The sequence below is a fragment of the Prionailurus viverrinus genome, chromosome X (assembly GCF_022837055.1).
Source record: "Prionailurus viverrinus isolate Anna chromosome X, UM_Priviv_1.0, whole genome shotgun sequence".
NCBI classification, from domain to species: domain Eukaryota; kingdom Metazoa; phylum Chordata; class Mammalia; order Carnivora; family Felidae; genus Prionailurus; species Prionailurus viverrinus.
In genome coordinates, this window is record NC_062579.1 from 81,003,228 (window position 1) to 81,254,376 (window position 251,149).

Sequence of the window (251,149 nt, forward strand, 5' to 3'; positions counted from 1 at the left end):
ACAACTGCATCCTATAGATCCTGGGAAAGACAGCAGGGATCATAGGGAAATTCTCACCCCATCCTTTGTGCCCAACTTTGCAGCATGTGGAGAAGAGCCCTTCTCTTCTGTCAGCCTCTGGTCCCTGCCTGAGCCATGTGTGGATCCCTGTGCAGCCACGAGGCTCAGGGGATAAGGGTGGGACTTGATGTTGGCACAAGTGTCTGGGTCAGAGTGGAACAAATCAGCATACAGAGAAGCAGGCTCTGCCTTCTTGGCTCTTGCATCTACAAGGAGTGCTAGACCTCAGCTAGGAAAGTGTTCTAGATGTCCCCCCCAGCCAGTAGGGCTAAGACGAGGCCATCTCTTTCATCAGCTGTGCTAAAAATCACCCCCAGAAAAGGCAGAACTGTTTAGATACCTGTTGTTTTCCCCAGTGGGAACCTTTCGGTAAGGGTTTGCACAGGGGGCCCTTTGAAATGTTCTTAAGGGTTGCCTGATCCTTGCCCCAGCAGGCAGGCCCTTCTAGCCAGGGACAGTGAATCACCCAGACCAGAATCCATGCATCTGTTTGGGAGAACACTGTGTGCTGTGGACCGGTGCTGGAGCCCAAGGGGAAAGGGAAGTGTGAAAAACTGACCAGCCAAGGGAGAGACTGGGAGAGGTTTCTTCTATGGCATCTGGTCAAGTTCTTCCAGCTAAGCTTCACCAGTGTGCGCCACACTTTCCTCTTCTATGCTCACCGCCTCTGCCATGACTCAGGCCTTCCTTGGTCCTCTGTCCCCTGAATTGCTGTCACAGCCTCTAGCTGCCCCATCTCCCTCCCCCCATCCTCACTCCTTGCCACAACCTGAGCCATCTTTCCAAAAGACATATCTGATTATGTCAGTCCTCAAGTTAAAACCCTTCAGTGGCTCCTCATTACTCTCAGGGCAGAGAGGGTAAACCTTTTGGCATGACATTCAAGGCCTTAGTGGTTTGGCTCAAACATGCTCTCTACCAGTGTAGGGATACCGGAGAAAATGTGGAGAGGCCCAGGTAAATGTGAATTTCAGATATCCAGCAAATAATATTTTAGTTTAAGTATGTCTCTTGCACTGGGTCCTATATTTTTATTTGCAAACTCAGGAAAACCCTCCTCCAGTGGTGTATCCATCATTCCTGATAATAGCTGTACATGAGGTCCTTCTCATCTCCTGGAAGGAGTCACCAGCATCCAAACTGATTCCTTTGCCCCTGGGCCCTCCCTCTTCTAGAACATCCACCCCCTGCCCCAAGATGTTGCCTAGGTCATTCTCTCACTGCCATCCAATAATGCTATTTACATTTCTCACCTCTGTTCTAATCCCTCTCCTCTGGGGTCTTGTTGCATCCACTGTCCCACCTAACATTTGGCTGTGTCATGTTTTGCATTGCGACCTGCTGATCTGTGGAGAGCGTTTCTTGACTGGCCCCACAAGGCCTCGTCCTTTTCATTCCCTCCTTCCTCCCATCACTGGGTAGTGGGGCCTCGGTAAATGTAGGTTGACTGATCAATGGTTGATTTACTCCCTCACAAGACTGTGAGCTCCTAAAGGGTAGTTTCTGGACCAAACATCACATAGTTCTGTTTGGTTGGCACCCATGCTGAGCCAGGATCTGTTTCCAATGTGAGGATCTAGAGATGAATAGCATTATGCTTCTGCCCTCACGGAACTCACAGTCTAGCCAGGGAGTTCCAGTGTGTACGGGTACTTACACAGGAATGTGAGTTGTGCAATGAACAAAGCACATACAGGGTGCAAAGTGCTTACAGAGGTGGAAGGGATGAACAGAATTTGGGAAATGGGATGTTGGATAAATTATAGCAGAGGTTATATCTCCTTAGGGGAGGGTAAGGGCATTCCTGGCAGGGGAACCAGAGACACGCATGCATGGAGGCAGGAAAGCCCATGGTGTGTGTTCAGGAACCATAGGAAGTTCAAAAGCAGGGTGAGGCATGAAGGACCTTGAACAGTAACATGAGATGTTTGGATGGTGGATGATGGGGAACTGTTCAAAAGGGTTGAAGAATAGGGGTGCCTGGGTGGCTCAGTCAGTTAAGCAGCCGACTTTGGTTCAGGTCATGATCTCGTGGGTTCAAGCCCCATGATGGGCTCTGTGCTGAGAGATCAGAGTGTGGAGCCTGCTTCAGGTTCTGTGTCTCCCTCTCTCTGCCCCTCCCCTGCTCATGCTTTCTCTCTCTCTCTCTCAAAAATAAACATTAAAAGGGGCGCCTGGGTGGCTCAGTCGGTTAAGCGTCCGACTTTGGCTCCGGTCATGATCTCGCGGTCCATGGGTTTGAGCCCCGTGTCGGGCTCTGTGATGACAGCTCAGAGCCTGGAGCCTGTTTCAGATTCTGTGTCTCCCTCTTTCTCTGACCCTCCCCTGTTCATGCTCTCTCTCTGTCTCAAAAATAAATAAATGTTAAAAATTTAAAAAAATAAAATAAATAAACATTAAAAACATTTTTAAAGGGTTGAAGTATAACCTTGACATATAACATTGTGTACATTCAAGGTGTACAACGTGATGATTTGATATACATATATACTGTGAAATGATGACAATAGTAAGGTTATTTAACACATCCATTGTCTAGTTACCATTTCATTTAAGTTCTTTAACTGAGCAGACTTCTGTATTGAGAGAGGCGATCAAAGCCCAACACAAAAGACCACACATTGCATTATTCCATTTATATGAAATGCCCAGAAAAGGCAAATCCATAGAGACCGAAAGTAGATTAGTGGTTGTCTGAGGCTGTGGGGGTGGGAACAGGAAGTGACTGCTATGGGCACGAGGGACCTTTTCAGGGTGATGGAAAGGTTCTAAAATTGGATTGTGGTAATGGTTACACAACTCAGTGAATATTCAAAAATCATGGAGTTGCACACTGAAAACAGGTGAATTTTATGTTACGTAAACTATACCATGATGAAGCAGTTTAAAAATAAGAGACCATCAGTCTGGCCACACTGTGGGAAATGGATTGGAGTGAGGCAAGCCTAGGTGTGGCCAGAGCAGTGAAGAAACTTCTGCAAAGGTCTGGGCAAGAATTAGTGAGCTCTGGCGCTAAGACAATAGCAGAGAGGCCCGGGGGGAGGGTTGGAGTCAACAGACATTTAGGAGGTCCAATCAATGAGGTTCGGTGAACAGATTGCCTGGAGGGGATAAGTAAGACAGATGGAAGAGTCTAGGATGATACTCTGGTTTCTGGCTTTGACAGGTGGGCAGATGGCACCAGCAAACCTCACAGCGCTTAGTACAGGGCCTGACCCTTAGCACATGTTGGTGGAATGCATAAATGATTGAATGAATGAAGTGCCTTCATGTCATCTCCTCTCCTTCTGTTGCTCCCTCTCACCCATAGGCTAGTCCTCTGGCCCCCAGTGTGCTTATTTCCAGCACTGCCCACTCGGAGGCATGGAGCTGCCCAGGGATTCTGCTGTTCCTGGATTCAGCTGCTAAGAAACACTCATCTGGTTTCTTCTCTCTGACCCAGAAACCGTCAGGGCACACAAGAGACCTCTGGTCTGGGGTGAGGAGGGGAGCAGTTGGGAATGGATGGCCACCAAAGCCTTGAGGACTCTTGTCATGGCCTCAGGACTCCTCTCTCATGCGGTTAACCCCCACCCTTACCTGGACTCTGCCACTCACCTACAACCCCCTTCCCATCAATCACTGCTGCATCCTGAGTCCTCAGGATGCCCTGCCGTCCTAGGCTTTCACTTAAGTTCCCACTTGCATCAGTCACCTGTCAGTCCATGGACCAGCATCCATCTGAGAGTTCTCTTTGGAACGCCTGCCTCAGAATGACGTGGGGGGTGTTTAGTAAGACGCAAATGGCCAGCCCGGCACCTGACCCACTCAATCAGAATCTACAGGGCTGTGTAGGAGGAAGGAAGTTCTGCCCTGTTTCAGAAGTTTCCCCCGGTGGCTGGGAGGCGCAAGAATGTGAGAGCCACTGTAGGGGAAAGCCTGAACATGGATTAGGAGTGCTTGTAAGCCAGGGCACCTGGATGGCTCAGTCCGTTAAGTGTCTGTCTTTGGCTCAGGTCATGATCTTGCAGTTCGTGGGTTCAAGCCCCATGTTGGGCTCTGTGCTGACAGCTCAGAGCCTAGATCCTGCTTTGGATTCTGTGTCTTCCTCTCTCTTTCAGCCCCTCCCCCACTTGTGCTCTCTCTCTCTCTCTCTCTCTCAAAAATAAATATTTACAAAAATTTTTTAAAAAGGAGTGCTTGTAAGCCTGCCACACCGGCATGCAGCCCCCAGTGGCCACTTGATGGACAGAGAGCCCTCCCCAAAAAGCTCCCCACAACATGGGCGGCCTTCCCTGACATTCATCCCTCCATCAGGAAAGGCACTCTAGCACAACCGCTAATCGGATTACCCTCTTGCACAATCTTCTCCCCCTCCTCTCTCCCCCACTAAATTTCCACAGGACAATCAGTGCTCAATTGCTCTTTCCTCTGTCCTCCCAAGCACTGAGGACAGGCTGACACGCATGAGAATTGGTTGTTTACATGAGAGCTCTTGAAGAGCCCAGACCAAGTTTGGGAAGACGAATGCCTTTGGAGTAACAACGTCTAGGACAGAGCCAGGCATACAGTAGGTGCCCAGTAGATACTTGAGGGTACTGAGTCACTAACGAAAGGAGCAAGAGGCATGAATAACATAAATGAAAGTCATGCATTTGGCTATACAGAGTGACCACATTCCGAGTGTACCAGAGACAGACTTGCCCTCCTGGCTTGCTTAACAGTGAGGTCAATAGGTCAACACCACTGAGTTAGAACCCTGGAGAGGGTGGGAACACAGTGACCAGGCTAAAGAGCTGCAAGGCTGGCAGGGACCTTTATTCATTCATTCATTCATTCATTCTTCAACCAACCAATTTTTTTAAAGTAGCCTTGACACCCAGCCTGGGCCCAAACTCACCACCCCAAGACCAAGACGGGAGGTGAGATCAGGAGCCGGATGCTTGACTGACTGAGCCACCCAGGCGCCCCTCCACCAACCAGTTTTTCATGAGCTCTTCCCATGTGCCAGGCACTGCACAAGGTATCAAAAATAAAACGGTGAACAGGACAGACAAGGCTTCTGCCCTCACAGAGCTTACAGTTTAGTGGGGGAAGACAGACATTAGATAATTATAGTTGTGAGAAGTGCTATGGAAGAAAAGAACAGTGTCCAGTGAAAGCGTATATAACAGCAGAACTTGAATAAGCAGGGCAGGAATGGGTGGGAGATGCTGTTCAAAGACAGTTTATACCCAAGGAAGTGACCTTGAGCCAAGACCACAAGCATGACCAGGAGTTAAACAGGCAAAAAACTGAGGGAAAGCATCTCAGGCAGGAGGTACTGCTGTGTGGGGACCTGAGGCAGTCACAAGCTTGGCATGTTTGTGGAATATGCAAGAAAGCTGGTGTGGCAGGAGAGGGAGTGAGGGGTGGGGAGGCAGGAGCTGAGACTAGGCAGCAGATAGGGGCCTTTTGAATCACAATAAGAGGCTTGGATTTCATTTATTTATTTATTTATTTACTTGCTTATTTATTTTATTTTTTTAAGAGTAGAGTGTGCATGTGCATGCAAGCGGGGGAGGGGCAGAGGGAGAGAGAGAATCTTAAGCAGGCTTCTTGGTGCAGAGGGGGACACTGGGCTTGATCTCGTGACTGTGAGATCATGACCTGAGCTGAAATCACAAGTCAGATGTTTAACTGACTGAGCCACCCAGGTGCCCTTTGATTTTTATTTCGAGTGGGATGGGAGGGTTTCAGGCCAAGGAGTGGTGCAAGATCTGATTTGTGTTTTAGAGTCCCCTGGTTGCTGCGTTGGTAATGGATTGAAGGAGGACAGGAGTGGAAACAGAGGGACACATCAGGGAGTTGTGGTGAGCTGGTCTAGGGTGGCAGCTGTGGAGACTGCAGCGGATGAGTTCGTTCAGCCCACACATTTTACAGATTAGGAAACTGAGGCCCAGGGAAGGGGAAAGACTTTCCCAAGGTCACTTGGCTTCCTGGTCCTGTTTTCCCACAAAAGGTAGGTTAATTGAAAAACCAAGCAGGGAAGGCTAAGTGGATCCTGGCTGGCTAAATTCACTGATGCCTCATGGCACATCTGGGGTTCTGGAAGCCCATGCAGATGCTCAGAGTGGGATGGAAATGGAGGGACCCTGGTACCCATTAAGGCAGCACTCTGTAGTTCCACTGCCTGGGGGTGTAGCCATGCCAGCATCAGCCTTCAGTTGCATATCCCAGCTCTGTTTAGTCTGGCCGTGGCTCAGCCAGGAGCTAAGTACTTACTGGCCAGTTCCTTCCTGCTTCCACAGTATAACGAAGTGCTGAGCTGGGCAGAACTCCCAGTGCACGCCTCTCAGAGCAGGCAAGTAGCAACCTCATGCGGGGCCACGTGAGGTCGGAGCTGGGGTGGGGGGCGGGGGGGGGGGGCGGGCCAGCACGCCTGAGCTCGCATGGAATTGGCTGCTCTTGGACACACCACTTCCGCGGAAGGCCAATCACAAGAGCCACAGCACCCTTGCTCTTACCCCGCTCCACCCTCTGCTCTTGTCCTTGTGAAAGCCACAGAACTTCCCGCCGCAAAGTGAGCTGGGGGAGAGAAGTTCTTTCCCTCTCCTGTCCCACACCCGGCCCAAAAGGCCCTGGGGAGAGGCGCCTGACTCACCGTCCAAGTAAGATGAATGGGCTGCTTGCCAAAGAGAAACGTTTGCTTTTTGGAGAGAGTGTTGTTGAAGACCAATTAGGGAGAAATGACCCCAAAGGGATGGTCAACCAAGGCTTTGTTGAAATGGCCTTGGGTGTAGATAATCATGAAAATAATCCTAGGCTGGAAAAAAATCTCACAAGTCCTCCCTTGTTAGCCGGCATCGCCCCAAGTGGCATTTGCCATCTCTTACACCAGGTCTCCCCCCAACCTACCCATGTGCTTTGGGAGTGCCATTCTTAGGGCAAGAGAGGCACCAGGTGAACTGAAAAAGCTCAGGGAAACTTTTCTAATCTTGGTTCTTTTATTAATGAATTGGATAACCTCCCTCTAAGTCTGTTCCTTCACCTAGAAAATAAGGAGTCTGAGTAAATGCTCCTTAAGAGCACTTTTAGATGTGACATGTTGGGAGTCTAAGAGTTGTTATGCACCAGATACCAGGCTAAGCGTTTTACTTTCTTCATCTCTTTTAATCCGCACAACTCCTGTGAGGTAGATACTGTCATGTGTCCCTTCCACACTTGACAGGTAAGGAAAAGGAGGCTTGGAGATGTTAAGTGACTTACCCAAGGACACACAGCTAGCAAAGGGCAGAGCCACTACACTCCTGCTTCCTTAAACAGCAAGTTTACTGGCTCTACACTGTCCAAATTGTCCTTGAAGTCCTGACAAGCTAGGAATGTCTAGGAGAGAAAATGACTTTGCCTCCTCATTTTACATTTTGAATTCCAAACTGACATGTCTGTAGAAACAGGTGGACACTTTTCTGGGAGCTGAGGAATCAAGAGAAGGTCTCTTTTGGGGTTCCCGGGTAGCTCAGTTGGTTAAGTGACCGACTTGGGCTCAGGTCATGATCCCACGGTTTGTGAGTTTGAGCCCCACATCGGGCTGGCTGCTGTCAGCACAGAGCCTGGAGCCTGCTTCAGATTCTGTGCCTCCCTCTCTCTTGGCTCCTCCCCACTCGCACTCTGTTTCTCTCTCTCTCTCTGTCTCTCTCTCTCTTTCTCTCTCTCTCTCTCTCTCTCTCTTTCTCTCTCTCAAAAATAAATAAACATTAAAAAAAAGAGAGGTAAAGGCTCTTTCAATTTTTTCCTGGCAGCGGTGCCATGGTGGGGGGTCCTGGGCACTCAGGGAGAAACAGGAGGGCACTGCCAGCTGGGAAAGTTAGCAGGAGAAATGCCTCATGAGGGCATCACCTGCTTTATAGAATCGGATCCCTCCCTTGGGTTCTGGGATGTCTGACAAATACTGGACAGGTTTGCAGGTCTATACTCTAATGATATTAATGAGGGCAGGGGAGCCTAGTGAAAATTTAATAGACAAGTATAAAAAGTTTCACAGACTCTGTCTGCAGAAGTTCCTTTGAAGGTCTACACAAGGCCGCAAGGGCTGCTTGGAGCTCTCTGTCCAAGGAAATTATTAACCTTCCTCATTTCTGAAGAACGATGCGATCTGTTTATTAAATGCCTAAATTAAAGGGAGAGGATACAGTGCAGTTGGGGGTTTTCCACCATAATTCATCTGAGGCTCTCAGTCAGGGAAATTCAAGCCCGGGCTGACTAGGCTTCCTGACCACTTCCTACTCCCAGACTTCCTCCAACCCTATGCCTTTAATAAGTTCAGGTTGTTTAGAGTTCAGCTTTCATTAACCCTTTGAAGTCTGGGTGGATAAATGACAGTTAAAGTCCACAAACCACTTAATGTACATCAAAGATTGGCCAAGGAAACGATTGTTCCAGCATGGATGTTTCTATTGTAAGGATCAAATGAGATAACATGTGTGTGTGTGTGTGTGTGTGAGTGTGTGCACACGCATGCACCTGTGTGTGAAAGCACTTTCTGATCCTTAAAGCACAGTAAAATACTTTTATTATTATTTTCTCAATAGGATGTCTTATTTTTTTGCAAGATGGATGCCTGTCCTCATTAAGTGCCTTTGGACCAACCCAACTGGTACTTGTTGAGCCTGGGAAAGTACTACCTCTTGTGTTCCTCAAGCTGATTGATACTTGATTAAGAACCTTCTGATAGGCCTGTTGCTTTGTGCACTTGGAACCAGTGTAATATGTGTATTGTTTCTCCTCAAAAAAACTGTGAAAGGCAGAAGATGAAGAAGGAGCATTTCCAGCAATACGGGGCCTTGGGTTTGTCCATTGCTTCACCTAAGAAAGGGGGGGGGGGTCTCAGGAACACAAGGAATTCTCTTTTGTGCTGAGTAGCTGAGGTACCTTCATGCACATTGGAATGGATCAGTCACAAAGACAGGTCAGCTGAGAAATGGAGCTCATGTCCTGAGAAAACTCTCTTCCAAAAATGCCTGCAGTGACTCTCACATTAATGGTGGAAAAGAAAATTGGTAAAGCCCTTTAGAAGGGAATTTGATAATATCTCACAAAATTATATGTCTTTACCTTTTGACTCACCAATTGCCCTTTTGGGAATTTATCCCAAGGATATGCCTCTAACAATAATGGAAATGCATATGCATGAGGTTATTCATTACAGCGTTGTTTATAATTGCAAAATATTTGAAACTTACCTAACTGTCCATAACTAAGAGAGTGGTTGAGTAGGCTTTTTAGTACAGCTACAGAGGCACCCGGGTGGCTCAATCGATTAAGTGTTTGACTTTGGCTCAGGTCATGATCTCATGATTCATGAGTTCCAGCCCCACATTGGGCTCCCAGATGATGGTGTGGAGCCTGCTTGAGATTCTCTCTCTCCCTCTCTCTCTCTCTCTCTGCCCCTTCCATGCTCTCTCTCTCTCCATCAAAAATAAATAAATAAAAATTTTTAAAATGAGGATACTCTCTATGAACTGATATGGAGTGATTTCTAGGATATGTTGATGGAGGTGGAAAAAAGCAAAATGAAAAAAATGTATCTGTAGTATGCTTCCTTCTGAATAAGAAAAAGGGGAAGTAAGAAAATGCAGATACATCTGTTCACACATACAGAAAGAAAAACAAGAAGAATAAATCAGAAGCTAATAGAATTTGTTACCTATGGGAGTGGGTGGGAACAGCATGTAATAGGAGCTTCATAGGCATTTTCTGACAATGACTTACAGGTGTCATGAAGGACACAGTGGAAGGAATGGTAGAGTCAATCTGGAGTACCAAGAAAGGTTTCTGTTGCTGTCTTGAAAGAGTATGTGGTCACCTGGTTGGCTGCTGAGATTGGCTGGGCGATTGTCCCAGAGAGAGGGAACAGTTATGAGCAAAGGTGCAAAGATCCAGAAAGGGGAGACAGCCCGGTATATAAAGTGGTTGGGACATTGAGGAAGAGGGTGACAACCGGGAGAGAAGGCTGGAAAAGGCAGTCAGGAACCAGAACATGGATTTCCTTTTATGCAATGGTAAGAAGTTGGAATTTTATTCCAAGTGACAAGAAGCTGTTGGAATATTTTGAGCAGAGGAAATGATATGAGCCAGTTGATGCTGCAGCAGTCTCTCTGGCTACAGTGTAGGGGGTGGGCTGATGGGGAGAGAGTGGAAGCAGGGAGGCCAGTAGTAATACTTATGGAAAGGACTGGTCCTGCTCTGGAGATATTTTGAAGGTACAGCGGGTGGGACAAATTGGTAGATTGGGAGTGGGGGAGGATGAAGGAAAAAGAGGAGTCTGGGATAATTCCCAGATTTCTGGCTTGAGTGATGGGGTGTCTGATGGAGCCATTTAGCAAGATGAGAAATGCAGGAGAAGGAGCAAAACTTGTGGGAAAAGGTGGTAAGTTTTCTTGGATGTATCAAGTGTGGGGTGTCGGTGGGACACCTAGAAGTTGGATGTATGGGTGTGGGGCTCAAGGGAAAGGTCCTGGCCTGGACCATAGGTGCGGGACCATATACATGGAGATTGAAAGGATGAGGCCAAAGCGGGAGAGTGTATGTACTATAGTGAGAAGAGAAGAAGTTCAAGGACCGAGTCCCAGGGAACACTAACATGAAATAGTGGCATAAGATGAAGACCCAGTAGAGGGAAACTTTTAAAACGAGTGTTAATAGAAATAAGAGAACAATTCTGAGAGCAGAGGGCCACAGAGACCCAGGGGAAGACATTTGCAAGAGGAAGGCAATCAATGACTGAAAAGTGGCCATTGGGGCATTCACTTCTGATTTTTGAGCCTGATGGTTGGGGGTGGAGGAGCCAAACCTCAGGGACTAGGGAGTGTGGGGGAAGTGAGGAAGTGCAGTCAGGGAGGGGGACTCTTCTTCAAGACCTTTGACTGTGGAGGGAAAGAGTAAGATGGGTTGGCAGCTGATGAAGGGTTGGAGGAGAACAGGCAAGTGAGACCATTTGAGCTACAGAGAAAGAGTTACTGGACACACAAGGCTGAAAACCCAGAAAAGAAAGGTATTAACCAGTGGAGTCAGGTAGGGTGGGAGGGTCGGGTGGAGGCCTAGATGGCCCGGAGAGCCCCAGGAGAGGGGTTAGGGTTGATTAGGAGAAGGGAGACCTCTCCGTCTGAAGGGTGACTTCTCATGAAATCATTTTTAATACAAAGGAAGCAGCAAAGATCAAATTATCCATGCATGAATTGGGGCTCTTTGCAGACTTGCAGAGTGTGGGCATAATCCTATGTTGGTTCAGATAGGGCCCTGGGGTTTGGTCACAGGCATCTGGAGAGGAGGGCGCAGACAGGGGCGCTGGTTGCGCGCTGTGAACTGCAGACAGTACACACTTGGGATGTGTTTGTACAGACTCAGACACAGTTTCATGTACACATGGGAGCCATGATAAATCATCGAGGTAAAAATCTCCCTTATAACAAATTATGAGACTTTACAATGAATGCATAAGACCTAATTAATAGGTTTGCTGATTGTTCTTTCCTGCCCTGGACTTCTGCCAAAAGCTGGAGGGCTGAGAACAGGACAGGGAAAAGGGCCCCAGGCTCCTTTCCTGGTTCTCAGCTCTGAGGTCGCCCCTGGCCCTGAAGGCTCAGCAGAACTTGGGGCAGAAGCGAGACCTGGGTTTGGCAGCAGTGCTGATCTTTTACGAAGCAGAGGCTCATTGGTCATAGTTTGTGCCAAGGGCAAAGGACTCAGGGCTAAGACATTCTGTCCCTTTGCAGACAATAGAGCCTGTAAGCTGCTTCCGAAGAGCTCATGCAAGTCATTGTCTAACTGAAAAAACAATGTGCTGACCCTTGCGTGATATATATTGGACAAACAAAATATTTGGTTTTGGCCCAGGCTCTGGCTGCAAGCTTGCTGTGTGACTTTAGGCAAGTACCTTCCACTCTCAGGGCTTCAGCTGTTCCATCTGCCAAATAAGTAGAGTGAACAGATGATCTTGAAGGCAACTGCCACCCCAACATTCTATCTTTTTTTAATTAATAGACTTTCTTTTTTAGAGCAGTTTTAGGCTCGTGGCAAAATTGAGCAGAAAGTACAGAGTGTTCCCATATTCCCCTTTCCCTCCACTTGCACAACCCCCTCTCCTATGGACATCCTTCACCAGTGGGACATTTGTTACAGTTGATGAAACTGCACTGACACGTCATAATCACCCAAAGTCCATTGGGTGGTACATTTTATGGGTTTTGGCAAGTATATAATTATGTGTGTCCACCATCACAGTATGATACAGAATAGTTTCACTAGCCTAAAAATCCTCTTTGCTCCACTGATTCATCCCTCCCTCCCCTCAGTTCCTAGCAACCACTGATCATTTTACTGTCTCCATAGTTTTGCCTTTTCCAGAATATTGTATAATTGGAATCATACAGTATGTAACCTTTTCACATTGGCTTCTTTCACTTACTAATATGCATTTAAGATTCCTCTATGTCTTTGTGTGGCTCGACAGCACCTTTCTTTTTAGTGCTGAATAATAAATATCCCATTGCCTGGATCTACCAGTTTATTTCTCCACTCATCTGGTGAAGGACATCTTGGCTGCTTCCAAGTTTTGGCGATTATGAATAAAGCTGCTGTAAACATCTGGGTGCAAATTTTTATGTGGACATAAGTATTCATCTCATTTGGGGCAATACCATGAAGCGTGATTGCTGGATTGTATGGTAAGTATATGTTTTGTTTTGTATGAAACTGCCAAACTATTTTCTGAAGTGGCTGTACCATCTTGCATTCCCACCAGCAATGAATGGGAGTTCCTCTTGCTCCACATCATCACCAGCATTTGGTGTTATCAGTGTTTTCAATGTTGGCCATTATTTTTTTTTTAATTTTTTAATGTTTATTTATTTTTGAGAAGAAAGAGACAGAGCATGAGTGGGGGGTGGCAGAGAGAGAGGGAGACACAGAATCAGAAGCAGTCTCCAGGCTCTGAGCTGTCAGCACAGAGCCCGATGCGGTGCTGGAACTCACGGACCGCGAGATCATGACCTGAGCTGACGTTGGACACTTAACCAACTGAGCCAGCCAGGCGCCCCTCAACGTTGGCCATTCTAATAGATAAGTAGCGGTATCTCACTGTTGTTTTAATTTGCATTTCCCTGATGACATACCTGATGTTGAACGTTTTTTTCATATGCTCACATACCAACTGTATGTTGTCTGTTCAGGTCTTTTGCCCATTTAAAATTTTGTTTCATGTTTATTTTTGAGAGAGAGAGAGAGAGAGAGAGAGAGGCCGAAAGAGGGGAGACAGAATCCGAAGCAGGCTCTGCACTGTCAGTGCAAAGCTCAACCTGTGGCTTGAACCCACGAACCCTGAGGTCATGACCTGGGCTGAAGCTGGTTGCTCAACCAACTGAGCCACCCGGACAACCCTCCTTTGCCCATTTTCAAATCGGGTTGTTCATTTTCTTACTGTTGAGTTTTAAGAGGGATTTGCAGATTTGGGATAACTATCCTTTATCAGATGTGTCTTTTGTAATTATCTTCTCTCAATTTGTGGCTTATCTGCTCATTATCTTGACAGTGTCTTTCATAGAAACTTTTTTCAGAATTTTAAATTTTAATGAAGTTCAGTTTATCAATTATTTCTTTCATGAACTGTGCCTTTGGTGTGGTATCTAAAAAAGTAATTGCCTAAGGTCATCTACATTTTCTCCTATGTTATCTTTTAGAACTCGATATTGTTGCTTTTAGGTTTTACATTTAGGTAAATGATCTGTTTTGGATTATTTTTTTAAAATTGTTTTGGGGCGCCTGGGTGGCGCAGTCGGTTAGGCGTCCGACTTCAGCCAGGTCACGATCTCGCGGTCCGTGAGTTCGAGCCCCGTGTCAGGCTCTGGGCTGATGGCTCAGAGCCTGGAGCCTGTTTCCGATTCTGTGTCTCCCTCTCTCTCTGCCCCTCCCCCGTTCATGCTCTGTCTCTCTCTGTCCCAAAAAAAAAAATAAATAAACGTTGAAAAAAAAAATTAAAAAAAAATTGTTTTATGTTCATTAATTTTTTAAGAGAGACAGAGCATGAATGGAGGAGGGGCAGAGAAAGAGGGAGACACAGAATCCAAAGCAAGCTCCAGGTTCCAAGCTTTTAGCACAGAGCCTGATGCAGGGCTCAACCTCACGAACCGTGAATCATGACCTGAGCCGAAGTCAGATGCTTAACTGACTAAGCCACCCAGGCGCCCTGTATTTTGAATTAATTTTTGTGTAGAGTGTATGGTCTATGCTTAGATTCATTATCTTTTGTACATGAGTGTCTAGTTGTCCCAGGACCATTTGTTGAAAAGGCTACGTTTGCTCTATTGTATTGCCTTTCCTTCTTTGTCAGATATCAGTTGAATATATTTATTTGTGTCAGTTTATGGGCTGTTATGTTCCATTGATCTCTTTGTGCATTCTTTCACCAATACCATACTGTCTTCATTACTATAGCTTTATAGTAAGTCCTATAGGCAGGTAGTGTGAGTCCTCCGACTTTATTCTTCCCCTTCAATATTGAGTTAGCAATTCAGAGTCATTTGCCTCTCCATATAAACTTTAGAATCAGTTTGCCGATATCCACAAGATAGTTTGCTGGCATTTTGTTTGTGAATATGTTGCATCTATATATCTAGTTAGAAGGAACTGACATCTTGACAATATTGAGTCTTCATATCCATGTACTATCTCCTTATTTATTTAGTCCTTTTTTGATATCTTTCATCAGAGTTATATAGTTTTCCTTATATAGATCTTGTACATATATTGTTAGATTTATACTTACACATGTCATTTTGCGGGGTGCTAATGTAAATGATAATATGTTTTTAATTTCAAATACCACTTGTTCGTCGCTGATATATTGAAAAGTTATGGACTTTTGTATATTAATTGTGTATTCTACAACCTTGCTATAATCAATAGTTTCAGGTTGGTTTTTTTTGTCAATTCATTCAGATTTTCTACATAGACAATCATGTCCTCTATGAACAAAGATTGTATTGTTTCTTCCTTCCCAATCCGTGTGTCTTTTCTTTTATTATCTTATTGCATTCGCTAGGAACTCCAGTATGATGTTGAAAGGGAGTGGTAAGAGGGGACATCTATACCTTATTCCTGATCTTTGTATGAAAGCTTCTATTTTTTCAGCATTAAGTATGCCCTTAGCTGTAGGTTTTTTGTTTTTGTTTTTGTTTTTTTTTTGGTAGATATTCTTTATCAAGTTGGGGAAGTCTCCCTTTATTCCTAGTTTTCTGGGAGTTTTTATCATAAATGGATGTTGGATTTGCCAAATACTTTGTCTATATCCATTAATATAATCATGTGATTTTCTTCTTCAGTTTATTGATGTGATGGCTTATGTTAATTGATTAAACAATTTTTTTACATTTTTATTTTTGAGAGACAGAGACAGAGTGAGATGGGGGAGGGACAGAGAGAGAAGGAGGCACAGAATCCGAAGTAGGCTCCAGGCGCAGAGCCAACTGTCAGCACAAAGGCCGATGTGGGCCTCAAACCCACAAACTGTGAGATCCTAACCTGAAGTCGGACACTCAACCAACTGAGCCACCCAGGTGCCCCCATTAATTGATTTTTTTGAATGTTGAACCAGCCCTGCATACATAGGACAAATTCCACTTTGGTTATGGTGTGTAATTCTTTTTATACATGTTGGATTTAATTTGCTAATAGAGGATTTTTGCATCTGTGTTCATGAGAAATATTGGTCTGAAGTTTTCTCATTAAAGCCTTTGTCTGGTTTTGGTATTATGATACTACTTGCCTCAAAGAATGAGTTAGAAAGCATTTCCTTTACTTCTATCTTCTAGAAAAGATTGTAGAATATTGTTATAAGTTCTTAAATGTCCTATAGAATTCACCAGTGAGCCCATTTGGGCCTGGTGCTTTCTGATTTGGAAGGTTATTAATTATTGATTCAATTTCTTTAATAGATATATACTTATTCAGATTGTCTATTTCATTTTGTGTGAATTTTGGAAGATTGTTTTTTAAGGAATTGGTCCATTTCTAGTTCATCAAATTTGGGGCACAAAATTGTTCATAACATCCCTATATTATCCTTGTAATGTCCATGGGATCTGTACTTGTGGTCCCTCTTTCATTTTTGATATTAGTAATTTATGTCTTCTTTTTTTCTTAGCCTGGTTAGAGACTTAGAAATTTTAATGATCTTTCCAAGAAACCAGCTTTTGGTTTTGTTGATTATCTCTGTTAATGTCCTGTTTTCAATGTCCTTAATTTCCCCTCTATTTTTTTTAATTTAAATTTTAGTTAACATACAGTGCAATATTGGTTTCATGAATAGAATTCAGTGATTCATCACTTACATACAACACCCAGTGCTCATCACAAGTGCCCTCCTTAATACCCATCATCCATGTAGCCCTCAAACCAATTTCCTCCATCAGGTCTCAGTTTGTTCTCTTTCTTTTTTTTTTTTTTTTTCTTAAAAGATTTATTTAGTTTTGAGAGAGAGAGAGAACACAAGGGAAGAAGGGGCAGAGAGAGAGGGGAACAGAAGATCCAAAGTGGGCTCTGTGCTGACAGCAGTGAGCCCGATGCAGAGCTCGAACCCATGAATTTTGAGATCATGACCTGAGTTGAAAAAGTCAGACGCTCAACTGACTGAGCCACCCAGGTGCCCCTGCTCTCTTTCTAAAGAGTCTCTTGTGGTTTGTTTCCCTCTCTTCTCTTCCCCCCCTTCTCATATGTTCATCTATTTTGTTTTTTAAATTTCACATGAGTGAAATCATATGGTGTTGACTTATTTCACTTAGCATAATACATTCTAGCTCCATCCATGTTGTTGCAAATGGCAAGATTTCATTCTTTTTGATGGCTGAATAATACTCCATTGTATATATAGACCACATCTTCTTTATCCATTCATCAGTTAATGGACATTTGGGCTCTTGCCATAGTTTGGTTATTACTGATAATGTTGCTATAAACACTGGGGTGCATGTAACCCTTCAAATCTGTATTCTTATATCCTTTGGGTAAATATCTAATAGCACAATTGCTGGATGTTAAGGTAGTTCTGTTTTTAGTTTCTTGAGGTACCTCCGTACTGTTCTCCATACTGTTCTCCAGAGTGGCTACACCAATTTATATTCCCACCAAGTGAAAGAGGGTTCCCTTTCTTCACATCCTCACCAACACCTGTTTTTTGTTAATTTTAGCCATTCTGACAGGTATGATGTGGTCTCTTATCATGGTTTTGATTTGTATTTCCCTGATGATGACTGAAGAAGATATTGAGCATCTTTTCACATGTCTGTTAGTCACCTGGATGTCTTTTTGGGAAAAGTGTCTATTCATGTCTTCTGCCCATTTCTTAACTGGGTTATTTGCTTTTTGGGTGTTGAGTTCAGTAAGTTCTATATAGATTTTGGATACTAACCCTTAATCAGATATGTCATTTGCAAATATCTTCTCCCATTCTGTAGGCTGCCTTTTAGTTTTGTTGATTGTTTCCTTTGCTGTGCAAAAGCTTTTTATCTTGATGAAGTCCCAATAGTTCATTTTTGCTTTTATTTCCTTTGTCCTCAGTGATGTGTCTAGTAAGAAGTTGCTCCAGCCGAGGTCAGAGGGGTTGCTGCCTGTTTTCTCCTGTCAGATTTTGATGGTTTCCTGTCTCATATTTAGGTCTTTATTTTAAATTTGTTTTTGTGTATGGTGTAAGAAAGTGGTCCAGTTTCATTCTTCTGCATGTCTTCATCCAGTTTTCCCAGCACCATTTATTAAGAGACTGTCTTTTTTTCCATTGGATATTCTTTGCTGTTTTGTCAAAGATTAGTTGGCCATATAGCTCTGGGTCAATTTTTGGGTTTGTTCTGTTCTGTTCCATTGATCTGTATGTCTGTTTTTGTGCCAGTACCATACTGTCTTCATGACTACAGCTTTGTAATATAGCTTGAAATCTGGAATCGTGATGCCTCTAGTTTTGTTTATCTTTTTCAGGATTGCTTTGGCTAATTGGGGTCTTTTGTGGTTCTGTACAAATTTTAGGAGTGTTTGTTCTTCCTCTGTGAAAAATGCGGGTGGTATTTTGATAGGGATTGCATTAAGTGTGTAAATTGCTTTGGGTAATATAGACATTTTAACAATGTTTGGTCTTCCAATCCATGAGCATGGAATACTTTTCCATTTCTTCGTGTCCTCTTCAATTTCTTTCATGAGTGTTCTATAGTTTTCAGAGTATAGAACTTTTACCTCTTTAGTTAGGTTTACTTCTAGGTATCTTATTGTTTTTGGTGCAGTTGCAAATGGAATCAATTCCTTGATTTCTTTTTCTGCTGTTTTGTTATTGCTGTATAGAAATGCAACAGATTTCTGCACGTTGATTTTGTATCTTGTGACTTTGCTGAATTTGTGTATTAGTTCTAGCACTTTTTTGGTGGAGTCTTTCAGGTTGTCTACATAGAGTATCATGTTGTCTGTAAATAGTGAAAGCTTGGCTTCGTCCTTGCCAATTTGTATGCCTTTCATTTCTTTTTGTTGTCTGATTGCTGAGGCTAAGATTTTCAGTACTATCTTAAATAGTATTGGTGAGAGTGGACATCCTTGTCTTGTTCATGACCATAGGGAATAGGCTCTTGGTTTTTCCTCATTGAGGATGATGTTAGCTGTGGGCCTATCATATTTGGCCTTTATGATATTGAGGTATGTTCCATCTATCCCCACCTTGTTGAGAGTTATTATCAAGAATGGATGCTGTATTTTGTCAAATGCTTTTTCTGCATCTATTGATAGGAGCACATGGTTCTTATCCTTTCTTATATTAATGTGGTGTATCACGTTGATTGATTTGCAAATATTGCTATCTTCTTGTCAGTCTCTCCAATTTTGGAGTGAGAAGTTTGCCCTATGACCTCACTTCTCTCTCTTTTTTAGTATTTATTTATTTTGGGAAGAGTGCAAGTGGGGGAGGGGCAGAAAGAGGGGGCAGAAAGAGCCTGCACTGACAGGCTGACAGTAGTGAGCCTGATGTGGGGCCTGAACTCATGAACTGCGAGATCATTACCTGAGCCAAAGTCAAACACTCAACCGACTAAGCCACCCAGATGCCCCTGACCTCACTTCTCTTATGGATCTAAGCTTTTTACTTGTTATTTAATGGAGCGGTGACTTCTAAGCTTTTTACATGCTGTAATGGAAACCAGAAATGTCTATGGCCTTTCTCTGTGGGTTTATGTTTTTTCTCCCTCTGGACAGGAACCTTGTCTGTCTTATTCATCTTATATCTTCAACGCCTAGCACTTTGCCTGGCACATGGTAGGTGCTCAGTACTGAATGTATGATGAAAAAAACGAGGGACAAGGAGTCAGAAGACCTGGGCTGTGTGATCTTGGGCAAGTTCCTTCCTCTCTCCCAGTCTCAGCTTCCTCTCTGATGTTGTTTGTTCCTTTACTGCCTCCCTCCCTCCCTCCCTCCCTCCCTCCTCCAGAATGTAGACTCCATGAGATCAGGAACTTTGTTTGTCAGAGAGCCCAGCATGCAATGTGGTCTTTTTTTTTAAGTTTATTTATTTATTTTGAGAGAGAGAGAGAACACGAGCAGGGGAGGGGCAGAGAGAGGGAAAGAGAGAGAGGGAGAGAGAGAATCCCAAGCAAGCTCCACACTGTCAGCTCAGAACCTGATGTGGAACTCGAACTCACCAACTGTGAGATCATGACCTGAGGTGAAACCAAGAGTCAGTCACTTAACTGACTGAGCTACCCAGGAGCCCTGCAACAGGTTCTTTATTAATATTTGTTGAATGAGGGCGTCTGGGTGGCTCAGTTGGTTAAACGACCGACTCTTGGTTTTGGCTCAGGCCATGACCTCACAGTTCGTGGGTTCAAGCCCCGCCTCGGGCTTTGTGCTGACAGCTCAGAGCCTGGAGCCTGCTTCAGAATCTGTGTCTCCCTCTCTCTCTCTGCCCCTTCCCCACTCTCTCTCTCTCTCTCTCAAAAATAAAAAAATAAATAAAATAAATATTTGTTGAATGAACAGATGGAGGACTGAATGACTGAATCTACAAAAAAAGGGGTTTGCCTTGGTACTTTGATGGCAAGGATTTCTGGGAACTTTCCCCTTCCCATACCCTAATGGGGTGCCTGTCTGAGCTAGTTTTATGTGCTCCTAAGAGAGCTTGATTCCCCTCTAGGAGAGAAACGCAAATAGGTCACATGGGTTAAGATGGTCTGGAGTATATGGAAAAACAAGTAGCCAAAGTTGGGACACAGTGGCTTCCCTTCGTGTCACCCAGGAGAACCCAGGTTGTGCTCCAACATGTGTGTCTGACTGCAGTTTGAAGCTTGAGGTTGAGCCCTTCAAAGCCACATAGACTTAAGTAATGTGACCCAGTTCTTTGGTTTTGCAAAGAAGGGGGTGTGCAACTGGGAGAAGAAAATGCAGTTATGTACCAGTTTCTTCCTAAGGGCAAAAAACAGAATGTTCAGCATTTGTGGGAGGGGCAGGAGTTGTGTTCTGCCTGAGGAATTCTTGCTCACTGGATGGGCAGGGTCAGGTGACACACTTCCATAGCTCAGCCTGGCACCAGAATGGGCCCTGCCCAGGGTCGGAAAAAAAATGTTTTAAGTCTTAGCTTCCCCAGCAGCTTGCAGCAGGGCCCTGCTGTCCCATTTCACAGACGTGGTGGGGCAGATTGAAGGATCTTCAAAGGAAACTCTTGTTGAAGAATTCAGTTGGGAGCCCCTCCAACCAAAGTTCTAAAGGGCCCCTTGCCTTTTGCCAAAAGAAACCCATTCCTTGACCCTTTGCAAGGCCGAAGTTGCTGAGATGTTATGGATGCCTTTGGAGTGAGAACAGGGGACTCACAGGGAGCAATCTATCTTTCGGGGACACTTAGTCGTCTATGTCTTTCTTCCTAAGGTGAGCAACTGCTCTTCAGCAAGTTTGAATCAGGCTGTTGAAACAGATCCTGTATTCCTATGTTTGGGGAACTGGGCATTATTGGGTAATTTTTACACACAAAGGTTTTTCAGCTCTGCGAAAAACTCTATTCCCATAGAAAATAATCCCCTCGAGTTAACATCTTCTCAACGCAGCCTGTCTGTCTTGTGTGAGATGGAAGGGTGGAAGACAGTGGGGACTGGTGGGATGAGGCCGGACTGGATGGCTTGTAAAGCCTCTTGCAGCCCCAAGATTCAACAATTCTGTGCTGATGTTACTTTTACCGTCACCAAAATCTAACAGGGTCTTCTCTGAAATTTTGCCTTTGGGTATCAGAGACCCAGATTTTGACCTGAGGCTGCTTATTTTAGGGATCACTCTCCTTTTTACCTCCATAAAGACATTTAAGAGGATAGGCCGGCCTCCCAGTTTCTGGAATCTGTCCGGTGAGAAGCCTCTTGGGTCATCTCCTGAAGCCTTCTTGGATGAGCAATTCTGGGAAAACAGTTCTGCAGCAGCAGAGACCCCACCCCACCCCAATCAGGGGTCTATTCTGCTTGCTTTGTTCCCAAGGCATATGGCCACACCTACCAGCCAGCTCTGGCCCCTGCAGTAAGCACATTCCCCTATGTGGAAGTCAGTAGTCACAGACCCTTTCTTTTCTGATGCATTTTTTGATGCTCTCTTCCCCTTTTCTTCTCCCTCCTTCTCAATCTCTCAATACATCCAAACTCTTAGAGAAGAGACTGCTGGACATGCATTCTTCTCTTCCTTAAAAAGAGAAACTTGGGTTTGTTTGGGGATGGCAGTGAACCTAGGTAAAGAAAGCCTCCCTTAGGAGGAGTGACCAGGCCAAATTTTGGCCAAAGAGATGTAAGCAGAAGTGCTGTGTAGTATTTCTCAGAAGTTTCCTCAAAAGGAAGGTGTGATTTTTCTTCTCCTTCCTCGTTTCTGTTGTGTGGACTGTGGGTACAATGCCTGGAGCTTGAGCAACCATTATGGGCAATGAGGCAACATGCTGAATATGGTGGAACAGGAGCTTGGAAGAAGTTTAGGTCTCTGATGACTTTATCAAGTCACTGTCAATCCTGGACTGCCTGCCTCCAGGCTTCTTTTATGGGGGACACAGACTTCTATCTTTTTAAAGCAAATGTTATTATTTTTTCTGTTATTGCAACTAGAGTTAATCCTACCTAACACCATACCCACTCCATAAAATGAAACTGTAGCTTGATAAGTAGCTCCAGATAATGGGATGGAGTTTGGGGGTTAAAATATGGACATGGAGAAAAGTGAGCATGACTGTGGGACTTTCCCTAGTCCAGAGGCAGAGAAATGCCACTGGGCTGAATGCAGTTTCCCTTCACAATGAGCCCTGTGAGAAGCCACATCAAATCTCTCAGATTTGCCACAGTGCTTAGCTCAGTGCCTGACACATAGGACAGATTCAATTAAAACATTATTACAAGAATAACCAATTCATTGCTTTCACAATTGATATACTCAACAGGGCATTTTCTTGTATGATTTCAAAGACATTGGGAGTGCTCCCCCCACTCGTCCCCCTCCAAAAATTTCTTCCCCAACTCACCATCCCCCGCCACAATATCTGAAACTCATATATATTTATTTATTAATCAGTTTGTGTCCGGTACTGTGTTTGACTCCAAGGTTGTAGCAGTGAGCCAAACAGGTATAGGTCCTGCCCTTGGGGAGCTTCCAGTGCAGTGGGGTAGAAGCAATAAATAAAAATATGTGAACTAGTCATTACAATCTGGGATAAATGCAGGGCACCTGGGTGGTTCAGTTGGTTAAGCTGCTGACTCTTGATTTCGGCTCAGGTTGTGATCTCATGGTTCACAGGTTCGAGCCCCACATCAGGTTCTCTGCTGACAGTGCAGAGCCTACTTGGGATTTTCTCTCTACCCCTCTCTCTCTGCTCTTTCCCTGCTCTTGCTATCTATCTCAAAATAAATAAATTTAACAAAACCAATCTGGGATAAATGCAATGAAAGGAACAGTACAGAGGGAAACTTCTTTAGACAGGTTTATGGGCAAAAGCCTCTCAGAGGAAGGGAGACGTCCGAAGGATAGGAGCAAACAGTCATGCAAAGAGCGGGGTGGCTGGCCGTGCTGGCAGGAGCATTCTGGACTGCAGGAACCCCATGCACAAAGGCTCTGAGGTGTGTTTAAAGAATGAATGGAGCTCAGTGGGTTCGGGGCTTGGCAAGAGCAGGGGAGTGACACTCGAAAAGGCTGGAGAGGTCAGCAGAGGCCAGATCATCCTGGCCATGGGAGGGAGTTTGGACTTTATCCTAAGTGCAATGATAAGCTTTTGATAAGCTTCAAGCAAGAGAACACCAAGATCTGATTTTGCATTAAGAAAGCCACTCTGGCTGCTATGTGGAATTGGACAAGGTCCAGTGGGCAAGCAGGGAGACCAGTGTAAGACTTTTGCCTCCCTGTGAGAGAAGAAGGTGGTTTGGACCAGGCAGTGGCAACAGGGCTAGAGAGAAGTAGAGGGATTCAGGGTGCGTGTTCAAGGTCGAGTGGACCAAATGGGCAATGAACTGGATGTGGGAGTTGAGGGATCAAGGGTTCTGCTTTGAACAGTTGTGTAGATGGTGGGAGCTAGATGGTTTTGATCAGGTAGATATTGATAGACTTGTGAAACATACAAGTGGAGCTGGAGAAACATACAGATGGAGCTGTGGGGGGTGTGGTGAGGGGCAGTTGGATTTTTGAGGCTGGAGCCCAGGGGAATGCTTAGGACTGGAGGTGTAAATTTGGGAGTCATTAGTGTGGCAATGTTTCTTAAGACCTTGGGAATGGATGGGACCCACCAGAGAGAGAGTCCTGAGGGGGCAGAGCTGAGCCCAGAGGCACTCCAACAGATAGAGGAGCAGAAGCAGGCAGAGGTGGTTGAGAAGGGGTGAGAGGATTATTTGTAGGCTGCTTGTCATCCCCAACAGAATGTTTTAGAGTTTGAGAAGGCTGGTAGATAGCACCTCTTCCCTTCTGCCTGAAGTCAGAATCAATCGAGAGAGACACACACGGAAGTCAGGAGAGAAGAATATCGCCTTTACTAAGCATAAAGTAGCCGCCTCCATACGGAAACATGAAATGATCTCTAGTGGGCACAGAGTCAATGTCTGACCTGGTCTGTGCCTAGCAGAGCACCTGGCACACAGTAGGTACCAATATTTGTCGAATAAAGGATTCCAGATGGCAAGATTGAAACAACCTTCACAGGCCATCCGAGCATCACCTGGGGAGCTTTAAACTGCCCATGCACACGTTTTAATCCCAGATCAATTTTATTAACATTTCTGGGGATGCGGTTGAGGCATCAGTTCTCATGAAACTTGCCAGTTGACTCCGTGTGCAGCCAAGAGTAAGAACTGTTGCTCTGGTCCAATTCCTCATTTTACATATGGGGACACTGAGACTTGGAGCAAAAGGGTCATCTGTAACATTAGGGGGCTCATTCTGGCCCTGGTGCTGACCTCGTGAGTAGCTGGGACAAGCCAGTTTCTCTCTATGGGCTTGTGGGCCCTCCTCTGGGAGTGAGGAGGTTAGGACAGCCCCATCCAGCCCTAATGGCATATTAATCTATTCTCTTATCCTACGTGTGACAGAATTCACTGGGACATGGCTTGTGCCTTGAGATGCTTTGACATGATGATTAAGTTAGTTTCGTGCTTGAAAAGACTGGTTTCTGGATTGGGATATACAGCAAAGAAGAGATGTTGGGGACAGTTCAGGAGCCACAGAGCCAGTCTTTGGTAGAGAATTTGTTCTGTTTCCTCTTAGGTGGTGGCAGCAGGAAGCTCACCAGTGGACCAAGAGCAAAATAGCAGAGGAACCCAGCTGAGGAAGGTCCGTCCAATGGGCGGGGGCCACCCTTTTTTTTCACATTCCTACTCTTCCAGTTCTTGTCTTCCTTTGCCCAACCCCCTCTGACTTATCTCTTTTTCATTCCCTTCCTGCTCTCTCCAGTTATCTGCATCAGACACAAATCTTTCCAAGGTGAACCTATTCTCTCTGTCTATCCAAGATGTCCTCCATGCAACCCACCCACCTCTCTCCCAGTTCAGTTTGATGACTCAGAGTTTGTAAGTGTGTTGTTCATGAAACAAGAAAGACTAGGAAATAAGGCTGTAGGTGATTCCTGGCTTCACAAAATTACATGGGGGTGTTGTGGTGCTGAACCATGGGTTGACTTTTATAATTTTTTAAAAGTAGGCTCTATGCTCAACGTGAGGCTTGAACTCACAGCCCTGAGATTAAGAGTTACATGCTTTACCAACTGAGGCATCCCGGTGCCATGCCATGCTTTTTAAAGGTGGATATTTCTTGGGGTGCCTGGGTGGCTCAGTTGGTTAAGCATCTGCAGTCAAATGCTCTACCACTGAGCTATACCCCCCAGTTGGTTAAGCATCTGACTCGATTGCAGCTCATGTCATGATCTTGTGGTTCGTGAGATTGAACTCTGAGGTGGGCTCTGTGCTGACAGTGCAGAATCTTCTTGGGATTCTCTCTCTTCCTCTCTCTTTGTCTATTTCCCTCCACCCCTCCATCTCAAAATAAATAAATAATTAAAAAAAATAAAGGTGGATATTTCTTCAGCAACTTGATAAGGACTCAATATGAGTATGAATAGAATCTGGGGGCTGGAAGAGAAACTGAGGCCTAGTGCAACGAGGCAGTATGTGAAAATCTCATGGCTAGAGGGCCCTTCTTGGTCTGGGTACTTACTAAGCCCTGGGCTTAGAAATGATCCTGGGTAATCATTTTGTTTTGCAAGTGGGAAAACAGGTCTGACAATGCCAATAACTTGCCCAATGTCACACAGTTTGTTAAACAAAGACTAGGATTATGCCCTAGGACTCCTGACTCCTCTCCTTGGAACACCTCAGCCACCTTGGTCTTCCCCAAAGAGACCTTTAGGGACTAGCTATACACACATATATACGTGTGTGTGTGTGTGTGTGTGTGTGTGTGTGTGTGTTTAAAAGTTTAATGGGGTGCCTGGGTGGCTCAGGTGCTTAAGCATCCAACTTCAGTTTAGGTCATGGTCTTGCCATTCATGAGTTCAGGCCCCATGTTGGGCTCTATGCTGACAGCTCAGAGCCTGGAGCCTGCTTCGAATTCTGTGTCTCCCTCTCTCTCTGTCTCTCTCTGCTCACGCTCTCTCTCTCTCAAAAATAAATAAACTTTAAAAAATATTTTTTAAAAAAGTTTATTTATTTTTGAGAGAGAGAGAGCACACACAATGAGGGGCAGAGAGAGAGAGAGAAAGAGAGAGAGAGAGAGAGAGAGAGAATTCCAAGCAGGCTCTGTACCATCAGCACAGAGCCAGACGTGGGGCTCGAACCCACGAACCATGAGATCATGACCTGAGCTGAAAGCAATAGCTGGAGGCTCAATCGACTGAACCATCCAGGTGCCCCTAGTTTATTTTTATAGATGGCGGGGCTGTGGTGAGGACTCTGAAGAGGAAATGTCAAAAAGAATAGACTAAAAGATAAAAGCAGAGAGATCACAAACCTCAGTGTTCCTTGGGGATTTTCCTTTCTGTCACACCTCCCCAGCTGGCCATTCCTCCTCCCTCACATGGCCTTTCTGTGGGCAGCCTCCAGAGTGTGGCTCTGGGCCTCTGGTTGGCCTCCTCTGCCCCCATCCTCCTGCCCCCTGGGGCACATGTTTGCTCACATCGCTTCAGCTCCCGCGACGCAGACAACACCCGCATCTGGTGCTCTAGCCTTGGACTTCACACTGCTTTCCACAGCTGGTTTTGGGATATTTCCACATGTAAATATGTTGAGCTCAGCTGGAAAGCAAATTTGGAATTCATCTTCCCTCTGAAAATCTGTGGCCTGTTCTTACACCCGTTTCCTTGGGTGCATCCATAGTCTCCCAGTCCTCCGGACTCAAAGCTATCCTGTCACCAGAGGCTGGTGGGGGGGGGGGGGAGGCAGAAATGGGAGACTCGTTGTTCAATGGGTCCAGAGTTTTAGTCCGGCATGATGAGAAAGTTCTGGAGATGGACAGCAGTGATGGTTGCACAACAATATGAACATACTTAATGCTGCTGCGCTGTGCGTGTAAAAATGGTTGCAATGGTAAATTTTATGTTATATGTATTTCACCACAATTAAAAACAACAGAAAAAAACAAAAATCTTTCTTCTAAAAATTTTTTTTCAATTTTATTTGTTTATTTTGGGAGAGACAGAGAAAGTGAGGAGGGGAGGGGCAGAGAGAGAGAGGGAGAGAGAGAATCCCAAGCAGGCTCCACGCCCAGCAGAGAGCCTGATGTGGGGCTCAAACCCACGAACTGTGAGATTGTGACCTGAGCTGAAATCAAGAGTCGGACACTCAACCGACTGAGCCACCCAGGCGCCCCAAAACAAAAATCTTTTAAAGCCCTTCTTGACTCATGGCTGTTTCACTCTCTCCTCCCCAGCTCACTCTGTTAAATAAAGGTCATGCTAATTTTTCACTCCGCGGAGGTTCTGCAAACTTTCATATCCTCCAGCATCAACAGGAGTGACCAATTCCCGAACCTCACTCCCTTCTTTAGTCTGGGAGTGGGGTCTGGAATCTGCCTTTAAACAAACTTCCCCACACAGCTCATGGGGATGGGCTGCAGACTGCATTTGGACAAACACTCCCTTCCAGTGTCTTTTGGTTTTGTCCTTTTGTCTCCTTTCCATGACCCCTATCCCTGCCCAGGCTGGCCCTCATCACCTCACACCTGGATTACAGCAACAGCTGGCCTGCCTTTGGCTAGCCTTTCTCTGCTTCAGCCTCCCCAGCTGCCAGCACCCATCTTCTGCAAATATCTTTGACATCACATCACTTCCCTACTTAGAAGCCTACCATGGCTCCCTCAGCCTGATTAGATCCTATCTCAATTCATCAGACTGGGAGCCAGCCAAGTTGCCCTCCCATCCCCCCTCTTTCCTCCTTCCCTGTTCACTCCCATCCCTGCAAGCTCTTGATCATTTTTAATCTAATGTGAGCCTCTTCTGCTAGTTTGGGGTGGTCTCCTTTCTACCCACCCGTGAAACACTTCTGCTTACACAAGAGGAATTAGAAAAGCTGTTGAGATTCGGGGCGCCTGGGTGACTCAGTCCATTAAGCGTCTGGCTCTTAGTTTCAGCTCAGGTCATGATCTGAGAGTTCATGAGTTTGAGCCCCGGATCGGGCTCTGGGCTGACAGTGCGGAGCCTACTTGGGATTCTCTCTCTTTCTCTCTTTCTGCCCCTCCCCTGCTTGTGCTCATTCTCTCTCTCTCTCTCTCTCAAAATAAATTTTAAAAAACTTAAAAAAGGGCGCCTGGGTGGCTCAGTCGGTTAAGGGTCTGACTTGGGCTCAGGTCATAATCTCATGGTTCATAGGTTTGAGCCCCACATAAGTTCGGGCTCTGTGTTGATATGTTGGAGCCTGGAGCCTGCTTCGGATTCTGTGTCTCCCTCTCTCTCTCTGCCCTTCTTCCACTTGTGCTCTGTCTCTCAAAAATAAATAAACATAAAAAAAAACTTAAATGCAAACTGGTGCAGCTGCTCTGGAAAACAGTGTGGAGGTTCCTCAAAAAATTAAAAATAGATCTACCTATGACCCAGAAATAGCACTGTTAGGAATTTACCCAAGGGATACAGGAGTGCTGATGCATAGGGGCACTTGTACCCCGATGTTTACAGCAGCGCTTTCAACAATAGCCAAATTATGGAAAGAGCCCAAATGTCTATCTACTGACAAATGGATAAAGAAGATGTGATTTATATACACAATGGAATACTACTTGGCAATGAGAAAGAATGAAATCATGCCATTTGCAGCAACGTGGATGGAACTGGAGGGTATTATGCTAAGTGAAATAAGTCAGAGAAAGACAGATACCATATGTTTTCACTCATATGTGGATCTTGAGAAACTTAACAGAAGACCATGGGGGAAGGGAAGGGGAAAAAATAGTTACAGAGAGGGAGGAAGGCAAACCATAACAGACTCTTAAATACTGAGAACAAACTGAGGGCTGATGGGGGGTGGGAGAGGGGGGAAAGTGGGTGATGGGCATTGAGGAGGGCACTTGTTGGGATGAGCACTGGCTGTTGTATGGAAACCAATTTGATAATAAATTATATTTTAAAAAAAACCTTAAACCTGTCTCGATCCTCTTTCCCGTTTCTCATTGTGTCTGTCTCCCCTCCCCACCAGTGCTGGCCCTGCCATTGACTAGCTACATGACACGTGGCAAGCCGTTTCACCTTTCCATGCCTTAACATCATTTTCTCATCTGCAGAATGGGGATCTTAGCCCATTCTCATAGGTTTGTGGAAAGGATTAAAAGAGGTCATGGATGTAAAAGGGTTTACAGCAGTGTCTGGCACAAAGTAAATGCCATGTAAGTGCTAGCTATTATTACTAATTATTCTTATGATGACCCTTCCAGCCAGCTTCTCCCTGGAAACCACTTTTGCTTGGAAGAGCTAACTGAGGGAGTTCTCTGTCAAACCCTGCCCAATCTAGCAGAGGTGATCCGCAGAGCTTCTCTGCCTGAGACAACCTGAGGAACTGGGCTGTCTACCAAGCTCTAATTATGTTCATTAATTTCTAACCAACTAGGAGAAGAGGGAGTGAGATTTGAAAGCAAGAGTGTTCCAGAATATGTACGATGATGTTAGGACAACTTCAAAATACCCTAAAAGGATGGTGGGTTGGGTGCCTTCTTTCCGATGATCTTTCTAGAATCCTTCTGCCTATACTTCAGGTCCTTCCTGATCTGCTTGCTCCCTGGGTTCCTTCTGGGAGCCCAACTGGGAAAGCCTGTCTCAGTGGCAGTTCCCAGCCTGAGAGCTTTGCACCTTGTACCCCAGTAGTCCTTGTCTGTAAATAATCTACTGCCCACATTTCAGTTCTACTTTTCAAATCCCCCTCAGTGTTTTTGTGATAAATACAATGAATTCCTTTAAAAGCATTACTGAATCCACAGTCACTGTCTTTAAGTGTTCTCTCTCTCTCAATGAATACTAAAAGTTCAACTACTATTGGGTTGAGGGGAGTCTGAAAATAATTCTGACATTTTATTTATTTAGTTTTAATTTGTTTTCAGTTTATTTATTTTTAGCATGAGCGTGCACGCACGCAAGAGAGAGAGAGAGAGCGAGAGAGAGAGCGCACAACTGGGGGAGGGGCAGAGAGAGAGGGAGAGAGTTGAGAATCCCAAGCAGGCTCCACACCATCTGTGTAGAGCCTGAGCAGGGCCCAAACCCATGAACCATGAGATCATGACCTGAGCCAAAATCAAGAGTTGGTTGCTCAACTGACTGAGCCACCCAGGTGCCCCTGACATTTTAAAAGAGCCCCTTGTTCTCACAAAGGCTGGGAACCACTGCCCCATGGGGTACGCGGGAGCCGTGGGGAGTAGCACCAAGCCCTCTGGCTGTCAGTTTTCCTGTCAAATGGTGGTAATTCATAACTACCCCTTTTTCTAAGATCAAGAAACAGAATGTTCTGCATTCATGAGGAGGGGCACAGAGCGGTGTACTCGTGATTCTCATCAACGTATGGGGAGGATCAGATGAGATAAGAGATAAGAGGGTTCTGGGAGAGGAGGCATGTTCAGGCAGGGGAGCATTAATGCTGCTGTTCCTCTTGTTCTTTTCCTTGTTCTGGGTCCAGCTGGACCAGCTGAGCCCAGAACCCCAAAGCCCATGAAGGTCTTTCCGGGACTAGTGTGTTCTTTTGTCCCTCCACACCCCTGCTTGGTTTTCTGTGGAGCAACAACAAAGAACTCCTGTATGTGACTAACAGCCGCAAAGTTCCTCTTATCTAGTCTAGCAACCGATGTGGCCTCAGAAGTGGTAGTGTTTGTCTCTGTTTAGTTGGGGTTGCCTAGGAAACAAAGTTGTTCTCTCTTTCCCACTCTGTGACCGTGGGCCAGTTTTTTTTCCCCTTTTCTTGTAGGGAAAGGCTGGATGACTGGGGAGGGCCATGTGTTTGCTGAGCCATCTTCTGGGTTTCTCTTTTGCATCTGTGGGTTCTTGTTTGGCTGGAGAGTGGATGTGGGAAGTCTACAGATGAACCGGAGTCAAAAAGTCCCTGAGGGCCTCTTGAAAGGGAGAGGGGCTTGGGACCTAGTGGGAACTGGGAAGAGCCGTATTTGGGTCAGGGTGGATGCCTGGTCCAAAGTTTGTTCCTGCAGCTGTGTGAAGTGTGTGCGCCGTGATCAAATCGGCCGGTGTACACAACGAACTTGGCATCAGGAGCAGAGAGGTTAGGAGCAGGTGGGGAAATTGGGATTTGAGAGGCCAGCCAGGCAGAGGTTAAGTTCTGAAGAAGAGTTTTGGCAATTGGAAAAGAAGAGGCCAGCACGTATGACTGCTACAGTAAAAGAAGCATGGCATTTTGAATATATTTGGACAGTGATTGGCACAAGGGACGGGGGCCAAGACCTCTTGGTCCTTGAGGTTTGTGGTTCAGGAAAATCAGGGGGTTCTGTTAAATTTCAACTGGCAAAGGGATAGGCATAGATGTTAGAGGAAGTTGAGAGTGAATGGAATCACTTCCCTGGGAATAAGGTGGGGCTTAGTACACAGCTCAGGGTCTATGGTGGCTCCAGAGTTGGGTGTGGCTAAAGAGACATGGAATAACTTGTGAACAGAATCAGAGAAATGGCAGGACTCTGGATGCCAGAGCCCTGGGGTCAGGGAAAGAGTGATGGATGAGAATGGACCCCACAGAGAGCCAGAGGAAGGAAGCAGAGTCAGGATCCTTCGACCTGCCCATGCGTGCACAGCTGGTGGGTTTTGAGCCAACTTTCAGCGGTGACAAGTGCAAGGGCAGGGATCCTGAGCATCTTTTTTTGGGGGAGGGGGGGGATTCTGTTGGGCACCATATACATTCTGTGCCCTTTTCTCACGAGGGTCCTCTTAACTCCTTTGCCAAGGTCAAGGGTCTCATGTGGATTGGTATTAAGGAGGATGCGCAAAGTGATCCCAAAGATGTTTTCAGAAGAGGGAAGAGGCCCACTCGTGTTTATTTGGTTCCCTCCCTTTTCTTTTGGGCCCTTTTCTTTTGGGCCTTCTTGGGGTATCCTTCCTCCCAAATCAGCCCCTTATGTTGAGGTTGTGTGTTAGCGGTCACTTAGCCACTTGTTCTGGAGCGGTCTTATGAAAGCAGGGAGCAGGCCAATGGGGTAGATGTGGGGTTGAGTCCCCCAATTTGCCATAATAGCTGTGTGACTTTCGGCAAGTCACTTGCAATGGCTGAGCCTCAGCCTCCTCACCCGTACAATGCGGGTGTTTTGAGAGTTCTGCAAGATCACGGATGTGGCACTGGCCTGCCACTTAGAGGGTGCTCATGAATGTTCAGTGCATCAGAGAAACAGGGCCCCCAACCACGCCAGGGCCCCCCCCAATACCCACTCCATTTACACTCAGACGCCAGGTTTATTTTTAGAAAAAAAGAAGAGCAAAGTTTATTGAAATGTCAAGCTACATTTGAAAAATCAAAATCCAAATCCTGGAGACATACATCAGAAAATGGAAAATGTTCACTGCCACAGAACCCCCTAGACACAAGCTCCCTGAGTACATCACCCAGGCACCGTCGGGTCAAAGCCATCCCCTCGTCCATCCCTTGTCCACAAGGGGACACCAGCAAGCCAATCATGCAGTTCACTTGCAAGTTTTCCACAAACACCAAAACAAAAGTTTCTCATTGACAATGTGAAGTCACAGCTGCTCTTCTCTGAACCCCATTCTATGTAGTCAGCACCAGTGAATGGTGGGTTTGGCATCTGAATGAGGACCTCACACATCTTTGGGCCGGGGCACACATGGGGCAAGGGCTGCAGCAACAAGGCATCTGTGGCCACATTCAGAGGCTTGGCCCTCCTCCCTGCCTTTTCTCTTTAGTCTTACTTAACCTAAAGGACACACTGGATCAACTTGGTAAATGAACACAGTCAAAGAATTAGCCTTAAGAGATAAGGGACCAGTTGATACTCCCAAAGCCGGTTAGGCCCTTCAACACATAGGTGTGTGTGTGTGTGTGTGTGTGTGTGTGTGTGTGTGTGTGCGTGTGTGTGTGTATACATTGCTACACTAAGATATAGATCTAGCCCTATGGGTATATATACGCATGTATGGCTATATAGAAAAACTATGCCAATACTAACCAAACAGAACTTTGTTAAGCGGTCATCCCAAAGCTGTAATCCCACACTGGGCTGTGCGCAAAGCCATGCATTAGACCATATGAACCAACAGAAGACTGACTTGGCTCAATCTCTCCTATCTGTGGCCCTGCCTTGGTGAGACAGGGGAGAAGAGAGAGGTTGCCTCTGCTCAAAACATGAGTGGCTTCTTCATAGGAACAGTTGTCAGGTGAAGCTGCTGAAGATGGCCATGGAAATGAAAAACAGACCCCTTATGCTTTCTGGAGTAAACTGGCATCACATCTCACACTACCTTTCTCCTTTGCCAGTTGCGGCCAAGTTGCCCAGACCCTGGGAGCCTCCCGGACACGGTGGCATTAGAGGCTCACTGGCTGGGGGTGATGTGGCCCCACGCAACTCAGCCTCCAGAGACCTGCTCTTTGTCAGGGGTCTGTCACTGGAGTGGACCCAAGTGGCCATGTCCTTAGGACATCTCTTGGCACCAGCTATGCTAGGTGTAAAGTTCTCCACGTGAGATGACGCTTGGGGAACCAAAAACAAACTGGAAAGAACTAGGTAGAACAAGTTTAGTGGCTCTGCCCACCCTGAGGACAGAGCCACTTACACCGCAGAACCACCGGGGGCCTCAGGTGCGTGTGGGGTTTCTGGAACTGGCTCTTCGGGGCTCAGGCGGGACTGGAACTTCTCCAGCTGCTCTGGGCTTGCCAGGGTCTTCAGAAGGGTGTTCTCACGCTCCAGCTGGGAGTTCTTCTCCACCAGCTCCCGGATCTGCTCCTTCAGGATCTCCACCTCCTCTCTGACTGCATACATCAGATGATTCTTCACCAGATCCTGCCAGAGAGGGGAATCACAACAAAGCCATCCAGGAGCCATCAGGGCCCCTCTGCAGCACCTTCACCCTGCTGTCTAGGCACCTGTGCTGTCCCTCGTGCCACTGGCCCTCCCCCCAACCTCCCCTATCAGCATCCTGGCCTTGCAGCCCTATTCCTCCCTTTCTCCAAAGCACTTAGACCCACTCAAGAGAGCTGCCCGACTGGACAATGCCTGAGCTGGGAGCCCAGCTTTGAACTACACAGGATGCCTTCTGCAAGTTTCTACTGACTTTCAGAGCTGGCCACTTAGGAGCCACTTCTGTTGGTTGCTGATGGTCGGCTCTATACCCATTTCTACATAAGGTCCTGTTGCTGGCTGACCACCTCTCAGGGAGGACCTGCTAGGCACCCCATAAAGTTTGTCTGCTGTACACATCTTCCCCAGAACAAGATTGGCTCTTTTGGAGACTCCTCCTCTTCAAATGACCCAGCATACCGGTTGCATCTGTGGTGCAACCAGACAGGACACTGGTGGCCCTGGGGGAAGGTGCCAGGATTGCTGCATCCTCTCTAAACCTGATGATTGCACTGGGGGTAGGGAACTGTGTCACTGGGCACTGGGGGCACAGTGAAGTGGTTGCTGACTGCTGGAGGCCCCAACCCCCTGCAGTCATTTTGACTGCCACCTGGAGTATGACCTCTACCTAGTAAGGAGAGGGAGATGGGGAGGGGTGCTCTGCTTCTTGGTTCCTCCCAACTCCTGACCCTAGCCCAGGCTCTGCGGTGGCACTGCAGTGCAGTGGCATCCAATGAGCTCCCGCCCCTGCCAAATGCGGGGATGCAGACAAATTCAAGAGTCTGAGCTCCCTGCCCTGCAACCTCCCCAGGAGGCAGCTACAGGCTGCTGCAAAGAGCGGGAGGAGAAAAGGAGGGGGTCCAGCAAAGGCGATTGCAAATGCCCTAAAAGGTGCCGCTATGTTGGGATGCTACTTAGGGGCTCCAAGGGCATAGGAAGCAGGCCGTTGGCTTCCTCAGGCTCTTGCCTAATGGCTTTTGCACCCACCCCCTCAGTCCTGCCCGAGTTACATAAGCGGCAGCTAGGTCTGGGGACAGGAATGACGCAGTGATGCCACTCACCATGGCCTGCTCAATCTTGTTGTCTATGGCCACCACGCTGGCTCCAGAGGCACTGCCAAAACAAAAAGCAAAGCGACCGCGTTACCCACTTGGTTCCACTCTGAGTACCTGGCAGCTGCAGCCAAAGTCCTCCATCTGCCCCAGCTCTTCCTCTCTTCCACCTCCCTGGCCCGGAGTCCCGGGCACTTTGTTCCCAGGCCCTGCAGGAAGCTGCACCTCCCCACCCGGGCCGGCTCCCCGCCGCGTGGAGCAGCGCGCGGGTCCCGGGGCGCACCGGCGAGCGTGGTCTGCTCGGCCGGCCCGGGCGACAGGCAAACAATGGGGGCGCGCGGCCTGGGGAGTACCCCCGCCGCCAGCCCGTTCCGGCGCCGGCCCAGAAGGTCCCGGGTGAACCTACCGCGCTCCGAAGCTAGCTAGGAATTCCTTCTCGGCTCGGAAGCTTCCGGCCTGCTCCCCAGCGACACACGGCGCGTGGCCAGCCCTCTGTCCAGCCCTGCCCTGCCCGGCCCCGCCGCCCCTCTGCCTCCGGCTGCCTCCGCCTCGGGCTGCAGCAGTTCGTTCTCACGGCGCATCGGCCGCAGGGACGCTCCGACGGCGGATCCCAGCGCGGCGGTGACCCCCCTCCCTGCGTCCCCTACCCCCGCCCCTTCCCAGGATGCTGCACCGCGGGGAACGGGGGACCGGCGGCGCACGGCTAGCTCGGTGATCCCGCTCGCAGCCCAGCCCCCGCCGGCGCCTGGGCTCGGGAGCTGCGGCCAGTGGTTACCTGTTATCCAGCTTAACGGAAACCACATCCCCTCCAAGCAAGGAAGAGAAGAAGGAGATGTTGAAATTGTGCAGCTGATAGACCGCCACCTCCATGGGGGTCTGATACATTTCGGCGTTCATAGCTCGGGCTGCTTGGGCGGGCTGGGCGGCTGGCGGCTGCTGGAGCGCTGCACAGGGCTGGGCTCTGCGAGTCGGGCCCAGGGGCTAGGAGGGGGGCGAAGGCTGCCGATGGGACGCAAAGCCAGGCAGGCGCTTCAGAGTTGAAGGGAAGTGACTCGAGGGGTGTCACCTAGTGTGTCACAAACTCCACAGCCGCCAGTCCAACCCAGACTCGGAGATATTTCGGCTCCTGCTTCTTTATATAGGAGGAGCTGGCTGCGTCACATGGCGTCAGGGGCCATGCAAATGAGTCCTGTACCGGGCTTTGTGGTCCAGTTAAACCACATCCCCTCCCTGAACCTTAAGCTAGGACTGTAAACAGTTCAGCACTTTCTTGTGCCAACTGGCATCTGCAGAGAGGGCTCTGGAGATTGGTAAAAATCAAACTGGAGCTGATTCTTGAAGAAAGAAGTCCAAATGCCCTAACAAGAGCAGAAAGCATTCAGTAAAGGGTGGCGCTGGTTTTCAAAGCTCTTCTTCAGGTGTCAGCCGGCACACCCCCATGGCTTTGCAATGCCATCATACACCATGCTCCCTGGGTACCCACCCTCACCATCAGGAGCCTCACCTTCTTCCTGCCGCCTGCCTTCTCAGCCGCTCTTCTGCACACACACTTTGTCATCTGCATGTCCCCTCACCCAGCCCGCTGGCCTACACCCAGTCCCAGCCCCTATACACTCACCTCCTCCTCCTTTGGATGTAGCCTTCTGTGTACTGACACATGCACAGATCTGTGACATGCTCAGGATGCAGCTGAACTAATCTGCACCTCAGTGTGCATGTAAGGAGAGGAGAGTGTCCAAGAACTCCAGTGAGCCGGGGGAACATGTACCATGGGGAGGCTGGGGCCATGTGGGTGACAGAGGAGGTGGGGGAGGAGATGGTAGGGGAATGAGTGCTGGAGTGACCACAAGACAGGGCCCTTTTCCTTTGATCTCCATACCCTACTCTGCAGAGAAAATACCTTCCACATTATCCAGGATTTCATGTCCCTATTTTTAAAAACAATATTTCCTTACTTTCCTATAAACAGCAAACTACAAACCAAGGCTATATATAAATTATCCCAGGAAAACACCTGCCCTGTGATTCGCCCAGCCACAGGTAAGAAAGGCTACTTCACTTCAGGAACAGATTCCAAGTTAGGAGGAAAATGAGGTGGTTGTTGCCTACCAAGAGTTACATATGTTTCCATGAAAATTTGTTTTCATTCTTTTCAGTCTCAAGCTTAAACCAAATAAAAGTCTGCAGCGGCTACAGGTCCTTTTCTCCTGATGTTTCCTAAGCAAGGCCACCTGGTGGACAGAGGCGGAATTGCAACCAGAAGGAGCAATCTAGACAGAACAAGGGACAGGTGATGACCCAACGGCAAGGATTATTGACATGGACTCAGGGCCGTGAGGAGAATATCGGGTTCCACCACATACACAATAGTTTGGATGAAGTTGGGGCCAGTACCCATGAATCAGTTTGTGATTCAGGCAGTGGTCCAAAGAAATACCCTAATGCAATCATGCTCCTGGAAAAGTACTGGGGCCTCTTATCAGCGAAGAAGGTAATTACTATTTGCCTGAGGCTATTTCTCCTAACCAGGTGCCTGGCACCGACACCCTGGCCAAGGCCCCAGTTAAGCCCAGTCTTAAGGCCTTGATTTTCTCCAGGCTGCCAGTGCCATTGTGCCACCGAACAGCCAACATTTTTGCCACTATGAAATGGGGCTCCCACTGGATCCCACAGGTGGTAACACACGCACAAGGGGCCGTTCTACTTGCAAAGGGCTGACAATAGAACTATCTGAGAGAACCTACTGTGCGCAGGCCCAGGATAGTGTATGTCTTCACCCTAGTTTAGGTGGGAGATAATCCCAGTCTCTGGATATTATGTTACCTTTAGGTCATAAATTCTCCCAATTTTGCACTCAACTGTGTGTAGTTGGCAGAACAAAGCACAGACTATATTTGTAGGTCATCGAGAACACTAGCTGAGGAAAAATAAATACTTTTCTTAAATCAGAAGCTTAATTGATACTGGAATTCCCTGATAGAGTAATCTGCCCTCTGTGCCACAGGGAGCTTTCTTGGCCCCAGGAAAGAGTCGAGGAGGTTTCATTGGCTTGTAAATCTTTCCTAAACTAACTATTGCTACCCACCCCCAAAATTCCAAGTGAAATGATGAAAAGAAAGAGGGAGAGATAAATAAGCTGGGTTGGCAGAGAAAAAACACCACCAGGGAGACAAGGCATAGGACAGAAGAAAAAATAGCTCCTTCCATGGGGACTCCCTTATATGGAGTCAGAGGCAAAGAAACCAAGGCGGTTTGGGAAGGGAAAGGAAGAGAAGTTTGCTAGCAAAGTTGCGTTTGAATTGTACGTTAATTATGCTTTGATTAAAAATAAGCTGAGTTTGGGGCGCCTGGGTGGCTCACTCTGTTGAATGTCTGACTTCGGCTCAGGTCATGATCTCGTGGTTCCTGAGTTCGGGGCCCCACATCAGGCTCACTGCTGTCAGCGAGGAGCAGGCTTCTGATCCTCTGTCTCCCCTCTCACTGCCCCTCCCCCGCTCATGCCCTCTGTCTCTAAAAAAGAATAAACATTCAAAAGAAAAGAAGACTGTCTTAAAAAAAAAAACAACAACTGAGTTTGAGACCTACCGACCATAATGTCTACCATTAAGTGAGCACCAGCTATGGGCCAGACATTTGTGCCAGCTGTTCCACAAAACCTGTGGTGTAGGCACTGTCACCATCATTTCACAGATGAAGAAACCAACGGTCTAAGAGGCTACCTTGTCCAAGGTAGCACAGCTAGTAAATTACAGAGCTGGGACTCCAATCCAGGTCTTCCTGACCCAGAGACCAAGTTTTTTCCTACTGCATTTAGGAGTGGGGTAGGGGGTAGGTGTGTTGAATAAGTGAATCAATGCAGTTGGGGGGCTGGGTTGCAGGTGCCAAAAAGCAGTAAGGAAGAAGAAAGGATGAGGGGCAGGACATGTGCCCCTAGGATGCCAGCAGCAGTACTGTTAGAGAATGGTCCAGAGGCTGACTTTGAGCTCCGTCAGCACAGCTGGCTTTTCTGACACTCATGGCAGGGGACAGCAGCATCGGGGACCAGAAGAATATCCAAAGTGTCCGTGTGAAATTTATAGTGGGCTGGGCTCACCCACATCATTTCAAAAGGCAGCCACACAGTCCTCAAAGAAAGCTCATCTGTCTAAGGAAATAGGAAATATTAATCCAGCCCGGTGGCTCCTGCAATGACAAATATGTAGTCGGGGTATACGATACCCCAAATAAAGTAAGTAGTCTGAGAATAATCACAGTACAGGCAAACCTCCACTTCCTAGGGCCCCACTAACTAGCATCCTTAATTAACTTTTTGTTGTTGTTGTTTCATATTCCTGCTATGCTCAGCTTTTAGGAGAATGAAGCCAGGCACAAGAAAACAAGCTCCTACCAGGGATTTAGTTTTACAAAACAACTTCGAAAGGATGTCCCACTTTCAGCCCACTCAGCCCACGCTCAGCCAATCTCTCATCCCCTCTATACCTCTAGTTTTGCCTGCTGCCAGGCAAGTGAGAAGTGATCACCTTGAGGCCTTAGGATCCACCATTAGCAAACAATGAAACAATGGCTGGATCCCAGGATCCCAGAGTTCGCTAAGGCAAGACAATGGACATAAAGGTCCCTGTAGAGAGATTTTTTTCAAACAAGGGCAGGTAAGAGGGGGAGAAGAGAAGAAGCAGGAGACTCCAGAAGGTTTTCTGCTTAACCCCTGGCACACTAGAAAATTCCTCTGCCCAGAATATCTGCAAGAAACCTCACAGTGAGTGGAGGCTTGTGCTGTATGAAGTATCTATGATCTGATCTAACTTTTCTGAGAAAGTGCTGATCCGAGGGGCTCTCTGTGTCCCTATGTCCTACGGAGGTAGGCCCCAGGTAGGAAACCGTGGGCTAGGGATTCACCAGCCCAGCGACCTGTGTGCATATATCCAAATTCCCTTTCTTCTGTCCTACACTCGACAGGCTGGGCTGGACCCAGAGCCAGCACAGCAACGGCGGCTGGCTGATGAGCCAGGTCCTTTGCTGACTCACAGGTCTAGCCCCAGTGGCCATGGGATTCGGCAATTAAACAGACACAGCTGCCCCCTCCCTCTCTCAGGGGTGACTTGTAGATGCAGGGTGGCATACAGGAGGACAGAGCCAACTCCCTCCATTTTAGGAGGGCCTGGAAGCTGACTTGTTGAGCTGGAAGAAGTGTCTCAGCATTCCCACCGATATGTTCCACTTCAAAAGCCAGACTCTCTAGGACAAGAGCGCTTCCTACTTGGGGTTCCCACGGGATGGTGGGACAGAGATTGGGTAGTCTGGGCCACAGAAGGCGTGGGCCAGATTTCAGCACGCTGGTGAGGGGTGGGGAGCTGACTTGGGGTGGGTGTGGTAGGGTTGGGGGTGGCGATGAGGGGGAACACCTCACTTCCCTTTTTGTCACACTTGAAGCATTGTGTACCATGTAGCCCAAAGGAAACTATTTATAGGCAAGTCTTCCTTATTTTCTACAGGGAATGTTCCACCCAAAGATTCGGCAATGGTGCCAGCAAAACACAGGGTCCTGTGTCAGGAGAAGCGGAAAAAGACACGACGTGAGAGGTGCAGGACAAGCCACAAAGCAAACACAGGGTTAGGAGCTGGAAAAGGAAGTCAAAAAGGATATTGAGCACTGGAGCATTAGCACAGTTAATGGGGTGGCTGCAAAACAGCCCTCCCCTCTTATTCCTCCACCCCGGCCCCCTTCCGGCTGAAGCTCTGGCTACTACTAATTACTTACTTGTCCCTTTTTCTGAAGAGGCTGGGGGAATAAGGAGGCTGAAATGCCATCGTTTAATTTGTCCTTGCTTCTGTCTTATCTTCTCTCTTCCCCTCTGCTTCCCCCTCCAGTGCGGAAGACCATAGACAGGAAGGCCACTGCAACTTACATCCTTACTTTGGCTTCATGGAAAATCCCCAAAGTCCAGAAGGAGGGAAGCAAGAAGGAAAGACGGGGACAGAGAGAGCGCCTTGTCCTCTGTGGGTCATGTGAACTGCCCTGCATGGCCAAGGCCCAGAACCCTGACTTTCGGGGGGGGGCAGGAAAATGGTGGGGGAGGATGCGAACACAGATGCAGAAGGCGATGGTAGGAGGGACCCCAAGGAGAGTCCTGGTGGAGATGGATACTCTCTTGGAGAAGCAGTTCTAACCACTGATTTGGGCCAAGCCCTGACACCAAATGACGACAGGAGCAAATGAATCGTGCCTTTCAGCTCCCTCCGGGACAGGGTCCCATGTGAGCTTCACAAACAATCTCTGAGTGACACTAGGGATGAGAGGCAGAACCAAACCCCATTCTGACAGGGCGGGCCTCCCTGCTCACCCTCATTCAGAGGAGTTCAAAAAGCGCTCTTGTCGAATCATCTTGGTCACCCCAACTTTGGCGGCTAACTCTGAGGGGAGGCAGTTCCTCCCGGTGTTTTGGAAAGACTGGAAGTATTGGCCAACGTTAGCCAGGAACACTGTTTAGCTCAGTGGATCTTAAATCTTATGAACCTTGTGTCAATATTTATGCCTGTCTCCTTTCCCCTTATGCCTCGCAGCTGGGAAAATTGACCTCCATCATTTTTCTGAGCCCTCTTCTCATTTTCCACCCTCCCCATTACCCATCTCCTAGCATGAAATAGATGTTCCTGAAAAAGAGACTGCAAAATTAACCTTAGTCAATAGAATCTCCTCCTCCTCCTCCTTTTCTCTCTCCGTGTTGCCATTATCATTCAATTCAAGTCAGTTCAACTCAATTCAATTCAAAATTGACTGAATGCCTATTTAAAGCCTAAGGCCCTTTTGGGGGGGGGGTGGGGATTTAAACAACCAAACAAACAAATTTTTGACCAGTCAAAAATTGTGCTTCCTTCCAGAATATCCTGGGCCTGCAGCAAATTCGGGAGTCTCCCTACTTGGTTATATCTTAGTGAAATGTCTGCTTCAGGAAAAAGCCCAGGACTTGAGGGTGTCTGGAAGGGTAGCTTGGGGTTCAGGAGGGCCACAACCACTGCCATCCCCAGGCATCACTTCATTCCTCAGAATTGACTGTGCTTTTTTTTCTCCTCACCCTGACCATTGGGCCATGCCCATCTAGACGGGGATAACACAGCTGCCGCAGAGCTTGGACTTTCGGACCTACGTAGCTGCTCTGACCTTGTAGCCTAAGTGCCAGTGCCTCTAACTCAGATTCTCTTCCTTAACCCTCAACATTTGTAAACTAAGGAGTTTGTAAACCTTGTTTGTAAACAAAGCATAGATATTTGCTCTCTGAGTTACCACTGCCTTCCTTCCGAGAAGGGTGTCCATGTTTAGTGTGGGGATCACCTCTACCTGCCCACTTCTCGGTCTTCCTTCTTTGGCCAGCTCCTCTTGGTCTTAACCTTGGTTAAGGTTAACCTTGGGAGGCTCACCCTCCCAAGCCTGCACCATCTTCAGGCAGGTGGAAGGCCTCCCCTCCCCCAGTCACAGCCCACCCTCTGGGAAGTCCTAGCCCACTGCAACCTGCTCAGGAGCTGGGAGAGAAAGCGGCAAGAACATGGCCGCCCTTCACGTTTGCACCAGCCCTCCACCAGCCGACCCGAGCCAGGGAGACCCTGGCAGGGCCTCTCCCTGTCCCTTCTGCTCTGTGGAGCAGCCCCAAGAGCTAAAATTCCAAGCCATTTTTTCTTGGAATGGGTTGCCAGGGTTACTTTGAGTGGTGTATGAAGGACTCAGGGCTACTGGTAATGCGTGGAAGACAAGAACCAGGAGGATCTCGCTGGGGATGTGGAGCCGGCCGACAAGAAGCCAATGAAGAGGCCAGGGCCTCCAAGGTGGAGCACCTGGCTCCATTGTGGGCCCTGCTATAGAATGGGTGACCTTTGAAGTGGTACAGGTTTCCCGGGGAACAAAACGCCAGTAATAATGCCAGCCTCTTTAGGTGCTTGGGCTCCTGGGCCACGATGGGCAAGCATTATGAGCCTCCCAAGGCTCTTGCGTTGTATGCCCCAGGCCCGTGCTTACCTCATAGCAGAGCTATTCACCAAGGGCTCACTTGAGGTAGCTCCTTGATCCTCTGTGGTGGGATTCTCTGACTTGTGAAGAGGGGCTCTGCAGATTGCAAAGGGCCTCCCCACTCTCCAGCTACCCCCAGAAGCCTCGGAGGTTCCTGGATGGAAAGGAGGCAGCTTAGCTTCGGTGAGGCCAGTGGCAGGAGGGGGCAGGGGACACGCTACTGGCACCAGAGAAAGGAAGGAGCGATACAAGGCAAAGCTCCTCCCTGGGCAGCCCCCACCCTGGCCATGGGAACAGTGCCCGGGAGCTCAAAAGAGTGTTTGTTGGGAGGGTTAAGGAAGGCCTCCCGGCTCGGTTTGAGAATTGCTGACAAGGAATATACATACCTTATCAGGAAGAAAGAGAAGCACAGAGGCACACACATCCATGCAAACATTTCTCTCAGCCTTTCACCAAGTCTAATTCACAGAGATAGGCAGGAGAAGGACATTATGCATATCTTCTGTCTCTGTCTCTGTCTCTCTCTTGGCTATTGCCAGCTTCCTCCTGACCCCAAATAAGTAGTAAGACAACAGGACATGGCAAGATGGCAAGGCAGGACACTCTAGACCAAGCCAGCGTATCAAAAGACACAGCCTTGGGGGCTCCTGGGTGGCTCAGTCAGTTGTGTCTGACTCTTGATTCTGGCTCAGGTCATGATTTCATGGTTTCTGAGTTCAATCCCCGCATCGGGCTCTTCACTGACAGTGCAGAGCCTGCTTTGGATTCTCTCTCACTCACTCTCTCTCTGGCCCTCCCCTGCACTCTCTCTCTCTCAAAAATAAATAAATAAACATTAAAAAAAAGATGCAGCATTGGCTCTCCCTGACATCCAGGGCCGGCTGCATGCTGTGCAGAGTCATAGGTGATAGGGTTCTTGGGAGAAGCATGGAGAGGCAGTCAGATGGGTACAGGGGGAACCAGTTGAAGCCTCCCACTGTACACCAGGAACAGGAAGCCCTCGTGCTGCCAGGTGCACAGGTTTCAAAGATGTCGATCACACATTAAATTAAAAGAAAAATAAAAGCAAGCACTGCTTTTATGCAATCATATGAACGCCAAAGAAACGATCCTCACAGGTTCCTAGAAGAAGACCGTCCTAACTACAGCCGGTCGTAGCACAGATGCTATGTGACTGGTTACCTGAGAAATGTGATTTAAAGGGCACTGAGAAAAAATCCTCTCAGTACAAGATGTCTGCCTGACCTAGCTGCTGTACTGCCTAACGACATCACCATCTGAGTCATACTCTTGGGTTCTAATGATCATTCCTGGACTTCTTTATAATTTGAGGAATTAAGAAAGGGTTTTTTTTTTTCTCCATGAAAAAGCCCTGGGAAAGTGCCACATTCTGCCACGATCAGTTATGCATACTTAAGTATGAACTCAATTTTCATATTACTTTCAACAGAGTGGTCAGGGGCAGATCAGCACTGGAAGACAACTGGACACACAGCAGGTAAACCTTGCTTGGTGGGCTGCAGAGGGAAAGAAATGGATCCTTATTAGGTTTTTATTTATTTTTTTAATTTTTTAATGATTATTTATTTTTAAGAGAGAGAGAGACAGAGAGACAGACAGAGAGACAGAGCACGAGCAGGGGAGGGGCAGAGAAAGAGAGAGACATAGAATCTGAAGCAGGTTCCAGGCTCCTAGCTGACAGCAGCAAGCCCGACGCTGGGCTCAAACTCACAAGCCGTGAGATCATGACCTGAGCCGAAGTCGGACACTTAACTGACTGAGCCACCCAGGGGCCCCAAGGTTCTTATTTTTTTATGTTTATTTATTTTTGATAGAGGGAGACAGAGGATCCAAAGTGGGCTCTGCACTGACAGCAGTAAGCCGGACGTGGGGCTCAAACTCATGAGATCATGAGATTAAACCATGAGATCATGACTTGAGCCGATGTTGGATGCTCAACTGACTGAGCCACCCAGGCACCCCCATTTATGAGGTTCTTAATATCAGGATCACCCTGGGGGGAGCTTGTGAAGAATATGGATGTCCTGGGCTCCATCCAGCCCTAGAAAATCCAGTGGAATAGTGTGTGGCTTGGGAAGGGTATTTTCAGATGGTTTGGATGCAGCTTTTCTGGTCCCAGTCCATGGAACTGCCTTTGGGAACCACTGGCCTAAAGGTGACAGCCAAGACAGGGTCTACTCAAAGAGTCCCCAGAGGGTCAGGGTTACCAAGAGTTACTTTGTGTGATACACCATGATGGGGTTCAGAATATTCTGGGCCTAAGGTCTGTTTGCCCTTCACTTGCTTTCCCTTGCCTTGTCAACTCCTGAAAATTTGATCAGAACATGAATGAGCACTGCTAAAAGAAGGATAACCCAAACCTGCTCTAATTTATAAACCAGTCTCTGACAAATTTCACCTGTCTGTTATGAGGAACAGATTGCTTCTAAGACACTTCACAGCTGTCGGTGGGAACTCTGCCTGAGAGGCTGGGGACGCAGAGGGTGGGCATCACAGGGTGGGAAGGGAGAAGAACCCGGGGAGAGGGAGAGAACAGGGAAGGGCTGAGTTTTCTCCAACAGCACAGTTTGGTCAATTAACCAGCCCTGCCTCCCTTCTACAAAAGCCAGCTCTTCGCCAGCCCTGTGCCTGTCACCACCTGGTCAAATGTGGGTCTGTTCAGAGGTAGGCTAGAGGGGTGTGACTCATTCCCTCCTCAGGAGCCTGCTGGGGCTGACTACAAAGAGTTACTAGGATCTCCGCAACCATGCTCATCTCCAAGGGAGGGCAGAAGGGGAATTAGATGCTCTCTCTCTGTGGTACGCACCCGGCCTGTGTTTTGGTATTTTATTTTATTTTTATGTTTAATTTATACTGCCTGCTAGGTTTGGGGCTTAAATAAACAAAAGCTATGCTTCCCCCAAGGCTTGAACTTCCTGGTTGCCTGTCAGCAACAGAGTGACCCTTTTAACCTCTTCTCTTGCTCCTTGAGACAGGCAGTGCAGAGGGTGGGGTTGGAAGAGAAAGATATTTTGGATCCAAAGCCTGGAAATTCTTGGTGCCAGCTTAAAATACCATCCTTGCCCCCGCCCTTCTCGACATGTATGTTAAGTTCCAAAGCCACCTTACCAAGCACAGACTTGTTTTAAAGGCCACAGCAGAACCGTAAGGGGAAAGCACAAAAATGGGAAATTCAAAGTATTTATTGATTTTTTAAAAAATCTACCTCCAGACAACTTTGTACCACCAAGCAAAGACAGAAGGGCCCCAGGTCTTTGTGGGCAGAGCAGGCTTAAAGGCCTATAGACTGAGTAGAGTACGGTGAGCCTGCCTACCTGAAGAAGGCTCCCTGCCAAAGCTCATACACCTTAAAAAATAAGATGAACACTGGCTTCTATGTCCTAGGATAGAACTCTAACAGCAAAGTAATGAATCCTGGTCTGACATCCTGTTATTTGCTAAAACTAATAATACCGTGGAGTTTGTTGACAGACTTTCAGGAGAGCTAAAGTAAATATGGAAACTGAGGAATGGCCAAGTATAGACAGTTACTAGCTCAGCAGAGGAGAAGAAAGGAGTTTCACAGTTATTCCTTGGGCATCTTGGGGCACTGGGGCCTGAGCACAGTGGGGAGGTAATCTGGAGGCATCTGTCACATCACCGGATGATTTCTCTCCAACAATAGGCTGCTGCAATAATGGACTTGGCCCACAGAGCTGGGTCCTGAGCCCTTAGAGAATTATGGTAAGAATCGAGAGGGACTGCCCTAATACACATGCCAAGGGAGGTGCTCCCTCAGAAACACAGCTTTCTACATGAACTTGGTCAAGTAGGAAGAGACTATGTCAAGAGGCCAGAGCTCTTTTTCCACTTTGGCCACTAGCCAGCTGGGGGACTGCTTGGAAGGTTCTAAACCCCCTGTGCTGCCAGCTCCTCATTTATGAAATGGGAACGATGCTTCCCTCCCCAACATATACACCATACAAGGTGGATAGGTTTATAGACACCTCAAAGTCTGGAAACAGATAACATCATTGTATTATTTTTGCAGACTGACAATGTCTTGACAGTAACATATACACATATTTGCCCAGGTTTCCTGACTTGGTGGCTATCCTGTCAGTGACACAGCTGTGTTCTTCAGAAAGTCAGAAGGGCCACGTGATCACTCCATAAGTAAGGGTCCCGGTCCCCAAACACTGCTGGCAAAATGGCTCACTGGGTAAGCAGCCCTATCAATGCGATTTCAAAGCCTGGCATTGCTAACTTTGTGCCCAGTTTCAATTTTTGTTTCCAAGGTTTCACAAGTTATTGGTACTGCTTATGGGGAGGGGGTAGCATGAGGGACAAGAGGCTAACTCATTTGCTTGGAGGTCTTTGGCAATCTGTCCCTGTACACAGGACTTGTCACTTGCATAACATTTTGGCCTCGAGAGTCTCTTCGATGGCACAAGCAGTCAGTAGTCGGCAGGGGCTCTTGTCTTTCAAGCAGGACTGAAGGCACAGCCAGATAAGACCATGACCGGAAGTGGGCACTGTACCCTCAGAGTCTGGACAGTACCTGGCACACAGTCTCAATATGGTAAATATGTACTTTATAACTAACTAAAAGGTTTGAATAAGTGTTAGAACTTTGCTAATGGCTCCCGCAGGGAGGAACTATAGGCCAATTCATGAATTTGCCTTCTGTTAATGCTTTAATTTGGGGACAATCACTGTCTGAGAGTGATTCTGCAGTTAAAAACATGAAAGACTAGTGAAAATCAAACATACTTGGGAAACCCAACCCAAACACAATTTAATTGAGTAAGTGGCCACTAATGACCTGGAACCGAGGCCAGACCTTTTCAGTAAAAAGGGATAATTCACCCGAGTGTGTGCTCCTGGTTCTCCACTAACGCTAGGACTTTGGTCAGTTTCCATCTTTAGCTGGAGGGGTTGGGTCAGTTGGGAACAGGGCACCCACAGGGAGCAGTGGAGGGTGATGAAGCCCAAGAGCAGGGCAGCCAAGTCTCAGCTGGCAGTAACATCAAAGAGGGATTTGGGGCAAGCAGGCCTCATTCTGAGCCAGTGACAGCCATTTAACTGGAAAGATGTGGGTGCGGTGGGGGGGGGGGGCAAATGGGGGCAGACACACACACACACACACACACACACACACACACACACACACACACACCTGTCCTGATCAAAAATACCCTGATACCCACCAAGATAAAGGAAATTCTCACTGTTAATGTCACCATTGGGTTTGAAGTCTGAGGATCCCTGTTAAAATGAAAAGTCTTTCTCAGAAGGGGAAATGTTCAGTTTTTTTCAGGGAAGGAACACGACGGCCTGCCTGGTGTGGTTCTGAATAGTGGGGGGCTTCTGGGAGAACTGACGAAGGCTGGCTAAGTATAGACAGGTGGGGTGCTGCCTGGGAAGGGGCCTCACAATGGGTCCTGGCTGACCGGTGGCCTTGGGCTTTCAGGGGCCAGGCAGATGTACCCCCATATTCCTGGACTCACTTTCAAGAAACCAAACTGCCTGAGTGGGCAAACTCTAAGAGCAGTGGAGTTTATGACAAAGGAGATGGTTTTCTCCTGCCCTCCTTGGGAAAACGGTTCTGAAGAATCTGTGAGGAGCAGGGATATGCCTGAGCCTTACTGGGGACATTTAACTTCCATGTTCCCTGTCCAGGGGATTTTGTTTGCTTGCTTGTCAAGGCATCCTCCCTGGACACAGCCTCCTCAAGTTCGACTTACTCATTAATAAGCTGGCACGGGTGACAAACTGACCCCCAGGAAGGCTCCATTGGCTGATAAGGGGTTGATGGGTTCTCCCTCCCATGGGGTAATTTCTTTTTCCCAAGAGCCTATTAACCCAAAGGAATGAAATCTAGTGGGGGAAATGCCAGGCAGAAAGGCAGGTTGCTGGGGGAGCTGTCTTTGGCCATTTTCTGCCACTCTCTGTTGGCAGTCGCCTTCTCTGCCTGTGCACCAGGCGGTCCTGGCAGCAGACACAACACTCACACCAGAGCTAGCCAGGCCAGCCCTTGCCCCTCCGCACCCCTCCTTCATACTCTTGTAAAAGCCTGGCAGAACCTCCTCCCTGAAACCCATTCTGGTCTGACCAGGTGATGGCCCACCGCCTAACACCAGGCAGAGCCGGGTCAATGGAGGGGGGGCAGGGTGGGGGGACAGCCCCCCACTCCTCCCTGTGGCCCTGTTGTGAGGTGTTGGCAGCTGGGAGAGGACCTGAAACCAGTTAGCCTGGGGCTCCCAGCCAGCAGTGTATTTTCATCTTGTTTTGACTGGGACTGTCCTCCCCTGTGTAAACATGTCCATGACAGGGGGAAGAAAATGTAGAACAGCTTAAAATAGGTGGGTGGAATACATCCCACCCATGAATCACCAGCACGGGGAATGCCCTGCAGGTGGGCCTTGCTTTAAGCAAACCTGACATATGAAAACCTTGATTCAATAAGCGGGTGGGGATGGACAGCTGTTAGGTCTTGACCTATCACTGGGAGCTCTCAAAGCCACATCTGGTCCAAATAATAACATCAGTGGCTCCCGTGTACTGCTAGCTTAGCAGGCACTGTGCTAGAGTAATTATATACATTAGCCTTTTGAACCTTATCAGCAGTTGGAGGATCGACAGTAGGGGGATGGGTATCATATTATCATTAGGCCCAATTGGTGGATGGGGAAACAGAGGCTCAGAAGGGTTAAGTGACTTGCCTACGGTCCCCAGGCTAGTAAGTGGCAGAGGCCAAATATGATACCCTGGTGTGTGATTCTAAAGTTCCAGGCTGTCTCTGGCTAGGCGTTTTGCTTTGTTTTAAGGCGATTTCCAGGCATCCAAGGCACGAATGTCCCTTCCCACTGAACCCTCTGCATCACAGCTGCAGGGGAACTGGGAATCTTCTCAGGGTCAGGGTGGGGAAGCCCTTGGGGTCGGGGCTGGTTCTTTCCATTGATTAAAGGATTCCCATCTCAGTCCCCTGGAGGGGGGGGGACCCTTAGCATGTCAGAATGGAATGGATCTGTGTTTCGACTCAGGGACTGGCTGACTGTTTAAGGGCAACTGCTTGACCAGACTCTGGGAAGGCCCCTCAAGTAACTGCAAATAAGTCCAAACTACTCACACACCAGGCCAGGGAAGGAACAAAAGACTCAGTATAATAATCTAGTATAAGGAAAGACCAAATGTAAACATGTATTTTGAAACAAAATGTCACCAATCATGCTGTTGGTGCATGGCTGGCCCCCAGGGCTAAACTGTGAAGTAGGAGTCTGTCTTCAGAACCTTCCTGCTTCCTTTACTGGTACCTTCCTCCTGCCTGTTCCCTCAGGCGACCTGTGCCCTCCTGCTGCTGGGAGTTCCATGGGGCCCTTACTACTATGTCGGGCGCCCTGCCCTCCCTAGCAGTGCCCACTTCAGGGGAGACTCTGTCTCCCTCCCCCAAATCAAACGTACCTGGTTTGAGGGCCAATCCTAAAGGACAAATTAGAGAAATGCATTTGTGCCAATGGCAGGTAATGACTTAACTTGTTTTGCTCTGCCAGATCACAGGGGCTTTAACCCACAGATTTTGGTCAGTGGTATTTCAGGCATGGGTGGGGCATGGGGTTGGGGAGGAAACAAGGTTGGGGGGGAGAACGATAATGGGAGTGGGTAGGTTGTTTTTCAGTGATCTTCAAAACTGGCCAAGTAGGCCACATGCTACTCTGACTATAGGTAAGTCTGGATAGACAGAGAGGGATAAATACTGTGTCCTTATACTTGTGCTGTATTCTTTCCAGAACATGGTGGAAAGAGCACTGGAATAGTAATCAGGAGACCTGGGTTCTGGCCTGGTTTTGCCCCTGGCTACCAGAACAACCTTGGAAAAGTCCTGTAACCATTCTGGACCCCAGTTTTCCCTAAACATAAAACGAGAGAATCAGGGCTGCAAATTTATATTTACTTGGGTGCTTATTTGATGAATGATTCCCCTATTTAGATGGGGAGCTCCATGAAGCCATATGCCAAGGGTCTAGAACAGTGTCTGGCACATAGCAGCACTCAGCAAATGGAATACTAGAATGAATGAGTGAATGACCTGAATGAATGAATGGCAAGGCAACTTCTGACTGTGCTGCCCGTTCTAATAGTCTCAGCCTCGACCTCGTCAGATGCAGCTGTGCCTAGAGTGGAGGGACCCAGGCCAAGGGCTGGGTGAAGCCCTCAGGCCTTTGTGCTCAGGATCATCAGGTGCAGGGGCAGCCTCTAGGACCTTAGATAGCAGGCAAGAGCTTCTGTGAGGCCCAGGATGCCTGCAGGATGCTGGATGGGAGGGCAGTTAAGGGTTGTAGGAAGGGCAGGGTCGGTCAGGAGGAGTCAGGAGAGTAACTTTTACACAGTTTTCTGTAAAACGGGAAGCCGAGATAACAGAGAAACTGATGGGTGTCTGGGCTGAGGTAGGAAAAGTGCTGAGTTGCATGGTGACTCAAGGTCAGGAGCTGGAATGGGGCCCGGAGCTCTCAAGCCTCCACTCACCCCCTTGGGGCTGCCCCTGGCTCCAGGCCAGCTCCCTGAATAGCTCCCCCACCCCCATCCCCTCCACAATTCCAGCCTCCAGCCTGCTGCCCTCCCCCAAGGCCACATGGAATCCTACCCCGCCTCCCACCCACCTCCCTTCAAGGACTCCAGTGCAGTCACCCATCAGAGCTCTCAGAGGCCAACCTCTGGGCAGGCCTGCTCCCCTTCTCAGTGTCTGCCCTGCCCATATTCACGCTCTGACGCAACTCCTCCCCTTCTTACGCAAAAGAGGGGAGGTTGGCCAGCACGGCCTCCCCTCCCCCTCCTAACACACCCCCTGCTTCCCCTCCTCCACTCCATGGCTAGGGCCTTCTCCTAGAAACGCTCTCAGGCATTATTCTGAGGCACTGAGATTTTCTCCCATGGCCCCACTCTTTTCTCCAGCACCCTTCCCATTTTAACACGGGCCACATTTTCAGTCCAAAATGATGAACCTTTTAAGAGTGAAATTTCAGGAATTAGTGAGTGGAGTGAGAGATTATTTATGGGGCAGGGGCCCTTCCCAGAATTCTTGAGATAATGTTTGGGAGGTGGTTACCTCCATACTCTGCTCTGAGTGTTCATTAGGCCAATTCTGGCCTTTGTTGCCCCGGGAGTTGGGAGACCAAAGTTCTGGTTCCTGCACTGCCATTAAACTTGTCTGTGTGACTTTGAGCAAATCAGTTAATCCCTCTGAGTCTCAGTTTCTTCATCTGTCAAATGGGAGTAATTACCCCATGCCCCACCCACCCTGATGGAGCTGTTAAAAGTAAAGGAGTGTGTGTGAGTTTGTGAGTGTGTGTGTGTGTGTGTGTGTGTCTGAGAGCTTGAAAGCAAGAGCCAGTGTGTGTGAGTGTGTGAGTGTGTGTGTGTGTGTGTGTGTGTGTGTGTGTGTGAGAGAGAGAGAGTGCGAAAGCAAGAGCCAGAGAAAGAGAAAGAGCTTTCTAAATGGCAAGGTCCCGGACAAATACCAGGAATTATTACGTCTCCCTTCTGCTGTGCTTGAAGGACCTATTCAGGTTGCATGGCAGTGCCCTCCTTTTATGAAAAATGTCAGCGTGCCCCAGAACCTTTCCTCTTTCTCATTCTGTCTCTCCTCCAGGGTTTGGCCTTTACCCAGATTTGGTCTCCTACGCACCTCTGCTTTGCTTTAAGAACATCTCTTCCTCTGCCCCTGTCCCCTTCACCACCCATCATGTCACCCACAAGCTTTCCTTTACCATCCAAGGGCCTCCAGCCATTCTCTCTCCCTCTCTGGCCATGACCATGGCCATGGGTGTGCCCAATGCTCTTTCAGCCCTGAACTCAGCCCACCCCCACCAAATCTTTTAAGAGGAAGGATTTGGTCAGCGGGGGGGTCGGGGGGTGGTAATGATCGAACCTGACAATTTGCCATCGAGGCTGAACACAGTGCAGAACACCCAGCATGTGCTCAAGAAACATACCATTGGTTGGTTATAGATGTGTGTGTGTTTGGGGGGGGGGGGCGTATATTTGGGAGTGGAGTCTGCTTTGGGGCCCCTGAAATCCTGCCAGATAGGTAATTGCCTGCTCCACCTCTAGATTCACCTGGCCCTGTACCAGCCTGCTCTTCCCACCCATCTTCCCCTTCACCTCTCAACCCTCAGAATGGGCTGGGCTCTTTCATCTGCAGGACCTGCACGCTATAATGTGATCTCGGGCCTCCCTGGCCTAGTGCCACAGTTTCTCTGGTGACCCCACCTTTGCCCCAGGGACAAAAGGCTGGGAGCAGTTTGGGGCACCCTCTGAATTTCCCAGCATAAGCAATCAGCTCCCTCTGAAGGACCGCACCCAAGAGTCTTTTTACCTGAGGAAACTTGGGTTTCCTCCCCAGAATCAGAGGCCCCTGAGCTTTTTCCCAGAGGCTGGAGAGTGATGCCTACCACAGTTCCACACAGATATTGTAGCTGTGCTCCTACATTAGGGGCCATGGCAGTCCCTTGGCCTGGCAAATACTGGAGAGAAAGTTTCTCCCAGATTGCGGGGGGGGGGGGGGGGGGGGTTGCAAAGCCATTGCTTGCCTCTGAATGCTCCCTCAGGGCTTCATTTCAACCCTCTCCTCCCCAAAGAAGGAAATTAGAAGCAAAAGGTGACCTTGGCAGGCCTTGCCAGGGACCTGTGACGGGGCAGCAATGCATGGCCTCATTTTGTTGGCCCCCGCCCACCTGCCTCCCTCCCTCTGCCTGCTGCTGGGCCCCCATGTTGACAGGCAGGTCTGGGGGAGGTGAGACTCTGGAGGCCACTGAGAAAGCTGGTCCCATAACAGAGATGGTGAAGGCAGTCTCAGGGGCCCAAAGTTTAAGCAGTTGGAGGGAGCAGTGGTAGGACTCTGAGGTAAGTGAGGGAAGAAGGAAATCAATAGGACAGAGTCTAGGTCTTCGATGGAGGTTGGACATTGATAAGAAAGATCACAAACTCTCACATTTGTTAAACCAGTAATGGAAAGAGTAATGATAATAATAATAGCTACTACTTATTGAGAGTTTATTATGTACCAGACATTGTGTCCAGCGCTTTTCATGCATTATTTCATTTATTCCTCACAACAACCCTATGTAATTTTTTTTTACACACGACACATGAGTAAATAGAAGCTCAGGGAGGTTGTGACCATCCCAATGTCACAAGCCTAGAGCTGAGATTTGAGGACCTTGTTGACTCTGGAACCCATATTCTTCACCCCTAACCCAGCCCTCATGGCTCCTGTCCCAAGCATGAGCCCCGTGGTCAAAGGGCCCACCAGGTACCCTCCAGCATGGTTTGGGCTCCCAATTCCCTGAGAGCCTCAGTTACCTGGAATTGACTTTTCTTCACCCCGCTTTTTTCCCCTAAGAGGCCAACAATTGCAATCAAGGATTCGTTTAAGAGCATCCAGTGGATGGAAAAGGGGTCACACAAGAGACACATGAATCAGGAAAGAGACCAACTTTTGTTCTTGGCTCTGCCATGAAATTATCATGTGACCCCAGGCAGGTTGAATCCTCTTTTAGGACCTCAGTTTCCACATCTTCCCAGACATTCTCTCTGGTCCCAGGCAGGGATCAGTAATGTATAAAATCTAAGAGTATCAAATTCTTAGTGATGGGCCACTGACCACCCTCTCCTCCATGGAAGAAGGCCTGCCAATTTGAAAGTGCTCCCACTCCCCACTCCGGGCTTACCCTTTGGTTAGTCTGCTGTAACACTCACCACCACCCTCAACATCTAGTCTGGGATCCACTCAAGACCTCTGTGCCAGGAGGTAGCTCCTTATCAACCAAGCCTTCTCTCCTTGAACATGCATCAATATGCCTTCCAGTCACTACTTTGAGATGACCTTGATTTGCCCTTTCCTCCCCTTCTTCCTCTCCTTTTCCCCTGTCCACTATTGCTCTGGGAACACCATTCTTCTTTTCTTCTGGCAAACATGTCTGACGCACACCAGCTGGTTTCCTCCTCGAACGCGCAATTCTCCCCTTTGGCCTACTTGGCATCTTCTGGCCTCTTTGGGTTTTGTTTTGTTTTCCCACATATTCAGAGACATGGAAGGAGCCTTGAGGATCAATTAGTTCAATTCCCTCCTTTTATGAGCAAGGAAAGAGAAATTTGGATAGAGTAAATGACTTGCCCAGGGTGATACTGCTAGGCAGGGGCTTCATCCAGGTCTGTCTGATTTGGGGGCTGCTGCAAGGCGGCAAGGCCTTAGCCCATCAGCCACCATTTCCCTCCCCTTCTCCAAATGCACCTCTTGTCCATGTCACCCCACTTGGCACGGATTCTATTCCCTGATTGCTTTCCATGTGTATATACCTAGGTTTCCCAACAAAAAAGTAGTCCCCGGGGGCAGGGAGCCAACTAATTCCTCCTACCTGAAGGAGGTAAAAAGCAAGGGAAATGACCTGCCTAGGGTCATACAGCTCATTAGTGAAAGAACTGGGAACAGGATATGGGCCTCCTAGTCTCCATTCGGGGCCACTTCTACTACATTGCGATGCAAGGCACCTCTGTTGCTCTCCCATTCCCCCCCCTTCTGTACTCTACTGAAATGTTTCCTTCTTGCCCCTTCCTCCCTTTTTTATCTTCTCCTCCTTCCTAACTTCTGCCTTTTTCACAAACCTGCTGGATTTCAGAGCCAGAAGGGACCTCAGGGATCATTTGATTCTACCTATCACTTAACAGAAGAGAAAACTGAGACCAGGAGATGGGAAGTCATTGGTTTAAAATCGGGCAGCTAATTAGTGGCCCAGCTGGGACTCAACGCCGGGTCCCCAACTCCAAGTTCAGTGCTCTTTCAACCACCCTCTTCCCATCTGAGCTTTATGTATAGAGTCCTTCTTACTTGAAAATCCCCCCTCACCTGCCATCCAGGTCCAGCAAGATCTGAGAGTGCTTGAGCCCAGGATCATAAACGCCCCTGGGGAAAGGTAGAAGGAATAGAGAGGCCGGTAACCACTCACATCCTCCCACATCCCACCCCAGGAGGCCTCAGCCTGGCCTTGTCGAGAGTGGTGACTATCAAGTATGTGTTGAGATAAAGCCATAGCCTCTCGTATTCTCAGTTCATGGCCTAGACAGTGGCGTCAAAGCCCGAGCTGGCTGCGAAACGAGGTCAGTTCACTGTCCTTCCAATGGAAAAATCTTGTAAAATCAATAGCACTTATAACGTCAACAGACCCGGAGACCTTTTCTCTGTTTGTTTTTTCCTCCTGAGCTGCTCTTTCTCACCCACCCTACTGTGAAGGCATAGACAACACAGAAATCTGGCAAGTGAAGCCAGGAATCTGCAAAGACCAGACCCCAGGTCCCAGAGCCCCTGAATCTAAGGCAGAGAGGGGGCATGTTGAGGTATGAATGGCTCATGAAGACCCCTGCCATGGCCCTCCTGGATCTCTCAGGCAAATGCTAATCAAATCCCTCCCTGGCAACTGGCTCCTGGTTGCAAATAACCAGAAGCTGCTCAGAGCTCTAGTAGAGATTCTGGAAGCTGAGCCCTACCCTAGCTTTACCTCACTGGGCCTTAGCTAAGGAAGAGAACAACTAGAAAGCCAATTAGACAACACCATGGGGCCTTCCTGCACTGGGAAGTGTCTGAGGCCCTCAGACTGGAGTGGATGTTGGCCCTTTTCCCAGACATCCTTCCCCCACCTCCAGTGGGTGTGTCCTACCTTCTCTCCATGCACACAGAGGGTGGCTGCCCCCGTGCTGTTATTTGCATGGTCACAAACAGGCTTCTTCCTCCTGTCCCTAAACTGGTCATACCACAGAGCCTGAAATTTCTACTATTAAATGCAGTTCTTCATATGAAAGTGTTGTCAATTTATTATAGCCTGGATTCATTCAACAAATATTCATTGACCACCTACTCTGTGCCAGACACTGGTAGCTTCTATCAACTGTGTTTTATGCTATTTTCCAAGAGTAAGTGTGTGCCAGGGTGTGGGTCTCTGGACACTGGGGGCATCGAGGCATGGGGCATGAAGCAGGAGACACCTTTTCCATACACACTCATAGGACCAGGGACAAACATCACACCCCAGAGGAGTTGTCCTGGGTGACTGCAAGAGGCAGACATAAGGACAATCACAAGGCCTTCCATGGCTAAGGCACAACTGTGCCCTCTGCCCTCTCTCTCCATGGCAGGGTTCCTTGCCCATTGGCAAGGCAAAGGGCAAGACATTTGGGAAGAAGTGGTTCCCTCTTTTCTGATATGTCCTCTGGGCACTAAGTTTGGTTCTTTTGCCGGTCAGGATATATCCAAGGCACTGAAAGGCAACTAGGTAGCTCTTCAGTGGAAAGTTTTCCTGGTTAAACATCCCACCCCCAATGCCCAAATGCATGAACTGGATTTCACAGATCATCTTCTCCTAGGCAAGGCCTTGGCCCTGGGCCTGTTCCCCCAACCCTGCCCTCTGGGAGATCTTGCTCAAGGATGCCAAAGGAGTTGGTGGCAGGGGCTGGGAGCAGAGCCCAGGTTTCCTGGATCTGGCCTGGCACTTTTGCCACCAGACCCTGCTACCTCTCCCTCTCATCTCTTGCCCTTTGTGCTGCTCTTGTCTGTACCCTCTGGAGGCATGTGCTCCACACACGACTAACATTCACTGGGTGAGATGTCTCTGCCCAACACCACTCAGTGGTTCAGCCATATGGGGCATAGGGAATCTGGCGGTCTGCTTCCCATGGGGCCAGGCCTGGTGGGGAGGGGAGGGCAGGCCACTCTGCTGGTCTGAGATCTGCAGAGTTGGGTCCCTAAGCCTGTCATTTTGTTTTCATGGGGGACCCTAAGTGCAGCCCCTAAACTTGGCAACCCTAGAGCCAGGACTGGGTCCCATGGGGCCCCCCACTCCCAGGCTTGTTGCTATGACACATGGTTCTACAAGTGCTGAGTGGCATTGTAGGGGCCGGATGCAAATGGCACGCAGCGGGGTCTAGCTGTGAGCCAGTTGGCCAGCTGACATTTCAGGGTCCAAAGAGCTTGTGTGTACTGGACAAGCTGTTTATTGTGGTCTTGGCACTGCCCAGCCCTTCAGACAGCAACAAATGCTCCCAAACTGGGAAAGGAGAGGAAATAAGGAATCAGCCATAGCCAAAGAAGACCTGGAATCTCTTCCCTCACACCATTTGCTCCCTGCAGCTGACGTGCTGCTGCTGCCAACCATCGGAAGTGCCTCTATGAGGGAACTGGAGGGGGCAAGCCCCACAAGCCTCTATTCGTGAAGACCTAGATCCCAAAATCATATACATGCCCACATCAGTATCCTTCTGCCTGCCCGGCTCCCAGAGACTGCTGCCGAAGGAAGGTCAGGCAGTCAGTATTTGGACTAGGAATGAGAAATCTTGATACCACAAGGTCTAAATGTGCAGAGGAACTGGTACGCCAAGTCTGCAAGCTACACACACACACACACACACACACACACACACACTGCATCAGTTAACATTCACTGAGTGCCTACTTTGCACCATAGTTCAAATCACTTCATATACAGTATACAAGTATACATGTTATCTCAATTAACACTCTCCAATCCCTAGAGGGTCGATATCATTTGAATCATTCTCAATTTACAGAGGGGGAATCTGAGGCTCTGGTAGGTGAAACAACTTACTCCAAGTCCCACCAGGTAGAGTGAGTGGCTGCAGAAGATTCAATGCAAGGTCTCTCTGGCTCCAAAGCCTGTGCTCATTACACTACAGGGACCTTATGACTAAGCCTATTTGTTCCCTTGTACAAAAAAAACCTTGGGGAAGGAAAGAAGGGAAGGGTAAGAGGGAAGATCCAAGAGCTTGGCCTTGGAAAAGAACCACAATGATGGGAGGGATGGCAGATGAGGGTATGAGAGAGGGAGGATGGGCAGTGGAATGCCTACCAGACACCCGAGCTAAGATTATCTATGTCTGCAGCTTGTCTCTTGGTAACCCCCCTTACCCCCAGCGTGGTGCCTGTCATCACACCGGCACTCACTCAGTAAAACCACTAAAGAACAAATAAGCCCAACATAGCGACCTTGGGGAATACACACAGACCAAGGTGTCACCTCCCACTTGTTAAGACCCAAGCTTTAAAGTGGCTTCCCCAGAGACTGGGTCACCAGACATTACTTAATCCCCCACCCCTGGCACGTGGCAGGCATTGTGAATAAAGAGACAAACTCAATAGGGTCCCTAGCCTTGAGACGTGGCCAGATTGGCAGGGGAGATGTTAGATTTGCCTTGAGCCACCCCAAGGGGTCAACTGAGGCAAGGGGTGCAGGCTGTGCTCAGTCAGGGAACAGAACTAAGCCCCTGGGCCTCCCCCGGGATGGGGCTGTTGCCTTTCAGCTCCACTCTTGGAGTTGGGCAGCCCCACTGGAACCATTCTTCATTCAGTTGCTTCTACAAACGCAGCTCAGAGCAGTCTCTTAGGATAGTGCTGGCCGCTTTAACTGGCAAAGCTAGAGCCTGAAATGGGTCAGGGCTAGGAGAAGGGGTGAGACCACAGGAGCTTACCCTTGCCTTCTCTCTCCTTAATGTCTGTCAGTGGACCCTCCACCACCAGGAAGGGGAGAACACCCTTCTTCAGAGCTCTCCCCCACTGGCACATTGTCTCCTCCCTCCCCAGGAAGCCCAAGGCTTAGAGAAATGAATCCAAGTAATTAACTAATTAATGAATATGGATGGCAAAGTTGCTGAGGTTGCTGGAAAACACCCTGTTGCCACCAAAACACACAGCCCAGCCAGGCACCCGCCTCCCTCCGTAGGCGAAGAGGAGGCTACAGAGGGACTTCTTGACTGTGTCTCCCCAAGGCTCCAGCTGCAACAGAAATGCCTGCCACCAATGCCGGGAGACCTACTTCTGGGCAGCACAGCCCTCCTGCAAAGATGGCCCCTCCAGGTGGGGCTGCATTCTGTTCGGTTACTCAACATCAAGGGTACCCTGTGGTCCAAGGAAGTCCGTCTGTAGGCTCTCCCAATGCAAAGTGCAAGGCTGCGGGAGATGGATGGATGGAGATAGGAGAAGGGGAGAGAAAAGGAGAAGGAGAGACAGAGAGCCACACACAGCTGGCAGGAGCCCATCTCCAGCTGTTGGGCGGGCTGTTTCCTTTGATAAAGCACTTGGCAGTACTCCCAGTTCTGTAGTTTCTGGCCTGCGAAAGCACACCCGGAGCACGAGCCTGCCTGTGGGAGGACTTCAGCCTTGCTTTGTTTTCTTTCTTTCTTTTTTTTAAGCTCTGGAAAATGCCCCTCCCCTTCCAAGGAACCTCGCTCCTCCCTGCACCCTGGCAAATTGAAGTTGTACCAACAGGTGATGTGGGCTGGGCCACCAGTGTGTCTTCACAGAAAGAGTGGCAGAGGGCCTGAGACGGGTGTGCAGTGAGGCCTAGGCATGTGTGCATGTATGCGTGTGTGTGTGTGTGTGTGTGTGTGTGTGTGTGTAGATGGGGGTGGAGACTGTGTGTGTTTGTGTTTGTCTGAGAGGCTGTGCTTGTTTGTTGTGGCTGACGCTGCCTTTTGTGTGGCACATCATCACTATTCTCCCCGCCTAGGCTCCTTCCAGCTCACTAAAGTTTCCCTGGAAAGGACTGGGAAATAGGGGAAGTCCCAGGGTCATGTGATCACACAGACCAGCAAGCCCTCCCTCCAATCCTTGGCCCTGTGGCTCCATGGAAGCCTGTCTCCTTCCTCCCTTGTGAAGTGAGGAACCGGGCTTGAAGGCCTCTGGGGCTCCCTGGAGGAACCGGAGCGTGGAGTGTCACAGATCCCCCTGCCCCCTCCCATCCTCCAGGCTCATTTATGGCCTAATGACAAAATGCCCCCACTCTGACCAGCTCCCAGAGGGCCTCTACCAGTCCCCAGCTTCCCAGATTCCTGAGGGGAACTTGATCTGGCCCAGGGGCCTGCACCGGCTCTTCACATCGTCCCTAGAAGTTCCTGCTCCTTGGGAGCCCCCAGCACAGAGCTCACTCCCATACCCAGCCAGCCCCACGGAGGCACAGGAGGCTGGGTCTCTGAGGGAACCTCTCAGGGTCAGTTGCAAGGGTGCCACACAGGTGAGGGGGGCCCTGCCGAGGCCAGCAGGAGTGACAGAACTTCCTCCCCAGCCCAAGGGGGAGGTGGCCACTCCACCTGAAGCAGCTCAGGGTGACCGTAAACCACTGACCGCTGCCCCACTGTGCCCGTGGCCCAAACCAGAGTGGCCCTTGGCCCTTTGCAATGGGAGAAACGAAAACAAACACAGCTTGGGAACTTTGGACCAGCTTCCAAACTGAAGGTCCTCAAGTGTCCCTTGTCCCTCATCCCTCACAAAAACCATTTGCCTCATGAAAAAAGGGAAGACATGTAGACTCTCAGGACATCAGAGCCAGTCGTCACTTTAGGAATCATCTAGTCAAACCATTTCATCTTACATATGGGGAAACTGAGGTCCACAGTGAGGCAGAGACTTCTGCTGGTTAGCAGAACAACTGGCATCAGAAGTCAGGGCACTATCCCAAAGACTTCTGGGTCCTGGCCATGGTTGAAAGAAGATACACCAACCTGAAGCTCAAGAAGGTGCTTTGGGACCCAGAAGCTATAGACCCAGCTCTAAGTGGGCAGTGTAGCCTGATGAGCTGAAGCCATGAAGGTGGTGTGGGGCTGTGAGCACTCTAGACCCCTTTCGCCTGCCAATAGTTATGTCTGCTGACACTGCTGGGCCAGTTGGGCATCATACCTGGGGCTCAATGTCAAGCCTGAATTGGGTTCAGAACCCCTGCTCTTCCCCACCTTCACCCTTTCTAGAATATTCTTTATACTGAGGTTTCAAGGTCTGTAATGGGGAGGAAGCCCAGCCCTAATTTTCCCCCTGGTGGGGTGGATGGGGGACAAACCCAGGTATATGGCCTTTACCACTCATTTGGGATTCAAAGCCCACCTGCTTCTTCCCAACTCAGACCTAATACCCCAGTTGTGAACACAGAGGATGTGGGTGGGTGGGAGTGCCTACCAGCTCTGAGAAGGTGATAAGCCATAGACAGCTTTCCCAACTGGGAGCAAACTCTGGGGCCAGATTGTAGGCAGATGTCAAAGTCCACCAGGCTGACTGTGGCATACTTAGGCCAAAATTAAATTGATTGAGTCTGTGCTCAAGCCATGGTCTGGGGCTGAAGCTGAGTTGGCCCTTCCCTCTCTGACATGGCCAGCCCTGCAATACTAGAAGCTGCCAACCCTTTACTATGGCTGGTGTGGAAACAGCACATGCTGTTTTCTGAGACAGGGTGACCTGGATATCTGGGAGAAGCTCCATTAAAATAAAGAGCTCAGCATGGAAGATGATTATGCCCACTAAATCAGTTCATTTTGTTCTTGCTCAGGCCTGTGGTATACAAGCATCAGTTAGAACAAGGTCCTTCTTGACTTTCCACTCAAGGAGTTCTGCACCAAGATTCCAGACAGTTGCAACTGGCATTTACTTAATTCCACCCATGTTTTTACGGAGCCCACCATTTTATAAGACATTTTGGCATGTGCTCTTCTGCATATGTGGAGATATATTTTTATAATTGTTCTTGAGTGATTTCTCTGCATGTGTTCCACCCCCAAACTTGACCCAGAGCTCCTGAAGGGTGAGAAGCACGCTTTTGGTGTTTTTTTCTCCCTTCCTCCCTCCTCCTGTGGCATTCAGACAGTGATATGGCCAAGAGGACAGTCTCAATAGTGCTTGTTCAACTCAGTAGCAACAATTGAGGAGGCCAGTATAATTTCTGAATTCATCTGCAAGTGTATTCAGTGATGATGGAAATCTGCAGCTGGATGTATCTGTTGTGGCAAATAAAGAGCTATTCTTGAAGGGAGGGCCACCCAAAGCCAACATGTCAGTTGACTTAACCACCCCTCCCCATCCCATCTTCATGAAATAACAAATAAGCAGTTGGGAGAAGGGTGGGGTGCCTCACACCAAGCAGTCATTAAGCCCAGAAGCTGGACATTCCATTTCCCAGCATCCTCTACTCTGTTTTATCCATCTCTTTGGCAACAAGGGTGTCAGGCTGCTTTCTAGGTTCATTTTCAGAAGTGGTGGTCTTCCTGAATCTAGTTGCATGACTACATCGGATCCAGAGTGAGTTATTGATAGGAAACTGGTGAAATTAGAGAACATGTTTGCTCATTTGTGGATATTAACATACACCTTGCTATGGGTTTGCCTAGGAGAAGATATGAGGGGACTGGTTTTAATGGTGGGAACACTTTTATAGGTGGGAACACTTTTATAGATAGGAACCCTGGGTATTTAGGAACACTTTTCTTAAAATGCTCTTTCCAATCAGAACTGTCTCTGGGTTTTCCTTCTCTCTTATTACACAAGTGGCCTCACAGACTGAGGAGCTAGAAATCTCTCATTGCTAATAGGAAGAATACAAAGGTTGTCTAGTGACCTTTGTTATAGCTAAGACTGAGAATTTAGCTAATATCCCTAAAGAGTGAACTACTTACTATTAACCAAGTTGTTAATTAGGGTCATGTTTGCACTTCAATTGTCAGCCCCAAACATCTGTTTATTTAAACCATGTCACTTTAGTTTATTACAGTTATAGCCACTGGTGAGATAATCTTCTCAGATTTCACAAGTATGTGTGAAATGCCTACCTCAGCCCTATTTTCACAGAATAAGAGTCCTCTTGAAGGCATAGGGTCAGACTAAAGATAATAAATGATTTTCCTTCTCAACAGAACTAAAAACAAGGCTTTAATTAATTCACCCAATTCTAGGATTGAATATCTATATTACATTTCTTAATGATGTTAATCTGTCCAAGGGTGACCCACAGGATTCCCATTGATCCAAGAACAACCTTTAGGCAGACATTTCATTGGCTCAGAGATTGTTTCCCCATCATTAAATGCTGCCCTTCTCAACTGTGGAGTCACCCCCACTTTGTTGGTAGAAACTGCAGGTGGCCAGGGAGAGGGGACAGCAAAGGGGGGCAGTGGTAGAGATCATGAAGCAGAGAGGTGGGGGGATTCATGGTAGAAAATACCTTCCTAAGGAGGAAGAAGCAGAGGCAGAGAATTCCAGGAGGTCTGGGGTAGAGAATGGGGAATAGAGGCCAAGATGGTTCTCCCAGGCAAGCCTAAGACTTGAGGATAGTCCAGACATATACACCCTCACAAACCCTCACACCACACACACACACACACACACACACACTCACACACACACACACAAGCACACAGACCTCTTTTACATACACTTCCTTGCCATGACTCTCAAGTTCCATATACAGGAATAGACTCAGATGGATTTACACACATATGTCATACACACGAGAACATCATCCCTCCAAGATGCTATCTTTCCAGCTGTCCCTTCACAAACACAGGTATCTCCCAACCCACATAAGTGTAGTCACCATACATTTTTTCATACATTTTTTGCATATTTAAACCTGTTTTTTTAAATGTATATCCACATTACTACCTCAATCCCCTCCACACACTCAAGTCCCAACACAGGTACACAGTGACACATAGACACACACTCACATACATTCTCCTTCCCAACAAAGGCAAAAGGAGTCCACGCTCAGTAAAACCTAGTGCTCTGTTCCTTGGTGGAGGGGATCTGAAGGAGTGACTGGATAGTTAGGGGAACTTGCAAAGTACTTTTTCTAATGGCTCTTAGTATGGTGGAAAAGTCCATCAAGGACATTTGAAATCCCTCACAGAGTTCACTCCCTTGGCCTATAGACAAGACACCAGTGGTAACCTTTAGCGACTGCCAAAAGCTTCTAAGACTCTCTTAGTCCTGCTATGCTAGCTGACCTTTGCAAGGAATCCTGGGTATTTTGAACTAGGGACATTTAGTATAAGATATAAAACAAAACAAAACAAAAACAAAATCTTTCCCTGACATTTAAGAACAATACTAAAGCATCTGTCCAATTCACCTGGCAGGCCTGGCCTGTGGCAAGATGGTAAAGAAGGAAAAGTTCATTTTAAAGCCCACCTGCCCTGGGTCCTCATCTTGTCCTCTGCCAGGCTTACTCTGTTCTGGCCAACGAAGACTAGAACTTGGAAAAGGCTTTTGGATTTGACTAGAAGGAGGTCATGGGTAAACTTAGAGGGAGTCTGTTAGGTCTGAGATCCAAGTGGTGGGCACTGTGATCTAAGCAGTGCCATCTGCATAGGAAATCTAGGGTCCAGTGAGTTTTGATCCAAGTCCTGCCAGTCTGCACATTAAAAAGTTCACATGTGGCTCGGCTGAAAAGCAATCAGATCTGTTATTGACACTGTTTCATTCTGAATAGCACGGAGGACTAAAGGCTTTCTTTACTTAGTTCATTAGTTAGCTAACAAGCATTTTCCAAACACCTACTGTGCATGTAGCACTGTCCCAGACACTCAGCTCTTGCTGTCTCTGCTCCTGCTATTGAATTTCTGAATACAGGCTGTTGCCAGACATCCAATTTTCTGAGTGCTTGCTCTGACAGGGAACAATGACTAATGAACCAAACATCAGGGAGGGCCCTCTGATCTCCAGCACAGAACATGCCCATAAAGGCAGAGTCTAATTTGTTCAGCAAGCAGCTGCCAATTCTTTTGGGATCTTAATTACCTGGAGCAGTTTATATGCGTGAATCCTCTTGGGAGAGAAACCCTAAACCCTGTGTTTCTCACACCCTATCATACCCCAGGTCCCATAAATGGCTTTAACCCCCAGCCACTGTACATGGGTACAAAGTCCAGGCCACAGAAGTTCACCAGACAGGCATTCAGGCACTGCACACAGCCTTCCTTCACACCACACGCACATGCACACACACACGCACATATGCAGAGGCAGCCATGGGTGATAGAAAGCACTCTAGACCACAAGTCAGGAGATCTTGGTGCCAACCAATTCTGCCTCTGCTTTTTTGTGTGACCTTGGGCAACACTTTTTCTGTCTCTGGCTTCTGCCTCCATGCTTATAAAATGAGGGTGGGACTAGTTCTCTATGGCCTTTCTGGTTCTGGGACATGACATTCTGCTTCCTGAGCCCCAAAGGATCTGGGTGATCAGGTCAGGTTTGTAAAATGGGAATGAGACTAGGACAATGGCTGGCTCAGGAGCCCGAACAGTCACCATGACGGAGAAGGGGAAATATCTCTGCCTCCTGGGGTCAGCCCTTCCCAAAGTTCCATACTACTTCCCAAACTGTTCACAAACTGGGCTGGTGGGTTGAAGGCAGTGCAGGCTCTACTGTTCCCTTTTGCCTCATCTGCCTCTCCCGTCATTCCTTGTATAAACCACTGTTCCAACACTCGTTCATTTGAACCAGCCCTTTAGCTCAGACCGACTAGTTCCCTTTAGCAATGATTAAATGGTCTCGAGAGTCTCCCAAGTCTGTAAAATGTAAATAACAGCCGCTGCCCTGGCAGCCTTCACAGGCTTTCCAAAGGATCAAATAAGATAAAGTCTGTGAAAGTGCTTTAGAAATTGTCAAATGCTATGCAAATTTGAGAGATTATTATTAATGATGGGTGGGGAGGCAGTCACGTGATGCCAGAAGCTGAGTGCCAACTTGCCTGCTCTCCTTACCATCTCCCCTGGGTGAAGGCACTGGCATTGCCAGCCAGCCTGTGGCCAGCTAACACATCAGGAGGGATGGTTTTTTGATTAGCACTCCATTTTCCCTTAGCGGAGTGTAGGACCAGAGGAAAGAGGTCAAGGAAGGAGTAGGTCAATTTGGGCATGGTGAGAGAAATGTCTAGAGTAGTGATTTAAAATTTTTATCAAACAGAGTCTCAAGGGAAAACCCAATTTATAAAACAAAACAAAACAAAACAAAACAAAACAAAACAAAACAAAACAAGCAGAGCTACCATAATAGTTGAGTAGTTGAGGCTGGGGTGAGGGGCATGGGGCCCCAGTGGATGGGCCCTCTGCTTGCCCTTAAGATCACTCTGATGGGTCTGTAGGTCTCCAAAGGAACACACTGGAAAACTGGCAGTGTAGAGCAGGAGCTCATGCCTGGCACCTAGTGCTCTAAGCATCCAGAGGACAGCCAGCCACAGCCTGGGCACTGGAGGGACAAGGGTATGGGGCACAGAGAACAGGGGTGAGAAAATGCTATAGAAAGGCAGACAGAGTTGGGTGCAACACTTTTTGCCTACTCAGCAGCCTTGACTAGGGCCCCAGGCCTGCATTCTTGGATAACGCCAGAATGGGGTTGCAGCACTGGCAATCAGTGCTGGAAGGCCCATGCAAAACGTGGGTCCAGAAATGGGTGAAACCAAGGCCCAGGCTAGATGAATGTGAACAGTACTCTTGCTTTATCATTTAGCTTAAGGGAGAAGGAGTTGCTCCCCAGGGTGAATCCACTGAAGTACCTCCTTCTAACGTGTGGCCCCACCATGAATGAGCATCCCTGGCATGGTGAGGAGGAAAAGGCCAGAAGGAACTGGCTGGACATCTTCAGGTGGGGTCAGTGGCCAGGCAGACAGATACCTGCCACCAGCCCAGGAGCTGAGCAGAAGAGGAGCTTTGAAAGTGCTGGCGGGTACAACTGAGGACCCAGCAATCCAGGCAAGGCATATTGGGCCTGGTCAAGATTGGAGCCCAGAAGCGGAGTCAAAGAACAAGGAGAGAGAGATGGGGAGCCAGGGGGTCTGGGAAAACTGAGAACAGTTCCCTCCTGGAGCCCTTGCTCCATTTTTCCCACTCTACCCACCCAAACAGGCTCAGCAACAACGCACAGCTGACCGACTAGGCAGAAACCAATCAGATATTGCAGGTACCAGATGAAGGATCCAGGCCCAGATAGGGGTTATGTGTGCCCAGGACTTTCACACAGGCAGGCCATGGGTAGTTGCTGACTCTGAGGCTGATGGGACAGTGTCAGGGATTTCATGAAAGTTGCTGCAATGGGGAGGATATCATAATAATAAAAAAATCACCTTAGAGTAAATGATGCTGGCATCCTAGAAATATCGGTGCTGGTATTTCTATATTATGCAGGCCCTTTGCGAAAAGCCCAGCATCTTTCTCTAGGAGATTCTTATTCCACATGTGTCTTCCCCTGATTCCTTTTCCACATGTGGTGGCCTAGAGCTCCTTCTCAAATTACCCTGAGGTAGCTGCTACAGAGACACGTTTGCTGTGCCAGGGCTGGGCAGGAAATGGGTAACCCAGAGCAGAGGATCAGCAGCAAAAGCCATTTGTGCTTGAAGGAAACGCGAACATTTGGAATTCCGGTGTGCTTGGGCGGAGGGGAAGAGGTCATTACATCAGTCCAGACGGTCTTTGTCCCTGCTCTTCTGGAAGGGAGCAGTGGGACCATCTCGGAAAATGTGTTGGATGAGAGAATCACTTGGCTAGGGGTTACTTCCCCTGCATAAGCCTGTGTGAGTGCAGACACGGGGAAGGAGGTGGAGAGGGGGGCTCCTGAGGGGCCTGGAAAGGAACAGAACTCAAGAAGGAAAGAAGAACAAATGAGCCAAAAATAGCTTTGCAACAGACCCCTCCTGAAGGACTGTAACCCTTGCTCCATAAGTGGTTAGCACTCCTCCCTTCAAGCAAGAATGGTTTTGCTATTACAAGCAATTGCCTCATGCCTGCTTTCTGAGATATTTAAAGAGTCAACTGATTCAGGTACACATGAGGGGGTTTTCCAGATTCTTCCCTGCATCTTCCAAAAGTGCAGGCCTGGCTGGGTTGGGGGAAGGCACAGAGGCTCAGGCCCAATTCAGCTCCCTGATCCTCAGGCTAAGCCGGAGCCTTCATCCTGATACCCAGTGCCTTGTGTCTGGGCTTCAGTGTGGGTGGAGTTGGGGCATAGCCAGGAGTCTTCCAGTTACCTCTGTGAAAGGTAACCACATCCCCAAGGGACAGCCTTATACATAGGTGGAGAAGGTGGCTGCCTGCTTTGTACGATTTGAGGGGCTAGAGGTCAGAACAAATTTTCCCAAAAAGGTCAGTTCCATCAGCCCACAGCTAAGCCTGCAGTTCTCACTTTGCTTACTCCATTGGAAGGTCCAGGTTTTTTTTTTCTATTAGAGAGAGAGAGAGAGAGAGAGAGAGAGAGCGAGCACAAACAGGGGAGAGGGGCAGAGGGGGAGAGAGAGAGAGAGAGAGAGAGAGAGAGAGAGAGAGAACACAAACAAGGGAGAGGGGTGGAGGGAGGGAGGGAGGGAGGGAGGGAGGGAGAGAGAGAGAGAGAGAGAGAGAGAGAGAGGATCCTAAGCAGGCTCCACGCTCAGTGTGGTGCCTGACACGGGGCTCAATCCCACGACCCTGGAATCATGACCTGAGCTGAAATCAAGATTTGGACGCTCAACCAACTGAGCCACCTAGGTGCTCTGTGGAAGATCCAGGTTTAAACAGAATCGTGACGTGGGAAGGGAAAGCACATTCAGCTACTACCAACTGTTTATACCTTAGCAGGATTCATTTCATCACATTAGCAGTAGCAGAAAGCAGGTCTCCCCTAGGGGGATAGATGGCTCAGAGGTCAGGAGGTTGGAAAGTTCTGAATATATAGTTGACAGCCCTCAGCAGCTGAGGGTAGTTTGAGGGAGCCTGTGCTAGAAGGGGGATTGGGGAAGACAAAACAGTGTCAAAGACCAATCCTACCCAATTTGCTGTCTTCTGAAAGATGTGCCTGCTTCCTCTGTCCCAGCCGAAAATGTTTCTGATTTGACAAGTAGGTTTACAACAAGGGAGACACAATCTCCTCTCCAGACTGAGGCCCTTCCCCAGAATTCATACCCATCTCTGCCCACTTAATGCAGGGACCATGTGCTGGTGAGGTCTGGAGCCAAGATGCCATTCACCTTCCCTACTGGGCTTCAAGGCCTGGCAGGACCCACCCCTTGCTTCCTGGGGAGCATGAAAATAGTCATTAGTTCTTTGTCTGTGGTGGGGTGGGGGTGGGAGGGGATATGTGCTCCCTTGGCCAAGCCCCAGCCCTGGAGACAAAGAATAAGGAAGGAATGTACAAAGCACTGCACCTGGAGGCCAGGAGTCTGTCTCCACTAGTGCCAGGCACAGACCTGAGTGGAATGGGTGCTCTGAAAGACAGCTGGGTTGGAATTTGCTGTGGTCCCTTTGCACTGGAGAGGTTAGAAGCCATCTGGACAACTAGAGCTCTAAAGATGGAGCGCTGCCACCCAGCTGAGATTCTCCAGAGACACACGGGAGCCTAATGAGGTTGCCAAGGGAGCCGTCTGGCAGCCTCACATCAGGGGAAGGGATATGGAGCAAAGACACAGAACCAGGCTCCAACAGAGGGCCCATAGCCAAGATAGGCACGGCAGGCAAAAATGCAAAGATCATTCACAAAGACAGCAAGTATTAAGTCCAGCTATAGCCCGACAGAGTGAGCCACTGTGCACCCCCTGCCTCTTGTGGGCGGTAGAGACTGGGGGAGCCGCATTCACCCAGATTGCCACAGGGCCAGCCATGGCGACATGGCCGTTGCGGCTGGTTCCAGGGTCTCGGCCTAACTGCCTTGCAAAAAGCAGCGTGAGCCTCTCTGCCCTTCACCTACAGCTTGGCCCCTGGCAGGGTACACCTGGCCAGCTCTGCTATTTTATTAAGTGTGTGCTGAGCCAGGGAGGAACAAGGGAGGGAGGAGGATGGACTCGAGGAAGGGAGGAAGGTCCAGGATGCCAGCCTCCTGAGGTAGATTCCGAATGAATACACTACTGACAGTGAAAGGTAGCAGCATAGCCTCTTCCAATTCTAGCACGTCTGGGAGTCATTTTTCAGCTCACACTTCCCTCCTGTGACAGATACATAAATCCTTGGCTGAAGAGGTTGCTGTGCCCCTTCCTGTCTCAGACACGATTTCCTCAGATGAATTGCACCACCTCCCTCAGACTTGCATGGGTCAGATGACCAGACCAGGCACAGTGACATAGCCATCAGGCTGCGATGAAGAGGGAGAAGGGAACTACGATTTCCTATCAGCAACCTGGCCCTGTCTCTCCCCGAGTCAAACCAGGTACCAGTGGACAGGCCCCTTAGAACTTCCTGGACGAGTCCATGGCATAAACAACCATATGACAGGTTCCAAAGACACCCAGAAATGACATCTGTGTGACTGAAAGCCAACTCCCAAGCATTTCTGGGTGTTTTTTTCCACTTTGTGAAATGTCCACGGCAGTGCTTGGTCTCAGCTCACCTTCTCCTTACACTCACATTCTCCTTCTAGTTCCTATATACCTCCAGGGATACAAGCTCACTTTTATTTCAACCCAAATAATGAGGAAGGAAGAACTACTGGGGGAAAAATTAGACCCATAGCACAATTTCAAAGCTGGCTATACATGATTTAAAAAAAAAAAAAAAAGATTACCCTTTTTTTGGATTATCCACTGCCATGTCTGAGGCTACCCCGGCCATGTGAAATTCAACCATGATTGTATTTGGAATCCATTTACAAGCGGATAATTTATTTTTGCAAGAATCTTCCTTGTTTATGCTCAACTCAGACTGGTGTCAAAGAGACCCTGCATGCCTGAGTTCCCAGAGACTAGCTAGAAGGGTGGAGGGCGGGCAACGTGGGATTCAGTGACTGCTGCAGATATTCCACAAAATGCATAATGAATATGGAGTAAATCAAAATGTGACTCTACGCAGATCAAAGAATGTGGCTACGTGGGTATGGCAGCTAAAGACAGAGATGGCAATGAATTGTTAGCACACAATTTAGTATCATTAAGAAACAAGCATCCTGGATGCTCTAAATAGGAAAGAAACAGGTAGGAACTATGAGGTCATCTCCCTTCTCTACTCTATGGCCATCAGGCACTAATGAAACCCTACACTGCTCCAGTCTCCTGTTGGACAGCTAGCTCAAGGGGTTAGGGCAGGCAGTTGGGTACTCTGTAGTGCAGTTAATTCTGCTCCTTTCCTATCTTGCCATCTTCCAAATGTGTGTCACTGGTCGGAGGAGAGATGGGGGGGGGGTTGGCTAAAGGCAAAGGTGTGCCTGTTACATTCTCAACTGTTACAGAGGACAGAATGAAATCTAAGTGGAGAATTTGGAGATGGTCTAAAGGATAGAGAAATACAAGGTGGTTCAAAGTCTTTAAAAAAAATAGATATCGCTAACTTGGAAAAGAGGGCTGACGAGGGGCAGAATAAATACCATTAAAGCATATTAAGTGTTGTATAAAAAAGCTGGAGGTCAGGGGTGCCTGGGTGGCTCAGTTGGTTAAGCATCCAACTCTTGATTTAGGCTCAGGTCATGATCTCAAGGTTCCTGAGATGGGTCCCGCATCAGGCTCTGCGCTTGACAGCACAGGGAACCTGCTTGAGATTCTCCCTCTTTCTCTGTCCCTCCCTACTCTTGCTCTTTCTGTCTCTCTAAAAATAAATAAATAAACTTAAAACAAAAGAAAAGAAAGATGGAGGTCAGAATTTAGGAGGAACAGTTCTCAGAAAACAAAGGCTGTTTAACAGCAGATTTACCACCAAAGGATATTGATGGTATTTCCTCTCTTGGAGGTGTTGGCTGCTCAGCTGTCTCTACTTGGCCCTTTTGCTAAAGACAGTTCCAGGGACCAAACAACACAGGAAAGAGATGTAAGGCTCCTGAGGTGCATCCCAGCTTGACAGCAGGAGACCACCTTTCTGCTTCCCTTCCAGGGCTCATCCCCATTATCTGCAAGGTGAGCCCTGGGAGGAAACAGGGCATGTTCCCTGTCTCAGGGCAAGGGAAGGAGGAAGTGGACCAAACTTATTTACCCAGCGCCCATCACAAACTCCCAGCAGAAACAGGAACCCTCTTCTACAGTTTGATTTTATACAAATTTCCCACCAAATCTTGTCCGAATCTGTCCAGAAATCAGCACAAGTCCATGTCGCTTGCCACAGTCACTTATTTCCCGTCCTGCTGTGGCTTTGTGCATTCAGAGAAAGACTGTAACCTCCTTGACTTGCTTCCTGGAAATACCTCCTTACATTTGAGTTGAATTTGCCTGCGAACAATGCTGAGAAGAAATCGCTGGAAGGTGGTGAGGACAGCCCCACCAACTTTCCAGCGGCATTCTCCCCACCCTGTGTGTGGGGGTGTGGTAGAGACAGTGCCCTGGAGCAAGGCGAAGGCCTGCTGGTAATCTGGAGTGTTGAGTGTGTCATGGGGCAGCGCAGGACACTGGGGGTATAAAAATAGCAGGGTGTTCTTACACTTGGAATAGGGCTGTCACAGGAGGCCTTCAAGCTAGGTGTACATGGACGAGATGATCTCAAACCATACAGTATGGCTCTCATTATCCTCCGCCTCCTCTTTCCCGCCTCTGCTAACACAGTGTGGTAGTAGGGCCCCAAATGCAGTGATTTGCTTACCACTGTCAAGATATTAGCCACATGCGGGGCACCTGGGTGGCTCAGTTGGTTAAGTGTCTGACTTTGGCTCAGGTCACAATCTCACGGTCATGAGTTCGAGCCCCGTTATTGGGCTCCGTGCCGACAGAGTGGAGCCCACTTCAGATCCTCTGTCTCCCTCTCTCTCTGCCCCTCCCTAGCTTGTTTTCTCCTTATTTCATAAACAAATAAACATCAAAAAAATATTAGCCACATCTGAGTACTGCTAGTACAGTCATTTATTTAATATTTTCTCTAAAATAAGCAGATTCACCTGTGAAAAATGCTTTCACCTCAGGAACATTTTTGAGATCAAACAGTGTATGTGTTAGACACATCCCCTCCCCCACGACATGTCAAATAAATAAATAGCTATACAAATAGAAAAACAAAGTTAGTCCATGTAACACCTAAAATCATTTTGCTTACCACCAGCATACATTTACCACACTTGGGGAAACAGTACTCTCTGTATAGTGCCCGCAGATGGTCCCCACCGCCAACAGGCAAGGCTTTATCCTTCTCCAATGTAAAGCAGGCAGGGCTTTAGAATGCCTGTCTGGCCCGGAATACCTTTCCTGAGCCTTCCTCCCTCGTGCCTTCCTCTTAGGGCTAGGGCCCAGGCCCTTATTAGTTTTCCCCTTTCAGGGGCCAGCCCCAGCCAAGGTTCCAGTTTGAGAGTTTGCGAAGGAACACAGGGCCCTTATTCTCAATCAAGTGCTCCTTCCCTCGAGCTATTTCCCCTGCTGAGAATTCCACACTAGACCTCACTTACCTCGGACAGTGCCCTCCCTGGAGTGGACTTCTTCAGCCTTGGCCCCAGGGGCTGCATCGGTGGAGTGCCCCAAGCCCACATCAGTAGCCTGCCAGTGCAGCCTGGTGGTCACACACGCCCCAGCAACCTCTGGCTGGGAGCTGGGGACACGTGGTGCCCCTAGCTTGGAAGCCAGCCACCGGCCCTCTGCTCCTCGGGTGGTCGTTGGGAGATAGAAGGAGGCCCGGAGCAGGGACACGAAAGGAGGGGCCAAAGCCTGCTGCGGGCCAGAAAGATGTGCGCCCATATTGGCTAAACCCCAGGACTTTCTAACAATCAGGGCTGAGATTCCTTCAAGCCCAGGCAGGGTGTCGACCCCTTGGGGATGCTTTACTAGAGATTCCTGTTTCTGCTGGAGTGTTACAACTTTTGTTGTTGTTATTAAACAGATAATAATCCGCCCCCCCCCCCCGGCCCCGTCCCTCACCACCCCTACACCCAATCTAACCTGGACACTCTCAGGGTCTCTGGATACAAAGCCCTTAGAGCAGCAAAACTGCTCCTAGGCTGGAAGCCCCGCCCACTCGGCTCCTGGCTCCTGGCGGCTCCCAGGGGCGCCCAGAGCCTTTTAACTTCCACCACCCAAGGGGAGACGCCTTCCAGTTCAGGGGAGCTGAGTTTGAAAACCCTGTGGTGAGGAAAAGCAAGCCAGGTGAGGACCCAAACCCTACAACTTGAAAGGATACCAGTAGATTCTTATTTGTGACCTTGTTTCTTTGGAGGTGTTAATTAACCTCTACTTGGTCTGGGCATGGCACAATCATACCTCCCCTCTTTCTGTCCTCTAAACTCTCTCCTCCTCCCCTTCCCTCCCTCAAATTCACCTTCTACCCTCTACCTGGCCTCTCCTCCTTTCTCCTCAGACCTCTCCTCCCTTTCTTCCTCTCTCCTTCCAGCAGCCCCTAAGGTACCAAGGAAGACCATAGAGCCTATAGTGCAGCACTGTTTCTTGTAGGAATTCCAATATCCCTTCCTATCTCAGGGATCTATGACTGATTGAGTGGCAAGAAATGATTGTTGAAGGTACTGAGCCAAGAAGAATGAGGGCTAATAGCAAGGGAGCAGGTCGTGTGGTGGTGAGGATGAGGGCACTAGGGTAGTGAGCAGGTGTCTGGACAGGTGTGTGTGTGGGGGGGTGTTTCTCTTCTACTCAATCTCCCCATTGCAGCTTCCCAGCAGTGGAGATGCTGGTGGGGACATGGTTGGCAGAGGACATCAGAGATGACCTGCCACATAGGGAGCCCTGCACTCTCATGCCTGGCCTTGCTAGGAGCTCTCTGGTTAGTGAGATGTCACCTACTATGACTTATAGACTCTCACCACACAACTCAGGGAGGGATGACCAACTTTGAAAGACTCTGAATGCAGTGCAATGTACCAAACACTAACACTCACCAAGCAGATTGGTTTTATGGTAGCTCATCTGTGCATTAGTGGGGGGAGAGTAGCTATATATAATGTTTGGGCCTGATGTCAAAGGGCCCTGCCTGAGTCATGCAGCTGTAGGTCTGGTGAAATTGGGGGATTTACCAAGAAAGCAGGTTTCTAAGACAAGGGGTCATTCTAGTCTCTCTTCTTAGCTTTTTTTTAGATCTAGATGTGAACATCCAAGACATGAAAATACCCCTGATTCAATTGAGAATCTTCACAAAGACACACACGAAGAACTAGAAAAATGCATTCTGGATTGAGTACCTGAGTTTTGGGGCTTAAGGGGCCACTGGGAGAAATTTGCAGAGAGGCTTGTTAGCAACCATACATTGACCACACCCCCTAACATCCTAGTTCTCCTTACTAACTCATTCCAAGCCCATCATCCTTTGAGTTTTGAAAATCAACCCTAATGTTCTACTAATCTGGACTCCCTCTTAAGGTCATGACTCTTTACACATTTACCACATTCCCCTTCCCTCTTCTTGTTTCTGTGAACTCCTTCTCCCCAACCACACCATTCTAACATTCAGGCGTCCAATGACTTAGTCAAGTGCCTGTACATCCCATCCACGCACATCAGGAGTTTAGAGGCATTTTCCTGAATATCTGAGTGGAAGAAGCTCTCCCCTCCCCCATTTTGTCAGTAGGGAAAGCTGCAGCCCACAGGAGGGCAGGGAGTTACTTACTCGAGCTCAAGCATCAGATTGGTGGCAAAGTCGGGACTGGAACCCAGATCTTCTGGATCTAAATCTGACCCACTTTCCACCACCTCGAGCTGTAGCTCCTCCAGGAACTGTGCCTCCTCCACGAGTTCAGGGTCCTCCCCAAGCTGGGGCTCCTCCACGAGCTGGGGCTCCTCTAGCCTTTCCCCTTTCATCTCACTACTGCCCAGGAAAGCATCAATTGCCTGGCAGGGGTTGGTTCCCTTTCTCTGTCTCTGTCTCTCTCCCCTCCCTCCCTCCCTTCCTTCCTCCCTCTCTCCCTTTCTCCTTCCGTGTCTCTCTCAATTGCTCTCTCCTTCTCTAGCTCCCTCTGTCACTGCTGGGCTAGAGTGGGAGCAACTGGAAGCTCTTTCCCAGCTCAAAAGAAAAGTGCTCTGGGAGCCTCAGGGCCAGCCTGAGCTGGCTGGGCTGTGAGGCAGGAGGAAGTTCCTGGCCCTGAGTGCCTTGGGGGCTCCTAGGCTCTGAGGGAAGGCTGGAGCCCCTGGGGTGAGCCCTGCCCTCTGGATCTTCTGCCGAAGGCCGAAGGCCGGGCCAGCTTCCTAAACTAACTCCCAGACTGAAGGGGAGGGCCGGATCCTCCGGGGGGAGCCCAGACGGCGGCTCTGCCAGCCAGCGGCTCTGCCAGCCAGCCCCTGTGGTGGAACTTTGAAAAAGACCAATGTTTCAGCAACTGATTTCTTTTTCAACATGAACAGCAGGCCTTTCTGTCCCCCTCGCATGACTGTGGCTGTGGCAAGCAGCCCCAATCTGAGCAGAAGCAGGATTCCAGGGCTGGGGCTCCATAACACCCAAACCACTGGTCAATTCTATTAAATAAAATCAAATAAAAAAACACAGTTTTTGGCATCAGGTGGACCCAAAGCTGGTCTCGTGGCATGGAGATGTTGTGTAACTACTGGGATGGGATGTGCACAGCCGTCTAGAGACGAGAAGTCGGAAGACCATTGGGTCAGAGAATCAGGAGACATGGTTTCTCTTTTCAGCTGGTCACTAATTGGCTGTTTGTTTTGGGGCAGGTACGCAGCCTATTCTGGGCCTCAGTTTCCTCATCTGTAATGGGAGGGGATCAGACCAAATGGCTGCGAAAGCCCTACTAGTTTTGAACCTCTGAGTCTGTGTCTAAGATGTATGTGGAGGCAGAAGGTGCTGGCCCCCAACTCTGGGAAGGGGGAGGCTCAAGGTCTTGAAGAGGTAGTCCATCCCCATCTTCACTGCCCTCTGAAACCCTTTTTCATTTGTTATCAATGCCAGTAGAGTGCTCTCATGCTTCTGTGGGTTTTGATCTCTGGTAAAAATCTCAAAAGCTTGCCCTGCATACCACCACCTTCCCAGGAAGGAAGAAAGCCAAAAGCCTTCGCAGTCATTTATACCTGAGTGTGAATGAAGACGGTTCGGAGAACAAGCCTTGACAGGGAGAAAGCTTGCCAGACTGGGTTGCAGGTGTTACCTGGCTCTGGGCAGGAGAAGGTGTGTGATTGATGGAGTGAGGGGAGGGGTCAGTGAGTGGACTGGTGAGAGAGGAAGGCAAATCAGAGAAGGTTTTGTTCTGGTTCCACAGAAGATTTGCCTAATGTAATGAACTGAATGCTTCCTGGGAGCACCCTCTCACTTAACCTTTCCAACCACACTCCCCCATTCTTTAGATGAGGAAACTGAGGTCCAGGGAAGTCACTTGCCAAAGTTGCAGAATCTGTCAATGGTAGTTTATCAGATGTGAAGCCCCTGTGCTTCATGAGCACGCGGTGGCTAATGTCGTTCTCTGCTTCTTGGTGGCCCCTTCAGGGTCTTTCGAGGGTGGAGAAGCCCATCCCAGCTCCCCTACAATGGCCAGCACCTCCCACTCTTCTGGTAGAGGGACAGGGAAAAGCAGAGTAGGATCCTGATTCTCTAGGATCCTGACTCCCCAGGACTCAACAGCCCTGGCTATGCCTCGCAGCTACTACTAGAATAGGATATAATATGTCTCCTACGTTTGAATAGGAGAGTAAAAACACAGCATTTTGGAGACATGGCCATTTCTGGGGGCCAATTTCAAGTATAATTTTCAGTGTGTTAATTCTTTATTTGCTTCACTGACCTTCATCCTGTTCATCTGGCAAGTGAGCTCTTCAAAGTCTTCCTGATCCTGATTTTCGGCTGATAGACTATTACAGCCTTTAGAGAATCACTCTGCCTAAATCAAGACTGCTTGATCTTGGCAATGAGAAAATGTCCTTGGGGTTTGCTTCTATATGAAGGCTTCAGTGAGCAAGAGGAACTTCAAAATCCACGTCTTAGGGCATCGTAGTGACTGGGTTCATTTTGCCTTTCCTCGCTAATGATTTGGGGCAAGAATTGCTCATAGAGAGGTACATGCAGTGCTCAAAGTTTTAACAAGGTGACTTCTTTTTGCAGACTTTCTAATCCTAGAGGAAGCCCCCTTAGCTTGTGTTCTTGTGGCTTCCTGCACCTTTCCTTCATTATGATCAATTGTATGATACATTTATTTGTGTAATTATTATTTAATGTCTGTCTCTACCACTAGATTGTAAGTTTCCTGCCACAAGGATTCTGCCTGGTTTGTTGGCTGCCCCTGTGTCCCTTGTGTCTAATCTTTGTGTGTGAGGAAGAAGAAATCCTCTTCTTCCACCTGGGGTGGGCAGTCTTATACCAATGCTCCCAGCACAGGGGTGCTCCCCAAAACTGTAAGATGGTGGAAAATGGGTGCCCCTCCCACAGAAGCTAATTTGGCTAAGAGATGAGAAGGAGGCATGGGGAAAGGTGCCCTAACCGCTCTTGAGTCCATACCCCCACACCATTCCAGGCCCGGGAGGTATGTGCTAGGTTTAATGACTGGCCTCCAATGGAAATTTCATAGACATTTTTATTATGAAAGTATTTTCAAGCAAACACTTTCTTTCATATGCCACACATGCACTTTGCTTTTCCTTATGAGTACCTGCTTCTGACTCCTTTGCCTGTCTGTCCCCTTCTGTCCATGGTCCTTATAAACCAGCTCCTCTTACACCTTTACCCAGTTCTTTATGTCTACCGTCACCACCTTCCCCACATTTACAAAGTATTATAACATCCCATGGTACTTTCATTTAGCTTCTCTGAATGCTTGTAGTCAGGAAGTTCTTCCTATTATCTAATCTCAATTCTTCATGCTACAGTAGAGGCCTGTTTCCTCTTGTTCTGTTCTTAGTGTAGCTTGGAAGCAGCTAGTCACCATCTCTGAGTTGTCACTTTTCTTATATTTGAAGATCAACCACTCTTCTCTCTCTTCACCACCCTCCCCTCCACCCTCAAACTCCTCTTAGATCAATCATCTTAGTTCCTATAGCTCCGCCCCACTGCTCCTTGAAGTCCCAAGTTTACCTCCCATTGGCTAAATAAGTCTCATTGGCCTTATCTGGACCCTTCAAAATTAGATTCCCTTGGATTGTGCCAAGCTCTCGACTGTTACCTGCCTTGCCATTATGGTGGGACCACCTCTCTCCAGTGAAAGCTCCTTGGAGCCCCTTGATCAATGTCTTTGCCCCTCTCCAAGGTGTAGCCCCCCTTCCCCTCTGTTTTCAAGTTGTTTTTCAGCCTGGACAAATATCTGACATTTGCAGCCCAGAAAATTTACACCTCAGACTCCAGAAAGGAGTACAGCCTGAAGCTCTGTGCCCCACTGCCTCTGTACAATGAGGAGCATTCATAACTCAGAAGGAAGCCCACAAAGAGAAAAGAAAACCCAGATGACCCTCCCCTTTCTCTTTTCTTTATAGTAAATAATTTACAAAACCAAATTTTCCTCCCCACAGGCTATACTCACTTTATCACCGGTCCCCAGGGTCAGCCTTTACACATTTCCATACTGTCATGGACTATTTTTAGCAAAGGATGACATTAAGTACTAGTTGCCCCGTGTGCTTCAAACTCATCTCTTCCTCTTGTCAGAATATTAGTCCTCCTCTTTTGGACCTGCCAGCTACTCATGGCCTAGAGATATTTCCAAGGGTGTGAGCAGCTACCTAGTGGTATGACTTCAGTGGGTCTTTACTAAGTCCTCTGTTTTAAAATGTCTCATTTGGGGGCACCTGGGTGGTTCAGTCAGTTAAGCATCCGACTTTGGCTCAGGTAATGATCACAGTCTGTGAGTTTGAGCCCCGTGTCGGGCTCTGTGCTGACAGCTCGGAGCCTGGAGCCTGCTTCAGATTCTGTGTCTCCCTCTCTTTCTGCCCCTCCCCTGTTCATGATCTGTCTCTCTCTGTCTCAAAAATAAATAAACATTAAACAAATTTTTTTAATTAAAAAAAAATAAATAAAAATGTCTCATTTGGCCCGGGTCTGCTCATTAGAATTAGACTGGGTCTGATGATTTCAGTATTAGAGATTTATTTCTTTAACTCAATACCACTTCCTCAGGAAGCCTTGTCTCTCCCTTGTTATATTCTCTGTCAAAAACTCGTTCCTTTTCCCTCTTGGCACTTACTTAGTTTGTAAATACACATCCATTAATGTGTTTAGTTGTTGTCTAGCTCTCCTACTCTGCTGATTATTCTATGATGGCTGTGACCATGTCTCTTGTTGTGAGTTTCCCATTCTATTCCCAGCGCCTAACAGTGAGCCTGGCACATGGAAGGTGTGCAGAAAATACTTGTTGCTGACCAAACATGATCATAAATTTAAATGTGAGTTCTCCAGGGCACTGGTGGGAAAGGGTGTGAGCATGAGTGCCCAGCATACTAGTTGGGGGAGAGGGTCCCAGAAAGCAAGGGCAGAGTGCTGACCATAAGTAGCACTCTCCTTCCCCAGGTGACTTGAAGCTGGTTCCCTTTGCTATCCCTTTCCTATCAGCTTGAGGCTTCCCTCCTTCCTCAGCTTTACCCCAGGGCCTTCTTTGGTAGGGCATCCGGGAAAGAAGGATTTGACCAAGGTGCATATAAGGCTAAAACTAGCAACTTTTTAAGGCTAGCAACTTTTTTCCAAAGACACTTGGGAAAACTATGTATATATTCTCATGGCAGCACCTTGACATGTCCCTGGTTCTGTTACCTACCTCAGAAGGGGCTTGGTGGAGATCAAGGCCGGGGGTGCTGAGATATGAAGCCACACACACCCCTGGGTCCTCTGGTGCTCACCTTCGACTGTACTCCCAAGCTCAACCCACCTGGTCCCAGTGAGCTTTCTTCAGGCCCTAGAGGCCCTAACCTACCAGGGCTAGCCCAGGTCCCTGAGGAGAGGGTGCTAGGGACCAGCTCACCTAGAGTCAAGGGGAGCAAGGAGAGGAGGGCCAGAGTTGGCCTTCCTCTAGTTCCTGAAGCTTGGAGACTCTGGGTTTCAGTCTAGGAAGAATGGAAAGTGTTCTTGGCTGCTGTCCCCACTCCAGGCCAGCCCCTTCCTACCCACGATCCCCACTGGACTGGCAAGGCTCCCCTCCCCGTCCCAACCAGGGAGCACTGTAGCTGCTTCCCATCATGCCAAAGCCAAACCATTCTTAAGGCCCTGCTGGAAGCCACCGCCATAAAGAGACTCTCCCTTCCTAGTTTGCTTTGGCACCACCCAAGTTCCAGATCTGCAGAACCAGGGCGCAGCAAGTTTAAGGCCTTTCCGTCAAGGAGCAGGAGTCCCTGCTGGGCCTGAGTTGCTCTAGTGGAACTGCTTTGTTCCCCTGAAGGCCTTCGGGACAGCTACTCTACTCCTCTACTCTTAGCTCCCCAGGCTCCATCCTAGCCTTTTCCTCCTTCCAGCTCTTCTTCAGTGCTAGGCAGGGTAAGCACTCAATAAATCCACAGTGGGTGCTCGGTAAAAGTGGGCCCTTGGTCAGTAAATGATGAACTGATTGACTGAGATGCTTGGTCACTCAGTCCAAGGCCAAATGAGGTGCTGCCATCATTCATTTCTCTGTGTACCTGGACCGGCCAAGTATGTTGCCTTAAAACAGAGCGGGGCTTTTCTTATTCTTTCCTTGTTGTTGTTTTTGTGTTTGTTATGTTTTGTTTTGTTTGGCTTTGCTTTTACTGCAATGGACTCTAAACTGGAAGGGCAGGGTGATAGGGACAAGCAAAGGGTTCAAAGCCTGGGAGGGCTCTCAAGAAAAGGAAATTCTGCACCTTAACCTCACACTCCCCAACATTGACTAGATTCTGGCTGTGATCTGGGAAACTTCAGGGAGCTCTCCTGAGCCCTGAGATGATGGTCTTGAGTTTGTCTGAGGATTCATGAATCTGAGCTTTGGATACAACATGTCTACTGGTAATTCCCACACCACTTTTCTTTTTACATTGTTTCCACATTTCTTCCTCTTTTTCTCTAACCAGAGAGCAGTGTCCCCAACTACTCTCAGCCTGTGAGCCACTTACGGGCTGGCAGCACAGTGGGGCAGACTCAGGCAAAGACTGGGGAAGAGCAGAAGAGGAACTATTGGTTTAGTCACAAACTTTGAGCCAATGGAATATTAGATTGATTGGGCTATTCTGTGTTGTAGATAGTCAAATGAGCTTATTAAAGAAATACGTCAGCGAATCTGGTAAGCCTGATTTTGCTGGGGGCTCAGTTGCAGCAAGCTGGTAATGTAATTTTCTGAATAGACCAGGAAGAAAGCTAAGAATCATTGTGAATTCAGGCCAGCCTGGGGACTCTAAGGCTTCACGAAGAATATACTGGGAATTGGCCTTCTTTTAAACAGCTCCTCCAGCTTGTACTAAACCCTTTTCTGAATGGGGTCCCAGAGCAGTCCCTGAACCAACAAGCAGATACAAAAGGAAGAGGGACTTCTAAGACCTGTTCTGGGGCCCCTCCAGATGCACCAGGCTGTCTCTTAAGCAGCATAGGATCAGGTAATAGAAGAAGTAGCCCTCCCTGCCCCCCTCCTGCCCCTGCCGCTGAATGCCCCAAACCACACTAAGCCCACAGCAGCTCACCTGCCTGCTTACATTTGCTGCTGAGTGTGGGGACTCAGGCTGGATCACCTTTGCAACCTGATTGCCTCTGAGAAGACTGCTTGCCTGACACTACAGGGAGAGTAGGCTTTTCCCCTGGAAATATGATTGAGCTCTGTAGACCCCCAGCAGGCTTCTGAATGCCTGGCCTCAGGGAAGCCTGCCACTGAACAAGCAGAAGTTTGATGCCTCAGTAACCTGGTTCTGTTACATAAGGCACTATGGGAGATATGAGTCAGGGCCCTCAGGCTGGCCTAGGCCCAACCTAGTCTGGGAGTGAGGCTACGCAAGGTGAGGGAGGGCGGTCGAGGGGTGGTGTGTATAAGTGGAGGAAGCCAGCAAGGAGCCACTGGAACCACTTCTCATCACTTCTCACCCCCTTCTTCCTCAGGGATAGCAGGTGTGGCCAATCAATGGCCTAGACAGCTCTGACAGAAATCCTGGCCAGACCCCTAAGCTGTGAGCAGCTGCTCTACATCTCCCCTGAAGAGAAGACAAGAGGAAGTGGGTTGAATACCCAAGCCTATTTTGTGAGTAAATTCTTCCTTCGAGGAAGGATGAAGTTCCCTGTGGGGCTTTGATCACAGGCAGGGCCCTGATTTTAAGCTGGGCCTATTTGAGGAAAGCGGCTCCCAGGAGAGGAAGGCTGATAGCCTGGGGCATCACTGACCAAGCCTGCTTCCAGCTCTTGTTTCTCCTTGGGCTAGTGTCTGCACCATGGGAAGCTTCCCATTCGGTCTCCTGTACTGGATGGCTAGGATCTCACACCTCTTCCCAAAAGGGCAATAGTTACTTTAAGGCAGGGATCTCCAGCTAGAAGGTACAAGTGAATTCGACTTGCCCACTGATAAGATTCCCTGCTGCTTGGATTAGCATTTGGAAAAGTCTGCTTTCTACTCTCACAAACCCCTGTCTTATGCCCACTCCGACTCCTTAGCCCAGATGAATTTCGGCACGGTCGATAGGGGCCTCCATAAGCCCCTGCCAAGACTCCTCATCAAACCTTTTTTTGAGGCTAAGATCTAGCCTTCTGGACTTCATGGGGCTTCCATTAGCCCACAGGGTTCTATGGAGGGCCTGCTCTGTCAAAAGCTGTGGTCTTACAGAAAAGCCCTAATCCTTGTCCCATTATTGCAGGCACTGGGATGGCACAGCATGTCCTGGGCCGTTACTGTGGCTTCATCTAAAAGGGAAATTTTGTCTTTTTGACCCCTGTGGTCCTGGAATGCCTTCCCTTGAGCGCACTGAGCACACAGAGTGCCCCACCAAATGTGCCCAAGCTTTAGTCCCACTTGGCACGTTGGCTTCTCTGGAGCTCAAGAGTCTATTTTGCACGACACCGACCAATTTATTATGTAAACTCAGCCACCCATGACAAATTATGGCTTTGTAGTTATCTTGAGAGATGCCTTAAATAAGAGGAGAAAGTTCAGGTAGGAGCAGCATCTCGATGAGCAAACACAGTTCAACGGCCACCGCCAGGTGCAGACAAGGCTGGCCTCACTCCTCTCACCTGGCCCTACAAGGTCGGGGGCAAGTACTGGCCAGACACATCCATCTCCATTTATCCAGACTCCCTGGCCTTCAGGACCTGTTCTGGAAAGGAACCAACACTCTACCTGGAATCGAGAGCTTGTTAGTTTATCTGGATGTGCAAATATAAGCAGGAGTATTAACCTTGCTTCCTCTTCCTCTTCTTTTCAGGCAGGGAGGAAAAATAAGGTCACCCTGGAAGAGTTATTTTCTGAGGGGTGGGCTCACTCACATGGGTCCATTCCTGGCAAACTGGAGGCGTAGGTGAAATTCGTGCTCTGTTCTTACCATTTGTCTTTATGAGCACAAACCTTCCACCTTCACCTCTTCAGCTCTCATGCTACCCAGAGCCCTGGGCTGCAGCAAACCTTCTGTGGACTCCAGCCTTGTCTCCCTACCTCTCTTCTCCAAACTTGGCTTTCCCATGCTTCACTCCCATAGAGCCTTCCTTCCAGTCAGTTGCCTCCCTCAAAGAAGGTCTGGTAAATAAATCCACACAAAGAAGTCAGTGATAATTAATGATGTCACATGTGACTCTTTTAAAAGGTATGGTAGACCCTGGCCATTTATGAAAGGGACACACTAATTCATGAGCATCCCGAGACCATATCATTTTCCCTATAAAGCTTCTATGTCCATCACTTCATTAAACTTTTTTTTAAAGAATTTTTTTTTATTTTTGTTAATATGGAAGAAATGTTAACAGTAAAACTGGTGAACCTAGGGTACATGTACTGAATTACTGGAGGCTTTTTTCATTTTATTTTATTGCTAAATACACTTAAATTAAGCTTTACTGAGGGATAATAAAGTACAAGGGTTACTTTGAAGTGATGCTCTAACCCATTTTGTTTGCTAATGTATGTGGAAGTAGCTTAGTCGGCCCTGGTGCTATAAGCCCTGGTGGCCTCAACCATAGGCAGTGATTTCTCATAGTTAAAAGTTGGAGGTCCAAATTCAAGATACTAGCCAGCTGGATCCTGGTGAGAGCTCTCTTCTTCTGATAGCCACTTTTTCACTGTGTCTTCATCTAGTCAAGAGAGAACTGTGGAGTCTCTTCCTTTCCTTAGAAGGACCTTGATGCCATTGGGAGAGCCCCACTCTTATGAAGCCACTTTTAGCTAAACCTATCTCACAGAGGCCACATCTCCAACCACTGTCACATTGGGAGTTAAATTTGGGAGGACACAATACAGGCCATAGCAGTCAGGTCTCAAATCGTTAGTCTTCTGTAATTCATTTTGTGCTTATAGGCTAGAATACAGAAAAAAGAAAAAACTTGAACTTTTCCATACTCCTTTCTTTAGAAAGGATAAGAAGCTGCTGAAGCCTTGCCCACTTTTCTCTTTCCTTTTTTTCTTTTTTTTTTCTCTGGATGTCCATTTGGTGACAGGATTTGGACATGAGTACATATCGGCCAGAGGACTCATCAAGGTGGGAAATGGCTGTGTTTTTCTTTTTCTTTTTTTTTACTTTTCTTTTTTTATTTCTTTAATTTCATTTTTTATTTTTTTTAAATTTACATCCAAATTAGTTAGCATATAGCGCAACAATGATTTCAGGAGTAGATTCCTTAGTGCCCCTTACCCATTTATCCCATAGCCCCTCCCACAACCCCTCCCGTAACCCTCAGTCTGTTCTCCATATTTATGAGTCTCTTCTGTTTTGTCCCCCTCCCTGTTTTTATATTATTTTTGTTTCCCTTCCTTTATGTTCATCTGTTTTGTCTCTTAAAGTCCTCATATGAGTGAAGTCATATGATTTTTGTCTTTCTCTGACTAATTTCACTTAGCATAATACCCTCCAGTTCCATCCACATAGTTGCAAATGGCAAGATTTCATTCTTTTTGATTGCCGAGTAATACTCCATTGTGTGTGTGTGTATATATATATATACACAATATACAATATATACAATATATATGTGTATATATATTATATATATTACTAATATTATATATTACTAATTACTAATTATATTACTAATTATATATTAATTACTAATTAATTAGTATCAATTACTAATTATATAGTACTAATTACTAATTAGTAATACTATATATTACTAATAATATTATATATTATATATATATTATTATAAAAAGAAGATATATCCACATCTTCTTTATCCATTCATCCATCGGTGGACATTTGGGCTCTTTCCATACTTTGGCTATTGTTGATAGTGCGCTATAAACATGGGGGTGCATGTGTCCCTTTGAAACAGCACACCTGTATCCCTTGGATAAATGCCTAGTAGTGCAATTGCTGGGTCACAGGGTAGTTCTATTTTTAGTTTTTTGAGAAACTTCCATACTGTTTTCCAGAGTGGCTGCACCAGCTTGCATTCCCAACTTCATTAAACTTTTTAGCTTTCTTTTCATGGTGTTCACTAGCAGCTGACTCAGGAAGGGGGTGTTGTCCCCAAAGAAACAGATGTTTCCTCATTTCATAGAATCACTACATTTGTCTGGACTCTGAGGAGAGGACCTGGGCAATCCCACTTCTATGTGTCTAGACCCCAAAGAATTGAAAAAAAGGGACTCAAAAAGATACCCATAGGGGCACCTGGATGGGTCAGTCGGTTAAGCTTCTGACTCTTCATTTCGGCTCAGGTCATGATCTCACTGTCATGAGATCAAGTCCTGTATCAGGCTCTGTGCTGGGCATGGAACTTGCTTAAGATTCTCTCTCTCCCTCTCTCTCTCTGCCCCTCCCCTGTGTGTGTGTACTCTCTCTCTAAAAAAAAAAAAAAAAGATACCTGCCTACCCATGTTACTAGCAGCATATTTCACCATAGCCAACAGGTGGAGGCAATCCAAATGTCTGTGGACAGATGAATGGTTAAACGAAATGTAGTTTACCCACACAATGGAATATTATTCAGTCATTAAGAAGGAATGAAGTACTGTTACATGCCACCACATGGGTGAACCTTGAAAACATCATGCTAAGTGAAAGAAGCTGGACACAAAAAGCCACATGTTGTATGAGTCTACTTATGTAAAATATCTAGAGCAGGCAAATTCATAGAGACAGAAAGTAGAATAGAAGTGACCAGGGGCTGAGGGGAGGAGAGAATGGGGAGTTATTGTTTAATAGGTATGGAGTTTCTGTTTGGGATGATCACAAAATTCAGGAAATGGATAGCAGTGATGGTTGCACAACATTGTGAATGCCTTTAATGCCACTGAATTGTATACTTAAAAATGGTTCTAATGTCACTGAATTGTATACTTAAAAATGCTTAAAATGGCAAATGTTATGTTACATACATCTTACTGTAATATATGTATATACTACTTATATACTTTATATACATACATAAAATGCACACACATCATATATACATATGACACATGCATGTCATATACATACACCGGCGAAAGCCTCTTAGCACATGGAATTCACATCTGTGCCTCAAGAAAAAGACAATTACTTACATGTTGAGATTCTCATGAGGCATCCAAACTATAAATGTTAAGTTTGCAAATGCATTTGCATTTTTAACAGGGAATGTGCCTTAATCCAATAGTGCCTATTCTTTGTCAGACCACTAGGCACTCAGGAAATAGTTATTTTAAATAACCTTGGGCTAGGGAAGGACTTTTGAAGCTTGATACCAAAGGCAAAAAATCACAAAAGGCAAAGAATGGGAAACCCAAAACCTCTCCATAGCAAAAAAAAAAAAAAAAAAAAAAAAAGAAAGAAAAAAACAAAACAAAACAAAAAACCCACCAAAACCAAAAAACCTCCATCCTCGAAATCAAATGGCAAATTAGTTGACAAAGGGTTACAATCTCTAATTCAGGGTTTCTCACGGTGTGGTTCTGCATACCACTGGTGCCACGGGAGAGGGGTTCGGTTTTAGATGGTACACAGTCATAGAACTGAATTTTAGAGTATGAATTTGGACATGACAGCAGACAGGCAGGGGAGTCATTTTGCCCCTCAAATCACACCATGTCAGTGGCTATGCCCTCAGAAGTCAAATCCAGGAATATACACTTATGAAATCATTAGTTCTAAAACCTACTTAGAGAAGCACAAATAATTTTTATGCAAATTTTTCTTGAAAACCTGCTCTCTGAATCTCCATCTTTCCCCTTACTGCTATATATCAACTCAATAGGGAAAGTGAAATGAATTAGCACACACAAAGCCATTCAAAATTTTTGCTCTTTATTACTTTCTAAGCATCTGAGTGTGGGAACTAGTTGTTGCCAGGTAGAAGCTTAAAGGTAGACTCCTAGGACTTTTAGAGCTGGAAGAAACTCAGATTCAGAGTGTCTCAGACCACACTGGGCAAGTGTGCTTGGGGACCAAAGGCAGAACAGCCGATTAAGAAGTTTTGAATAAATTCTTAGAAATAATATTTCAGGTTATAACAACAGCAATAACAGACTATGGCAAAAGCTCTCACACCAGCTTGCCACACCTTACCAATCAGTTAAGGCCCCTTGAATTTCAACTTTCCAAGGTTTTTTTCATAGGCTACATTTATTTTATTTTGTTTTATTTATAATTTTTTTAATGTTTATTTATTTTTGAGAGAGAGAGACACACACACAGAGTATGAGCAGGGGAGGGGCAAAGAGAGAGGGAGACACAGAATCCTAAGCAGGTTCAGGCTCCAAACTGTCAGCACAGAGCCCAACTCGGGACTTGAACTCATGAACTGTGAGATCATGACCTGAGCCGAAGTCAGATGCTCAACTTACTGAGCCACCCAGGCGCCCCTATTTACATTTTTTTTTACTTACATTTTTTTTAAAGTAGGCTCCACACCCAACAACGTAAGGCTTGAATGCATAACCCTGAGATCAAGAGTCACCTCTATGGATTGAGCCAGCCAGGCGTCCCTCATAGGCTATATTTAAATTGGAAATTTTAGCTGCTTATCCAGTATGTTCTATCTGCCTCCTTAGTTCTCCAGTCTTAGAAGCATATTCAAATGGTAAGGCAGAGTCCCTTAATAAAAGGGTGACCGACCATCCCAGTTTCCCTGGGACTATCCCAGTTTGAGCGTTGAAAGTCTTGTTTCCTCACATTGGAGGGTTTGTCACCCTACCTAGTAAGGACATTTTAACCACTTGATTAGTTTCTGGGCTAATATTTACCTCTGCTTAACAATTCTTTTTTTTTTTCAACGTTTATTTATTTTTGGGACAGAGAGAGACAGAGCATGAACAGGGGAGGGGCAGAGAGAGAGGGAGACACAGAATCGGAAACAGGCTCCAGGCTCCGAGCCATCAGCCCAGAGCCTGACGCGGGGCTCGAACTCACGGACCGCGAGATCGTGACCTGGCTGAAGTCGGATGCTTAACCGACTGCGCCACCCAGGCGCCCCAACATTTCTTTTTTTGCAGACAATTCTTTAGTGTCTGATTGATCTTAGGTGGAGTTTTGGCTTTGCTCTTTGTTGTGAGGCATCAGGCAAGTTACTTAATTTTCCCAAGCCTCAATTTCCTTTATTAAAAATCAAGAAGGATGATAACAGTACCCATTTCATTGGGTTGGTGTAAGTATCAAATGAGATTAGTATATATTGTTGTAAACGCTCCATCAATGTTAGCTATTAATCTATTATAATTGTTAGTTACCTAACAAAAGATTGAAGGGATGGTATTTAAAACACATCTTCCCTCACTCAATATTTTTTTCAAGTTTATTTATTTGTCTTGAGAGAGACAGAGACAGCACGAGTCAGGGAGGGGCAGAGAGAGAGGGAGACAGAGAATCCCAAGCAGGCTCTGCTCTGCCAGCACAGAGCCTGACCCGGCGCTCAAACTCACGAACCATGAGATCATGACCTGAGCTGAAATTCAGTCAGATACTTAACCAACTGAGCCATCCAGGCACCCCCCCAATATTTTAGAGGCAACTTCACATACCAACAAGCTGCATGCCTGTTACCACTCATTCGTAGGTATATACACAGCACGGTCCACTGGAACTACCAGGCTATGAGAGTTAATGCATGTGGCTCAAACAACAACAGAAATCCCACTTAAATATTAGTAAGTATTTTTCCAAAGACTAGGTTAAAATTGTAAAATCTTTACATAAGACCACACCAATAATTAAGCAGTTATCTGACAAAAAAACAACAGCAACATAACAACACAACGGTTATGGGCACTGGCTGTATAACAGGAAGCCAAGGGAAAACCAAGTGAGTGTAAAACGCATCCCTGCCCTCCTATTGCTTACACCCTTGTGTTCCAAGGATACCAAGAGCTAAGCCCAGGAGCCAGGGACAGATCAAAGCAGACAAACCAGATAGAAATGAAGAATGTACACTGCCCTTCCTCCCTAGAATATAGGGGCCCTTGCAGCAGGAGAGTAGGCTGCAGAAGAGGCAGGAGAGTCTCTCTCCCAGGAGAAGAGGCAGGCTTGAAAGTAGACAAATTAAAAGAAAAAAGACACCCAAGCAGGAATTTGAGATATCAAATCATTAAATGGAATAGAAGTAAAAATGATGGCACTTGAAACATTAAATCATTAAATGGAACAGAAGTAAAAAGTATGGCTGAGTTTTGAAGACAGAAACCCTGGAATAAATGAAGTAAGAAAAGACAAAATTTTCACTTTGGAGAAGGCTGGCCAGCTCAGATACGGGAGAAGTCCCATGACCGACAATAATGGTCTCCTACTCTGCTAAGGAGCATGTCATTCTGGGCAAAAGCTAAACCAAACTCAGAATCTCCAATTTCTGAGGTCCCAGGAAAGGTCAAGGAAAATGAGATAATGCTTTGTCCTGCTGGAACTATAGGGCTATCACCACAGGACCAGGTCACTCCCCAGCCTCACCGAAGCCAGAGGGCTTGCTGGTTTGCTACTCAGCTGTTTGGGACACTGAGTTGCTCTGATTCCAGGAGGCAGGGTACTCAGGTACACCTTCTTAACAATTCGCCCTGCTCCCTCCACCCATACCCCCAACCCATAGTATTTCCAGGCTTTGCCAAGAACCAAGAGTCAACAGACAGGTGTCAATGGAGTAGGTGACAAAGGAGGTTTTTCCATTCAAGAAACCCAGATAACCAGAAAGCATCCCAAGGTATGGCACAATCCAACATTTGATCTCAGGCTCTCAGCCTCATACCTCATGCACATAGGTCTGACCTCTTAGGCCCTGAACCTAGGAACCAGAGCTGAGGAAGCTTTCCCTCTTATACTTCAGCAATGCCATTTTGGGGCAGTTTCTCTCCCGGTTGAAATAGTACAAATGCTATAGGCCCTCTTTCCAGGTGTTTCTGCCACCCCTCCCCCACCACCAATTTCCTACAGAGCGGAGGGCTTTAGCTCCGCAGGGATGCAGAGTCTGTCTGTGGTGTGAATACACTTGTAGTAATCTTTGGCCAGAAATGGAAGATTCCCTCGAAACCTGTTCCACATATGGCCTGGTTTCTTCGAGACAATGAGATAAATTGATGCGTAATGTGAAACAATAAATGAGAAAGTGCATTGAAGGCATGGAAAATGCCTGAGAAATACAACTTGTTATGATAATGCTTAGCTAAGTCAGCAGCCCTGCTTGTCCCCTCCTGGAATTTCTGGGCTGAGGAGGCAAACCTGGTCCTTAGTAGCATCAAGTGAGGGCAGTTCCTACCAATCTTAATTGCTTATAAAATTTCCTATGTGTGCTTCACTGAAAAGCCGCCCAATGATTCAAATATTCTGTGGATGCTCAAAATCGCTTATTACCTTGTCTCAACACACCACCTGCCCATGACCTGGAATCTCAGAACTACAAGGAACCTTAAGAGGCTAGAGTGATCAGGGAACTTGCCCAGGTTCACACACTGAAGTAGAGCCACAATTTGTACCATAACCCAGGTCTATCTCAGCGGGGTTCTCTTTCTCTTAATATAACCTTTGTTGTTGAGAGAATAAGATCCACCCCTATACACACGCACTAACACACACACACACACACACACACACACACACACACACACACACTAGTGTCCCATCCCAATGGTTCTAAGAACACCAGACCTAAGGCTAGGTTTCCTGCTTCCCCTGACTCAAAATTGCCTCAGTTGTCTCCCCGCTAAAGACTGACTCTTACCAGAGTGTCTCAGACTGGATGGAGGGCAGAAGCCACCTTATATCTTCCTATTATGTTTCTCCCCTCTCCCTCTTTCCTTGCCCTTCAGCAGGATTTCTAGAAAGTATGACCCACACTCCTACACAGGCCTGGGAAGATATGGGTTCATCCACCCACCGGTCCTAGGATGCTCTCTGGGGCTGCTTTTGCCCATCATTGGAAATTGAAGTCTGTAATCCATGGAGGAGGTGGGGGTACCCCCATCCAGAGTCTCAAAAAATTCTCACACATCTCTAATTTTTCTTGTTCTCCACCCTCTCCCCACACCAGCACAGGGCTTAATTTGTCTTGACATTTTGCTTACCCTCGCGGTCAGCCAGGGCCACTTGGTAATTTAAAAGCCCCTGCAATTTCAATCTGAGTTTGCATATTTTGAGAAGGGTAGAACTCAGATCCCAAGAGCATCCCTCGGCAGAATCTCCAAAGTGGCAGTGGAAATGTATGCATTTGAGGATGGGTGCTGCCAGTTACCCCCAACCTATCTAGGGCTCTGTCCACCTTCTGGACTGCAGCATTTCCCTGGGAAAGTCTCCTGCGGGCACCTTTCAAGATCGGGCTCCCACCTGCAGGGCCTCCCCTCAGCCCCACGGGACTCCAGGTAGCATCAGGGACAAGTCTTATCGCCCCGCCCCTTGTGAACTTCCCGGTAGCGCCTTCTGTCAGCGCCTTCTGTCTGTCTGTATTAAAAACCTCAGCCTCACCTCAGAGGTGAGGGTCCGGCAGAGGCTGGCGCTGGCCCGGCCCGCGTGCCCATCTGTATGCCCAGTCACCCACCTGTGGAAGAAGAGCAGGATGGACAGCATGGTCTGGTCGATGTTGCGGTTGCAGATGCCCTCGTTGATCAGGTAGCAGGGGTCCCGCAGCACGGGCTCTAGCGAATCCTGCCGCATTATGCTGTTGAGCTTGTCGGTGTTGAGGTTCTCGAAGATCAGCTTCTCCTGAAGCTGCCGAAAGTTGTTCACGGTAGGGCTGCCCGGGTTGTTGTTCTCTCCGCTGCTGTCGCTCTGGAGCCCGCTCCTGTGGGCCAGGTCCAGACAGCAGTTACAGCAGTCGAGACCGACAGGTGAGCGGCAGTCGGTCTTGGACTGGGCCATCTTCTCAGACTCGGGGGCCGCTTGGCCTGCGAGGTCAGGGTCGGCTGGCAGGTGCGCGCCCGCCGGGCTGGCCTGAGGGGACTCCAGGGTGTATGGAAAACACGAGCTGCGAGAAGAGTTGGAAATTAGCACCTAAAGCCAGCCACCCTCGGCTCGGCCCCCTCCTGGCTGTGCCGCTCCGGGTGCGAATAGAAACAGCTGGACAAACAGCTCTGAGCGGATCCTTGGGCTCACTTCCTCCTCTTCTTCCTCCTCTTCCTCCTCCTCCTCCTCTTCCCCTCCCCCTCTGCCCTCCCCCTAGGTGCCACCCGCGGCCCTAGCACAGTCCCAAGTTTCCAAAGTGTGAGCGGGGCTCGGCGGACCTGTGGCAGCAGGAAGGGCGGGCGGCAGGGCAGAGGGAGAGCCGGGGCGCGCCCTCGCTCCCTCCCTCCTTCGCTCCCTCCCTCCCCGGCTCGCTGGCTCTCCCGCTCACGGGCTCCCCTGGGCTGTGCCGGCTGAGCGGTGGCAGGAGCCGAGAGCGAGTGACCCAGTGAGCCAGCGAGCGAGTGAGCGAGCCTCACGCCCAGGAGTCAGCACGGGGCTGTGACAGCATGTAAATTACCCCGCGGGGCGGGGGGTTGGGGGGCGGCGGAAAACCCTCGGCCGCCGCGGCCGGCTGGCTTCTGCCCCCAATCCCCTGCCCCCGCCCCCCCCCCCCCCCCCGCACCCTAGGGCCCTCTCACCCTCGCAGCCACACGGCCGCCCGCACCCTCGCCCGCGCTGCCGGGAGCCGGGCCCGGCTCTCCCCACCCCGTCCGCGCGCCCGGCGCCTGGGCTCGAGCTCTCTCGCGGGTCAGGGCGCATCCTCGGTTAAGAAATGTAGCGATCTCTGGTCTCCAGAGCTCCGCGGGAGGGCAGACGTTCCGCGTCCCACCGAGGACGGGTCCCCCTGCAGGAGAGACGCCGCCGCTCCCCGCGAGCCCGCCTCGTGGCCGCCTTCAACCGCCGCCCCCAACAAGCCTGTTTCTGGCGGGGGTGGGTGGGGGCTGCAAAGAGAGCGATTGCCCCCACAGAGAGTCCGAAGTGCCAGGCACGCTCTACCGAGTGCCCAGTGAAAGCCTTTGAACGACACTCACAGAAGCGCGCTCAAACTCGCCTCGGTTTCTGTCCCCTTCTTCTCACTTCTCTTCCCCTCTTTCCCCCACTGGCTCTCTCCTCTTTTCCCTGAACCCCATTTGAGGCGATCTCTGCCCGGGCTTCCGGGAATACCCGGCTCCCCGGCAGGCTTCCCGCTGCCTTGCCCCCTCACCCTCTCTGGGCTCGCGTCTCAATTTGCCTTTCCGTCTCTCAGCGCTTTTTCTCCACTCTCTTCACTTTCTCTCATTTTTTTTCTTTTCCGTTTTTCTTTCTTTACCCATTTCCGCCCCCTCTTCCTTCTCTTTCTTGCCCCCTTTCTTTCCTTATTTTTCTCCGTTTCTGTATTTCCTTATTCCCCCCCTCTTCTCCCCCATTCCTTTTTCTCTCCTCGTTTTTTCTTCCCCCTTCATTTCCCCTGTTGTGTTTTCTCCGCGCGTCCGTCGCCTCGGCACCCCCTCTTTCTCCTCAGTTCTGTTCTTTTCTCCTCACTTCAGTATCTTCCCCTACTTTTCCAAGCTTACTCCCCGCACCCTTTTTTGATCTCCACCTGCCACTTTAGTTCGTCTCTGCCCTCACCCTTTCAAGAGCTGCGGTGAGGGAACGCTCACCGGCACTGGGGCCGTGTCGAATGAAACTGCGGGCTGTGGCATTTTCAGTTCTGAGGAGAATGTGATTCTGGGGCCACGGAAAGGTTAAAGGTCAAATCCGTGGAGAGCAAGGCAGGCTGGTTCCTTGGGTCATACCCCAGGCTTGCGGGATGTAGGGATGTGCTGGGTGGGCAAGTGGTAGACTTTCAGGGTGTCTCAGGATTGGAGAATTGGAATACGTCGAATGTGGAGGATTCCCTAATTATTGGCTCCCCCCAAAAATTCAAAATAGTCATGATCAGTTTTCACACAGAACTCCAATGGATTTCAGTTTCAGTCAGCACTTCCCACCCCCCTTCCGCTCGCTTTTTTTCACAAGCCCGCGGCCCTGGCCAGAGAGCAGTATATACCGCCATCTTGTGTTTAAGACGTGGAACAACATTCTGTGCCTCGCGGTCAGAGTTCAAGCTTTAGGAGCCGGCAGGGGTGCCTCCTAGTGGAATCCACAAGGCATTAGCTCTGAGAACAGGAGGGAAAACTAGGCGGAGCCTTTACACTAAAAGCCCCGCCCCCCCGCCCCCCATGACCAAGCTGTACCCGCGGACGCCAGTCTGGGCCAGAGCCACCCTGTTTCTGGTGGAGCTTCGCTTGCCTCAGTCCCTGTAGACCGGGCTTCCATACACTTGAAATTCTCTCTAGGTGCTACAAGCATCAGCCCTGTGATTAGGAGCAAAGGGAGGCCAAATAACTCCTGTTCCCAATGCCCTCTGGGTCTTTTTTTAAATTACTTTTTTAAAAGTTTGTTTATCCTGAGAGAGAGAGAGAGAAACAGCGCGAGTGGGGGAGGGGCAGAGAGAGCGGGAGGGAGAGGGAGAATCCCAAGCAGGGTCCGGTCTGTCGGCCCAGAGCCCCAGGTAGGACTCAAACTCTCGTGAGAAATCATGAGATCGTGACCTGGCCGAAAACCAACAGTGCGAGACTCCGCCTACTGAGCGTCCCTGGCGCCCCGGCCCTATAGGTCTTATATGGGGTCCCACATCTTTAGGAAATGGAGGAGGGAAGTACTCTCTGCTGTAGGGGCCAGAAAACCAGAAATGACCTGTATCCATAGCTCCCGACAAGGTACCAAGATCATAGATGAAAGAGGCATTTGGAGGTCAGTGAGCAGGCCTGTAGAACTGAGAGCATGGTCCCTATGCTCTCACAGACTGCTGAGGATTCAGTTTGGTCTCTCTAAAGGCAATCCTTTAGATGCAATAGTTTCCCTTTTTCTTCTTCTTCCTGGTCTTTTTTTTTTTTTTAATGTTCTTGGGTAAAGGCCAGAGGAGGTAGTAGAATATGAAATTTCATATGGTTGTGTAGACTTATAGCCTACTGAATTGTTTTTTAATTACAGTGGTTATGATTTTCCCTCTTGTTTGTAATTATTTTATGGTAAACATTATAACAAACTGTATTAGCTCCATAAATGTTTACTTAAGTTGTGTTTTGAGAACTGCTGGGGCCTTTTGCTTCTATACGTGCCTGAGTCCTCTTATCTTTGTGCATAACCTTGGGACAAGGCCCTGGTGGAAGTATTTCCTTCTTGGCATTTGTCACCATTAAACCCAAGATTTTGTCCCCTTGACATTTCCCTTGTTGTACTCCTTGCTCTCATCAGTGTTGTTAATAATTCAGTGCAGCTTTGCATACTATATCCAGGCTGATCAGGAGCAAATATAACCTAGGTATAGAAAAATCTAGATAGTTCAGTGATAGAGTTCAGAAAGCTGCTGTGTGTCTGCATACAAGTCCAGCTTGTATTGATATATAGTATACCTCCACAGGGAAGGCTGACTGGGCAGGGCCCCCTTGGCTTCTCTCTGTGAAGCCTTGCTTTGCCTACATATATTGTGTTGGGTGGAGACGCTACAAGCAGCAAAATGCTCTTGCATAAGCCCAGTGAGCAGAAGGGGGCCCCACTTCAAGACAGAGCTGGTGGCTCTCTGGGTGGAGCAGAAAGCGAGTATAAGGGGCATCTCCTTCTCAGATGGGGTCATTCAAGAGTCACTTACTCTGCACTCGCCCTGTGCCAAGTATGGTGTTAGTGGAGATTCAGAGGTAAATGAGACACAGCTCAGGCCCTCAAAGAAGGTATGGTCTAGCCAACAAACCAGATATGTCAAGAGACAAAAGCAGTACAAATGAGTGGTGATGAGGGAGGCCTGGTGTGTGGTTGGAGCAGGTGCTGTGGAGTGTGGAGAAGATGTCAGCTCTGGAAGGAGGAAGGGCAATCTAGGTGGAGAGAATAGAGAACAGAGACCTGGTGGTGAGGACAAAGTGTATGCTGGGGCCCGGGTGAGGGGGGGGATTACAAAGCAGGTCGGTGTTGTGGGAGAACAAGATGAGAGATGGAATAGTGTGAGTCGAGGCTGGAAAAGGATGAGGGACCAGGTCTTAGAGGGACTTGTGTGAAACATGAAGGGGATCTCGATACACAAGTCTGCTGTGCATTTGGAAACTGTTAAGAAAAAGGATAGGGGCTCATGCGTGACTCAGTCGGTTGAGCATCCAGCTTTCAATTTCAGCTCCAGTCGTGATCCCAGAGGTTGTGGGGTCAAGCCCCAAGTTGGGCTCCATGCTGAGCAGATTCTCTCTCTCTCTCTCCCTCCCTCCCTCTGCCCCTCCCCACTCCTCTCATGCTCTCTCTCTAAAATAAAATAAAATAAAATAAAATAAAATAAAATAAAATAAAATAAAGAAAAAGGATAGATACCATTTATTAAGTCCCTGCTATGTGCCAAGCACTTTACATATATTATCGCATATAATCCTCACAACAACCCTGTGAAATAGGTATTGTAGTTCCAGTGATGAAATGGGTTTAGGGAAGTTAAAGAAGCTCTCAGGTTACATAAGTAGTAAGTTAGGCATTTGAATTTGAACCCAGAGCTTTCAGACCTGGAAGCTTGTGCCTTTAACAATTAGGTGACTTTTTTGTAAAGTTTATTTATTCATTTTGATGGAGAGAGAGAAAGAGTGGGGGAGGGACAGAGAGAGGGAGAGAGAGAGAATCCCAAGCAGGCTCCGTGCTGTCAGCGCAGAGCCTGAGGCGGACGGGGCTCGAACTCACAAACCTGAGCTGAGCTGAAATCCATAGTTGGACGCTTAACCGACTGAGCCACCCAGGCACCCCAACAATTAGGTGACTTTTTAATGATGGGTTTATCAAACATTTATAAAGCATAACGGCTGTTTAAAGAAGATCACACACTCAAAATAAAAAGGTGCAATCAACGATTTACTAATATATTAAAAGATTTTTATTTGTAAGGAAATTGGCAAATCTGGTATAATAATTAATACTAGAATATCTGAGTTTTGGATCACCTACCATGTGTCAGGCACCGTTCTAAGTGCTTTACATGGCACCATCCAGTTTAATTTATCACCACAATCCTGTGAATTAGCTCCTACCATCATCCTCACTTAAGAGATGGGAAAACTGAGGCACAGAGAGATTATCTGGTCTATCTAAAAAATAGGTAGCTGCCCTCTAAGCCCTTACAATCCAGCTATGTTCAAGTAAGGCACACAAACAGTGATCTTCAGGCAATCCCTTTTCCCTACCATTGAAATTCAATTTTGTTAACATTTCTTAACTGGGGAAAGCAGATTATCCTTCCGGAAACTTTTCTCAATTGTCCATCACAGATTTGTAGATTATTATAGCCTGGCAAGGATTTAAAACCTGGATCAGGGGATCTTATTTGTGCCAAGGACCCCTTTGAAAGTATAGTGAAGTTTAGAACAATGTTTTCAGATACATAAGATGAAATATGTAGAATTACAAAGGAAATCAATTATATTGTTATGTTGTTATCAAAAGATTAAAAATAGAAGGTTGTGATATAGTTATATAAGTGCTTGTTATTAATGTAGTAAATGACAAGATCTAGATGCAGCTATGATAACTTCAAAGTAATGATGAGTGTAAAAGTATTTAAAGACACCTGTAATAACAGTAATGTGACAAAATACTGATTTCCACCAGTGATGAAGTCACGGGTACTGCTAATCCTACTGTGATCTGTTCTTTCTATTTGTAATGAAAAGAAATCTAAATTTCAGTTAGAGGTTGGGGAAAATAAAGACATTTTTCCATTGAAATTTATTTATCCTCTGAATTTTTAAGAATCTTTGTTCTAGACCAACCATTTATAATATTAAAATGATAGTTAACATGAATGAGCCTTTACTACATGCAAGCTACTGTTCTGGATCTTTACAACAATTTTTCATTTATCCCTCATAGTAAGCTTATGAGGTAGACTTGTTTTATGGCTCTGAAAGAGATGGAATTAATTTTCCAAGGTTACACAGCTGACAAGTGGAAGAGAATGACAAATGTATTTTCTCACAGTTCTGGAGGCTAGAAGTCTGAGATCAAGGTGTTGTAAGGGTTGGTTTTCACTGAGGCCTCTCTCCTTGCCTTCTATATGGCCATCTTCTCCCTGTGTCTTCGCATGGTCTTTCCTCTGTATACGTCTGTCCACATTTCCTTGTCTTATAAGGACATCTGTCATATTGGATTAGGATTCACCTTAATGACCTCATTAACCCTTTTAACTTAATTACCTCTTTAAAGACCCCCATCTCCAAATACAGTCACATTCTGAGGTACTGGGGGTTAGGATTTCAACATATTGGATGGGGGAGGGGTGGGCAATATAGCCCATTACAGACTCCAGCCACAAAGATTCAGATTCAGTAGGTTTGTGGTAGGGAACAGAGATTTATCATTTTAATAGGTCCCTAGGTGATTCTTGTAGGCAGGCAGGTTTAGGAACTATTATGTTCCCAACTACAAACTTTCATAGCACAGTGCTTGGTCATGGTTGGTGCTCAATAAATATTTGTTGTTTGACCAAGAAGAAATAGAATATGGAGATGAGCCCATGGGGGACATTTTCAAGAGTCCTTAAGGGTCATCAGGTAGAAGTTAAATAGTTAGGTCTCAAATAGACACCTCTGCAGATAGGGAGCTGGACCCGATGAATTCAATGTCCCATCCTTCTTCCTTTTAGTTTTTTTATACACAAAAAGAACAAGGTGCAAATTTATAAGCAAGAGTTAAGAGAACATGAACTAAGAACTGATTTGAAAGGGACAGCATTAATAAGGAAACAAAAATAAGATCCTATATATGTAGGATATTTGTGTCTGTGATTGTGTATTTACTTCTACATGGAGCTTTGCCTGTGGATATTGGAGGTGTGTGGGCGATGTTGGAATATGGAGATATACGAGCAAGGAGGATTTGTATAGAGGGGTGTGTGAATGGGCACTTGTGTCAGGTGTCTTGATCTCATTTGAGGGCCACTTTACATAGAGCTCAAGAAATGGTTACCATTTTAATAATTAAAAATTTTTAACAGTTTTATTTATTGTTGAGAGAAAGAGAGACAGACAGACAGTGAGTGGGGGAGGGGCAGAGAGAGAGGGAGACACAGAATCCGAAGCAGGCTCAAGCCCTGCTTGAACCCACGAACCTCAAAATCATGACCTGAGCCGAAATCGGATGCTTAACCGACTGAACCACTCAGGTGCCCCTTAACAATTTTTTAAAAATAGTAGTAGTAGTAGTAGTAGTAGTAGTAGTAATATAAGGCCGTGGTACTCAAAGAATCTGTAGTTTTTTTAGATATTCTTTAAACACTGGTTTTACTATAGTTTGGTTTTCTATCCCTCTATTACAACTTGGATTTGCTTTACTCAGATTTGACATATATTTCTCTTGGTGGAATTAAAATATATCCCCCCTATAGAAGAATTTTAGATGGAGTACTGACAGTGGTTACTTCTAACGAAGGGGTGGGGTTAGGGAGGGTGAAAGGAGTAAAGGCAAGGGACTTTCTAGTTTTATCATGTGCCAAAAAATTAGTATGTTTTACTATATAAATTAAATAATTTTATTATTAAAGTAACAAGATTATTTTTTGTAATTTAAAATCTTTTTTTAAAGTTTATTCATTTTGAGAGAGAGAGAGAGAGAGAGAGAGAGAGAGAGAAAGCATGCACAAGCAGGGGAGGGGCAGAGAGAAAGGGAGAGGGAGGGAGGGAGAGAGAGAGAGAGAGAGAGAGAGAGAGAGAGAATCCCAAGCAGGCTCCCCACTGTCAGCACAGCCCTGATATGGGGCTCAAACTCACAAACCATGAGATCATGACCTGAGCCAAAATCAAGAGTTGACATGAGCGTCTGGTTAAGCATCTGACTTTGGCTCAGGTCATGATCTCACGGTTCATGAGCTGGAATCTGCATCAGGCTCTCTGCTATGAACGCAGAGCTCACTTCTGGATCCTCTGTCTCCCTCTCTCTCTGCTCCTCCCCTGCTTGTGCTCTCTCTCTCTCTCTCTCTCTCTCTCTCTCTCAAAAATAGATAAATAAAAAGAGTCAGACACTTAACCAACTGAGCCCCCAGGTGCCCCAATACAAGGTTATTTTAGAAAACAGCTGGTGTGAGATGGTGTGAAGAAGCCTCCAAATTTACTCACAATTCTGCCAGCCAAGAGCAACTTTTATCTTACTTAGCCTCCCTCTTTGCAGAACTGTGTCATGGAGGTCATATGTTATCACATCCTAATATCCACAGCGCATTGTCTTCTGGAGCTCAAGGTCTCGTGAGAGAAAGAGAGAGAGAGAGAGAGAGAGAGAGAGAGAGAGAGAGGAAGAGTGGCTTCCCAGAAGAGGTGATGTCTGGATTGAGACTTAAAGATGCATTGCGAGGGCTGAGCCCATTTTCTAGTGCCTAGTAAGCATTTGCATAATGCGATGGTGGATATAAAACACTTAGTGGCTAGCACATAGTAAGAGCTAGACCTTATTATTACCTGACCCTTTCAAACAGATTTGAATGGCAACTTGTGTTCGCTATGAGGAGTAATTGAGATAATGCATGTAAAGTACTAAAGATAGTGCCTGGCATCTAATATGTACACGGTACATGGCGGCAGTTTATAGCGTTGTTTGTTGGTAGTGGTTTTATTATTTTGGGATTCTACTGGATTGAGATGGAATCTTCTGTCTCTGATCTTCTGTTGTTTGACTCTGGAGTTTGTCCTGTTACATTATTTCCTTTTCTTTATTTTTTTATTTAAAAATTTAAAAATATTTTGTTTTTGAGAGAGGGACAGACAGACAGAGCTCGAGTGGAGGAGGGGCAGAGGGAGAGCAAGACACAATCTGAAGCAGGCTCCAGGCTCTGAGCTGTCAGCACAGAGCCCGATGTGGGGCCTGAACCCAGGAACCACTGTGAGATCATAACCTGAGCTGAAGTTGGATGCTTAACCGACTGAGCCACCCAGGTGCCCCTGTTCTGTTACATTAAGATATGATGTCTCCAAGTATGCTTATGTTCGGAGCTCTTTTCCTCACAACAACCACTGGCTAACCACCACTGCCACTATCACCAGCCACATGGTGTGCTCCTGTTGTAATCTCCAAAAGCATACAGAACCTATTGGAGCTTGATGGTAGAAGTGGAGCAGACCCCTGGTTTGCCTTAGAAAATATTTTTTGTATACTAAAGAGATAGTTTCTGGGTTTCTGATTAGTACAGCTCCTGTATTGCTGAAGACAGATGGTAGAAGTGAATCAAAAGCTTTCCCCATCTTTTGGGGGCACTTTCATTATTCTGGACCAGAGGGTAGAGCGTACATAAGCTGCAAGTGTGCTCCTCAGTCCCACCACATCTCCCCACAAAAGCCAAGAGCAACTCCTTCCTCACCAGCAGCTGGCGGTCACTTTTTCCCAGGGTCCCTAGTTAGTGCAACTCTTAGGGTTTTTGCAGAGCTTTGCGGGTATTCTAATGGGAATTTGTAATGTTTATTTATTTTGAGACGGAGAGAGGGAGAGAGAGAGAGAGAGAGAGAGAGAACAAGTGAAGGAGGAGCAGAGAGAGAAGGAGAGAGTGAGAATCCCAAGCAAGCTCTGCTCCACCAGTGCAGAGACTGATGCGAGGCTTGAACCCACAAACCATGAGATCATGACCTGAGCTGAAACCAAGAGTCAGCTTAACCAACTGAGCCACACAGGTGCCGCTCTAATGGGCATTTGTAAATGGTGGGTATCAGAGATTGCTAGAGATTGCCACCCTATTAACCCAGAGTGCCCTGAATATAATCAATCTTCTCACTAAAGACTTCAGTAAGAAGGCACAGAAGACCTTTGTTTTTTCCATGGTCCTTTGTGAACTAGCTTTCCACCCCTCCATCCTGATGATCCTGTTTTCGGGAGTCATCTCTGTTCACCCAATACAGGAGTCCTCTGCCTTTTTGTAAGGAAAAACTGTGCTGAACTTTCCTGAGGCTTTGATCTCCTCTGGCGAGAGGGAGGTTAAGGGTAGAAGGAAGCTGAATGAACCTAGGGGCTGCCCGTCAGGGTGTGGGAGTGAGGAGGGTTGGGGGGCAGGGACACTATTTTCTGTCTTCCCCTCTGAGCTGCTAACCCAGGCACATTACAGAGCGCAGGGCAGGAGGAAGGTGACTACCTTGAAGAGATAACTTGTAAGACTTCCATGTTGCTTGTAGATCCCAAGCTACTGATTAGGGACCCCTGACCTAATATAGCAGAAAAATGGTTTGTGTTGTTGTTGCTGCTGGTTTTTAATATCCTTCCCAATGTGTATGTCCCTTCCTGTATTAGCTTTCTGAATCTTGATACTGTGCACTCAGATTGATCTCTTAGCCCTACTTTCCACTCCTTGGGCCATTTTCATTTACATTTCAGCCACCTCTGGAATTCTGGACCTGGTTTATCTAGTCCTTTGTCACCACTCCATATGTGGACATAAAGGCAGCCTCCAACTTGTACATAGGCTAAGATCTCAAAGTTCATTCCGAAGTCGGTTGTTTGGAAGGAGACATGCATTTTTCTATAGAAGAAAAAAAGAAAAAAAATGTTATAAATATTAGTTACAGTTTCAGACCAGCCCATTATATATATATATATATATATATATATATACACATATATATATATTCCATCCCACTATATATATTAGAAGTGTGTATAATATATATATTGTATATTATATAATATTATATATATAATAATATATAATATTATATAATATATTAATATATATAATATTAGTTATTATATATATATTAGTTATATATATATATTAGTTATAATATTAGTTATAATATAACTAATATTAGTTACAGTTTCAGACCAGCCCACTCTGACAGCACAGAGCCTGAAGCCTGCTTCAGACCCTCTGTCTCCCTCTCTCTTTCCCCCTCCCCCGCTCACACTCTGTCTCTCTGTCTCTCTCTCAAAAGTAAACTAAAAAAACATTAAAATTTTAAAAAATGTGGGCCATTTTCAAGGAAAAGTTAGAAAATCTTGGTTATCCAGCTAAAACAGGAAGAGAATCCAAGGGAATAAGAAATGCTTTAGCCTTATTGCTGGCTGGAGCTGGAGTCAAGGAAGTTGAATTGGATGAGGTAGATGAAGCTTTCATGGAGGCTCTCTAGGGGACTTCTGATGACTTTGCAAGGTTGCAGAGGGTCACAACACTAGTTCTTTATTATTTCTAATTTCACTTCAAAACTGATGGCTTTCAGGGTGCCTGGATGAGTCAGTCTTGGTTTTGGCTCGGGTCTCACAGTTCATGAGTTCAAGCCCCACATGGTGGCACAGAGCCTGCTTGGGATTCTCTCTCTCTCTCTCTCTCTCTCTCTCTCTCTCTCTCTGTCCTTCCCTCACTTGTGTCCCCTCTCTCAAAATAAATAAATAAACATTTTTAAAAAACTGATGGCTTTCAGGTGTGGCTGGCTGGCTCAGTTGGGGGAGCATTCAACTCTTGTTCTCAAGATCCTGAGTTCGAGCCCCATGTTGGAGGTGGAGCCTATTAAAAAAAAACAAAACTGATGGCTTTCAGTAATCATAACTACCATATACTGGGCTCCTACTGTGTGACAATTCACATACCTGCTCCTCATTTGATCCTCACAATAGCACTCTAAAGTAAATACTATAATGACCTTTATTTTACAGACCAGGAGACTGGGTTTCAGAAAGGTCAGTGAACTTGACGAAGGTTATTAGGTACAATTGAAAAGAAAGCCAGTGGTTTCCCATTCCCCAGCCCCATGCTTTTACGGTGTGTACCCAGCCACCCTTTTCTTTCCCTTGTCAGGAGGTACGTTATGAGCATTACTCCTAGGGCTATCAGCCATGATTGGAGTTGTTTGTTAGCTCATATAGGAAATGAAGAACGAAGAAGTCAAGAGAGGTGAAGGGAGGGAGGAAAGGATGGAGGAAGGGAAAGGTTTTAGCTAGGGAGAAGCTCAATGAAGAACCCCAGATACAGAAGTGCTTCTCAAACTGTACTGTGCATATAAATCACCTGATGCCAGCAGTGCAGATTATTCTTCAGCAGGTCTGGGGAGGAGCCTGAGATTCCTGCTTTCCTAACAGGCTCCTGGGTGCCCCTGCTCCTGTTGGTCCAGGGCAACACTTTAAATAGCAAGGCCGTATAGCGTAAATGATAAACAAAAAAATCAGACATCGTTAACATCCCGTTCTTAAATTTTTTCAATGTTTATTTATTTTTGAGGGGGGTGGAGAGAGAGAGAGAGAGAGAGAGAGAGAGAGAGAGAGAATCTGAAGCAGGCTCCAGGCTCTGAGCTGTCAGCACAGAGCTGGACGCGGGGCTCGAACTCACAAAACATGAGAGCATGACCTGAGCCTAAGTCCATCACTTCACTGACTAAGCCAGCCAGGTGCCCCGTTACCCCGTTCTTAATTTAATCAGGATCAGCTTGTACACTGAACAGTCACTTTATTATTCTCTTTTCTCCTGTAGGCTGTCCCAGGCCACTGTCTCTGCTTCGGGTCTGCCTGTCTGTTTCAGCTTATGCCCACCTGCGCTTTTAAATCCAGGTGTTAAAGACATATGAGCATCTTCTGCCACTCTGAGCTCTAAGCAGCCTTAATCAGGCATTAGTTTCTCTTGGTACCAGCTAGATCTCTGGCCATGGGGTTCCAGGTCTCAACAGCTGCTCCCAGCTATCTTTCTACCACTAGGAACAGGCTTTATAAAGGTAAAGCGTGTAACACTACTGTCCCAGTTCTTTCTAATTTCCTTTCTCAGAGCTGCTGCCTTCATTTGCAGCCAGAAACAACCTGGCTTATTTTTTTGGCAGAGTTGAAATAATACCAAGCATTAGTCTAAGGCAGCCATTGGAAAGGCTCTTCACAGAGTCTTCCCGCCAATTCCAAAAGGCCAGTAAAATTTATTTCCTGGAAGCTTATTTGCCCTACCTTGCCACTGTCTCTCTTCCCTCCCCCCAGGATTTTGATCATGATCCTTTTGAGCCATTCTTCAAATTTTTCTTCTATTTTTAGAGTCTCTGACTCATTCTTCCCCCATAGCAAAAGTCAGGGAGGGCCTTCTGTTCTAGCCAAGCTCTCCTTTTTAAAGTTGGAAATAGTCTTTCACAGTGTCTACAAATCAACTTGATGATTGGTGGTGCACAATGACTGGATTGCTTTTCCATCTTCTCTCTCTGTGTGTCCTTTCTAATTCCCCTTTTAGGTAGTGTTTGTCCAGCCTCCACTTGAGTACACTAGATAAGTTCACATTTCATGATTGGATAAATGAAAAGCTGTACTGAAAAGGACTTGCAATCTTTCCTTTGTGACTTCTATCCATTAATTTTACTTTAACCGTATGGAGCAGAAAGAATCCTTCAAATGTTTCATGATGGCTGTCATATTTTCTTTTAACCATCTCTTAGCCCAGTTCCTAATCAGTCCTCAGTAGTTTCTTGACCCCTATCTAGATGCACCTTAAAATAAGGCACCTAGAAATGGATATACCGCTCCATACTCATTGGTGCTGAGTACATTTGGACCGTTCCTTCCTGTGACCTTCTAATACAATTTTACGATTATGTTGGCTTAAAAAAAAGTCATCTTGGGGCACCTGGGTGGCTCAGTGCATTAAGCATCTGACTTCAGCTCAGGTCATGACCTCACAATTCATGAGTTCGAGCCCCACATCAGGCCCTGTGCTGACAGTTTGGAGCCTGGAGCCTGCTTCAGATTCTGTGTCTCCTCTCTCTCTGCCACTTCCCACACTCGCACTCTGCCTCTCTCTCTCTCTCTCTCAAAAATAAATAAACATTAAAAAAAAAGTCATCTCTTCACATATATTGAGCATCTACCTTGGGTCAGATACAGTACCTAACATCTACTAAGCAACCTGTCCAAAGGTTCAGTGGTAGAGGGTCTCTGTTCTCTCTTACCCCATCGGGCCAGGAGACAGCATATAGCTAACCTCTTCCAATACTTCTTCCTGTTGTCTACCACCCTCCAGGTCTCTCACTTATTGACGACCTCAGCACCTCACTTATTGTCTCCCCAACTCTGGTTACCATCCTGAGTGACTTTAATGACTCATCTAAAGCTTCATCCTTTCTTCCTTTTTGTTTTTTAAAGTTTACTTATTTAAGCAATCTCTACACCCAATGTGGGGCTCAAACCCACAATCCCAAGATCAAGAGCTGCATGCTCTATGGACTGAGCCAGCCAGGTGCCCCCAAGCTTCATCCTTTCAATCATTTTCACCTCCAATCCACTTCACCAACCAATTCCCATGATCTACTTTATTTTCAGCAGAAGACCTCACCACTTATTTCATTATGCAAATCAAAGCCATCAGATGCTCACTTTTATTTTCCTGCCCTGACCCCACCCTGCCATATAGTTGCTTCCCTACACATCCTAATCTCCTTCTCTTTTTTCTTTCTTTTCTTTCTACTTTTTTTCTTTTTCTTTTTCCTTTTTTTTTTTTTTTTTTTTTTTTTTTGCCTTGCAGGAATAGGCCTAGCTTGTCCAGTTCAAGGCTAAGCCATGTATTTATGCTTCAGAGCCCATTCTCTCCCATCTCCTTGGAGACTTTTCTCCATTGGTTATCCCTTTTCTCATCTGTATCCTCAACCACTCTTTCTCTTTTTACTGGCTGCTTCCCATTGGCATTTAGATATGCTTGACTTTCTCACATTCAAAGGAAAAAAAAACAAGCATAATTCTTCTTCAACTCTGTTCCCAACTGGTGCTCACCCTACTTCTTTCCTTCCGTGATCACAGAAGCTTTTCAAACACAGCAGTCTACACTTGGTGTCTCCATTTCCTCACCTTCCATTCCAAACTCAGCCCTGCCCTTTCCCCCACAGTCTGGCTTTTCTGACCCCAGAACACCACTCTTACTGCTCTTGTTGAGGAAACCAATGACATCCTGATTGCCAAACCCAGCAAACAATTTTAAGTCTTTATTTTCCTGGAGCTCTCTCTGCTGCATTTAACATAAATGAATGCTCTCACTCCACTTCCATCCTCATGCCTCTCTTGAAAGTGCCTACACTTTGGCTCTGGTCATGCTGTTCCTCTCCTGACTCTTCTCGTTCCTCTTGGTTATTCCTTCCTGTTTTCCTTTCTGGACTCTTCCTCTGCCACCCCTTCAATGCTGCTCTTTCCCAGGATTCTTCTCATTCTATACCTTTCCTTGGGTCATCTTATCCATCCCCATGTTTTTACCTACTTTGCTGTTCACTCCCTGATCTATATTTATAGCCTCAGATCTCTCTCATGAGCTCCAAACCTGAATATTCAATTGTGACTAAACATATAGGACATGGTATGTTCCACAGGTACCTCAAAACTAAGCTCAGTATGTCACAAATTCATCTTCCTTACTCATATCTGCCTCCCCCCCATCCATCCCACTACCACCATTTTGGTGATGCAGACTCTTATCCACACAGTTGTCCCGACCTGAAACTTAGGAGTCACCCAAGACTCTTCATTCAACCAGTTGCCAAGAGTTGTTAAACTCTATCTTCTAAGTATCTGGTGTGTCTTTTCTTTATGTTACTACAGAGTACTAGTCCAGACTCTCCATCACCTTTCTTTAAGCTATTTAAATAGCTTCTCAACTGGTCTCCTGCCTCTTGACCTACTCCCCTTTATTTTTCAAACATTTTTAATGTTTATTTATTTATTTTGAGAAAGAGAGAAAACACAAGTGGGGGAGGGGCAAAGAGGAGAGACAGAATCCCAAGCGGCTCTGCACCATCAGCACAGAGCCTGATGTGGGGCTTGAACTCACGAACCATGAGATCATGACCTGAGCTGAGATCAAGAGTCAGAGGCTTAACAAACTGAGCCACCCAGGCTCCCTGGCCTATTCCCCATCTAATCTGCTCTCCATATTGGTGCTAGAATTGGTTTTCTGTAATGCAAATCAGATCACATCATTCCTCTGCTTCAGGCCTTAGCATGACTCCCCACTATTTACTGGTAGTGTCCAAGCTGCTCTATATGCCTTTATAAAGCCTTTCATAACCTGGCCCTGCCTACCCTTCCAGTCTTATCTCCTATAATATTTTCCTTGTCCTCCTACCCAAATAATACCAAACTGAACACCCCATTAAGCTTTCATGCCTTTGTACATACGGTTCTGCCGAGAATGACCCCTTGTCTTCCAGCCAAACTTATTCAAGTTTCAAAATTGAGCTTGGAGTGTGTCAAGATAGTTACACAAGAAACTAACAGTAATTTGCCTCTGCAGAGAAGTGGGTGGCTGGGGCAAAGGGGTAGGAGGCCAACTTCAGACTCCCTCCCGTTTCTCATTCTTTTCTACATTTCCTATTTTGCACCAGAAATGTGAATTGGCTACTTGAAACATAAATACAATGTGATCCTTTTTTTAAGGAGACTTAGGGATCCTATCTTATAGAAAGTGGTCTCCCTCTCATCCTTTCCCTTCTGTGATTTTACCTCCTTTCTTTGTGTTACTTCTGGGTCTAGTACATGCTCATGTAAGTGAAATAATCACATTTGTTGTAATTGATCTTTTACGTCATCTGTCTCTCCAGACTGCGAGCTCCTTGAGGGCAGAAGCTGTCTGTGGCTATTTCCCAAGAATCTGGCATGGTGCTCCATAAATGTTTATCAAGCCAAAGAAAAAATGAATGAAGAAATGAAATACGGGATGCCCCAATTGTAAAACAGGGCTCCCAAACCTGTGTCTTTCCAAATCTCCCTCACTTTGTTCTTTTGCCTTGTGTTGAATCTAAAAGTAATAATTTACATATATTAAGTATTATCCATCACCTTGTCAGTTTGGATTTAGCATCATCCAAGGCTGCCCAGATCCATTCAAAATCCCTCCTACCTTGAATCATTGGAAGATTTCATCGGTATTTATATGTCTTATTCCGGGTCACTGAATTACAGAATGGAATACTTTGTCCAACACATGCTGTTTATTGAACACCTACAATGTGTTAAGCATTGTGCCAGGTGCTTTTTACACTTGACACTGTCACAGCATTTGCTGAGAGGTAGATATTTTGATCCCCAGTTTACAGATGTGGAAATTGACATTAGTATGGTTAAGCACTTTGCCCAAGGTTACATTTCTAGTAAGTGGTGAAGCTGGGATTTGAACTGAGGTCTTTTGACTTCAAAATTTTGACTTCAAAAATCAATTTGACTTCAAAATTGATTCATAACACTACACTGACAGAAAGGGGCCTCCCCACTGCCTGACCATTCTGCAAGGGGTTCTTCAACGTTGGCTTGAAGCTCTTGGTGCCTAGTGCTCACTGCTCACCAAGGCAGTCCCTTCCATCTCAGGCAGTTTTGACCGTTTTAAAAGCTCTTGTTTGTAGGAAGCCAAAATTATAAATGAGCTGAACAAGACACAACCAAGAATAGAGCCTTTTGGCTCCCTGCTAGAACTTCCCTTTTGGTCTGACACCAAGCCATTAGTTTACTCAACTAGTTACAGACTCATCCCAACAAACACCTGGAGCACACAGCCTATATTTTTCCATCTCGTCTACAAGAAAATTATGGGAAACTTTGTCCAATGCCTGGATAAAATGCAACCCGCTATAGCTATCACATTCTCTGATCTGCCAATCTAGTAACCAGATTAAAAAAAAAAAAAGAAATGAAGCCTGGGAGGGATATTTGTTTTTAACAGCGCAATTTGTCAATGACTCAAAGTAATGAGTTTCTAGTTGCAGACTTTCAGACATCATTGAGAGGCTGTCAGGAAGATGGTTTTTGGGCAGTGGGCTTCCCAATGCTCTTCAAATGACATCTAAATAGGCAGGGCCCACCATTTTCATTGCTTTGAATTGTACAGCACTGTTGTATGCACCTGGTTTTTATTTAGGCTTCTATTTCAGTTTTCGATTTTATTTTTCTTTGACTGTGTTCTGCCCTTGCACATGTTTTCTCTGTCTGGTTCATTCCTGAAATTTCTACATCCTCCTTCCAAACACACACACACACACACACACACACACACACACACACTCACCCTCCTTGTCTGTTGAGAGTCAGTGCATATGCAGCTCCCCCCCTCTGGAAGCCTTCTCTGATGCCCCCACGCTTGGTAACTGCTTCTCCTCTGTGACGTAGTAGGAAGTGCACAAGGTGACCATCACAGAGCAGATCCCCAGGAAATGTTAGTTCCCTTCTCCCTTTCGCCTTTATATAATTCTACAACAGTGTTGATCACACCATATTGTATTTTCTTGTTTACTTGTCTGGCTTCATCACTCAATTTTGAACGTACAAGTTCATTCATTTGACAGATATTTATTGCATGTCTACTGTGTGTGCAGATCGTTGCTCATGCTTAGTGCTGGGGGTACAATAATTTCTGAAAATCGTAAGTTCACCATGTCTTTTTCATTGTTGTATTCATAGCACCTAGCATAGTGCATGGCAAATAAAGAGTGTTCATTAAGTGTTTAAGAGAAAGCGTTTCCTCAGCAGAGTTCCTCCAAGTGTGGTCCTTGCACTACTTGCATCTGGAGGGGTGCAGTTTAGATGTTAAATGTCAGTTCCTGGATCTTGCTCTGGATCTACTCAGTCAGAGCTTTGTGGCAGTATCAGTATCATAGACAATGACATTTATCTGATTATTGATATTGATAATATCAATATCAATGATTATTGATAATAGATCTACCAAGTCAGAATCTCTGAAGGTTGGGCTGCAAGAATCTACATTTCCATCTAGTAGTGCGGGTATTTCTTGCGCAATAAAATTTGGGAACTGTTGCAAAATGGGGGGTGTGTGGAGCTAATGGCTATTTTTGGAAAGTGTAGCTAAAACCGATTGAATCATTCTTAATGCCTCTGACTGGGGTAGGAAAATTTAGTAAAGGCGGAAAAGGGCATTAGTTAAAATTCTCTGGGGAGGTTTTTGAAATAGATGGACTAGTCTAAGATGAAAAGTGGAATTATTGCTAATAAAATCTAATCTTAATTTAGGTCAAATTTATGATGCCAGAATGTTTTCATTTTTATAGAGCTACATGTATACTTGATAGTGTATATAGATAGATAGATAGATAGATAGAGAGATAGAGAGACTTTTGTCTAACCTAACAATACCATATATTGATTCCCATATTACAGACTTGAATCATAAATTTGTTATTTTAAACTATGACAGGGTATATTACAATTGTATTTGTGCTTTGGCCCGGATTATATATATGATTTACCTGATGCCTAGTCTTTGATCACGGATGATAGTAGTGCTCATTCTCCATGAAACTTTGATCTGTTTTACCGTTTTGTGCCATATTTTTCCATAGCATTCTGTTATTAAATTGTTCTTTGGTAATAGATTAGGTATGTAAGATCTGAGTTAATCAAAGGCACCATAACATCCCTTTAAAGAAGACTTGCAAAGTTGCATTTTATGACCTTGCTCCTGGGGCCTGGAACTTTCTATTTTAAGTTTGCCTTGACATGATCCTCATAGTCAAGAGCTGAGGTGTCTATGCGTCAGGGCACAAACCTTTTAAATATACCAGGTTTCTGTTTCTGCTTCCTTCCTTGTAACTTTACTTTTTTAACAATTTAATTTAGGGTTTTGTTAGCGGTGTCACTGCTGCCAAGATGGACCACAAGCCACTGCCCTCACGGCGCCCATTAGGCACCATGTCCAATGACCTGAGACTTCTGTGCAGCAATCCCTCCTTGGAGCTGAGTGAGTACCGGGACCAGCAGTTCGGTGGCAATAATGATGAGCAGGAGAAATTACTGAAAGAAAGCTTCACACTTTATGTGGGGATCTTTCCTTTTATACTACGGAAGAGCAAATATATGAGCTCTTTAGTAGATGTGGTGATGTCAAGAATATGTTTATGGGCCTGGATAAAATTAAGAAAATGGCATGTGGTTTCTGTTTTGTAGAATACCATAACAGATTTGAGGCTGAAAATGCCATGTGGTGCCTAAACGGGACCTGCCTAGATGATTGTATTATCCGCACAGATTGGGATCTAGGCTTTAGAGAGGGCAGACAGTATGGCCATCCCCGACGTGGGGGCCAGGTAAGAGACGAGTTTCATGAAGATTTTAATGCTGGTAGAGGAGGCTTTAGAGAAGCCTATGACAGGAGAGAAATCCACTAATGACAAACCTGCAGCTCTGGCCCCTAGAAAAGTCTATTAAGGAGCACCACCAGGTCAGCACATAACCCATTTTGTAACAAGATTAAATTACTTGCTGAGCAGAGACCCTTTTGATGTATTTTTTCTCTCTGAAATGTTATTAAATGGCACAAACCAAAACATTCTCTTGTTCTTGTCTTAATTTTGAAGCTGGCTGTCAGATTACCAATTTGTCCATCTGGTGGTCAAAAGTGAAGTGTTCTTTAGGAATAAATGAGGTATGTAAGATCCAAGTCAACCAAACTTCCATGTCAGGAAGACTTCAGTTGGATTTTATAGTCATGTTTCCAGGGCCTGAAATGACTTTTTAAAGATATTTGACAAATAAAGTCAAATAAATGGAAAATTAACAAATATATATCAAAGGAATAAAAGCACATTACTTTAAAACATACGAAAAAGGCAAGAACTGTGTCTAGTTTATTTCTTTATACCCAGCACTTTGCACAGTAGAGCCACTCAGTAAATGTTGAATAAATGGGGTGCCTGGATGGCTCAGTCGGTTGAGTGTCTGACTTCAGCTCAGGTCATGATCTCATGATTTGTGGGTTCAAGCCCTGCATCGGACTCTGCGCTGACAGTTCAGAGCCTAGACTCTCCTTCGGATTCTGTGTCTCCTTCTCTCTCTGCCCTTCTCCCGCTAGTGATCTCTCTGTCTCTCAAGAATAAATAAATGTTAAAAAAATTTTAAGAAAAATATGGAAGAGTTTATAATGAAACAAAAATCATCTTTCTCCACCTATTCCTATCCCAGGCCTATTCCCTGGTCAATAACTTTTAATTTTTTTTTAAAGATTTTGTTTTTAAGTAACCTCTGCACCCAATGTGGGGCTCGAACTCATTATGGGATCAAGAGTCGCATGCTCTACCAACTGAGCCAGCCAGGAGCCCTTAATTTTTTTTCAGCAAGTTTTTTGGTTGTTGTCATTTCTTTCCTGGTAGTTTCTTCCATATTTCTAAAACACCATGACTATATATACTATTTATTTTCATTTTAAACATCTTCTATTGACTTCTTGCTTTCATAGATGAGTGTTTAGTTCACTTACACTCACATTTGAACTTTTCTCCATCTTCTTAATATAGTTTACACTTTATTTAGTTTTTATTTTTTTTAATTTTTTAAATGTTTATTTATTTATGAGAGAGAGACAGACAGAATGTGAGCGGGGGAGGGGCAGAGAGAGAGGGAGACACAGAATCTGAAGCAGGCTCCAGGCTCTGAGCTGTCAGCACAGAGCCCGTTGCGGGGCTTGAACTCATGAACCGTAAGATTATGACCTGAGCCGAAGTCAGACGCTTAACCGACTGAGCCACCCAGGCACCCCAACACTTTATTTACTTTTTCTATTGTTACATGACATAGGTCAGGTTATACTGCAGTAACAATCTAAAAAACTTTCGTGGCTTAAAATCACTAAAGTTTGTTCCTCACACTACATTTCCATTGCCAGTTGCCTGGGGGTTCTGCTCCACACTGCAGTGATCATCCTCCTTCTGGGGCCCAGAAGGCCTAGACACCGTTATTAGTGTGAATTAGTTGTCCCAATTCCCTCCCTCTTGCTGGTGATTGGTTTAGGAATCCCGGCTTAAGCCGACCAGAGGTTGACAAACCCTGTGATGATCATTATTTATAAATTCAGGGGTGGGCGATGATCAATGGGGACCCCAGTAAAAGTGAAATGAAGCATTTTTAGTTTATGCGTGAAGGAGAGATTGTCTCTGTCATTCCCACTGGATGTGAATAAGTATGTATAGAAGGATTGCTACAAGCAGCCTTATAATCACAACAGAAACTAGCCCCAGGAAGAACTGGACACTTTAAACGGTAAAAGGAGGGACTGAAGAAACTGCATCCTTCAAGAAATTATTCAGCTTCTGAAATCAACTAATCTTGCAGCACGCACTGTGTCTCAATGTCCTATTGTGTGAGATAAGACATTATTTTATTGTGTAAGCCAGCTTGTTAACAGGCAGCTGAAAGCACTCTGATACCAAATACTTTTTCTTGATTCTATTCTTATGTAAATGATTTAAGTTTCTCCCTTGAGAGCTCAAGCATCTATCTCCAGGGTTCATGACCTTACATCTGGAAAGTTAGTAAAAATCAGTTTCTTACTCCTGATTCCTTCACCCTGTGACCTGAGGTACTCTTCTCTGGTCAACAAAATTCTTGCCTGAATAAGAGAGGAAAAGGAATGTCAACTCTTTATAGAATGACTATTATGCACTGGGCACTTTGGGTGAGGCTTTAAAACACAGTCCCATTTATTCACAACAACCCTGTGCCTGTTACATAAGTGAGGAAACTGAAGACTGGAGAAGTAAGGTCACCAACTAGCAGGCAGCAGAGCTGGGGTTCAAGGCAAGCGATTCTATGTCAAAGTTGGTGCCCTTCATCAGGGTACTCCATTGTCTCCTGCCCTTGCTTACCTTCAGTCAGGCCATTAGGTCCAAACCTCTCTTTGACATTCCTTTTTCTCTGGAAATTATCCCACTGGCTACATCGTATCTGAGCTCTCTCTCCCCCAAGCAAGCTTCTTGAATGTGTTGTCCTTTCTGCCTTGATATCCAGTATCACTCAGGCTCAACACGAATACCATCCAGCCATATTTATCTTGACTTCATGGGAGAAAAAGGAGCATCTGACATGGATTTCTGGCTAACATAATTTACTCTGCATACAGTAATGGAGTTTACCAACATCTTATGATCTCCCTTTTACAACTTCCTTGAAATGGAAAAAGAGATTTTGAAAGTCGTGGGATCCAGAATTTGTTTTTAATTACATAATGTTTCTGGAGGAATATCTTGGCATATCTCTCAACCCCTCCTCCTAGTGGCCCCACTTGTATTGCTCCCAAGATGTCTTTTCCTAGATTCAGGGAAAGCATTTAGCAATGTCTTGTGAAGCATACTTTTGGTTAAGTAAAGGAACGTTCATACTGTATGGCTAGAAGATTCCTCCAGTAGTTTTTACAATACACCAAGTTCTTCAAAATCATGCTGAATACATCAATAGAATAAAGGATAAAAGTCACATGATCATCTCAATAGGCACAGAAAAAGCTTTTGAAAAAATTCAATACCCTTTTCATGATAAAAATGCTCAAAAACTAGGAATAGAACAGGGCTTCCTCACTCTGATCAAGGGCATCTATAGGAGCGTCTGGGTGGCTCAGTCGGTTAAGCATCCAACTTCAGCTCAGGTCATGATCGTATTACAGTTGGTGGGTTTGAGCCTTGCATAGGGCTCTGTGCTGACAGTTCAGAGCCTGGAGTCTGCTTCATATTCTATGTCTCCTTCTCTCTCTGCCCCTCCCCCACTCACACTCTCTGTCTCTCTCAAAAATAAACATTAAAAAAATGTAAAAAGGGCACCTATGAAAACCCCACAGCTAACATACTCAGTGTTGAAAGACTAAAAGCTTTACCCCTAAGATCAGGAACAAGACACTTTTATTCAATATTGTACTAGAGGTTTTAAGCTAGGACAATTAGGCAAGAAAATAAAATCAAGGACACCTACAATGGAGAAGAATATGTGTAAATATTCTTATTTGCAGGTGACATGATCTCATATAAAGAAACTCAGTGGGCGCCTGAGTGGCTTAGTCTGTTAAGCGTATGACTTCGGCTCAGGTCATGATCTCGCAGTTCGTGGGCTCCCACATTGGGCTCTGTGCTGACAGCTCAGAGCCTGGAGCCTGCTTCAGATTCTGTCTCCCTCACTCTTTGCCCCTCCCGTGCTCACGCTCTCTCTCTGTCTCTCTCTATCTCTCAAAAATAAATAAGCATTAAAAATTTTTTTAAAAAAATAAAAAGAAAAAAAGAAAAGAAAAGAAACCCAGGAGTCCACAAAAAATAACTATTAGAGCTAATAGTTTAGCAAAGTTGCAGGATACAAAATCAATATACAAAAATCAATTGCACTTCTATGAACTATCAATAAAAAAATCCAAAATGAAATTTAAAAAGCAATTTCATGTATAAGAAAATCAAAAATAATAAAATATTTAGGGAAAAAATATAACAAAAAAGTGCTAAATGTATACTCTGAAAACTACAAAATATTGTTGAAAGAAATTAAATAAATAATTGAAATTAATGGAAATAAATTGAAAAATATCCTGTGGTTCATGGATTGAAAGACTTTTTACTATTGCTAACAGACAATAACTCCCAAAGTGATCTATAGATTCAATGCAATTCTTATCAAAATCCCAGCTGATTTTTGTAGAAATCAATGAGCTGACCCCCAAATTCATATGGAAATGTAATAGAATGACCAAAACAATCATAAAGAGAAGAAGTTGGAAAACTCACACTTCATGATTTCAAAACTTACTACAAAACTATATAGTAAACAAGACTGTTGTACTGGCATAAGGATAGACATACATCAATGGAATAGAATTGAGAGTACAGAAGTCGATTTACAGTCAAATTTTTTTTTGACAAGGGAACTACAACAATTCAATGGGGGAAAGAATAGCATTTTATTTTTTCTTTTTTCTAAGTTTTTATTTAGGGGCACCTGGGCGGCTTAGTTGGTTAAACATCCAACTTCAGCTCAGGTCATGATCTGGCAGTTCTTGAGCTCGAGCCTCGCATCAGGCTCTGTGCTGATAGCTCAGAGCCTGGAGCCTGCTTAGGTTTCTGTGTGTGTGTCTCTCTCTCACTCTGCCCCTCCCCCACTCATGCTCTGTCTCTCTCTCTCTCTCTCTCTCAAAAATAAAAAAACATTAATTTTTTTTAAAAAATACAAGTTTTTATTTAAATTCCAGTTAGTTAACATAACAGTGTAATATTAGTTTCAGGTGTACAATATAGTGATTCAACATTTCCATGCAATACCCTATGCTCATCACAAGTGCCCTCCTTAATCCCTATCACTTATTTCACCTATCCCCCACCCACTTCCCCTCTGGTAACCATCCGTTTGTTTCACTACTAGATATTTACCCAAAGAATACAAAAATAAAAATTCAAAGGGATACATGCACGCCAATGTTTATAGCAACATTATCTACAATAGTCAAATTATGGAAACAGCCCAAGTGTCCATCGACTGATGAATAGATAAAGAAGCTGTGGTATATATGTACAATGGGATATTACTCAACCATAAAAATGAATGAAATCTTGCCATTTGCAAAGACGTGGGTGGAGCTACAGAGTATTACACTAAGTGAAATAAGTCAGAGAAAGACAAATGCCATGTGATTTCACTCATATGTGGAATTTAAGAAACAAAATAAAATGAGCAAAGCGGAAAAAAGAGAAGCAAACCAAGAAACAGACTCTTAACTATACAGAACAAACTGTTGGTTACCAGGGGAGAGGTGGGTGGGGGGAAGAAGACATCCAGATGGCCAGCAGACACATGAAAAGATGCTCAACATCACTGACCATCAGAGGAATACAAGTCAAAACTACAATAAAATATCATTCACACCTGTCAGAATGGCTAAAATCAATACAAGAAACAACAGGTGCTGGCAAGGATGTGGAGCAAGGGGAGCCCTCTTGCACTGTTGGTGGGAATGCAAACTGGTGCAGCCACTGTGGAAAACAGTATGGAGTTTCCTCAGAAAGTTAAAAATAGAACTACCCTACGATCCAGCCATTGCACCAGTAGGTATTTACCCAAAGAATAGCCTTTTAAACAAATGGTGCTGGGACAACTGGATATCCATATGCAAAAGAATAAAGTTGGACCCCTACCACACACCATGTACAAAAATCAACTCCAAATGGATCAAAGACTTAAAAAGCTAAAGCTATAAACATGTTAGAAGAAAACATAGACATACATCTTCAAGACCTTGGGTTAGGCAATGGCTTCTTAGATATGATGCCAAAAGCACAAATACCCAAAGGGAAAATAGATAATTTGGATATTATCAAAATTAAAGACTTTTGTGTTTCAAAGGACACCAACAAGGAAGTAGAAAGACAATCCAAATAATAGGAGAAAGATTTTGCAATTTACGTATCTAATAAGGGACTTGTATCTAGAATATATAAAGAAGTCTTATAATTAACAATAAAAACCAAATAACTCAACTTACAAATGGACAAAGGATGTAAATAGATATTTCTCCAAAGAAGAAATACACATAGTCAATAAGCACATGAAAAGATGCTCAGCATCAGTAGCCATCAGGGAAATGCTCTCAAAACCACAATGGGATGCTAGCTTGCAAACACTAGGACAGCTATAACCAAAAAGTCCAATAATAACAAGCGTTGGTAAGAATATAGAGAAATTGAAACCTTTGTATGTTGCTGATAGGAATATAAAGTTGTGTGGCTGCTTTGAAAATAGTCTGTGAGTTCCTTGAAATGTTAACATAAAATTGCCATATGACCCAGCAATTCTACTCTTAAGTGTATACCTAAAAGAAATGAAAACATGTCCACACAAAAACTTGTACATGAGAGCTCATAGTACCATAAATTATAATAACCAAAACGTGGAAACAACCCATAGTCCATCTACTGATGAATGGACAAACAAATGTGATATATCCATATGAAGCAATATTATTTGGCTGTAAAAAGGAATGAAGAACTGATACATGACTCAATATGAACGAACTTTGAAAAAATTATGCTAAAGTGAAAGAAAACCAGTCAAAAAGGATCACAGATTATACGATTTCACTTATATAAAATGTTCACAGTAGGCCAATCCATAAAAGACAGAAAGTAGATGAATGCCAGGATTTGGGGGAAAGTGGAAAATGTGATTGCTAATGCATATGAAGTTGCATTTTGGGGTGGTGAAAATGTTTTAAAATTGATTGTAGTAATGGTTGCACAGGTCTGTGAATATACCAAAAGCTTTAAATGGATGAATTGTACGGTATGTGACATAGCTCAATAAAAGCTGTTACAAAATCATGCTGGGGGTGCCTGAGTGGCTTAATCAGTTAGGTGTCTGACTTCAGCTCCAGTCACGATCCCATGGTTCATCAGTTCTAGCCTCACATCGGGCTCTCTGCTGTCAGTGTGGAGCCTGCTTTGGATCCTCTGCTCCCCCCTCTCAATGCAACTTCCCTGCTTGCACGGTCTCTCATAAATAAATAAATAAACATTAAAAAAATAAAACAAAATAAAAAAAATCATGCTGAATAGGGGTGCTTGGGTGGCTCAGTCTGTTAAGCGTCTGACTCTTGATTTTGAGTCAGGTCATGATTTCATGGTTCGTGAGTCGGGCTCTGTGCTGACAGAGCAGAATCTGCTTGGGATTCTCTCTCTGCCCCTCTCCCATTTGCATGCATACCCTCTCTCTCAAAATAAATAAACATTAAAAGATCATGCTGAGTAAAAAGCTTGTTGGAGGTGGACAAAGAAAAGGGGGCAGACTATTTTATCTGTGTCTCTTCTAGTAATATCGAAGGCTTTGCTCGATTAAACACTTCTTACCTAAGACTTGCCTTCCCTACAACCCTTTCAACTTCAGCCCATTTTCTTTTGATTTGTGTTCCTTGATGGGTTTTTCTATGGTGCTAGTACCACGAACACCTTCCTTTGTGGGGTGAGGGGATGTATATTTAGTCCGATATTTGGATTCTTTGCTGTATTCTGTCCTAGAGGAACTATCTGCTTGTCTGGGTAAGGATAGGACACTGGAACAATTTCTGATCTAAATCCAAGGATAGCTGGAATGGATATATAATGCGACATTTAAATCATCTCCTCTCTGAAAGATAGTTTTGCTATCCACTTGATGCTTTTGGATTTCTTTGTGTATCTGGCCAGTGAAATCTTCATCTTTACAGATTTTCCAGATTAAAAAACCAGTTCCCTTGGAACTTTAACTGGCTATTCCCAGAGAGGCAGAGAGAGAGGGAGAGAGACAATCCCAAGCAGGCTCCATGCTATCAGCACAGAGTTTGATGCAGGGCTCAAACCCACAAACCATGAGATCATGACCTGAGGGTAAATCAAGAGTCAGACACTCAATGGACTGAACCACTCAGTCGCCCCTGACTTTTACTATTTTTTTTTAACGTTTATTTATTTTTGAGACAGAGAGAGACAGAGCATGAACGGGGGAGGGTCAGAGAGAGAGGGAGACACAGAATCTGAAACAGGCTCCAGGCTCTGAGCTGTCAGCACAGAGCCCGACGCGGGGCTCGAACTCATGGACTGCGAGATCATGACCCGAGCCGAAGTCGGCCGCTTAACCGACTGAGCCACCCAGGCGCCCCGTGACTTTTACTGTTTTAAAACTCATATTCATTAAATAAATAATTATTGAGTCCCTACTATGTGCCAGCCACTCTATAGGTTTTGAGAATACAGCAATGAACAAAATGGACAAAGATTCCTGCCTTCGTGGAACTTGTGTTTTCAAAGGAGAGGGCAGAAAAGAAATAAGTAAAATAAGTAGGTTGGATGGTGATAAGCTCTGAAGTGTTCAAATAGATCAAGGAAGAGATATAAGGACTATGCAAGGTTGGACTGCAATGGAATATAGAATGCTCAGTAGGTCTCACGTGAGCAAAAATCTTTAAGAGGTGAAGGAGTAAGTCATTTGGATACTGAGTGTGATAGATTTTGTGACTGTAATAATTCCTCTCATCCAATATGTTCTTTTTGTAACGTGACTTTGCTACTCTTCCGATCAAGAGGTAGAGTTGTCCCCTCTCTTTTCCAATCTGGGCTGGTCTTGTCATTTGCTTTAACTAACAGAATGGGATAAGAACTATTTGTAAAACCATCAATGCTAGGCCCTAAGAGATCTCACAGCTTTTGTTTTAGCAGTTAACCTCTTAGTACATGGTTGCTATTTAGAGAAGTCTAAACTCTCCAGCTGGAAAAAAAGACCATGAGGAAAAGAATTAAGGTGCCCCAGTCAGCAGCCAGTGCCAAGGCTCCAGTCATGTGAGTGGTGCCATCTTGGATACTCCAGATCCAGTCAAGCTGCCCAATCTGACACCATGTGGAGCAGAGATGAGCCTTCCCTACTGAATTCTGCCCAAAGGACACAGACAAAAAAAGTAAATCTATAGAATAATTATAAATCATGTTAGATTCTACAAAAGAAGCAAACAAGAGGATAAGAAGAGTGACATAGGGGACATAGTTTAGAGGCACTAGCCTGGGATGTCATCTCTAAGGGGTTGACATTTGAGTTCACACTTAAAGGACACAAAGGAATGGTGGTAATAGTGTACAAGGCAGAAGAAACATCAAGTTCAAAGACTTTGACTCAAAGAGGGAACTTAAGTGTGTTCCAAACACTTAAAGAAAACCAGGGAAGCTAAAACAAGGAAGATGAGGCCAGAGAGGCAGAGACTAGATTGCATAAGGTCTAGCCAGGTGGTCAAGAATTTTTATTTTTTTCCCCAGGTGCACCGAAGGTTTTAAAACAATGTAGTGGTGTGATCTTTCATTTTGAAAGGGTCACTTTTGCTGTTGTGGGAGAAAGGATTAGAGGGGGAGAAATGCAAGTGGAGAAATTCGGTCATATTGCAATCTAGGCTAGCCTTGAAAGTAGCCAGGTTACAGTGGTGACAACGAAGATGGAGAAGTGTGGCTAACTTTCAGATACATTTTGAAGAAACAGCCTGCTGATGAGTGAGACATGAAGCACAGGATAAGAGAAAAGGAAGAATCAAAGATGACATAGATTTCTGGTTTAGGCAAAGGAGTGATGGTGGTGCTCTCTGCTGAATGTAAGGAAATGATTAGGAGAATCCAGTCTTCTGTTTTGAATATGTAAAATGTGGTATATTTGCATGATATCTGTATATAGGCGTCAAGTGGACAACAGGAACCCATAGGAGAACTCCTAACTGGGAGATTTATTTGGGGGTTGCCAGGAAAAAGGGCACTTAGATTTAGGGGAATGGCTGAGATTACCCAGTGAAAGAATATAGCATGAAATGGGAAGAAGGTATAAGACAGATCACCGAAGAATATCAATATTTAAAAATTAACTAAAGGAAGAACAGATAGCAAAACATAGTGAATGGTGGCCAAGAAGTTAGGAGGAAAACCACAAGACTGTGGTGTCAAGAAAGGCAAGAGAGAAATGTATTTCAAGTGGAAGGAGTGGCCAACAGTGCTAAATGTTGCTGACAGCATGAGTAAAATGAGGACAGGTAAGTGCCTATTACATTTGGCAATATCTAGGTCATTGGTGACAAGAGCTGTTTTGGTAGAATGGTAGAGGTGGAGGTCTGATTGCAATGGATTGAGGATTGAATGGGAAGGCAAGAAGTGGAGACAGCATATGTAGAGAGCTGTATATATGAAAAGTTGGCTATCAACAGGAATAGATAAATGGGATGGGAGTTGGATATATGGACAAGGGAGAGTGTATATTTTTAAGATCAGCAGAATTAGAACACACTTGATCTTTGATGGAAATGATCCTAAGGAGAGGTAAGGATTGGTGTTGCAGAAGAGGAAGGAGATAACTGAAGAAGATTCCTTGAGGTAAAGAAAAGGGACGGGATTCAGAGCACAATGGATGGACTTGAGTGCCCTTTCAAAGTTTAAGTCTGCAAACTTAAAGCAAAACTGATCAACTTAGTCATGTGATACCCCCCTGCACTATTCAGCCACCTGCTTGGGTGAAGTCTCCAAGAAGGCAAATGGCAGAGGTCATTCGAGATTGGAGTTTGGCCAGAAAGAGAGTTTCAACAGAGGGAGAGATGACCAAGGGAATTGACTGTATTTGCAAGGATGAAACATGGATTCAGGACTGGCTAAGGAATGAAATAAAGTCAGAATGGAGGCTGATGGATATTGTGAAGAGTGATGGCCAACAGATAGGAGGTCTTGGAGAGGGTGTGTGTGTGTGTGTGTGTGTGTGTGTGTGTGTGTGTGTATCGGTGGTAAGGATGGTTGGCAGAGGAGTGTGACATTTCAAATAAAAATGGCAGAGGTGGTAGGATGTTGGTGATGATAATGTCCAGGGGTAGCCATAGGAATAGGTGGCTGAGTTGGAGTGAAGGAAAAAAAAAAGCATGGGAGATGGCTAGGTCGAGGAACTGAGAATCTGGTGGTTCATCCATGTGAATGCTGAAGCACTAACTTTGTGGAGTAGGAGGACAACATCATCTACTGAGTGTGAGTCAATCAGTGTGTTTGCTCTTTTCCAAAGAAGCTGGTTTTTGTGTTTGGACTCTAACTACTCTGAACCTCAGCTGGACCCTCTGCAATACTGGGTAATTCACCATTTCCCTAATTAGCTCCCTCTCTCATTCCTCAGAACAGTTATTTTGGCTATATACTACTTTCTGAAGTAAGTACCTCTCTCCTCACGCTTTGTGCATGACTTTGCTTCCTACCATCAAAGGCCATCGGCTATCAGGAGGGCAATCTCTCACACCAGCTCCTTACATACAAACTTACTTATATATGCACAATACCACCGTTTCTTCCTTAAGTGGGATCTAATCTGTTCTCCTAAGACTAATGCACCATCAATGTGGAGCTCCACAAATGTGCCCCATGCCAGCAACATCCCCTCTCTTCTGTATCTTTACCCTATTTCTACTCAATGTTTCCCCTGAGGATCTGAACTGGCACACATCTGTCCCATCTGTATAACAGCAGTGGCTGCAACCATTACCACCACTGTCCTTCATCTGGGCTTGTCCTCACGGGCAAACTCATTGAAAGTAAAGTAAAACTAGTGGAGAAGGCATTGCTGTCACCACTTCTTCATCTCAGAATCACTTCTTTATTTCTCTTTTAATTCTTTATCACCTTGATCTAATTTCAAACTTACAGAAAACTTGCAATGAGATTTAAAGAAAAACTCATTTTGCCTTTTACCCAGATTCCCCAAATGTTAACATCTTACCACATTTCTTCATCCTTTTCTCTCACCCCCAGCTCCTCCTCCTTCATTCCCCCCTCCTCCCCCCCTCTGTTTCTCTCTCTGTCTCTCTCTTTCACACACACACACACACACACACACACACACACACACACTCTTTTATTCTGAACCACTTGAGAGTAAGTTGCAGGCATGATGCTATTTACCTTTGATACTTCAGAATATATTTTCTAATAACAAGGACATTGTCTTACACAACCGAGGCATGATGATCAAAATCAGGAATTTACTAAGCTACAGACCTAATTCCTAAATCAGTTTTCACTGAATGTGTTGACTCAGTGATGTCCTCTATAGCAAGAAATTTTGGTTCATGAGTAGCACTCAGCTTTCATGTCTCTTTTAATCTGAAATAGTTCTACAGTCCTGTGTTTCCTGACGTTGTCCATTTTGCAGAGTATGCACCAGCTATTTTATGGAGTGTCTTTCCATGTGAGAGTATCTGCATTTTCCTCATGATTAGATTTAGATTATGCACTTGTGGAAGGAACGTCACAGAAGTGCTATCTCCTCAGGATGTTGATTTGACCTGTTGCTGGTCACGTTAACTTTGATCACTTGGTTAAGATCCCATTTGCTGGGTTTCTCCATTATAAAGTTACTATATTTTTTCCTATTCTACTAATAGTTATCTAGTAGGGAGACACTTCAAAACTATATATAAATATCTTTACTCCTCAAACTTTCTTCTGCTAGTTTTGGAATACACTGATGACTCCAAACAAGTGGTGGCCAAATGCTCTCCCCCCCTGCTAATTTTACCAGTTCTCCTACAGTTTTTAAAAAATGTTTTTATTTTTGAGACAGAGCATGAGCAGGGGAGGGGCAGAAAGAGAGGGAGACACAGAATCTGAAGCAGGCTCCAGGCTCTGAGCTGTCAGTACAGAGCCTGGCACGGGGCTCGAACCCACAAACTGTGAGATCATGACCTGAGCTGAAGTCAGACGCTTAACCAACTGAGCCACCCAGGCACCCCTCCTACATTTATTATTATTGTAAAGATGACCTTTCTCTTCTCTTCCATTTGTTTATTTCTATCTGTGTGAACTTAAAGATTCCTATATTTTGCAAAGGCTTATCATCTTTTATTATGATACTTTATTTTAATGCTCAAATTTTCCAGATTTGGCCAGCAGAAGTCTCTTCATGCTGGCTAAGGTATCAATTTGACATGCTCCTTCACTCCTTGAGTAGTTTGTTACTTTTTTTCACAAACAAGATAGTCCCAGCTCATCTTACTCCTTATCCTAGTCCTGAAATTAGTCATATCTCCAAGGAATCTTGTTCCTTTTGGTGAAGAATGTCATTTAGGAATGAAGATCTGGGTGTTTATTGTGCTCATTGCCTGTAGAGCATCACAGAACTATGAAATAGATGTATGTATATACACCTACACACATATGTATATGCATATAATGTGCATAAATGAATACCTGCATTGCAGCTAGATCTATTTCTGTATCTATCTATATTAAAAACCATAAAAGCACACTGGTGGTTCAATTCCAATTCAATACCACAGAATTCATTCTGTCCTTCTCCTTTTCCATATTTTAATTTTCTTCACCAACAGTAAGATAATCTGACTCCCATTATCCACAATATATTATAATCCCTTCTTTATGTACTATACTTTGGCTTTGGTTCTACCAATTTGCCAAAATTATTCTTACCAAGGACACAGATTTTTGTAATTGCTAAATCCAAAGCTTACTCTCGTCCTGATCTTCCTTGATCTCTCCTGTGTGTCTGACTGTGTTGAAACTGCTCCTTCTTTCTTTTTTTTTTCCTCTGGGCTGTGCAATTTGATTTCTTCTATTTTTTGATAGAATATATATCTAGAACATATAAGTGTAGATTCTTATCCTTTCTTCCATAGAGCCAATGTACATATTCTTAAATATTAGACAGCCTGCAGAATTGGGGAAAGGTTATGAACCACTCAAATTTGCTAGTAATTCTGATAATCCCGAGTATGAAGTCAGTCTCCAGTTTTTGGGAATATGGAAAACCCCAAGATAGTAGTTGTGTTTATAGTATTGGTTTAAGAAGGTACATATTGGGGTAAAGATTCCAGAACCCCAGGAGCCCATAGTCCATGTTGTGGGGATCTCAGCTCATGGGCATATCCTTACTTTCAAGTCTCAAGGCTTCAGGGTTATGTCAGGACTAGACCAGAACTCAGGAGACTTTTGTGGCTTGAAGTGTTGCTGAGTCTCCTCTCAGTTTTAAGCTAGACGTTTCCTGGAGGAGGCTGGTTGGCATGGGGCCTGTTTGCTTGAGAGTTGTCATCCTATGTGGGCCCGAGTGTCTGCTGGCGAGTGTGTTGAATCATCAAAACCAAAGCCCTTAATGATAAGTGATGATGAGCATCTTTTCACGTGTCTGTGGGCCATCTGTTTGTCTTCTTTGCAGAAATGTCTGTTCATGTCTTATGCCCATTTTTAATTGGATTATTTGTTTTTTGAGTGTTGAGTACAAAGTTAAAAATAGAACTATCTTATGATCCAGCAATCACACTACTGGATATTTCCCCAAATAATATAAGAAAACTAATTCAAAGGGATACATGCACTCCTATGTTACAGCAACATTATTTACTCTCTCTCTCTCATACACACACACACACACACACACACACACACACACACACCATCACACCATGGAATATTATCCAGCCATAAAAAGGAATGAAATCTTGCCATTTGCAATGACATGGATGGAGCTATAACAGAATGCTAAGCAAGATAAGTCAGTTAGAGAAAGACAAATACCACATAATTTCACTCATATGTGGAATTTAAGAAATAAAAAAAAACAAGCAAAGGGAAAAAAATAAGAGTGAGACAAAGCAAGAAAAAGACTATTTTTTAAATTTTATTTATTTATTTATTTTTAAGAGAGAGAGAGAGAGAGACAGAGAGTGAGAGGGAGCAGGGGAGGGGCAGAGAGAGGGAAAGACAGAATCCCAAGCAGGCTAATGTGCTGTCAGCATAAAGCCTGATGCGGGGCTCAAACTCCCAAACTGTGAGATCATGTCCTGAGCCAAAATCAAGAGTCGGACACTCAACCAACTGAGCCACCCAGGTTCCCCAAGAAACAGACTCTTAACTATAGAGAACAAACTGATGGTTACCAAAGGGGAGGTGGGTGGGAAGATGGGTTAAACAGGTGATGGGGATTAAGGAGTGCAATTGTAGGAATGAACATAGGGTGTTATATGAAAGTGTTGAACACTATATTGTACACCTGAAACTAATACAACACTCTGTGCTCAAACAAACAAACAAACAAACAAAAAAACCAAAACCAAAGCCCTCAAGTTACTGTACTTCCCACAGGGGCATAATATCTGACAAGACTCCTCAGTATTTTCACTCTGGCCCTGATCTTCCTTGACCTCTCCTCTGTGTATGACTCTGCTGAAACTCCTCCTTCTTGAAACTCACCACTTCCTTAGTGCAGTAGGTAAAATAATGCCCCCCACAAAGATGTTCAAGTTCCAATTCCTAGAACTTACGAATATATTGCCTAATATGGAAAAAAGGACTTTGCAGATGTGATTGAGTTAAGGATCTTGAGATGGGGAGGTTATCCTAGATTGTTTAGATAGACCCAATGTAATCAGAAAGTTCTTTATAAGAAAGAAGGGGAGCAGTTAGAAAAGATGATGTGATGACAGAGGCAGAGATAGTGAAGGAGACAATACTATGCTGCTCTCTTTGAAGATGGAGGAAGTGATCATGAGCCAAGGAATGTAGGTGGTCTCTCAAAGCTGGCAAAGGCAAGCAAATGGATTGTTCCCTAGAGCCTCTAGAAAGAACCGGCCCTGTTGACATCTTAGCTTTAGCCTAGTGGAATTGATTTTATTTTTTTAATTTTTAAAAAATGATTTATTTTTGAGAGAGAGTGTGTGCATGAGTGGGGGAGGGGCAGAGAGAGAGAGGGAGACACAGAATCTTGAGCAGGCTCTGGGCCTTAGCACCAAGCCTTATGATGCGGGACTTGATCCCACAAACTATGAGTTCATGACCTGAGCCAAAATCAAGAGTCGGATGCTTAACCAACTGAGCCACCCAGGCAACCCCAAGACTGATTTGAGATTTCTGACCTCCAGGGATATAAGATAATAAATGTGTTGTTTGAAGGCACTGAGTTTGTGGCAGTTTGATAACTAACAGAATAAAAATAGAAATCCCCTCCTTATGTGCAAGGGATATATTCAAAGAGCCCCAGTGGATGCCTAAAGCCACAGATAGTACTAACTCTTACATTTACTGATTTTGCCTGTACCTACATACCTAGGATAAAGTTTAATTTATAAATGAAGTACAGTGAGAGTAACAACAGTAACTATTAAGAAAACAGAACAATTACAGCAACATACTATAATAAAAGTTATGTGAATGTGGTCTCCCTCTCAAAATATCTTATTGTTCTGTACTCACCCTTCTTCCTGTAATGATGTGAGATGATAACATGCCTATGTGATGAGATGGAGTGAGGTGAATGAAGTAGGCTTTGTGACATAGCATTAGGCAACTATTGACTTTCTTTCTGACTGTATGTCAGAAGAGGGAACATATGCTTCTGGACTGTGGTCGAAATAGCAGAAAGCAAAACCACAGATTGGGGGGACTACTATACAATACAATAGCAATAGAAAATGAATACACTTAGCTCCATGACACTACACTATTCTTTTTTTACCACTCAGGCTGCTCCTCTTCTCTCCTTCCTGGGCTCCTTCCCTGGCACCTCTTCCTCTGCCATTCCTTAAATGTTGATGTTCCTCGGGGCTCTGTCTCCAGCCCATCTCTTCCTGGGTGTACTTATCTGCTCCCATAATTTCATCGTTCATGCTCATGATTTCCACACCCATGTCTTCAATCCTTATCTGAGCTCCTCATCTGCCCAGCCATTTGTCTACTCAATTATTCTGCCTTGTTATTCCACAGACTCCTCCAACTCAGCATGTCCCAAACTGATCTTATTATCCTCCCCCAACATTTCCCCATCTACATTTTCCCCCAAAGTCTGATCCTCTTTCTGTATTCCCTCCCCAGATAGTGACACCACCATCCCCCAGGTACCCAGTCAGACTGACCTGACTCACCCTTCTTCATTTATTTTGCCACAAAGTTCTACTCAAAGTTCTAAATCTCTTTTATATCTGTGTTCTTTTTATCCTCTTTATCTTTCTTTTTTTTTAAGTTTGATTGTTTGTTTGTTTGTTTTGAGAGAGAGTGAGCAGGGGAAGACCAGAGAGAGAGAGAGAGGGAGAGAGAGAATCCCAAGCAGCCTCCACACTATTAGCACAGAGCCCGATGCGGGGCTCGAATTCATGAACTCTGAGTTCATAACCTGAGCCGAGATCAAGAGCGGACGCTCAACTGACTGAGCCACCCAGGCGCCCCTCCTCTCTATTTTTCTTAATACATTTTAGTTGTTTCCAACAGCTGTTCTGCTTCAGTCTCAACCCTTTTGGGTCCACCCCTCTCATAGCTACCTGAGTAACTTTTCTAAAATGCAAATTTCATCGTGGTGGTCCCCTATCAAAAACCATTCAGAGGTTGCCCACAGCTTCTGGGTAATATCCATATATTCCTTGGAATGTTGCATAGAGTCCTTTGTGATCTACTTTCAGAGTATCTCATCAGCCTCTTCTCTTTATTCTACTCTACACCCAACCTATCTGCCTACAATATTATCCATTCATTGCAGTTACCATATTCTCTTTGCCATCTTTTTGAAATGCCCTTTTTCCACTGAATAATGTCTACACTGCTTTTAAGACTCATCTTCCCCTGACTGCCCTCCTCTCACTTCCACTGCCTATTAGGAACCCATCCTATATGCTTTATAGCAGCTTGTAGTTCTCATATTTCAGTACTTTGCCACACGTTATTGTAATTGTCTGTTCACTTGTATTTCCCCTACTAGACTGTGGACTCTTTGAGGACAAGGACTCAGTATACATCAAAAAACAAAAACAAAAACAAAAACAAACTCTCATCCATAAAAGAAATGAAATTATGCCATTTGGAACAACATGGATGGACCTAGAGGGCATTATGCTAAGTGCACTAAATCAGAGAGAAAAAGGCAAATATCACATGAGAGAAAAAGGCAAGTATCACATGATTTCACTTACATATGGAATCTAAAAAAACAAGACAAATGAACAAACCAACAAACCAAACAGACCCTGAAATACAGAGAACAAACTGGTGGTTGCCAGAGGGGAAGTAGGTAGGGGGATGGTGGAAATAGATGAAGGGGATTAAGAAGTAAAACCTTCCAGTTATAAAATAAATAAGTCATGGAGATTAAAGGTACAGCATAGGGAAAGAGTCAATAATATTGTAGCAATGTTGCATGGTAGACAGGTGGTGACTACACTTACCATGGTGACCACCAAGTAATATATAGGATTAATACATTGTAATTAATACAATGTAATTAATACATTGTACACTTGAAAGTAACATAACATTGCATGTCAATAATATTTCAAAAATAAAGAAAAAGAAAAAAACATAGACTCTGGTATAATGAATATGATTTACATATGACAGTAGTGAAAACCAATTAAATTGGTTTAATTGCTTTTGTGACCTTTGTAGTCACAGGTATGTATCTTATTTTATTGTGTGTATCTATATATACACACAATGACAATTCCTTGAAATAAAATGTAAGATTTATATATCAACCATCCGTGTATTTTTATATATTTGCTAATCCTCTCATTCTGTCCATGTGGACTTCATTTTCATTCCTCAAAGCTTATATTTCCTCAGAAGAAAACTTACAGTCCCTTCTATTTTTTAAAGTTTATTTATTTATTTGGAGAGAGAGAGAGACAGAGACAGAGACAGAGACAGAGAGAACAAGCAGGTGAGGGGCAGAGAGAAGGAGAGACAGAATCCGAAGCAGGCTCCACACCATCAATGCAGAGCCTGATGTGGGGCTTGAACCCACAAACTGTGAGATCACAGCCTGAGCTGAGATCAAGAGTCAGACACTCAACTGACTGAGCCACCCAGGCACCCCTTAAAGTCCCTTCTAAATGACTGTCTTCAATGAACAGGAAAGTAATTTTCCACAGATGCACATACCTGAGTTCTTCATCCTCTCCTGTGAACTTATCAGGAATTAGAGAATCTGAGAGTTGAAAAAGATTTTTATAGGTTTCATTTTCCAGTACTTCCCATCTCTGGTAGCTCATCCAAGGGAGCCTGTACATATACAGACTTGCAGGTCCATCCTAGAGGTACAATGCAGTATAATCGGAGATCAGTTTAGAAACTTTGATGGGGTCTAGTCATCCTGCCAGTGCCTAAATACCCTGGATAGCAGTATAGGATATACAATTCTTTTTAAACTTTAATGTAGAATTTTACTCAGTCTGGGTAGGGGTCCTGAAGTTCTGCATTTCTAGGAAACTCTCCTATAATACTATGCTGCTGGTCCTCAGCCCACACTTTGAACATCAAGGGCCTTAAAAGCACAGAGCAGTGGAGGGGCTCCTGGGTGTCTCAGTGTGTTAAGGACCTCATTGGGCTGTGGTGGAGATTTTTTTTAGGTATACAAATTGACACAGATAGATTCTTTTGAAAATTTGAGCAATCCAAACAAATTGAACTTTCTCCTCATCTTGATTTTGAAGACTAATTCAAAGAGAACATCTTTTAACAGTACTGTGCCTTCTCATACAAGAATATGTCACTTTTTATTTGTCTTTTTTTATGTGTTATGAGACATTAAATTAGATAATGCTTTAAAAGCACTTTGCATGGTTCCTGGATGTTGTAGTCCTCAGTACTTAGTAGCTTGTAGCTTCTCTCTCTCTCTTTCTCTCTCTCTCTCTCTCTCTCTCTTTAAATATTTGCTTATGGAGGGGTGCCTGGGTGGCTCAATAAGTTAAGCATCTGACTCTTGATTTTGGCTCAGGTCATGATCTCACCGTTCTTGAGTTCGAGGCCCACATCAGGATCTGCCCTGACAGAGTGGAGTATGCTTGGGATTCTCTCTCTTTCTCTCTCTGCTCCTCCCCTGCTTGCTCTCTTTCTCAAAACAAACAAACAAACAAACAAACAAACAAACATAAAAAGATTTGCTTATGGAAAATTTCAAACACATACAAAGTAGAGAGGATAGTATAAGTGAACCTCCATGTATCCATCTCCCAGTTTCAACAATTATCAACAAATGGCCAGTCATGTTCCATGTGTACACCAACTCATTTCTCCCTCCTCTGGATTATTTTATTTTATATAAAATTTTGTTTAATGTTTATTTATCTTTGAGAGAGAGAGAGAGAGAGAGAGCGCGCGAAAGCAAGGGAGAGGCAGACAGAGAGGGAGACACAGAATCCGAAGCAGGCACCAGGCTCTGTGACATCAGCACAGAGCCTGACACGAGGCTTGAACTCACGAACCATGATATCATTACCTTAGCTGAAGTCAGATGCTTAACTGACTGAGCCACTCAGGCACCCCGTGGGTTATTTTAAAGGAAATACTAAACACCCATATCATTTCCTCCATAAATACTTCAGTGTGTATTACTAAAAGATAAGACCTCTCTCTCTCATTGTGACCATTATGCCATTATTCTCACCTAAAACTTTAACACAAAATCCTTAATATAATCAAATGCCCAATCATCATTCAAATATCTCCAGTGATCTCATAAGCATCTTTTTGTTTTTTTTTAATTTTTTAAAATGTTTATTTATTTTTGAGAGAGAAAGATAATGTGAGCAGTGGAGAGACAGAGAGAGAGAGAGAGGGAGACAGAATCTGAAGCAGGCTCAAGGCTCCAGCTGTCAGCGCAGAGCCTGATGCGGGGCTTGAGCCCACGAACTGTGAGATCATGACCTGAACTGAAGTCAGATGCTCAATCAACTGAGCCACCCAGGTGCCCCACATAAGCATCTTTTTGAAGTTGGCTTGTTAAAATCAGGATATGAGTGGAAGTTGTATTATTAGTAGTATTATTACTATTATTATTTCTGTCTCACAAATATCAAGGCTGGACCTTCAGTGATGGGGAGCTTATCAGCTCCCACAGCAGCTCATTTTACCTTTCGATAGCATGACTACTAGGTTTCCATTCAACATAAAAAAGTACTTCTGTCTCTCTGTTCTTTCCACTGGGTCTTTACACAGGACAAATCTACTCCCTCTGCTCCATGACAGCCTGTATTAGTGTCCTGTGGCTGCTGTGACAAAGTACCACAAACAAGGTAGCTTTAAACAACAGAAACTTATATCTCAGTTCTGGAGACTAGACGTCTGAAATCAAGGTCCTTGCAGGGCTGTTTTCTTTGAAGGCTCTAGGGTAGAATGCCTCCTTGTCTCTTCCAGATTCTGGGGGCTCCTGTTCTTTGGCTTGTGGAAGTGCAACTCCAATCTTGAGCTCTGTCTGCACATGGCTGTCTTTCCTCTGTGTCTGGGGCCAGATTTCCCTCTTCTTGTAAGGACATTGGTCATATTGGATTAAGCAGCCCCCTCATGCTAATATGACCTCATCTGAACTAGTTGCATCTGCAAAGACTCCATTAAAAACTAAGGCCATGGGCGCCTGGGTGGCTCAGTCGGCTGAGCATCCAACTGCGGCTCAGGTCATGATCTTGCAGTTCATGGGTTCAAGCCCTATGTTGGGCTCTCTGCTGTCAGCACAGAGCCTGCTTTGGATCTTCTATCCGCGCCCCCCCCCCCCACTCTCTCTGCACCTCCCCCTACTCATGCTCTCTGTCTCTAAAAAATAAATAAAAATTAAAAAAAAAAAAACTAAGGCCACATTCTGACATTCCAGGGGTTAGGACTTCAACATACGTTTTGGAGGGACACAATTCAACCCATGACAGACCACTTCAAATATTTGAAGTAAACCATCAAATCCCTTATAGTCTTCCTTTATCTGGGTTAAATCTTCCCTGTTCCTTCAGTCATTCCTGAGGTTCAGCTTTATTCTTTCCAAACTGCTGGCATTTATTGAATAATCCAATTTGACTCACTGATTGAAATGTTGTTTGAGCAGTTTGACCATGCAGAGTAGACCCACACTATTTCCTCCCTGGTTCCACATACTTGATTTCTATTCCTATAGCCTAGGTTTGAATTAGTACATTCCCTCCCCTCCCCTCCCCACCTCATCTTAGGCCATGTTATGTGTTCCCCTTCTGTTCTTTTGGTTTACCTCTACCATTGCACTTACCACACTATGTGACAATTATTTGTGTGAGAAAGTGTTAAGGGTGTTGTAAGTCAACTCAATGAGCTAACAGCATGTTATGGCCATAAAATAGCTGACTCATCAAACATTCATTGAAATTTTACTATGGGCCAGGCACGGTAATGGTGCAGTGGATACAATTTTGAATAAAGCAGAATCTTTGCCCTCAGGAAGCTCACAGTCTAAGGAGGGATACAAGCATATGAACAGACAAGAAAGACATGGCAGGATAAGTGTTGTGAGAGAGGCAAGTTCAGGATGCTTTGGAAGCATAGAGGAGAGATATCTAATACAGCCCAGGATAGGGCATGTTAGGGGAATGCTTCCTTGAGGACATAATGCCCTGGGCCAAGTCTGAGAGGATGACAAGAAGTGTGCCAGGCAAAGGAAGAGTGAGCAACAGAGGAAATGAGCATCAAAGGAGAGGCTGCCTTGTGGGCAAAGACATAGAAATGTTTTGGGAACTTCAAAGTTGCAAGCTGTTTGGTATTGCTGAAATGTTAGCTGTGCATGAGACATGGTGGGGGATAGAGCTGGCAGGTTCGAGGAGATTCACCTGGTCCTGAGGTAGCTTGGAATCTATCTTATAGGCAATGGGATGTTACATGATCATATTTGCATTTTAAGAAGCTAATTCTGGTGGCTGTGTGGATAATTGGATACAGTTAAAACCTGAGGCAGGAAGACTAGCTACTTACTAGGTGTGTGATGAGTTGAGAAATATTTGAGAAATTCAACTCTCAAGATTGGGTCAGGGTTTCGCTTTCAGGGTAGTGAGAGAGAATGAGGAAACAGAAATGACTTTCAGGTTTCTGGTATGGCAGTGATGGGGTGATGCCATCATTTGAGACAGGGAATATAAAACATTGAATAGGGAGGTGCCTAGGTGGCTTAGTCGGTTGAACATTCGACTCTTTCGACTTGGGTCATGGACTCAAGTTAGTGGGTCTGAGTCATGCATTGGGCTCTGCATTGATGGCCTGGAGCCTGCTTGGGATTCTATCTCTCCTTCTTTCTGCCCCTCACCTGCTTGTTCTCTCTCTCTCTCTCAAAATAAATAAATATCCTTTAAAAAATGAAAAGAAAACATTGAATAGGTTTGAGGAGGAGATACTGAGTTTGGTTTTGAACATTTTAAACTTGAGGTACCTGTGGAATTTACTTTGGGTAAAGTTCTGGCCTGGAAATATAGATTTGGGTGTTATCAGAATGAAGGTAAAATGGAAACAATGGGAATGGATCGGGCCATCATGGAGAATTTAGAAAGTGGGGAGAACCAAGGACCAAGGATGAGATACTGGTCAACACCTACCTGTTGATGGAGGAGGAGGATCATGTGAAGGACAAAGCAAGAATAGTTATAGAGGTGTGAAGGGAACTAGGAAAGTGTGGCGTCATGGAAACCAAAAAAAGAAAGAAAAGAGTAGCAGTGTTAAATGACACTAGAAGATCTAGTAAAATAAGGGTTCCAGGAAAGACCTTGTTTAATGCTTTTCTAAAAGCCAAAGAAATTCAAAATTCTCTTCCCATTTCCTTTTTCTCTGTACTGATTAGCCTCAACGAAGAAGAAAATCAGGTTCAATTGACTATTTGTAGTGAAAACTACCTCCCTTTAATAATCTGAGAATTCCAGAACTTTTATTCAGCAAATATTTATCGAGCGCTTACTGTACACCAGGCATTATTCTAGACTTTGTTCTAGGTTTATCATTAGTAAACCAGACAGACAAAAATCCCTGCTCTCATGGAGCTTATAACTGAGATGCACTATAGCTATGATTCTGAGTCCAGTTCCAACGTGTGGCAAGATATTTTCCCCCACACCACCAAGCGATTCTTGGTACACCATCAGCTGGGTATCCAATAATTCAACCCAATTCTGACACTATCTACCTAGATGTAGTGTTAGAATCCACTGGTTAAGGGCTCAGTCCTACAAGACTGCCCCCCACCACCCATTTCAGATGCCAATCACAAGGCCAGATTCTCCCATGTGCTTCAGATCCACCAGCTATAGATGGAGGTTCCAATAACCCTCTTCTTCGGTTCAATTAACTTGCTCAGAACTCAGAGAAACATTTTACTTACTAGATTACCAGTTTATTATAAAAAGATATAATTTAGGAACAGCTAGATGGAAGCGATGCCTAGGGCAAAGTATGTGGAAAGGGGTGCAGAAATTCTATGCCCTCTCCCATATCCCAATATCCCAGCATCTACATGTGATCACCAACCTGGAAGCTCTCCAAACCCAGTCCTTTTGGCTTCATTACATAGCCATGATCCATTAAATCACTGGCCATTGGCAATTGATTCAACCTCCAGCCCTTCCCCTCCCTGGACATCAGGGGTGTGGGGGAAGAGAAACTGAAAGTTACAACCCTCTGATCATGTGGTTCTTTCTCCTGGCAAGCAGTCCTCATCCTTAGGTGTGGTCCAAAAGCCACCTCATTAACATAACAAAAGACATAGTTTTCTGCTTTTATCACTTAGGAAATTCCAAAGAGTTTTATGAAATTTGTGCCAGAAACGGGGACAAAGATCAAATTCATATTACTTTTATTTAAATGTTTATTTATTTATTTTTGAGAGAGAGAGAGAGAGAGAGAGAGAGAGCACAAGCAGGGGAGAGGCAGAGAGACAGAGGGAGACACAGAATGCAAAGCAAGCTCCAGGCTCTGAGCTGTCAGTGCAGAGCCCCACTCAGGACTTGAATCCACAAACCATGAGATCATGTTCTGAGCCCAAGTCGGTTTCTTGACCCACTGAGCATCCCAGGTGCCTCCCCACCACTTTTTTTTTAAAGAAAAGAAATAGCTACTTTTATTTTATTATTATTATTTACTTATTTTTGAGAGAGAGAGAGAGAGAGAGAGAAAGAGAGGAAGACACAGAAACCAAAGCAAGCTCTAAGCCTTGATCTGTCAGTGCAGAGCCTGATGTGGGGCTCAAACTCAAGAACTGTGAGATCATGACCTCAGCCAAAGTCAGACACTTAACCAACTGAGCCACCCAGGTGCCCCCCAAATATGTATATTTTATAAATCACAATATCACAATAACATAATGCTTATGAGCTGGGTCTAAATCACGGAATCACTCTCTGCTAACTATGTGACCACATGGATATATTACTTAATCTCACCCTTAGTTTCTTTATCTATAAAATAGGGAGATGAAGAATTATTGCCTAGAGGTTATTATTAAGATTAAAAGAACTAATGCCTGTAAAATGCTTTGAATAGTGTCAGGCAGATAATAAGAGCTCAAAAATGTTAGTTATTATTCTGGTGTGGAGAGGGCATGGAGACAAATCAATACACAACAAAATACGAGTTAGTGGTAAGTGCAATGGAAAGAAAGAAAATCAGAAGATTTTGTAACTTGTAGTTACTTTAGTTTGGAAGGTTTACTGTGAGACTATGATGTTTGAGCTGAATTCTGAACAAAAAGAAATTAGCTATGTAACAATCCTGGCAAAGTACACTCCAGGTTGACCAATTATAGTCCATGGGCCAAATCCAGTCCACAGCCTGTTTTTGTAAATAAAGCTTTACTGTTTATGCACTGTCTATGGCTGCCTTTGCTGGGAGCTGAGTAGTTGTGTCAGAGACCATATGGCTCACAAACCCTAAAACATTTACTGTTTGGCTCGATAGAGAACAAGTTTGCCCACCCCTGCAGATGCAAAGGCCCTATGCTGGGCTGAGTTTGGAGAGTTCAAGGAACAGAAAGAAATACTGATATAGGTAGTAGGAGTAGTAGTAATCTTGCCTCCAATCAATATTAAGCCCACTGGTCTGTAGTTTGAAAAATCCACCTTCTTTCCCTGTTTGAAAGCAGTTCATCTCTAGTCCTGGAGGATCTGATACCGGTGCTTCTCCCAGGTGTATGATTTCTCAATGACAGTAGCTCATCAATCTTATCTGCGCATTTTATTTGCGCATTCTAAGTAGCCTAGGGAGTGATTCATTCAGGCCTTATTTAATTTTTTTTAATGTTTTTATTTATTTTTGAAGGAGAGAGAGAGAGACAGAGCATGAGTGGGGGAGGAGCAGAGAGAGAGGGAGACACAGAATTCGAAGCAGGCTCCAGGTTTTAAGCTGTCAGCACAGAGCCTGAAGCGAGGCTCGAACTCACCAACTGAAATCATGACCCAAGCCGAAGTCTGAGGCTTAACCGACTGAGCCACCCAGGTGCCCCAGGCCTTATTTAAAATTTGAATCTCGACCTCATTTCACTGATACCTTTGAATTGGAATTTATTGTCTTGGATATTAAGTTAATTCTTATTAAAGTCTCTTAAAATTTTTTTTGAGGTTTATTTATTTTTGAGAGAGAGAGAGAGAGAGACAAAGCACGAACGGGGGAGGGGCACAGAGAGAGGGAGACACAGAATCTGAAGCAGGCTGAAGGCTCTGAGCTGTCAGCACAGAGCCCGACGTGGGGCTCGAAATCATGAACCGTGGGATCATGACCTGGGACGCTTAACCAACTGAGCCACCCAGGCACCCCTGTTAATCTCTTATACAGGTATCACTGCTTTTTGGAAGTTCACGTTACACCATTTTGCATTCACAAAAGACTTCTGTTAATATCTGTTTTCACTAATTAAAAAAAGAAAATCTGAAGAGGATTCTCCTTTTCACAAAAAGAGATGAAAATCGAAAACAGCGTTTAGTGTTTTGAAGTGAGTTCTTATAGAAGCAGGAAGCATCCTGAGCAGCAAGAGAGATGCTGCGTACCTAGCTCCTTCCCCTGGAACCACATTCAGTATCTCAGCATCAAGTTGCCATAGCTTTGAACTGGGTTTGTGAGTTTCTGTGTTTTATCTTGACTTATTTTTTAAAATGTTTTTTTTTTTTTAATTTTTGAGAGAGAGAGCCAGTGGGGAGGGGCAGAGAGATGGTGGGACAGAAGATCTGAAGCAGGCTCCACGCTGACAGCAGAGAGTCCAATGTTGGGCTTGAACTCAAGCCAAAGTCGGACAACTGACTGAGCCACCCAGGCACCCCTATTGTGACTTATTTTGTGCATCTGTTAGCAAGATCCGTTATCTTTTCTAAGGTATCAGAAAAGCCTAAGAGAGGTTATTTTGGGGGTCTCAAAAAATTTCCCTATAATTTAGTGCTAATTGCTTCTTTGCCACTGCCATTTGTTTGAAATTGCCATTTCAGCTTAAGAGAGGTTTCACAGGAACACTGTACCTTCAGATAGCAGGGGAGCCCTGTATATATATAACAACCTACATATCTATATCTATATATCTACATCAACACCATTTTCAAAAGTGTATTTTGAGAGATGCTAGTGTCCTATGAGATATTAGTAATTGAGAAGAATATAAAAGTTCCATGGTCAAACATATTTGGGAAATGTGAAATAAAGCTAAAATAGGTTTTATGTCTGGTAGGACTTCTTATTGATATGCTAATGTGTGCTGTGTCTCTGAAAAGGAGATTCAGGGCGCAGCATTTCCTAAATTTATTTGATCACATTCTTTTTTTTCTCAGAACACCAGTTAATATCTTGAGGGGCTCTAGTGTTTCTTGAGTCAGTTTGAAAATTGCTGGCATGTAGGCAGTCGAGGCCCTGAGTAATGTGTCTGGCCTCCTGGCATGAATTTGCTACAAATGTCCTAGTTTCTGCCAAGAGTTTCTTTCCATGTGTGATATTTTCATTTCAGAATGAAGATTGGGGTAATTCTGTGATTCTGTAGCAAAGATCATCTCTGGAGCACACTCTTTCCTGTTTATTGCCATTCATCCAGGAAATACTAGCACCTGCCATGAGCTGGGTAGTGTTCTAAGCGTTGGAGACACACCAGTGATGGAGATAGACAAGGTTCTTGCTCTTGTGGAATGTATACACTAGTGTGTATGTATATGGAGAAGGGCATATAATAAACACATATGGTAATTTTAGTTAGTGATAAGTAACCTGAAGGAAATAAATAGGGTGTTGTATTAGAGAATAATGTGAAAGGGTTACTTTAGATAAGGTAGTCAGGGAGGGCTTCCCTGAGTAGGTGATATGTAACTTAAGAGAAGGAATTAGACAACCATGTGTTGAGTAGAAGGAAGAGTATCCAGCTGAGGGAAGAGAACATGCAAAGCTCCTGCGGTAGCCAAGAGTTTGTGGTTCAAGGCATGTCAGAGTGCCAGTGTGTTTGGACTACAGTAAGAAAGAGAGTGGAATAAGATAAGTTCGGAGAGGTAGGCAGGGGTCAGCTAATGCCAAGTTTGATAGATCACAGTAAGCAATTTGAATTTTACTTTAATGGCAGTGAGGGGAGGGATTAAAATATTGGATTTCCATTTTAAAAAGATCACTCTAAGGGCACCTGGGTGGCTCAGTCGGTTAAGAGTCAGACTTTTGGTTTCGGCTCAGGTCATGATTTCGCAGCTTTGTGGGTTCGAGCCCCTTGTCAGGCTCTGCATTGGCAGCTCAGAGCCTGCTTGGGATTCTCTCTCTCCCCTCTCTCTCTGCTCCTGCCCCACCCAAGCTGTCTCTGTCTTTCTCAAAATAAATAAATAAACTTAAAAAAAAGATCATTCTCGGGGTACCTGGGTGGCTCAGTCGGTTAAGTGTCTGACTTTGGCTCAGGTCAGGATCTCATGGTTCATGGGTTTGAGCCCCTTGTCGGGCTCTGTGCTGACCGCTCAGAGCCTGGGGCCTGCTTTGAATTCTGTGTCTCCCACTCTCTCTCTGCCCCTCCCCTGCTCACATTCTGTCTCTCTGTTTCTCAAAAATGAATAAACGTTAAAAAAAAAAAAAAACAAGATCATTCTGGCCACAGTATTGATTGCAAGGAGTCAAAAGTGGAAATGGGGAGACCAAAACAAGAATTGATGGATTGAATGCTGGGTGGTGGGGAGAGGAGAGGGTGGCAAGGGTAACATCCTAGGGTCTGGTGTTAAACAGCTGAGTGATGCCATTTACTGAAATGGGGAGGAGTAGAAACCAAGAGTTCTCCTTTAGTTACATTCAGTTACGAAGCATCCACATGGAGATGTAAAATAGCCAGGTGGCTAAGCAAGTCTGGACTCAAGGGAGAGGTGTGAGCTAGAGAGATAAAATGGGGATTGTACTGAAAACCATGGGATTAGGGGAGGTCACCAAGGGGGTGAGTGCAGAGTAAGAATAAGACCAAGGACGGAGCCTTGGGACAAACCAACCTTTGGAGACAGAAGACCAGGAGGAGGAGGAAACGACAGAGCCTAAGGAACAGGCAGCAAGATGGGGGAAAAATCAGGAGACTGTGGTGTCAGAAGTCAGACTCTAAGTGACCTGGTGTGGTGGTTAGGAAGGCATGGCCAGCGAGAACATTTGGGCTAGGGCATGAAGACCCAGGAAAGACTCCAGGAAAATATTTGGCGATGTAGTGTGTATATCAAAGATATGTGTTTCTTGTAACAAACATCAATTTGGAGGAATTACAAAATTAAGAAAAAACAATACCAAATTATAGATCAAAGGAGAATAAGAAGTATCAGGAACATGCCATTTCTGCATGCTGGAAACCTAGTTATTTTGAATCACTGTTTCTTAAGCCATGAAATGCCCGGTTCACAACTAGTTTTAGAACAATGTCCTATTGATGGGCCTTTGCCAAAGTACCTTTCTTCTCACCATCCTGTTAAGAGCTCCCTAGTTAGAAAAGCCTTTGGTAAACCTCTGGATTTCAGACAACTAGCTGCTTCTTTTGAGAGCAGTATGAAGGTTCCCTTCTGCAGAAGCAACAATTCTCTGGTGCAACAAAATCTCCGTTCTCTGTTTTTTTCCTTCTGAAACAGACCGGGCTCTGTGCTTCTCTCTGTAGAAAGTATCGGGAGCCATTCTGCCTCTCCCCCTCTCCAATTCTTAGCTGAAAAAAAAAAGAGCCCATGAACTGTCCCTTTCATACTCTAGGACTGTGGTGTGGTGAGTCAGCTTCAGATTGATTCAATTAAACACCCCAAGCTGAATCTGTCAAACATCTTTTTCCCCACCATGGGCCTGATTTATTTTGGTAATAGGATCAATGCATGTTATATACAAAGGTAACCATTATAAATAATTATAAACAAATAATTTCATCACATACTCACAGCCCATTTTGCATCTCCTGCCAGATACAAAACATGTACTTTAATACATTTACAGTGATAATTTGCATAAAACCACTGAACTTGGGGATATTTTCATAGCAGCTGCTTATGTGATGTGATTAGCAAAATCTCCCCCACCCCCTCATACCCACCCACACACACTATTAGTCATTCCTTTGAGTTAATACATTGAAGGCCTCTGTTAAAATTAAAACATTATCTAGTCATAGAGAGACAAACGAAGCTATTAACATTTAGCTCAAATTAGTCGATTGAAATCCTTAATCAGTAAGGTCTTTGGTGAAAGGGACCCAGAAGCTGTTTTCAGTTTTGACTAGGGAAAGGAAAGGTCCCAAATATGGGCCGCTGTCTGGGGAGGGGAGATAGGGTTCCAGCACTCTGTATAGAGCTCTGGTCAGTCAGAGGGACTAGCTTGAAAGCACTGGATACTCAGGTGGAGGGGAGACTGCTAAAAAGTGAAGGAGACAGCAGCCTCTGAAGAATGGTAAATGTCTTTATTGAAAGCAAATGTTCTCTTGGGGTGCCTGGGTGGCTCAGTCGGTTAAATGTCTGACTTTGGCTCAGGTCATGATCCTGTGGTTCATGTGCTCAAGTCCTGAGTCAGGCTCTGTGCTGATAGCTCAGAGCCTAGAGCCTAGAGCCTGCTTCAGATTCTGTGTGTCTCTCTCTCTCCTCTCTGCCCCTCCCCAACTCACCTTCTCTCTCAAAAATAAATTAAACATTAAAAAATTTAAAAAAAAATAAAAACAAATGTCCTCTTTAAAGCTATTTATTTATTTTGATAGAGACAGAACGAATGGGGGAGGAGCAGAGAGAGAGGGAGAGAGAGAATCCCAAGCAGGCTCCGTGCTGTCAGCACAGAGCCTAATGCAGGGCTTGAACTCATGAACCCTGAGATCATGACCTGAGCCAAAACCAAGAGTCAGATGCTTAACCAACTGAGCCACCCAGGTGCCCCAAAAGAAAATGTCCTCTTAATGACAGTCCTGGCAAGAGCTAGCTGGTTTTGTTCTGGGGTCTGTGACAAAGTAGTCACTTCGTGTTTTAGAAAATTCTCTAGCTCTCTGCAGAGATCATCCAGTGAGGTTAAAGAATTTTAAGGGATCGATTGAGTTCTGACTCAACCTGGGGTTTTTGTGAGACATAACCTAAAAAAAAATTTCACTACAGGGGCGCCTGGGTGGCTCAGTTGGTTAAGCGTCCAGCTTTGGCTCAGGTCATGATCTCACAGTTTGTGAGTTCAAGCCCTGCCCCAGGCTCTGTGCTGATAGCTCAGAGCCTGGAGCATGCTTCGGATTCTGTGTCTCCCTCTCTATCTGTCCCTCCCCCACTCATGCTCTCTCTCTCTCTTTCTCTCTCTCAAAAATAAACATTAAAAAAATTAAAAAATTCTTTCACTTCATGTTCATTGTAGGATATTTAAGCAGTTAAAACATACATGGAATCAAACCTGAAAAATCCTCTCAATACCCCCTATAATTCCAGGCTCATGCTATTTGTAGCATGCTCTCAAGTTCTCTTCTATGCACTTACCCAGCATGTACATAGGTTGACCCTTGGACAACATAGAAGTTAGGAGCACAGAGTCCTGTGCAGTTGTAAATCCATGTATAACTTTTGACTCCCCCGAAATTTAACTAATAGTCTACTGTCAACTGGAAGCCTTACTGATAACATAAACCACCGATTAATGTATATTTTGTATGTTATTAGCGTTATATACTGTATTCTTTTTTTGTTCAACATTTTTTATTAAGTTTTTCTTTTAATTCCAGTATAGTTAACATACAGTGTTATATGAGTTTTGGGTGTACAATATAGCTGTATTCTTTTTTTTTTTTTGAGAGAGAAAGAGACAGAGAGACAGTGTGCATGTGTGGGGGAGGGGCAGAGGGAGAGAGAGAATCCTAAGCAGACTCCATGTCCAGTGCCAAGCCCAAGTCAGGGCTCCATCTCATGAACAGTGAGATCATGACCTGAATGGAAATCAAGAGTCAGACACTTAACCAACCGAGCCAACCAGGTGCCCCAGCTGTATTCTTAAAATAAAGTAAACTAAAGAAAAGAAAATATAATTAAGAAAATAGTAAGGAAAATACATTAAAGTACTATACTGTAAAGAAATCTGTGTATAAGTGGACCCATGCAATTCAAGGTCAACTGTATATTTTCTTACACAAATACAACCATCTCTACCTGTTCTATATACCTCCTTGTTCTTCTAATTCAAAAAATTGTTTACTGTGGTAACATATGCATAACATAAAAGTTGCCATTTTAGCCATTTTTGGGTGTACAGTTCAGTGGCAGTTAGTACATTCACAATGCTGTATAAGCCCCACCACTATCTAGTTCCAGGACTTTCTCCTTTTTCCAAATAGAAACTGTGTAACCATTAAACAGTAACTCCCTATTCTCCCTTTCCTTAAGTCCCTGGTAACCTCTATTCTCTATTCTGTCTCTATGCAACTTGTTCCTTTAAAGTTGTTTCTAAAAAGGTAATACATGGACATTATTAAAAAAAATTCAAACACTACAAAAGGGCATATACAATGTTAAGTACTTCCTCCTATGCTTGACTCCCAGGAAATCAGTGTAATCAATTTTTTAGGTATCTTTCTGCAGAGTCTATGCATACATAAGCATACTTGGACATATACCCTCCCACTTTTTTTACACAGGAATAGCAAACCATACATCACTTGCTTTTTTCATTTAACAATATTTGAGAGAGATAAATATATGAGATATATATTCTTGGGCACCTGGATGGCTCAATTGGTTGAGTGTCTGTTGATTTCGGCTCATGTCATGATCTCATGGTTCATGGGTTTGAGCCCCAGGTCGGGCTCTGCGCTGACACCGCAGAGCCTGCTAGGGATTCTCTCTCTTCTCTCTCTGCCCCTCCACTGCTCACTTGTGCATGCTCTCTCTCTCAAAATAAATAAGCTGTAAAAATAAAAAAAATTCTTATTTATTCACTCCTCCATTAGGCTAGGATCAGTTTACTTCTGACTCAGCTTTTGAAAAAATAAATGTTTCATTGTGGCAAAAAACACAGAACATAGAATTCACCCTCTCAACAATTTCTTAGGGTACAGTACAATATTGTCAACCACGTGCATTGTTGTGCAACAGATTCCCCAGAACCCTCCGGAACCCCGAATCCTGCATGATTGAAACTCTACATCCATAGAACAACAACCTCCTCACCGCACCCACTGTGCTACTTTCGGTTTCTATGAGTTTATTTTAGATACCTCCTATAAGTGGAATCATGCAGTTTTTGTCCTTCTGTGACTGACTTGTTTCACTTAGCACATTATCCTCAAGATTCATCCATGTCCCAGCATATGATGGGATTTCCTTCTTTTTTCAGGCTGACTTGTATATGCCATATTCTTTTTTTTTATTTAAAAAATGTTTAAAATTTATTTATTTATTTTTGAGGGATAGAAAGACAGATAAAGAGAGAATGTGTGTGCATGCATGTGGGGGAGGGGCAGAGAGAGGGAGAGGATCCCAAGCAGGCTCCACATGATCAGTGCAGAGCCAGATGCAGGGCTCAAAGTCAGGAACTGTGAGATCATTACCTGAGCCGAAATCAAAGTCAGATGCTTAACCGACTGAGCCACCCAGGAGCCCTTACATACCACATTCTACTGTACATATATGCCACATTTTCTTTATCCTTTAATCTGTCCATGGACATTTAGGTTGCTTCTATCTCTTGTTTACTCTTAATGCTGCAATGAATGTGAGGGTGGGAATACCTCTTTGAGATTTTGCTTTCAAGTCTTTTGGATATATTTCCAGAGGTGGGATTGTTAATGCATATGGTAGCTCTTTTTAATTTTTTGAGGAACTCCCATACTGTTTTCCATAGTGGCTGCACCATTTTACATTCCCACCAACAGTGTACAAAGGTTCCAATTTCTCCAGATCCTCACCAACACTTATTATTTTCTGTTCAGTTGCTTGTTTTTAAATAACAACCATACTATCCAGTGTGAGGTGATACCTAATTACATTTGCATTTTTTCTGATGATTACTGATATTAAGTATCTTTTCATATGCTTGGTCATTTGTCTATCTTCTTTGAAGAAATGCCTATTCAAGTGCTTTGCCCATTTTAAAAATTTTTTGTGTTTATTATTTATTTTTTGAGAGAGAGACAGAGTGTGAGTGGGGGAGGAACAGAGAGAGAGGGAGACACAGAAACCAAAGCAAGTTCCAGGCTCTGAGCTGTCAGCACAGAGCCCGACCTGGGGCTCAGGCTCACGAACTGCGAGATCAAGACCTGAGCCTAAGTCAGCCACTCAACTGACTGAGCTACCCAGGCACCCCCGCCCATTTTTTAGTTGGGTTATTTGTTTTGTTATTGGGTTGTGGGAGTTCTTCGTATTTTTTGGATACTAACCCCTTATCAGATGTATGGTTTGCCAAATTTGCTCTCCATTTGTGTTCTTTTGCTGTGCAGAACTTTTTAGGTCTGATGTAGTCCCACCTGTCTCTTTTTGCTTTCGTTGCCTGTGCTTTTGGTGTGACTCATTAACTTTTATTTCTCTTAGGGTCAGACTTTCATCAGGATAGCCTGGTTGTGATTTTTGCCTTTGTTTCCACCTCAGTGCTCTCTAGCACATTGTTTAACAGGGGTGTTGGCTAATTGCTATTGGTTCCCTGATGGGATACACCCAGAACTACCTTAATTTTTCTGGACTCCTTCCCATGCACCTTAATGGGAGGCCTATGTGAGAAGGGGGTGTTTCCTCCCATTTTCTGTCTTCTTGCCCCTTAATCTCCTCTTTTATCCCAAGCTAGGTACAGAATCTTCTCCAGGGCCTTCTCCTTCTTCACTCTCCCATCCTCATTTTGTGTGGGGTGGTGGTCTCCCAGCCCATGACAGGTCAGCCAACATGCTGGCTCAAGACTAATGAGGCTTCCGGTTCCAGATGAACCCATTAGCTTATTAGGGACATAGTACCTGGGTAGCTGGCATCTGTCCCATTGTCCTCTTTAATGACTCTCTGGTTTTGCCCGTCAAAGATTTGAATGTGCAAATGAAACTGTACTTTCTTTTGTTTTGCTTTGTTTTGTTTTTAAATTTTTGTGGCTTTAATCCATCCCCACAACTTCTGCCCAGGGCCAATAAAACCTAGCCATTCTCCCTTTGTAAAAAGAAAGAGGGGTTGGGTTTCCTTCAATTGTCTGCCTTTTTCTGTCTCCTCCACTGTTTTTGTTTTACTCTGTAGTTAACTTTGCATCCAGCAGCTTCATCTGAGGACCTGTGAGGTGGACCTAGGAACTCTCTTCTTGCGGTTGCAGCAGCCTTTTCGGTGCTCTAACCCAGTGGTTTGTGGGACCAGGGGTTTGGCGGGTGGGAGAAGAGTTTTTCCATAGTCTTCCTTCTGCATTTCACACACATTCTGCGCTCGCTCGCTCTCGCCCTCTCTCTCTCTCTCTCACACACACACACACACACACACACACACACAAACACGCCCGCCCGGGCCCGTCTCCGTGTATCTTCCTTCAAGATGACAGGGCGCTGGAGAAAAGGCTGCTGGAATCAGCTGGTAGGTACAGTAGTAACCCGAACCCCACCCACTCGCTGTCTTTGCTTGCTCAGGTTTCTCCGGTCACTCCTGCCAGGGGAGAAAACATGTAGATGCGCCTCCACAGGAGGGGCTGGGGGAGCTGGGAGCGGCGGGGGCGGCCGAAGGTGAGCCATAGAAGGTGGCCGAGCGCCCCTGCTGCCGGGGCCCTTCCCAGTGCTCCCTCAGGGCGTCAGCCCCAGCCCTGTTTGCCCCCACCCCCCTTTTCGTAGGGATTGCCTTTTTTTTTTTTTTCCTCTGCGGCGGCGGAAATGACAGTGTGGTGCCGCCGTGGTGTCATGGTGCTGCCCCTGGACTGAGGGGCGAAAACTCTTAAGTTTGGCTCGGGAGAGCCAGCCACGGTAGCGTCGCGGCCGCCGCGCTGTCCCTGGCGGGCCGCGCGGGCGGGCGGATCCAGGCTGCTGCGCGGCGGCGGCGGCGGCGGCAGCGAAGGCGGCGGCCTAGAGCGGCGGCGGCGGCGGCGGCGGCGGCGGCGGCGGCGGCGGCGGTCGGGGAGCTCGCGCCAGAGCCCGAGCCAGCTCCCAGCGGAGGCAGGCGAGCGCCCGGCGCCCTCGGGCGCGCCAGGGAGATGGCTGGCACCCGGGAACGCTATGGGTAAAACGCGCCCACTCACCGCGGCCCCGGGAGCCGAGCGCCACCGCCCGCGTAGGGCTCGGCCCGGGCTCTGGCTCCCGCTCCGGCCGCCTCTCAGGTGCCGCTGGGGCCCGGCACGGGCCGAGGACTCCGGAGCTCGGCGGGGCGGGGTGACGGGGCCCGCGGGGCTGGAGGCGGCGGCGGCGGCGGCCCCCGGCCTGGCCGGGGCGCCCGTCGCTGCCCTCTTGGGACGGAGTTTGCACTCCGGGGTGCGGGGCCGGGGCTGCCCGAGGCCTCCAGCGCACCGGCCGGCCCGGCGCGGGCGGTCGAGCGGCTCCCCCGGCGCCTGGGCGCGAGTCTGGGAAAGGGCACCGCCGCCTTCCCACGCTCCCGCGGCCCGCAGCCTCCTCGGCCCGGGCGGCGCCCCTCGGCCGGCCATCCGCCCGGCGGTGGCTGCCGCAGCAGCCCGAGATGCTGCGGACACCCTGCTGGCGGGGAGGCCCCTTGAAACTTAATCCCTTTTCTGCCAGGGCAGCGATCCTCCGGTCTCCGTCCGGGAGGTTCCTTATTTCTGGCCTAGCTGCGAAACCGGCTCAGTGGGAGAGAGGGAAAACTTAACATTTGTCCAGAGGACAGACTGCGACCGAACCGGGGAGAGGTGGGGTTTTTCCATTCCTGGCTCGTAAGAATTAAGTAAATAACGGCGGAGTCGATTTTCAGAAACATTTTTGGTGATGATAAGGTTTAGGTTACTTAGTACTGTGTATATAGCACATTATTTCTTGGAGGGCTCGCCCCCCCCACCCCACAGACAAGGACATTGGGATCCTGGGGTCTTTGGTTTCTCCACTTTCTCTCTTCCACACTCCCCTACCCGCCTTCACGTTCAATTGCCTTCTTCCTGCCTCCTCACACATCTACCTGCCCACCCAAATCTCCCACCAGAACCCACCCATTACCCAGAGTGCCCCCCATCAACCCGTGCGCTCTGCCTCCCAGCTCTGCAGCCTCTTGCTTCTCAACCAGTTTGCCTTTTTGAGGATTTCTGAGTGTGGGGCGAGTGGATAGTGATGACTGTGTTTGTGAGCAGGAGCCCTTATGCAGGAATATAGTGGAGACTGTGTAAATAGACAAGTAATGTGTGTGGGTTGATTCCTTGGATTCTCAAGTTGGGCCATAAGGGCTGCCTTTAACCCTATTCTGTTCCCTCCCAGTATTCTCTCTCATCACTTCTCTGGCAATGTTCCAATAGAAGGAGAATGCTGAATGGGGAGATTCCCTCCCCTCTGTCTGGCTTAACCCCAGCTGATTACCCCAACCCTCACATCCCGCTTTTCACCCCTCTCCACTCATCACTGCCCCCAGGGGGAAACAGTCTTTGCTATTTATATATATTCCTGCCCAATCAATTAACATAATACAGATACATAATGTGAATTATATTTTTTCCTGATTGCTCCTCACAACTTGATTTGTGTGGTAGAAATACAGGTCTAGGAGTCAGGAAGATCAGAGAGTTTACCCCAAATCTGATGTTACTTTGGCTTTTTGGCCTTAGGACATTCCTATGACCTTTCTTTCATAGTTGATGCACTTGTGTAAAAGGCATAATATTGTGTGCTGGGTATTGTGAGTCTCGGCTTGGTCCTTTGAAGATGAAAGGGTTCTATAAACCCTCAGCATTATACTTTTCCAATAAAGTACTTCATTTACCTTTTATTGGGATAATGGATTTGACTGGGTGTAAGTAGGAACCCCAGTTTACTGGAAAGCTTCACTTGCCATTATTAGCCCCCCTGGGAGCCAAATCTATTAGCATACTTAGGTCCCACGTCTCTTTTGTTTTGTTTTGTTTTTGTTCCTAATGCATCTACGACTGAATGAAAACATGCATAACACTAGGCATACAGAGTAAGAGTGATTATTTTAAGTCAAGGCTTGAATCATGTCTAATGTACTCCAACCCAACAATCTGAGTCAGACTCCCTTTGAAAACATAACCTCACCCATTTTTAGCCTGTATGGGGGCAGTTAATTTCTACTGAAAAGTGGCAGAAATCATTTCAGGCATGGCAATATAAGCATGATTAGCATCTACCAGCGGTGAGTCAACTGTATTTATTAAGCACCTACAATGTGCAGAGTCCTCTGCTGACTGGGCTGAGGCCCCAGTCTTGGCCTGGTATTTTGTCCTGCTTATTTGAGGCCTGCCTCCATACTTGCAGCTCCAGGAGTAGGACAGGGAGGAGTGAGGCAGGGGTAGAAGCTTAGGGACATGAAGGGGGTAATTTTTCCCCTCCCTCTCTCATGACTGCTAGACTTCTCCTCCAGCATGTTGTACCTTGCAGGGCCACCCCTGGGAAGCCCTGCCACAAATCAAAGTGACTTGGTTGCTTCATGAACAGTATCATCTGAACAGTGCAAATTGATTTAGCTGAAATTGGTTTAGTTAATCCCTCCTCTAAGAGCAGGGCAACTTGCTCCAACTTGCAGATCCTAAAGCAGTGCCAGTGGAGTCTCATAATTGCATCCAAAAATTGCTCTGGGTAGTGAGTCCGTCCGTTCCCTCATCCCTCCTCCCATACATAAAATCTGCTGGCACCATGACAGTTGAGAAGGAAACAGCAGAAGGAGTATGTCTTTGCTACTCAGCAAACCCCACTGGCGTGGTGAAGAGGGGGAGAATGCCCTCTTTTCTGTCTGTCTCTTAGCACTCAGGTTCTCTCTTTCCCACCAGGGACACAGAGCCCCCCAAAAGAGGCAAAGGCAGGGCTGAGGCATGAGTGTGTCTCAAATGGGTGTTCCCAGAGGTACCTGATTGGCCTCTTGTGTGTCTGTCATTCAATTTTTAGGGATCTTGGTAACTCCCTAGCTGTGGGGCCATGTGATTTAGCTGCTAGTGGAGGCCAGGGGGTGCTCCATTTCCGTTTCGCATTTTTCATCTTCTCTTGCTTGCAAAGGGGAAGACAGGGCACTGTGTTTGAGAAACGCCTCTTCACTTGAGCTGGGGGTCTTGACTTAGGGCATGGCATTGTCAGATTATGACGTGTAACATGTTGTTGCTGGATACACAGCAGTTCAAAAGGGTCTCCCGTGGTTCACTTTTTGAGGAATGTAGTGTTGGTACCCAGATGGTATTGCGGGAATCACTGTATTTCGGTCTCTCGAAAAATGTTGTGTTCATCACTGAGCAGTGTAGGGAAGAGACTAGAGAAGTGTTTCTCAACCAGCATATTGGACCATGCTAATGAATGGGAAGACCGGATCAGTGGTGTTGGGACCAGAAACTCCAACTCCCAATTAGCCCCCTGTGCAGACCACTAGCCCCCTCTTTATTTCCCCTCTCTTCCAAGGATCAGTATGTTTTCCTATTTTCCATCAATGAAAGCTCTCCTAAAAGTCTTCCACAGGCACTAGAGGTCTGTGGCTCCTCCTACTATTTCTTCTTTTCCATCTTCCCCTTCTCCATTGACCATAGACGGACATAATCTTTTCAGTAATCGATCGCCCAGCTCCTGCATTTCCCTTAGAAATCCTATGAGCTTCTAAGACTGCTAGATGGTTAAAGTATGAGTGGTGGAGGGGTTTGGAGCAATGTACCAACATCCCACCACTCCCTGCTCCATGTAGGGCTCACCTGAGTGCACACAAGGGTGTGGGTTCGGTCTAAGTGTGTTAGCAAAATATCCTTAGTAAGACTTAGCCTACTTGGGTTCTTGTCTCCCTGCAGACCTATGACTGCTTGACCTTGGGCTTTGTCTCAGACTCTTTCCTGCAGGTCAGACTCCACTGGTTGATGAACAGCATCCCCAGGCTTTGGATCTTTTCTCTTACAGAGACCAAATGATCTGATAACAAACCTATTATACAAATGAAAATCCTCCTGAAAAGGAAAATTTGAGCATTTACAGTTTGCGCAGTTAGGAACATAATGTCCAGGCATGGTAGACAACACTAATGTAAGACAGTGACATGTCTGAATGTATATGGCCCAGAGATAGAAAAATGGTTTACGGTCCAGAATCCTCAATTGCTTTGTCTATAGCCCTTTGTTCAGTGTTGCTAGGATCCATGTGATTCCCCAGGGAGTAGAAGCTTGATTTCAAATAGGCTTCTGTTCTCTGTCCCTTGTTTCTGACCTGAACTTGGGGTGCTCTCAGCCTAACATTCAACAGTATGCCCTACATACATATATTGCCAATTTTATCCTGTAGAAGTAGAGAGGACTGCCCATCCAGGTGTGTCGCTGAGCATTTAAAAATTTGCAAATATTTCACTGGGTTAGATAGGTTGGGAAAAGCAGTCCTAGATGGAAACCTGTACTGGTAGCAGAAGGTAGATTAAGTTTGTTCTCCAACCTTGCAACTGCCAGTGTATTTGGCATTAAGATAAAAGTGTTATGAACCATACTTAGGATTCCTGTCAATTATCATGTGTCACCTTGGCAAATCCTTTCCTTGGTTCCCTACATTAATCTTCCGCGTTTGTAGTAAATTTAGGACTTTTTTGTTCTGCTATTGTGATATTCATTTTTTTATTAAAATTTTTTTTAATGTCTATTTATTTTTGAGAGAGAGAGAGAGCCAAGGAGGTACAGAGAGCCAGGGAGAAACACAAACCAAAGCAGGCTCCAGGCTCTGAGCTGTCAGCACAGAGCCCAATGCAGGGCTCAAACCCATGAACCACGAATTCGTGACCTGAGCCGAAGTCAGATGCTTAACTGACAGAGCCACCCAGGTGCCCCTTGTGATATTCATTTTAATATTTATGATGACCATATTATATGAAATGGCCAATGGTTGGATTTAGGAGCTAATCATTGTAAAGAAAACATCATTAAATCCACATGCTATAAAATATTAAGTAGGCTTTAATAATCTTTTAGACAAGAACTGGCTCTGGTGCTGTCAGTCGGTAATCAACCTCTAGTCCTGAGCATGATAAAAGCTGAAAGGAAGGAGAGAAACAGTTCTTCCCTTGGTGGGGGGGGGGGCTCCAGTCTAACAGGGGAGACATATGAACATAAGAAATACCATAATCAGACACATGGTCCTCCAGAAAACTCGCGGGGGAGTGTGACTGTTCTCCATCATGCCAACCATGTGTTTGGACGATTTTCCAAACATTTGCTGCTTTCCTCAATAACTTGTTTTGTATCTGTCATCTGTGAATGTATGATGAGAATATCTGTATTTGTAAAGCCAGTTAATAATTTTATTTTATCCACATGTGATCTTCATAAGAGCCTGTGAGCTGGGTAGGGCAGGTAGTTTTCAATCCACAGATGAGGAGGCTGTGGCCCAGATAGTTTAAATGTCTCACCTAGGATCACTCAGCTAATTCAGTTTAGAGCCAGGACTCTAACGAGGCTCTATTATGAGGATCAAATGAGATAATGGCTTTGGAACCATTTTGAAAGTATAAAATGGTATGCAAATGTGAGATGGCTGTTATTATTAGTTACGCTTACTGACCACCTAGCCTCTTTTTTCTGGGTTTCTGTTTGTAGTCTGTGTCCCTTTAGGGTGAGAATTCTATGCCTTGGTTGCCTTTTAGGTTCCCAAATGATCTTTTCAGCTTCAAGGGGTCCTTTCCTACTAATTGCATTCTGGGATAAGGTTGTCTTCCTTTTCAGTTTCAAAAGGTGTTCTCATTGGTTTGTCCTCCCATGGGACTCCTCTCCCCTTTCCTTGTCCTCTAGGAGCACCCATTATATCTTCCTTGAGGTGTATACACCAGGCAAAACTAGCCACTGTCATTCAGCATCTTGCCTTAGCCAAAGGAAAGTAATGCATTTTGTTCCTTTCATGATGATGCCCTTCACTGGTCAGCCTTTCTAGTCACACTAATAAATAAGATTTGTGTTTTGAGGAGCTAGTTTTCAATAAGCCATGGTGTCTTTCCTGTGTGGGAACAGATAGCAAGAGCTCTGTAATAATAGGATGTCAGAGCTGGAAAACATCTTAAAGAGATCGTCCAGTGATTCTAGTCCAACTTGAACGACACTTTATAGTTAAGGAAACATCAGACTAAAGCCGGGACTCATTCTCTCCTCCCCTAAGGCAGGGAGGTGGGTTTGTAGTGTTTTAAAGGAAAAGCTCATGGGACATTCGCATTAATATCCTGGAGAATGTTTATTTTACATTAATTTCTTTTTTAAACAAGTCCTACAGCTCAGCTCAATCCTCATTCTATAGCTCAGAGGTCAGGCTTGGTTTCACACACACAGTTTCTCTGTGAAGAAGGGGGGACCATGGCTTCTCAGGGAGGTAATGAGAGCCCAGGGCCATGCTCTGCAGACCTAGAAGATGAAAACTGGATGGAATATAACCGCTGAAATAAAGGGACATTTAATTATGTTCAAATCACATTTGAAGTAATAGAATTCTGCCAAGTGCAGATCATGCTGAAATCAATCTTTCATTTCATAAGCATAGAATGCATTATTTTTATCTTAATCACCTGTACCAAAGCTCCTCTTTTTGTATTTCTACTTACTCACACAGCCTTATGATACCTTCTTACTTTTTTTTTCTCATAGACTTCTGTTTTTCAGGGCTGTCAGCCTGAAAAAAGAGCAGGGTTCAGGGTGAAGAAAGAGCAGACAGAAACAGTTTTATAATAGAGCAAGGGCAAATACGTAAATGTACATATTTGACTACATGGCAGTAACTAAATGAACAAATCAGTGTATGTGCATGTGAGCATTTGTTTCTTAACATGGCACTTGGTAGACCAGCCTGCCCAGCCATTTCATCAGTGCATTTTTATGACAAACTCTTGTGTTTCCTGGCTAAAGCTTCATGATTACCTGTTATCAGTTCACACTCTATCAGTTTCACATCCTGTCTTTATCTTTTAGTGCACTCTCTAATTCTGCGTAGATTAGTGATTCACAGACTTTTTGAAGTTGCGATACTTTGCCGTTGTTTCATTTCTGCCATACTGTTTCCCCCTGTCCTTTCTGAAAGTATTTTGTGATATAGGAGTCAAGTATTTTTGTTAGGAGTCTTATATTATGTAAACGAATAAAAGTTGGGAGCTGAGAGCTTTCTGACATCCACTGATCATTAGAGGTGTTCCAGGGGATTGCCAAACCTTGACCTACAAAAACAATTGGAAGGAATAAGCAATCCAGTAGGGTTTAGAATGACTACACAGTTGCATAGATGGCAGTGTAGTACAGTGGTGAACTGTTCATACTCCAGGGTCAGACCTGGGTTTGAATCTTTTTTGTTTGTTTGTTTTAAATTCAGATGTAATTCATGTATCATAATATCTTCACTGTTTGACAGCATACAATTTGGTGGATTTAACTATATTCACAAAGTCATGCAACCATCACCACTAATTCCTGAACGTTATCATCATCCCCCAAAGAGACTCTGTACCCATTAGCAGTCACACATACCCCCCATCCCTTTCTTTCCCCAGCCCTTGGCATCCACTAATCTACCTTCGTTCTTATGGATTTGCCTATTCTGGCATCGCATATAAAAAGAATCATATGATTTTTAGCATAATGCTTTCAAAGCTCATCTATGTTGTAGTATGTGTCAGTACTTTATTACTTGTTCTTGATGAATAATATTCCATTGTATGGACATACCACATTTGTTTATCTGTTCATCAGTTGATGGACATTTGGACTATTTCTACCACTTGGATATTATGAATGATGCTGCTATGAACATTTGTGTGCAAGTTTTTGAGTGATCACATCTTCAGTTTTTCTAGCTCACATGCTAACTCTACATTTAACCATTGGAAGAATTGCCAGACTATTTCCTAAAGCAGCTGCACCATCTTACATTTCCACCAGCAATGTATGAAGGTTGCAATATTTCCAAATCCTGGCTGACAGTTGCTATTTTTTAAAATTATAGTCATCCTGGTGGGTATGAAGTTGTAATTAATATAGGCATCCTGATGAGTATGAAGTGGTGTTTCAGTGTGGTTTTTATTTGCATATCCCTGATGGCTTATGATGTTGAGTATCTTTTCATATGCTTACTAATCATTTATTTGTAAATCATCTTTGGAGAAATATCAATTCAGATCCTTTGCCCATTTTCTTGGTCTTTTTATTGTTGAGTTTTAAGAGTTCTGTATATTTCTAGATACTAGACCTGTGTCACATCTATGACCTGCAAGTATTTTTTCCCATTCTGTGAGCTGTCTTTTCACCTTCTTGATGGTTTGCAACACAGAAGTTTTAAATTTTGATGAAGTCAGATTTATCTATTTTTTTCTTTGGTTGCTTGTACATTTGGTATCATGTAAGAAACCTTTGCTTAATTTAATTTCACAAAGATTTACACCTATGTTTCCTTCCAAGAGTTTTATAGCTTCTACACTTTCATTTAGATTGTTGATTTGTTTTTAGTTAATTTTTTTATATGGTGTGAGATAGGGCTCTAACTTCATCATCTTGCATGTGGATATGGAGTTGCCCCAATACCATTTGTTGAAAAGATTATTCTTTCCTCACTGAGTGGACTTGGAATCCTCATCAAAAGTCACTTGCCTGTAAATATAGGAATATATCAGGTTATTTCTGGATTCTCAGTTTTATTCTAGGTTTGAATCTTAGTTCTGCTACTTGCAAATAAGTGTGGTCTGGGAGAAGTTATTTTTTTGATAATAATAGTACCTACCTTTTAGAGGATTGTTGTGAAAATTAAATGAGATAAGGCATATAAAGGGTATTATTTAGTGTCTGGCACATAGTAAATGCCAGATAAATTTTATGGGGAAAGGTGGTTAGATAATCAGGAAGGTAGTGAAAATGGGACATAGTTGAAAGGATGCTGAAATATTAGGAGTGACCAGAACAAGGTGGCCTCATGAATGAGAGATGAGATGAACAGATGTTTGAAGAAGTTGAGAAAAAGATTCAGTTCCACAGTCTCAGCTAAAGCAATTGTGACTTGAAGATAAAACAGAATAGAAGCAGTATAGAAAAATTACTTACCATAAGCAACAAATTGTAACCATCCTCTATTATTCTTTGTAGAGCTGAAAATCATTAAGGTGGGTTATTTTAGAGCACTAGTGTTTGACTTTCTCTTTCAAGTACTCTTTTCTCTTGCTTTTTAAAAATGTTTTTTCCATTTTTTATTTGAGAGAGAGCATGAGTGGGGGAGAGGGGTAGAGGGAGAGGGAGGGAGAGAGAGAATCCCAAGCAGGCTCCACACTCAGCATGGAGCCCAATGTAGGACTTCATCCAACGACCCTGGGATCATGACCTGAGCTGAAATAAGAGTCAGATGCTCAACTGACTGAGCCACCCAGGCGCCCCTTTTCTTGCTTTTTAAAAATGCTTATTTATTTATTTAGAAAGAGAGGGAGAGAGTGAGTGCAAGTGGGAGAAAGGCAGAGAGAGAGAAGGAGAAAGCAAATCCCAAGTAGGCTCCTCACTGTCAGCACAGAGCCTGATGCTGCTCGAACCCATGAACTGTGAGATCATGACCAGAGCCCAAATCAAGAGTTGGTCACGAAACCAACTGAACCACCCAAGCGCCCCTGTCAAGGAATCTTTTGAGAACATTTTGAATGCTGTGGACAACCCTCTCCCCATGAGAATGCATATATGACAAACACACAACATTCTTTAAACTGTTCTAGGAAGTTCAGAAATCCCTGGTTAAAAATCCTGTTTTGATCTTATTCAAGGCAATGCTGACCCATAGCATACTTTCCCAAGCTTAATTTCATAGTGAGGTTCAAGTGTTACACTTACTCAGGAGCAGTATTTACGGTTTCAGGGAAATTCGAAGAGCTTTTTGGCTTGTAGAGAAGGGTTTGTATGGCATTCTCCTAAGTAAGACTTAGAGGAGTACCACAAGTACTCTAATTGTTTTTGTATAGGTTTGAATGCATAGACATCTTTAGCAATGCTTCTGACCAACTGTCAATTTTTTAAAAAAAAATTTAATGTTTATTTATTTTTGAGAGAGAGAGAGAGAGAGAGAGCGAGCTTGAGTGGGAGAGGGGCAGAGAGAGAGGGAGATACAGAATTCGAACCATGGTCCAGGCTCTGAGCTGTCAGCACAGAGCTTGACGTGGGGCTGGAATTCATGAACCATGAGATCATGACGTAAGCCAAAGTCGGACTTAACCAACTGAGCCACCCAGACGCCCCTGACCAACTGTCATTTTGGAGGGAGGCTTTCTCAATTCTCCCAGGTAGCTTTCAATGCAGATGTTAAAGAATGCAGACATCCAGTTCTGGAAGAGGTAGTAATAGAAATGCAGTGTGAAGTGGAGTTGGGCCTAGAAGGAAAAGATATGATTCTGGAGGGGACTTGGAATGAGAGGAAGAATCAGAGAAACTGGGGGGGGGGGACACAGAGAGACAAAAATAGAAGTGGAAACATGCTGTTTAGAAACACTCTTGTAAATAGTCAAGAGAAACTTCAGTGAAGGAGGTGGGATGATTGAAATAAAGGTGTAGGGGAAAGAGCACAGGCACTGGCATTAGACTGACCCAATGCTGTGGGTATGTATAATTCCTGGTTGATTTACTTAACAATGCTGAGCCCCAATTTCCTAAATATAATAGGGGCATGGTAGTACCTTCCTTACAGGATTCTCTCTCTCTCTCTCTCTTTTTTTAAAGTTTTATTTATTTATTTTGAGAGAGAGAGAGAGCGAGCGAGCAGGGGAGGAGCAAAGGGAGGAAGGGAGAGAGAGAGAACCCCAAGCATGCACTGCATTCAGTGGGGAGCCAAATGTGGGGCTCGATCTCACAAACCATGAGATCATGGCCTGAGCCGAAATCCAGAGTCAGACGCTTAACCAACTGAGCCACCTAAATGCCCCTTCTCACCGGCTTCTTGATAGAATTTAATGAAATAATGTGTGTAAAGTGCTTAACAGTACTCAGAATACAAGAGGTGCTCAATAAATGCTAGGTCCTTTCTTCCAACCTGTACTTTAAGGGATCTTTCATTTAACAATTATTGAATACCTAGCGTGTATGAGGCACCATGCTATGAATAAAAATATGAAATAGTTGATGCCCTCAAGGAGCAGAGGGAGTTAGCTGGAGACAGATATGTAAATGAAATAAAACAGAATGTTCTGGAAGCCACCAGTGGTTGTGGCGATAACCATGTCATTATCATTTACATGATAACCATGTAAATGAAAAGACCCCTAGGTTTCCAGGCTTGGATAGTGATATTCATCCCATAGGGAAAATTGGAAGAAGAGCAGGTGTTTTGGGGTTTTTTTTTTGAGGGGGGGTTGGGGGAGAATAAAAAATTCACTTATGGACATGTTGAATTTGATCAGTGGGGCTATCAAAGGCAGTATTCCTGCCTGGAACAAAAGTTGGAATCCATCATCTCTAACTAAAGTCTCTTCCAATTTTAAGGTTCTGTGATATATGCACATTGTAATTGGTTTACTTTTTCATCTCTATAGGTGAAAGCTGATAGATAATATAAGCTACATATTGCCAGCCAACAATTTTGAAGCACCTGTGAATTATAAAATAAGAATATCACATGTCTCACATTTTAAGAAAGTGGTTATCCAAACATCTGAACTTTCCAGACCAACTGAGAATGGCTATTTTACAAAAAGACTTTCTACTTCTACAGCCCAGTTTCCTTTAGATTTCCCTTAAATAGCTAGTTATCTTCGTGCACTTAAAAGGTTTGATTTAGAAACAGCTTTTAGGGATGCATCTACTGTACTTATTCACAAGGTATAATTGTACTCAGCGTTTAAGTATCCTGTGAGAAGGCTAGGCAGAGGTCACTGATTGACAAAATCTGAACAAATATCAGTGGCAGAATCAAAATTTTCAAGCCCTGGTGAGGGTCTCCAGTGCTAGTAAGATGATGAACAAAAGTTATTCAAAAGCAAATGATGTTTTTCTTTTTCTATAAATAGGATTAACATTTTTTGTCAGATAGTTTTGTCCTTAGTTAAGGCTAGGTTAGAACATTTCTCTGTGTTGGTTTTATTTAACAGAAGACCCATGGCAGTATCTGTATGTTCAGCTCAGAAATATCTGTGGCAGAAGAAATAGGTTGGCCAAGAGATTAGTTTCATGTTAATTGGATGACTTCTTTTACTCTCCAAAACATGTACCAGAATGAAGACTACCAGGTCTGAAAATTTCTGGCTCCTCACCTTGCTAATTTATATCTGGATGTTGATTTGCATCTTGTTACATTTTAAGACACATGGGGAGGTGAGTTCCATAGTAGATTTGTGCTAATTCAGTGGGTGTCTTATAATAAAATCCAGCTGAAACCACAAGGTGATATGTTGTCAGTATTGATCAGCAACTATTGCTGAGTAAATTGAACGGTTGAAATCATTTCTCATGGAGCTTGATGAGATGAAGGGTTTTCTGGAGGTGAGGGAAGGAAGTGGATACTAGCATCATTTGTTTCTAGTAACTCAGTTTACTAGAAATGGGATAGAACAGGAATTTCCATGAATGGTAACAGGAAGTAATTAAAGTTCACACTCTGAAGAACTTATTATTCTGCACCGAGAAGTACATTCTTCTGCAGCTCACTCTTGTTTTTTACACAGGCTCTCAGAATGGAGTCACTTCAAAAGCCAGAGAGTTAGCTTGAAATATGACCTGATTTTCCTTCCACTAGAGGTGAAATAGGTGCAGCCCCTATATTTTACCTTGAAGTAAAATACAGACCAATATTGGAGAATGGAGATTGAGAATTTTGCACAGACTCATCATAGTCCAGGACAAGAGATTTCAGTGGATAATATGTGACTGGCATGGGCCAGTATTATGAGCTGGAATAGTAATGTTGACCAGTAAACCAGGACTCCGAGGTGGCCACTTGGTTCTCTTATTAGTGCAGGAAAATAAACTCAAGCATTTGTCAACCACAAGGTGTGAAGGGGAGAAAGGCTTTTTGATTAACGCCCAGATTGCATTGCTATTGCTCCAGCATCACTGAGGAATCTAGCATGTAAAGCCTCCATTGGTTAGTGTATAATTATGCTGCAACCACTTTTCCTTTGGAAATACTTAGTGACTCTTGCATTGTATTCCTTGCAGGTGAAAGCCCAGCCTCTGCGGTTCTTAATGCCTCAGCAGGATTATTTTCACTAAAGATGGAAACACTGGAGTCTGAATTGACCTGTCCAATCTGCCTAGAGTTGTTTGAAGACCCCCTTCTTCTCCCTTGTGCTCATAGCCTCTGCTTCAGCTGTGCCCATCGAATCTTGGTCTCGAGCTGCGGCTCTGGTGAATCCATTGAACCCATTACCGCTTTTCAGTGTCCAACGTGCAGGTATGTTATCTCGCTGAACCACCGGGGCCTGGACGGCCTCAAGAGGAATGTGACTCTGCAGAACATTATCGATCGCTTTCAGAAGGCTTCCGTCAGTGGGCCCAATTCCCCAAGTGAGAGCCGCCGGGAGAGGACTTACAGGCCCAGCACTGCCATGTCTAGTGAGCGAATTGCTTGCCAATTCTGTGAGCAGGACCCGCCAAGGGATGCAGTGAAAACATGCATCACCTGTGAGGTCTCCTACTGTGACCGTTGCCTGCGGGCCACACACCCCAACAAGAAACCTTTCACCAGCCACCGCCTGGTGGAACCAGTGCCAGACACACATCTTCGAGGGATCACCTGCCTGGACCATGAAAATGAGAAAGTGAACATGTATTGTGTATCTGATGACCAATTGATCTGTGCCTTATGCAAACTGGTGGGACGTCACCGAGACCATCAGGTCGCGTCCCTGAATGACCGATTTGAGAAACTCAAGGTAAGGGATCTGGGACATATCCCTTACCCAACTTGGTCTCTTTACACACAGTTGTACAGTTAGCAAGCTCCCTAATAAAGCTAGGTCCACTTTTCCTATATGACAAGTAAATTCACTCCAAGTTGTTCTCGTGAGGAATAGCCTCTGCTCACTTGCAAGCTCTCACTGGAACCTGTTTCGTCTGTTGCATAAACCTCCTTGCATTTATTCACCTCTGGCCAGTTCTGGAAGGGTTAGCCCCTGGCCTGCCACACCAGTAGTCTGTCCAGAGACACAATGCCCTCTCTCCTTTGTCAGTGACATATTGCACACTACATATCATGATCTTTCCACCTCTTGTTTTAAGTATGTGAGTACCTATGTAGGTGTGCTGTAATTAGCATATGTGCTGATATGCATGTGTATGGGTCTAGCAGCAGGAAGGTTGGGTGTGTGTCTGTGGAGGTGTGGGTGGAGGTGTCTGAGTGTATTTATATGGAGGTGAGAGATTTTTGTGGATGACAGCTGTGTATGTGTTTGCATGCTCAGTACAGTAAAACAACAAATGTTTGGCATCGGCCGCTTGCAACAAATTGCCATCAAGCCCTTAACAGGGGGCTAATTCTAAGCCTGCCTTAAAAAAATCCAAAACAAAACACACAAACGGACAAAAAGGAACCTCAGTTTACCACGAAATCAGGAGGGATAATCAAGTATCAGACCTAAAAATTTAAGCCGAAGGCAATAAATATTTAATCCAGTACCAGATTTTGTGCCAATGTTCATTTTTGTGGGTTGCAGACTGAACCACTTGGTTGCATTCCCCGCCTTGGAAGTTCCTAGTCTTTCATTTGCATTCAGTGGACAGAGTTTTCCGAAGCGGTTGTGCCACATGATATTTATGTGCAGGTCTCAGTGCCTATTTTGTAAAACCTTACTACTTCACATTGATGTTAACAAATGTCAGCTCTGGCCAATTGTCTTTTTTTTTTAATTTTTAATGTTTATTTATTTTTGAGAGAGAGCAAGTGGGAGAGGGGCAGAGAGAGAGAGGGAGGTACAGAATCTGAAGCAGGCTCCAGGCTCTGAACTGTCAGCACAGAGCCCCACACAGGGCTCAAACTCATGAACCATGAGGTCATTACCTGAGCTGAAGTCGGACACTTAACCAACTGAGTGACCCAGGTGCATCACCCCCCCAACCCCGGCCAATTGTCTTATTCCCATTACCTGCCTGCTGTGTGGTTTAACTTCTCTTAAGAAGGGAGCTATTTAGCAGAAATTCCAGAAAAGCAAAATGTTTAAATGACTGATAAAATTACTACCCCAAAAGAGACTGGATATATAAGCCAGTTTGGAAGGAAGACCCAGATAGGATGGAAGGAGGGCAAGAAGGAAGCAGAGATTTTCCTCTTGTGATGCTCTGAAAAAGTTAGGGTAACTTGACTTCATAAAAACTTCATAAAAAGTTTATGAAGGGGGGTGCCTGATTGCCTCAGTTGGTTAAGAGTCCGACTCTTGATTTCACCTCAGGTCATGGTCTCTGGTTCATGAGTTCGAGCCCTGCTGTCAGCACAGAGCCCGCTTGGGATTCTCTCTCTGCCCCACCCTCTCACTCTCTTTCTATTTCTCAAAATAAATAAATAAACTTAAAAAAATTGGTACAAATTTTATGAAGTTGGTGAAAGTAGCAATACTCAGAACAGGATATCTTTTCCCTTCTGTAATTTGCTGCAGGTAATATCGAGAGTAGTCACTTTGACAATGGTTTGTGCCTTTTTTGATTTTTATTTATATCTAATATTTACAAATTTGCACAAAGCTCAGTGTTTGTTGATTTCACTCAATGAGAATGATATTCTCATTCCAAAGCTGCAGAGAGGAATAATCTCATTGACTTCAGTTCTTAGAATCCTAAGATGCTAGGCCTTACTCTTGGTCTAACTGAAGCCTTCCACTTTAATGTGGTGTAAACTAAGACTTTGATAGACTAAGTGATTTGATCAAAGTCACAGAATTGGAACTGGAACTCAGCTTCTAGACTCTGACCTAAGTATCCTTTCTACTGTGGCATGCTGCCTTTGTTTTGGACCTAAGTTTTGCCCATGAAATGTGATTTGAAACTTACCTTTATGCTCTGGCAATTGCACACTTCATGGGTCACAGATAATGATTAACAGCACTGGGGGAGGGGGAAGGACATACTGTATAAACTTACAGCCTCATAATGGTAAGAGATGGGGGTGGGGTTGCAGGAAGAGTGGAGGATATGGATGGAATAGTCTCTGCCAAATATTTGCAGGTGTTGGAACTATAATAAGGCATTGGCCTTGAGAAATACTCCAAACAGAAAAATCTGTATCCATATGTATGGTTGAGATAACAAAAGACTGGAGAGAATAAGCCTGTATATGCAGAACCCCAGCTTTTTGAAAACATCCGAAAACATGAAAACATTGGCTGACTGATTAGATACTTGGCACCATGCAGCTACGGCACTTAGTCTCCAGGCTGGGATGGAGCACAAAAGTATTTTACCAAAAAGATACTTTAGTCTGTAACTAATCAGAAAGTTTTGGAGAAAGAATGCCCAGATTTTGAATTGTTCCCCTTTAATTTTTTTAGGAAATGTGCAGAAAATTCTGATTATAAATTAAGTGGAAACTTCTTTTGCTCATGTTTGGACCGAGAGTGGAAACATATGAATCATTCCCAACCGTGTGGTTTGTTATGTTCTCTGGAACATCTTGGACTTTGGGGAGGGAGAGGTGGTATGTGCGTGCATGCGTGTGTGTGTGCACGCACACGTGTGTGTGTGTGTGTGTGTGTGTGTGTGTGTGTTGGATGTGTGGGGATCACTCTGGTTTGGTGTCCAAGTATAAAAGGCTATTAGTTCTCCACATTAAGCAGAGAGGAAGCCTGACTTTTAGTGTCACATATACTCACTTCGTTAGGTTCATTTTAAGTTAGAAAAGCATTTAGGATTATCTTCTTAATCTGCTGGATTCTTCCCCAAGGAGAAAGGAGAAAGCTGGTTGTCAGAAGCTACGGGGGAGATGGGCTTGGGCATACTCTGCTGACCCTGAGGGGAGCACGAGAGTCCTACAGGAGAAGTGGAAAGGATGATAGTATATATATCTAGGGGTTTTACGTTCTGGCCAGTAAGTGAATTGCTATTTATTTGGTTTTTTCTTTAACGTTTATTCATTTTTGAGAGACAGAGAAAGACAGAGCACAAGTGGGGGATGGGCAGAGAGAGAGGGAGACACAGATTCCGAAGCAGGCTCCAGGCTCTGAGATGTCAGCACAGAGCCCGACGCGGGGCTCGATCTCACAAACTGCCAGATCATGACCTGAGCCAAAGTCAGATGCTTAACTGACTGAGCCACCCAGGCACCCATAATTGCTCTTTATTTGTACTTTTTGTTCTGGAGCTTCATTTTTGGCCTTTATAACCACCCTTTTTTGTACTAACCTCCCCGAGTTGGATTAGTGGTCTCTAGTATTTATTTGTTTGATAAAGAATAAACAAACTGTTATGTTATAAGATGAAAGGTCAGAATAACCAGAGGCCAGCCTGTCTTCTTAACATGTACTCAAAATGAATTAGAGGGTTTGGGATACTTAGTCTGGTTTATTATCCATATTTAGTTGTCCATTCTAACTATGTGTCCTTCAGAAGGCTACTTACTAGTGGTTCAATTAAATTCTTCAATTTCAAAGAATAATTTTGTTTGTGGCAGTTATTACAATAGTAAGGCCTATCAGAGTAATTATTTTCTCCATTACTTCTTTTCATTTACTGTAAAAATGCTTCACGTATTAGAGTTTTCATTGTCACGAGTTTCTCCCCTTAGAAAAGATCAATGTTATTGCATTAGTAAGTGTTGGCTTTCTAAAAAGAGGTCAGGTTTTAGTGGCTCTGTATTGATGACAGATCTCAACTGCTTATTCAAAGTCTTGTACCATTCGGTTCCTGTGCTGCCCATCTATCTTTCCCCGCTACCACTTTCAGACATGCTACCTTTATCTGCCCAGACTAGCCTCCTAACAGTCTGTTAGACATACCACTCATTCTCTTTTCTAACTCTTAACTTTGACTCACGCTCTTCTCTTGACCTGCTGAGGAATCCTACCTACTCTGTAGTTCTCAACTGAACCCCTACAAGGCCACTCCAACACACCCCAATGGTACCATACATTCTTTGAGGCCAGACATAATGTCTTTTATTTCTTCAGTATTCTTGCTGTCTTGCACACATAGTAAGTATATGCTCAAGAAATCCAAATGAATTAAATCTTTAAAATGGATCCACAGGAAGTATACCAGCGTCTCTAGCTTGCTTTAGATCTCATCTTGTAAGATGGAAATCTGTCTTGCCATTATGACTACTTTCGAAGTCTGAAAAGAATCTCCTGTGCACTACTGATAATGTTCAAAGCCAGAGTGTTAGTAAAAGTATGGCATGTCCTTAATTTTAAGTTCCTATTCATTTGAATTGCTGGATTTTCCAACTGCCTAACCCTATGGTGACATCTGTATAAATCAGATGTGATTATTCTAATTCTCTTTGAGAATGATGTCTTCACATTTCCATGCCCACAGCCTGCCAAAAATATAGCTGATGAAAACCAGGGGGGAATAGAGGAATTTCCTGAAAGGAATAAACAAGCACATTTTCTTTTTCTCATTACATTTCCACAAATTCATTACTACAAATAATTCTTAAATGCAGTTACATTTACATATCAGGGATCTTGTTATAAAATATGACCTGGCACTAGAGTAAGCTTTTTGTTATGGGAAAGTAAAACACACACAGACACACACACACACACACACACACACACACACACACACGAAAAGAGAGGCTGAGACAGAGAGAACTAAAGATTGCTAGACAAAGAGAAGGGAGATATGAGACTTGGAGAGTGTTCAAAGGAAAGCCACAACGAGAGTTAAAAAGTTGGAAAATATGATATTCTAGAATCTTATCAGAGTTGATTACTTGCTCTTCTTCCTACTCCATTGCTCTGTCATCCACCCACCCATTCTCACTCAGCCACTGCCTTCTCCCAGTCATTTTTCTGCTCACCCACTTGACACCCACTTCTGTCTGCCAAGACAGATGCCCTCTCAACTTATCTACCAATGGACATTTGACAGTTTCAGAACCAGCATGCTGATTCATATAAGAGAAAGAAAGAAATATCTTTATGAAAGCCTGGGTTGAGAGAGGGTGTATTTGCATACATATGTATGTGTCACCATACAAGAATGTATGTATTTCTGCATGGTTGAGTGGCTGAGAATGACTGTGTTTGTATTTCTATGGATATCTATAAATGTGTTGTCACTGTGTGTGAGGCGGAGAGAGCGTCTGTGTTAATCTTCTGTGGGCATATCTGTGGATAAGTTGGGTATGAGGGAGCCATAAGTGTAAGGTCATGAGTATGTTCCCCCTAAGAAGGGGTATGGCCTCAGTAGAACCTATCCTGAGACTAAGGATCTCCCTGATAAATAAGCCATATCATAAGTCCTCATGATTAGAAAAATCTTCAGTGAGGCCAGATTGGGTTACCATAGGTGAGGGAAAAAGTTTTTCCTCAATTTCACTCACTTAGGTACTGAGCCACTGTAGTGAAATATAGTATGAGCAAAGCATTTGAGTCCAGATTTGCACTCTCTTAAGATATGGTGGTGGACATGTATGTATGGGGGTAAGGGTAATATCTGTCATGGGTTTCTAAACTAGCTAAACTAGCCTTCAACTGATAATCATAAAATCATTCTTGCTTATAGATCTGGCTTCTCTGTGGTCTCTTAATTGTCCAAGACTTGCTCCCCATTACTATACTATATACAAATCTCTCTCTGTGTGTTTTTTGTGTGGCAGGGGGATAAAAATGCATTTATTCCATCTCTACTCAAACTGTGTGCTAACACACTCATCTGAATTCCTGTTCTTTTCCCTCCAATAGTTATATTGATTACCTGGCTCTGTTCTCATAGAACATTTCTGTGTTGGAAGATGTTTTCTGTTGTTTTTCTATAGGTTTGAGAGCAAGCTTAGCAAGTGGATACTCCTATTATCTGTGCTGTTATCTCTCTGTTTTTGTTGTTTCTTTTGTCCCAAGTCTTTTCCTACCCAACATCTGCAAGGAGCTAACAACAATCATTAGTCTGAGCACAATTTACAAAATGTTGACTCAGAGACCAATTCCTGGGCGGATGAAAATCCTGTCTATTCTTATTGGGCAAAGGAACATATTACAGAAATATAAAATAGGTGAGGAAAGAATTATTAAACCCAAAGAAGTGAATTTGAAAGGGGAAAATGTGATACTGACATACAAGTTCTTGAAGGTTGATATAATGAGGTAATGTCTTGTTCTTTATCTCCCCTGAAGACAGACCAGATAATAACTTAAACTGTAGCACCAGTGATCGAGGCCAGGGATTCATTCATTCATTTAACAAACAATCCCTGAACACTCATTTTGTTTACTTAACACTTACACCGTTCAAGTCATTGTGGTCAGAGCTGGGGACACCGGAAATGAGGCACAGTCCCTGCCTTGGGGAGCTTTGAACTTAGTAAGAGAGACAGAGAAGTACATCAGAAATTCCAAGGCAGCCTGATAAGTGCCATGACAGAGGTTTGCACGGGATTCTCTGAAGCAAAGAGGAAGAATCAGGGAAAGGAAGTCACTGAGCTCAAAACAGGGAACCAGGAATGAGTTTGTCAGAAAAGAGGGTCAGAATGGAGAGAGACTGAAGAACGAATTGACGGGACTTGGCCAATGACTGTGTGGTTACAGACGATGGAGAGAAAGAAGTAAAAAATGATTTTGGAGTAGGAGATGTCTTGAAGAACAGTGGGTCGGGGATAGAAATGGGGAAATTAGGGAGGGGCTGGCAGTTTGGGTGGGCTGATTTGGCTTCAGATTTGAGTTTGATACGATCGTGGGTCATCCAACATGCATTCACTCATCCAACATTTCCTGAACACCTATTGCATGCCAAGTACCAGAAGGGATGTTGGGGTTATAGTGATAAAGAAAGCACAGTCCCAGCCCTGGTGGAGCTTTCAGCTTACTGTTGGGAGACAGATAGTTAAGGACACAGTTATAAGACAGTGTGGTGAGTTCTGTGACAGTGGAAGCACAAGGGATTGAGAGAGAGCACAGGAGGGACATCAAAAGAGACTTTGGGTAGGTTTTTGGATGCCCAGTTGGGGGACAGGGATGGAGTAAGGAGCCTCTGCTCCAGCAGAGAGAAAATAATTTGCTCAAATATCTGGAGGAGAGAAAGCACGGGGTACTCTCAGAACCAAAAGGGCAAGTGTTGTAGAAGGAGTTGAAATTCAGGCCTTTGTGGTGGCGGAACGATCAGGGCTAGAGACATTAGATTGAATGCTTTTAGCATGGAGGTAGAGGCATGCAGTAGTGAGCTGAGTGAAGGCCCAGGACTGAGCCTTGCAGCACACTCAAGGTCTAGAAGGTAGACATGAAAGAAGAGCAGGTAAAGGAGAAAGAGGATGATGTACATGACAGGCAGGAACTGAAGAGGAACAGTTCAAGTAGAATACAATATTGAGGACTCCAGGAAAGCAGAGTTGGCTTTGGCTCACAATTCTGTTACCAAAGTAAACACTGGATTTAGTGTTTTATTTTAGAAGGACCAAATAATATATGCTTTAATGCTAGAGATTTAACCATGCTGTGCACCTGAAAAGAGGGGGAAGAAACAAAATGCAGGATGGTCCATGTAACATTCCTGATAAGGGCCCTATGGGAGGCATGGGTCTTTAATGAATGTCTTCAGAACATTCTGGAAAAAAGAGGGATGGCTACCTGGTTCACCTGGCTTGAGGACCAGTCTGATCATTCTCTAACAAACCTCAAGTAGAGTAGACCTTGTACATCCAGTATATCACCTGGATCCCATTCTGGGACATAGCCCCATGCCTGTATAACAGCAAATACATGTTTGGGGATGGAAGACACTCCAGCATAAGGGTGTGGGCTTCAGTTGGTGGACCAGATGGTGTGTTCTGCTGTTGAAAGGCCATATGTAATTGATACATAAAGTGACAGACTGAAGCGAAAGCAAAGTGAGTATTTTAAGACAAGCAGTTAAAAAAAGAAAGCAGAATGTGACCCCAAAAATGTGCTAAGATTTTTGGCTACTGGCTTTTGGAATATCTGGGAACATCAGTGAGCAGACAGGATGTCAGAAAAAGAGCATGTCGATAAATAGTAATGGGGTCACTGGCTCAGATCATCTTTTTTTTTTTTTTTAAATCACAGCAGGATTCTTTTATTTTTTTTTAACGTTTATTATTGAAAGACAGAGAGAATCAGAGCGTGAGCAGAGGACGGCAGAGGGAGAGGGAGACACAGAATCTGAAGCAGGCTCCAGGCTCTGAGCTGTCAGCACAGAGCCCGACGCAGGGCTTGAACTCACAAACTGCGAGATCATGACCGGAGCCGAAGTCGGACGCCCAACCTACTGAGCCACCCAGGCGCCCCATCAGATCATTTTTAAAGATGACATTGTCTTTTGCGGATTGGGGAAGGCTCCAGTTTGGGGTACATTGGCCTTTATTCCCTTCCCTCCTCCCCCTGCCTCTCCCAAAGTTCAATTCCCACATCAAAACAGTTGGGATCTTGTGTAGGCTTAAATAATGTTCCCCTGGTACCTTTTAGAAAGCCAAAGACTCTACAGGCATTTGGTGGCAATACTATATGTTTAAATAGAACAGACAGAAAGCTTCACCCCCTTTTTAAGCTTTGAGACTTGCTGTGGCAGGTAGGTGTGTGTAAGTGTGCTCATGTATGTGTGAGCACGTATGCCTTCACAGAGCATGACAGGTGGCGATCGTGGTCGAGAGTGCGTGCCACCAGGGGAATCTCTGGCTTTCATGAAGAGGCAGTGTTTTGCCTCTTGGTTTCTTGAGGGAGCCAATGGGAAAGTTAATCTGAAACAACCTGTGTCTAAAGAAATGAAAAAAAATCCCAGCAATTATCCCATTTCTTTTTATGGGATGCTGTCTGGAAGAATAGCCTGAGCCTGGTTTCTCAGAATCGGGAAACATTTTCCTCTTTGTGAAGGGTATAACAGAACACAAAGAGGTCAAGTGTATATGATACAAATGAAGTGGAAACTGGATAAAAATGGAATCCGTGTTGACCGCCAGTTTAGCTAACTTGGGCCTTTTAAAACCTCAATTATGCAAATCAGCCAAATATTCCCCTCACGTTGTGCCATTGAGACGCGTGTACAGTTTTGTGAAAGCTGTAATGATGGAGTCATCCGGAGGTGAAGAGGATCTCAGTTTCATAGTGCAAATGGCTTCTCTAACTCTCACACAGGGGAAGCACGGAAGGACCCAGAGGTAACCTCCTGCAGTAGGAAATGGGAACTTCATCCTGCTCCCCTGCCAACCTCCCGTCCCCATTTCCTCCCAGCAGATATCTCCATTCCAACATCCCCTGCCACTTTGGCTCTCTCTTTTGTCATGGTTCAACTGTTCTAGAAAGCCACACTAAACTAGGCCTGGACACAGGGAGCCTGGCCCAGTGATTAACTGGACGACACAAGAGAAGAGCAAAACAAACCAATTTTTAAAAGCCAAACACAACACAACCACAAAGAGTCATGTTTAGTTTTACATATAGAGACTATATAATCACACACACACACACACACACACACGCACACGCACACGCACACGCACACACACGCACACACAGAGGCACATGCATGCCCACACAAACACATACATACGTGTACTCTCTTGGTCTGCCCCGCCAGAGGATAGGCAAGATAATTACTTGGCTAAATCAATGAAATGACTCAAGCCTAAAGTGGCCCAGAATTTCTAGTTCTAAGTGATTTGTCAGTGCTAGGCATGATAAGGAAGGGTGAGGAAATAGACTGCATAATTGTATCAATTCTCTGCTTCCCTTTGCATATGTTCTTTATTGAGAATCAATTTCAGTTTGAGAGGAGGCTTTAATTCCTTGTAAATGAATAGGAAGTGAGTAAATAAATGTTCAGGGTTTTCCTCAAATTATGTCTCGTAATGTAAGAAAATAGTGGCAAAAAGCCATCAACAGATGGTGTTTTCATTAGCCAGAGATTTATTTTTTCAAAGCATTTTCATATTAATGAAGTAAGGTTGAAATTAGAGTCATCTTGTCAGTTCTAGTTCTGTGTTGTTAAAATGTGCTGGTGTTCTACAAATTGCTAGGAGGCCAGAGCAAAATAACCATTTGCCACAATTTTGTGACAGTAACCCAAGGTCCATAGTCTAACCAGACCCCAAATTATGCTTTCAGCCCTAATTTTTATTTTCAGTGGCTTCACAGAAACTGTGAGTCTCCATTCTGGGCCATAAATGAGGAACACATGGATCTTAGTCCTGCTCTGTACTATGAATTATTTATAGGATGTTTGTTTCATGACAAGCGTTGCAACAGGTTGCATGTACTTGTTAGAAAACATTTTCCCCATGGAATCCTAAGTTTGAATGGAAACGCAATACAGTTTGAAACATGACTTTCTAATACTGTGTCTGCTCCGACTTCATCAATCTACATTACATTTACCTAATATGCCAATCTAGTCGATGGTGATACATGGGTTTTCCATTGATCTGGGAATCGGGACCACTGTGCTAGAGGAAGTCATAAACTGATTGAGCCCATTACCAATGCCCACTCTCTAACCTAAGCTGGACCCTTTCATCAGACCATAGCTCTATCTTATTCACACTCAGCCAAATTTTTGAAGAGGAGTCCAGACTGGTAGCCTCCACATCGTCACTGCTGACGTACTCCCTAACTCTGCATTTTGGCATTTGCTTCCAACACTCTACTGAAACTCCTTTTTCAGAGGTCACCCGTGGCTTCTAATGACCATATCCAACTGCCTTTTACTAGTCCTCATGTTTCTTGCACTCTCTGCATGTTTGACAGTGACAGATCCCTTCTTGAAACATGTTTCTCTCGATTATCCTCTCAGCTTGGCCCAGCCTTGCATTACCAACTGCCTTGAATATTGCAGCATCCTCTTAACCAGTGTCCCTGGCCTTAGTTTCAGTCTGCCCCACATATTGCTGATATGTTGATCTCATAAACACGGCCCTGATTATGTCATTGTCTTACTCAAAAGCCTTTGGGAAGTCCCCACTGCTAAAAAATAAAAGGAGGTACAAATTCCTTACCTAGGCATTCAAGACCTTCAAAACAGGACCTCCACCTCCATTTCCGACCTTGTCCCCCACTACTCTCTTGTACCCTCTCTTCTAGCCCAAGTCAACTTCTCTTCCCTGAACATGTCCTTATACTTAATTCTCTTTTACTCATGTTATTCCTTGTGCCTGGAACACCCTGTCCCCCTCCATCTCTGTTTGTTAGAATCCCACTTATCCTTCAAGACCCACCTTAATGTCACCTCCTCTTTCTCTTTGAATTCACTGCACCTTCAACAGAGTAGGTACTCATTACTTTTTGTTGTATTAAATCTCTGAACTACTGCCATTTCTTTTTTTTTCTTGTGATATCTACTTATCTTAGAGATCATGCCTAAACCAACAATTGCTGCCCTTCTTTTTCCCTTCTCCATTCTCTTTGCCCTTGCTAAGGAGAAGGCCATGGATTGAGATGGTTGTGGAGTTAAAGAGGGCCAGGGGAGAAACCACGCCCAAGCCAAGAACAATGGAATAAATGGGGAAAAATCACTTCCATGAGAATAAAGCCAAAGAAACTAATAGAAATCTGGCAAGAGGGAAGCGAAGATTAAGCTGGTTCTCATAATCTGGTTTGAGAACAAGTGAGATCAGACTGCCCATCGTAGAAATACATATATCCATGGGAATACATTCTCTGGGATGGACTCCTGGGACAGTGCCAAGAATACTAAGGAGCCACAGCTACTTAGTAGACAAGAAAGGGGCCAAGTAAATGAGTCCTCTCCCCCTTCCCCCACTTCCCTTTGCTTCTCCCTCCATTCCCTTGTATCAAAAACATGAACTTTGAACAATTACAAACCAAAGGAGCCATGGAGACCGTGATGAAGCAATGTACACAACCAAGGGAAGGAATGTTAGCAGAGGAAGGGCCAAGAAGTTGGGGTATTTGGAACAGACTTTGTGGGGGTGTTGGGATGGTGAGTGAGAGAGGAGTGGATTTTGGGACTAGTCCTAAAGGAGAAGCAGCCACCAAAGCTGAAGACTTGGGAATGGGAAGGAATATAAAAGCCCATTATCAACCAAGAGTAAAGAACATTGTGTTTTTTTCACATAAGGAATGGGAGGGAGCAGCCTGCTCAGCTGAAAATGCGCTAAGAGTTCTGAGTGCTGTTGTAATTTTGTTATATTCAACAGATTTGCACAGTGGTTCTAATGCACACCTAAGAAGATCTATGTACCAGTAAGCAATGATAAGCCATGGATGTCCTATCTTGATATGGCCGGGAGTTGTCACTTTGAAGTCTACCGTCTCCATGGGCTAGTCCTTAGGGCCAAAGAAGAGGAGCTATGAGATACAATGCTTGATTTTTTTTTAATTAAAAAATATTTAAAATGTTTATTTTTGAGAGAGTGAGAGAGAGAGAACATGGGCAATAGATGGGGCAGAGAGAGAGGGAGACACAGAATCCCAAGCAGGCTCCAGGCTTTGAACTGTCAGCACAGAGCCGGCGTGGGACTCAAACTCACAAACCGTGAGATCATGACCTGAGCCGAAGTCAGATGCTCAACTGACTGAGTCACCCAGGCACCCCTAAATTTTTTTAATGTTTATTTTTGAGAGAGAGAGAGAGAATGGGGGAGTGACAGAGAGAGAGGGAGACATAAAATCTGAAGCAGGCTCCAGGCTCTGAGCTGTAAGCACAGAGCCCAGTGCGAGGCTCGAACTGAGCCTAAGTTGGAAGCTTAACCGACTGAGCCACCAAGGTGCCCCATACAATGCTCGATCTTGATGAATCAAACACTTAATTAAAGTACAGTCTTTTTTTCCACTGAAGGAACCTACTGATAAATCTAAAATGGTTTCAATAAAAAGACAAAAAAGTCACAAATACTTGGAAAAAGCTGTGGCTGAGGCAAGAGACCTGGGTTCTAGTCCCAGCTTTGTCACATACTAATTATAGAACTATGAAGGACACTTTACCCCCATTCTGAAGCTCAGTTCTCATCTGTAAAATGCTGACATATCCTACCTCATGGATTGTTATGGTTATTAAATGGTATATATGAAATCGCCTAGCATAATGTCTGGCAAGTACTGATTGTTCAATAAATTATAGTTCCCTTTGTCTACTCATCTGTAAAAGAGAATAATACTTATTCTTATGCCACACTGTTACTATGAAGACAAAATACTATGAATACTTTAAAAAGTTAATATTATAGAAAACATAAAGTTGCCTTAATATCATGAAATTCTACATCCACGAAGTCATGAATGTCATCTTTTTTCCAATAATGAGAGCCTGGAGCAAAAAAGGTACAGTGTAGTTAATTAGCACCTAGAACAATGCTTGGCCCATAGCAAGTGCTCAGTGAATCTTTGAATGTTTGTCAATTGACCAAATGACCTCCACATAATGTTGGTTCTCCAGCTCATTGAACATTTCTTATTTTTTCCCCTCTTCCCTGTTTCCCTCTGGCTTCATACTCTCTGCGATGACAGCAAACTCTGGAGATGAACCTCACCAACCTGGTTAAGCGCAACAGTGAACTAGAAAATCAAATGGCCAAACTAATACAGATCTGCCAGCAAGTTGAGGTACGTAACAGAAACATTTGCATTTCCTTCAGAGGACCTGGATCAGGTGGTCAGTTGGGGGGCAGTTGAGTTCTGTCAGAGTGTAGCTCAGCCATTTGGAGTGAAAGACTGAATGGCAGTTCTGGGGAAGTCTCATTCCTTTAGGATGCTTGTTCCAAGAAAAGGGGCAGATAGATATTATTTACACAAAAATAGATACGTGGTGGCAATGGATTGGGGAGACAGAACTTCTTTACAAGTGGCAGGCAATAGGAGAATCCAACATGAGGTGTGTTTCTTCTTTCATCAATTATGGACATCTTAGCCCCCTAAAGAGATCTCTGAGATGTCACAGGGGATCTGGGAATCCTGGGTCCTTGGTGTAGGGTGAGGTTTGTTCTGTGCAATATTGTGTCCGCGACAGTATTATCAAGACTGCTCCTCCTCTTCCTAGCCTCTCCTCCCTTTGTCCCCACACACCTCATTTGGTCCTCACTCATCGCCTTGCCACTTACTCTTGTCATCAACAAATAAGATCTATGTTCAAGTTGTCTGTGAATTATAAAGTGTCATACAAGTATAAGGTTTTCAAAACTTGTTACCTACGTGATATCTACATCAATAGAGCAGAGCTTCCAAGAGGAGTCTTTTCATAAGTGGATGTAATAAAAGAAAGATGTTATTTCTCCCTCTTTCTCAAGAGCATGGAACTTCAGCTGTAGCATTTGGTTTTGTGTTGATTTTGTTAAAGAGGCAATGGTAGGGCTTAAAGTCTAAACAGAGTTGGGTAAAATGTTATAGGACCCCTTCTGGGCAGTGACAAGATAAAAATTTTTCTAATTCTATTTACAACCTGATAGTCTAGTTCTAATCTTACTCATGTGACAGATAAATGTAATAGTTCAAGTTAAATCCCACCTAGGGATTTATATTTAAGAGAGTATGAGACTCTTGTTGCAAGAAGAATCTTATATGAGTAACCACTCTTGATTGTTTGGATTTCTTAAAGTATTGCATTTCTTAAAAAAAACTTTTTTTAATATTGGGGCGCCTGGGTGGCTCAGCCGGTTGAGCCTCTGACTCTTGACTTTGGCTCAGGTCATGATCTCACAGTTCATGGGTTCCAGCCCCATGTCAGGCTCTGCACTGACAGCGTGGAGCCTGCTTGGGTTTCTGTCTCCCTCTCTCTTTTCCTCTTCCCTGCTTACTCTCTACCTCTTTCTCAAAAAATAAATAAAAATACAAAAAAAATTAAAAACAGTTTTTTAACGTTTATTTTTGAGAGACAGAGCATGAGCAGGGGAGGGGCAGAGAGAGAGAGAGGGAGACACAGAATCCGAAGCAGATTGCAGGCTCTGAGCTGTCAGCACAGAGCCCGATGTGGGACTCAAACTCACAAACTGTGAGATCATGACCCAAGCTGAAGTCGGACACTTAACCAACTGAGCCACCCAGGCACCCCTAAAGGACTGCTTTTCTTAAAGTGGGGTGTACTTGGATGATGAGCATATCATGGCAATTTAATCCCTGCTGGGCACTCCCATTTGTGGAAGAGAGTGGCGCTATGTGGAGGGTACATAGGATACCAGGTGCGAGATTGTGGAATATCATGGGAAATTTAGGGAGAAGCCCAAGGAATGGAAAGAAAGAATCGAACGTAAGTTGCAAAGCTAGCTTCTAGACTTGACTCTGCCATTAACTGATAGTATGAATTTGAGTAAATCATTTAGCTTCTCAGCTTCAGTGTTCTTACCTGCAAAATAAGAGCTTGAACTGACTACATGACCTTTGATGTGTCTTCCAGACTTCACAGGTCATGATTCTGTGAATGGTTACTTTCTTTATACTCTTCTTTTGCTCTTTGATTTCATCCTTTACAAGTGGGGAGAAACAAAACAGAAGGCATTTCAGAGTGCTTTTCAGCTAGTCAGAATCCCTCTGTGTTCCACTCAATCAAAGCTCCTGATTATGCTGCTAGATTACAGTATGAGAAACCCACACTGGTGGAGAGACAAGGAATCATTGTAGGCAGGAGACAAGATAAGGAATCCCTTGGCTTAGAATTTTCAATGATTGAGGGCAGGGTAATGGCTAATAGTGAATAAAATGTGGTTAGAAATTATAATTATCACCTTCCTCATTCTCATCAAAAAGACTATTAAGTATAGTGTCTGACTTGTAGTCAAATTAGCCAGGTAAGCAGTTTATTCTCATTGCTTATTCATCCTAAGACCTCTCTAACATCTTATCATCCCGCCCCTGGGAAGTGTATCACTCTGACCAGCCTCACCCAAACATAGCCCTGTTGTGGCCTTTCCCAGCCCACTGCACCTATCAAACCTCTGTATGCAGGGCCCCACTCTTTTCAAGTAGCAAGGAGCTAGTCTCATAAAACAATGCATCATTATGTTAATAGAGAACTACTCATTCTGGCCCCTCTAGGTAAAAGTGATGTTTTAACAGTGCCTTGTTTGAGCCTTCAGGAGATGACACGAGAGCTGCCAAATGGGAGGGAAGAGCAGCCCCATGATGAAACAGCAGAGGAGGTGATTAAGAAGCTCCCTTAGGGATGCTTGTTAAATCCATTGTATAGGCCTCTGTCTGTTCTGGCACACGAAAGGTCACCTTTTACTAATATGTATTTACGCACAGCATTGTGCTGGGTACCAAGAAAAGAGCACAGGCACAGTGTCTGCCCTCGGAAGGCTTACACGCTGCACACATCCACCCTGATACAGATATACATGTGCAGGAAATATAGATAATGGAATAAAATGTCAACTGACAGTTGGCAAAGAACCATGACATACTGCATTATATGTCGAGGGTGAGAGTGTATGTTGGGACTTGACTCCATTGGCTCTCCAGTTTTAGGATTCTGTCTTTGACAGGAACCGTTCAGGATGGTTTATGGAAGAGCGCGGCTGGGCTCTGACATCATCCCTTCTGAAAGGTTAGGGATGTGCCCTAAACTGGCTCCTAATAATAGGGTGAATCCAGGGTACTCATTATACTCATTCAGCACAGAGCCTGTGTGTCCAGGAGGCTTCGGAACAAGGCCTGGGATTAGAAATGCAGTTAAAGAAGGGACTTGAGACTCCATAAATGCTTGTAAATAGTTTCCAAAATGAAATAAATAGTAGGATACCGTCTGCCATGAGAACTGGACACTAAAGGATGATTTGAGTTTTTTGCATCTTATCTAATCCAGATTTATCTATAGGGAATGACTATATTCACAGAGCAAAGCAGACCTTTCACTTAGGGTGGGGATGGAAGATACAAGCTAAGGCACTTCTGAGAAAACTGGAAGAGGCTATTTTCCTGCCAAACCTGTTCTTCTTCCTTATTGTCTGCAAATATTTTTGTCACAGACTGACTTTTCATAAAGGGGCCATAAATACTGCCTCTCTCTCTCAGTTCTCTCTCCTTGTTCTCTATTCTCCTCAAAAGTAAACAAAGCTGCACTCTTCCTATTATTACAGAAACAGAGATTAGGATCACCGCAGATTTGTTCGCTGAATTCTTCAGCAATTCAGCTTGTTCCCGTCACAGCCCAGCCTTCAGAATTCAGGGGATAGGCAGTTGGAAAATATTTTTTATTTTGGTTGGGACTGGAGAGCTCCGGAAGGAGGTAGAAGCAGAAAGAAGACTCCTTTAATCTGGTTAAGGGAGGGCATGCTTCGACTTTGCTCCTCTGGCCACTTGATCTCTATATATAGTTCTTTGTCCTGTCTCATCAGGCATCCTTTGTTGACATTGCCAAAGGAAATCTCTGTTTAATGCATAGCCAAGGGAAAATGTATACAAACAGATGAATATTTCCTCTTGGCTTCCAAGACTGCACCGTTTTGTGAATAACAAGCATTCCTGAAAACATCGAGGGGAAGAAAAATAGTTAAATACTTAGTAATCAATCAGTCAACAACAAAGTGTTTCTGCAGCAGATACTGCGTACTCAGTGTGGTGGGCAATTTGGGAACTATAAAAGAAACATATGCTGTTGATGGCCTCCAGGAACTTTGGAGTCCAGCTAGGGAAAACACTGTGTCTCTCAAGCAAGCGACATGTGTACGGGGAGTACAAATGAATGCAATGTAGGCTTTCCACTTTTTCTTATTTAGTCTTGTCGGTAACTTCTGGGCACTGAGCATATGAAAGCACTTTCCTGGAGATTTTGTGTGCGCCCTGTTTTCCTCCCCTCTGGAACTGCTGCAGCACAACGGGTTAGTCTATCCCAGGAACTCCATGGGAAGATTGATTTCTTTCTGGCCCTTCCCAAGCCTTTTCAAGGAGCTGGGGGGCGTTTCCTTAGTTGAGGGGAATTTCAGCTTTCTGTCTTGCCCCCAGCTCTTAGCTTTAGTACCTTTCAGAAGACTTACTGTGGGTGGCTTGGGTGGCTTGGTTACTTGAGTGGCTTACTGTTTGTACTGTGTACTGCAAGGGCATTTGGTTTGGGAAGGGCAAGAATAAATGCCTGACTGCTTTTCCAAGCATAAAAACAGGTGGCTTTTTCCCCCAGGAATTGATTTTTAAGAACCCCATTTCTATGGATTTCAGTAGATGGTCCTTTAGTGTTTTAGAGTGGTCAAGCTAGATGAGAGAATCAAATCTAAATCATTAAAGCACAAATCTGTTGTTGGAAGACTCTTCTCCAAGCCCCAAGGCCATGACAAAATTAAGCAGTGAATAGAGTGAACTAAGTGTAATCAGGGGAAATTTCATAGAGAAAATGCATTTTAGCCGAAGATTTAAGGAGGGAAAATAAAGTACTCCCTCTGCTGAGACAGTGTTTCATATAGGCAAAATGGTCTGCTATGCTCTGAGTGTATGCTAGGTAGATAGAGATAAATAGGAAATGGTCCCTGCCCTCAACTCAGGGAACTGACCTGGCAGGTAAATTGTCAAATATAGTGTCAAGTGATAATTATTGTAATGAAAGCAAAGTGCAAGATGACAGGCTAGCCTAGAGAAAGAAACACCTAAGTCTGCCTGAGGGACTTAGGAAAGAAAATAGGGTGAAATAAAAATGGAGTTCTCTTGAAATAGGAGGAGAATTTTCCCAACAAAAATGAGGTGAGGTAGTGAAGGGGACCACGGTGAAGAACACAGAAGGGTAAAGAGCACAGAGATATGCAGGGCACCATTACAAGTTTGCTTCAGCCAGAATGTGCGATGTGAGGACCATCGCAAGAGATGAGTGTGGAGAAGTAGCTAGGGCCTAGATAATGAAGGACCTTGTAGGCCATGCATAGGTATTTGGACTTTATCCTGAAGACTCTGGGGAGCCATGGAAGGATTTAAAGCAGATGAATAACTGGATAAGGCCTGTACTTCAGGATTGCTCTGGCTGTAGTATGGTGGATAGAGCAAGGGTCAAGGGTCAAAAGTGAAAGCAAAGAGACCAACCAGTTAGGTGGCTTTTACTGATACAGGGAGAGACAAAGACCCAACCTAAGGCAGTGGTAGTAGGGTTAGGGAGGAGGGGATACATTCAAAACATTTGTGGGAGGTAGAATCAATATTACTTGGTGATCAGTTAGATGCAATGGGTGAAGGGGTGAGAAAATAGTAGGATGATCCCCACGTTTCTGGCTTGGGTCACTGAATGGGTGTGTCGCCTTTTAACTAAGTTATGGAGTACAGATGGAGTTAATTTTCTTTTTCTTTAAAAAATTTTTTTTAACATTTATTTATTTTTGAGAGACACAGAGAGACAGAGCATGAGTACGGGAGGGGCAGAGAAGAGAGGAAGACATAGAATCCAAAGCAGGTTCCAGGCTCTGAGCTGTCAGCACGGAGCCCAACGTGGGGCTCGAACTCACAGACCTTGAGATCATGACCTGAGCTGAAGTTGGACGCTTAACCTGAGCCACCCAGGTGCCCCTCTTTTTATTTTTTAAAGGTTTTATTTTAAAGTAATCTCCATACCCAACGTGGGGCTCAAACTCACAACCCCAAAATCAAGAGTCTCACACTCTACCAACTGAGCCAGCCAGGCACCCCGAGATGGAGTTCTTTTTAGACATGAGAGGTTTATTGCGCTGTGGGTCAGACAGGCAGGTAAGTAAGTGGGCAGCTGGCTTGCTGGATCTGGAGGTCAGGAGAGAGGTCTGGGAAAGTGATAAAGACCTAGGACTCGTGAGCACCGAAGTGGCACATAAAGCCATGCAGAATGTGTAGAACGAGAAGACCCAGGACAGATCAGCCCGATTGTCACTCAGAATACAACAGACTCATCAATCAATGGCTTTATGTACCGTGTTTTGCAAGTTGCATATTATTGTTGTCTGTGGTCTGGGTGAGGACAGATGTCCATCTATGTTGTGCAAGTGTGTGTCCATGTGGGAATGGCATTGTGTGTATCTAGAATGGTATTTGCACATGCCTTTCTTTGTGGTGATAAGCTTTCCATAGAGCACACACGTGCTCTTACGTGCCTTTGCACATGCTATGCATTGGTCTGTTTCATAGGTGGCTGCCTGGGTGTTCATCTCGCGTGTGTGTGTGTGTGTGTGTGTGTGTGTGTGTGTGTGTAGGAGATATTGTAAAGAGGGTATATGTGGAAAGAAGAATGTATGTCTAGAGAGAGAACTGGTGTTTAAAGTGGGTCGTGAGGACATCTTTGACCTCTATATTTGCCCTCAGAGGGTTCTTTTCGAGCCTGTGGTATTTTCTCCATACAGGAGAAACCAGGATGCAACTGGAGGAGATTTCCCTGTTTCCAATCAGAAGTGTTGTCTCTTGTGTTTAGAGCAGGTTTCCCTTGTCTTCCCCTCTACTTCCCAGGCCTGTTCCGGCTTCTCCTTAGCAACATCAAAGGCACAAGACAATCACTGGCTTTGGAATAATTTCTAAACTAATCAAACATTAGCTACAAAAAAATTGCATTTTATCAATGGGAGTCCATGTCATATAAAAGCACAAAATTGCACCTTTAGCTCCTCCACTCCCCCACTGCATCCGAGTAATTGTGCTCCTGCACAAATCAGCAGATGCCTGGAGTGCACGAAGATGTCTTCTTAGAAACATGTCAGATGGAGGGGCAATCACAGGGCATGAGAGGATTGGAGAAGGTGAGAGGACAAGGCAGGAAAGGAGTCCAATGGTAGATGGTGAGAGAGTATGTGAAAAAGAAAGGGAAAACAATCCCAATGTGCCAGTTTACTCCCAAGTGCACACACAACAGAGTTCTTGCCAAATTTGTGAGGGTGTTCTAGCATCTGAAGAGCTCTGAATTTTCTGGCCTCCTGGGGCTCTTCTGGGGTTCTGATTGCCACCCAGTCATCAGCCCAGAAACCTGAACTATTTTAGGATTCCATTGGCTTTCGAATGAAATGGAATTTATGTTTTATTGGTAGTGCAGAAAGAACATTTACATTGAAGGAGTAAAACACAAAAATCTGATCTCACACATGAGTAGGCAAATTGTATATTGTCTGCATGCCAGGGAGTAGAATTAAACATCTTCATGCTTTCACACTCCATTTCTGTCAAAAACAGGTTATTGGCAGCAAACCATCTGAAGAAAACCACTGACCTACAGTGAGCACTGCCAAGTCCCACGCTTAATGCTAACCTACTGTATAGCTGCAAATGCAGTGACACACCATTAGTCCAGTAGGCAAAAGCAAATGGTATTCCCAGGGTTTTGCTGTTCATTATTTATGTTTTTTTAATGTTTATTTATATTTGAGAGAGAGACAGAGCATGAGTGGGGGAGGGGCAGAGAGATGGAGACAGAATCTGAAGCAGGCTCCAGGCTCCAAGCTGTCAGCATAAAGCCCAACTCAGGGCTCGAACCCACAGGCAGTGAAATCATGACCTGAGCCGAATTTGGATGCTTAACCCACTGAGCCACCCAGGCGCCCCCTTTTTAAAATTTTTTTAATGTTTATTAATTTTTGAGAGAGCATGAGCAGGGGAGGGGCAGAGAGAGAAGGAGATGCAGAATCCAAAGCAGGCTCCAGGCTCCGAACTGTCAGCACAGAGCCCGACATGGGGCTCAAACTCATGAGTCAGGAGATCATGACCTGAGCCGAAGTCAGATGCTTAACTGACTGAACCACCTAGGCGCCCCATCCCCTTTTATTTATGGTCATTTGAGCAATAGAGAGTCAGTAAAACCTATGTCCCTTTTTCCTTTGTGAACCTTTATCAGAAAGTATTTATTAAACTCCACTGTGTGCTTAGCATTGTTTCAAGTGCTCCAGGAACTAGAGGAGGTATGTATGTCACTATCTTTGTCTTCAAGGACATTGTAGTCTAGGTGGAAAGCATAACTAACAGTATGAAGCAGCAGTAAGCAATACAAAAGAAAATGGTTGAGTGCTAAATTGTGTGAGACCAACTTGAAGTGCTGTAAGAGTTCAGAGGATCAGGAGGTTGAAGAAAGCTAACGTTGTCATCACTGTCCTCAATAGCTGACATTTACTGACACTTCATATGTGCTAGCCATTGTGCTATGCACTTCACATGCATTATCTCATTTAATCCTCTCAGCTACCTCTGAGATAGGTACTGTTGTTATCCATGTTTTTTTTTCAGATGAGGAAATTCAGATAACTAAGTGACTTATCCAAGGGATGTGATGAGACCCGAGATTTAGAGAGGCAAGGAGGGACCTGATCCCTAAAGACCTTAAGAGTCACGTTAAGAAGTTTGGAATTCATCCCCAGGTCATAGGGTAGCCAATTAAAAGTCAGTATGAAGCCATTTTTAAGTACGGGAACAGTGTGTTTTTAAAGAGATTTTGCTGTCTGGCTGCTGAATTAAGAACACACTCAGAAGATTTAAGACCAAAGAGACAGGGACCAGTTAGGGGACTATTGTAGCACAGTGTCTGGTATACAGTAGGCACTCAATGCACATTTGTTGGGTGGATGGATAGTTAGATGGGTGGATGGGTGGATTAATTTTAAGGAACAAATTCTGGTGGACAGAACTAGTGAAGTAACAATAAAGGATAGAAAGGGATAGATTTGAGTTATAGTTAGGAAGTTATAGTTAGGAAGTAAAATGTATGGGATTTGATGATTAATTGGATATAGGGGATGAGAAAGAGAAGTTAGAATGATGCCCAGGATTTCTGAGGGGCCAGTGGTGCCATTCATTCATTCAGGGAACACCAGAGAAGAATCAGGTCTAAAGGAAAAGGATATGGGAAGGAGATGTGTTCGGTTTTGGAAACACTGAGTTCATGGTGCCTGTGGTTATGCAAATGAAGATGTCACTGAGCAGTTAGATATGTGGGTCTAAATTTCAGGATAGGGGTTTGGGATGGAAGTAAGGATAAGCAAGGCAAATGAAGATCTTTTTGGGGTGATGGAATTATTCTAAAGTTGGATTGTGGTAATGATTACACAGTTTCATAATTTACCAATAATCATTGAATCATCCCCTTAAAACAGATGCACTTTATGGTATGTTAATTATATCTCAACAAGCATTTTAAAAATTAAAAAAAAAAGATAAGCAAGACACTGCCATATAGGTGGTATTGGGACCTTAGAAATGGATGAGATCACCTAAGAGAGTTCACGTGTTAGAACTCTCTGAATATACTGGCATTTAAGGCAGAAATGTTGGAGTGATCAGAAGGATAACCAGAAGAATTTGTGTCATGGAACCCGAGGGAAGAGAGTGTAGTATTTACAGAAGATTTAAATGGATGATCTCTTTCATTTTAATGATAGGAGAGACATAAATATTTTTACTTGCCAACAGGAAGGAGCCATTTGACAGGGAGAAGTTGAATGAAGGAAAGAGAGGGGAAGATGAATCAAGCAAGGACCCCAAGAGAATGGGACACAGTGCACAGGTAGAGAGATGAACTTTCTAGAGGAAGAGAGATATCATTCATTTCCTTGTAACAGACAGGAGGGAAAGATGGTTGGTTGAGGATGCAGGTATGTTTGTTTACTGGTTTGTTGTGAGAATTTGAGGGAATTCTGTAGGGTGAATTCTATTTTCTTTGTGAAGAAGAAAGTAAAATCACTTGCCATGTTTTCACTATGAGTGAGAAAGGAGGTGATGAGGTTGGAACTTGGAGGACTGTAAGATTTGAATTCACTGCGTAGATGTGGAGAGAGTTAAGAGAAATATAGGATTGGTAAGAAACATTGGGAACCCACTTGAAGCTGGACACTACAAATTGAAAGGGGAGTCAATCTATGCTTATGTGATCAGCATATAGGTCACACCTAAAACCATGAGAATGAAAACACACAGGGAGAGTATGTTGGCTAGGTAAGAGGAGGGATGGAGATTGTCTATCTATCTATCTATCTATTTATCTATCTATCTATCATCTATCTATCTAATGTATTGTTATATTAGTGATCTAAACATTTTATCTGTCACATGTGTTGTATTTTTTTTTTGTTTCAGTTTGCCATTTATCTTTATTTTCTTATGGCTTTTGTTTTTTTCTGGATTGTGGAGGAAGGTCTCCACTCCTTAAACTTTCTTTTCATATTTTTAGTGACTTTCTTCTTTTGTATCTTAAGTCTTTAATAGACCTGCAATTTATTTTAGGTTATGAGGCTTTACAGCTTATTTTAGGATATGAAGTTTTGTTTTCTTCCAGATGAATAGCTACAATGCCAAGACCATTTATTCTCACAAGAGTCCTTTTCTCATTGAATGGATCTGTCACCATTGGCATATATTGGGTTTCCATATGCACTTGGACCTATTCCAGACTACTCTGTTCCACTGATTTAATTTTCTGTTCATATGCCAATACCTGACTATTTTTGTTCTAGTGGATTTATGGTAACTTTTAATATCTGGAAATATCTATTATTTCTTTGTCATAATTTTCTTGCTATTCTTGGATATTTTATTGTCACTCTCTACATGAACCTTAAAATAATTTTATCCCATTACAAAATATACTCAATTTGGATTGTGATTATCATTGCATTAGAGTTATATATTAATTTTAGGGAGAAATGATGATAAATTTTCCTAGAGTTATAGTATTATCTCTGCATTTTTTAAGTTTTATTTTTGGGACCTCCTCTTTAATATTTCATTGTTTTTTTCAAATAGGTATAGTAGCTTTCTTGCTAAATTGGTCCTTAGGTATATGGTCTTGTCCCTGTTGTGAATGGGTTGCTTTTCTATTTCCATTTAAAACAGCATATGTAGAAAAGCTCTTGGTTTTATATATTTTCTTGTATATAATAGTCTTACCAAATTAAGTCTCTTAACTAAAAAAAAAAGCTAGAGTCTCTTAGGTTTATCTGAAGTACCTCTGTTTCTTTTAAACCAATATTTATACCATTTATTTAATTTTCTCATTTTCTTTTGCCTCAGCTAAAACTTTAAAAATACTGCTGAATGGGGTGCCTGGGTGGCTCAGTCAGTTAAGTGTCTGACTTTGGCTCAGGTCATGATCTCATGGTTTGTGGGTTCGAGCCCCACATTGGGCTCTGGGCTAACAGCTCAGAGCCTGGAGCCTGTTTCAGATTCTGTTTCCCTCTCTCTCTCTCTGCCCCTCACCAGCTTATGCTCTCTCTCTCAAAAATAAACATTAAAAAAATTTAAAAACACTGCTGAATAATGGTGGTAATACCAGACATCCTTGCCTTGTTCATGATCTGGGAAACACTTCACCACTTTGTGTGATGTTTGTTATTTGTTTTTTAGTGTATTTAAAAATTATCATTTACTTAGAATTTATATCTGGATTGACTGCTCAGTTTTTTTTTTTTTTAATTTTTTTTTTCAACGTTTATTTATTTTTGGGACAGAGAGAGACAGAGCATGAACGGGGGATGGGCAGAGAGAGACGGAGACACAGAATTGGAAACAGGCTCCAGGCTCTGAGCCATCAGCCCAGAGCCTGACATGGGGCTCGAACTCACGGACCGCGAGATCGTGACCTGGCTGAAGTCGGACGCTTAACCGACTGCGCCACCCAGGCGCCCCTGCTCAGTTTTTTTAAAAAACCTTTTAGAGGGGCACCTGGGTGGCTCAATTGATTAAGCGTCCGACTTCGGCTCAGGTCATGATCTCACGGTTTGTGGATTCGGGCCCCACATTGGGCTTGGTGCTGATGGCTCTGAGCCTGGAGCCTGCTTCAGATCCTGTGTCCCCCTCTCTCTCTGCCCCTTCCCCCCTCTCTCTCTCTCTCAAAAATAAATAAACATTAAAAAATAAATAAAATAAAAAATAAAAACCTTTTGGAATGTATTAATATAACCCTATATGTTGATATATTTTCTAATGTTGAATCATTCTTTTATTTCTGGAATAAACCCTGTTTGCTTATAGTATTTTATTCTTTCATTGCCCTTTTGGATTTCATTTTCTATTTTATTGAGAATTTTCCTGTATATATTCAGAAGTGAAATCAATGTGTAGTCTTACTATTTCCAGTATCTTTTTTAGGTTTCTTGTATTGTGGTTATACTAGATTGACCAAATGGATTTGGGAACTTTTTATCTTCCTCTGTGGTCTTCAGTAGCTTAAACAGCATGGGAACAATCTGTTCTCTGAAACATTTATGGAACTTAGCCTCAAAACCATTGGAACATGGGGTCTTTAAAAAAACTACACATCTTTTTTTTTTTACAAAGCAAAACAAAACAACACAATACTAACAATGGAAAGGGGATATACTCATAGACAATGGTGTGCTGGTAAACATTTAATAATTGGCCCTCAAAAAAAGCCATTTTTAAAAATGAAATCCTCTGTTATGATTTATCTCTCTCTTTTAGTTAGTTAGTTTATTTATTTATTTAGAGGGAGGTGGCAGAAAGAGAGAGAGAATCTTAAGCAGGCACCATGCTCAGCTTGGAACCTGATGTGGGGAGCAGTCACAGGAGCCTAGGATCATGGCCTTAGCCAAAAATCAAGGGTCAATGTTCAACTGAGTCACCCAGGCATCCCCCTTTTAGTTTATTTTATTGTCCTTTTCAAGTTTCTCTTAAGTTGAAAAGTTAATTCATTTATTTTCAATCTTTATACATTTTCCCGAGTAGATCTTTAACTGTATCCTATAGTTTTTAAATAGTGTTTTTCCATTTTTTTCTATAAAATGAAGAATTTTAGTTTTGATTTCTTCTTTGATTCTAAAATTAGGGGTGTGTGTCTTAATTTCAGTGATTGAGGATTTAGGGGTTTATATTTTTGTTATTCTTATTTTACAGGTTTATGATAAGAGAAGGTAGACTATAAAATCTCTACTTTTTCAAATGTATCTGTATTATATTGTTCTTTGTGGCTAAGTACATGATCAATAGTCAATGTTCCATGAATAGAAGAGAATAAAGTGCATTTTCTATAGAGTACAAAGTTCTATACATAGCTATTACATTGTTTTACTGATAGATTAAAGTAAATCCTCTATATCCTTGCTTATTTTTTTAGAGTGAAACCTTACTTCAGCTGTCAGTTTCACATATATCTTTTTATCTTATCAATTTATCTATTTTTAAATGTTTATTTCTTTAGAGAGAGAGCGCATGCTTGTGGGTGTGCGAGTGGGGGAGGGACAAAGACAGAGGGAGGGAGAGAATCTTAAGCAGGCTCCGAGCTGTCAGCACAGAGCCCAACTCTGGGCTTGATTCCACAAACCGTGAGATCATGACCTGAGCTGAAATCAAGAGATGGAGGCTTAATGGACTGAGCCACCCAGGCGCCCCTCTCCATCTATTTTTAAGAGTATTTGTTTCCTAGAAGTACAACTGATAGTTTAAAGCAAAGGCACATTTTTAAAGTTATTAATACATATTATCATCAATCTCTGTTCACCAAGGTAATTTATACTCCCACCAGAAATATACAAGAAAGCAGATGGGGCTTTCCTAAGTTTTCCTCTACCATGCTGTTTTGGAATGCTATTGAGTTCAGTCACTTACATTTGCCTTTTTTTGGTCTTTAAAAGAAAAATTCTTGGATGCCAGGCAGTAGTCAAAAACAGGAGCTCCCACTGATTTGGGGTTAGGGTCATCAAAACGGACAGATGTCATCTAGTAGGACTAGTATTCCCACTGCAGATAAAACCATTGAGTCTTTAGGGTTTTGGTTGCCTCAGTACAGAGAGAGGTCAGAGAGATCAAGTGATTTTGATTAAGCAATTAAATATCCCCAGGTTGGCTCTTAAATAGCTCTCTCTACAATTCCTGCTGCCCCCACACCTGAATCCCCAAGACTCTCACTGTCTTTGTTCTGTCCAATAATTGACTTTTTCTTCTCTTTAATATGTCTGTCAGTTTCTTGAAATTCATGAATGAAGGAAAACTGCTATACAGAGATCTGAATTTTCATAAAGAACATCCATTTCTGAAGATATAATTTTAAGGGTCAATAATTAGAGTGGAGGCAGTGCACAGTACTGATGGCATCTTCTTTTTTTCCCCTACCATATAACAGTAGTATTCAAGAGTTCATTAGAAATACACATGGCCTTTGAAAACCCAGTATAAAATTCCTCTTCACAAAGTAATCTGAGTCAAAAAAGTCAACTATAAAAGTACATTTTTAAATAGAATTCAGAAAATGAATATGAAGCAATCATTAGATGAATGTTATTAAGGAATTATTTGTTCACTGTGATTATGCAACAAAATATCCTTTTATTTCTGAGATGTGATCCGAAATATTTAGGGTGAAATGGTGCAGTCTTTTGGATTTGTTTTAAAACATTCCAGGGGCGCCTGGATGGCTCAGTTGGTTAAGCAGCCAACTTCGGCTCACATCATGATCTCTCAGTTCATGAGTTCGAGCCCCGCATCGGGCTCCGTGCTGACAGCTCGGAGCCTGGAGCCTGCTTCGGATTCTGTGTTTCCGACTCTCTCTGCCCCTCCCCTGCTCACGCATTCTCTCTCTCTCTGTCAAAAATATAAAAAAAAATTTTAAAAATTTAAAAAACCATTCCAGCAAAAGGGAGGGAAATAGATCAAACAAGTATAGCAAACTGTTGATAGCTATTAAAGTGGGGGGGGGGGAGTACAAGGCATTTCATCATATTGTCAAGTTTTAAATATGCTTAGAACATTCGTAATAAAAATGTTTAAAATGATAACAGTTACATAAATGCAACCAGTAAAACCATGCTAAAATGTATAAAGAAAACATTTTAAACTTTTTCCTACCCGTCTCTCCATTGAAATCGTTTACAGCCTGGCTTATTTTTTGCCTACCAACTCCTTTTCCCTTAAAGTCACATTGTTTGAAGCTCCTCCGTGAGGAAAATGTGATGACAGGGAAAGATCCAGGTGTGAGAACTAAACCACACTACTGTCCAAAGACAGTGCACAGGAAATTGGCTGCTAGTCAATGCATCCTTCCTTAGAAAATGCATTTGGAAGCTGGTGCTGGCAATGTGAGATCTGAACTCCAAGAGATCATAAACCTGAGTTCCTGCAGTATGATCATATTCAGAACAAGGTCAATGAAATCAGCCCACTATTCAAATGAGGCCAACACAACCCTTTCTTTAGGTTCCAGATGAGATTAACAAGAATGATTTATAGAATATAAATAAGTTCTGAGTAATAACTTAAGCCTTTCCATGATTTATTTAAAAAAATTTTTAATGTTTATTTATTTTTGAGAGAGAGACACAGACTGTGAGTGGGGGAGGGGCAGAGAGAGAGGGAGACACAGAATCCGAAGCAGGCTCCAGGCTCCATGCTTTCAGCACAGAGTTTGACATAGGGCTCAAACTCACAAACTGTGAGATAATGACCTGAGCCAAAGTCACAGACTCAATCGACTGAGACACCCAGGCACCCCAAGCCTTTACATGATTTAGAAACACATTTGTGTGTGCACACATACACACTTACAAGCCATAAGTACCCAGACTATCTCAATTAACCAATGAAAGATTATGGAAATTTCAACTGATAAATGATCAAGAGTTGAAATGTCAGCCAACTGATTTTACGCTAAGACAAGTAAGTGTCCACATATATCAAAGCCTGACTTTCAGTTTTCTGGGAAAGAGGTACTGAATATTTCCAGACTAGCCTAGCAACTGGAGGTGGTGGAGGAGTGGGTAAGGGCATTTGTATTATTTAACTACTACTGTGTTCCAGGTTCTGTGCTAAGACCTTTATTTCTATTTTCTCATTTGATTCTTCCAGAAACCTGTGAGATAGGGTGATGTTGTTTCTGTTTTACTCATCAGAAAGATGGGCTCAGAGGTGTTGATTGACTTGTTTGAGGTCACTCAGCCTATAAGTGTCAAAGCTGGAATTCAGACTCAGGCCTGCTTGACTTCAAATCCAGAGCTCTTTCCACTCTACTTTGTTGCCTCCTGGGAGGAAAAGGTGCTGAGAAGAAATGAAAACAGCACACAAAAGTCCTCAAAAAGAAAAAAAAAAGAATGCAGGGTTTTTTTGCTCAAAAAGAAAAAAAGTTATAGCTACAAAGAGAGTGATCAAAGGGCAGAATAACTTTGATGGTTAAAGTGAAACAGGGAATCTGAAGGAGCCCTGGCCTTGGGATTAGAAAGCTTAGTTTGGGTTGTAACTTCATCACTTGCTAGCTTATATGACTTTGATAATTCACTTTTACCTCTCTAGAGATTGGTTTCCTCATTCATAAAATTCAATAATGCCTGTCCTATCTATTTCATGAGGTTGTTATAGAGATCAAATATAGAGACCAAGTCTATCTGAAAGCTCTCTCTAGTGTACACCACAACAACTATAGAGCTATAACAACTACACGACTGTAGTTAATGATTTCTTTGACTAACAGTAGCAGTGTGTTAAGATGATCACCCCTTTGGAATTTCCCAGAAAATTGAGATTCCTTGTCCTTTGCTTTATATTCTCTCTAGAAGCTACTGTATCTCCCAAAGTGAGGAATGGAGCCCTGAGCCCTAGGCAGAAAGCAAAGACCCAAAGTAAATTGCACTCTGTGCCCCCTCATATCCTCACTGATTGTATATAGGTGAATCATATTAAGAGGGACATCAAAGGCAGACCTGTAAGGGAAAAGAAGCTCCAAAAAGGTAGCCTTTTGTCTGAGCAAGTGTGATGATGGACACACAAGACCTACTTGCTTTGTCCTGGAGGTGGCGAAGAGAGATTATGGCTTACAGGCATTATGTACCTGGAAACATACATGAACACACACTCACATGTATGTGAACCTCAGGACTTCTCACCTTAAGGCAGCATCCATCAGGATAGGGTCCCTGGGTGAACCAGTGTAACCTAGAGCCATCTCTGGTTCCAGTAATACTTTCATAATACCACACTCTCTGTTCATATTTTTGACAGCTGCCTCTCATCCTTCCTCATCAATACCACAGGCAGGCTGACTGGTAGATTCCCAGCTCTGTAGCACAGGGATTGAATGTGGGAGGGTGCAGACTCATCAATGCATTAACAAGTATTTTAATGAGCCTCCAAAGTATAGAGCTCTACTCTGCTTGGAGCTGAGAGTGCAGGACAGATGGGTTCCTCTCCCTCAGGGAGCACTGCAGAGGAGGCTAAAATGGAATGTAATTACGGTACTGTATTCTAATACATGAGGGAATGTGCTAGGTAGCTTTCTTGATCACATACCTGTTTCTTTGAGACTTAACCTAATATTTTGGGGGCTCTGAGTCTGGGGGATTGTGTGAATTATGGGGGAACCCAGAGCAGAAAAACAGAGAGTAACAAGCTGGGGCCAGCCGAATTTCTTCCCAGCCAAGGATATGAAATGTAATTGGCGTTTTTAGCAGAAATCAGCAGCTGACCTCCCTCTTGGCATCAGCTTCCTGCTCTGAATGGAGGGAGTAGGTGATAGTCAGCTCCAGGTAGGAAGAGAGGCCATCTTACCTGCAGAGACAGGGCAAACCCTGTTCAGTAGTATGGAGGTAACTGCATTTGGGAATGAGGTCTAGGTACTTAAGGTGTGAGGAGAAGAAGAGTAAGAAAAAGAGACATGGCAATCTCTGAGACAAGCAAATAGTGACCCAGTATTTCCAGAAAGGGAAAGCAGACAGAGGAATGGAATAAAAATAAAGCAGATGGTGGAACAGTGCTCACTTGTTTGTTCTGCAGAAAAACCCAGAAGATATAGTGGTTACAATAGTAGTAATCATGGTCACTGTCATCACGATAGTAGTTGTAGTAAAGACAAAACAAAACAGAAACAACTATTAGACTACCTATCATGATTCAGAAAATGTATTAGGTGCTTTATTTCTGTTATTTAATTTAGTAAGCATGTGCAAAACCCTTTGAGGCCAGATGCCAGTATTATCCTCATTTACAGAAAAGGAAACTTAGTCCACTCACCCAAGACCAAACAGGTGGTTGGGAAGCAGCAGAACCAAGAGGCTAATGTGAGGGTGTCTGACTTCAAAGCCCATTATTTTAATGAGTTCCATTTTTAATTTTGGTTTTTGGTTCAGTAATGGGGAACCCCTACCCCAGGATTCCCAGGGACCCTTCCCAGAGAGCCCCTGCACACCTACTCTCTCCTTCTCATTGTCTTTCTCTCTCTCCCCATCCCCACCAAGATAACCTGACTAAGGGCTCTCCTTGGAACCCACTAGCCCCCTTGGGCTTTTCACTGTACAAAACCCTTAGCTCTAGTCTCTGTCCTCACTCATGAGGTACTTGGGGCTGCTGGAAATATGTTCTCAAAACATCTTTTTTACTTAGTCATGGAATTGAGTATTGTTCAGAAGCCTCCCTTCTCACTGATGTGCTCATACAGAATTCTTCAAGCCCTTGTCCTGGGGCTCTTTCCTGGAATTCTCCATCTTCTTTCCCTATCCCCCACTCTTCTACCCCACTCCACCCTTTCAGCTTGGAAGCAATATAGGCCTTTCTTAAGCTATTTTTTTAACATTTATTTATTTTTGAGAGAGAGAGAGAGAGAGAGAGAGAGAGAGAGAGAGAGAGAAAGAGAGAGAGAGAGAGAGAGAGAGAGAGCGAGCATGAGTGAGGTAGGAGCAGAATCCAAAAGCAGAATCCAAAGCAGGTTCCAGGCTCTGAGCTGTCAGCACAGAGCCTGACACGGAGCTTGAACTCACACACCGTGAAATCATGACCCGAGCCAAAGTCGGATGCTTAACCCACTGAGCCACCCAGGCGCCCCTTCTTCAGCTATTTTTACTCTTCTGCTGGGCCCTTGCTTCTTCTAGCGACCATCTGCCTTTTCTGAACATGGAACCAGGTTTCTTTTTTCTCTGTTGTCATCCAAAGTCCCCTGTCTCAGAAAGAATGACTTCTTTCTCAGAATATGCCCTCCGTGACCTTAGCTAGAATGTCCCTGGCCCTCCCAGTAGTGATTCTTGGCTCTGTGTATTTATAGGGAATATCAGGGTACTGAAGCCATCTCTCAGAAACAAAGGTCTTGGGAAGGGATGCTTATGTCAGACTTGAGTACAAAGAGGGGCTAAATGCTCCCCCACAGTCTAGTCGGTGACTAGAGAAGGCATAATCTTTCAGTGGCCTGCCCTGCTTTCCTTCCCTTCCATAATTCTATGGTCGTGAAAGGCAGTGAAAAGGATGGCTTGGGGAAAAGCCCTGGACTAGAAATCAGGAAACCTGGGTTCTGATACTGACTCTGCCATCCAGTAGCTGCATGAACTTGGGCCAAAGAGCCTGTTCATACCTCTGTCACACTGCCTACTCTGCTGGATTGGAACTACCTGATTACATCTTGTTGCCTTTGTTGGACTATCTGCTTCTTAAAGGCAATGGCCATGACCATGCCACATTCATCTCAGAAACTGCAGGTCCTAACTAGTCTCTCTGACTCATTCTCTACCCCTCAAATCCATTTTCCACATTGCCATGGGAATGAGCCTTTTAAACTGCAAAGCCCACATGTCACTCCCCTAGCACAAACCCTTCCATTGTTCCTCATCACCATTAAGGTAAAGGTTTATAAGACCCACAGTGATCTAGATCCTGCCTGTATCTCTAGCATGCCCTTTTACCACTTGCACTTTATACTGTGCTCATTCCACAAATATGTAAGTATGTTTCTGCCTTGGTCCAGGCATTGGGAATGCAATGTGAACATGGCATCTGCCTTCACAGGACTTAGATTCCTCTTTTCTGCTGACTGACTGCTGCTTGTCCTTTAAGACTCAACTCGGGCACCATCTCCTTCAGGGACATCACCCATGCTCTATACCTTTCTCCCCATCTTCCTAGTCTGGTTCCCCATGTGTATATGGAGTGCCCTATGCATACTTCCATCATAGCACTTCTGTGTACCAATTTGTCTCCCCACCAGGCTGTAATCTCTGAGAGTGGGAACTGTGTCCTATCCACTTTTTTATACCCAGCACATGACGTGGTACACAATAGATGTTGAGGAAGGATAATTGAATAAAAAGTACCCTCTGGTGGCTAGCTCTTATAAGTACAATCTTTTATGCATTGTAGAAGGGAGGAAAGTGTAGGCAATTACCCAGGAGAGGTAAAATTTTCTTTCTTTTAATATTGGGTCAGGAACCATTTCAGAATGTGTGGTCTCCTAGAAGCTATGTTGTTGTCCCAACAAGTCCTTCATAATGCAGCAAATAATATGTAAATGACAGAACAGAATTACCATTTTGAGTAATTGTGTAAAAACAAAACCTAAGGGAAACTCATCCCATGCAACAAGGAAATGTAACCTACTATACAATTTTTCATTATACCTTTATTTCAGGGCCAACACACTCATATTCACTCATTCATTCAACAAATATTTGTTGAATACCTGTAGTGTGCCAGGCACTACTCTAGGTGTTGGGCATAAAGTAGTGAATGAAATAAAGTCTTTAACATTAAGTTTACATTCTAGTTGGGGGAGATATACAGTAAACAAATGTATTTTTATTAGGGGTTTAAGTGCTATGGATAAAAAAAAATTAGGGGAGAGTGACATCACCAAGATGGCAACCTAGGTTGCTCCTGACTTTGTTTCCCCTCACAAGAAGAACTAACATCAAATCAAGAACAAGACACAGCTGAGAGGATCCTAGTATATGGGGGTGAGGCTGAAGTACCCTTCTGCTCCACAGAGACCCAGACAGACTGCATTAGAAGGGTGAGAAGTGGCTATGCATTGCTCCTCCTTCAGTCTAGTGCAGCACTATGCAGAGAGGTCTCCCATGAACCTTCAGTTCCTCCCATGGGGAAAGAGAACCCACTGGGGACAATTATCGCCCCCCCTACATTGGGGGTCACTTTGTGAGAATCCCTACTCTGATCTCACACCACGGGGATTTCAGGGGAATCTGTGGGGCTCAACCACTGGGAATCTGACTATGGTGGAGGAGGGGGAATGGATTGAAACAACTAGTGTAGGGATCTTGGCCCAAAGGGTAATCCCAATGGCAGCTTTGCTTACCCACAGAATCAAGTTGGGGGAACACTCTAACTAAAGTACTTTGTGGAGTGCAGACCTAGATGTGGATCCTCAAACAAGGAGGTTTGCCAGCCCTTGAGCCCAGTTTGCCCAGGCCCAAGCAAGGAGCTGCATCACAGTCCCACCCACTTTGGGGAGTGTCTTCCAGCCCTATCTGACCAGAAGGGCTGGTGAAAACTTCCAGAAGCAGTGCATCCCAGTGGCACTTGAGCAGAGAGACCAGCAGGCAGAGCTGATCACCCCTAGGGCAAAGCCAGTCCTGGTGAAGCCTTCTGTATATAAAGGCAGGGAGATTGATTTCTAGCTAAGGCTGAGGGTAGCTCCTGTCTCATCCAAACCAGAGAGACCAGGAAATTGACAGTGGCCTAGAGCAGTCTCTCCCCATCCCACCCAGGCAAGGGAGCTAAGACATAGCCCCACCCACTGTGAAGACTGTCTTCTGGCCCCATCTAACTGGAAGGTCTGGAAACAACTCCTGAAAGCTGTGCAGTCCAGCGGCACTCAAGCCGAAAGGCAAGTGGGCAGAACTGAGAGTTTTCAGAAAAAAGCCAGCGGCCCTGTTCGGTCAGGGAACTTGGGGTGTGGGTTGGCTTGAGTTAAGACAACAAAGAGCTTTACTGGCTTTAGAGCTGCTTCTCCTGCTGTGCCCAGTCAGGAAATCTGATTCATAGCCCTGCTTATCACTGAATAAAATCTTCAGATTGTCTAACCAGGGAACCTAACCAGAGGACATGGGAAGCTGCATAGTCCATTCAACAGCCCTGTGTATAGTGGCACTTAAATAGAGAGCACAGCCTGTGGGTCCCCCCTTCTGAAGAGCAAAACTGGTGGCCTCACCTGACAAGTGAATTAAGTGAACACTCAGGCCTGATTCTGGCCCCCAAATGACAAGCTGTATGGACCTTGGGCCCTGGCTGGCTTCCTTGCCAGGGCAGGGAAACCAATTCATAGCCCCATCCACTAGTGAATAATGTAGTATCCAGTCCCAACCATCTACTAGTTATGATCAGAGAATCCAGGCAACAGTGGAGCCCATCCTGCAGCCTCACTTGGGTAGGGAACCAAGCCAGCAGTCCTAGCCAACTGTTCTCAGCCAGTAGCACACCCCCCCCATTCCTGTCTTCAGAGTTCAAACTATTGCCTCATCCAAAAATAGATCATAATACCAGTCATCTCTGCCCAAGGACAATACCAGCAGATGCCCAGAAAACCCAAACTGAGCTGACTGGTGAAGAATTGTTTCTGCCAAAGCAAATCTGTAAAGTTTGGAAGAGGTGCTCAATTACTTAAATGCATGGATACAAATGTAAGAAATCAAGGATCATGAAAAAGCAGGTAAATATGACACCATCAAAGGAAATTGATAAAACCATGATTACTGACCCTAAAAATATGGGGATCTATAACTGTCAGTGCATTTGGAATAATCCTGTTAAGGAAGTTTAGTGAACTACAAGAAAACACAGACAGCTAAATGAAATTAGGAAAACAATGCATGACCAAAATGAGAATTTTGATGAGGAAATAGCAACCATCAATAAAACACAAACAGATGGGATGCCTGGGTGGCTCAGTCGGTTAAGTGTCCGACTTCAGCTCAGGTCATGATCTCACAGCTCATGAGTTCGAGCACCACATCAGACTCTGTGCTGACAGCTCGGAGCCTGGAGCCCACTTCGGATTCTTTGTCTCCCTATCTCTCTCTCCCTCCTCTGCTCATGCTCTATCTCCTTCTCTCTCTCTTAAAAATAAATAAACATTAAAAAAAATTAAAAAAAAACACAAACAGGGGCACCTGCGTGGCTCAGTTGGTTAAGCATCTGACTTGAGCTCAGATCACGATCTCATGGTTCATGAGTTCAAGCCCTGCATTGGACTCTCTGCTGTTAGTGTGGAGTCTGCTTCAGATCCTCTGTCTCCCCCTCTCTCTGCTCCTCCCCTACTCGGGCTCACATGCTCTCTCTCTCTCTTTCTCTCTCTCTCTCTCTCTCTCTCTCTCTCTCTCTCAACAATAAGCATTAAAAAACACAAACAAACAGAAGTCTTAAAATTGAAAAATACCATAACTGAACCGAAGAATCCAATAGAGAGTTTCAAAAGTAGGCTTGACCATGTAGAAGAAAGAATCAGGTGACCTGGAGGATAAGACATTGCAAATTACCCAGTCAGAGGAGAAAAGAAAGAAGAATGAAAAAGTGAGGAAAGCCTGTGGGAATTATGGGACAAAATGAAAAGAAAATATTCACATTATGGGAATTCCAGAAGGAGAAAAGAAAGAGAAAAGTATATTTAAAGCAATAATGAAAATGTCCCAAACCTGGGGAGATAAATGGACATCCCCTATGAGGCCCAAAGGATCCCAAACAGGTTGAATCCAAGACATATAATTAAATTGTCAAAAGTCAAAAGAAAGAATTTTAAAAGCAGCAAGAGAAAAGAGAGATGCTACATACAAGGGAACCCCCAAAAGATTGGTGGATTTCTCAACAGAAATTTTCAGGCTAGGAGAGAATGGGATGACATATTTAAAATATTGGAAAAAATAACTCAACCACAAATTCTATACCCAGCAAAGCTGTTCTTCAGAAACAAAGAAGGGATAAAGACTTTCTCAAACAAACAAAAGCTGAGGGAGTTCATTACCACCAGACCTGCCTTACATGAAATGCTAACAGGAATTCTTTGACTGGAAGTAAAAATATGCTAATTAATATCATAAAAACATAAAAAGGTAGTATAAATCTCACTGGTAATGGTAGATATATAGTCATAGATTCTGCAATACGGTACTAGTAGTGTATAATGTACTTACAACTCTAGTTTAGAAGTTAGAAGAAAGAACATAGGAAAAATAACCATAAATACATTAATCTGTTATTAGTTACATGATCTCAAAAACATGTAAATTGTGGGGCACCTGGGTGGCTCAGTCGGTTGAGTGTCTGACTCTTTATTTTGGCTCAGGTGATGATCTCACAGTTTCGTGAGTTTGAGTCCCCTGTCGGGCTCTGCACTGACAGAGTGGAGCCTGCTTGAGATTCTCCCTCTCTCCGCCCCTCCCCTGCTAACCCTATCTCTGTCTCTCTCAAAAAAAGTAAATAAACTTTAAAAAATACACGTAAATGGTAACAGCAGTAACCTAAAATGTGAGGGGGAGGAGGAGGAAAAGTGTAAAGTTTATGAATTTTATTGAAGTTAAATTTTTATCATATTAATATAAGGCATTACAAATTTAAGATATTTTATGTAAACCTCATGTTAACCACAAGGGAAAATCTTGTAGTAATTACACAAGAGAACACTGTAAAGAGGTCAGAGAATGCTGATATTAAAATACACCAAATACAACAACAAAAAAGTGCAGGATAAGAAACAAAGAAAAAGAGATCTGTGAAACAACCAGAAAACAATTTTTAAAATGGCAATAATAAGTCCTTATCTATCTATACTTATTTGAAATGTAAATGGATTAAATTATTCAGTTAAAAGACAAAAAATGGCTGAATGGATTTAAAAAAAAACATTGAAAACTGCTGACTACAAGAGACTCACTTTAGCCTTAAAGACACACACAGACTGAGAGTGAAGGGATGGAAAAAGACATTTCAAAAAAAAAAAAAAAAAGCAAGAGTAGCTATAATTATATCAGACAAAATAGACTTTTTTTTAAATTTTTTTTCAACGTTTATTTATTTTTTTTGGGACAGAGAGAGACAGAGCATGAACGGGGGAGGGGCAGAGAGAGAGGGCGACACAGAATCGGAAACAGGCTCCAGGCTCTGAGTCATCAGCCCAGAGCCTGACATGGGGCTCGAACTCACGGACCGCGAGATCGTGACCTGGCTGAAGTCGGATGCTTAACCGACTCTGCCACCCAGGCGCCCCCAGACAAAATAGACTTTAAACTAAAAATGGTAAAAAGAGACAAAGAAGGTCATTATGTAATGATAAAGAGATCCATACATCAAGAAGATATAACACTTATAAATATTTGTCTGTCCAACACTAGAGCACATAAATATATAAAGCAAAGACTAACAGAGCTAAAAGAAGAAATTAACAGTAATACAATAATAGTTGGGGACTCTAATACCCCACTTTCAACAATGGATACATCGTTCAGAGAATCAATAAGGAAACTGCAGATTTGAACAACACTATAGACCAAATGGACCTAATAGACATATACAGAACATTCTGATCAACAACAGCAGAATACACATTCTTCTCAAGTGTGCATGGAACATTTTTTGGATAGACCATATATATGTTAGGCCACAAAACAATTCTTAGAAAATTCAAGAAGATTGAAATACCGGGTATCTTCTCTAACCATGATGGCATGAAACTAGAAATCAATAAAAAGAAGAAAACTGGAAAATTCATGAACACATGGAAATTAAACAACACTCTCCTGAACAACCAATGGGTCAAAGAAGAAATTAAAGGGGAAATAAAAAATTTCTTGAGACAAACAAAAATGGAAATAAAACATACCAAAACTTATAGGATGCAGTAAAAACAGTTCTAAGAAGGAAGTTCATAGCAATAAATGCCTACATTTAAAAAGCAAGAAAAATCTCAAATAATGAACCTGACTCTACACCTTGAAGAACTAGAAAATGAAGAACAAACTGAGCCCAAAGTTAGCAGAAGAAAGGAAATAATAAAGATAAAAGCATAAGTCAATGAAATAGAGAACAGAACAACAATAGAAAAGGTTAACCAAACTAAGAGTTTGTTCTTGGAATAGAGAAACAAAATCAACAAATCTTTAGCTAGACTAACCAAGGAAAAAAGAGAAAGGACCCAAATCATCAAGATTATAAATGAAAAAAGAGACATTACCTAACTGACACTACAGAAATTCAAAGGATCCTAAGAGCCTAGTATGAACAATTATATGCCAACAAATTGGATAACTTAGAAGAGATGAAGAAAATTTTAGAAACAATTTACCAAGACTGAATCAGGAAGAAATGGAAAATCTGATAGACCAATTACTAGTAATGAGATTGAAACAATAATTTAAAATCTAACAAAGGACCAGATGACTTCACTGGTGAATTTTACCAAATACTTAAAGAAGGATTAATGCCTATTCTCAAATTCTTCCAAAAGTTTCAAGAGGAGAGAACACTCCCAAACTCTTTTTATGAGGCCAGCATTATACCAAAACCAGAAAAGGGCACTACCAGAAAAGAAAACTACAAGCAAATATCCCTGATTAATATAGATGCAAAATTCTTTTTTTTAATTTTTTTTAGCATTTATTTTTTGAGAGAGAGTGAGTGGGGAAGGGGCAGAGAGAGGGAGTCACAGAATCCAAAGCCGGCTCCAGGCTCTGAGCTTTCAGCACAGAGCCCAATGCAGAGCTTGAACTCACAAACCGCAAGATCATGTCCTGAGCTGAAGTCAGATGCTTAACTGATTGAGCCACCCAGGTGCCCCTAGATGCAAAATTCTTAATAAAATACTATCAAACCAAATTCAGCAGCACATGAAAGGGGTCATACACCATGATCAAGTGGTATTTACCCGTGAGATGTAAGGATAGTTCAACATTTGCAAAGTAATCAATGTGATGCATCACATTAATAGAATGAAAGAAAGGAATTACATGATCATCTCAATAGATGCAGAAGAAGCATTTGACAGAATTGAACTTCCATTCATTATAAAAACTCTTAACAAATTAGGCATAAAAGGAACATATCTCAGCCTAATAAAGGCTATATATAACAAGACCACAGCTAACATCATACCCAGTAGTGGAAGTTTGAAAGCTTTTCCTTTAAGATCAGGACCAAGACAAGGGTGCCCACTCTCAGCACTCTTATGCAACATAGTACTAGAACTCCTAGCTGGAGCAATCAGGCAAGAAAAAGAAAAGATATAAGAATTGGAAAAGAAGTAAAATTGAAATAACATGAGTTTATATATAGAAAATCCTAAAGTCTTAACCAAAAAACTGTTAGATATAATCAATGAATTCGGTAAAGTTTCAGGATACAAAATTAACATAAATATCAGTGGCATTTCTATACATTAACAATGAATTTTCTAAAAAAGAAATAAATTGATGCCTTTTACAATAGCGTCAAGAACAAGAAAATCCTTAGGAACAAATTTAAGGAAAAAGATCTCTACTCTGAAAACTACAAGACATTAATGAAAGAAATGGAAGAAAACAAATGAATTAAAAAGTATCCCATGTTTGTGGATTAGAAGAATTAATATTGTTAAATTGTCAATACTACCAAAAGCCATGTATATATTCAATGCAATTTCTATCAAGATTCCAATGGCATTTTTTTTACCAAAGTAGGAAAAACACAAGAGACCCTGAATAGCCAAAGAAATTCCGAGAAAGAAAAAGAAAATAGGAGGCATCACACATTCTGATTTGAAGCTATACTATAAAGTCATAGTCATCAAAACAGTATGGTACTAGCATAAAAATACACAATGGAACAGAATTGAGAGCCCAGATATAAATCCAAGTATATACAGTTAACTAATATGTGACAAGAGAACCAAGAATACTCAATGGAGAAAAGACTGTGTTTTCAACAAACGGTGCTGGGTGCTGAGATAATTGGTATTCACATGTAAAAGAATGGAGCTGGACCCTATCTTATACCACTCACAAAAATTAACTCCAAATAGATTAAAGACTTAAATGTAAGTCCTGAAAGCATGAAACTCCTAGAAGAAAACATAGGAATAAAGTTCCTTGATAGGTGTATTTATGACTTGTTTTGGGATATGACACCTAAAGCACAAGCAACAAAATCAAAAATAAACAAGTGGGACTGCATAAAACTAAAAAGGTCTACATAGCAAAACAAACCATCAACAAAGTGAAAAAACAGGCTACAGAATAGAAAAAAAATATTTGCAAACCATGTATCTTATGAGGCGTTAACATCCAAAATACATAAAGAACTCCTATAACCCCATAGCAGAACTCCTATAACCCCAAATAGCCCAATTAGAAAATGGGAAAAGGACCTGAATAGACATTCCTCCAAAGAAGATATACATAAGGTCAGCAGGTACGTGAAAAGATGCCCAGCATCATTAGTAATTAGGGAAATATACATTAAGACCACAGTGAGATATCACCTCATGACTATTAGAAAAACCACCATCAAAAAGGTAACAAATGCTGGCATGGATGTGGAGTAGAGGGGAGCCCTTGTGTATAGCCCTTGTGTATAATCCCAATAGGTGGGATTATAAATTGGTGTAGCCACTATGCAAAACAGTATGGAGGATCCTCAAAAAATTAAAAGTAGAACTACCATATGATCCAGATATATTCAGGAAATAGGGGAATGAAAACCCTAACTCAAAAAGATAATCTGCACCCCCATGTTCATATCAGCATTATTTCCAATAGCCAAGACATGGAAACAACCTAAGTGCCCATCAATGTATGAATGGATAAAGAAGTTGTGGTATATAATACAATAGAATATTATTCAGCCATAAAAACCAAGGAAATCCTGCCATTTGTGACAACACAGATGGACCTTGAAGGCATTATGCTAGTGAAATAAGTTAGAGAAAAACAAACACTATATAATCTCACAAATGGAATCTAAAAAAAAACCCAAAATGGAGCATCTGGGTGGCTCAGTCAATTAAGCCTCCTACTTCAGCTCAGGTCATGATCTCACGGTTTGTGGGTTTGAGCCCTGTGTTGGGCTCTGTGCTGACAGCTTGGAGACTGCTTGGGATTCTCTCCCTCTCCCTTAGCCCCTCCCCCATTAGTGTTTTCTCTCTCTCTAAAAATAAATAAAATAAAACCCCAAGCTTCCAGAAAAAGAGATCAGAATTGTGGTTACCAGAGACAGGGGGTGAGGGCAGTAGAAATTGGAGGAAGGTGGTCAAAATGTACACGCTTCCAGGTATAAATAAGTACTAAGAATGTGATGTACAACATGATGACTAGAGCTAACACTGCTGTATGATGTATAGGAAAGTAAAGAGAGTAAATCCTATGAATTTTCATTACAAGAAGACAATTTTTTCCTTTTCTTGTTATTCTATCTAAATGAAAACATGGATGTTAGCTGAACCTATTGGGATAATTACATATATTTTACAATATATGTAAATCAAAACATCGTGCTGGTATGCCTTAAACTTCTACAGTGATGTATGCCAATTATTTATTAATAAAATTGGAAAAAGTAGACTAAGGTATAGAGTGGGGTGTGAGATGAGATGCCACTTGAGCATCTGGATACATATTAGTCATAACTCCGAAAAATACATAGATGTTGGTTCATCAGGCCTGCTTAAAACATAGTTATAACTTCAGAAAACCATATAAATGTTGGTTCATCAGATCTGTCTAAAACATTATGGGACTTCTAGAGTTTTATTTCTTTATTTTATTCTTTTAAATTTTGAAATAAGTTTTAACTTCACATAGAAGTTGCTAAAATAATATGGAGAGTTCCCACAAAGGATTCACCTACTCTTCCCCATTGTTAACATTTACATAATCGCATAACTACCATAACCAGGAAAGGATCACTGGTGTAATAGTCTACCAAGCAAACTACAGACCTCATTCAAATTTCACCTGGGTTTACATGCCCTCAACCTTGTGGCGGCAGGGGAAGGCTCATAATGCTGTTAACTTTATCACATGTATAGAGTTGTGTAATCACCATCATACTTAGACCAACAGTTTCATCACCCCCAAGAAACTAATTTGTGCTACCTTTTTATAGTCACATTTGCCCCCCTGGCAACCCCTGATCTGTTCTTCTTCACTATAATTTCTGGAATGTTATGTACATGGGAACATGAAGTGTATAACATACTATGATCTGCTTATGTCACTAATCAAAATGCCCCTGAGATCCATTCAAGTTGTTGTGTGTATCAATAGTTTTTCAATTTTTTTTATTGCCAGTGTTCTACAATTTGTTTATACATGCCCCCACTGGAATGTATAAATGCCGGAAGAGCATTTCAGCTTTTTCCAGTTTTTGGCTCATACTTATAAAGGTGTTATGGGGATACCTGGGTGGCTCATTTGGTTAAGCATCTGACTCTATCTCAGCCCAGGTCTTGATCTCAGGGTCGTGAGTTCAAGCCTGCAGTGGGTTCCATGCTGGGTGTGAAGCTTACTTAAAAACTAAAAACAAATAATAATAAAATAAGGTGTTAATGAACTTTCATGTACTTTTTTCTGTAGACATAAGTGTTCATATTTCTATGGTGGAATCTAGAGTTTTAGGTCTTCAGAGTAGTTTAGAAGCAAGTGCTGTGCTTCACAGAGTGAAAAGAACACGAAAGATATGGCTTCAGCCTTGCTCTGTCATTGATCGGTAGAATGATATTAGGTAAGCCCTTCTCTCTAGGACTCAAATTTCTATCTGTAGAGTGAGGGGCTAGGAACCTATGATTTCTTCAGTCTTTTCCATATCTAACAAATCTGTGGTTCTGAAGAGATAAAAAGGAGGTTTCTACCTTATTTCATAGAGGACTTCTAGCTTCTAGCTGTACAAGTAGCATACCAGGTACAAGCCTAGATTATTCCTGTCTCACTTGTTTCCTTGAATGTTCTAAACAGTTCCCTTGTGTGGAAAGAGAATATGGGTTTGAAAGTAACTAATCTTATAAGTTATTTTAATATTTATTTTTGAGAGAGAGAGAGAGTGTGTGTCAGCAGGGTAGAGGCAGAGCAAGAGAGAGCGAGAGAGAGCGAGAGCGAGTGAGAGAGAGAGAGAAACAGAATCTGAAGCAGTCTCCAGGTTCCAAGCTGTCAGCACAGAGCCTGACGTGGTGCTCTAACTCAAGAACCGTGAGATCATGACCTGAGCTGAAGTCAGATGCTTAACCGACTGAGCCACCCAGGTGCTGCAGAAAGTAACTAATCTTAATACTACAAAGGCTTGGAGGTCTGATACCTGAGGAGAAAGGCCTTTAAAACTAACACAGAATTGCCACATGGCACAGGGTCATTCCTATGTCATGTATATGGAACAAACTCCTTCTGTTGCTAGTATTGTTGTTAGTTACACTCAGAGTAAAATAAACACGGAATTTGTGCGTGTGTGTCCATATGTATGTGTGTGCATGATGCATATTTTCTAAATGTTTCATTGTATACATTTTTATCCTATATATTTTTTCAAAAGTCAGGAAGTAATTCTACAAAATATTTGCAATGCTTATGTCTAAAGAATGTGATTATCTTGGGAACCAATTCTGAGATGAAAAGAACTATGTGAGCATAGTCTCTCTGTCTCTGCCTCTCTCTCACACACACACACATATGGACACACACACACACACACACACACACACACACAATGGTTAGATCGTGGACAAGAGCCAGACTGCCTGGGTGTAAATCCTGGCTCTGCCGTGTGCTAGTTGTATGATCTTGGGCAAGTCACATAACCTCTACGTGCCACCTTCCCCCAATGTACACTCCGTTTCTAACTTCAATAGTCCCACCCCCCACCCACCTTTACTGCTATAAACCCCTCACCCACTCCTCTGCCAAAAAAATTAACTTGGGCACTGAGGCAGAAGGTTGCTTAACTCTGCCTCAGTAATTTTTTTTCCTTTCTAAGCTGTAGCTACTCCAGCACAGGGGACTAAAAATCCTATTAATAATTTTGCATATCCACCAGAAGTTTAAGTGATCACCCTCCCCCCAAACCTAAAGAAACAGATAAAATCCATTTGAAAAACAGACCTATTTCATTTTTCCTATTTTTATATAAAGCTGTCAGGACCATCTTTGAAATATTGTGTTGTTTTGCTTTAGAAAACAAGAAAAGATGGTCTTGTCTTCTTCCTTTTATACTTTTGAACCTTCCTGATACAAGGGCTCTGGGATGGTGGTGGTGGTGGTGGTTGTGTGTGTGTGTGTGTGTGTGTGTGTGTGTGTGCATGCGCGTGTGTGAGTGTGTGTGATATTGACCTAGTGTGATCTGGATTAATAGCTTAGGGTGCCTGGGTAGCTCAGTCTGTTAAGCGTCCAACTCTTGGTTTTGGTGCAGGTCATGATCTCAGTTTCATGAGTTAAAGCCCTATGGCTGACTCTGAGCTGGCAGTGTGGAGCCTGCTTGGGATTCTCTCTCTCTCTCTCTCTCTCTCTCTCTCTCTCTCTCTCTCTCCCCCTCTGTCTCTGTCCCATTCCCACTTACGCTGTCTCTGTCTCTCTCAAAAGTAAATAAATCAATTTTAAAAGGCACCTTAGCTTAGATGCTGCCATCGTAGGTGCCATATCTGCTTCATAAACATTGTGGCCTCTTATTTTTTCCCATGTTTATTGAGATGTAATTGACATATAATATTACGAAAATTTAAGATGTATGATGTGATGATTTGATATACATGTAGATTACAAAATGATTACCACAATAAAGTTAGTTAACACATTCACCACCTCTCATAGTTGTCTTTTAGTCTGTGTGGTGAGAGCATTAAGGATCTATTCTCTTAGCAGTTTTCAAGCATACAATACAGTCTTGTTAACTATAATCAGGGAATCTAATAAAGCTGAACTCCTAGAAACAGAGAACATTGCATTTTCTTGAATGCATCATTTTAAGAGAGTAATGAATTCTTTGCAGCACAGTAAGGTGACAAAGCTGTTCATAACAACTCCTTGATAATCCATCAGACGGCCAATGTACCTCTCACTCTTCCTTCTTATTTCCTTTGCACAGAACGTGACTTTGCAGACTGAAGGCAGCCTGCCTCAGCCACTTTTCTCTGATGTTGTGGAGTCTGAGAAGGTGGGGTTGGTGGTCACCTGAGCTGCCCTGGGCGATAATGGGGAGTGAGAAATTTGCCGTGCCTTCCCACTTCCTTGAGTACTGTGCCTGCCTTTCCTCTCCACCTTGTTCTCAATTAATGTGTTAGCTAACGATGGTTAAGATGTCGCTACAGTCTTAAGATCCTGAAATTTTATCCAGGTACACCTGAAGGCTCAGAATGACAGCGCAGCTCTCCATAATATATCTGCAACCTCCGTTTCTAGCCTTATTTCCCTCCCTTGCACCTGTCAGGCTGATCTGCTTTATCCAAACATCCTCTACGTTCCCGCCTGTGCTTTTGTTCATGCTATTCATATCCTTCTCTTGGCCTAGAATTCTCTCTTTAAACCTCATTTCTGTGCGCCCAAGTCTTGCTCATCCTTCAGGACTAGCTCAGCTACATGAAACCTTCTCTAATCCCCTGATTGTCCTTTGCCACAGGCAAACTTAGTTTTCTCTTCTCTGTGCCCTTGAAGAGCTTTGTTTGTATTCTGCTATATTGCTTGTTCTGCTCTTCCTTGAATTGTAATTAGTTTGATTCACACTCATCTTCTCCACTAGACTGTAAGTACCTTGAAGGCAGAAGCTGAAGTCTTTTGCATCATTCTGTCCCACACGGGAACCCACATAGTGTCTTGTACACAGTGTGGGCCCTCAATAAATGTTTGCTGATAAAAACTTCCCCCAACGATCTTATTGCTGGCATTTCAAAATCTTCTTGTGGGGAGATCTATTTGGGCAGAAGATTTCAGGGAATGAACTAGGATGGCATTGACTGTAGAGTGGAGGACCCTGAGATGAAGATGCCAACCCAGTGTGCTATTACCACATAAATGATTTTCACCTGAATCTGGGTATAGGGCTCATCCACTACTTCATACATGCTGTTCCACCTGAACAGGAAATCCCAGCTCCTTCTGAACTCTTGTGCAGTGGTCCACATGACTGATGGATGTGACTGAGCTGAGGAGAGTGTGTGGGTGAGGAAGTTTCTCATGGGGATGGGTGGAGGGAAGGCTGATGCACTTTGAACCCAAGAATAAAAGACCTATAGAACAAGCGTGTGGGAGATGGCCCAAGAAAACTATCAAATAAGCTCGCTGAAAGAAACTCAGGGTAAAAAGTCTAGTCCATTTACATTTCAATACAGAATAGAAACAATTGCCAAAATAACTTTTTGTGCCCTCTTTTAAGCCTTTGCAACGTGTGGCTTTTGTGAACTCCCACATATTTATTTCCTTGTAGTGACCAGCATTAGAGTCCTTCTAATGGGACATGTGTGTTTGTGTCAGGGAAGGGTGGAGATTGGGGAAGACTAGGTCTGACTGTGGGTTTAATCTGTGGGCTGGGAGGTAGGAAGGAACTTTGGGAAACAGTAGATGGGCAGTTGGATAAAAACGTGCAAGTCAAATTCTTGCTGCCTTTTGGAAGAAAGAAAAGAGCACAGAGCAGGAAGCAGACCTGGTGACCTAATAGGGAGGCCTGTGTTCCCTAGGGCTTGGGCCTTAGAAGACTCTTGCTGAGAGTTGGTCTTAAACATCAGAAATTCCTCCATGCCCCTGCAAAAATTGCCCTTTTTGGGGGGTGGAGAGATTTATACAAGCAGGTTTCCAAGATTACTCTAATGGTGTTTTCAGGGAGGATAGATTTTTCCACAGATGAAAAGCCTGTCAAACCCACTAACCCAAACCAAAGACCAAAGGCTAAATAAAGATGTGGAATCTCCCACCAACAGACCAGCCTGTCAGTCCACCAACCAACCAAAAGTGCTTATTAAGATAAGCCTGGTTGTTTTCAACTAAGGGTTAATAAACAAGTGAAATATGTCAGTGCATTTTCTTTTTTTTTTTTAATTTTTTTTTTCAACGTTTATTTATTTTGGGGACAGAGAGAGACAGAGCATGAACGGGGGAGGGGCAGAGAGAGAGGGAGACACAGAATCGGAAACAGGCTCCAGGCTCCGAGCCATCAGCCCAGAGCCTGACGCGGGGCTCGAACTCACGGAGCGTGAGATCGTGACCTGGCTGAAGTCGGATGCTTAACCGACTGCGCCACCCAGGCGCCCCAATGTCAGTGCATTTTCAAGGAAAACTGCAGACAGGGAAAATACCAGGGCTTTCAAGTACCTTCCAAGCAATTTGAGATGTTTTATTCACATCACGAAGACAGTTTTACCCTGGAGTATTTCCTGTTCAGAAAGCATTCAAGGAACCTGCTCTTTTGGGCTGCTTCTTGACATGGAAAAATTTTAATGTCACTGCTTTACCTTTCGTTTGGGATTTTGCCTCTTCAGCCAAATTTCTGCTACCTGTGCCTGGCTGTTTTATTTTTCCCACTGCAACTGTCCAAACCGCACCCTAGCTCCCTCACTTCAATCTACATTTTCTGTACAAAATGTGTTTACCATAGTACATTTTCTAATGTTTGTCATTCTTATTCTGATTTTTCATTTTACTAAGTCAATCAGTAAATGTTGTGTGTAAGGCATGGTGCCTGTTACAGCAGGAGAAACAAAGTGACATAAAAACTTTCCTCAAGGAACTTGCTGTCTAATTGAAGTTTTGCAAGCGAGGGAGTGCTTCTCATATTTGACCTTTCCTTTCGATTCCTGTTACCCTCTTTGGCTAGACCCTGTTCACATCAAAATCATTTCCTAAATTGCTCCCCCAGCTTACCATTACCCCCAATCAAATCAATCCCAGGTCATCTTTTTTAAGAAAAAGTTAACTTGATGGTTGCCAGAGGAGGGGATGGGGGGTATAGACAAAATGGGTGAAAGGGAGTGCTGGGGGGGGGTACAGGCTTCCAGTTATGGAATGGATAAGTCACAGAGGATGAAAGGTACAGCATAGGGAATATAGTCAATGATATCGTAATAGTGTTGAATGGTGATGGACAGTAGCGACACTTATGGTGAGCACAGCATGACATATAGAGTTGTTGAATCACTGTGTTGTACACCTGAAACTAATGTAACATTGTGTGCCCACTATACTTCAATTTAAAAATGTGTATTTTTTTATTTTTATTTTTTTAAGTTTATTTTGAGAGGGAGAGAGGGAGAGAGTTTGTGTACATGCATGCAGGAGAGGGGCAAAGAGAGAGGGAGAGAGAATCCCAAGCAGGCTCTGCACTGTCAACACAGTGCCTGATGCAGCGATCAATCCCATGAACCAGGAGATCATGACCTGAGCTGAAATCAAGAGTCAGACACTTAACCCACTGAGCCGACCAGGCACTCCCCCCAAAATATACGTATTTTAAAAAGTCATTCTCTCACCATCCTACCCTCCTCCCCCCAAAAATATTTTTCAAAGATACCATGTTGTCTAATGAATAAGGTTCAATTTTGTTATCTTGGCTCAAGATTTCTCTCCTTTTTACCTTTAAAATCTGAGTCCTATCCATCTTTAAGTCTCAAGTCCCACTGCATTCAGGCATCTTTTCTACACTTCCCCCTGAGAGCAATCTTTCCCTTCAATTTCTGTAGATTATATTCTACATCACTCATTGGTATGCTACCTTAATTTGTTTGTTTTATATGCATGTGGCTTTTTCCTGTTCAGATTGCAAATTTATTGGGCCACCTGGGTGGCTCAATCGGTTGAATGTCCAATTTCGGCTCATGGCCTTAATCTCACAGTTTGTGAGTTCAAGCCCTGCATCGGGCTTGCTGCTGTCATCCTGTCAGTGCACAGCCCACTTCATATCCTCTGTCTCCCTCTCTCTCTGGCCCTTCCCCACTTGCACTCTCTCTCTCTCAGAAAAAAAAAAACATTAAATATTGCAAGTTTATTGAACGCAAGGCCTGAATGTAATGTATTACACACAAAAGATGCTTCATACATGTTTGATGATGAAGATGGTGATGATTTTTCCTGATTTCAGGGTATGTATAGGATGGGTTATGAGGGTGGGTGGCAAAGGAAAGATCCTGAAGGTGGGGAATGAATTAATAAAGCTTTTACAGTAACAGTCCAAAAGGGTGATAAGGGCTTCAGCTTATTGATTCCTTGGCTCAGAGCCTCATTGTATTGTCAGAATAAATTCAGTGAGTTTGAAAACAAAAGAAAGAGTAGGACTTTGGTACTGCTGTGAATTTATGTGGGGGCTGAGAGAGAAGTAGAAGTCAGAAGTAAGCCAACCTGAGTAACTCCAGTAATGATAATAGCATTAGCAAAAATGAAAGAAAAAGAAAGAAAGAAAGAAAGAAAGAAAGAAAGAAAGAAAGAAAGAAAGAAAATAAATCAGAGGTGGAAGCCAGATGTAGAGGGGAGATGATGAGTTTGTTTTTAGATATACTGAATTTAGGGTAACTTAAGTAACCAAGTAGACATGTCTAGCAAGCAGTGAGCTACTCCCTACCCCCATTCGATTCAATACAACAAATATTTACTGGACATCTACTGTATGCCAGTCACTATGTTAGAGATGAAGTCAGATAAGACACTATCCCTGGCCTCCAGAACTTATGTTTGAGTGGGAACGACAGACTAACAAATTCCTACAGTATAAGGTAGTAAATGGTATAATTGAATTATATATACAGTGCTATGGTAGTATAAATAGGGGATGCATTTGGTCCAAGCAGATGAGAAAAAGTTACAGAAGTGATGATTTTGGAGCAAAGCCTGGAAATATCAGTGGATGTTTGTTCAATAAACCAATAGGGAAATGAATTTCCAAGTGAATGAAGTCTCGAGGAAAGGCACAGGGTGTGTGGCACCTAGGGGAACAACAAATGATCTGGAGTGACTAAAGAGAATGGGATAACAGAATAAAGATGGGGGCACCTGCGTGGCTCAGTTGGTTAAGAGTCCGACTTCGGCACAGGTCATGATCTTGTAGCTTGTGGGTTCGAGTCCCTCATCAGGCTCTGTGCGGACAGCTCAGGGCCTGGAGCCTGCTTCAGATTCTGTGTCTCCCTCTCTCTCTGCCCTTCCCCTGCGCGCGTGCTCTCTCTCTCTCTCTTTCTCTCTCTCTCTCTCTCTCTCTCTCTCTCTCTCTCTCTCTCAAAAACAAATAAACATTAAAATAATTTTTTTTAAAGATGGATGGAGCAAAAGAGGTGATGGTCGTCAGAAAATGGACAGGAATTTTGTTACATTAGCCTGGGGAGGCAGTCTAGTGTGATGGTTTGAAAGGTATGGACTATAGTGTCAGACTGCCTGGGTCCAAATCCCATCTCTGCCACTTACTAGGTGTGTGGCCTGGAGTGAGTCACTGAGTATCTCTGTTCTCAGTTTTCCCATCTATGAAATGTGGCTGCTGGTACCTGCCTCAGAGGATTGTTTTGATGATTGAGAGAGCAAGTGTATGTAAACTGATTGAGGTATTGCCTAGCATATATTGAGTGTTATGTTGGCCCAAGGGCTAAATTATAAAGAAACAAGGCACTACACCATTGTGTCCTACATCATCAGCAGGTTCAAAAGGAAATTATAAATAGGAACTAAAGTTGACAGATACTCTAAGCACGGATCCAGGGCGCACTAGATGAATCTCCTGTTCTCACATGAGTGGGAGTTTCTTGCAAGGGTGACATATCTGCCTTGGAAATGTAGATCCAATTTAGGGAAGGGGTGAGGAGTCTGAGAAAAAAAAAATTACAATGGCTGGAGTGGGACTGTTTATTCCCAATACATGGAAGCTCTCATTATGGCATTCCCTCTGGAAAGTGGAAATAAAATGAAATAAGGTTGAAATACCACCAGCGTATTTTATTTCAGTTAAGTAAGCAACCAAAAATTGGCCAGTGGGGACCTTCAAGGGCAAGAGAGGAGGCAGCAGGGTCCAGCGACAGGCATTTTGCCAGGTTTGGAGTAGGTAAAGGATCCTTGAGTAGACTCTTGGAATGATTGTGTTTCCCTGTGTGACTGCTCTGTGTGCTGCTCACATGGAACTGAGCCTTGTCCACCCAGCCAGCCAGGCCAGGGGTTTCACTTGACAGAACTCGGTCTGAATTCTGGTGTTACCAATGACTAGCAAGTTACTCACGTTGCCCAAGCTTCAGTTTCTCCATCTGTGGAATGGGAATAAAGGTGGCTCCTATATTATAAAGTGCTTATGATAATTACACGAAATAATGCATCTATAAAGCATTGGAACATTAGGTGCTTAAATGACATAAGTCCGTTCCCCTTCCTTTGCTTTTCCACTTGGGCAACCCAGAGATGCTCGCTCTCAGTTCAGCCCTGCTGTGCACTTCCTATCATCTAATGTCAATAGTAGTAGAGATGGGAGAAAGGAGAAATCAGGATACAGAAAGACAATGAAAAACGGTGGCTTTTCTTTTTTACAACCCCACTCTGACTTTGCAGTGGAGATATTTTGATGTAGCCAGTATTCCAAAATAGAAGAGGTATTCAGATACTGGACAGCCTAAGGTGAGAGGTATCTACTAACACATGATGGCAATGATGTGAAAATATAGCTACACATGCATTTCTCTGATGTGAAGTTACAGCTGCACAGTCATATGTTTAAAATTTTTTTCTTTTTAATGTTTATTTATTTTTGAAGGAGAGACAGAGCAAGAGCAGAGGAGGGGCAGAGAGAGAGGGAGACACAGAACCTGAAGCATGCTCCTGGCTCTGAGTTGTCAGCACAGAGCTTGATGCAGGGCTCGAACCCACGAACTGTGAGATCGTGACCTGAACCAAAGCTGGACACTTAGCCAACTGAGCCACCCAGGCACCCCTCGTTCATACATTTTAGAATTAGAAGGGAACAAGGAAAATCGAAACCATTGTTTTAGGATGGTAGAAATCAATTGTTGCGATGTTATCTCAATATTATTGTGCCTGTGGAGAGGGATCCTCTTTTCCTGACATACTTAAATCTCCTTACCGTCTTTTCAAAAGAACAGCAGGAGAACAGGGTGCTGGGGTAAAGGGAGTTGCACAGTGGGAATAACATGCCCCCATCTCATCTGTCCTTCTGCCCAGCCTTCCATTAACCATCATGATCTACCAGAGGCTGGAGAGTTTCCTATCTGTGGTGCTTCAATGCCCTTGCATCATTAATATCATCATCTCTACCCTTCTTCTAGGACTGGATCTTATGAGGGAGGTATGGAAGAAGTTGTGCATGCTTAGCTGTCAATCCGAACCTTTGAGAGGCAGCAGGGGACAAAGGCAGCAATCACTGTGTAATATTCTGGACTTTTTTGGCAGGTGAATACTGCTATGCATGAGGCAAAACTTATGGAAGAATGTGACGAGTTGGTAGAGATCATCCAGCAGAGGAAGCAAATGATTGCTGTCAAAATCAAAGAGACCAAGGTAATGCACAGCCGCTTCAGTGAGGCCAAGGCAGAGTTGACTTTACAAATGTCAGAGTTTCCTCCTGATGATTCCAGGGTGAACATGGATTGCCAAAATAAGAAGAAAGGAGGTGGTAGGGAGGGATGCAAAGAAGAAGCAATGTTTGACCTCGTGCGATGAATCCAGTAAAAATGATGGCAGTTCTGGGGTGTTGGAAATGTTCTATATCTTGGCCAGGTTGGTGGTTACATGGGTGTTTGTATATACAAAAAAAAATCATTGAGTTTTACACTTCAGAGGTGGGTGCTTTACTGAATGTGTTATAAGTCAACCTGAAAAGAAAAAAGAAAAAAAGTAATGGTGGAAATGAGGGTCAGAATTATGGAAGGACCAGGCATGCTAATATAAGGACTTTGGGCTTAATCTAAAAGGTGTTGGGAAACCATTTTAGTTTCTTAGGAAGGGAGAAGACTGATCAATATGGCAGAGGTATGCAGAATAGATCAGAACAGGATGATACTGAAGTCAGAGAAGCAAGTTAAGAGGCTTATGGAGTGTTTCTTTTTTAACTTCTTAATGTTTATTTATTTTTGAGACACAGTGTGAGTGGGGGAGGGGCAGAGAGAGAGGGAGACACAGAATCCGAAGCAGGCTCCTGGCTCTGAGCTGTCAGTGCAGAGCCTGACATGGGGCTTGAACTCATAGACCATGAGATCATGACCTGAGCTGCAGTCAGATGCTTAACCAACTAGCCACCCAGGCACCCCATGGAATGGTTTTTGGTATGAGTTGATGAAGACCTAAACCAGGGAAGCACCAGCACAAATGGAAAGGAAGAACATAACAGGCACTAGTAGAAAGGAAATGATGAGTATCATTAACTGATTAGCTACAAAGATGAAGGGGAAAGAGAAGACGTTCTGGTTTTTAGCTTGGGAATTGAAGAAGCACGGTCAAGGTCAGGTGTGAGCCTCCATGCATCTCTATGGTTTTAGGATTATTGGTCTGCCGGTCAGTGTAGTGATTATAATAAGTTCATGTTGTGTATACAATGTGAGGAGTTATGAGAGTCTGGAGTGATAATCAGTACTTTGTGCCATGCTTGATGGTTGGGTCCAGCTAACACAGGAGTTGAAATTTCTGTGACCCCAGGCCTGTGAACACACAGGTATGCATACAGATACATAGAGAAATATATACACAGAAATGTAGATACTCATAAAGAACAAAGAGTTACTTTTTATTAAACTCGTATGTGAAAAGCTATTGACAATAAAATGTAAACAGTGGTGATCTCTGGGTGCTGGGGTTTCTTTTTATACTTTTATTATTTTCAAAATATTCTATGGTGAGCATGCATTGCTTTTATAATCAGAAAAATTAATGTTACCAATAAAAAGGTGGAGGCCGATGATCTACAGTATATGACTGGGTGTATATGCAATGTGGGTAAGTGGGCTGGAGGTGGGAGGAGGGGCTGGCAAGACAGACGTAGAGGGTAGGGTGAGCAGGTGAGTGGTAAGTACAGGGACCTTGGGACATCAATAGGCCTTATTTTTAGAATCACTGCAGCAAATCTCCTTCGTGTTGTTTTATAGCTTTTAATTAAGCCCTGGATATTTAATCTCATTTTTCTTTGGCTCATTCCTTGAAGGTAATGAAGCTGAGAAAGTTGGCACAGCAGGTTGCTAATTGCCGCCAGTGTCTTGAACGGTCAACAGTCCTCATCAACCAAGCTGAACATATCCTGAAAGAAAATGACCAGGCACGGTTTCTCCAGTCTGCAAAAAATATCGCTGAGAGGTGAGTTCCTTCTCTTTTTACGTGCCTGCTCTTATGAACAGGGGGCAGCTTGAAGTCCCTTAATTCCGTTCAGGCATGTATGTATGTAGCAGCCACCACCAGATAGGTACGAAGCCTCAGTGGTTCATTGCCCTGTGGATTTCTGGCACCCTTTTCTCTGTGTAGCTCATCTGTTCCTCTAGTGTCCAGCCAGTCATGGCCCCTAGCTGTGCCCTAGCTCTTCGTGGCCCACTCCGTGCTAGAGCTTTCTATGTTGATGTTAGCGTAGGGCCAGAGAAATATTTGGCCACAGAGATAGGTGTGTGCTCTTCCTAAATCTTTGTGTGGTTCTCATTGCTTTCATTTAGTTATCCATCACACAGATCCTTTAGAGCAGTAATTCTTAGGCTTTTATTTTAATCAATGGCTCCTTCGACAGAGTGATGAATGTCATGAGCCCTCTACCTGAGGAAAAAAATGCATAGTAGATATATACACACAGAAACTCGCATACAATTTCAGAAAACTCATGAATCCTTAGCAGGCCATCTATACACCATTTGCAAAGAATCTGAAGATGAAAGTGAAACATTGCTCAGTACAATCACCAAGGCTTCGAAGGGCTGCAGGGGCTCATTAGGCAAATCTGACTTCCTTCTATCTCTCTCTCTCACTGCCTGGAGACTTTGGCTCTGGGTTCACAGTATTCCTTTCTGTTGCTTCTGCCATCGTTCTGGGTGCCATTGGCGGCATCCACATCTAATGCCAGCTGACATTGGCAGCTGACCACATCTAATACTCTAGCCATCTAATCTCCTGGCTCCTTGCCATCCCATCCTCCAGTGACCCTCACCTCTGCTCCCCTTCATCCACCTACTTCCATGGCTCACATGCTGAACCTCACCATGACTCAGAATAAACTAAAACATCCCACCTTCTAACTACAACCTCTGTACTTACGGTTGTTTGTTTTTCTTCCAGTACATCCGTTCTTCAACTTCATTGGAACCTCTAAGGCCTGACTCCTATCTACCAGCTACCTATTGTCTTCACTTCTTTCTTTGGCCTATTTAGGGTCTATGATTTCTCATTTCAGCTATTCACTCTCTTTTCTGTGTACCCAGTTCCCTTGCCCCACTGTCTTTTTATCCCACCAACCTGGTAAGACCCCCAACCATGAAGCAGCCCAGCTCTTCTCACCTTTTCCATGCCTATGTTTGAGTTGCAGAACCCTGGGGGAGAAAACTCAATAATCAAAGAGGTTGGTACTGCTACATCGCAAATTTATGGCTTCTAATCTCCCCTGGGCCCTCGGTACTGACCTGAAATCCTTCTGTGTTGCTTTGGTCAGCTTTCTTTCTGCTTTGTCTCCATAATGGCCATTTCAAATTTTCTGGGTTCAACTCAAAGTTCTGACCCTGCCACCTTCCTGCTCATGCTCAGCAGATGACTTTACATCCTATTTTTATAGAGAGAGTGGTAGGTAAGAAATGACAAATTCCTCAGCTTCTCAAGCCAAGCTGGGGGGCATACCTACATCCACATCCATGAGTTCCCCCTCCCTTTTGATTATAATAGAAGACATGTGCTTTGTGCCACATGCTTCCTTTTTACCATAGTTTCAATTTCTACCTTTCTCTAGTTGACTTCACATGGACTTTTAAAAATCCACTCATGTCTCTCCTATCTAAAACATTCCTCTACCTCCTACCTACTCTAGCCATTGCCTTATCTCTTTCTTTCCCTCATGACAAACTCCTTTTTTAATGTTTATTTTTGAGAGAGAGAGAGAGAGAGAGAGAGAGAGAGAGAGAGAGAGAGACAGAGACATCAGGTACACAAGACAGGGAGGGGCAGAGAGAGGGAAGGACAGAGGATATGAAGTGGGCTCTGCATTGATATCAATGAGCCTGATGTGGGGCTCAAACTCACAAACTGTGATATCATGACCTGAGCCAAGGTTGGACACTCAACCGACTGAGCCACCCAGGTGCCCCCTTTATGGCAAAATTCTTGAAGGTCTTTCCATTTCCTCACCTCTGATTTATGCTTCTTAAACATTTATTTATGTACTTATTTACTTTTTAATGTTTATTTTTAGGAGAGAGAGAGTGTGTGTGATCAGGGAAGGGGAAGATAGACAGGGAGACACAGAATCCAAAGCAGGCTCCAGGCTCTGAGCTGTCAGCAACAGAGCCCAACGCAGGGCTCAAACCCACGAGCTGCGAGATCATGACCTGAGCCAAAGTTGGACGCTTAACCAACTGAGCCATCCAGGCATCCCTCTTCTTAAACATTTAAAAGTTATTTATATTCAAGTAATACTTGCACATAGTTAAAAAGTCAAATATTACTAACATTCATATTGCAAAAAAATAACAATCTTCTCCTCACTCCCAATTTCTGCTCTCCAATAATAATATTGAACATTTACTTTGTGTTGGGCATTATTCTAAGGCCTTATAAGTATTAACTCATCTAATCCTTATAAAAACCTCATGAGATAAACACTATTATTATGCCCATTTTAGAAGTGAGAGAATGAGGCTCAGAGAGGTTATATGACTTGCCTAAAATCACCCAGCTAGTAAGGGATAGAGGCAGGATTCAAACCCAGGAAGTCTACACTTTTCCAACAAAGCCAAGCAATTTCAACTCTATTAGGTATTTCTTTTTTTTTTTTTTAATTTTTTTTTCAACGTTTATTTATTTTTCGGACAGAGAGAGACAGAGCATGAACGGGGGAGGGGAAGAGAGAGAGAGGGAGACACAGAATCAGAAACAGGCTCCAGGCTCCGAGCCATCAGCCCAGAGCCTGACGCGGGGCTCGAACTCACGGACCGTGAGATCGTGACCTGGCTGAAGTCGGACGCTTAACCGACTGTGCCACCCAGGCACCCCTCTATTAGGTATTTCTTTTTTTTTAAGTTTATTTATTTTGAGAGAAAGAGAGAGAGAGCAAGCAGGGGAGGAGCAGAGAGTGAGGGAGAAAGAGAATCCCAAGCAGCCTTGGTGCTGCTAGCTCAGAGCTCGATGTGGGGCTCTATCTCATGAACCATGAGATCAAGACGTGAGCCAAAATGAAGAGTCAGATGCTTAACCAACTGAGCCACCTAGGCGCCCTTCCATTAGGTATTTCTGTTGGCATTACCTTTACATTTCTAAATAGCATCGTTATATTGCTATTTTCTTCAAATTTAGACATTAACAATTGACTTCTACAAATCTGGAAATTTTTCAGCCATCATTTCTTCAAGTATTTTTTTTATGCTGCCTTCTTCTCTTATGCAGATTCCAATTACATGTATATTAGGCTGCTTGAAGTAGTTATCAGCTCACTGATGTGTTGTTCATATTTTAGCCATTTTTTTCCTCTGTGTATTTCATTTATTTCTAATGATATGTCTTGGAATTCACTAACCTTTTCTTCTATAATGCCTAATCTGCCATTTATCTCTCTAGTGTATTTTTCATCTCAGATATTATTGTTTTCATCTGCAGAAGTTCGGTTTGGGTCTTTGTTTATCATCCATAACTCTACTTAACATATTTAGCCTTTCCTCTAGCTTTTGAACATATGGAACAACACTAATTCAAAAAGATATATGTACCCCTATGTTTATTGCATTATTTACAATAGCCAAGCTATAAAAGCAACATGACTGTCCATTGATAGATGAACGGATGAAGATGTGGTACACACACACACACACACACGATGGAATATTACACAGCCATAGAAAGGATGAGATCTTGCCATTTGTGACAACATGGATGGACCTCGAGGGTTTAATGCTAAGTGAAATAATTCAGACTGAGAAAGACAAATACCATGTGATTTCACTCATATATGGAATCTAAAAAAAAAACAAAACAAATGAATAAACAAAAAGCAGAATGAAACCTATAAATATGGAGAACAAACTGATGGTTGCCAAGGGAAAGTGGGTGGGAGACGGACAAAATGAGTGAGGGGGAATAGGAGATACAGGCTTCCAGTTATGGAATGAATAAGTCATGAGAATAAAAGGCACAGTATAGGGCATATAAGTCAAAGATATTGTAATAGGGTTGAATGGTGACAGATGGTAGCAACACTTGTGGTGAGCACAGCATAACGTATAGACTTGTCAAATCACTATGTTGTATACCTCAGACTAATGTAATGTTTTGTGTCAGCTGTACTCAAAATCATTAAATCAAAATCATTAAAATCAAAACATGGACAAAACATGGAATACAGTTATCATAACTGTTACAATATCTAGTTCTAACATCTGTGTCAGTTCTAGGTCAGTTTCAATTGATTGCTTTGTCTCCTCATTATGGGTTGTATTTTCTTCCTTCTTTTCCTATCTGATAATTTTTGACTGGATGTCAGACATTATGAATTTTATTAGGTGCCATATATTATACTTCTATAAATATTCTTTTTTAATTTTTAAAAATCTTTTAATGTTTATTTTTGAGAGAGACAGAGACAGAGAGTGAGCAGGGGAGGGGCAGAGACAGGGAGACACAGAATCTGAAGCAGGCTCCAGGCTCTGAAATGTCAGCACAGAGCCCAATGCGGGGCTCAAACCTACGAACTGTGAGATCATGACCTGAGCTGAAGTTGGATGCTTTACCGACCAAGCCACCCAGGCGCCCCTCTATAAATGTTCTTAAGCTTTGTTCTAGGACACAGTTAAGTCACTTGAAAATAGCTTGATCCCTTGGGTCTTGCTTTTAAGATTTGTTCATTGGAATCAGAGCAGTGTTTAGTCTAAGGGGAATTTTTCCACACTAGTGAGGCAAGATGTTTCTGAGTACTCTGACGAGTGCACCATGCATCATGAGATTTTCCAGCCTGGCTATTGGGAACAGACACCATTCCTGGCCTGTTGTAAGCACCAAGGATTGTTCCCTTTCATCTTTTTTTTTTTTTTTTTGGTGCTGTTTCCTTGGCCTTGGGCAGTTTCCTCATGTGCATGTGTCAATTAGTATTTAGTTGAATACTTAAAGGGGAACCTTCAGAAGGTCTCCAGAATTCTCTCTGTGCAGCATTCTCCTCTCTGGTACTCTGCCCTGTAAACTCCAGCTCACTTAGTCTCCCGAACTCTCTGTGTTCTTTTATTAAAAATTTTTTAACGTTTATTTTCAAGAGAGAGAGACAGAGAAAGAGAGAGACAGAGAGACACACACAGAATCCAAAGCAGGCTGTAGGCTCTGAGCTGTCAGCAGAGAGCCCAACACGGGGCTTGAACCAGTGAACCATGAGATCATGACCTAAGCCAAAGTTGGACACTTAACCGGCAGAGCCACACAGGCACCCCTCAGTGTTCTTAACTAGGGATTCCGTTAAGCTCTTCTGGATTTCCCCTTCATGTACCATTTTACCCTTTTAATATTGTTGGAACAATTTTTTTTCCCATAGTTTTCTAAGAAAGAGTACATGGGATGTAAATTTTTGAGACCTTTTTGTTTCAAAAATATTTAAAATTTATTATCACATTTTATAGGCTGGAAATAAGTTTCCCTTATAATTTTGAAGCCATAGCTCTGTTGTATCCTAATTTCCAGTGTTGGGTTGAGAAGTTCACTGCTATTTTGATTCCTGACCTTTAAATATGATTTATATTTTAAAATATGAAGCTTTTAAGGTCTTATCTTTAACCCAGTTTTTCTGAAATTTCTCCAGGATATGCCTTGGTGTTGGTCTTTTATCCATCACTTTTGTTGGACATGAAATACTCTTTCCAATCTGAAGACTAGTGACTTTTCATTCTGGGAGATTTTCTTATATTATTCACTAATAATTTCCTCCCATTTATTTTCTCTCTTCTCTGTTTCTGGGACTCTAATTAGTCAGGTGTTGGACACTCTAGATTTTCTGCTTTAAAATATTTTCTATTTTTAAAAAAATGTTAATTTATTTATTTGAGAGAGAGAGCTAGAGAGAGAGCGAGAGAGAGAGCGAGAGAGAGCGCACATGCATAAGTTGGGGAGGGGCAGAGAGAGTGGGAGACACAGAATTTGAAGCAGGCTCCAGGCTCCAAGCTATCAGCACAGAGCCTGATGTGGGGCTTGAATGCATAAACTGTGAGATCTTGACCTGAGCCAAAGTCAGACACTTAACCGACTGTGCCACCCAGGTGCCCCTTTTCTTTACTATTTTTTACAACATTGTCTTCTTGTTCTATTATCTAAGATGTTTCCTTAATTTTTCATCCAATTCTTCTATTAAAATTTTAACTTCAGGGGCGCCTGGGTGGCTCAGTCAGTTAAGCATCTGACTTTGGCTCAGGTCATGATCTTGAGGTTGCTGTTTGAGCCCCACGTCGGGCTCTGTGTAGACAGCTCAGAGCCTGGAGCTTGGTTTGGATTCTGTGTCTCTGTCTCTGCCCCTCCCCTGCTCATGCTTTGTTTCTCTCTCTGTCTCTCTTTCTCCCAAAAATAAACATAAAAAAATAAAATTTTAATTTCAGCCTTCCTATTTTCATTTATAAGTGCTCTTTCTTGATCTTGTTTCCTTTTCTTTTCTTTTCTTTTCTTTTCTTTCTTTCTTTCTTTCTTTCTTTCTTTCTTTCTTTCTTTCTTTTCATTCTGTCCTTGCTTTGTGTTGCAAGCTTCTTGTTTATCTTCCTGGAGATATGAGTGAACATTTAAAAAGCTTCTTCTAAATTCTGCATTGTTTTGGTTTCCTCCAAGTGCCTTTTCTCTATTAGTTTGTTTCACTTTCTGACTTTCCCTAAATGTATGATAATCTTTTGCCTTCCTGTTTGAATTTAAGCACTAGAAGATGACTAGAAGATCCGAGGGGATGGGAACAGTCTGTTGCTTGGTGAATTTCACTGTAGAATAATAAGGTGGCATGCCAGATTTTGACTGAGGGGACCCAAGTGTTAGGTCTGTAGGTGTTTTGTCTTCAGTGGGTCAGTTTTCCCTGGAAGGAATCCACCAATCTCCTGCTTCTGGTGGGAGATGAGGGAGGGGTCTAACTAAGCCTGGCTGCTATCATTCTAGGAGCCAAGCAGGGAAAGGTTGCTAGGGGTTTTAAGACTGCTTTTAGTACAGCAGAAAGTAAACTTCACATTTCCTGCCAGGATAAGGAAGGAGTAGTCTCTGATTCAGTGGATCCAGGGTCTAGCTGCTCTTCATACAAACTTCCAACTGTCTGTGGCACAACATCAGCTTGCTGTTGTTGGCTTCCTGACCCAGCTTTCTCTGGTCTGTTGTTGGGTACCACTCATCCATCCCTTTCTAGCTTCCCAACGTTTGTTGACAGTCTTTTACTTGCTGGCATGTCTTTTTCCATTCTCATTGTTTTTGTGGGTTTATGACATTTTATTCTTTGACTGTAATCTCAGTGGTATTTCATGAGAGCCGAGATGAACATAAATTTAAACCACTGTATTTAATCATCCTTGCTCACCCTTCAATTCTCCAAAATATCTTCTGCCATTACCACACTATTGTAAGTGTTCTTTTCCAGGTCACCAAATGAATACCTTGCTGCTAAATATAATAGACATTCCTTTGTCTTCCCATACTGTTTCATCTTACTTAATCACGCAGTAGCACTTGTCCCTACTGACGATTTTTACTTAAATTTCTCTGCCCTTAGCTTCCATAAACACTCCTGGTTTCCTCCCTACCTATGCGGTTTCTTTTGCCTTTGTGAGCAGATCTCCTTTGACCTATTCCTTTAATGCTAGTGTTCTTTATGATTCTTGTTTTAGGCCATTCTCTTCTCTCTTGAGAATTATCTGCCCAGCCTAAATATCTTCATCGATGGTTTCTCATAGGGTCTGAAATTCTTCCTCACCAATAATAATTGTAATATATTAAGGACCAAGATTTCAGTTAAAGTCAAATTTTAGCTAGGAGAGTATTCCTTCTCCCTTACAAATGACACTTATTATATTGTCCTTAATGGAGGTCAGAGCCTTGAGAGACAGGTAACGTTGTTTTGCTTAAAGTATTAGACATAGAAACACAAACAGACACACACTTACATATACCCCAATGCCATTTTTACTCACCCTTCCAGCCACTGTTAATATTTGGGAGTATAGTATCCCAATATTTATATTTAATATGTATTTCACAAACATAAGGTCATGTTGTATATACTTCATTATACCCTACATTTGAAACTTAACAATATATCATGAACTTGTCCCTGTCATTGGATTTATTTATTTATTTATTCATTTATTCATTTATTTTGAGAGAGCATGCAAGTGAGGGAAAGGGCAGAGAGAGAGGGAGAGAGAGAATCCCAAGCAGGCTCTGCACCATCAGCGTGAAGCCTGATGCCAGGCTCAAACTCACAAACTGTGAGATCGTGACCTGAGCCGAAGTCAGACGCTCAACTGAGGCAGCCAGGTGTCCCCTTGTCATTGGATAGTATCATATAACCTGATTTTCAGTGACCTCATAGTATCTCATCTTTTGATGTGTAGTAACACATTACTTAGTTCAGTCCCCATGGTTAGACAATTAGGTTACATATAGTGTATTGCGTGCCCTTAAACAGTTGCATCTTTGCATATACCTCAATTATTTCCTTAGTAAAAACTTTATGAAGTAAAACTGTGGTGTCAGAGAATATTTGCGTTTTAAACTATTTGGGTATTTAATGCTAAATTGATCTTCAAAATTTGTTGTCAATTTCAGTCCTGGTAAAATATGGAGGCATTACCTAATATAGGCATAAAAAGCTCCTATATTGTCATTAGTTATAATCTTAAATGCTATCTCATTTTATCTTACATTTATTTGATTCCTCAGGTAGTTGGGCTTTTAAATATATTTGTTGGCTACTTATTTTCATGTTGTATGAATTGATTTTCTGTCTTATTTGTCTACACTCTTGTCACTACTTTCCTTTCTGATCACCTTAAAATCTGCTCTGCCTCCAATTTTGACCCCTTCCAGTCCATTACTGCAGCCAGAGTACTCTACTTGAAATATAAATTTGAGCATCACTCTGCCTAAAAAGGCTTCAGTGGCCCACATTGCTCTCCGGGTAAAGTGTAAAGTTTGTAACATGACCTACAAGGCTCTGCGTGACTTTGCTAATTCTCCAGCCTTCGGGCAAGAGAGAACACACACACATCCATGTAGTCTTTGCTTACCTAACTCCTACTCATCGTGTAGGTCATTGCTTACCATAAACTTCCTCTGGGGAGAGTTCCCTTAGTGCCCAAGTCCTTGTCAGGTGGATCTTGTGTATGTTACACTCCCTTTGTAGCAGCACTTCTATTGTCTATTTAATGTCTTTCTCCTCTATGAACTGTGAACTTTGTGAAGGCAAGGACCACAGCTGTGTATCTCCAGTGCCTAGCACAGTGCCTGGAACATTAGTTGTGCTCAGTAAGTATTGCATGGATGGATGGATGGATGGATGGATGGATGGATGGAAGAAAGAAGATTGGGGAGGTCAGGAATAAATTTCATGAGCCAATTTTCTACCTTAACTCTTGCCCTAAAGAGGTTGTTTTCTTCTTACTCATCAAATCCTGGAAGAATAGCCTAAAGAGTGAGACTTTAAGATTATACTGGGTTAGCCTTTCATTTGTTTATGCTGGCCTGCAGTTTATTCCTAAAACATCTATTTCACAAACAACCAAGAGCTATTGTTGGCAGAAGTATAGCAAGGTACACGTGCATGAGGATATATATATTTGTTTAACTCCTCAACCCCTTACAACTAATTCATCATAAAAGTTTCCCCTCTGGTCTTTTTACATCCAGTGCCTCTTCCCTTCATTCTACCTGCGTATTGTTGCCAAGTTCATGTTTCTTTCCATTGTGTCATTTGCATGCTCAAGAATCTTCATTGGCTCCAATTCAGAAGGTCTGTCACAGAGCCTCAACATGTATGTTTTGGTCAAAACTCCCCCAAGATAATTATGATGTGTAGTCATGGTTAAGAATTGCTGAAGCACATAAAAATTTACCTTAATTTAAAAAAAATGGTCTAAATTGGTTCAGGGTATAAAGTTTAGAATCCGATGAACATGGATTAAGTTATATTTCTTTTTTTCTGACTTTTCCTGGTTGTGTGACCTTGGGCAAGTTACTTAACCTTTCTATGTGTCCTTTTCATGTACAAAATGGAAATAACATTTACTACACAGGATTATAGTAAGAAGTAAATTAATCAATGTATGTAAAGTACATGCATGATCTCTTCTACCTACTAAATGCTCAATAAATGTTAGAAGCTGTGTTGCTATTAATCATTCCACTATTCACTCAACAATTATTGATTTGCTATGTGTCCAATACTCTGTTATGAACTGTGGAAGATATAAGAGGTACAAAATACCTGCTCTTGAGATGCATCAAACTAGCTGGGGAGTTAAAGCTAGCATAGCATTATATAATAATAATAAATAATAATAAAATTAAACATAAATGTTATAAAAGATCAAATAATGTACAGTATTTAAGTGAAGGCTGTAATTCAGCCCCAGCATGCTGGCTTATTGATTAGCATAAAAAAATAAAAAAAATAGAGGGGGTGGCAAAAAAAATCTCTCAAACTGCTCTTACCAAGCCTTCAGAGGTCTAGTTTTGATGCTGCCTGCCTGATGGAAAATGATGCAGAGGAGGAAAAATCCTGTATTTACTTCTCAAAATTAAGACAGGATGGGGGAGTGCATTTGAGGGGTGAACATATGTGAATAAATATGGTATAACCCTTAATTGGTTCCTGATGATTAAAATGTAAATGGTTTCCACTGGAAAAGCATAGATATGATATTTTTCACTTAATGAATCAAGCCCTACAAGTCCTTTATTTTCTTCTTGTTGAACCAGAAATCAAACATTGGATAAAGGTTGCACACCTATTTTGATGTATATTGATGTACTTTTCTCTTTTCCAGGGTCGCTATGGCAACAGCATCTTCTCAAGTTCTGATTCCAGACATCAATTTTAACGATGCCTTTGAAAACTTTGCTTTAGATTTTTCCAGAGAAAAGAAACTGCTGGAGGGGCTAGATTATTTAACAGGTGTGAAAATACTGTGGTTTCCTTCCTGTTTAAATGCTTTTCTTTTGGTGTTCTCTTACTTTAAGATAATCGGAAAAGAGCAATATTTATAATTAAAATGCTTTTATAAACTTTAAGACAATTCATGTATCTTTTTAGATAGAATAAACTTTAGTTCACGTAACAGAAAAGGAGATGATGTGTGAAATATTTCTGGGGGCACATGGGTATACCATTATACTTAGAAGTAAAGAAAAAGCAAGACGTTGCTGATGGATTTCTCCTTACGAGCCTATCAGTAATATATTGTTGCTTGTTACTGAGGGAGTTAGAACTCAGGTGGCAATTATGGAATATTAAAGAATCTCCTGCATAGCGATAGGTACCATTCAAATTTTTTTAAATTTTTTTTCAACGTTTATTTATTTTTTGGGACAGAGAGAGACAGAGCATGAATGGGGGAGGGGCAGAGAGAGAGGGAGACACAGAATCAGAAACAGGCTCCAGGCTCTGAGCCATCAGCCCAGAGCCCGATGCGGGGCTCGAACTCACAGACCGCGAGATCGTGACCTGGCTGAAGTCAGACGCTTAACCGACTGCGCCACCCAGGCGCCCCTCAAATGGTTTTAAGGAAATTTAGAAACTAGCAGATTAGGAAGAAAAATGTAAGAAATATCTGGCTTGCACACAATTCTAGGAAATGAGGGGTGCATCCAGCCTATGAAAAATGCTGGATACCTTCAGGATTAATGAATGACCATTTCATGAGAAAAATATACACATACAATAGGCTTGCATTTGTCATTATTTTGGCTAATATATTAAAGTAACTGTCATTTACTGAACATCTCCTTTATGCCAGACACTGTATATTAATTTTATATTATAAATATGTACAACCAATCTATGAGGTAATTATCATCCCTTATTTTACAGATGAAGCAACTCATATTAATTTGCACTTGGCTATACTGCCAACAGTCTATAATAAAACTTATTTGAAAATAAAAAGCAATAGGCCAAAGGTCATGCAGTAAGAAAACCATTTGACCACTTTGCTCTAATATCTACATATGTGTTGGTACAGGCAGAGTAGACATCCGGGCAATCAGTTCAATACCTTAGGCTTATATCTTTGCCTAAAATGTCTCTGTCACTGAAGCAGAAGCGGTTTGGGGAAATTTGAAGTCTTAGCACTTGGCTTCAGGTTGTTCAGGATATGCTATCTAAAGCTTCTTATTAAGACAGCCTCCTCTCTATGAGGTGTAGAGTTGGGCAGCGAGGGTAACAATTGTTAAACTTGCAGAATGGAGAGTGTGCTTTCCTTTACCTTCTTTTCCACCTTTCCTTACAGCCCCAAACCCACCATCTATCCGAGAGGAACTCTGTACTGCCTCCCATGACACCATTACAGTCCACTGGATCTCGGATGATGAGTTCAGCATCAGCTCCTATGAGCTTCAGTACACCATATTCACTGGCCAGGCTAACTTCATCAGTAAGTCATGGTGTAGTTGGGGCCTGTGGCCAGAGATAAGGAAATGTAAGGAAGCAGTAAGCTGCTCAAGATTGGCCGGGGCGCCACGAGGCAAGTGTTTGTAAGACATGTTAGGTTGTTTAGCACAGTGTTTCGTAGACAGTGCAAACTCCCCCAGTGCATTACAAAGACCTTATTGATGGGTGACAAGCAAGTTGTGTATTTCCTTGCTGGGCAGTCACTGGGGCCACTCCCATTTGTTTATGTAATCCTTAAGCCTTTCCTCAGTTACTTCATGTCACTCCACTCTCCCCAGTCAGAACACAGCTCAGAATTCATTCCTGGGTAGCTAAGCCACCATCATTGCTGATCCTCTGTGTGTGAACATCTCTCTCCTTGACTCTTCTTCCACTTCATTATCATGGTAAAATATGCTATGTTCAAAGACTACTACTTCCTTTAACGCACCTATTTGTATCGGCGACTATAGCGACAAGCCTCCTGCCTCTGTCACTGTACCCCTTGTCCCTTTCCTCCAAGAATTATACCAAATACAAAAATGTGTCAGCAGGCCACAAGATGAAAGATGGTCAAAAAGCAGTCATTGGGCTCCCATTCTATGGTTTCTCCTCCTGATGAATTGGAGCAAGACATGGCAGAGTAGAAACCTGACGCATCGATTGCCAAACTGAAGGGGGCCAGCTGCAAGTTCCCCTCCATGTGCTGGGGAGAACTGGAAAGCAGAATTAAAACTGAATTCCAGGCTGGAACAGATTCCCACCCTAAGGTTGCATCCACACAGCTGCAAATTAGTATTTTCTTTGACCTCTGTGCTTGTGCTTCTGTGTCTGACTTCACAGGGAGAGGAGTTTTTCCAATGAAACCCTCCCAATAGGCTTCCCTTTTTGGTTGTGTGACAATTCTGGGCCACATGCTGGGGTGGGGAGATGAGAACACATTGGGGGTCAAATTTCTAAAAACACTTGCCTCGTGCAGCTCCAACCTAAGCCACTTGGCCTGGGTAGCTGTATTCCTAGGTATTTTTTCCAGGTGGTGGAGTCACAAACTCTAAGGCCTCCCTGACATGCTTTTCTGCACTTGTCTCTACTGCTCTGGAATGGCTTACAGCCAGCAACTGTGCTCCTCCTTCCTGAGATGGGGAGAGCGGTGGTCTCCTGGGAGTTGAGAAATAAGTCCAAGAAGTGACAAAGATCCAAAGGCTGTCCTCCTTATTTTCAAAGATATATCGTCCTCCATGAAGAAGAGCTTAATGGACAATTCTTAATAACAATAGGATCATAGCACCTTAGAATTGGAAGGAAACTTAGATGTCATTTAAGCTAATCTTCAATTTTGCCAGTCACCCAGTAGATGATTGTCCTGTCTCTACTCGAACATTTCCAGTGATGAGTAGCTCACTTCTAACAAAATAACTCATTCAGTTGTTGTGCAGCTATGAATAATTGTCAGTGCGTCCCTAGAAAAGGCCCAACTCTCCCTCCTAGTAACTAATGACAATGATAATGTGTACGTGCATTATGCTTTGTCATTTACAAACACTCCCACTTAGTCTTCATGAGTTCTTCCTTAACCATATGAAAGAGTTGATATTAATTCTGTTTTATAGATGAAGAAGCTGAGGTTCAAGATAAATGAGTTGCCCAAGGTCACAGAGCTACAAACTGATGGAGTCAAGATTTGAACCTGAGCCTGTCAGACTTTAATCTTAATGTTTTCTTGAATTAAATCCACAGCTACCAATTTGTCCTAGTCTTGCCCCTTTATGCCTCACTAGTAAACCTAATCCATCTCTCACATGACAGTTCTTCAGATCATTTTACGTAGCTCTCATATATGTCCCTTCTAAATTTTCTCTTTTCCAGACTTAAATATCCTCAGGTCTTTGAATCGCTCCTCATGTGACCTGGTTTCAGACCCTTTACCATCACGGTATCCTTTTTAGGAATACACCCATGTTTGTCAGAGTGTTTTATACAACATGCTGTCAAAAAAGTGAAAACAGTACTCCAGAAGTGGTCTGACCACCATGGAGGTTAGCTGGATTATTTGTCTTATACATTAGCTGATGACCCCTGCCCCAAACCTTTTTATTCCAGTAGTCACATTGCCTGTGTTGACTCCTGAGCATGTAGTCAGCTGAAATCCCTAGGTATTTCAAAATCTTGTTCCTATACAGTTGATTGTCTAAACTGAAATACAACACCTTGAGTACATCCCTATTACATTTTGTCTGGTTAGCTGTGACTCCACATTCAAACCTGCCAAAATTCTTTTAAATCCAGTTTCTGCCTTCCCAGCCTGCCTTCTATGTCTTCTTCCAATCATAAACAGAAAAATGGGATAGGGTAGGGACAAGTGCAGAGCCCTGAGCAAAATTTTGTCTGGCAATGGGCAGATAAGATGAAACAATTTTACTGGGAATACATATTCAGGAAGATTCAAGGTCTCAGTCCTACCTGTTGGTCTGGCCTGCCCCTGTTCTGCTGCTGTTGATTGAACTTGGACTCTGAGAGATGCTTTTCCCTTGAGGTTTTTCCACATTTTCTCTTTTCTTAGACCACTTTATTTACATGTAGTCAACATACAAAAAAGTTGTCCATCAACAGATCAATGGATAAAGAAAATGTGGTATATCCATACAATAAAATATAATTCAGCCTTTAAAAAGAAGGAGATTCTGCCATGTGTGAGAACATGCGTGAACCCGGAGGGCATTTTGCTAAGTGAAATAAGCCAGACACAGAAGGACAAATACTACATGATACCATTTATATGAGGAATCTTAAAATAGTCCAACTCCACATTTTCTTTAACCAGAAATGTCTTCCTTGTTGGTTAGTATTTTGTCTGGAGAAATAGTCCCCTTATTTTTTTTCAGCTTTCTCCCTTCATTTCTAATTATCTCCCCACCTCATCTAAGATTTGGGATGGTCACAAGCCAATGATGTTTCAGATGATGCTGTTAGCTGAATTCAAACAGATGTTTAGCTGACTGTATTCCCCATTACTGTATATCTTTTCTCTTTTTCAGTTTCGTGATTTGCATTATGAAAGCACTGGCTATACTCTGTCTGGCCAGGCAGTCTGTAACAAACTGCCACAAAGATAAAACTTCTATTTCCTCTCCTTTTCATTTACATGAAAATGTTCTCCACTACACATTTACACTTGGCTTCATGGATTTCCATATTGTGGTCTTTCCCTTTGGAACAAGGTGTATATTTCCATTACCATAATTCAGTCATAAACCCCATCTCACCAAGTCTCGGTGATACCCAGAGAATCCTATATTTACCTTTTTAAAATGTAGAACTGGTTTTGAAATTACAGAAAAGTTGTAAGAATAGCACAAAGAATGCCTGTAAACTCTTTACCCAGATTCATCCACTTGTCAACATCCACTTTTCAACATGTTATTTCATTTCCTTTATCATTTGCTAACATTCCCTATCTCTCTCTATATATTTCTGAACCATTTGAGAGTAAATTGCATACATCATGACCTTTTACTCCTAAATTCTTCTGTGTAGGTTTTGTAAGAATAAGGAAACTCTTACCTAACCACAGTATAGTTATCAACTTTAAGAGATTTGATACAGTACTTTTCTTGATCCACTATTCATATTCCAATTTTGACAGTTGACCCAATAGTATCCTTTATAATGTGAAGGACCCAATATTGTCCTTTAGAGTCAAGGATCAGGTATTGCATTTAATGTCATATCTGTAGCCTCCTTTATTTTTTTTAATTTTATTAAAATTTTTTTAAAGTTTATTTTTGAGAGAGAGAGAGACAGAGCATGATTTGGGGAGGGGCAGAGAGAGAGGGAGACACAGGATCCGAAGCAGGCTCCAGGCTCTGAGCTGTCAGCACGGAGCCCAATGCAGGATTCTAACTCATGAACCATGAGACCATGACCTGAGCCGAAGTCAGACATTTAACTGACTGAGCCGCCCAGGCTCCCCTAAATTTTATTTTTAAGTAAACTGTACACCCAACGTGGGGCTCAAACTCACAACCCTGAGACTTAGTCACGCACTCCACCATTTGAGCCAGCCAGGCACCCCTCTGTAGCCTCCTTTAATCTGGAACACTTAGTTTGTCAGTCTTTCTTTGTCTTTAATGACATTGACAGATTTTTTAAATGTCCTTTTATTTCTTTATTATACTATCCCTTATTTTGGGTTTCTCTGAAGTTTCCTCATGATTTATATTCAGACTATGAATTCATTGCTGGAATACCACATGGGACGGGTGTCCTCCTTAGGACATCACATCTCGAGGCACATCATGTCCACTCGCCCTTCATTGGTGATGCTAATTTTGTTCAGCGAGTCAAAGGTGTTGCCTGATTTCTTCATCCTGTAGTTACTGCTTTTCCTTTTGCAACTAATGAGCAATCTGTGTGGTGATAACTTTGAAACAAGGAAACTGTCTTGCTTCCTCATCAAACCCATCTCACCCCCACTCCTGTTTTAGCACCAATCAAAACTCCTTGCCTGGTCCAGTCTTTGCTCTGATGATTACAAAATTATAATTTTCCAAAGGAGGATCCCCTCCCACTTTTACAAGTTGACCTTCTACATTCTACTGTAAGCCAAAGCCCCACCCTCTGTCTATTTATCTACTTATCAGTATGGCCTCATGAATTCTCTTTTCAATGGTTTATAATTCTTCACTGCCCTTGCTTATTTGGATGCTCAGGTTGTCCAGGTTTAGCCAGTAAGACTTTGAAGCTTACTCCTGAGTTCTTATATTCTGCCATAATTTTCTTGAATACTTCTTTACTTTCTAGCATAACAAAAGATTCTAAGGTCGTATTCACCTTATCCTGCCCCAGCCTTGAAATCAGCCATTTCTCTAAGGAAACTTGGTTCCTTTTAATTGGAGAATGTTATTATAGAATAAGATCTGGATACTAGAAATACACACATATGCCCATGCACATATGCATGTGCACACACATAATGTACATACGCATGTACTTAACATATGTGCACATATGGATGCCCATATACACACACATATATAGAAATCATGAGTTCATACCAATGCCTCCAATTCCAGTCCATGTCCACACATTCTTTGTTGCCTTCCCCCATTTGATATTTTTACATTCCTACTTCCACAATGAGAACCTTGGCTCCCAACAACATCAACACATGTACTCATTTGCTTAATCCCATAATAGATCTAACAGTTCCAGAAGTGCTTTGTCCACGCCACTACAAAAACAAACAATAGTTCAGGATTTGTTTTCAGTTCTCCTCCTGCCCCCATCCTTTTGGTGTGGTTGTTTTTCATTTGAAATGCATTTGGGTTCATTTGCTTCAGTTTGCCTTCAGTTTTGGTCCCTGCTCTTCCCATTCATATTGATTTAATTTTAATTTTCTGAATTTGTGAAACAGCAGTGTGTTTCCAAAAGGGAAACCGATACAAGAAAAAAGTGTATTCAAAGGATTGTCATTCTTGGGTCACCTGGGTGGCTCAGTCGGTTGAGCATCTGACTTTGGCTCAGGGCATGATCTCACAGTCTCATGTTTCGTGAGTTCAAACCCTGTGTCGGGCTCTGTGCTGACAGCTCGGAGCCTGAAGCCTGCTTTGAGTTCTGTGTCTCCCTCTCTTTCTGCCCCTCCCCTGCTTGCATTCTGTCTGTCTGTCTCTCTCTCTCAAAAATAAACATTAAAAAAAAAAAAGAAGTGTCATTTTCACCCCTATCTTTTTAATCCCCTGCCCTCCCCCATCCCTTGTAGCTAACCAACTACAATATTTTCTGGGTTTTCCTTCCTATTGTTATTGGTGTTTTGTAAACAAGCAGATATATGTATGCTCCCTTATTTGCCCTTCTTCCTTGGAAAAAAAAGTGTTGTACTATACATGCATGCTCTTTTGCAATTTGGTTTTTTCAGTTAACAGTAAACCCTGGAAATCACTCCATATCAATTAACAGAGTTCTTCTTCATTCTTTTTTTTAAGCTTATTTAATTAATTAATTAATTTATTCATTTAGATCAGGGGAGGGGCAGAGAGAGAGAGGGAGAGAAAGAATCCCAAGCAGGCTCCACGCTGTCATCATGGAGCCTGATGTGAGGCTCGATCTTACAAACCGTGAGATCATGACATGAGCTGAAATTAAGAGTCGGATGCTTAACTGACTGAGCTACCCAGGCACCCCACTCTTCAGTCTTTTTTCATAGCTACATAGTACTTAATTGTGGCATTTGTTTTTTGTTTTGTATTGTTAGAAGTATATCTGGAAGACGATTTATTTCCCTTTTTGTATTAAAGTCTAGTGTGCAGTTTATGATTCATATTGTGAATTGGTACATAGCTAACCAGGCCCTCAAACATTATTCCTGGCCCTTATCCTTATTGTCTTTTCCTGAGCATAACTGAGCGTCTTCACCAGTTATTCTTTTTCTAACATATGTGTTTTCCCTCCTTCATGCTTCTTTTTCTAGTTTTATTTTAGACTTTTTCAACCATCCACCAAATTAATTATAAAACCCTCATGATCAGATCTCTTTCAAACCACTCATGATTACTTTTCATTTTCAACCTCACTAAATCCTTCACTAAGGCTGCATAGAAGTGACTACATTCGCTGTTCATTTTCCTTGCCCATTCCTGTCCATGCTTTGTTAGAATTGTGGTTAAAAAGCAATAAACTGATTGAAAGACAGGTAACAGAAGAGAGAAGCCTGGATAATTCACAAACCAGAACGTCAACCCCTCTTCTACTAACAGTTAGCCAAATACATGTTTTTAATTATGTGCATTTTTCTTGGTTTAAGTCAATGTTTATGGTCTAAAGAGTTTCGAAAGCAGAAACCTAGATCTCTGAGCTTGGGAGGGAAGAAGGTTCCAGGCAACAATGTATTCCTGGACCACCCAACTTCGAATGAATATTGGAACCAGGAAGGAGCAAAAGATGGGTAGTGCCAAGTGGGGAGATGGCAATTTTGCTTTGGTTATCATGCCATCTCCTTGGCTTCCCTATGATACCTCAGAGTCCAGTTAGATTGGGAAGTGAGGGTGAGGATGGGGAGGGTGAGATGAGCCATAAGCCCTGAAAGCTTCACTACCTTGCAGAGACCAAGGAACATTGCTGTCTACCCCATGAGTTGTGACGTAGCGGAGAGAACACTGGCCTAGGGTTAAAGAAACCAGGGTTACACTCTCAGCACCATCACCATCTTTCTGTGGCCTTGGGCAAGTCACCTTCTCTCAATCTTAGCTTCCCTTTGTAAAAGGACAGAAACATGGCATGTAGGTGTCCTTTTGGCTCTGAGATTCCATGTTCCTGCACTGTGCACAGGACTGCTCCACCCATATGAGGCTAGACTCAGCTCTCAGGGGATTGGACCTTTGGCGTAAAGATCCAGAGACTCCATAAAAGTGGTGATTCGGTGATTTTTTTTTTTTTTTGTATAGTGGCCTTTCCTATATTATTGCGCAGAAAATTGAAGCAACCTAAACTTCACTAGTGGTGACATTCAATTGCCTGGCATAAGCCTAGCTCCATGGGAGAAACAAAACAGAAGATATTTATCTCACTGTGTATCCTGGGACTCAAAAGAAAACAAAGTGAAATTAACCTTTCTTTGGTGGTGCGGTGGGTGGGGGAGGCTTTTGATGAATTTTCAGTGTGCTTCTCATCCTATCTCTACTACCTGCTGGTTAATGTCCTTGTCTTTCCCCACCTTACAGGCCTGTATAATTCAGTGGATAGCTGGATGATTGTGCCCAACATTAAACAGAACCACTACACAGTGCATGGACTTCAGAGTGGGACGCGCTATATCTTCATTGTTAAAGCCATAAACCAAGCAGGCAGCCGGAACAGTGAACCTACCCGACTAAAAACAAATAGTATGTTATGGTGTTCCCAAAAGGAGAGATCCGTTTTCCCCTCCATGCCAGGGAGTACATTTAGCCTGAGCAGGTACCCACAGCAGTGCCAGAGAGCAGAGGCACTGGGTAGAGGGGAGTTTACCATTTTAGTTGATGCTTTGGGCACGGGCTCCGTTGGTGCCCCTGGGGGATATGTGAGTACAAAGATATACACAAAGTATATGTAGTAATAGCTGGTGTTTGAGGAGGATGTTAGTCAAGGCTTTTTCTCTGCACCCCATCCCATGCATGGGGAACAGTTGTGTCAAACGGTACTAATTTGCGATGATCTGGTAGAACCCTTCTACAGAGAAGCCATACCTCTTAGGAATGCTTCTGGATGCAGGTGACTGAAAATCCAACTAACTTAGCTTAACACATAGTATTTTTTTTCTCTTTCTCACAGCAAGAAGTTGGAACGTAGGCAGTTCAGGACTAGTGCGGCAGCTCGTTCTGTGATGTCATGAAAGATCCAAACTCCTTCTCCCTTTGTGTACTGGCTTATTGTCACATGATCACAGTATGGCCATTTCAGCCTCCAGATGTCTTATTTCCTTTTAAGAGAGGAAGAGGGGGAAGGGGTTGGTACACATGATGGCTATCCCTTTTACTGGGAAAACGGGCACATTGCAGAAGTGTCCCCAAGCTTGTCTGACTTCTGTTTCCCTCTGCTTCCACCTTGTTAGCCACCCCTAGCAGCAAGAGAGGCTAGGAGCTTGAATATTTAGCTTTTTTGGCCTCTATAGTGAAAGTGGGTCACAGAGAAAAAGTAGGGAATGGGTATTGTGTTCGCCAGCAGTGTCAGCCGCAGACCCATGTTGTATAATACAGCTCTTGCCATATCCAGCAGTTGGCTCCTAGTAACTTGTTTTGTCATATGGTTATAAGGAATCCTCTGTCGCGAGTGATCCTACATGACAAAGGTTTTCTCTGATTGTTGATGATGATGCAACAGTCACTCTGACAAAGTTACCTAATCATATGTTATTTACATCCCAATTGTAAGAGGGTAAAAAGATTGTCATTACTGAGTTGTTTTTGTTTTTTTGTTCTGCCAGCAACCACCTCATCAGTTCCCCTCACTTTGCCTCACCTCAAATGCTCCTTCCCCTAAAACCCACTCAAATCCCAAATCACCCACTGAAATAAAGCAGAGTAAAAAACACATTTGAGAACATGAGACCCTTTTAATTTGATAACATATGAAGTGGGGGGCAGCTTATTCTTATTTTATTGAAAAGGGTGGCTTCAGGCCTACTTCCTTAGTATAATCCAAATAGCACCAACTTGCACTGGCCCACAAATGAGCATGATATCAAGAATCTCCTTGGTAGTGATAGCCCTGAAGGACGAAGATGGAATTCTTAAGTATTTTCTTATGCATTTTTTTCTACTTTTTTCAGGCCAACCCTTTAAACTAGATCCCAAAATGACTCACAAGAAGTTGAAGATCTCCAATGATGGGTTGCAGATGGAGAAGGATGAAAGCTCTCTGAAGAAGAGCCATACCCCAGAGAGGTTTAGTGGCACAGGGTGCTATGGGGCAGCAGGAAATATATTCATTGACAGTGGCTGCCACTACTGGGAGGTGGTCATGGGTTCCTCAACATGGTGAGTGGATCCCACTTACAGTTTTTTTCTTCTCCTTTCTCCTGCTGTCAGGTTCCTAGGAGATTCAGTTCCATAGCACAAACGTAGTACCAGTATGTCAAGGTTAAAAGGGATGTGATGAAAACCACTCCTAGAAAAATTGGCCAGCTTTAAACAAAAAAATCTTGGGAAATATACTGGGATCACAGCTGGAAATTACTACAGCATTCTAATTGCTGACTTTGTAAAGCTCTAGTGCTATCAACATTATGGATCTAAATGTAAACTGTTTAGTAAATGAAGAAGTTAAGGATACCTGCTTCTATGGGATATTCTTGTATATCCCATATGGTATCTAGCATAACTCAGATCATTTTAAAAAAATTTTTTTTAGTGTTTATTTATTTTTGAGAGAGAGAGAGACAGAGCATGAGCAGGGGAGGAGCAGAGAGAGAGGGAGACACAGAATCCAAAGCAGGGTCCAGGCTCTGAGCTGCCAGCACAGAGCCCGATGCGGGGCTCGAACCCACAAACTGTGAGATCATGACCTGAGCCGAAGTCGGACGCTTAACCGACTGAGCCACCCAGGCTCCCCTAACTCAGATCAAATAATGAATGTTTATTTCTTTCTCCTTTCCACTGTCTCACAGGTATGCAATTGGCATTGCCTACAAATCTGCTCCCAAGAATGAATGGATTGGCAAGAATGCCTCCTCATGGGTCTTCTCTCGGTGCAATAGTAACTTCGTAGTGAGACATAACAACAAAGAAATGCTGGTGGATGTGCCCCCACAGTTGAAGCGTCTGGGTGTCCTTCTGGATTATGACAACAACATGCTGTCTTTCTATGACCCAGCTAACTCTCTCCATCTTCATACTTTTGATGTGACCTTCATTCTTCCAGTTTGTCCAACATTTACAATCTGGAACAAATCCCTAATGATCCTGTCTGGCTTGCCTGCCCCAGATTTTATTGATTACCCTGAGCGGCAGGAATGCAACTGTAGGCCTCAAGAATCCCCTTATGTTTCTGGGATGAAAGCTTGCCATTAAGTTTCAAGAGAGCATAGAATTCACTGGGTCTACAGTTCAGCAGTTCTTCCCCTCCTAAATCTCAGTTAGTGTCCAATATACAAGATAAAAAATAAAGTTCATCTGAAGCATCCAAAATAACTAGGTATTATAGATTTAATTTTTGTGCACTAAAGCTTGTATCTGAATTAATGTGTTGAGTTTCTCTGAGCAAATTTTCCAAGTAGTCTGGGGTCAAGCCATTGGAGGAGAAATCTGGAGAATACTTCTCATCACTGGAGAATTCAAATTTCCTGATGATTTAGGAGTGTAAATGATACTGGAAGGAATTAGGATAATTCTAAGTAAATAATGTAGAAAGATGCTCTGAACGAGGGGCTAGCCAGCAGGAAAGGCGTGTGTGGGATATCAGCCTCTCTAGTACTGGTCAATTTGGCCAAGTAGAATTTTGAAGGATCGGATGATCGCACATTATATGTAGTTTTTGATAAAAACCTACCATCAAGGATTTATTGTAAAGTAAAAACACAAATGTGTATATATAATATACATAAAATGAATAAATATGTATTATATATTCATTTTATAATTATATATACATAATAATTTTTTTATTTGCTCGTTTGAGTGAGAAATATACTGGAAGGGAAAAGAAATTATATCGTCCATTTTTGTCCCCAAAGGGAACATCGAAATCAGGCAACAATTCCCCCCTCTCTCCGTTCATCCCTCCCATTCTCCTTCGTGTCACACACACATGCAATAATGACATAGATGGTGGGAAGAGCTCTAAACTGGAGTAGGAAAGATTGGGGGACAAGACTGCACAATAGCCACTAGCACTGGATAGAAAATTGATCCAATACAAGCATTATGTGTAGTGCAGTTTCACTGAAGCTGCCTAATGGAAGAGGGTCATCTGAATTGTTAAAAATTCTTCACAGAATATCTCAAAGAAATATAGCTTTATTACTCTGAAGTACATACAGTTACTAGAATTAGGCTAAAAAAAGAGTTGCATAATAATGGATGTTCTTTAGGAACTTTATTTACTTAATCCATGAGAATGGAGTGTTCTAGCTGCAACAACTATTTGCATATAAAGGCACTTGTATTTTTGGATAAAACACTTCCGAAGTGCTTCAGAATGCCTGCGAACAGTCTGTTTTCTTAAACAGGTTAAATAATCATTCCTCTTGCAATCTTGTTTACACTATCCATCTGCTTAGCCAACCCCTCATGGCAAATGCGGTTTGTCATCACTGTTGTTGAGGGGCATCAAGTTTATGGTCTGTGCTTTTGTCACTTCCACTGCGGAGATTGGGGATGTCAGAACCAGAGCTTTCTCCTTCCCAGGAGAAGAGTCTCCAGGCTTCAAGGAGTCTACTTCTTCGGAGCTGTGAAAAGACTACTTTTGTACAAAATGGTAGCTGTAACAAGCCACCAGATTGGAGCCTTGAAACAATGCCAAAACTTCTCCCTTCTTCCTTTCCACTATCTTGGTGGATGTTAATTCATTAATTCATTCAACAAACTACCACGTGCTGGGTACCGCTCTGCTGCCGATATATTGATAAAACACAGTCCCTTGCTGTCAAATGCCTTACTATTCTGTAGGAGAGACAAATAATCTATATAACCCCCCTAAATAACAGCTTTGTATTGTTTTTTTCACCTAACATGGAAAGCAAGACTGATGCAAGTACAGATGGCAGGCTCAAACTTAGGCATCTGGTAGCAAAGTCCGCTTTTTTTGTTTTAAAAAACCGTATGTAATTTCTGCTGATTAGGAAATGAGCAACCTCAGTAAGATCCAGTAGTGCTGGGAAATAGCACTTTGGACTAAAATAATCCTAGTTCTTCTGCCATTTACTAGCGGTGGGACTAGGGTAAGTTACTTCACTTCTCTGAGCCTCTGTTTCCTCTTCCGTAAAATAATACCTACCTCACAAGGCTGTTGCAAAGATTTAAAAAGATAGCACATGTAAACTGCCTAGCATAGCACCTGGCATTTAGTGAAGTGCACAAGGAATATTAACCTCCTCTTCCCAGCCCCAGCCCCATTACACTGTAGTGGTGCTTTACAATGTATGCCTTTCATCTCTAAGTTACTCTGGTCTCTCCTCTAGGGCTTATCCCCCAGTTTTTAAACACAAGTTATTCCCCACACCCCTTCCTAAAACCTCTCACTGGCTCCCATAGCATTCAGTAGAAGGTCCCATTTACATGGGGTTTGGCTTTTCAGGTCCCTGTTGGCTTTCCTAGCTTCACCTTTTGCCATTTCCCTCCTTACAGTCGTTACTCTGGACAAGGTCAATTACTCACATGGGTTGTTCTCTGGGCCTGGAATGGAGACATTATTGACAGTTTTGATGCCCAGAGTAAACAGGAATTGTTCTTAAATTAAGGGAATAGTGTGAAGATGCTATAAATGCAGAGCACTCCACCTCCGCCTGGACCAATTTCCTCTACCTGATCCTCAGCTCTCCCAAGCTATTCATTTGGGTTTTTTGTGCCCTTTAGGTTTTGGTGGCCTGGGACAAAGCTTCAACTTCCCCCACCTTATTTTTGACCCTAGCCTAGACTACCTTTCCCCACCCTGACCCCTCTCAACCAAATTGACTCCTGACGCCCTTGCCTGGGGCATGTTCTCTTCTGAGCTTCCGTGGCACCTTTGAGTGTTCCTCCCTTCTCAGCAATAATCACACTGTATAGCGGTGTTTTTCAGTGTGGTCCTCAGGCCACCTGTTAGAGCCACCTTTGGTGTTTGTTAAAACAGTTTATTCCTAGACCCCACTCCTGATCTACTTAATTAGACTATTTGGGCACATAGGTGGAATTTGACATTTTCAACAAGTTCCCAGGTGATTCTGATGCACACAAAAGTCTAATGTATAATGATCATCTTCCCTACTAGACTGTGAATACCTTGAGGGCAGGGACTGTGTCTTTTGTTGTTATATTTTTAATACTTGGCATGGTGTGTGGAACAGAGTAGCTGCCTAATGTTTATTGAATGAATGTATGAATGAACGAATGAATTATCAAAAGTTTCCTTGTTGTAGTCTGATATCCATACTGGTGTTTGTTATTTCCTGGGCAGAAAAGCTTGGTTACTTCTCCATTTGGGCTATATTGATATTATTTTGCAAATGCCCCAGGACTCATGCATATAAATGAGTGTTGTCTGCCTCAAAAGCCCTTTGGAAGTTAACTTGGGGAATTGTCTAGAGCATGTGGCACCATTCTTTGCAAAAACTTTTCAGTCTTTTTGAACTTCATTCTTTGAAGATGGATTTAAGTTTTGGTTATAGCCCCAAATAACTCAGAGGTTAGCCTACTGAATAATGTAGGAAATTAAACTGGGCTTGAGGTAAGCAATGAAGTTTCTGAGACAAATAACGGAAAGTGCTTTTCAAGAAACAACATGGTGGCAAAGTATTCAGTGGGGGTGTGGTGAGTCCCAGATACTTCAAGGATTTCCTAGATAATGGCAATGCTAGGGACCATAAGAGAAGCCATTGACTACCTCTAGCTGAACCCAGTCGGACAAAGGGAATAGGACCTGTATTTAACATCTTCAAGGAAGGTGACTTCTTCAGTTTTCATTGTTGTTGCCCTACTCAACCTATTCTCCTACAATCCTTTCTGCTAGCAAATTATTCTTTCTGTCTGCAACTTATGCTTGTTTCCACTTTTTATATTGTCTTACTGAAGAAAGCACAAAAATAATCAAAATAAAGTTAAACCTGTTTTAAGAATATGAAAGAAATTTTAATGCCACATTGGAGTTGTGACTACTTGTAAGGATTCCTGCATCTGTATGTGTTTTTATCATGTAATCACATTGTGTAACTTTGGATGCAGTGAAATTCAGATTTCAACAAAACCACTTATATGTTCTTTTCAGCTAAAAATACACTAGGTGAATTTTCTAAGCTTCCATGGTTTACATATTTATATATGACTACCTGGATGGAGCAATCCATGGATGGACTTTTTGATTAGCTCAAATATTTGATACCCTTTCCTCTACAGAATAGAGAATGTGAGGCTGACAGATAAGAACCACTCCCATGCTTCTTTCAATTCCTGAAGCCAATTGCAGCCTCAGAGCCATTGGCTGTATTTGGCCGTGTTATTACAGGTTGGCCAGTTGACTGCCATCAGGTCAGGTAAAACTGCCTTTTACAGTCTGGTCGGCCATCTTCAGACATATTCTCTGTTGTTGTTGTTGGCTAGAATATTTATTAGACTAATGTCGGACTATTTTTTATCAAATATTTTAACCCAGGCTTGTTTGTACTGGGAGCTCTGGACCAATAGCGTCTCTTCTAGTGACAGAAATCTGAGCATCTGCAGATTATTACACAGCCTCATCCCTCTAAAATATCCCAGCCCATCCAAAATGCTATATTATGAATTAAATAAATATATATGTATTCATGAGTTCTTGATTGTCTCTCACTGGAGTTTAAATTGGGGGGAACATTGAAATGAAGGTGGCCATGGGCTACTGGAATTATCTAAATGACTTGGGGGAAATCAATTATCATATACTAGGTAGAGATTTGGGCAGAGAAGACCCAGGGTGGGGGGGGGTCTAGAAATTGAGATCCAGTCACGCAGACTGGTTTGAGGAGCTGGCAACAGTCAGGAAGACTAAATAAATGAAGGTCTAAGGCCCAAGGAGACATGCACATTAAGTTTCAGGGATTGAAGCAGAAGGTGGGAATTAAGGAAGAATAAAGAAAATCCCAGTGCTGGAACCTATTGGTTAAGGTCAGAGTAGGGTCAGAAGTGACTTGAAACAGTTTGTCAGACCATGGGCTTATAGAAACTATGGCCCCAAAGCAAGAAGATTAAAATATAAAAGAAGCAAGAATTTGGAGTACCAGGGCTTAGTGGTTTTACTGGAGAGCAGTCTAGGCGAAGGGCAAATATGGGGCTATTACCGACAGCTAGGATTGCATATGTTTTTTGGGGATGTAAAGTTTGGAAGTCTGTTTTATACATTAGGCCAGAGAAGATATGGAGCCCTTTATGTTTGCCTACCTAGGAATAGGGTTGGTCCTGGAGTCCCAGTGAAACTGAGCCTGCAGGTGGGGGTGAGGTGGTATATTATAAAGATTAGGAGTAACAGAGGCCAAGTAGGTTGTTACCTGGACGTTGGAAATGTATATAGCATAACAGTTAATGAGAATGACTCTCCTCCACTGTGAATTTCCAGGGGTGGAGGATCAAGGTGGCCTTCCTATAATTGTTGGGCACAATATACAAATTCCAATTGTGACTGGCCTGGACTGGTCATTCAAGAGGCATTCACTCTGTCCCCAGTATTCCTCTCATTTCTATGGGGGCATACTAAGATGAAAGAGTATTCGTAACATTTATAATCTAGTGGGGTACCCAATTCAATCGGTCTTCCCAAATAGTTTTTAACCTATAAATGCAAATTGCTCATGGTATCTGAGAAAGGAAGGCATTGGAAGACATGGGTGAGAGTGGCAGCTCTTACCAGACTTGTACATGGGACATACATAGTAAATGCTGACTGAATAGAAGTAGAACTTGATGAGCAGAATAACAAGCAGGCCACCTTGTACACTGTGAAGTTTGTCTTAAGTGAACTTTACACCACCCTCTCAGGCACATAGCTCTGGTCCAGCATTCCCACAACTGCCTCTTTGTAACAGGCAATTTGTTCTAGAAGGCCAGTCTTCAAAGAGAACAATTAGGAGAATTAATAAATTAGCCATCAGTAATGGGCTAGTGGAGGAGTATGGGGAAAATTCACATCCCTTCCAGCTTCTCACTCTAACTCTTCCTTCCTTCTCAGAAAACAAGAAAATGTTAACAAGAACCTTCTAGAGACAATGCTCTTGTTGTCCAACCTGGGGGTGACAAGGTGGGGAGGGTTTGAAAGGGTCAACCAGCGATGTTCTGGTAGCCTTGCAGGGGACATATTTGGGGCCAAGAGGCATCTTTCAAATAATGGAATATAGATGCCAACTCTACTTCCTGTCAGCTTAGCCTCGTACACAGAACACAGGGGATCTGCTACTCCTCCAGCCAGACTGAAGTCCCAGAACATGGTATTTGGGCTGGTATTCTCTTTGATGCACAATGGCAGGAAAAAGGCATTATGACCTACATATCTTTTTGTCCAGCTTAACTCCCCTGGTGATAATGGAGGGTATTATGATATGCCAGAAATGGGAAATTCACAGCAAGCAGCTGTCAAGCACACAAGTCCAAGGCCTGCCTGATTCAGCAGGTAAAGTACAACGAATCATTTTTAGATTCAGTTTATTATTTATACAGTGAAAGAAACAGCAGGCAAAGGTTCCTGCTCCTAGTGGAAGGAAGACACTGTAAAAGGGGCCAGAGGACTGCAATGGTAGTCATTGGACATCCCCTTGCTAAGAAGCCAATTTTAGACTTCAGCTAAGTGGCTTTATAGTATGTAGCTCTATTCTGAGAGGGATGAGTCAGGAAGACTCTTATCTCATCAGATCCCAGGAGGTGGGAAGGGATGAAAAATTCTCTTGACAGCCCCCCAGGGGAGTTGGGGGGGATAAGGAGGCAGTGAGAGGTAAGTAGCAGTGGCCTTGAAGCACTTCCTTGCAGACCTCCCATCCTCTAGCGTTCTGGGAATATAACAGGTGTTCTGCCAAGACTCAGAGTAGTTATGGTTTAAGCCTTTGCCTGCGGGACCTATGTGGAGAGTGTGAGGCTGCCATGATGGAGCTGTTCCTCTCTAGCAGCTAGCTGAACACCCAGGTACCTTCCTTGGGGGGAAGCAAAAGGAATCAAAGTCAGAGTCTGTTAAGGAACTCTCTCTCTCCTTTCTACTGACCTTCCATTCATGTCCTTTCATTCTCCTCTGTGTCTTTGGGGTTGGGATGGAGTATGGGTAAAAAATTAAAGGAATAACGGGACACACAACGAATTCAGACCCTGCAAAATTCAGTACCAAGGCCAGAGAATCCCCAAACCCAAGTCCTTTGCTATCTCTGGCTCTTTGTTTTTCAACCACAAATTGAAATGTATGAGTAATTTCTACAGTCGCTTTTAGCTCTAACACTATGCATTTCCAAAAACGCAAATTTACTGAATGTAGTGGTAGGAACCTAATCTGCATACCTGCCCCAAGAATGTTGGGACATCAGGGCAGATCATCAGGAACCCTATGACTAGAACAGAAAGGTGGATAACATTACAGTTACTTTGGGACCTCCAACAGACTCTCTTTTGAGAGGGCTATACTCCTCTTTACACACTTCTGTTCACTCAGAGCTCCCATGCCAATCTCCCCCACTTACATTTGCCACCATTATTTTTTAGTTTTCCACTTCAGCCCTCTTCTCTTGATTTGTTCACTAACTGTACAAAATACAGATACTGCTCTAGCTAGTCAGGTCTCAGTTTCAAATTTCAGGTCATCTGCCTGATAGATTTCCATATGTCCACGTAGGAAGTTGCCAAAGACATTACATTTTCTAAGGGCAGAATAGTTCATTTGATACATAAACCAACAGGGGTCCTATGTGTCACCAATCACAGCCTTTCTTCCTCAAACTTCCACAAATACACTCCTTACATGGAAGAGAGAGGGTCTTGGCATTTATCATGCAATTACTCATTTATTCATTCATTCGACAAATAATTTACTGATAGACTCTTTGTCAGGTGTTGGA

General features: G+C 43.9%; 2 protein-coding genes across 15 annotated transcripts; one reads left to right on the top strand and one right to left on the bottom strand.

Annotated features, from left to right (window-relative positions):
- Window positions 1-32,433: 32,433 nt before the first annotated feature.
- Window positions 32,434-95,863, bottom strand: TSC22D3 (TSC22 domain family member 3). Of its 6 annotated transcripts, none has more exons than XM_047844456.1 (4): window positions 95,772-95,863; window positions 93,760-94,185; window positions 35,115-35,166; window positions 32,434-33,996 (listed from the first exon to the last, which is right to left on the bottom strand). In XM_047844456.1, the coding sequence occupies exons 1-4, from the start codon at window positions 95,843-95,845 to the stop codon at window positions 33,766-33,768; spliced, it is 783 nt and encodes a 260-aa protein (XP_047700412.1). In that variant the 5' UTR covers window positions 95,846-95,863; the 3' UTR covers window positions 32,434-33,765. The 6 variants fall into 6 exon arrangements, with proteins under 6 accessions (XP_047700412.1, XP_047700413.1, XP_047700416.1 ...); XM_047844457.1 differs by lacking the exon at window positions 95,772-95,863 and adding an exon at window positions 94,802-94,936; XM_047844460.1 differs by lacking the exon at window positions 95,772-95,863 and adding an exon at window positions 94,442-94,563.
- Window positions 95,864-96,793: 930 nt separating this feature from the next.
- Window positions 96,794-243,587, top strand: MID2 (midline 2). 9 transcript variants are annotated; one of them, XM_047844287.1, is made up of 11 exons: window positions 96,794-96,938; window positions 113,736-113,856; window positions 163,787-164,502; window positions 178,186-178,281; window positions 218,577-218,684; window positions 220,321-220,469; window positions 231,329-231,456; window positions 232,790-233,023; window positions 240,645-240,806; window positions 242,231-242,438; window positions 243,068-243,587. In XM_047844287.1, exons 2-11 carry the CDS (start codon window positions 113,766-113,768, stop codon window positions 243,468-243,470), a joined length of 2,295 nt encoding a protein of 764 aa, XP_047700243.1. In that variant the 5' UTR covers window positions 96,794-96,938; window positions 113,736-113,765; the 3' UTR covers window positions 243,471-243,587. The 9 variants fall into 9 exon arrangements, with proteins under 9 accessions (XP_047700243.1, XP_047700248.1, XP_047700244.1 ...); XM_047844292.1 differs by having other exon boundaries at window positions 96,795-96,938; window positions 232,790-232,933; XM_047844288.1 differs by having other exon boundaries at window positions 96,796-96,904.
- Window positions 243,588-251,149: the final 7,562 nt, after the last annotated feature.

What these genes read in the sequence shown, in the direction of transcription:
- MID2 (XM_047844287.1), top strand. Translation starts at nt 113,766, where the DNA reads ATGGACCACAAGCCACTGCCCTCACGGCGCCCATTAGGCACCATGTCC. An exon ending in ACCGATTTGAGAAACTCAAG is followed by an intron (nt 164,503 to 178,185) that starts GTAAGGGATCTG and finishes CTGCGATGACAG; the next exon opens with CAAACTCTGGAGATGAACCT. An exon ending in TACCCGACTAAAAACAAATA is followed by an intron (nt 240,807 to 242,230) that starts GTATGTTATGGT and finishes TACTTTTTTCAG; the next exon opens with GCCAACCCTTTAAACTAGAT.
- TSC22D3 (XM_047844456.1), bottom strand. Translation starts at nt 95,845, where the DNA reads ATGCCACAGCCCGCAGTTTCATTCGACACGGCCCCAGTGCCGGTGAGC. An exon ending in TCACCGCAGCTCTTGAAAGG is followed by an intron (nt 94,186 to 95,771) that starts GTGAGGGCAGAG and finishes CTCTTCTCGCAG; the next exon opens with CTCGTGTTTTCCATACACCC. An exon ending in ATCCTGCTCTTCTTCCACAG is followed by an intron (nt 35,167 to 93,759) that starts GTGGGTGACTGG and finishes TTGTTTTGGCAG; the next exon opens with TGCCTCTGGAGCCAGCGTGG.